This window comes from Electrophorus electricus, chromosome 18 (genome assembly GCF_041902795.1).
Source record: "Electrophorus electricus isolate QZ-2024a chromosome 18, ASM4190279v1, whole genome shotgun sequence".
In the NCBI taxonomy this organism is placed as follows: Eukaryota; Metazoa; Chordata; class Actinopteri; order Gymnotiformes; family Gymnotidae; genus Electrophorus; species Electrophorus electricus.
In genome coordinates, this window is record NC_137514.1 from 12,191,769 (window position 1) to 12,477,983 (window position 286,215).

Consider the following 286,215-nt stretch of genomic DNA (forward strand, 5'->3'; position numbering starts at 1 on the left):
AATATGAAATATAAAAGTGAAATATTATAGTAATAAAGTAAATTAAATGAAGGGCTGCCAGGATGTTACTGTAATGTGAATGTGTTTTTACTTACATGAAGGAATGTTTTGAATGTAGCTAGCTATCTAAAAATAGTCACAGTTCAATGTTGCTAACATTTATCTAGCAAGCAGAGGGTAATGCGTAGCTATGTGTTTGTCGGAATACCTTTGTAGCCATCTCTACCAGTATGCCATTACTTAGCTAGTGACCTTCGAGTAATGATTCATTCCTTAACATTAGTTAGCAAGGATCAAGTGATGCATCAGGGAAATTTACCACTCACTACCAATTGCAAAGTACAAAGTGAACTTTTGTTTGGAGACTAGCTCGCAAACAAAGGAAACGGAGGAAAACGCAGAAGACAACTCAAATTGTATGCGTCAGCCTTACAGATGTCTCACTGTTAATTTTCAAGCATTTTGGCTGTCTTACTGTTGACCCTTGCGTGAAAGAGGTTGTGCAGTGGATGGTGCTGGACTGCCATGTTGCCTTACGTTTCCTCCATTTCATGTCCAGTATTGGTCATTGCATGCCACAGAACAGCCGCTAAGCTTGTGTAAGAGCTAATGCAGTTTGTTGGGTGAAACGTGGAGCTGTCGTCCTTTCGTAGGCCTCAGCTGGCCTGCCCTCCTCCACTCACTGGTGGCAGAGCTGGGAATTGCAGTCACCTTGGTTGTTTGAGCCACTGAAGTCCTGAATTCAAGTTAGCATGCTGGAAACTTGTTTAGTGTGAACTAGCCCCAAGCAGCTTTTGGCGTTTAACGTTTTGTGGCGAAGTATTTTGTTAAAGCGTTGTTAACTCACTAAGCGGAGTTGCGTTCCATTGCTGTCAACTTGTAGACATGTGTGGTCATCTTTTTTTTTTTTTTTCCTCTCTCGTTCTCTATACAGGTGATACTGACTTGCTGCAACAGCTATCGTCTATATCTTTAGGGGACAAACTAAAGATGACAGTCGGAGAGACCAAGGAGGATGGCTCTGTCAGTCTGATCTCAGACCAGCTCTGCAGCGTCACTGTGTTGGCCTCCAAGTACCACACAACAGGTCATGGTTCATTCACATCAGTGCCCCTCAAACGGACCTTTTCCCATTGGAATTTTTAAGAATTCTGCCAGTTTGCATACATTTGTTGACCCCTCTTTTGTCTCCAGCCTATAACTTTTTAATAACACTTCTGATGTGTGCATTCAACTGCTATAGATGTGAACACCACCCCAGGCCACCAGGTCAGTGCTGCGGTGCTCCATGTTGACCCTGTGACCTCTCAGGTCCATGTGTCCCTCCTACCGAAGCTAACAGGGAAGAAGAAAAAGGTGTGTGATGAGAAAAGCATAGCCATTAGTCTCTAGATTCATTAACGTGTAAATCAGTAAACACTCTCAGGTGATTGCTTGGCTCCAGGTTGACATTTTGTAGCTGTAGCATTCAAAGATTCATATGATGTAAATATCGGATCCTTATTTTATATGAAGGTTTATTTGATTTTTGCTGTGTGTAGTTGGACAAATGCTCCAGGCACACCGCGACAGTTGAATACGCAGATGAAGACTTTGCTGTCATCTCAGTGGGCAACACCGGTCACCTGACCGTGGTCTCCACGACTACTCACCTAAACGAAACCTTCCGCTTCGAGTCGGAGAAGCTGTCGGTGGACCGGAATCTGACCGTGACGGTCACAGAGCCAAGCTGTGAGGACCTGGGGGGGCAGTGCCTCGTAACCTGGCAACTCAGAGGGACCCGGCACGAAAGAGGAACCTCTGAGAGCAAAGGCCAAAAGCACTGCTATGACGTCGGACTCGTCGCGGCCGAGGTCAAAGCAATCAAGCCCCTGCACGTGCTGGTCACCCTGCCAGACGGAGATTTGGGGAGCGTGCACGTGTCCCAAATCCACGAGTCGCCGAGAGTGGGCAGCTTCCCGACGTCGTCCCTGAAGATAGGCTCCAAAGTGAAGGCACGGTTCATCGGAAGTCATGAGGTCCGTGGCTACAAGTAAGTGTGTCTATGAATTATTCTTTTCTGAGAGAGGATGGTGTTTAGCAGTAAGGTTTAAGGTTGTTTTAAGATTGTTTTAACAAATAGGCTCAAGTTCAAAGAGCCTATCTAGTTCACACTACAGCTGAGAAATTAAGGTTCTGCCATTGGAAGATATTAACGTGAGATATTATTAATTGCTGATCTTTTGGTTTTTGCTCCACAGTTACCTACCCTTCTCTCACCAAAAATGTTTCACGCTGCCTGAGCTCACTCTTCTGCCCAGGTATCGAGCTTCACACTACTAATGACTGTTGAGCTCAATAGTTTTCCTGTGAAGGATAAATTGGTAGGTTCTTCTTCTCTCTTCCAGTAAGCTGATGGAGGACGTGAATGTCCAGTCTCAGGAGAATGAACGCAAATACACACCTGGAGAGGAGATCAAATGCTTTATATCCAAAGTAAGCACTGTCTGTGAGCGTGCACGTGTGTGTGTGTGTATGTGTGTGTGTGTGTGTGTGTGTGTGTGTGTGTGTGTGTGTGTGTGTGTGCGCGCATGTGAAAAAGGCCTATTTTTGATGCTTTTTGCGATGCTTGTTTGCGATGCTTGTTTGTTGTCACACTCTTGCAGTACATTCCAGAGAAGAAATATCTGGAGCTCGCTGTGTCTCTAAACATATACGGAACAGTGGAGCTCCTGGCCATGACCACCAAACTTCGAGTGAGTACACTGTGATCCTTATGCTTTTGCCCCCAACCGGAATTCAACTTGTAACCACCTTGGCGCAGAGTTAAAGGCACGGTCTGCGTCAGCGTGGGAGGAGGGGACAAACCGTAGTGACCTCACTTCCATGACCTCACCAGCTGTGGTGGATCAGTCTAAAACTCATTTACTTAATTACTTCACCAACATCAGCTGCCTGGACATGATGCGGTTTTACCAAAAGCATCATTCTGCCGAGATCGAATGAAATGCTGTTGAGAATCATCAAACATGCTTGCTCATAAATGTCCTCGTTCGTTTTCAGGTAAAAGCCAAATTTGTCACACTGTCCTTTTTTTTTTATTTTTTTTTATTATTTTTTTTCTTTTCTTTTCCTGCTGTCGGCTCTAGGAGGCCAATCACCCGCACAAGCTCTTCAAGTGTGGTCAGTGTGTGACTGCGAAGGTCGTTGGGGTCAGCAGCAAGAACGCTCAACAGCTCAACCTTTCCCTCATAGGCAAGCAAGTTTTAACCCGTCTCACTTAAGGGGGGGGGGGAAGAAACACCACCGCTATAGGAGCATTGAATACTTTTAAAGCTACAGTCCATATTCATGATGCAGTTCAGGGTCAGAATTGTGATGCTGTTTTAGAACCATCTGCAGCTGAAGCAGCAATAACAGCTGAAACTAGTGGGTAGAGTTTAAAATTGATTCTGGATAAGTGGTTTTCTACCATGCCAGGCAGTACAATACACCCCCCCCCCCCCCCGTTCACCACTCTTGAATCATGTTTCTTACACACACACACACACACACACAAACACACGCACATCGTGCCCTGCCGTGATTGTGACGCCAATAAATACCTCCCTCGGGTCACATCAGCATTTCATGTGCACTCTGTCGCCGCAGGGACACACAAGCTCAAGCAGGGAACCGTTACCATGGGAATGGTTCAGGAAATCAACCCCCAGAAAGGCCTGGTGCTGAAACTGCCTTTTGGGAAGTCAGGCTTGGCTTCTCTGACAGACCTGTCAGACACGTACACGGACAACCCACTGGAACAGTACAAAGAAGGCCAGCTGTTCAGGTAGGGCAGTGCGTACTTGTTTACTTTGATGAATAATTTAGAGGGGTTTTTTTTATTGCCAGATTTTATCTAACAATAACTGTAGTCATACAGGGTGTTTTATTGTGAAGTCAGTCTTGATGTTTTTGAGGATCAGTTTTTGTTTTTGTTTTTTTCCTGCACGTGTGTCCATGTCTTTACCTTCAGGTGCTGCGTCGTCAAAACAAACAAGACTCTGACACTGTCTCTGCGCCCATCCAGGTACAAATTGGTAGTTTGAATCCGTGATGCTAATACTACGTTCTACTACACTCATTCCAGCAGACGACCCACTACCACGACACCACCTTCGTTTTGGGAATGTTGCAGTGACTAAACAGTATCTGCTTAGCAGAGGTCATCGGTTTTAGCAGGGTTCTGCTGATGATTGGACCATATGGGAGTGCTAACATTGTGCATGCTAACTGCTACAGTCTGTAACTGTACTTATAACCTGCTAAATGACTATATAGGATAATTTAATGAAGTTGACGCTGGCTATTACCAGTAGGAGCCATCAGATTGTTTCTTCTCTTTAATGATATTCCGTAGGATCCATAGTGAGAAGGCCTTGCCAGCTGTAGACGTAGACATTGGTTCCATGTCTGAGCTCTCAGAGGGACAGGTTGTCCGAGGTTATGTCAAGAACATCGGAGAAATGGGAATATTTGTGAGGTATTCAAGTGTTTTAGTACCCTTTTTTTTTTAAGGATTTTGGAGTGTGGGGGGGGGGTCTCTGTGTGTGTGTGTGTGTGTGTGTGTGTGTGTGTGTACAATATTTATTTGTTTATTTATTTTTACAGTTTTTTTTTTCTTCCTTTCAATCACATAGCAAACAATTGATGTTGAAATGTATGAACAAATTACCCCACCCCCCACCCCAAGCACATGCACACCCACCCACCCTTCCTTGTCCTGTTCAAATGGTCCAGGTTATCAAGATCAGTCATAGGAAGAGTCCTGATCCAGAACGCCACTAACTACTTCGTGACCAACCACGAGATATTCACTGAGCACCTTCCCCCGAATACCCTGGTGACGGCCAAAGTTATACAGTAAGCCTTTGCACAAGCAGCAGAGCCTGTTAGGTTTGGGTATTGTAGTCTTATATGAGCGGCAGTTTTCTCAGAATTTTTTGGTTTCCATAAAAAGCCATAAGAGAGCATTGGTCACCAGAATTTTAATTTTTCTTCATAGTGTGATTAAATGTAACACAAAGAGAAAGGGGGAAAATATGATTCAGCATGTTTCAGTGTAATGTGTGGCCATAGTTTCAGTTGAATGGGGGTTCCCTTGTCCCATGGGTTTGGCCTGATGTCTGTATTATAATCAGTGTTGACGCAGAGAGCAACCGTCTGGACCTCTCCCTACTCCCAGACGACACCGGGAAAGCCGACGTTCTCCCAGAATCCCTCGGGCTCCCGCTGCGTCTGAAGGGAAAAGATAAAGAGAAGTATGACAGAAAGAACCCCAAGAGGAAGCGCAGTGTCTCCGAAAGCAAGCAGGTGCGGGTGTGCGAGCGTGTGCGTGTGTGTGTGTGTGTGTGTGTGTGTGTGTGTGTGTGTGTGCGCGGTTGAGGACTGGTGCGTGAGGATTTTGCTGAGGATGAAGTTGAGGCTTCCCCCTAACCTTTTGAAGGATGAAGTCGGGAAGAAGAAGAAGAAGAAGAAGCAAAAGAAAGACCAGAAGGACAGAGAAGAGAAGGAGGAGGCAAAGACTCCTCAAGCCGAGGACCTGGACAGCGGAGTCGACGTGTATTTCAGAGAGGAGGAGACCGACAAAGCCAGGAAAAGGGTGAGTTCTCCAAAATTGCTTGAGCATCAGTGAACCCCACCGCAACTCAAGCTCAGCTCATTACTTCATAATCCAAATTCAGTTGCATCGCAGTTTGTGTAACGGCCACGAGAAGCATTGAATTCAGAGTCAGGGTTCTATATAGGAATCGTGCCATTTTGCAATAATTGTATTATACAGAGCTTGTGTGTTTTTCACGTGTGTGTGTGTGTGTGTGTGTGTGTGTGTGTGTGTGTGTGTGTGTGTGTGTGTGTGTGTGTGTGTGCATTTTAGGGCAGGAGTAAATCTGCAGCTGCACAGGAGCGTGGCAGGCTGCAGGTACCGTCTGCTTTCTGCTGGGATGCAGCGCTGAACTCTCTCCAACCTGCCAGTGCTGCAGACATCACATACGAATCCAGCAGCGAGGAGGAGGGTGACCAGAGCAAGGTGACACACCCCAGAATTCTGCCATATGTCAGGATATTTTCCCAGTGAAGTGATTTGTGACTCATGAGTCCCTTGTAAATCTTTGTTGCACATAAGTGCACACACAACGTCGCATTTGTCTCTTCACCCAAACTGCGTAGTCATAAACACCAGTTTAAAATGACCTTTTTAAAAACTTTTTCTCTCACTGTCTCACACACGCAATTCTGTCTTTTAATTTCTCTCTCTCCTCATCCCTCTCTCCACTCCTAAATCACTCACTCTACACCCCACCCCCAGCCGGCCAAGAAGTCTCGACGGGAACTGGAGCAAGAGCGTCAGGAGGCAGAGCGGAAGCTGAGCAGACTGGAGTCTGAGCTGCAGGACCCGAGCGCACGGCCGGAGAACTCGTCACAGTTCGAAAGGCTGCTGCTCTCGTCGCCGGACAGCTCCCTGCTCTGGTTGCAGTACATGGCCTTTCACCTTCAGGCGACACAGGTGGAACAGGCCCGCGCTGTCGCCGAGAGAGCACTCCGCACCATCTCCTTCAGGTAGGTGGATGTGGGTGGGTGTGTGAGAGATGATACATGGGCCAGTATTTTAGGTATTCAGAGAAACTGTGTGAACAGCTCTGATGGCCACCTGACATAACGGCACTGGCCTGACTGTTGTTGTTTGCACACCTTGACTCTGGTCCAAACAGAGCCGTGTGTCCGCGTTAGGTGACCAAGCACAAACCGTAACCTGCCTTTGTGTGTGCACGTGCAGGGAGGAGCAGGAGAAGCTGAACGTGTGGGTGGCCCTGCTGAACCTGGAGAACATGTATGGCACAGAGGAGAGTCTGCAGAGGGTATTCGAGCGTGCCGTCCAGTACTGTGAGCCCATGCCTGTCTACCAGCAGCTGGCTGACATCTATGCCAAGTCCGGCAAGGTCAAGGTGAGTTGGGAACATTCCCCTTCGCTTAACAGAGAGCGGATCATGGATGCTGCTAATGGCAGATGAGGGATGGGTCACCAGTTTGCATCATGCAGTTGAGATTGGTCCTGATTGAGCTGACAAACCAATGTTCATTGTTGCGTTTTTTTGAGGATTCAGCTCTGCGTCATATTAGCTTGATGGCTGATTCCAACACCACCCGTGTGCATGTGTGCAGGAAGCAGAGAGCTTGTATAAGAACATGGTAAAGCGCTTCAAGCAGGAGAAGGCCGTGTGGCAAAGTTACGGGTCTTTCCTGCTGCGTCAGGGACAGACTGATGCTGCCAACGCGCTGCTGCAGAGGGCACTCCAGAGCCTGTCCAACAAAGAGCGTGAGTGATTCTTTATGTATTCTGTTTTCACATACACTAGCTATGTGCTAAGGCTAGGCTGCTGTGTTTTATCTGAGCTTGGTTCATGCTTATGGTATTTTTATACTGTAACTTGCTATCTAGATACAGTTCTCGTAGTCCATAAGAGACATTGTAATGTCAAGCATCCACTTTAATGTATAGCATCCAGTCTGGTAGCACAGAGCAGACTCTTTGTTTATATTTCTCCCCTTCTTCCATTACAGACGTGGACTTGATCTCCAAATTTGCTCGTCTGGAGTTCCAGTATGGAAACTCTGAGCGAGCCAAGGCTATGTTCGAGAAGGTCCTCAGCAGCTATCCCAAGCGGACAGACCTGTGGTCTATATTCATAGATCTCACGATGAAGCACAGCTCACAGAAGGACGTCAGGTGCCTTACACATTGGTTGCCCTAGGAACGGCATTTCTAGTCTCTTCATAGACAGACTTACCGACTGTACTGGCTGAATTTCAGACTTACTTTACTGACCATGAAGGGAAACTGACAAATTCATAGCTAAGATTTTCCACTCCAAGGCACAACACAATACTTGAAGACAAGGGGTACAACTTGTATACTGTGGTACAGATTAAGAGATCATACCGAATCTAGTGTGAATGGATTGAGAGTGAAAAATGCTAATTGTTCCTGTGCCCCTCTAGGGACCTATTTGACCGGGTGATTCACCTCAGCGTGTCAGTGAAGAAGGTCAAGTTCTTCTTCAAGCGCTACCTGGACTATGAGAAGAAACATGGCACCTCCGAGAGCATTCAGGCAGTCAAGCAGAAGGCTCTGGAGTATGTGGATTCTAAAGGATCTGAGGCCACAAACTAGAACTGGTGGTCATTTTAGATCTCAATGTGAATCAGTAACCACAGACTACGGAAGGGGACCAATCCCATGGATTTGGAAAGACAAAATGTATTCTCAATTTGCCATCTCCCTTTCTTGGTAGAATTGCATCCATTTTGCTTGCCTGGATCCATTTTGCTGGGTTCTTTTTTTGGACTCTGATGGACAAATTGAATATTAACATCAGTCTACTCAACTGTATTTTTAACTCTTGGAACAATAAAATAGTTTTAAAAGGATTAGTGCTTTGGTGGTAAAATGCATGCAAGATGCATGCAAGGTTTTGTTGGTATAATGAATGAGGGTTGGTAATAAAACTAGGAAAAATATTGTGATTTGTGAGTGTAAACGTGAGTTCCCCTGGTTTAACCAAAGAATATAAGCACAAACTTAAACACAAACATGACTTTTTATTTTAAAAAAAAAACAAAACATTAAACCATACAAAATAAGTAAAATAGGCCAAAGGTCAACTGAGACTGATACGTATTCAGTAATTCTGAAGTACATGGTAACTGCTGGTTACTAGTTCATGTCTTAATATTTTCTTCTTTTAAGCACTAGACAAGACCCAAGTAAAGACTTGTACCAGTCAAACAGACAATACACTACCTACTCTCTACAGTCATGTAATCTCAGTGCATAGCAAACTGGTTCCCTTGTGGTTAGATCATGCCTCCTTGTAGCTAAGTACTGTTGTAGTGAGCAGCAGTGCTCGTCATCAGTCGCGCAAGTTCAATGTTGTCTTTCATTAGCTGGTTGCTTAGAGACGCCCCCCAGGCATACTGGCAGCATATTTACCTCCCTCTTGACCTCCAACCTTACCCATAATGCACTGCTTGAGCCTGGCTGAAGAACACTCTTCTATTCACAAAATGTGTAAAACGGGTGTCTATTTTTGGCTTTAGCCAATCGGGTGCTAGTTCTCAACTGGAGGCACGTGTAGTGCTCTTTGCTCCTATGTAATGGTGCAGCAGGCAGTGTGTGAGGCCTCTGGTGCTTGGTGTGCACGGAGGTTATTTTCTAACTGATCTCCTCCTGGGGTAGTGGGAGGCCAACCGCCTGTGCTCCAGTGGTGGCAGTACTGGAGATGATGAATGTGGCCACAGGCCAGAGTTCTGGGGTCGTAAGGTGTGTCGGGGTCACACCTCCTCGGGGTCCTGCGGGCCCTCTGCCCCCCGTGGGGCGCTGTCATTGTGCAACCGCGTGATTGGCTTGTTGCACATGGGGCAGACGCTGCGGATCTCCAACCACTTCAGCAGGCACCTGATCCCAGTTTAAAAAAAAAAGACAAAAAAAACAAACCCATAAATACTCAGAAATGCTAACTTGGCTAACAGCGAATAAAAGCTTTTGGGGATCCGGTAGCATGAGCTAATTTGCATATTTTACATTCACATAATGCTGACAGGACACGTCAGCACTAGCATTTTTGGATGGAGTATGCCTTTAAAGCTTTTAGCTACCCTCAGGCTACTTGTAAATATGTCATATTTAGCATAGAGTTACAAATAACAAACACGTAAGCACTAACAGAAGCTGACACCAAACTTGTCACAGGGTACTCTTGATATTTTATCTGCTCTTGGTATAAGACTTGGCCTTGCCCCACGTTCCTCTCCAGAGCCCCTCACTCATCTCCTGTAGTCTGCTGAAGAATCCAAGACACGAGGGCAAACTGTTCGTTCTGCAGTGCAGCAGTGATGGGCTCTTACGGCATGCTGCTCTACACATAGTCTGGGCTGCCAGAACCACTTCTTACTTCTTATGGAAGGTGTGGGAGCAGGGGCACACGCCCAGCTCGTCCCGGGCTCTGAATTCTTCCAGACACACTGCGCAGGGCTGCTGCAGAAGGCAACGGAGACACAAATGACACTGTTGTTGGAAGACGTAAGCAATGTTGAAGCTTCCACTGCAGACTCTACTGTTAGATGTAATTGAGCCTGATCATGCCATTGCCGTGTTGTGCCTTTTATTTGGTTGGAGAGAGTTGAGTGGATTTATATATGTGTGGATTTATATATATTTATATATCTGCAACTCTAAGCATCAGCATTGACACCAGTTTTTCAACAGTATTCTAGTTCAGTAGTATCTTGAACTCTAACCTACTGTACTGGCTAGGATGTATTTTATTAGTAAAAGACAAAACACTTTTGTAAGTTATGAATAAAAACATCTGCTAAATGCCATAATTTGTGTGTGTACATATATATATATATATATGCACTTATTTATTTTTTACCACAAAGATACTAAAATTATAGCAGAGATAATATCATTTGTACACACAGTTAGATTTCCACCTTGAGGTCTGAAAACCAGGGTAAATGGAAGAAAGGAAGTGTACCAACCATGCACAAACTCCTCATTCCTCAAAGCTGCAAAATATGGTTTATATGTGAACGCATATACTTTAACCACATCAGAGACCAAACACTTACTCCGAGAAGGCTCAGCTTCTTTCCTGCACCTTTCAGCACCACCTGTTCAGACAAAACCAGGAAGGAAAATGTCTTGAGCAATCTGCGTAGGTAGGGCACAGTGCCACCACCGTTTTTAAATTCACCACAGGAAACCCAAATATGACGGCTTCTCAACAAGCAGAACATCTACTCTCAGAAGTCATGTTCAGCATCTTAAAATTGATATATGCTCATTTCTCTTCACAAATCCAACGCGCTGTGGGTTCATGTTTGGCCTGTGAAATGAAGCAGCAGATGATGTGTTTACGCGTTTGCCACAAGCCTCGTGTAATGCCAGTGTGCCAGACATACACGCCTACTGTATCGCATGTGAAGGTCGTCTGTTAGGCGCTGGATTGGGTTTCATGGTGACGCCTACAGAACTTATGCTATATTTACATCCACTGCCCTTAACCCACAATCCCTGCGCATTGGTAGAATTTCAGAAATACCATAGCATAATTATTTCAGTCTGTAATTGGGGTGTAATTATACACATATTTAGGTTTAATGTGATTTTTGATTCTTGTCTCAATATTTAATTTTCAGTATTTTGTGCTAAAAAATGTAATAAAATGTAATAATTACAGACCTGTAATTATATACTGCATTGACTGGTTTGGATAAAACCAGTATATACTTCAAAAGAAAACTATGTCTATGCAAAAAAGGTGAGCTTATAAAACAGTGCAGTCTAGCTATAAACAATACAAAAGCTAGAAGTGCCTTATATAAAACTTTGTTGCATATGGCAAATTCTGAGAACAGACTTAAGGTTTTGAACTCTGTTTTTCCTTTTTTCCTCAGGACTTCAGATGTTCACGACACCATTAGTTCATGAGAAACCACTTTTTGACTGGGCAGAAACTGATTTCAACCCATGTTTAGAAAACCCATATTGGATTTTTCTTTCAGCTCCCAGATGGGTAAAATGCCTAGAAGACACATAGTGGATAGTCATGTTGTGATCTGCTTGCAAGTATCAAACCAGTGTTACAGTATAGGTCCGTATAAGAGGAGTATATGGGAGTATAGGTCTATAGGCCAGTATGGAGGAGTATACGGGACTATAGGCTAGAACGGAGGAGTATCTGGGGTTATGGAGGTGTATGCGGGACTATAGGCTAGTATGGAGGAGTATGGGGGACTATAGGCCAGTCTAGAGGAGTATGGGGGACTATAAGCCAGTATGGAGGAGTATGGGGACTATAGGCCAGTCTGGGGGACTATGCGGGACTATAGGCCAGTATGGAGGAGTATGGGGACTATAGGCCAGTCTGGAGGACTATGCGGGACTATAGGCCAGTCTGGAGGAGTATGGGGGACTATAGGCCAGTCTGGAGGAGTATGGGGGACTATAGGCCAGTCTGGAGGAGTATGCGGGACTATAGGCCCGTCTGGAGCAGTATGGGGGACTATAGGCCAGTATGGAGGAGTATGGGGGACTATAGGCCAGTATGGAGGAGTATGGGGGACTATAGGCCAGTCTGGAGGAGTATGCGGGACTATAGGCCAGTATGGAGGAGTATGGGGGACTATAGGCCAGTACTGAGGAGTATGGGGGACTATAGGCCCGTCTGGAGGAGTATGGGGGACTATAGGCCCGTCTGGAGCAGTATGGGGGACTATAGGCCCGTCTGGAGGAGTATGGGGGACTATAGGCCCGTCTGGAGGAGTATGGGGGACTATAGGCCCGTCTGGAGGAGTATGGGGGACTATAGGCCCGTCTGGAGGAGTATGGGGGACTATAGTCCAGTCTAGAGGAGTATGCGGGACTATAGTCCAGTCTGGAGGAGTACGGGGGACTATAGGCCAGTCTGGAGGAGTACGGGGGACTATAGGCCCGTCTGGAGGAGTATGGAGGACTATAGGCCAGTCTGGAGGAGTACGGGGGACTATAGGCCAGTCTGGAGGAGTATGTAGGAGCAAGGGGCAGCACACTCACTGCATTACCATACCTCATTGTAGCTGTACTGCTGTCTAGTATCTTGCTGCTTCAACCTGCAGAGTCAAAAAACACAAAGGCAACATTACTTATACTTCCTGCTGTATATGTGCCAGTGATACAGTTAAACTCAAACAACCATCCAACATGGGGGAACCAAAAGTGGTAATGTCTGAACCACTGTATGAATTATTTATTTTGGTATATATGTAGGGTAAGCAAAAAGTCCTGTCTGCTCTTTTTGGTGGTCTGTATGTTTGTTTAGGTTGAAGAAGTACTGAGATTGTGTTCTGTGTAATGAATTCACAGAATTTACAAGAGTTGGGATTTAATGTAACAGATGAATGTCAGTACTTTTTGAGTTGTTCTCTGTGTATTTGGTAGTGGACTGTTATCTGAAGTGGCACTAGCAGAATTGAGCATGGTGTCTCATCGGGACAGCTCCCACCAGAGGGTGGGTCTGAGTGTGTGTATGTGCATGCACCTGAACAGGTAGCAGCAGAAGATGACACTGAGCATGAAGATGAAGAGGCCAATGCCCAGAACAATGACATACACGTTGAGTGGCAGGTGGTAAAGATCGTCTGACGTCATATCGCAGTCTGAACGCTGCAGCCCTAGACCACAGAGGCAGCCTTCACTCGCGCGCACACACACACACACACACACACACACACACACACACATTCAATCACATAAACATACATGTGCTCATATTAGTAATGGCCAGAATCTGGTTGATCATAAAAACTAAGGCAAATATTTGGCACATAGGACCAGTGACTTTCCAGTGACTGTCCATATAAACTGTGCCAAGGGGAGTCTGGGTAATTAGCTATGCACAAAGCAAACACAGACAACTGTGGCACCATCTCTAACAAACCACCATCTGGCCCTTGGGGGTGTGGGTGAGGGGTTGGGAGACAGAGTTGGGGGACAGGCAGGTGGTGTGTATTTGTGAGTGAGATTGTTTTATAAGGGTCCCCATTCATAGCTTTAGGACTTTATTATTAGTTACCTTCATTCATACATTAATACTATACCCAAAGTGAGTAAATTATTTTCTGGAAAGCAAGTAAGTGAAGTGGTTGCCCTCAGATAGACTCTATATAACTTGAGCTTCAGTGCTTACACTGAGATTGCTTTAAACTCGTGGTATATTTGATGCTGGGGAAAAAATGCTTTGGGCATTTTGAATAAAACACTGGATAATGACACTCAAGCCAATATGACATAGTTGAGCAGTGTAAATTATAAAAGGATCTTGATTTATATATATATATATATGAAACTTGAACTGATCTCTAAATTAAACTTGAACTGGAATATGTAAACAATTTTGATATAGATATACTCCTAAAAATTGATTTAAATTTATATGAACAAAGGATTTAGAAATATTTACATTGTAAAATGTGAAAACAGAATTAATACAAAGCAAGGACGACTTGTGTTTCATAGTTATGTATATCCACTCACCGTTACACCATTGGAATGGTTGCATGTAATCGAACTCCAAACGCTGGCACCGTAAATTCAGAGGTTCTCAGCCGAAGCGAAAGCACGAGAAAGTGGTGCCCAAACCGCCAGTTCCGCCTTTTTTACTCGCGATAATCTTCAGCAAGGCAAACTGCGGACTCCGTTACGTCGGTCTTGAATCACAAAGGGTGCGAAGTAAAAACTGCGGAAGCTTGAAGCAATAACTCGCGTTGTTATATTTATTTTAGCTTTGCTACTTGATTCATTTTTTTTTTATTTTTTGCCTTTCTGTCGACAGTATCGACAAACAAAAGACTTCATGCGCTGTTCGATTCTTGTGTTGTTGACATACTGTGCATTGTCACAGAGACAAAGAGATCATAACATGTCCTTGATATTCGCTTCCTATGTTTGAAGAATGTCTCAGTCGAAGTCGAAGAGCTAAAGACAAAATCTTATATCTTATATCATGCTCAGTGTCATCACACACAAAATATGATATAAGCTGTAGTTCATTGGTGATACTTGCATCTTATTGTCTAGTGACCTAAAAATATGTGCCCAACTATTTGAGAAACAATAGCACAGATTGACAGTGGAAGCAACACTTAATCTAGAAAGAACCCTTATAGAGAACAACCTTTGTCCACCTTCCTCTCACAAAAGATTTTTACAAGCCTCGTCCCTCTTTGCTGTTATTCTCGTTCTTCTTTCAAAGTCGTCTCTCTCTTTCTCTGAAAAATGGCTTATACATAAGAAGTATTCCTTATCTGGAGTGAACGCAGGCCCCTTCCAAAAAATCGAAACAAAAAGGACAGCATACAACCCTTCCCACAGCCTCAAGACGAGACTTGTATTTCCCCACTGTCTGTGCGCGTCTGCATGTATATGCACCGTGTTGCATGCAGACTGTGGGGGAGTATTTTTCTCTTAGCCTCAAACCATCTGCTCTCTCAGTCCTCCTTCAAGGAGAGAGAAAAAAAGAAAAACCCCATGATGACCAGTAATAGTATTCGGTTTATCCAGATTTCCTCATTCTTGCAAAAGGGGTCCTGGGTGGCGAGAGAGTGTGTGTTTGTGTGTATGTGGGTGAATCGAGGTGGTCTTTGCTGGGCTCCAGAGCGTTAGCTCTGCCGTGTCCTGCTCCTCTCTGCTAACGCCTCCCAGCTTCAGTTTGTAAACAGATCTCTGCTCACGTGATCGCCGGTTTGCCTCGCAACTCCGCTCACCCACTCCCTCTCTTTCTCCCTCCCTCCCTCCATCCTGCGTGTCATTCCCTTCCTCCAATCGCCCTCTCGCGCTCGCCTTTTCTCCCCCTTGCCTTTTTTTTAGGGGTGACTGCAGTCAGAGGATGACCTCTCTCTCCCCCTCTCCCCTCCCTCTCTCTCTCTCCCCCCCCCCTCTCTCCCTCTGTGTGCGTGTGTGTTAGTGAACTGCAGCAACAAAAAGGCACTGATATTGCATGTGCAGTCGAAAACATCGAAAACAACAACAGACAGAAGAAACAAAGCAGGGGACAAGAAGGAGAGCGTATTACATAGAGTAAGAGACAAAGAAAAAAGAGATAAACTGCCAAAGCTCAGGTGCTGTGAATGTGATTGACCTACTAATTGATGATGGTATGTTAGATGATATCACTTTGCCTTGCTCCTTCTCATAAATATAAACGGACCGCACAGCTGCCGACGGTACCCCCCTGCCATTATGTCATGGAAGGTACTCGTTATTGTCTTTACTAAATGACCTATGGATTGTATCAAGGAGTACCATTAGCTGAAAATTGCTAATGTTTAACATACTTGAATGTCTGGACAGTGCTTGAGCTGTTGATTAAAAAGTCACACAACCAACAGCTGCACATAAATTGTGATCAAATTATATGTGCATCAATCGTCCCTCATCCATCCACAAATAATTAGTACTGTTTTTAAATCATACTACTATACGTACCGTTTGTTTTCTTTCACACGTTCTCATATACAGTTGGAATAAAAATGAGTCATCCCTCATTGCAAATTAGATTTATTAGCAAAATTTACAAAACTTTCAGCTGTTTGCAATAAACCATTTAAACAAGAATAATTTAAATAGCTCAACAAGTAATATAACAATTGGTTTCTCCAAATTCAACACAAAATGCCAGTTTACTGCAGTCTCAGAATGATTCAAACATTTCATGACAAGCATCTTTAGTGCTTAGTAGCACACCTTTTTGCTGTTAAGACCTGTTGCAAATGTGATGCATAGTCAGACACTTGCTTCTAGCAGAGTTCCTGATGAATCTTAGCTCATTGCTCATGGGCAATAGCCTCGAGTTGACTGGTTTGCGTGCTGTAACTGCCTTCTTCAAATCCCACCAACGATTTTCTATGGGGTTCAAGTCAGACGACTTCTTGTAAAACAAAGCCTTGGTGGACTTTGCGGTATGCTTGGGATCATTGTCTTGTTGGAAAGTCCAATGACACCCAAGCTTCAGTTTCGAAGAAGGCATGGAGTTTTCTCCTAGGATATTCTGATGCTTGATTGAATCCATCTTGCCCTCTACGTGCTCCAGGTTTCCAGAGCCAGAGTAACTGCTAAGCCACAACCGTGCTTCACTGTAGGCAGACTGTTCTTTTCAGCATATGCTTCATTCTTCCTCCTCCAGATATTCCGCTGATCCACGGCCCCGAAAAGTTCCAGTTTGGTTTCATCACACCACAGAACAGAATCCCCAAACCTCTGTTATTAGAGTATTGGAGCCGCCATTTCTCGTGCTTTTGGGTCAGTAGACATGTATATCTTGGAGTTCGGGCATGGAGACCTTTAATCCTCCTCTGGAATTTGTGGCTGCTGATGATAGCTTCCTCTTTCTGCCACATCCAGGCAGTGTAGACAGTGTTTCTAGTTCGCAACTATCACTAGGAACATTCAGTGCCTTTGCATTTTTGTATGCTTTTCCTTGTTTGTGCAAGGCAATGATTTCTTCGCTTAACCTTTTTGGACAACTCTCTTAACTTAGCCATATTTCTAACAAGCAGTCAAATGTCACAGTCAACAAACCTTCTTCTAAATTGTTCTTGTTTGATTATTTTAGTGTAAACAGCTGAAAGTTTTAAAAAATTTGCTAATAAGATTAATTTGCAATGGTGGTTAATTTTGATTGCAGCTGTAGATACATTCATGTTTAGTAACATAAATACCTAGAGAATTCCCAATTTGTCTGAAATCCTAAAGGAAACTCATGTGTCTGTCAAAGCTTGTACAAAAGTAGACATATGCAAAGAATGACCTTGTTTCTCCATCGGTATGAAAAGCAGTGTGTCTCTTCAATGATCTCCCTGCCCTGATTTGCGAGAGAGAGTGAGAGTCAGGGGCATAGGTTTGAGGGCAATGCACATTCTCTTTCAGAACAGACTCAGAGGAGGACATAATATACAAAGTGTAGTACACAACAGAGAGAAATTCCTTTGATCTTTGTCCAAGACATTGTGATGCTTTGTGGACATTCATCCAATGCAGGCTAAGCTGCTTTTAACCATGACATGTCTGGGGAGATAAAAGAGTTGTTTATAACATTTATGGGACAACGCCCTCTAATGCACACCAGCCACAACAATAGAATTTCAGTTTCTAGTTGAGCAATAAATAATTCCGAACTTTAGTTAGTTTAGTTTGTCTATAGGACAAACCAAAGTGCTCTGAGTTCTCATTCAGTTCAGCTCAATGAGGTAATGTAGGCACTTTATTTTGAAGCTACAGAGAGTCTAATTCTGATAGTATTTTAATGAAGACTCGGCTTTTAATGATCCACAGTTTGTAGGGATTATTTTTGATCCTCTAAGACCTTTACATAGGTCTAAGGTGTCTTTTCTTTTAGTTTTTCATCTATGAACTTGTTTGTCTACATTTGGGATAAATTCTTTTCAGGCACAAGACAGCTAGTGCTCCTGTTTGGAATGCTGAGATTTTCAAACTTTGCTGTAGTATACAGCCCATTCTTTCTTTTCGGTACTGTTCAATAGGTGGCCATCCACATTCACAAAGTGCTGGTGGTTCATGTTAGCCTTACCATTCACATAGCTATTTGGAAAGCCACTTTGGGCCATGCTAAAATTAGCATCATTGTATCCATGCTCAAAGCCTTTTTGACCCATGTTAAAAGTAGTGCTGTCGTAGCCAATTTTGAAGCCATTTTGGCCTATACTTCCATCCTTGTTAACTTCCTTGTTGAGCAGGTCATTTTGCTGTGCGACGAAGTTCCTGTCAGCATCGGTGCTGAGACCGTCTTTCTTAAGGCTCAGTGCTGGCTTACACGTGTGCCAGTTCCACAGCACTTTATTCATGTCATCCTGGGCATGAATCCCCAGCAGTTTATCTTCCTCACTTGTATGCTTATCATTGTCTTCATTGCCATTTTTTCCACTGTCGCCCGCACCGTGGAATCTATGCATTTCACCACTGACACTCTCGAAGTATTGCTGGATACAAATTTTGGCAAAACTCTTGGCATGCTCTGCACAGGTCTCATCGAACATCTTGCGCTCGATGTCAACATAGTGCGACCAATATTTCGTCTTGAGGAAAGCTGCCTGTGTGAAGCAGGGGCGGATGGCACGAATCATGAAGGCTGTTATTGTGATGAGCAACAGGAACATCCAACCAAACGCCTGTGAATTTTGAGAGATGCAGACAAAGCAACAAACACGGGTAGGTGAAGGGACACATTAAACGAGTACTGCACACAAAAGATAGAGCTGATAATAAATAACAGGCTCAATGACCTGGTTAGCTTCATGCTATTATGGTCCCATGCTAACCAGGAGACCCTTGTTCATTCTTTTCATATTGTTATTTTTGGGTGAAGTAGTATTATAACATGAAAACAGCAAGACTAGCTCTCGGACTCCCATACCTGTGACGCACACCGTATGTACCTGGTGGCTGCTTCCCTGGATAAAATGTGCTGTCCATCGAATATATGCTTGCATGGGATTTTGGCAAGCATCCTTATGAGCTGCTCTTCTGACAGCCTGTGTCCAGTGGCATTGCCAAACTGCGACACGTCCAGGTCCATGCTGTATGCACAGAGGAAGCTCTTCCCATCCATCAACGTGACCGAAATCCAAACAGCGGGGGCAATTAACGATCGCTGTGATATAGAGATGAACATATAGCGCAGAATTGTGGGATCCTTGCCTCTCTGGCCCACCGGCCTCTTCCATTCCTCGGCTAGCATGGATACATTGTTGTTCAGGACAAACCCAAGCAGGAAGAACCAGATAGCCGGGACTACTAGGATGCCAATTCCATAGGCGTAGTTGTATTCTGGCATGCAAGGACAGTTGAACTCAAAAGATGCGTAGAGTTGAGCGCTTGCCAGAGCCATGATACCACAGATACCGTTCATGAAGGACTCTTGGTTGGACTGGAGAAACTGGAACATCATACGAAACTTATCCATTTTGGTGTGGAGGGTGGTTTTATTAAAGTCTGTCAGCGAAGGAAAAAGATGTTATGACATGCTTTGCTAAATGACCTTATCTCTTAAAAATGGGCATTAGAGCAGGGTCATATGTGTTCTGTGTTCTATTTGAAGATAGCAAAAGTTTGCACTAACTTAAGCACTAAACAGATTAAACAAAACTTTTGCAGAAACACAGTTCTACTTTTCCTTTTTTCAAAAGTGAAAACAGACTTGCTCTACTTACAAACTTTTCAGTAGGTGTTTAGCAGGCTGGTTTCATTCCAAACTGATAAGAGAGAATGGGAAGGGAGGAGTTTACTAAATGCACATCAAGCCCAGGCACAATATCTGATGTTCTGATTCAGTTTACAGCAGTGGAAAAAAGATGACCACATTACGCCGTTCTGCTCCACCCTCCACACAACACCCACATCTTGCCATGCAATGTGACGTCACTGCCTAGTCCACAACATTCATTTGATCAAAAATACAGCATGATGCACCTCTGTAACGTCTCACACTTCCCATTATTTTATTCCAGCTTATACACACGTTAAGTGGCAAGGTTAAAATGTTTTGTGTCTTTTTTATAGTATTCTATTCTTATGAATCTCTGCTTTACTCAAAAGCCACAGCTCTATTGTCGTATGAACATATTGCAGTTACTAAACAGGATTAACACAAGACAGGACAACATTACACACATGCAAAGAATGGGCAGCACTCACTGTATACATGCTTGGTAAGCATACTCAATAAATAATAAAAACAAATGTAAATGAAGTGACAGTGCATTGCTAGTGCTTTAGATAGATGGCATAACCATGGTTAGGTAGTGTGACCCAGCCCTTGCCTCACCCTATTCAAATATTTTAGCTTTTGAATAAACTAATATACTCAGCACCATTCTGTGGTTGTGCAACATAGAGCAATGTAAAATCAAAGTAATGAATAATATTAACATAAAAATATAATCACAAAGGTATCAACTATTACAACAGCAAAGATAATAAACTATAAGAAAATAATGCATGTCAATGAGAAGAGTACAATGACTAATTTTTACTATTTTAAAAATCTTTTTGCTTCAATACTTTTTCTAGTCAGTGCTAAAGTTTTCTTTTTGCCTCTCAGTATATTTCAAGCAGTCATCCAAGTCATCTCATCAAGCCTGTCACTAAAACTACATTAACAGATCATTTTAAACAGAAAGGAAACAGTTCAGGAAGTGTTCTGTCAAAATCAGTCTAGATCTGAATAGCAACATCCTCTATAGCAAGACACACAACAGTTCAAATCATTGTACAGAGTGTTGTACGTAGCTTTCGTATGTAGATTCTGAAATGTTCCATCGCCTTTGGCTGTAAACAAAAAGGGTACAGGTAGGTGACCTGAAAATTAAGTAGTTACTACTCCTTAATTTTAAAAATAAGTATTTTACTTGAATGCAGCGAGTATGTGAAAAAGGAAGCCACCCATTTTTTTTAAACCAGGAAATTGTGTGGTGTGTTATCTGGATCGACTAGTAAATCTTCTAGATTCAATATTAAATGAACATTTTAAAAAGATATATGAAACACAATGTACAGCATATTGCATTCTATGATACATATACTGTATAAAAGAAAAAAAAACATCTGTCTAATCAATTAAAGAATTCAATACCCCTTTTTTCAAAAGTACCATTTTATTTGAATGCACTAATGCACATTATTTTGAGTTCATTCAAGTGCAAGTATTCAAGTGCAAGTATAACATATTTAACAGAGAAAAATTTAATTTGGCTGCAGGATGGAGGAGATGTTTCTACGAATGTGTGTGGTCTTAGTCAGTCTGTTATGCCTGGATGATTACACAGTCATTGAGAAGCTAGATGATGACACAGTCATTGAGAAGCTAGATGATGACATCACCATGGGCATGCAAGAGCGGAAGCATTTTCTACAGGAGGGAGCCAAACTGGAACAGCGAGTGCCCTCTGTTGCCATAGAGCTACCACATTCAGTTCAGGAAGTGTCGCAAAGCCATCACACACTGACAAAGGAGTCAGATGTTCAAGAAATCCTGCCAAATGGCAAAGAACAGACACAAGAACACCAAATGCCACCAAAGGAAGACCAGGATATTTTGTACCAGAAGCTGATGGTAGAGAACAATCTGGATAACTCACAGACTGAAAAAACAGCTCCTCTCTCAGATGACAATGTATCGGAACAGGCCCAAAATATAAATCACACAGCTTCTCTACTAGACCAGAATCTCTCTTCCATGGAAATGGCAATGTCAGAAACTGAACATGCTGGACAGGAGGAAACCATGCACATCCTGACAAAAGAAAATAAAATAGTGAGTCCTGAAAAACAAGTGACACTTGACAAGAAGGAATTCCCACACATTGTTCAGGATGTGAACACACTAAATGAAAACCAAATTCAAGAAATACCTCCTTTAAGTAACAAAACTCACAGTGATCAAAAGGATACCAATTTAGGCCAAAAGCAGACTGCTGTGAAACAAAAGACTTCCAAAGAAGGCAAGCCATTTTTTCAAAAGATCTATGAATTCCTATACCAATGGTCTCAAACCTCACCAGACATGCATCCATCTGAATATGAATTGTTAAAAGACAGCAAAGGGTCACAAATGCAGATGAATGGAAGGACAGTCAAGGTGATTCAGAAAGAGGCCCCACTTAACGGGAGAAAATCTGGGGTTTATCGAGGAGGACCCCTGGATTCTCAGGAGACACCACAAACAGGCCAAGTACAGACCAAGTCTATGCAACACCCTGGGTCAGAGAATGCTTATACTTGGTATTTGTGGAAAGCCCTTTCCCTGATCTCATTGATCCGTATTCTATGGAAATTCTTTGGCAGAGGCTTGAAAACTTCAGGAACCATTTTTCCCACCATAGACAACAAGAAATTCCCAAAACTATTTCTTCCTGACCATGATGTTTTAAGTTGCTTTTATGAACAGCATGTCCAAATCCCTCCAAACATAGGCAGGCGAGCGTGCGAGTTTGTGGAAGGTTTTGTAAATGAACTTCTAGAAGTCATGAGGAGAACTAGCGATAAAGAAACTGGCATGCAAATTGAAGACTTTGTTGGTGTGGGGAGTTTATATGAGCTCTGGGCTACAGGCAAGAGAATGGTGTGCGATTTGTATGTACCCTTTACAGCACCAAGATCATATGGCTTTAACTTTGAATTCTGGAAAGATAAGAATGTTGCCTCACTTGTTGCAGGTTGTGGCAAGATCAAAGTTATGAAAAATGAAAACACTTTCACAGGTTGCCCTTGCAGCAGTGGGAACCTAGATGATGATACATTGTGTCTTCTTCATCCCCATTTTGAAATGAAGAGTACCACCGTAGATGCCATTGGTGGTCCCCTGTGCCGAGAGAATACACCTTATCTTTCTAAAGCACAAGTAGTGAGATGGTTCAGAACTGCTGTTAGCAAAGCTTGGGGAGAAATCAGTCACAAGTATGAGTTTGAGCTAACATTTAGAAACCAAGCAGCTCCTGGGGCTTTAAAGGTCCGATTCAGATCAGGAAAAGTGATTCTCTTTAATATCGTGCCTGTCGTCCAAGTCAAAGGCTCTAAAGTCAATTTGCTTTCATATCTGTCCTCAAACCAAAGTAGCCTCTCAGACATTGACTGGCCCATTTCTTTTGCTGGCTGTGAGAATGCTCTTCTTCAAAAATTGGAAAAAACTCTTCCCTACAATTCCTGCCATATTAGATGTCTTCAAATCCTCTCATTCCTGCACAAGCAGCAAATTAGCCTAACAGGAAAATGTGGGCTTACAAGTTACCACCTAAAGACTACACTGTTATATCTGCTCTTAGTAAAAAAGCCCATAGCATGGAAATGTGACCAGTTAGCTGAGAGACTAATCGATATGCTGACATTTCTGGAGCAGGGGCTTCATGCAAGAAAACTCAATCATGCTTTAATTGGGAACCCTCTAGTTCCAAATGGTATTGGTCTTCCTGAAGAATTTCAGCTAGCAAAGCCTACAAACCTTCTCCTGCCACTGGCTTCAAATACAGAATCATATGTGAAAACAATCCAACACTTACAGGAGCTGGTGAGAAACGCTCCTGTGCTTATTCATGAATACACGTCCATGACGAGCTCAACAGAAGAACAAAAGGCAAAAGCTTCTTTCTGAAGATTTGCCAGAATTTCCCCACTCAATTTGAGAAAGTGGCTGTAATCTGCACTGTAAAAACCGCAGCGTGAAACATACCCTAGCCATTTTAAACTAATACATTCTAAAGCTTAATTTAGCCAAAATGTCCACACGTTTGTTTAGTATTTGTCAGACATCCATGCATGATGGATATCCAGAAAGTGTAACTTGGCGGCAGGGGGGGGGGGTGTACTACTGTGCATGCATAGTGGTAAAGTGATTTGTTTAGCACTTATTTTAACATTAATTGGCAAGTTGACACATCTGCTCACGAGTCCACTACACTTAATATCTAGTGTACAGATATGTATACACTCCTGTCCCAACTGCATCAAGATAACATGAAAGTTAGGTTTCCCCTTCTCTTTACACTCAATATATTGTACACATACATGCTTGCTTTTTTTGTTTGTTTTTTACAAATTTATTAATGTCAGACCATTCATTCATTCTTCCACGGGATCTGAGACCAGCTCAAATCCAGCATGCTCTAAACCTGTCTCCTTTGAAAAAGTTCTTGGTGCAGGTGCCTGGTCCGCCTCAACCCGGTCTTCCTTAAGCTCCCATGTTGCACTGGCAGTCACTGTACCTACAAGTTAAGAAATATATGAGTACTACTACAGTATTCCATGACATTTAAGATGAGTAGGACCAAAGCTACCACCATGGCACTTAAGTCACTTAAAAACCCCCAAAAACACTCAATTTACATGCAAAGGCCTCCTCATTTTCCACAACATTAAACCTCATTACAGGAATGTCAGAGATGCCTGGTGAAATTCACAGCAAAATCAACTGACCCGAGGGTTCCGGCATGGAGCACGACGTGTCGCAACAAGAGCAGACGGAGTCATTTCCATACAGCTCAGACCACCTGACAACCACAAATGTCATCACAATTTACCAGCAATATCATACAATCAATGAGAACATGCTTGCATTTGTGTTGTAACTTTTTTTTTTTTATCTCACCGTTTGTTATTTGAATCATATGTACAGGCTTTTGTGGTTGCAGTTGGCATTTCCGGGGCCACAGACATTTCGCAGTGAATGAACATCATCTGGGGAAGGTTCACATACACATCTGGGACACATACAACATGCTGTCCACTATGAAACGCATGCAATTTAATCTGGATAAGGGACATCTGCCAATTGCTGATAATGAAATTAATCAAACTTCTTGACTATTTGCAATACAAAATTTGTTGGATCTCTCACTGTAAAGTACTGATGAAATTCAGTGTAATAAAAAGCCAGAAGAAATATTTCCAGCATCATTATTCATTAACATCAGACATGCCAATTTTAAAATTCTATAAACACAGAATGAGCAATTAAAAAAAAAAAAAGGAAGAGATATGGCGAGAGACAGTAAGATGATACTTTTATGTTATACTTACCTTCTTTAACTGAGAGATCATGTCCTTGAACATAAAGGCTTTCAAAGAGAATCTTACTGTACTCTTCTCACTGGTTGCATGGAACTTCATTTGAGCATCCTCACTGGCCAACATGCATCTGCATGCAATAAACATTCAGGCCACCAAGTGCATTACAACTGACAAGATCAACTTAAAACTAAAGGCAAGCATCAGCAGTTTCTTTACCCATAGTTGTCCAACACCACATATTGAGGTGTAGATTCAGGGTCTGAGGAAGTAGTGATGAAACATTTGTCCAAATAGAGTCTTTTTCCTTCCTCATGACGAGGAGCTCTGGCTTCAAAGAACATAGGCTGGCCAATCACATAGCTCTGCCCATGAGCATGAGACATCCAGGTTGCTGTAAAGAACAAAAAAGTTGCAATTCATGCTTTTAAAACCCATATAGAGTTTCAGTTTTCCTTTACGTTTTGTAGTAGCCAATTCTTACTGCAGGACACGTTTTGTCTTCCCCAAAATATACACAACCTGTAAACACATAGGGAGGAGGGGAACCAAACTCAGGAAAAGGAACCAACAAACTTAGTTTGGCCCCATGCTTTATGGTTTACAGGCCATTGTGCTAACAGCACAGACCTTTAAATATCCTGGTTGATAAGATGCCTACCGAGCAGCTAACAGTCTCATTTGCCAGATCTGATTGAGGTAGTAATGAGACTCTACAGCACTATGCAACCCCTAAGCACTTCAAGGGCAAACTGCTCAAACATTTGACAGAAATATAGCTTTAGGTAACACGCATTGAAGACTACTGTTCCATACCATCTACAGATGTGAGCGAGAACCCTGCTCTGAGGCTCCAGAACATGGTTCCTACTGTTACTTCAGGACGGAAGCCAACTTGGTAGGCACGGTGATGCCTGCGAAGCAAGCATCACCATTTAGATGCTTTGGAGGTAGAGAGGAAAAAGCATAATGTAGAAGGAGAGAGGATGAGGAAGAAAAGTTCTCACTTGTTGTAGTGGCACTCCAGTGGCACAGAAAATGGCAGTTCCCAGACAACTGGCCCACTAACTACTGGCTCATAGTGGAGTGTGTTCGAATAAGTTACACGGTCTGCATTTTCCTGTAAAATGTAGGCCAGGGGGAAATGGAAGTTAACTGACAATATTACAAAAAAACTCACTTAAAGTACTATGTAGAAAAATGTCTGAAAAAACAAGCAATCATCTATTTCTATAAATATTCTCCCACACACTGCACATGCACACACAAACCTACCTCACGCTTTACATTACAGCTATTGACGTGATATAGAAAGAAGTAATGTTTCGCTGTGACTTGATTCACAGGGCACGTTCCCACTTTGAGATACTTCCAAGCATCTTGGTTGGTAAACATACTCTTCAAAACCCTCACATAAATGCGATCAATATGGCACAAAACCTCAATCGTTTTTGGCACAGAAGTCTTGGGAGGCTTCACTTTAACAAGGGCTGGTGGCAGCAGTATAGATTTCAGCACATCAGGTAATGGTCTACTGTTTCTCTCTGGTTTGAAGAGATCTTTGTGTACTTCAGAAGCCAGTATTTTCTGAAACTGCGGCAACCGCAAGGCTAGAGGTACCATAGGAGTTGGGCTATCCTGTTCTAGCATCAGTGTCGCATCTTTTCCAAATAAGGATTTATCCAGGCTGCTCCAATCTTTGTCACACTTAGCTCCATCATTCTTTAATGGGTAGGTGTCCACCTTATAAGTCAGGACCATAAGGATCAAAGCAGCTTTCAAGAATATTTCGTACATCTCTAAATATCTGCAATGCAATTTTACAACCCAAGCCAACACTCAAAATAGCACGTGAACAAGCAGCAGAACGGTTATGAAGTGATTAGGGGTGTTTCACACCTGTTAATAATTGGCTCAACGACCAATCAACATATGCTGCGTTGGCAGTGGTTTCAAAAACCTCTTGGCAAAATCTGACCCCTGCTGGACAAAATAGGGTATTGTAGCTTCAGTTAGTACTGTGAAGTACAGCGTCTTCTTGGTACAAGTGCCTGACTTGAGCAATTGCTATAATAATTTCCAGACAATACATTTTATATACAGGAATTTATGGACTCATTTATGGAAAATCAGGACTAGATTTTCTGTGTGCACAAAACTGCAAAACCAGTTTATTGTATTGTGGTGTGTGCTTACCTGAAATCGTATTAGACTTTCTGAATTTAGATAAGTGTTCCAGGATTTTAGTATTTGTTGATCAAGATGTAATTGTCATAATATCTTATGGGAGGAAGTCTCTGACAAGTGAGAACAGGGAAGAAAAAAAAAACAGATTGCTTTGACCTTAAGTCTCTCTGGAACAGACAAACAAAGACAGATGCCAGCTTTTCAGCAACACCAACCATATGGATCTTAGTGGCCATGTGTTCTGTTTAATGAAGGAGACTAATGAGCCCCCCTGTCTTTCGTCCTAGTGGCAGGTTTACACACATGCCTCCATGATGTCTCTATGCAGCTGCAAGGTTCCACTGGCATCAAGTCTAGACGCATGCAGACTTGCTTTCGGGGGTTTTCTTTTAAACATGTAAAGTTGGTCAAGTATCTCAGAGCAAGACAAATGTGCAGTGTAAGACAAAGATTTTCATAGATCTGCAGCAATACTGTTTAAGGTTAGAAAGCGTAAAGTGATCACTGAGATACTCTCTAGCTGTATGTAAAAATGTGTACCACTGCTGTCATCATTATTGTACTCTGAAGGCAGCCCACTGACTTTCAACCTTTATGATTAGAATACAGCCAGAAAATACAGGAAATCTGTATGCAGTATTAAAAGCAGAAAAAATCTGAATAAACAGCTTCTGTAGGCTACAGTGTCAAGTATTTAGTGTGACCTCCTCTTACACTTGAGCAATCTGGAGGAACCTGGCTCTCTTAAATCTAAACAGAATGGAACCTGAATAGAATAGTACCAGAAGATTACTTCAGAAAACTTCAGGACAGTCTCCCCAAAATATTTCAAGAAGTGCTTAGTGCGAAGGGGGGTTCTGAAAATTGTTTTTTTTTTTTAAATTTGGTTTACACATTTGCTTTATTTTCTGTTTGTATTAATAAAGAGGCCAAGAAATAATTATACCATTGAAAAAGCCTCCTCCGGGCAGTCTTTTTTCCTTAGAGCTTGTGTCCTCTACCAGAGGCTTGAGAGCTTGAGGGTCTTGTGTAGTATCTTAGCTGCTGTCAGGACTGTACTCTTATCATCTAGGATGTTGTTCCTGGAACCTGATAGAGCCACTCTCCCACTTTGGGGCTCACAGACTCTAGTGCTCCAATTATTACTGGAACCACTTGCCTTCACCTTCCACATCAATTCCAGCTCTTCTCTTAGCCCTTGGTATTTCTTAAGTTTGTGGTTTTCCTTCTTCCGGATGTTGCTATTGCTTCAGACTGCAACATCTATCACTTTGGTCCTCTTCTGCTGTTTTATACACTACTACTCTATCTGGTTGGTTAGCTATTACCATTTCTTTTGTCTGTATCTGAAAATCCCACAGGATCTTAGCATGGTAATTCTCCATCACCTTTGGGGGTGTATCCCACTTTGATCTTGGAACTTCCAGCTCATACTCGGCAGAGATGTTTCTGTATACTATGCCTGCCACTTGAATATGCCATTTCATGTACGCTCTGCCTGCTTGCATCTTATGTTGTGTTCTGGATTGTCTTAGGGGCATCTTTGCACACTCTGCATCTGGGACCCTGCCTGGTGTGGTAGATCCCAGCCTCTATTGATCTGGTATTCAGAGCTTGTTCCTGTGCTGCCATGATTAATGCCTCTGTGCTGTCTTATATTAAAATCATCTTTTTTTCCGAGCAAGTGTTTTATGACATAGGCTACCTGAAACATGTCACAGCTGTACAGAGAATCAGCCCATTACAAGAAGACAGGCTACCATCAGACAATGACTTTAAAAGGACAAAAAATGACTATACTAACCTATAGATAAGTAGACCTACCTAACATCACTCAGTGTATTTCTTTATGTTACTTAAAATATCTGATTATAACTAATGTGATGCAAAAATGCTCTAAAAGTCATTGCATAGATTCAGAGTTGTCCTCATTCTCATTCACTGGCTCTCTCAGAGAAAGTTATTTACCAGACTGGACAACAGTTTAATTTTCTCCGTTTCTCATTCTTTCAATGAAAAGTATGTTAACTAAAATACATTAAACTTTGGTGTGTCAGCTAAACTGCAGCAAATGATTTTTAAAAATGTTGTGGCTTGAAGTCTCCACAAATCATTATGACCGATATGTCAATGTCTGTGAAAAATATGTACCCAATGGTTCCCTGTAAATCTGTTTTCCAGGTGTATCTGAGATTGTTTCACGGAAGAAATTTCACCCTACTATCTCTGGTAATTCCTTAACATCAAGTTATTTAATTTTTCTTTGTGTTGAAACTGAACACAGTGAACCAACAATGAATGTAAAAGACCCATTCAGGTACACTGTGCATACACTCACCATTACATGACATAGATTTCTGCCTTTCATACAGCCTCCTTACCTCTGTCAGAGCAGAGGTTTATGCTTTTTGAAATTCGTTTTGGTGATAGCCACACAATAAGAAGATCCATATGTCTAAGGATGCACTAGTGAGAGATAATGGCACACATCTTTTAGGAATGTTTTAAGACCCATAATGCAGGCAAGCACTGGACAGCACCAGGCATGATAAAAGTGCTAATAGTGCTAATGCTAATAAGTTCTGCTTTGAATTCTGCAACGCTAACACTGCAATTCTGCTGCACGATTTAATCCAGTGTTGCTGGTTGAATCGTAACAGAGGATTTTTATTACTGAGCTACATCCTATCCCTTCTATTGACAGCCTTTTTCCATAGGTTAACCATACACCAAATACAAATACACTGTCAGTTGTTTACTGAAACATTTCCATCAAAGCTCAACACCAATGGATTTGTGAAGGTGAATGACTTGGTGGAAGAGTATTTTGCTCCAAGGACTCTGTGTTTTTTAAAACATTTATGTGAATTTCAACACACCTCCTATCTCTGTACCTTCTCTTGAAATGATAAACTATGACAGCCTCTGGTAAGAGCTGGTACCATGCCCTTACTTGACTGTTCCACCTCAGTGCTGTAGCCTGAGGATACAGGGGGGTTTCAGCAGTAAAGCATACCCATCACTTTACTGTAGCTAAATGCCATGAGTGTTACATGTAGCTACAAAGGCACCAAATGAAGTCAATTGCTTAATGTTTTGTATATTGATCTACACAACTATTGTTCTGTTTAATGCACATTTTCTCAGACATTAAATACTGCACTCACCTTGGGGGTGTCAGTCTTTGTGTTGGTCGGCGGAGGAGGGTGGCAGTTTCTAAGGTTTCAAATTTCTATAATGCACCCTTGACTACTCTTGGATATGCACACATAATGTGATCATTGTGTAAACATTGTATTAATCTCAGGTAATGATACATCTGCACCCCAGAAAAAAAAGAAAGGGTGAGATGTCATATATATCTGTATTGTACTGGTGTCTATGTCAGACAGGTTGCACTACACGTGGCAGGAAGACAGCTAAACAGACAGGTTACTTTTTTAAAGAAGCTTTAAACCTTGGCAAAGTAGTTGGACAAGGGTTTCCCATGTCAAAAATAGGTCAGATAGGCCGGGGCAAAGTAGCATGGCAAAGTTAAAATTCACAACTTCTAAAAAGACACTGGTAACAGTGAGGCATCTACAGCAACTCTTGATTTAATTAGAATAACAGGTTCAGCAAAAAAATTAAATCAATAATGAATTGAATGGAAAATGTAATTTTTTCTAAAGATTAAGTAATATTTAAAATCATACATTAAAACCACTGATAGGTGAACTGAATAACACTGATTATCAGACCAAATCAAATCAAAATTTATTTATATAGCGCTTTTTAAAACAGATGTTATCAGAAAGCAGCTTTACAAATGTTCAAGTCCAAGCAGCCAGTGAGGAACCAAGGGTGACAGCGGCAAAGACAATCTCCTTAGAGCATGAGGAAGAAACCTTGAGAGGAACCAAGAGAGTAACATCACGACTTCAGGGGTAGGGGTACCTCGGCAGAAAGAGAGCCTAGATTATTAGGCGTGTCCAGGTATGAGGGTGTGTAAATTAGGGAACTATAATGTGCAAAGATGGACTCTGGCAGATCTAGCTATGGCGGCACAGCTAAAAGGATCGAGCCACAAGAAACACAAAAAAACAAAGAAACACAGACGTGAGGGCACCCTGGAACAGCAGCACTCTGCCGCTATCAGTCAACAAACCTGAGTGACAAGTGAGAGGTAAAATGACAGCATCATAACATCCTAGTTTACCATAACTCTCAATGCCCATGGACTCCCAGATTTACACCTTTACCTAAGATGGGAAGTAGTTAATAAAATGCCTGACAATACAGGTAGGTTTTCAGCCTAGCATTAAATATCGAGGCCGTGTCTGAGTCTCAAACATTTACAGGAAGGTTATTCCATAGTGTGGGAGCTTTATAGGAAAAGGCTCTGCCTCCTGCATTAGATTATCTTGTTCAATGGCACCGGCAAAAGGGTGGGATATATTAGACAGCAAATGAACAGTCAGATCTTGAAGTTGATGTGAAAAAATGTATTTTCACGTACTTGAATTCTTCTTCGCTACCTAAAATGAATGATTAATTAAAGCATTTGCCCATAGATAGTATTTTAATCAGAGGTATATAGCTATATGTATATAGTGTATCATACTACATAAGCTTGTTGGCTAGCTACCCATAGCAAATCCTAACCAAAATATCATACATTTTACTTAGTGGTGTATTTATTTTTAATCCCAGTTATCAGTTTAGGTTGAAGTTTGAGACCTTTCTGGTGATGTCACCACACAGTCTCATTAGACTGTTTGATTTGTGTGACCAATAGGTTACTAAGAAGGAGTCTTCACAGGACAGTCCTACCAACGACCCATCCTACCTTGGCTGCAGCCTAAGCTTGGGAACGCAGCTAGTATTAGACAGGTGGTTTTAAAGTTATGGCTGATTGTACTAAAAGTTGTTCAGTGAATGATCTCTTTTCTCTGCATCAGCAGGAATCCAAATGAAGACCATAGGAAGGAGCTATTCATGAATCCTGAAACTCAGTGAGACTGCAAGAATTTGTACGAAGGCAATTATTCCATTGTTACGTAACTGTCAGTATATTTTTTATATGATTGCAGAAGTGTTCTCAATCATATTAGATTTATGACTTTCTTTGAGGAAATGTCATAATAACATATTTCATATCAGTATGAGTGAGTCATTGTGAATCATCAGTTATAACTGTTTTCAACTTCAAACACCTGGTGTGGAGTAGGTGCATGAATAAGACTTTAAACTTGAGCGGTGGTAATCAACAGAAATGGAGTTTGAAGTGATTTTTTTGTAGTATGCATAGGTGTGTGTTTGAGTGTGCACTGATACCACACCCCCCACCCTGCTCACTACATAACTTCATATCAGCAGACTGTGCAGTAGGAGAAAACACCAGAGACAGAGGCAGGCTTTCATTAATAATAATATAATAATAGAATTTAATTTCTAAGTGCCCTTCAGAATACCTAAGGATACTGTACATGAACAGAGCTACAGCTAATATTATAAAATCAAAATACAATAATACATAAATAAACATATTAGAGCTAATATAAAATAAGACAATTAGAAATAAAAAATAGGAAATTAAAGTGAATGTAAAAAACACGACAAGATTAAATAAAAACAAAGAATCTATAGTATGATCAGAGATAATTCAATGAGTAGATCTAGAATAAATTTCATATATGTAGTCACAAGATATTTAGTCAGGGACCAAGTGTGAGAAAATGGAATGTGGAGGAGATAGGTTTTCAGTTGTTTTTTTGAAAGAGCAGAGGTGTAAAGGCATAGTGTTCCAGAGTTTAGGGTTGCTATGCTAAAAGCGCCGACGCTGAAAGTATGTAGCCTGGAGGGTGGGCTAGAGAGCAGGTGAGTGTCAGAGGACCAATGTGAGCAAGAAGATGAAGGGGAGTAGAAAGGTTAAGAGGTACTCTATGCAAAACTGAACAGGAAGCCAGTGTAAGTGGCTAGGAGTAGGAGTAATATGTTTCCACAGTCTGGAATAGATAAGAACCGTAGCAGCTGAGTACTGGAGTTGCTGCAACTTCTTGAACCCACAGACAGAAAGCCCAAAGGAAACGCTGTATTAGTCCAGTCTAGATGTAATAAAAGTGAGAATAACAGTCTAAGCTACACGGTGGGAGTGAGTAGGATGTAATCGTATAATGTTCTTAAGATTTAAATATATAGTTTCAGTGATGTTTTTAATATGTCCCTCAAATGACAATGTGGATACAAAAGTGATGCAAAGATTTCTAATCTGAGTGATGTAAGACATCACAAAATCAGGGACAGCCAGGGTGTAGTGTCTAGTTTTCTTCAGAGTGGCTACAGATGCAATTATTATGGTCTTAGATTTTATTATTTCAAACTTCTTAGCCATCCAGGTCTTTGAATCAACCAATAAACACTTTGTGATTAGCCTTTGTGATTTTTAATGTTAAAGTACATAAAGACATAACAAGTTTTTAACACTTTTATATTTTTCATTCTTATCTTTTATAAATATGTGGCTGAGATTTCATCATGTTTTTAACATGATCAACTAAACAAACAGACAATCACAGAAAAATATGAATGCAAGCTTTTTATTAAGCAAGGGAAGCTAGCTAGCTAATAGTTGAGCTACTAGAGGGCAGTGGTAGCTCAGTGGTTAAAGTGCTTGACCTGCAGTCAGACAGTGGCCACTGCTATGCTGCCACTTTTGGGCCTCTTTGTTTTTAGTTTATCCCAGGAATGCATAAACAGATTAGGACACACTTAGATAAACAAATAATGTCTATAAACAGTGACTATGTGTTATGAAGATACTCACTACTATGGTATAGTCCTCCACATATTTTCTTTAACGTCTACATTTTCAAAGGCCGTGTGTGGCTTTCCCATCTACTTCAGATCGTACTGAATGCAGATGTCAGAGAAGCCAGTCAAGTCCTCAGATCTGTGCAGCACAATATCTTGAAAGACTGTGTCACATACAGCCGAGAGGTCCAGGAGAACAAGTATATTTAGTAACCCAGAATCGACTGCATCCAACAAATCATTAGTAACTCTAACCAGAGCAGTTTCTGTGCTGTGGTTATCTCAGAACCTTGACTGAAACTGCTCAAATATATTGTTGAAAGTTAAATGGTCTTTTCAACTGGGCAGCCTCCACACACTCTAGCAAATTGCTACTAAAAAGAAGGTTAGAATTAGGGCAGTAGTTTTTAAAATGTTAAGGGTCAAATCTGGCCTTCTTAAGAACTCAACTGATTATAGTCAATTTTAAACTGGTAAAGACGGACCTAAAAGAAGCATTCATGACTAGTTTTCAGAGGTCAGAGAGAAGGAAGACAGGCTTTAACCAGGGGTGTGTGCACAGGATGCAGGAGACAGTAAATCTGGACACCTTGATAAGCCAAGGAACAGAACTTTCATCTACTTTGGTGAAAGTAGATGAATAACTTAACAAAAGGAATCAATCACTGTGTTTACCTGCTGCAAGACCAGTGCATAACATCTGTCATGTAATGGTCTTATGGCACAGAAACATGTTTTCATGTGATGTTCAGAAAGTTGATACAGCTTAAATAAATGTAATAGGCCTTTATACTTTATACTATTTAGATAGACCATAATTTCCCATATGGGTGATGTGTGGATGTGTCAGTCCCAATCACCATTTTATTAGTAATTCCCTTCTCCTGCTCCTCTTTACCTTCTCCCTATTTACCCTATTTACCCTATTTACCCTATTTACCCCCCACAGGTGCATGAGTCCAGTGCTTTGCAGTGATGGTCTCTAACCTGCCGTTACTCACGCCTTGCTCCTGACTAAAAGATGATATATATATATATATATATCTGGCCAAAAAAAAAGGTCACCACCTGGATTTAACTAAGCAAATAGGTAAGAGCCTCCCATTGGATAATTACTGCATTATGTTTCAGCTGGCAACAAGTTATTTAACCCTAACTGATGCAGTGAGTAGCTTCTCATTTGTTAAACAACCATGTCAAAAGACACATCCTGTGGTTGTGGAAAAGCTGTTAATCTGTTTCAGAAGGGTCAAATTATTGGTATGCATCAAGCAGAGAAAACATCTGAGGAGATTGCTGAAACTACTAAAATCACGTTAAGAACCGTCCAACGCATTGTTAAAAAGTGGAAGGACACTGGGGAAACATCTTCGAGGAAGGAATGTGGTCAGAAAAAAATCTTGAATGGTCGTGATCAGCAATCACTTAAACGTGCGGTGAAATCAAATTGTAGAAAAACAACAGTAGAACTCAGCAATATGTTTATTAGTGAAAGTAAGAGCATTTCCACACTCAAGGGATTGGGACTAAACAGCTGTGTAGCCTGAAGAAAACCACTTGTCAGTGAGGCTAACTGGCAAAAACGGCTTCAATTTGCTAGGGAGCATAAAGATTGGACTCTGGAGCAATGGAAGAAGGTCGTGTGGTCTAATGAGTCCAGATTTACCCTGTTCCAGAGTGATGGGTGCATCAGAGTAAGAAGAGAGGCGGCTGAAGTGATGCACCCATCATGCCTAGTGCCTACAAGCCTGTGGGGACAGTGCTATGATCTGGAGTTGCAGCAGTTGGTCAGGTCTAGGTTCAGCAATGTTATGTGCCCAAAGAATGAGGTCAGCTGACTACCTGAATATACTGAATGACCATCATCCCTGAACAGCTTGTACTCTACTCAGCCATAACATTAAAACCACCTGTCTAATATTGTGTGGGTCCCCCTTGTGCCACCAAAACAGCTTTGACCTGTTGAGGCATGGATTCTACCAAGCCTCTGAAAGAGTCCCGTGGTATCTGGCACCAAGACGTTAGCAGTAGACCCTCTATGTCCTGTAAGTTGTGAGATGGACTAGACATGGATTAGACTTGTTTTTTCCTACGCATCCCACAGATGCTCTATCAGATTCAGACCTGCAGAATTTGGAGGTCAAGTCAATACCATGAAGGCATGTACTTTGTCTGCAGTGATGTTGAGGTGGTCCCATGGCTTCCCAATAGAACATTGCTCAGAGCAATGCTCAGCAGCTTGCCTTCTTCCCTTAGTGCATCCTGGTGCCTTGTATTCTCCAGGTAATATCCACATGATGTAAAAGAAAATGTGATTCATCAGACCAGGCCTCCTGTCTCCATTGTTCCATGGACAGGTCCTGATGCTCACGTTCCCATTGTGTCCCATCGTTGTCCTTCCTTGGACCACTTTTTTTAGATACCTACCACTGCGCAGTGGGGACACCACATAAGACTCAAAGTTTTGGTGATGATCTGAACTAGTACTCTAGCCATCACATTTTGGACTTTATTATTATTATTAGTTACATTTATATACCACCTTTCTCAAACTCAAGACAGATAACGTCTTACAGACAGATAACAGCTTTTAAAATCACCCACACACCGTTGGTCCTTGTCAGATCCTTATGCTTGCTCATTTATCCTGCGTACAACACATAAACTTCAAGACTGAACTGTTCACTTTCTGTCTAATATATCTCATCGATTGACAGGTTCTATTGTAACAAAATAATCACGTCACCTGTATATCACTGCCTCTCTCTCTCTCTCTCTCTCTCTTTATTTCTCTCACACACACATACTTACCATCAATCATGCACTCAGATGAACATTTCTTTCGTATATTTTCATATAACAACTAGTCATAACTTGCCCCATTTTTACCATATTGCTTTTACATTAAGTTGGGCAAGTCTATCTAGATTGTAGCTTTAATTCTCATTTGCCATTAATGGCACATTGTACATACGACACACGCAGGTGCATTTCAGCACGGTGTTGTTTGTTTGATGAAATCCACCTCTAACCTCAAATACCTTTCTGGTGATTGTAAGTGTTGATATTACCAGAAAAAGCACTTTAGAGGCTTTATGAGGAATTTGGAAGGAGTTCGCGATACAGCTTACACGATACAGCTTACAATAAAATCATTTCCCACAAGCCCGGCCAATAAATTACAGCAACTTGGTATTATTAGCATAAAAAGCATTTTAGAAGGTTTCCTTTATAGAAACTGGGGGAAATTCCACAACAACATTTTTGTTTCATCCAATCCTAAATTATATTTACATTTATGAAAGATATATGCAGAAGATCAAAATATTCAAATACAAAGCACTTTGAAAAGGCTGGGTTATGATAGATACAGTCATATTACTTCAGTTTATCTTTGCGCATAATTCCTACCTGGAGTATTGCGTTTTTATCTTATGTCTCTGTTTAAAATCAAACTGCCTCGAGGTTTTTTGTTTTTTTTTCTCGCCTAACAAAGTGTCCATCACAGGCAGCGAGTTAAAACTTGTACGTAGAAACTGAGTCAGAGCAGCTGATATACATCAGGCCTTGTATAAGTCCCCACCGCACACGCATACCCGCCCGTGGATTAGTCACTTGACTGTGACCTGGCCTTAAATATATTCAGTTTTGTGGCACCTGAAACTCAAATAGCGCGGTACACAAGAAGAAAGCATAACCAATTTCTCCACAGAGGGAGAACAGGTGAGAATTAAACATTTATTTAACGATGATTATTGCAGTATCTGTAAGCAGTTTAACAGTGTACCACATGCGTGCGTGCGTAGACAACCTATCGATTAAATAATACTAATGCTAGGTTTCGTTTTACCTTTTACAAAAGTATGCTTTCAAGTTCAAATGCACTGGGTTTTGGTCGTGCAGCTAGTTTAGAAGATCTAACACAGGCATAGCCGAGCGTGGTGCAGTTGCATAACAAGTATTGGAAGACTAGAGGACAGATAATCAGTTCATGTAGATGTATTGTTGCAGCTACTTAACTGCTGCTGGTACCGTTGTTGTTTACTTGTCGGTACGCTGTCCATGAACTAGTATTAGTGTGTTCTGTCAGCTCTCTTAGCAGGGATCTTTTGCTGGTAAAACGTCATCATCATGAGAGTTATTTCTTTATGTATTATGAATGCTTGGTTAAGTAAAGGTTTCCTCTGAATTATGGATTCTATTATAATATCAAAGCAAGGGGGATCTACTGTGACATCCATTATCTGATTTTCTGTCTGCATGTCTGCATGTAAAACTTGACAATCAAAACCTAATGAAGGTAGAAGATCAGCCCAGTGCAGTTTAATCACAGGATATCATGCAGTAATTAGGCCTATTATTTCCATCATTTGTGGCCAAGAGATGCTCATCACCGTTTTACTGTAATGACATGAGTTAAAATATTAGGTAAACCACAACACTGAAAGCCTGTGGAACATCATAATAACTAGCCTTGGGACAGAACCACACACACACACACACACACACACACACACACACATCAGACACTCACTTATACACTTAACTGTGAATCAGGGTTGTAATATCTAGAAGTGTGCTGTGAAATCTGTGCTAAGAATATTTATGTCTTGACAAGTATGGTTTTGGAAGAGTGCCCACTAAGGAAAAAAACAGAAAGGAAAAGATTAGATGAATGGCTCTATCAACTCATTCTTTTGTTGAATAGTGAAAATGCATACCACGAGGTCCCCAGGTTTGTTTTTAAATGGTGGTGCATCTGAAACTGGTCTGTTCTTGACCAATCAGGGCTCTTCTCGCATTTCCCTCACATATCTTATACAGTAGATACCATCACAGCATACTGTACTCATTTAATGGGAAGTTGAATTAGCTGTTGTTCGAATGATAGATTTGGCAGGTTCAGGTTTTTGGTGAGGTGATCAGTAGTGTGTGTGCTGTGTGGATCCACATGCATGTACTATGTATATGTTTGATGCTCATGGATCTACATGCTCAGGTGCTATTCACCCGCTGTTTAATGCATTATTTCACCATGTTTATGCCATGTTTCTAGCTTTGCATTAATTGCATTCTTATTAAAGAGAGAAAAAAAACAGGGCAATTGGATTATCTTATTTCTATAATTAAACTGTGTGATTGGTTATACTGGTTTTATAATGTGTTTATAATGCTTAATAAATGTATAATCCCTCAGTTACTTCAATGATTTGTGAAACAAATTAATGTAAAGGTTTTAAAAAACAATGGTTGAAATGTTCTTTTAAATGTCTTTTACAATTTTGATGTGGGCTGGGTAAAAGTCTTTTAATCACAATTATGAACATAGAAAAAAATATTCCTTCTTGTCACCAAACAATAGTTTGGTTTGGTTTGGTTATGTTAAAGTAGGTGTAGTGAAAGTTTTAATTTCATTTGATTGACCGGATAAAGTATGAACTTAAGTACTTATGAGCAGTGCTTAGACATTAAGATATTAAAAGCCATCAAGAAATGCTCATAAAATGTACAGAATCTGTCTCATATGGGGTAACAGTATAAGTGTCTGCTGCCTTAAGGAGAGCAGTCATGTTGAAACCTGTGGAGTCCAGATGCATTAATGCTTGATGCCATAGTTAAAATCCCTTCATAGGGTGTGTTAGGCATTGATTTTTACTGAACAGCTGCAGGTAGCACTAAGGTCTGAAGGATAGAGTTTGGTAAGTATGCATAAAATATGATGATGGAAAGTGTGCCGTCGATGGCAGCCAATTTTTTGGTTTGTCTAATTATTTGGTATTTTATATTTCTGTGTGATGTGGTGGATATTCCACCTGCTGTGCCTCCTGATACACGCCCCCCACCCCCAATTTGTGATTATATGTAATATACATTATATACATTATATATATATCTAATTGTGATTATATCTAATTAACGATCCAAAAAGAACTCCATAGTATCCCATGGCTTACGTTGTAGTTACAGGTAGAACCATAATTAGAGACAACTTTTTAAAACTTTTCCCAAGGTCCTAAATGTAACTGATGTGTGGTTATTTGGTGGAAAAAAAAATACCCTTTTTTGTTTTCTGGTGATGAATGTTGTTTTTGTATCTGTGATCTATATTGATTAGAGTGCTTTTGGTCAATTTTAGTGGTTTAGTCAAGCTAATTTTAATGTCTTCACTGACACTGCAGCTGTGTAAATTCTGTGCTAGTTTGTTAATTTTATTTTCAAACAGTTAACATGGAATGGACAATTTAATCACAACCAGGACTGTGAACACAGAGGGGCGATCAAGTACTTCAGGGAAAGGTATGTGAAAATGAATGCTCAGAAAGTTAATACAGCACATTTTTTATCCTAATTTTTTTTTATCCTAATAAGAACCACCAGACTATATAATATACAGTGAAATAAAACAGTTAAACTAAAACAGTTCAAAAACAGCTTACTTTTTTGAGGGGGGTGTACACAGAAAGCCTTTTTATTTACAAAAAAAAGATCATTCAGCAATTATAGTTTGCTGCACAGAGAATACAGCAAGCTTGCAAGTTGCTGGATCATTTGTTTGTTTGCATTTTAATTGCTGTTTGTATTTTGTGTAAGACACGTAGTGGTCATGGTAAAATGCAACATAATTTTTTTTGTCTTCTAATTTCTTCCAATTATAGAGACAGTAACCACAACAACTAGATTAACGTCCCTTCCACCAAGTGAGTTTGGATTATTATTTTAATCTAAACCTATAATTTTTGATAGTGATTTAAAAAAAAAATAGAAAATTATCAAGAAAACAACTTTAAAGTATGCTACCCGTGGTACCATTACATGTGCTAATGTCTGTCTCTCCACCAGAGGGCAGCAGTAGTTCAGTGAGCACCCAGCGTGTGCTCACCTCAAATTCAAGTTCCAGCTCTGGTTCTGGGACTGGATCTGCTTCAGGAGGTGCAGTGCTGGTGGAGAAGAAAGTCCTTAACCAGAGCAGTACAGGAGGAAGCATCAGCAGTAGTTATGTCATATCCTGTGAGTACATCATGTTCTGTAATGAAATGTGTTTATTGATAGCATAGGCTAGTGTTGTCTTAATTCCATTTGAAAATTCAAAACAGCTTCAAACAATGATAAATTAATATTTTCAATTTGTATTATTTCTTTATTTCACCTTAAATGGTTTGTGCGTATTATGAACTAAAAATAACAGCTCAATATTACTTTGTCTACTTTGTAATAGCTTTGTATATGCCTATTGCTTCATTAACAAGCTAATTAAAATAGCATTTCATCCCTTTAAGGACATCATGTCACCTTTATAGTTGCAATCTTAATTATTCCACTGTGAAATGGAACAATTATGTTTGATTTTTCTGTTATTTCTTCCTCCAGCCTCTTCAGTAGGAGGCTCAACCAGTGCAGCCAGCAGCAACACACCTGTCACATCATCCAGTGCTTCTGGGGCATTCTCTCGCACAGCCACCCCAGGTGGAGCTGCCAGGGGTTCGGAGCCTTCAGCCAGAGATTCCAGCACCACCACCTCCATCCCCGTCGTCCCGGTCAGGGGTTCGTCAGGGGCAGCAGGAGGATCCTCACGTGCCTTTGGGTCACACTCCTCTTCCCAGTTTGCGTCCAGCTCTTCTGGCGAGTTGGCGAGCTCATCGTCCGTTTCCACAGCAACGCCCGGGGGCGGGGCCTCATCGCTGGCCATGTCGGCCGGTGCGTCCAGTTCGGTCACGGTGACCAAGTACGGCGCCTCTTCCTCAGGAGGTGCGATGAAGGGTGCCTCCTCATCTGCTAGCTACTCTCCACGCCCCGCTGAGAGGAAGAGCAGCCTGACTCTGCGCTCTGAACGATATGAGGGTGAGTGGGAGGTCAAGACCTTTAACTTCTTCCCTCTGTCCTGAACCTGTCATAATGGAAGTATCGCAATGGTAGTAGAAGATAATGAGTAAGAAATAACAATACTGAAGTGTGTGCACAAAATTTTTAATGTTTATGTAACTGTAATATTTCTATGTCACATTTTTTTTCAAAATTAGCTAGCTCCAGTGGCAATTCCTCACCTGAATACACCAGGAAGGAGTATGGTAACTATATTTCCATATCAGTTTAAAGATTATATCATCAATCAGTGAACAGATTAAATCATTCTTTCTAATTAATAATAATTTAATACATTTAATATATAAATAATGACAATAAGTAGATAAGATAATTGTTTGATACTGTTGATAAATAAAATTAAAACAATATGAACATATTGATTTAAACAAACAAAAATAACCTAAGTGTATTTGTCCTGTGTAAACTGAACCTTTTGTTCTCCCATTTTCATTTTAGCAGCTGCAAGTGCAGCCACCAGGGGGCGCACCCAAACAAGAGGTACATAAAACTCCTGTAGTATCGCCCCAATGCTTGTGATATAATTGCAGGAGCTAAAGACGATTATTGTCATTTTGTTTTTCCAGAGAGTGAGATTAGAGCCAGACTGCAGAGTGCCTCTCCGTCCACTAGATGTCAGTAAAGAGCCTTCCAATTGACTCGATAATACTCAGCTCTTTGTAAAACATTGTCTATGTGTTTTCAGTAAAGAGGGACAACGTTGAATTAAGCACTGAGTGATATTGTGTGTGTGTGTGTGTGTGTGTGTGTGTGTGTGTGTGTGTGTGTGTGTGTGTGTGTGTGTGTGTGTGTGTATTTAGGGACTGAGTTAGATGATGTGAAGAAACTACTGAAGGGCAGTCGCTCTAGTAGCAGCAGTCCGCCCCGTTCTCCCACTAATACTCTGCCCATCCCTAAAAAAGCCAGCGTGGACACACACCTCGAGAGCCACTCAGGTGACACGTACATACACCCTTCAAACGCACGCTCATCGCGATTGGTTGGTGTCCACCCTTGTTTATTTGTTTGTTTGTTTCTTTCTTTCTTTCTTATCTAGTAGGTTATGACAGCACTATTGTGGACTGTGCGTATCGTGGATATGGCTATTACACCAATCCCAGCAACCTCAGCCCCACCTCTACACTACAGCACAATGGTATGTGTGTGAGGTGTGTACGCATGAAAAAGAGTGAGAGAGTGTGTGAGGTGTATGCATGAGAGAAAGAGAAAGAGTACTGAGGTGTCCATTGTTCATGTAGGTGTTCATAATAATTTGTGTTTAGTGTTTATGTTGTACTTTGACTTGTGTTACAATACAATACAATACAATAATTTTGTTTGAAATGTGGTTTTATTTTACATTATTATCCTGTGAAATTCGGTTCAGTTTCAGGTGGTTTTAATTCAAAATATAGTACTATTTAAATTTTAGAATGTATTTTTTTGTTTAAATACTAATTTTTGATCCAGCAGTATGAGTTTTTTTAGATGGCTCTTGAGAGGTTGTCATGATGTTTATTTTTTTAGGCTTTCATTTTTTAATTTTAGTTTATTACAACTATGTTTGTGTGTGTGTGTGGTGCTCATGTTGTTCATGTGTTCATGTTGATCTTCTGATTGGTGCTCTGTGTGTATTGCTCCTTGTAGTGGGTCTTCAGAATAACTTGAGCCTGGGCTCCTCCTCCATGGGCAGTGGTCTTTCTGCTGGCAGTGCAGGTCTCTCTCAGAACTAACTCTTCTAATACCAATCACTCACCACCACAGGACACCTTTGTACACTTACCTTATAGCTTTGCATTCAATGATATTAGCTGTCCTTAAAACTACATGACAACAGAAAGCTGAAACAAGAAAGCGTGAAAGACCTTTTTTTTTACATCAAGAGTTACACAATAAGCCCTGAGACTTCAATTTAAGGTATTTTATTTTAGCCATGGTATAGATTTAATGCTTTATAATAAATCTTGTTTTTAAATTAAAGTACACCAAAAAGAAGCAAAAAGCAATGGACAATTCATTTCACTTCTAAAGTTATTTTGTTTTGTGGCCTGGCAATTCTAGTGTATGGCATGCAGAATAACCTAGCAACCAGTGGAGGTGCTGCCCTCATTGCCCATGGACTGAGCGCTGGTACAGGTGAGAGAGAATCCCAGCAGTCATTACACTCAGAGGTCATGGGTGTAGACATGTAGGCAGGCCATTCTTCATCTGAGCAAGGTGCTAGTTAATGAAGGTTACTCAAAAAGCAGTGTTTCCCAAACCTGGTCCTGGAGGAGTCCAGCACTGCACTTCATCGTGTTGTGTCTACCGTCACACAGCTAACGTAAACCCACAAAGGCGTCATCATTTAGCTGTAGAGTCGAGACATGTAGGCGGGTCACTCCAGGTCCAGGACTGGGAAACTGTTTTAGACCAGAGTTATATAAATGTTAATGTCACTTATTTGCACCCATCGTCAGTTTTGAAGCCATAGATGACATGGTTATGGGAATGGAAAAACCATTATGTGTGTTTGTTCTTGACATTTTAATGAACGTGATGATATGTACAGGGGTTGGCTGTGGGCTGTGGTGTTTTCATGGATTATAAAAAGGTTTAGATATGTTAAGATTTAGTTTAGTGTATAAATGGCAAAGTGTAAGCGTGGTTTTGATGAATTTGCATAATAGTGATGTTTTTTATGAAGTGCAGATGAACTGTTTCTTTCGTGTGTGTGTGTGTGTGTGTGTGTGTATTCGTTCCTTTTTTTGCAGTTTATGGGGTGCAGAAGAACATTGTGGGCCCTGGTATATCCACCATAACTGCTGGTGAAAGAAGAAGCACAACATTTATTCAAAACATAAACCAGCTGAAATTAAACCATCATCTCACTTCAGCTTCATTCCCTTTGTCGTTTTGTAGGCGTGCCCAGCAGCCCTGGTCCTGCTGATGATGTGTTCGCTAAAGACTACAAATTCATGCTGCTCGAGAAAGAGAACACTCCAGCGAAGAAAGAGAGCGAGAGGCTCGTCATGTCTAAAAACTCGGGCAAACAGTTCACCTCCACCACATCCGCGAATGGACTGAGTAAGGGGCGATGTTCACTAATAATAATTAAACCTAAATGAATTATGCAGATCTAATGTATTTTATAGTTTTAACTAGAGTCAAAATGTGATTAATACTGTATCATCATTGTTTTACATTTACATTGTTTATAATAACTTTAATAACACTATGGCCAAAAGTACTAAAATGCATAAATACTAGTGTAAATCAGTTCGCGTGATTCATTTGAATCATGCTAGCTGACTTCTGCCAGGTTAGCCTGTATTTGTTTTCTGGTGTGATTATTGATGCTGAATTTTTTTCCCATCATAACAGGCTCGTTTTCTGAGGACTCACTGAAGCGAGAGAAAAAGATGATCTCCAGAACCAGAGAAACGACCACAGCGTCAGCTGGTCAGCTCAGAGATTTGGTTACATTTATTCCATAGCAAATTCCATCAGTTGCCGGTTTCCCAGAATGACTTAATTTCTACTTTCAAGGTGAAAAAGCTTCAACCAAAGACAAGGCCACATATGCAGGTACTTATTTTGTAGAGAACATGTTAAAGCACACTAAAATATTGATCACATTTTAATTCTATTAGGAAGGCGAAAAGTGTTTACTGTGACTATGTTGGGTGTCAAACTCATGTTACATAATAATTAGCATCCGTTACAGAGATTCGTAAAGATGAGTCCGGGAGTGCTGGACTGGGTTTCTGCTCTTGCTGTACGTGGTGGAAGTGGCTGCTGGGATTGCTCCTCCTGCTGCTCTCTCTTCTGGGTCTCCTCTTTGGACTCATCACTCTGGGTGAGACGGTTTAGCACTGCTCAACAAAATTAATTTCTGCAAAATTAGTGCTAGAAAGCTGATGAGGTCATTTGGAATTGCCGTTAGCTAGCTTTGAGTTAGCTAATGAAATTTGGGTGTCGTTCACAATGCAGTCTTTTGAGAAACCATCCCAAATGAAATAATCGTAGCTTGAAAGTAAACATCTCCAAGTATTCACTGCATTTGTGTGCATGTGTCTGTGTGTGTGGTAACAGCGGAGGAGGTGAGGAGCTTGAAGGCTCGCGTGACTAAGCTGGAAGGTGGGGCGGCCAGCTCGGCCTCTGCCCACACCAGCCGCCTGTCATCCTCGTCAATAAACATAGTGGACCCTCTGGATGTCTCAGTCACACGTACGGACAATGCCATAAACCTGGGCTCCGAGCCGGGCCAGCCAGACCCTGCAGCACTGCAGCGGACCATAAAACAACTCGTACAGTCAGAACTACAGTCGGAGAGTGTCAGAGGTGCTCAAACCCATAAACGTTTGGCGTTTATATGTTCATTCATTCATTCATTTGCTTCTTTGCATAATTCCAAAGCCAGCAAGCTTCCCATCTCCTTTGACATTTATCATTTCGTCTATCCTTCCATTATTTTGTCTATCCTTCCATCATTTCATCTATCCTTCCATTATCCCTGTAGCTACATTGGCTTCTTCAGTAAAGGGAGAAAGAGGAGAGCCTGGACCCAAGGGTGAATATCTCTACATGTTCATAACACTCTCGATTTCAAAGTCAGGACCATGGTTAGAACCCATCTGAAGGTAGTAGGAAATAATCAGTCAGTGTCACTCAACTGTTTCCTTCCGTCTTTTGTTGTTAGGTGACCAGGGACTTCCTGGAGTTAAAGGTAGATAAAGTCAAACAACCATAGTCCATGTACACAGAGTTGCCAGTTTAGTATGTACACTAACCGACCTTCAAAAAAAAGGAAAAATAACTACCAGATATTAATGATTGGGTTAGAGTTATTGTTAGTGGTCTCAAGCTGGACCTTTGAGGAGCTGAGAAAAGTTGCCTGTTCAGATGGAGCTAGGCTCCTTTTATATTATGATAGAAGGATCAGAATTTGTCACAAGCAATATAAAAGAACAGCAGCAAATCCTATTTGGTATTAACAGTACATGCTGGTGATGTCTGTATGCTATACAATTGCTGGATCAGAACCATGTTAAGCATCCTTGGTGTGAGGCAGAAAGGGCTTTCTGCAACCAGACTGTGTACGGTCCTCTAATGTGCAGCAAATATACTGTCCTGACATTCCTGTACAGAACAACATTCTGGCACGCTGCATCCAGTTACAGACTCCATGGCCAGGTGAATATTGCTGTTCTGAAGGCCAAAGAAGGTGCGACATGCAACTAGATAGGTGTACCTAATAAAGTGGCAACTCGGTGTAGGTTTATTAAACTATCATTGGTCACTAGCACTGGGAGGGCTACATTTCTGATTAATCTCACCATGGTTACATTTGAACGTACAAATGTTTGTTTTTTTTCAACTTCATTTTCAGGTGATGCAGGGTTTCCTGGAGTGCCTGGTAAGAAGAAAATCTTCTTTCCTGTTTTGTTAACAGTCAGGAGATTTGTCAGAGATTGACCTTAATGCTCTGAATGTCTCTCTACCAGGACCTCCTGGTCCACCTGGCCATCCAGGACAAGAAGGCCCAAGAGGACCTAAAGGAAGTGCTGGTGAGGTCCAAGAAGCACACTTTTACTCATTTAACCTCTGCAGTTCTTGTTGAGCTACTGGGTTTGGAGTCCCGGGAAGAACATTGATTATCAGCAAATCATGCAACAACAGGTGAAACAATGGCTTTAGCGTTGTTCAGTATAAAAACAGACATGGGTGTGTGATTGAAACCAGGTGAGCCAGGACATGATGGTCCACCTGGACAGAGGGGCCGTGAAGGGCCGACAGGCCCCCGAGGAGAACCGGGCCCTCCTGGACCCGGAGAGAAAGGAGACAAAGGTAGGAGCAGTCAAAGTTAGCAGTCTGGATTTCTTGAGACTCAAAGAAGTTGACCAGCATGTAAAAATCCTCAAAGGATATGACATTTTGGTGCTCTTATACCTAGGCCAAACCTATAAATTGAGACTAACCAGTTACTATGTTATGTAAAGTTGTAGTCAAAATACCTTTCTTAGCTGAACTGGGTTTAGGAGTATAGTTCAATTGGCCAGTGTCTCCACTGCTAGCAAACCCTCTAAAACATCTCAGCCTTGTTTATTATGAGATTCCACTGTTGTTGCTATTCTCCCAGCATCTCAGGTACATTAAATATCTGATGCTGTCTTTCAGCCTATAGCAGCATTTTGTCATTTTTCATTCATTCTTGTTTCTTAGGGTCCACTGGAGATCCTGGGGCACCTGGACCTGTTGGACCACCTGGCCCTGCCGGCCCCAGAGGTACAGCCATTATACCTGAGGAGATGTTTGAAAATATGCAGAAATCACACTATTTAATACCCAGGAGGTATTTTGATGGTGAAATTCGATGTGGCTCTGACTCCACAATTGACAGACACATCAAGCACTGGATTAAAGAAATTATTTTCTTCCAAAAAAACTGTAATGTACAATGTGTCCATGTCAGGAGAGGCTGGTGCCCCAGGGAACACAGGTCTTCCAGGAGCTCCTGGTCCTCAGGGTTTCCGTGGAGATGGTGGTGATCCTGGAACAAAGGGTAAATAGAAGGTTTTAAAATGCAGAGATTTGTTTAACAATATAGGTTTATCTCAAACATTTTCATTCCTTTTTTCACAGGGGAGAGAGGACTGGCAGGCCCACCTGGAGCTAAAGGTCAAAACTTGAGAAACATCCTACAAATATTTTTTAAATGAATTATATTCCATAACTGTTTTTGTAGTTAAAGCTAGCTGTATTGTAGCTGTACATTCAAAAGTCATATTTCCTACAATAGGTGATCAAGGCGAGAAAGGACCCCGTGGAGTGACCGGTAGGTGATTAAAACTTCAACCAAATCACTGAGAATAAAATCAGTCTGACAAGAGGAAAAAAGATCATGCTGTCGTGGTTTAGTATTACTTATATGTTGCTTTGTCCACAAACAATGTGCATGCTGGATTTGTCATCGTTCTTCAGTAGTCAAAGCTCTACCATCAATGTGTTCACAGGAGAACCAGGTCAGTCAGGACCTGCAGGTCCGCCAGGAGAGAAGGGATCTAAAGGATCGGCAGGTAGGTGGTGAGGGACATACCCAGAGGGGCAGGGAAGGGTGTAGGCTGGAGTGGGGTGGAGCTCTGAAGGGAATTGTAAAGATGATTGCACACGTGATAATCTGGTAGACACAATGATAAGAGAAGTAGATGTGAACTGGCAAGGAAAATGTGATTTTGCTTTCTTTAGCTCCTTTAAGAACAACACTATATGCTTCTAACCATTCATCCAGATATTGAGTCTATTTTGAAGAATCTTTGAAACTCGTGTATGCACTTCCAAAACACAACTCCTTTATGCATTATCACTATCATATTTCTACACCTACAAGATACTATACTTATACCTACACAGTCCTACTGCTTTAAACATTACCATTATCATTATCATCATATTTCGACAATTTTCCAGGTGCCCCTGGTCCAGATGGTGAAAAGGGACCACGAGGTGTGTAAAATGCATGAAAACTTTCCTGTATATTTACTTCTTGACTGAACCTGAATTCCCAATATGAACTGTGCTTACATAAAAATTTAAGGTGACCAGGGATCGGTTGGATTACCTGGTCCACGTGGGCCATCTGGACCTCCAGGAGATGCTGGAGTGCCAGGTACTTATATTAATTCAAGCAAAGAAAGTAAAAATTCAATATATGTGCATCAATTTGTGGAGATTTGTTCAAAATAGTGATTTACTTACAATACTAATGATCATTATGAGTCATTGTTTAATTATACATGTGACTATTTTCAGGAACACCTGGACTTCAAGGACCTCCAGGTATGTTCTCCTTTATTAATCCATCAGACGTTACATCAAGTGATTAAAGTTTACTAACCACAAATATTGAACTAATCTACAAAAATGTAACTGAGAGATCATTTGTACAGTTATAGTACATCATAGTGCATCTCTAAGGGTTCCAAGGGTCTGATTGATTTTGTTTCCTGCTCCTAGGTTTGCCAGGAACACCGGGTCAGCCCGGAGCTAAAGGTAATATCCCTGAACCTTCAATGTCCCTTAAGATTTTTTGTTAGTAAATTCCTTTATAAACAAGTGGAAAGTTGTAAAATGGTCATTATATATTTTTTGCTATCTTTGAGGTGAGCCCGGTGAACCTGGAAGAGTTATCAGTGCAGGTGAGCAGCTCTCTAAAAGGCACTGTCCTCCAGTTTAGACTTTGTTAAGGCTTAAATTGGGATTGATTTCCTGATCTACTAATTGAATGTGATGGTACTAAAACAATTGTTTCCTTTTTCTTTCCCTAACAGGCTCTGCCTCCAACACTGTAGCTATACCTGGACCACCTGGAGCTTCTGGACCCCCTGGACCTGCTGGACCTCCTGGACTGTCAGGTAGGGGTTGGAGGTGACCATCTGACTAACATAAATGTGCAAATCTTATTATGTGATGAAATTATGCATAATGACAAGCATAAAAATTCAAGTATAATAATTGTGTCAGTAATTGATATTTTTTTTGCCTCTTCTTAGGTCCCATTGGCCCTGCTGGTCTTCCTGGACAACCAGGTATCACATTTTTATCCATTTAGGAAATCAGCCCCTATCAAGGATTGCTTAAAGATTATAGGATTTACTATCAGATTTTATATTAATATGGTTTCTGAATGAATATTTTAGGGATTTTATTTGCATTCTCATGAGAATTCTTTTTGCAGGGCCAAAGGGAGATAAGGGTGTCAAGGGTGATGATGGTGAGCCTGGCATCTCTGTGAAAACTGTTGAACCAACCAAGTATGAGAGTAAGGCATTTTTTTAAATAACAGACTATAGATCTGCTAGACATAGCCTTATTTTAAAAAACATCTGTGGAAACTCACTCATTTCAAATTCACCTAACAGGGCAACCTGTTCCTGGTCTTCCTGGACCTCCTGGACCTCCTGGACCCCCTGGAGACCAGGGGATTCCTGGTAAATTGAACTTTTGTTACCTTAACAACTTGATAGTATTTTAGCTTCACTGAGCAGCACTGCAGTAATGAAGTTTGATTTGTTTTTACAGGTGAAGGCAAAATGGGCCCACCAGGACCCCCTGGCCCACCTGGAGAGCCAGGTACATTGGCTACATATTGACTTAGCAGTGCTATGTTCTCAAACCGAAGAAAATAAACAGTACTGTTAAAGGTGTAGTGAATGACATTATCCTAAATGTTTTTTTTACATGTCTTTTTTTGCTGTCCAGGTGTTGGTAAGCCTGGTCCACCTGGTGAGAAAGGTGAACCAGGAAGCTTTGTACCCACCTCAGGTAGGTGATGTTCAAATGCATAACACTGGCATGATTTTCAGATTTTCTCTGTTCATATTATATTCTCAGTGTGTTGCTTTTAAATATTTCTTTAACAGAAACCTTCTTTGCTGGGCCTCCTGGACCTCCTGGACCTCCTGGGCCTCAAGGTATGATTTTCTTTACAACTTAACATCCTTTCCTTATGTATTTAGTAATTTAGCTGTTCAAATTTAAGACACATCAATCATGTAAGTTTCTCAAGCAGGACAAAGCCTTGTTTGAGTCTAAGAAAATAGACAATTTATCTTTGAAATTTCTGTCTCCCTAATAATTATGGAGAGTGTAATTATTATGTAATTATCTCTTTCTCACTTTCATCAAGGTTTCCAAGGTTAGTCTTTTTTTGAGTAACACTTTAAAACTTTAATTAAGCTAATTGTTTTTTTGTTTTTTTACATTTATGACTTATTCATTTATTTTTCTTTTTTTTTATCCTGTAGGAGCACCAGGTCATCCAGGATTACCTGGAGCTGGTAAGAGATATATTTATATCTCTGTTATATCTGCATGGCACTGAGTTACATTAACTAGTAAACATTTAAATTACTACTGGGGCAAAGTAAATCAAATTAAACTCTTTAGCTGGATTTGAATTATACAGGCGGCTATTTATCACTGATAATTTTACTGCACACAATCAAAATGTGGAGGTACACTGCAAAGATTTTCTTCCTTCTAAAGCAGTATCTTAGCTAGCATATTAGCTAGTGCCTAAAGTAGTATCTTAGCTAGCATATTAGCGAGTGCCTAAATTAGCATCTTAGGTAGCTAGTGCATTTTCATCTTTTAAACCAGTACAACCAGGACCTCAAGGCCCAGCAGGGAGCCCAGGTCCTGAAGGGCCACAAGGACCTCCAGGACCACAAGGCCCTGAAGGCCCACCAGGCCCCAAAGGTATGAAAAAGGACACATCATATGAGAAAGTTACATATTACTTTATCTGTCTCATGTTTTCTGTTTACAAATTAATTATGAATTTTGTAATTTATGCTCTGAAGGTGATGCTGGTGTTCCAGGGGCTCCTGGCATCCCAGGATATTCATATGGTAAATAGAAAATACTGTGCTTGATTAATTCTTATGATTTCTCCTTACTGTTCAACCCACTGTAGTTAATCTAACATATTCCTGTGTCATGCAGTAAATATTAAATCTCTCCTGTGCCTCTCTGATAAGGTGGAGGCATAAGCTCACGTGGACCTCCAGGACCACCTGGACCTCCAGGACCACCAGGACTTCCGGGCGACAGCTCTGGTTCACCAGCTGTTGCTCAGCAGCTCTCTGACTTCCTCCAAAGTGAATGCTCGTTCCTACATGCTCAAAAGCCAAGGGAACATTATCTGTATATACAATACCAGTGAATTTTTGGACCACTGTTACTGTCACCTTTCACATTTTTTCTAGCTCTTCTTTCAGCCCTTGGTATTTCTCGAGCTTTTTGCGTTCCTTGTTCCTGATGTTGCTATCACTTGGGACTGTTACATCTATCACTACAGCCCTCTTCTGCTGTTTGTCCATCACTACAATGTCTGGTTGCTTAGTGATTTTGTCAGTCTGCTTGGTCATTATCCACCACCTTCAGGGGTGTATCCCACTTTGAACCCAGAGGCATCTCTGCACAGTCTGCATCTGGGGTCCTGCCTGGGGTGGTAGATCCCAGCATCTATTGATCTTGTATTCAGAGCTTGTTCCTGTGCTGCCATAATTAATGCCTCCATGCTGTCTTTCAATCCAGCCTTTTCCAACCATTTGTAGGATTTCTCCATATCAGCCACTTCCACTATTTGTCAGTGGTACATACCATGAAGAGATTTATCCTCTCATGATGGTTCCTGCTCCACCTTTTTCACATCTTCTTCAGTTTTCTGCTCTCTCTTATATTCACTAAGCACTTCATCACTTGGGGAGATCTTTCTAGTGTACTCCTGGATCTTGGTTATTTCATCCTGGATAGTTGATCTGACGCTCACTAGTCCTCGGCCCCCCCTTTCCGCTTTGTGTACAGTCTCAAAGTGCTGGATTTGGGATAAAACCCTCTGTGCACTCCATTGTCTTGATGTCAGTGGCTTCTATCTTCTCCTTAGGCCAGCTTAATATGCCAGCATCTGATGACTGGCAGAGCATAGGTGTTGATAGCCTGGATCTTGTTCTTCCCATTCAGCTGACTTCTCAGGACTTGCTTCACCCTTTGTAGGTATTTGGCTGTAGCATCTTTCCTGTAGCTTCTTTCATTTTCACGATTCACATATAATTTATACTATCATGAAAGTAAAGCATGGCTACTAATATCTAAAACAATCAATATCTGAATATCTTTTTAACACACCATAATCACATATGTGTTGATTCATTGTTTTGATACCTTCAGTGTTTTTCTAAAATGTAGAAAGTAGTCAAACAAGTTGGTCTGTCCAAACCTTTGACTGATATTGTATATCTTCATCATGGGCCAATCTTAAAAAGAAAATATGAACAGTTTTGGTATAAAAAAGGAGCCTGTGTTTCATTGCTGGACCAAAGAGTTGTAGACTCTACTGGGGTAGTCTTATACTTCAACAGTCTGGATAAGGAATTTTGAGTTAGACTCTGACTGGAATTAAAGTGCTCAAGTTGTCATGTATTGATGTTGCTCTGGGTTGTTTCATGAAGGTGACGGTGTTAAAGAATACTTCATTGGTCCTCCTGGACCTCCTGGACCTCCTGGAAGTGTCTCGGATGATGACTTGGCTAAGCGTGTTATCAATTACATACAAAGTGAGTCTTTAGAGTTACTTTCGTAAATTAAAGACAGAACAAAATGGTTATATCTGCTATCTTAAGCAGCAGAGATTTTGTGACTTGATTTTGATAGCTGATAAATTTGAAAATATATTACATTTTATGTATTATTTAGTGTGTATTATTTTTTAGGTTTCTTATGTGATACCATATTAAGAAACACCCATAGACTTCATTCCTGAGTAGTGTTTTGTCAGTTGTTTCACTACTTATAATGATCTTCTCTGTGCTGATGCAGGAGAGGAGGTGAGGCTGTACTTAGTCGGTCCCCCAGGTCCACCTGGTCCTCCAGGTATTCCAGGAGGCTATGGATTTAACACTCAGGAAGTAGCTGGAAGAGTCCTCAATCTCATGAATGGTAAATTCTGAATTAGGGTCTTGACTGAAATGCAATTTAAATATTAATACTGTAATATTGTATTGAGTGCGATAAACATCATAATGAACCCGTAAACATTGTACCACACGAGAAGTACCTTTTTCATGCCTGTATTCAGAGCAGGGTATACTTAGGCAAGTTGGACCCCCTGGACCACCTGGTCCTCCAGGACTGCCTGGACCAATTTATGGAGATCTTTCTCTTCTTCTACAAAGTAAGAAAGCCATATCTGATTCTTAAACAGTAATAGAGATGTCACTCAGGGGGGTAAATGTGTGTTCTGATTGTTGTGCCAGTGAGGTGGCTCTTTGGTCTGGTGATCAGAGGACACATATCATCTGGAAGTCTTTGTTCTGAGGCTGGATATGGTCACTGACCTTTGCCTTCTCTATGAATAATGTCAGAAGAGGGATGGTATTGTGAGAGTGGACCCATGGACCCAGTTCTAACTCCTAGTCAGGGGTGTGGGTGTAACCATTCTAAGGACACATAGGATATGTGAAACACTCAGATGCATTCACCAAAGGAGAGGGCGATGTGACACAGGCCCCTGAGAGGGCAATGTGATGGAGACCATGTGTAAATTTTATAAAGAAATGAAAATGACTGCACTTTAACAAGATGTTGTTGTTATTTATAGACTCAGAGTATAGAGGTCTTGTTGGACCATCAGGTCCCCGAGGCCCCCCTGGTTCTCCGGGTTTCCCAGGGCCTCCTGGACCACCTGGCCCAGTTCCTTACACTGGCACATATGGCCTTGAAGACATTCAGAAATACCTGGAGAGTAAGCAGTGTTCTGGGTCTTCTGACAAATATTAAGCATTGCAGTACATAACATTTTCAACTGAGCTTCCCTTTGATACTGACAGTGAATAGTTTAAGGTACATTTTAGCATTTACAGTCCTTGTTAGTGATACAACAATAAAATGCATCTAATTTTCTGCATCAGTACTGTTTTAAAGTATATTTGACTAGGTATCACCACTGTCAGTCAAGGGCAGTCTGGCATTAGACTTGACCTCTCTTCAGGCAGTGGGTGTTCTTGGAGTTAACTATTCCTCTGTATCTATAGATGCTGGTTTCAGAGGACCACCTGGACCTCCTGGACCCCAGGGGCCTCCTGGGATCACGAGGGGGCTTGTGTCATATGCCGAGAACACTCAACAGGAGCCTATTCGTGCTGAACTGCAAGAATATCTTAAGAGTGAGTAAAAGTGTGTAAAGGAATATATCTTCTGACCACACAGTTGTCAGTTGATCATGATCAGAAAGTTAAAAATTGGTCCTTTTTCAAGTGCCTCTGTTGGTACAGACATTAAACTTTGCTATTGTTAATCTTAAATTACAAAGTTGGACAACTTTTCCACTAGAACAGAAGTGATTAATGCTGGTCAGTCAGGCTTGCAAAACAACACATTCCTGATGTAGCCATGTAATTTGTAATGATGTCTTCCAGGTTCCAGAGTAGCTGATTCTATCTTAGGAACTCTCACTCTCCAAGGTTCCCCAGCTCGTCCTGGTTCTAGTGAATACAAGGGCAGGCATGGAGTCCCAGAATATATCCATGCATTCTCCCAGAACAGTACAAAGAGCAAATATCCACCAACAGACACTTTGAACTATGGAAGCATTGCAGCAGAAGTGGTGAACTACATAAGATGTAGGTTACTAAACATGTCCTATTGAGGAAACCTAACCTGGTTCAGACAGAAAGGATTGACAGATTGATAGTTCCTTTTTTTGTCCTATCAACTGATCTTGATTACAAAGGCACTATGAAGTCAAGCAGTGATTTTCGTAAAAACTTTCAGTACATCTTTCTGACATTTCCTGTTTGCCATTTAATCTCCATCACCTCAACCCATCAAGAGAAACAGGTTTAGAGAGTGGAGAGTGCTTAAGTGCGATTCTAAAACACACTGATGTATTTTCAGCTCACGGTTTGTTGATGTGGGATGCAGATGATAAAGACGCTCGCCATTCCCAATCCGAAGTTATTCAGGGTCCACCTGGCCCTCCAGGACCACCAGGACCTCCTGGAGCCATCCGTTCATATAGTTCCTATGGCAACATGACTGAGATCATGAGCCTTATTAGAGGTAGGGACAACTGACCCATTATTGGTTTCCGCAAGATTTGAACTGATGTTATTGACGTGTTATCATCTGTCAGATTTATTAGTTCTTTTCTGTGGTTTCCTCTCTTTATAACTGGATGATTTTTGTTATCCACATACATCTATACAATCACTACACAGATTGCAGTCTTTCAAGTACATGAGACTGCAGTTTTTTCTACAACCTAATCAACATAGTTGTATAATTTGTCTCCAAAGACCATGGCATTGCTGGAGCACCAGGCAGACCTGGGCAGAAGGGTGAGATGGGATATCCTGGTCCCAGAGGACCAAGAGGTATGAAATGAAAGCACTTGATCACTTTGCATACAGACACAGAACAACTTTTTAGACCAACAGAATTGTCAGATACCCATCTACCATACAAATGCTGCTTTAAAATACATTACAACTTCTATCACTGTACCTGACCCACTGGGTCAAATTTAGGAATCAGAGGAGAGCATGGCACCCCTGGTCTACCAGGACTGCCTGGGAATGATGGATTAAGAGGAGAAAAAGGTATTTTCTGAATTGCTGACTTGACCTTGATGAGGCAAGCTGGAAGTACACTGTGGTGCATGGTGAAGAGATGATGTTTTAGATTAATTTTTTTTTGGATGTATCGTTTTTCTACAAAATAAGAATTCTTTGCTTACCATTTTCAGGTGAGGCTGCCTACATAAGTCACAGAAGAAAGAGAAGAAACATAGGTGTTTAGGCAGACAGGAAATGGATGGCTGTTCTCAAAAATAAGAGGAATTTGTAGTTTTTTTCCTCAACAAACTTTTTTAATGAACAATTTCAGAAAAAATGTTAAATATGGTATACCTATGGAAAAATAACAATAGAAGACACACAATTACAGCAACTCCTTAATGTGAACTAGCACTCTATGATGTACCTGCAGCTTTGAAGTGGTTAAACTGACAATGTATATATTAAACATTAATTTGATAAGTATATATAGTTATATTTAGGATCACTTCCTGAGTTTTACAATGAATATACACTGTAGTCAATATATAGTTGTTTTCTTTTTACTGTCCAGCCTTTCAGCCAAAGCAATGAGCATTTTGAGCAAATCTTTACTAGCTCCATGCTAAGCTAATTAATTGCATGTTTGTAGTTTTGGATTTAGAATGTGTGATGACCTTTTTTGTTTGCGTTTGTCAAAATGTTTTTATACTTGTTTTCTTAAAAACTGTTTTTATTAGTAGCTTTTTTACTAGTAGCTGTGATGGTAATAAATTACAGATTAGAGCTAAATTGAGTAAAATGTGGTTGAAGCCCTTGTCTTTTGAGGGCATCAACCACATCTGAGTGTCTTGTAGACTAAATTGCATTTTATAACTACCCACTTTTTCAAAAAAGAAACCTGTGCATCTTCTGAGAAAACTTTGTAATATTACTGTGATATGGAAACTTGCTATTTTAAATATGTCCCTTCAATTCTAACTGTACTTTTTTGATGGTCATTTAAAAACTTGTGTGAGCATACAGCCATGAGTATGGGAAGCAGTCTTTACCTCTCCAGAAAAGAAGAAGCAGAGAAAAAAAACTGAGTAAAAGGCCTCTGAACTCAGAACCACAATATTTACAGCAAAAGTTTTGTCAATTACAACCATTCGGCAGTAGCTTCCTAGAATCACCATATCCTGATAACTGACATGAACATAGTATTTTTTGCACATATATGCTTAGAATTTCTTGCAGAGTAAAAATGGATAGTAATATCACTAGTCCAGAAAGGTCTCGACAAAAAAACGCAGACAAATTAGACTAATGCAGATTTGAAAGAAAACAAACTGGCCAAGCTACTTATATAGCATCCTATCCAGTTCAAACTGTTATTGGCAAAATGTCTGTGATTGGTGTAAAGAGCACATCACCCACTCTTGCGTTCATCAGGCTAGTGGTTTACTAAATATAAGTAAAAGCACTGATGCTCTGAAGCCAATCACACTGCAGCACAAAAACAAAAGCAACTTAAAGTGCCATTAGGTTTCTTTTAAAACTTTTTTTCTATTTAATAAGACAAATGTATCTACTTCTTGAGTTTTTTAAAGATGTTTACAGCATAATCAATTAATGGTATATGCACTTTAAATTCAGTGTCTTTTGTGGTTTAAAGTACTGTAACTCAAATGAAATAATGTTAAAGATATCGCATTTCCTATAAGCACAGATACAAATAGGGAAAAATCGAAAGAAAAAAAAACCCACAAGGATTTACTTTATACAAAATCATTAAGTAAGAAACTATGGTGTTGCTAACAGCAAAATTAACCTGTAAAAGCATGTATTCTAGTTCCAAAATAACCACAGACAGTATTTGGCACTGAAATGCAAGACAGAACATTTCTTTTTCTTTAGACTTTTAGATCAAACTGGAGCTGGTATGTTTTTAGTGAGATTCACACCTTTCATATTGCATATTATTACTATAAAATGCTATAGACACTTTTCATACCACAGTGACCAGTTTTAGGTTTGCATAATCTTGAACTGATATGCATACATACATGAACATACCTAACCAAATACAGTACGCTTAAAGCTGAGCCAGTCAGAAAGACATCACAAGAACATTTCAAATTCACTTTTCTTTTTTTTTAAATCCAGGAAACATTCACACTGCAATAATATTAAAAACAAAAATAATTATTAAAGCATCTGTGCATTTCAACCACAATTTGTATAATTAAAAGTTCATGGAATTCAGTTCCTTCATTTCATTTTCATTTTTCACATTTGTCATGATTTGTCAAATAAATATTTTCCCTCAACTCTTTACTGATATTTCATTCTACTGATTTCACTCATGACACCAGCCTGTTTCTAGCTTTAACATTTTCCACTTGCTAGTGCAATGGGGGTCATTTGTGTAAAATTTCACTTCTAAAAAGGAAAAAAATCCAGGCACCAGATACAGGCACAAGAGCCACTAAAGAGACAGAAAAAAAACCTAAACAAACAAAACACTCCAAAATATATAGGGTGGTAAAGGAAGGCTTCCTTTAATTAACTAAGGTCATCATTTCTTCAACAAATACTGTACTTTATGTTCATCTTCATTAGGCTTGAAGAAAAAAAAAAAAAAGGCTGAAAACAAAAAACGCAAAACAAAACACAACCCGTGTCTTGCAGCTTACAGGAGTGGCTTAATCCTCCCACAGACTCAGAAAAGAAGGGGTAAACCCTCTTTACAGAGCAAATTACCCCCCATCTTATAAGCCCACTTATAAGACTAGAGGGCTAAGGCATCCAAGGTTCAGTCACAATAGTGCAGTTGCGTTCCTCTCTTACAGCGTGTGCTGAAAATCTCTCATAACACCACGCTAAAACCCACTTGCGTAGCTTAGAACGTAGCACATAATGTAGCTTAGAGTTATTATGCCTTTATATAAGTTTATTAAATACACAGGTATGCATGCTCCTTGCAATGCCCTAGTCGGTTTATGTATGCGTGTGCCATCATGCGTGTATGCATGCGAGTGGGTGTTAAAACCCGGTGGAGTGAACAGTGGGGACAGGGTAGAACTTGGAGATGCGGCTTTGGGTGGATGGGTTAAGGCACTCGGAGTCACCACTCATCTTAAAGAAGACCTCCTGCTCTTGAAGCTTCCTTGCAAACTCTTCCTCCAGCGCCTACAGACACACACACAAACATGCATGCACGAAAGAACACATGCAAAAAGACACTGTATGAGTGAGTGAACAAACATAGGGTGAACTATTATCATCATACTCACAAACAATATAACTGAATGATAGAATTAAGAAGAACCAAGTTCTGAAGGCACCTGCTGACTACAAACCTTTCATCTAACAAACGTCATTATGCTTATAATCACTAAATGAAGCTATAATATTACAATTTTAAATTCAAAATAAAACTGAATCTAAAAATAAAATCTAAATGATCTTGTGGTCTGTAATTTAACCAAAAAATCTGTAAACAAATTGAAAGATCCTGCAAACAGAAAAAGAGCTAGCCTTTGCTCACTAGGGGGCAGTAGAGCAATGAACAAAAGGACAGGTTAAAGGCTGACAAAACGTTTGTTAGCAAGCTATTAACTGGAAGATCTAATTATGACTCTTTCCAAAAGAATAATTGAGAAAACGTGCTTTTGCGTGAGTCTGCGTGAGTTTCACTGTGTGACGGGTGGGTGTGGGCTGCGTGATGGGTGGAGTTTCACTGGGTGACGGGTGGGTGTGGGCTGCGAGATGGGTGGAGTTTCACTGGGTGACGGGTGGGTGTGGGCTGCGAGATGGGGGGCACCTTCTTCCTGGGCCGCAGCTTCTCTCTCCAGTCCTTCAGTTCAGCACTGTGCTCCTCATCCAGCTCCTTCAGCTTCTGTGTTTCGTGCTCAATCAGCAGGTGGCATTTTTCATTCTGACACCCACGTGGACACCCACATGCAAGCGCATGCATGCACACACACACGGACCAGTCAGTGCAAATGGTATGTATGTGTACTTTATACAGGCAGTGGGGAGAGTGTGAGCGTGTGTGTGTGTGTGTGTGTGTGTGTGTGTGTGTGTGTGTGTGTGTACCTGTATCTGCTGCAGTTCTCTGATGTTGGCATCACATTGCAGCTGCAAGTCTCTCATCTGGTTCTCATGTTTCTGTTGCTGATGGAGCCTCTCGTTCTTCTGCCTCTTCTCCTCCTGCAAAGCAAACTGCTCTCCCCACACACACACACACACACACACATTTTTTATATCTTAATTTTATCTTTAGCTCAGCCCCCCTCCACCATGGCTTGACCTCTGACCTGTTTGATCTTCTCCCTCTCCTGCTCGGCCGTGGCGCCCGCTGAGGTGATGCGAAGGCTCTTCTTGAACATGGCCATGCGGGTCTTGGCGTCCCCTCGCTGGAACCTGGGAAGCCTGGTGCGCTCCTGGGCCTGCCGCGTTTTCAACTCCTCTAGCAGCCGCTGGTTGTAGCGCTGCATCTGCTCCATTTCCTGCAGATGCACACACGTATGCGCGTGCACACACACACGCACTGGTGAGGGTACACTATCAACACTATCGGTTTTCTGATGCAGTCCTTTTAAATCAGCTAGAAGAAAGAGCTGTTGTCGTTCACGGCTAGAATGTACTACTATAAGCAAAAAGCCTGATTACGCATAACCTTAAATTCTTCCTCTGTACGCTTTCAGCTCCATTAAATAATTCACTTTCGCACTTTACACTCAAGAGTTTGGATCTCTTTGGGCAACAGATATGCAACACCAACCAGACCTTCTCGTGTCTCTTGAGCAGCTGGTGCCTCTGCATAAAGTACTGGTCCTTGAGCTGCTGCTTGTAGAGCTGGTGCTTCTCCTGCAGGTGACGCTCTTCCAGCTCCCACATGGCTGCCTCCCGAGCTGCAAGCAAACCAGGAAAGAGTTAGACCATGTTACATGCGTGCGTGCTTGCTATCTGGGGCCGCCAGCCGCTACTGAAATGGGCCCCGATCTCAAACAGTGGACGATGGCGCATTTGCCGTCAGGATCAGAGGGGCTTGGCCTCGGGCCCTGGCTGGGGTTGCAAAACTCCCATCAGCCTAAACAGCCTAAACAGCCTAAAGATTGTGGGCTGGAGGGTGGGGCGTGGTAGGGTGAGGACTGGGCGTGACCAAGGCTGACCTCGGAGCAGCTGCTGCTTGTGGTTGAGGCAGTCGCGCTCGGTGGTGGCCAGCTCGTGCTTGTGCTGCTGGATAATCTTCTTGAGCGCGCCATCCAACTCCTGCTGCTGCTTCTGCAGGAACTCCTGCTCCTGGAGAGAGGAAGAGGAGGACAGAGAGGGCAGAAAGAGGGAGCGATGGAGAGAGGGAAGGGGAGAGAGAATCCAAATTCACGTGCTACTTGGATTAGATCCTCTCTAACGCATTTCACTATGGCCTTTTTCACACGACTGGGTGAAAGCCCCACTTCCTTGGCCCAAAAAAAAAAGTGGAATCGAGAGGAAAGACAAAAATTAAACAAAACACTAATTAATGAAACATTAATTAAACAAAAAGGAAAACCCCAAAGAGCATAGGTTTAGGTTACTGAGTTTTGTGGGTTAAGGCAGCAGAAGGTAACTAGTATAAATATTCAAATATAATATAATATAATATAATATATATATATATATATATATATATATATATATATATATATATATATATATATATAAACATATTTGCTAAAACTATCCTGACATGACACAAAAATCATCTTCACAAAATCTCCACAAAGTGGTTTACTGCTTATGTAGCATTATTCATGTTTCTGTCATCTACGCAAACATTTAAGCACAGAAATAAGTGTGTGCTAGGTCTTTTACCAAATACTGCTGTAGATTACATTTAGATATGCACAGTAGCCTCCTCTATGGAGAGGTGCTTTGGAGGCGGAGCTGGAGCGCAGCTGAGAGACGGGGAGGGGCCTGATACTCATTTGAATTTTCAAGACAAGTCCACTCTCTTCTCAATCTTACCAACTTCCGCTTTAAGCCTGTATTTAAGTAAATATGATCATATAATGAACTAAAAGAGAGGATAAAATTACTTTTGTGCTAGAAAGTTCTCCCAGCTAAAAAGCAGTTAAAAACCTACTTAAAAAAGTTCACAAATGCTATCGAGACTAACAGCTGCTAAAAAGACAGCATGCACTGGCACAGCGCTAACAGAGGAAGAACTCAATTTCATAATTTTACTTTAATACATGGTCAAATCGTGACTACAACTGACACCGCAAGACCAGCCTCAACCAACTGGGAAGGAAGTCTTGCTTCTTGAACCACAATTACAAACCCTCCTCGAACTTGTTCCCCATGACTCCGCCCCAACCCCGACCCCATACCTCCTTCTTGCAGTTCTTCAGCACACTCTGGAACTTGGAGAGCTCCCGCTCCTGCTCGGCCTTCATCTTCTTGGCCTCGTCACGCAAGCGACTCGTGTGCTCTTGCTCCAGCCGCTCGATGGTCTGCTTCTGCTGCCGCTCCAGGGTCTCCACCTCCGTGTCGTACTGCCGCCTCTTACCCTGCAGGGGGCGGTAGCGGAAAGCTTAGCAGCGTCTCTCTGCTTTTGGGTGGGCCTGTGCTGGGGCGGAGCTGGAGTGTTGCGTGTGGGCAGAGGCTGGGGTCACTGACCGTGGTCTCCTGCTCAAAGCGTCTGCAGATCTGCTCGCGTTGTTGCTGGAGCTTTGTGCTCAGCTGCTGTTGGGCCCTCTGCTCCTCCTTCTGCAACAGTCTCAGCTCTCGAAGCTCCTGACGCCTGACACATACGTATGCATTCAGACACACAAGTACACACGCACACATTGGTGTACACACAAGTGTGCACACACACACACCCACACCCACCCACACCCACACACAAGCACAAGCACATAAAAATGCATGCAAGGATACAAACAAGTTGCAATAAGCCCTTTGTATATGTGCAAATTTGAGGCTGACTGAATTCATTAGGGAAGAAGAAAAATAAAGCTACAACTCTGTGAAGGAGTGTGTAAAGCTGGTCTTGGCTGAGCACCAGATGGACGCCAGACTGTCTGACAGGATGTGCTCCAACAGGCAGGAAGTGATGGACATCAGCTTACTTCCCGGTATTCCTTTACCACAGCAAGGCCATTCAACCTTGTGTACTGACATTTTAACGGACTCAGCGCACATGGTTTAAACAGTATGTTTTTGTCATTCCCATAAAGGAACATTTGCATTTGTACATTATAAAATAAGTAACTTTTGCTTTCTTATTTTGAAAAAGAGTCACATGAAATCTTTTGAAAAATTAATCACATTTTGATATAAGGACAACAATATATTATTTTTATATTTAATATATATATATATATATATATATATATATATATATATATATATATATATATAAATATTTTAATTTAAACTAATCTGACCATTACATTTTGAATTAATAAAATTACCCAAAACCCCTGGTGTGATGCTTATAAAGGAGTAATCTGACTGGTCATTTCATAGTTTGGATTAATTCTTTTTAATAAACTGACTCAGACCTGTCTTAACTGTTTATCTAATGAATGTACATATAATTTGTGATAAAATAACACATGTGAAAAGGCCACAGATCAGTGGTATAGTGCAGTTTTGCCCATGCCAGTCAGTTTCCTCTTCAAAAAAAGAATGTTACAGCTTTTTAAAACTAAACAAATGTGGTGTGTTAGTCTGCTGTCATAGATCATGACGTCTGAATGGGGTTAATTTGCTGTCATAGATTGTGTGTGGATGGGGTTGATTACTCTTAGTTGTTTCATTGAGTTTTAAAATCTGTCAGTCCTGTCACTGAGGTTGCGTCAGGGTTTTAGTCACAAGTCAAGGCTGATTAAACAAATGTTCTATGCCGACAGTAAAAGTGTTTCAGTAAAAGGTGAAAACGCTCATGAAAAAAAGCACATTCATAAAAAGCTTGATAATCATCATGGCTGAGTGCCAATGAGAATGGAAAATACCCCCAAAAAACGACATTGGACCCACTGACTGCGTACCTTAAGAATCTCATCTCCTCGTTTTTGGTGTCATTGTCTGTGATGATCTTGGATGTTGTTACACTGACTTCCACGCCGTCCACAATAAACTTGCGGGTTTTCTTCAGGGTCTTCTTCTGACGCTTTGTGTCCTGTAGAAGCAAACATTTCTCTCTTTTTTTCACTAAATTGGCAGATTCTCAGTGCCAATCACCGTCACTGGTAATTCAAGCCGATATTCAGTAAACCATCAAATACACCCATCCCACTTCATCACTCACCTGCATGGATCCTTGCTCCTTAGATTTGCTTACAAAGCTGGAGATTGACAAATTCAGGTCTATGTTGCTGTCATCTGCTGCTGGTCCACTCCTGGAGTCCTTCTTCTGAAACCTGGGCTTCCTCTCCTTCTCATTCTCTACTGTGGACTTTCCTTCCTCCACTCCTCTTTTCTCTTTTTCTTTCACAGGGGAGCATGATGGTGTAGGTTTGTCCTCAGGCACAGGTACGTCATCCTGTTTGATGGGAGTGACTGGAATCATCACTTCCTCACTGGAGGTTTCGGATGGACAGGAAGCTGCGGTGACAACTTCCTTTGGCACTTTATCATTATCTTGCATTATACTTTCGTTTTGAGCTGTGTCCACTTTCTTCTTTTCTTGTGCTGGCTGTTCTCTCTCTTCAATCTTTTCACCTGACTTCATAATGTCTGGTTGAGAAGAAGGAACTTCTGGTTTGAGAACAACTTCAGAGACTTCTACAGGGTTCTTCTCCTCTTTAGGCTCTTGGGATTTTACAGTTGAGCTTAGTGTCTTTGACAGTTCTTCAACAGTAGGTGTTGGTGTTTCCAGAATGTGGTTCACCTGCACGTTAAAGGTGTCTTGTTCACACAGCTCATTTCGCAGGTCCACATCTGGAATCTTGGGAACAACAATCTCCTCAATTTTCTCTGGAACCACTTCCAAGATAGAGGGAGACTGGGAAAGTTTCTCATCCTCAGAACTCCCAACACTGGCATCTGATGAGGCACGCTTGTGTCCAGGAAGCAGCTATATAGAAAGGAGAAGTATTTAACATATCAGTCAGTCATGCACTATATAATCACACACCTACCTAGCAGTATCCTTATGGGATTCCACATACTGAAAAACTGGATCCAGCTTCCCAAACGCACAATAGCATGATGGGCATCGTTACACGGCAGAAATTGTGTTCAAAAGTGTTTGTTGTACCAGTGCTCACCAATGACTTATGCAACACTAGAAGAAACATCTGGTTAAGAAAAGTGTCTTGGAGACACTTCAAGATGATCCCTAATGCAGCTTTAAAAAACCTTAAGTTTATTTAAGAAGATATCTTATTGAGTTCCTGAGAATCTCTCACCAGCTGTCCTTCATGATCTTCCTCCTCGGACTCCTCTATCTCCTCTGTGACGTCAGCCTTTGCCTCAGCTATTAGCTCTCTCAGTGGTTTGTTATCAGCTACACTGGACACAAACGGGTGCTACGCACACACAATGAGAAAACATACATTACTAACCAGGACAGGAATGTGAGATTGTGCATGGTTATGTAAACCTAATTAGCTTATATTTAAATTTATGAATTTTTTGATGTAGTAGACAAAGTTTACAGCATTGTGTCAGTATTACCAATAGCCTTTCCTATTCAGTAAACCGTGACTTTCTACTTTTGGTACTTTCCGAGCTTCCTGAATAGCGTGACGCCATTTATTCAGAGTGCCTGCAACAGGCTGTGTGGCGCCTGCAGGTAGGTAGACACCCAAATAGGGTCTTTAATTACTTCATTAAGAAAAATTCCTTTGGTGATGCAAGAGCCGAGAGATGAAGGTGGGTACAGCAGGTACCAGACAGCTGAATGAACAGTTGTCTATTACAACTCGGCCACCTGGTCCAGCAGAATGTAGAACGTGACCTTTTACACCGACAGGTCGAGTTTGGGCCACACAGGTGACTAAGACCTGCTCAAAGTTGCTGACACAACTTAATATTTTACACTAACCAGAGACCAGTTTTGTAGTTTCCTACAAATCTGTATAACGTAAAGTAGGCTCACCTGGAAGAGCCGCGCAGCACTCCATCTGTTGTCTACGTTCTTGTCCAACGCATGTCTCAGGAAATCACTGAACTCAGGAGACCTGGAAGAGCACACCCAATTTCCAAACAAACAAGTCAAACAACAGACAAACAAATTCCATTGCAAACATGCCATATAAAGGAATCTTGCATGGGTTTAAAAATGTATTTTGATTTACATTAATCAAAAATGGATAAATGCTATTTTTAAGTCAATTTTCATAGGATTAATTTGTTATTGCCCTTTTCTGCATTTCTTCCTACCCCAACCCCAAAGTCTCCACAACTGAAATGCAGGGTAAAGGCTTCTCAGGAAGGAAACTTACAGACAGTACAGTGGGGAGAAACCTTGAGGACCTCCATATCTGTGGTTTTGCTGAAGGTCCTAACATACATGACTCAGAAAGCAGACAACCTTTACTTGAATCAGACATGTTTGGCGCAGGAATGGAGCAAAAACAAAAACAAGATCATGTAACTGGAGGGTCCAGAGGACCTTTTGTACTAGACCTAAATGACCCATGTTTAACAGTCTGTTGTAAAAAAAAAAAAAAAAAAAGAAAAAAAAAAAAAAAAAAAAAAGAAGAAGTTGAGGTGACTATTTTCTGGCTCTGCTTCCTCATGAAACATCCAGATCTCACCACACCTGCATTCTTCCAGCTGGTATTGCCATCTTACCACTTGGACGGTTGCATGAGGGTGGGCGGCTCGGCCTTGGCAATCTTGAGCAGCACACGCATGGGGTTCATCTCGTGGTTGGGGGGCTCGATTTGGGCCAGCTCGATGAGTGTGACGCCCAGGGACCAGATGTCGGCCTTGTAGTCGTACGGCCTATCCTTTGACGTCTCACACATCACCACCTCTGGAGCCATCCTGTGTGACAGAGAGTGAAAGTGAGAGCAAGAGGGAGAACAAGAGAGTGAGAGAGAGAGAGAGAGAGAGAGAGAGAGCGAGAGAGCGAGAGAGCATATGAAGGGGAAAGAGAACAAGAAAAATAGACCAGGATCAATAACACCATAGCACATGTACAGAAACAATGTTTTTCTAAACTGTAATGTTCAGTCAGTGGCCAAATGCCTCACCAGTATGGAGTTCCAATGAACGAGTCTCTGCGTTGGAGTGTTTTAGTATTTTTGGCCGATACCCCAAAATCCGCTGGGGAGGAAAAACATGGTGTTAGGTGTGTGCGTGTCTGTGTGTCTTTGTGTCTGTGCATTCCAAAGACAGATTAATCCCAGTCTGGGACTAAACTGCGCAATCAACACTGAGATTTTGCATTCGTCAGGATAAACAGTGATTAAAAGTGGAACTTGGACCACAAGAACTGTTACGTTCAAGATCCAATCAAAGATTTTGGGGCAGTGTCCCTGTCAAGACTAAGCCCCTTAATATAAAATTTTGTATAAATGTATAAAATTTTCCTAGTTTCTTTTGAACCAAGCTTTATAATATAGCCTAACATTGTAAAGCTTGCTTCAAAAGAAACTAGGAAAATTTTATACATACATTATACATTCATAAATTGTGAAATTATATTTTATATACCAATATACGAGCATGGGAGCTTAATTATATCAACTGTCAGATGAGTTTCAGCTTTTCTCAGCTGAAGTAGTTGGGCATTAACTAAATTTACATAACCTTGAAATGCATTTATTGGTAGCCCTGTTAGCAGAAACACAGGGCTTAGACTGGGCTATATGCACTGGCTGCAGTCTGCCTTGTAAAAGGGGCATGAGGACCAAATTAGAGAGGAAAGTGCAGCTGGGTGATGATGTCACATATTTATTTATACTCCTCTAAACCACCTGGTGGCTTCCTAGCTTTGACATGCAAATCGTTCTCTCATTCTCTCTCCATCTGACTGCTGAGTCATCTAACCTGCTCATTAACACATCCAGTCACAGCTAACAGTGACTCACTTGCACAAGCTGTCTGCAAGGCCCTACAGCAGGAGGGGCTATATGTGGTCAGCCAGCAGCAACAACAGAACGCAGACACTAACATTGCTTCGGACAGCTATTTATTACAGCTGGGAGTAACTCACTTCCTCTGCACAACCAGTGGCCCTCCCATGAGGGGACTGTTTGAGGGCGTATCAAAAATGGCATAGCAGATGTTGGCAGCATTTGGAGATTCAAACACTATTCATGATCATTTGATTTTATTGGTAATGAGGAACTTTGTTATTATTATATCATTAGTGTTACAGAACACTCTATTACAGGGCAGTTTTAAGATTGAATTCAGAGCCCTGATACATAGTGAGTTTCCTCTTTACCTGCTTAATCTCTCTCTCTCTCTCTCTCTCTCTCTCTCTCATATATATATATATATATATATATATATATATATATATATATATATTTTTTTTTTTTTTTTTTTTCCAGTGTATAGAAAATGTCACTTGATTATAAAACACTGAAACAAAATAACAGTTCAAATTAAACTAACTTAAATTAATTAAAATAAAATATGGTAACGTATCCTTTTATTTATGTATTGAATAAGGAGTTAGCCTAAAATGGTAATTAGTATTAGTATCCTTATCTTCAAAAAAGGGATTAGATAAATGGCATATTCTGCAAAATACTGTTGACAAGTCTGAGGACTGTATTATGACCGCTAAATATATATATAGCAAATAATTAACATTGTGAACACCCAGACGTGCTAGTTTGAATTTTGTATCAAAATATTTACATTTTTATTATTTTAATCATCTTGTATTTGTGTACAAGACCATAGAAGTTAATTTCTTTGTTTCCAGCCCCTCGCAATGCAGCAACAAGCAGTGATGAACAGATGGTGGCACAGCTATTAGGAGTCAGGTTTTTTTTTTTTAGTTCTTCTTTATTTTTTGACCATTGATTCGTTTTTAGGACCATTAAATTTAATTTTGGGGTTTGCCCCTTTTGCTTTGCCCAAGAGAGGACATGTCTGAGCAAAATATAACCAAAGCAAGCAGAACAAATTCACTCATACACATACAAGCCCACACAAAAACTCATCCATCTGCAGTGTTCTTTTTCCATTCAGCAGCAGAAAACCCAACAGAAAACCAACAGAATTGCTCCCAGGACATTTGAGTCCCTCTCATATAAAACAACACTAATCTCACTGACCCTCACTAGGATATGGGATCCTATTATGTGCACTCACCCACACAATCACCCAGACACACCCACATGCCCACACACCGAGTTTGACGTCCCCGTCCAGTGTAAACAGGATGTTTCCAGCCTTCAGGTCGCGGTGAATGATCTTGTTCTCATGCAGGTAGAGAAGGGCCTCGAGAGTCTGCTTACACACCACCCGGATCTGCGGCTCTGTGAGGGGCCTCTCCAGCTCTACACACACACACACACACACACACACACACACACACACACACACACACACACACACACACACACACACACACACACATACAAATGTGCTTTACATTCTAACATTACTGTACACTCATTTCTTCAAAAAACGATCGTTAACGTAGAGCATACACATGGTTCTATTGGGTTACACTGTATCTGCTTCATGTAATGTTATTCCTTCCTTCTTTGTGCGATATGTTTTAATGAAAAACAACATGAAAAACAATATGTTCTAATGAAAAACAACATGCTGTCCGTGTTTTTGTGCGTGCGTGCATGTGTGTGTGTGTGTGTGTGTGTGTGTTACTTACCCAACATCACTGCATCAACCGCCCCTCCACCACAAAACTCAATCAAGATCTGCACACAGAAGTAACACGAATATCATCATATCACTGCAGACTGGACTCACACGCACTTACAGCAATTACATTCATGGTGGAACAAGAACTACAAAAGTAGACACTAGCAAGAGTATTTGCAATAGCGTTTATACTCAGTGTGCCTACCGGTATTAATATTAACCTGGCGTGATGCCAACATTTTTGATATTATGATTATGATTCGCACTCTGCATAATTTGTTTTAAAAATCTCCAAGGCTTCAACAGACCCAAAATGAGACAGATGGCACAAAGCTGGGGTTGATAAACAACACAAACACTGTGGAAAAAAATTACAAATATTGTGATAAACTTGTGTGAATCCTAAAGCTTACCAATTATTTAAAACAATGCAAAGCAAATCCAACTTCCTCACAAAAGCCTTTGCTCCATGCTTCAGAGGGCTTCTCACACACTTGAATCTGCTTAAGGTAAACCTTAAAAACCCACCAACATACTACATAACCGGATCCCAGAGTCATCTAGAAACTAAGTGATTCAGTTTCAGATAGCCTTGAGCTGAATCCAGACTTTATTACTCCTGTGTAACTTGGATGAGTACATTCTTTGAGTTTCACCTTACAATGAACCCATCGTTGGCATCCCTTTGATTCAACAAATATCACCTCCCAGCACTTCATAACTGTAATTCATTATGAAAAGTGTGTTTGCCAACTACACCACCACAAATCGAGATTCCAGTGAGCACCTTCGTCAACCGTTGTGGGCAATGCAAAAGTACGACAGTGACAGCTGAATGGAGTCACGAGTGCCACCTCTGTAACCAAGTACAACCAGTGATGTAAGGGGATCCTTGAGCACAGACATGGGTGTGTGAATGCACAGAACGTTTGTTCCATTTGATTAGAAATTTCCGCATAGATCCATCAGGCAATGGATGGATTTTGAGGAAGGGATAACAGGGTCTGAACTATAACTAACCCCGCAGCCCTGCCTGTACAACAATGGATGCTCCAAGTATACAGTTGACTGAAAAATGGCAGGGCCTGAGGTTTGTCACTGACTGAAAGCAAAGGGAATGCAGCCTAGAAAAACTTAATATGCTTGTCTTCTTAGGAACCTTAATGTAGCACATTAGCCTTACATTTAAAAGGCAGTGTGATCACTGGAAATCTCCCTTTATGTTTTCAGTTGTCATCTGAACATTTTTGGACATCTTAAGTGCATTAAATTCTAAGAATTTCATGCTTTCCAGTTTTCTCTGATATACACAGGTTTTCCGTGTATTTCTGAACATTTTAAACTTTTGCATGTTTTCTTATTTATTGAAAAACATTTTGGGTGCCAAGCAAACAAATTTCTACCTGCCATTTCCAGACATATATAGTGCTACATGTCTTTTAAGGAAACAGCTGATAAAGCTAAAATTGTTAATAGTCAATAAAACAGGTGTTTATTGTGGCTGCTAGCTAGCATGTACCATTCCATTTATTTGAGCCAGATTTGTATTTTGGATTAAACTTCTCCTTTAAGACATAGCAGAAGCCCCTGAAGGCTGGATTTGGCCAGTCACTATATCAGGACCTCATACCCTTAGTGTTGGACAGTACAGACAGACAGTTGAGGCCATTGAGCAAGCGCTTGCTGTTTCACCGTAGGCGAGATGTTGGTTTAGCACAGCGACTATGCTAACACAACAGCACACAGAGAGCTCACACAGTTGTGGAGTTACATACAGACTGCCGGGCTTTGGCTTTCTATCTAAGGGAACAGCTCCAGAGGAGCCGTTCTGGCCAACACATCCTGTTAATGTTTGATCAAATCTACTACCTGCCTTGAATTATGAAGTATACAATACACGACGACACCACACAAGTAAAAGAAAGGGGATGATGGGTGGATGCGGTAACACTAAATTACTATAATATATACTTGATTTACAGGACTTACATTCTGTAATATTTCATATCATTTCATTCATCCAAATTTATGAAATATGCTAAAAAAAATCCAGGGAAGGATGCTTTTCAGCAAATTCTCAGCAGTTGTCAGTCCGAATCCATAGTTTAATCTCACCAAACACAGCCTGGTATGGCTCATACATGCTGATAAATAACCTTCTAAATAATCCAACTGCTTCATTCGTTGAACCCGACAGGCCTGCTTTTACTACATCATGAGGAAGTGGGTGTGGCCCCATGATCACACGCTCCTTGTAAAGTGCAGCTGGCTGATAAAAATCTGCTCACCCACTCTGACATGTCACACACATTTGTCAGAGCACTGCGAAATGTGAGACAGAGAGAGCAGGCCTGTAATCTAGTAATCGAGTACCGCTCATCTCATCTGACCATGCCATACTTTACCTGCTCCAAGCCCGCTCACTGAACATAGACCAACCCGAAAGAAGTTCCAAAGCTCTGACTTCAGAAATGGGTTTTATTGTATATGGAATTATGGTGAAGTTACTTACTGACAGGTGTTACCTCCAGTGGTAGCAGAGGAAACTTCAAAGCGCTGAAGTAATTTGCATAAATAGATGGTAGGACAATGATTCTGGACACTATCATGTAACCATGGCTACATAGAAATCCATCTGGGTAGTTCTGGTGGTGAAAGCAAATTTTATATTTCCATCCTATTTTATTTTGTGTTGTTTTCCTTGATCATGATAATGGCATGTATATAAAATCTCCTTGATAACATATGACTCTGTCTTGTTGAAACATTGACTGCCTCTGATTTATGAGTACCATTGTTGGCACCACAACCTAAAACTAGTGGACTATAACAATATACTAATGAGACTTACTTGATAATGTCAAATGCCCTGGCTCAAATTCACCACTGCACATAACTTACGATCTGTCATTCTTATTAATTTAATGTGCTTCTTATTACAGCTAAAAACCCTAAAAGAACCACATATGCCTTATACAATACTTCAAAAGTGATATAGAACTACCTTATGCATTTCATACTAAACTTATAAATGCTCTCCAATATACATGGTACTTCATATTAAAAACATTTATGTAGCATAACATCTGTGCGTGAAAAGTAGTCTTCTGTTACTGTATGCAAAAAAGGCCATAATCATGTTAAAAATTGACTGGATTTAGATATAATTAACATATGTCATGACTGCATGATTTTTACAGACCCACCCTTTACCCTTCCACAGGAAGGAAACAGGCTTGAAGAAAAAAAACAAAAGAAAAATCACAACCACGATATAACAGGATTTGCAGTCCTGACCCAGCCAATCGGAATTACAAGTCATCTTGTGCTTTGATGAAATTTCCCATCATCATTCAGTGTAACAGACAACTAACTAAAGCTAGCCTACTACTGGCCTAACTGGCTATCTGTGGGAGAGCATTAAATAGCAGTTATCATTTCCTGACAAAATAATTTGAGAACTTGAAGCTAAAACATAAACCGAAAAGCTACATCCCTGTCAGCCAATGGCTTACTGCTCTAATTCAGACCTTGAGCTACACACCATAAAAGAAGCTGTGTTGAAGTGTTCACTGAAACAAAACCTGTTCTCGCACTTAATGGGCCGTAGCATTAGAGAAACATTTCACCAAGCTGGGGGCTGAGTAATAAATTCTGAAAATTTGTTCAGAACACTCACCCAGCACCATCAGTAATCTCTCTTTATCCTATGTTATTCCATACAAAGTTATCTTCTCACTTCAAAGCAACTCAAAGTCATACGGAATTATACATATCTGACTTCTACTACGGAAAATGTATTTAGCACACATTAGATTCCTTGTCAATTTGTGATGTTAAATTTTTTAAAGCCAAAGATCTTAAGGTTTACTGGACAAGCACAAACCTATCAGTGTTTAAACTATCAGAAGCCAACACTTGAATTCACTACAAAAAAGATATCTTTGCCAGTGAAAACATCTTGAAGGTAGGCAATGTTTCTATTAATTTCTCATTATTAGATTATTATACGAAAATAATTAAATGACAAATAATAATGAGTTTTCTAGACAATCATTTTCTATACACATTTTCTCTACTATATTAATGAAAACTACATAACTATATTACTACAAATACAGTAATCATGTCAATTTTGAAAGAAGCAAAATTGACATATTTCATCATTTTACTTTATACGATTACTTAACATTAATAGAATGTCAAGAAATAACCTTACGATAATATTGAACCTTACGATAACCTTATGATAATAATACTGATATTATAATTTAGTCCAAGACAGGCCTTAATCCCATGTTTAGAAAACCAAAAACAAATATCTTAGTCCAGTTGTGTCCATCGGTAAATATGGTGGAAAAAAGAGCTTTAAAAAGTGAATGAGGCCTAAGTGGTAAGGCTGCAAGTCAAATCAAACGTGCTTACCCAGAGTTTGCTCTCATAGTAGAAGGCATCTAGGAGCTTGACTATGTTGTAATGGTCGCACGATGCCAGAATGTCAATCTCCACCATGTAGTCCTCCAACTCCTCTTCAGATGTAGTGTCAATCACCTTCGCTGCAGCCAATGTTCCTGACTGGATGTTCTGAGCCTGAGAGAAAGAGAAGGAAAGAAACAGGGAGAGAGAGATAGAAAATAACATAAGTAGTTTGAGGTTTTACTGAGAAATCCAGCGAAGCAAAACATTAGAGCCAATATATGAGTCTGCAAAAATGTATGTCTCAGAACAATGGAAACTGTTTGCTCTGCAAACACCACAGCAAATATTAGCAAACTCATCAGTGAGATAAAGTGGACAACCTTCATTATTGACAGAAATAGACACTTATGATCTGCAGTACATAACTAATGCATAACAAAGTATTTATTCATGATGTAAATAATTACAGAAATAAATAGAAGAGAACAGTTAAGAAACAGATTAAACCAGTAACAGCTATTTTTCTGTTCTAGTAGAAAGACCAGTATTGCTCAGTGAAAACTATTAAAATATATGAAATCCTCAGGTAAATCAAAACGATCTCATTTCAAAAAAAAAAATTTAATATGGCAAAAGGGACAAAAATGTTAGAAAAACTAAATAAATGATCGTCAAATCATAATTCCCAGAAGTTCTCCATATATATTAGCTATTGACCATCAAGTCTGCATAAAGCTTGTGGCACTCGACACCAGTTTAGGCAGGTGTCCCACAGCCAGTGGAACTTGGTCTACCACTCAGCAGTGATGGAATTTGCTGCCAGTCTTCCAAATTAAAGCTCCACCACAACCCCAAGCTTCCATCTCCCAAATCAGTGAAGGTCAGTGATCACAACGCCACTGTTTTACACCTTCACCTGCAGCAAAATATATAGAGTGGGAGTGTGGGAGGAGGAAGAATAACCCAACTGATCAGCACTGCCTGGAAGACAATAAAAAAAAAATTAACCTGAACAAAGTTTACAGGTTTATTACCCATCAGATCTGTAAAAACATAGAACAGAGCACTTACAGCATGTAATTTGTACAGAACGATGAAGAGAGAAGGACTAAACAGGCATAACTAAATTCAGCCATGCAAATATACCTCTAAAGTATAGCTTCATAGGGTGTTCCACTATAATACCAACAAATCTATTTTTGTGTGTCCACAAACAAAGTAAATATGTCCATTTCAAACATGGGAGTCTGGAGCTGACCAGATGTGATGCTTTTCACAACATGTCAAGAGACCCTTTTATCTTTGAACACATGCTTCCTAAGGCAAAACTAACGTTCTAACCAATTTGCATGAGTAACTGATTTAGGAGATTTTGGTTTATAATGTATCAGACGAGCCGACAAAGACAGGTTGTGCAGTCAAGGATGCAGCTGTGATGCCTTGTTCTATTCTGGATCCTTCTAGAAGGGCAGAGCAACAAATGATTCGTTATTTTTGAGGGAATCCTTCTGTTGAGCCCTGCCGTGCAAACGTCTTGCCCACCATTGCTCTCCATGGCTTTTAACAATTCTGTCCACTTCCTACAGGATGAAAATCCTGCAGTACATCGCAATGGCAGGAAATCAACTCCCTCCTTGTTCTACATATTCATGCTGCCAGTATGTGCCTGTCTTAGAACAGTGTTCCCCCATTTAGGCTTAAACTGAGCTTCACTCTCCCAAGAAACAGGTATACTGATCTCAGTCCAGAACTACAGGCAGTGACCACTACCACACCTCCTTTTGCTTTCACAGGTATACTGATCTCAGTCCAGTGACCACTATCACACCTCCTTTTACTTTCACAGGTATAATGACCTCAGTCCAGTGACCACTACCAAACCTTCTTTTGTTTTCACAGGCCTTGGCCATATATGAATAACATATAAAATATGTTTTTATCTACATTAAGCTCTTTTACAAAGCCTACACAGTTACTGTAATTTGGAAGCTGATATCCAAATCACCCTGTTTCTAATAAACACTGTCCTTATGTTTTAGTTGGAAACTGACCAAGAGATCTGCTTAACTGGAGGTTATGCTGGTCACCTGAGTGATAGTAATCTGTCTGACTAAAAATTATTCCAGCAGAGATGTAAGCAAACTAAAGACAGTTTAATTTCAATCAGTGGTGAGTTAGAGATGTTAACCATCAGGGAGAAGGTATCTGAACACCTGTTTGAGGTTGGTAAGGAGAAACACACTACGATTGTTGTTCATCCCGACATTGGACATCCAGACAAAATACATTGTCAAAGACATCGTCTCTAAAACATTAAAATTTACTAACAGAAACACTAGCAACCATCTAAACTAGTTAGTAAATACAAAATAAACTGGTGTAATACACTACTACACTACTTCGTATAAAGAAGTACGGCCACGCATATAGAGTCATTATGCTTACCTTGTACACCTTCCCAAAAGCTCCGTCCCCCAATTCTCCTATAATCTGCCAGATTTCTTCTGGATTTACATCTCTGTGAACATGATCATATTGCTTTTTCTTCTTCTCTGGACCCAACTTAAATATTTTCCGAAAATTAAAAAAAGACATGGTCAGCGTCTCGGTCTAGTTGATAGGCAAATTAGGTTATCCGTGGAAACAATCAATTCACTTGATACGGATAAAATAATTAATACATCATTACTGCTCAGTTGTAACTTTGGTAATCCAGAAAGCGTCTAGTTAAAAAACCAACAAGCATTCTTGACTATTTCTAGTGGTGGAATTAAACGTGTTGTCAGGTAGCGTTAGATACAAAGGATATGTAGCTAGCTAGTTGTTTAAAATATTTAAGTTTTTCTTTTAGTTACAGGCTAGCGTGGGCTAAGTCATAAAAATTATTCAGTCCTTCGAAGTTATTTTTCAGCTGTCTCCCACGTATTAAAGCGCTACTAACTAACGTTATTCTGTAAACAAGCCACACAAAGCAGGTGATGAAAGCCAAACCTAGAGATGCTAGAGTATTGGCTAGCTAATGCGCTATCTACCGGGTTAGCTTATTAGAAAGCCACACAACAGTCTCGGACGGTTATACCCGTGGACCGGACTGACTCTGACACAAGGTGAAGAGAAGCCGTGGTTGTTATTGTTATCTTAACTCACGAATGATCAAATAACACCTAATTTCCGAACTCGCTTTCTCTATAACTGAAGACCGATAAGTGGACGATTAAAAAAATCAGTGGAATTACAGTCCCCGAGGAGCTCTAGTACGCGACGTAAAACATTAACCGCACTTTGCAGTCTACTGCGCGCGCGACAAGGGAGCGCGGATTTATCGTATGCGCGTTCACGAGCAGCTAAATCGTCTTCGTCTTCGTCTTGGCCTTCTTCTTCGTCGACAATTAGCGCACGTTCACTCAATGTTGGCAGCTGCTGTTGTGGATGTGGGATCGCCCTCTCCTGGACTCGCGGGATTCTACTGAATGTTCACACCATCCTATTAGTATGCTGTAAATAGTGTAATAGTGCGAAGCCACTTTGAATGTGCCTTCACAGTACAGCCAGCAGAAACTGATAAACTGATAAAATACTGATAAACTCCACTTGACCCTAAACTTTACTTGACCCTATGGATGAATTGGTTGAAAACGGCGAAGAAAAGGTATCTAAAAAGGACTGTTCGAGGTTTCTTCGTAAACACTGTAAAGGATGGGATTAGTTGAAATTGTTAGCTAACTAGATAACTTGTTTTTTTCAAACGCTAACGCTAATTTTTGAACGTCTGATTCGTAAACACACATCATAGGAACTACTGTCCGCTGTTTCTGCACGGTGTTAAGCTTTATTTTGTACAAACTTTAAACTGATTACCAAAGGTATTATTAAGTGTATATGTTCTTAGTATTTGGGAGATATTATTCGCAAGTTTAAAAATGTACGTGGTAATGATTTCCTAATTAGCCTGTTTGTATAATTAGTTAAACTTTGTTAGTGATACTTCGTCGTCAAGACAACAGACGCAAACGAGAAAAGAACGAGTCTTCTCATTGGCTGCTGTGTTTCAGAAGCCTTTGACTGCTGTTTAATGGTGAACTGTGATTTGTCGGTCTTCATCATACAAAATACAGCTGTTTGAATGTGAGGGACTGAAACGTGGGACCTGTATCCTTTTTATTAGACTACGTAATACGAGTTGCGATAGAAAGGTAATTATAATGTAATTTATAAATTGTAATGTCATTTCATTGCAAGGTAATAGAACCACGGAAGCTGGTTGACCTAAACAAATATGTGAATGAACAGATAAAAAGTGTTACAGAAGAATGGTCACCAGATGTGAATTTAAGAGCGACATGCACAGCAGCAAATACTGTTATCTTACCGCTAACGCTAGCTAACTAGCTTAACTTGTTAGTATCTTACTGTCTATTTAAATTGGGTATCATTAGGCAGCGAGCTGACATAGCAAAATAAATGCATTTGCATTTGCTTGCACATCTGATGAAGGACCTTTCTACGAAACGTCCTGTTTCTCTGGAAACTGTACTTCACTACAATTTTGACTATTTCTCTCTTTATCCACACACACATATATATAGATAGATATAGATATAGATATAGATATATAGATATATAGATATATATATACACACACACACACACACACACACACACACACACGCACACGCACACACAGTTAGTTCGATAGTTTTGGTCGTTTTTTGCAGGACCATGTAATTTAAGTTGCTATGACAACATCTTCGAAGATTGTGTTCTGGTAGCTAGACAGCTTGCTACGTTAAGAAACAGCAACTGTTTTGTTAAATTAGACGAGCTAGCTACCGTTTCCAACATTATCTTGGAAATAACTGAATCCAAGGTGATGTCATTACTGTTTTTTATTATTAATGCTACAAATTAGCTTTAATAATTAGGTGGAACGAACACGTGACAGTCAATAGCATGTACAATCGAATTAGAGAGCATGAATGAGCAAAACACCAGCAGAAGTCCGGTTAAAGTAGGCAAAAACACATTCACTACACCTAAATGTAAACCGCCATTGACTGTGTGATTGATTTTAACTTTATTCATTCCAGGCTGATCAGCCTTTGCGAGAGTTAAGCACGCAGGTCAGCCAGCAGGAGGCGGCCAAGTCGGAGCTCGAAACAGATGCTCAGTTGGACCTGAATTCAGTCCCGCTTGAGACTGAGGAGGTAGCCGAGATTGGTGGGGAGGGGTGGGGGTGTTTGTTTTATGCATTTGAATTTTTTGCTTCACAGTCAGTATTTTGGAAAGTTAGCCAGACCTTAACGAGATTAGCAGGTTTTTAATATACCCAAGCACACATCAAGGCAATGTGCCACAGTTAATCCAAGCCAGTTTTAAAAATACATTATTCACAACTCAGTTTATATCTTTTTACAGACTGTTGCTGACAATCTTGAGAAGAAAATCACTTCACTAGAACATACTGTTGCCATCCTTAACACTGTAAGCATATTCGACTCATTTGCAAGATCACATCTTACATTTAGCTGACACTTTTTATTCATAGCATCTTATAATTCTGACTGAACACAACTTGAGGGTTAAGGGTCTTGCTCAGGGGTCCAACAGCAGCAGCAGCAGCAGCCTGGTGGTGGGGGGACTTGACCTGGTAACCATCTGATTACTAGTCAAGTACCTTAACCACTGAGCTACCACTGTCCCATTTAAGGGAATAACAGTTAAAAGTTTTAATTGGCCATTCTGGGGTTTTTTCTGCAACCCAACTTTTCCACAATTGTCTGCCCATCTCTTCACACTCTTTGACCAACAAGAATGAGGCAACCCAGACTTCATGGTCAGATGATGAGGAAGAGTGGTGCCTTCTGAGTTCCAAGGCCGAACAGAGTCAGTGCCTGGAGGCTCTGTTGGAGCAGGTGCGGACCAAACAGAGCCAGCTGCACAGGCAGGTGCAGCGGCTTTGTCTCACTGGTGAGTTCCTAGGGATATCCGGTGCAAGTGTTCAGTCCTTGGACAAGCCCCAGCCAAGACTAGGTTCATGTTCTTCTCCAGGTTTTACATCTGAACGAGGTAACCAAGGGCTGGTGAGCAGGTAAGCAAGGGATGCAGAAGTGTGTTGACAGCTGGAATATGTGGACAGGGTGGCGGTACCTATTTCTTGGATAGGGAACCTCTGGCTCATATTACATCTACATCGGGTAATGCCTGATCACGTCTTATACCTGCTTATTGCCATTAAGCATATTTAAGCATATCTGTGAGCCAGAGAAGGAACCAGTGCTAACTCATCAGTTGCGCCGGCTGTGAGGGGGTGAACAGGCATGTTCATTGCCCCTCATTCAGGAAGCCAGCAGGACCATTTCACAGCAACAGACACCACCAGGCTGCGTGGCTCTCACACGAACCACCTCCCACGCCAGTCTGAGGAGGAGGCGGGGAGCCACAGGTTGGACAACGGGAAAGGCAGGAGCATGCAGAGGACGCGTAGATTGGGTAGCCCCACCAGGGCACCCCCTGCCTGCCACAGCCCGACCAGGCACACCCCTGTAAAGGTAGCAGTGAGTGGACACAGCATGGCAGCTAAAACAACAGTGCTCTGTAAGGCGCATGGGGCCTACACATCAGAGCTCTGCCCTTATAGAACTCCTGTGTTATCAAAGTTGGGTCTTGGATTGTCTTGGGTATATCAGATGGAGGGGATGTTGTATATCTATCATTTCATGATGAAATAATGTTTATCATTTCATTTCTGTGTTTGTTTCTGAAAACATGGTGATAGTTATGGTTGCGTTTGCTTAGTTATGTGAGTATTTGATATATCAAAGAGTGTGTGTGTGTGTGTGTGTGTGTGTGTGTGTGTGTGTGTGTGTGTGTGTGTGTGTGTGTGTGTGTGTGTTTTAGGGTGGCACATACGACTCAGAGCTTATGAGGGCGTTGCGAGAAAGGGATGAGATGCAAAGCATGCTGGATAAATACGAGCGTCACCTCTCCGAGATGCAGGCCAATGTCCGAGTACTCACGACTGACCGGGACAAGACAAGAGCACACTACCTGCAGGTGGGGACCTGTCTCCAGCAGGCAGCCTCATTTACCACCAATATACTGGCTTACTGCAGATATACTGACTTTTCTTAATAAAACAAAGATGCAAATCGATCCTCAGCCAACATATTCCACTGTATAATGGTATTAATTGCATGCCTATGTAACAATGTTTTTCAGGATTTTGTGGGGTTTTTTTTAAAATAGTTATTTGAATTTACCTTATTTGGTTTAATGGATCCTTTTAACTCTTTGAAGCTCCTTCTTACCCACCTTACTGTAAGATTCCTAATATTTAGCATACATTACATAGATGACATTGATTACCAGCCTGTTGTTACTCATGAGATGTTTTACAAGATTAGACGTAGCAAGTAACCAAGCCGTCAAGTAACACAAATTGTTCATTTAAACAAAAATCCGAAAAAGGGTCTATGTGGATCTATGCTGGATGGATGTGACATCTCCTCCCTCCTGCACAGGCTCAAGAGGAGATAGCGAACCTTCGGCGGGAGGTGTTGCGGTCGAAAGCATCGCGGGGGCCCAAGAGCAGCGTGACAGCACAGAGCATGCTCAAACGCCTGGAGGCCGAGAGGGACGAGGCCAGGTCCGACCTGCACCGCATGAGCACAGAGAGAGACAGCCTGAGGGAGAGACTTAAGGTAGGATGCTCAAAGAGGATGAAAGAGAAAGGGAGACTCAAGACAGCCAGAGGGAGAGAGTGAGAGAGAGACTCAAGCACAAAAACCGTATGAGAGGGAGAAGCAATGGAAAGACAAAGAGAGATTCAACATGTGACTGAAAGAGAGAAAGCCTTAGAAGGAGGTGTGAGGTAAGGTGGTCAGAGAGTGACTAAAAGCGAGATGCTCAAGGTAAAATAAACCAACAGACAGCTCGAGAGAGACTGAGTGGGACAGAGATTAACATTTTTAAGCCCAGAGCACCCTGACCCGATCATTTCTAACAAAGAGAACATTCTAACGTGAACATCCAGGTTTGCTCATTTTTGATGGATAATGCTGGGTTGGTGTGCTATGTTTTCTAAAATGTAAGATAAAATAAAAATAAATTAATTAATAAAAAAATATTCAAGATATAGCCTTTTTTGTATATTTGAATGATCTCTTCCGTGTTATTGTTTTGTGCAGTGTTGAGTATGCATACATATGTGCACACACCTGTGTCATATGTTATTTGTATGATGCAGTTATGGAAAATTGCTTATATATGTGTCTTCTACAAAACAAAGTAGAGCTGAATCATCTCCCTCTAGGGAGTATGGGCAATACTGAGTGTGTGTAAATGTGTGTGTGTGTGTGTTTGCGTCTGTCTGTCTGTCTGTATGTGTGGCGTGGGTGTTTCCAACCTTGCATCTTTTCCTCTGTGTGTTTTCTCAGATCTCTCAGGAGACAGCTATAAGTGAGAGAGCTCACCTGGAGCAAAGAGTGGAGGATCTGCAGAATGCTGTATTGACAGTAAGAATCCCTCACTGAGATCTTTGGACATACTCCCTCACTTCAGATCAGTGCCCATGCTTATTCCAACAACCGCTCACTGTGTTTGGAAGCTTCACAACTGACTTGAGATCAGCGTTAGTAGTCAGAGAAAAACCAGCCCTTCAAAAACAATGTTCCTTAAACAAAGTATAATAACCTAACTTACCATAGCTGTTAAGTCAAGGTTTGTACCAATACATGCACACTGCTTTAGCAGATCATTTATAGCTATAGCTCTTAAAAACTGCATAACTGGAGTAAATACAGTGGTGGGGGGGGGGTCACACACACACACAGCTGGAGCAGGAGCGTGGAGAGCAGAAGTGCAGGCAGACACAGACGAGGGAGGCCACGGCAGCGCTGGAGGAGGAGGTACACACGCTGAGCAGAAAGCTCGCCGCCAGCCAGGACAACCTCGGCCGCCTCAGGAACCAGTACAACACGCTCAGGTTTGCGGGCTACTGGGCCTCCTTCAGATCTACGAATTTTCCTCGGAAGTGCACTCCAGAATGCATATGAAGCAATGCTACTGATCTTAGGTCTACAGTATTTACAGTTGTTTTTTTTTTTTTTTTAAGGAAAACCTTGCAGAGAAGCACATGGTTTCTCAACGGGTTTTCTTCAGAAGTGCATTTCAAAATGCATATGAAGCAATGCTACTGAGCTTAGGTCTACAGTATTTACAATTTACAATATTTACAATTTTTTTTAGGAAAACCCTGCAGCACATGGTTTCTCGACGAGTTAGGGTATTTTCTTGATTAAGGAGGTGTGGCCATTTGTGAAAGAGGCAGAGCCCTGAAGAGTTGGAACAAAAACATATAAACACTTGGGCTTTATTTGAATAGCCCTGATGCAAATCCACATTCTTCTTAAGCAAGTCAGTTAAGAATGACTCCAGCTAGCAGAGTTTATGTTGATTGGATTAGCCGTTCATTGATTTGGTTCTAGTAAGAGCTGACTAGTGACATTGTTTATCTGACCGATGACATTATTGCATTTGTAGCTTTTTTTTTTTTTTTTTTTTTGATAACTCTAACCATAAGACTTCACCTCCTAAGGTACAATATTAATTTCTTTCAATGTGTAGACTCTACCTCAGCTGGAATGCTAGATACACTGTTTCTGGTCATATTTTGTAAACATTTTGTGAAGAACTGAACAGGGATCATAACGTGCTTAACAGGGCGAGTGGTGGTTTCGGCATCGTGCCAGCATCGTGGTTCCATTCCCGTCCTAGCCATTGTGTCTGTGTGTCTTTGGGTGGGTGCCAGGGTGTGCCACGGCCGCACGGAGAACTCACTGAGCGATGCAAATCGGCGGCTAGCCACCAGGACGACAGAGCTGCAGAGCACACAGGAGAGGAGCAGGCAGCTGGAGGAGAGGAGCGGTGAGGGACGCCCTCTGGGGCCCAGTAGCCAATTGGGAGTAGCTCTGGCCCCATCACATGGCAACAAAAACACTCCAATTGCTTGGAGTTTAGTTATATTTACTGCTTTCGGTGAAAACTGTTGTCCAGTCTGAATTACTGAAGTGAATTGTGATCAAAACATGTCCTTATACTGGTATAAATAGGTTAGTATCAAAAATTCTGTCAAGCTAAACTGCTGTAGCATACTTGAACATGACCATTGACCATTGTGGCATACTTGAACATGACCATTAGAGAGTTCTCCCTTTTCACACACATTTGGCAGTTCTAAACAGCAGTATAAAACCATTGAATGCTTGCGTTTGTTGGCTGTTGGGTCAGTGTGCTATGGGCTCATAGCTTCACAGTAGATAGCAGAGTTAGAGTAAAATCTGTGGAAATATAATTATATACTTGTGGATACATGTAGCATGTGGCTCGAGTGCCGAAGGGCGTGTGGCAGGACGCACATACTCTTGTGACACGGACAAACGTTTATTAACATAAAACGAAAACAATGGGGGCACTCACACAAAACAGTAAATGCGAACACAAAGTTTTAAACAACATGAACATTAACACAGACTACATAAACATCGACGATGGTTACCACTAACATACAATGACTTTAACACGCTACATCAACAATGACCAACAGCACCGCACACACTGACGTGGGTTTAAATACACAAAGACAAACAAGGTGCAGGTGTGTGCAGGCGTTACAAACAAAACCCTCCCACTGCACGTGGCAAGCCAAACCACATGACTCGCGAGAGGCCCCCTCCCAAGGGGCGCGGTTCCCGACGCATCCTTCCAGTGAATGCAAACCTCAGGGCGTCATGTACATGTAAACACACACACAGCACGGCAATGCCCGGTGCCCATCCAGTACCAGGCAGGCCAGGTGCTGCCAACAAGGGAGACCTCGTAGCGAGAGGGAGAAAGGCAGCTTCCCTGCCTCTCTCAGGGCAGTCCGGTACGCTCCCATAGTGTTTTGCCTGTAGACCTACAAGAGGCGCAAACACAGACAAACAATAGCGCCCACACATGAACACATAAGGCGCTGTGACGTGGTCTCAATGGACACGCGGGGGTGCATGTCTGCTCCGGTTCCAGACATGCTACCCTCCCCAGCGATCCTCCCCTTGCCTGCCGCTTTAGGAGCGTCCCAGAGGCGGGTTGCCTCCGGGGCTTTGGGCAGACCCCTCCAGTCTCACTGGCGAGTCCGCTGAAGGGAAGGGACTCAGGCTTCAACTCTGCCCACCTGAGATCCCGTTGGCTCCAAGCAACCGCCCTCTTTCTGGTTGTTGTGGTGCCCTTCGGTCCTCCTTGGCCCAGGCTCAATAGCCTTAGGCCCCCCCAAGAATTTCCTGGGGGTGTTCCCCTCCACTTCCGGAGTGGACACAGACACCAGTCACGGTCCTCTCCCCAATCTCCTGGGATCCAGGTGACAGGGCGGGGGTGTCTACGCACCTCCCGCTAGGAAGTCCGTCTTTAGCCAAAGGAGCTGGCGTCCTGTAGTTGTTGGTCATTCTGTAACGTGTGGCCCGAGTGCCGAAGGTCGTGGAGCAGGACGCCCAGACTCCTGTGATGCTGTTCATTTTTCTTTCCACTGTGTGTGTGTGTGTGTGTGTGTGTGTGTGTGTGTGTGTGTGTGTGTGTGTGTGTAGAGTCATTGCTGAAGGAGGTGGTGGGTCTCAAAGAGGAGCTGAGTGTCATGCAAGGCACTCTGTCAGAACTGGGGCAGTGCAGAGATGCCCTGCAGGAACAGCTAGAGAGGAAGAGCTGTCAGCTGAGCTCTGCTAACAGGCAGCTGGAAGACAAGGTATGACAAGGCGCGCGCACACACACACACACTTTAAACATTCAGCTGGATGAAAAACAATGTATCTACATCAACATCTGGAGGTTGTGTAGTGCTTCTTCACAAAGCCACATTCACTGAGAACAACAGATTGTTTTTCCATTTTAGGAAAGCACCATGCATGCTCTGAAACTCGAAATCAAAGACCTGGAGACTACCACAAAGTAAGTAACTGCTCTCATGTCATGGAAAGCCAATCACCTCAGAAACAAGAATACTTTGCAAATTCACCTGCTTTCAATCTGCAGAACCTTTTTAAAGGAGAAGCTGACATACATATGATTATAACATAGTCCTATATATTATTACATCGGAATAACAAGTGGATTTATTAGCAGTACGCTATGTTATCTAGCAATGAAGGTGTAATGAACTTAATATTATCACTGTGCAGTATGTATGAGGCTCCTAAAACATCTGACGAAGACCTTAGTTAAGGATGCTTTTTGGGGTTCTCAAATACTAACTTAATTGGTGCACTCTCTATCATGTAAGCAATTTTTTACATAGATTGAAGAGCTGCATAGCATGGTATAGTATTCTCATCCATTCCCCAAATCTGCCCTCATAGAATAGTAACATTTGTAGGGCCATGTTGTGTATACTCATAGAATAAATACCAGTGATCAGTTAACTTAGGTAACTGGAACTCAGCTAAATAAAATTTCAGTCCAATACTGGTGGAATTATTCTGTGTATTCATGTTAATAACAAATATAATACCATCGATCAGTATTATAATGACTATATTGGAAGACATTGTAAAGTCAGCTAGGCTGTCCATATAGAAATAGAAAAAGCTAACCTAGCAATAGCGGAGTCTCTGCATGTCTGCAGTGCTGTGAGAGTGATGATGAGCGGCAGGGAGAGGGAGCTGGACGCTTCGAGGATGAAGGTGTCAGACCTGGGAGACGAGCTGGCCACCACGCTGAAGGCCCAGGAGGCCATGCTGCGAGAGACCGCGCAACTTAGAAGCGGCCTTGACCGGGTCCGACTGGACTGCCAGGTAAGGGTCCCTCTGGATGGCTAAACCGTGGGCAGAGGAAAGTGCTTCCTGTAGCAGCTGGTGTCAGGCTAAAGTTCCAGAACGCTTATATTAAAAGCAAAATATATCTCACATGTGACTTTGCCTCTGTTGCAGGCTTTGCAGCTCAAACTGGATGAGGCTGGTCAGGAGAAGGCGGATTTGGAGAGAAAAGTGCAGAACTACATGTCTGACACCTCTCGCATCAAAGACCTGCTGTCCTCCAAGGTGTAGTCATATACATATACAGCTCCCTGTTTAATGCATAGGTTAAGATGATTTAAGCATTTTATCTATATTTTGTAATCGCACTCCAGAGTTATTGTATTCCAAAGGATTTTCCGGCCCATTAGAATGCGATCCCTTGGTTAAGGGAGCCTCAGTAGCCAGTCTCTGCTTCCTGGAATGGTGGAACATGGCATTTAACCACGCTCCCTAACTGTGACCCATGCACCATTTAACGATGCACCCTAACAGCTGCTTGCAGAGCATTCAACCACGCTCCCTAAACTGCAGCCCAAGTCGCATTTGACCACACTCCCTTACAGCCCACATACCCTTAAACCGTATGTCTTGAGCAGGAACGCGAGTGCCACGAGCTCCAGGAAGGTCGACGGCAGGCGTCTGCACAGGCTGGTGGCTGGGAGGAGCAGGCCAGGGAGGCGGAGGCCAGTGCCGCCGAGCTGCGCATGGGGCTCCACACCTCAGACTCAGAGAGGCGCGCGCTGAAGACCAGGGTGGACAGCCTGGAGGGCAGTCTGCAGGAGGTGGGCACAGGCAGCACGGCTAGAGCAATCGCCACAGAGCCTGGTTAGCTCAGCTCACCCAGACGATGGAAAGGGAAATGACTGCTGCAACACTCCAGCTGGGATTATTTATTTGGATTTATTTGGTGGTCTGCTTATTATTGTTAACACAAGTAACTGGAGAAAGGCAAGGTGAAAGCATAAGGACAAACACTTTCCATAAACAAATATGACTAAGTGGCTTTTACAGTGTTAAATTGATCTCCAGAGTAAATATAGTTAGCGTTTTGATCATTACAGGGTCACATGTTTAGACACTTATACTGATGAAGCTGAAGATGACAGCAGTGTCTTATTAAGAAAAAAAGAGCCAACACTCTACTCATACTCACTCTTTCTCACACTCTCTCTCTTTCAGGCGCTCAGTGCTAAACAGTCCCAGAGTGCTGAGCTGTCCCAGCTGAACCACACACTGCAGAAGCAGAAGGCAGAGCTTCAGCATGTGGAGGCGGAGCTGCGGAGGGTGGAGGCGGAGCGGTCGCACGCGCAGCATGACCTGGAGAAGATGCGCGAGCTCTGCATCAAACTGGACACCAGCAAAGAGACTGTAGGTGCCGCCTCTGTTACCCACACGCAGTTATACAACACCATTTATATGGACTGTGTGTGTGTGTGTGTGTGTGTGTGTGTGTGTGTGTGTATATATGTGTGTGTGAGGTGTGTGTCATATTCCATCAGTGTATTATCATTGTGCATTTTGGCAAGTTATTTATATTGCACATATTGTACACAAGGCAATTCAAGGTGCTATAAAATCACCGTGGGCACACAGGAAACACATTTTAAATATGTAAATAAAAATGAACGTTTTAGATGTAGGTGGGATTTATTTTGCCGCTACAGTATCAATTTATTCTCTCAGATTTAGACATAATGATTGACCAAATAAATATTACTTTTAGTGTATGACATTTGTTGTTGTTGTTGTTGTTGTTTATTTTGGCAGGTGCGGCAGGAGTTGGAGATGTGGCGCTCAGAGGCAGAGCTCGTACGTGATCAGCTGACCAGCGAGCGGGCAGCGGCACGCAGCCTCCAGGGCCTGCTGTCTGACGTGCGGGAGAAGGAACTGCATCGGCAGCTTGGCTCGCAGGAGAAACTCACCGAGATCCAGCTCCTGCGTGATAAACTCGCTGTGGCTGATAGCAAGGCGTGAGTGGGCAAGGTTGGGTTGGGTGGTGGTGGTGGTCTGAATATCACAGTGAGCAAGCTTGAGTTGCCTGCCTGCTGTCTCAACTTGCTAGGCTACTAAAGCGGACCTGAATATAATGGCGCAAGCAAAAAGAATAGGAATCATATGAGCAGACATGTACAAACCTACCAATGTGGAATTTTGCAAATAATTCTCAATCTCTAGCACTAAATAAGCCTCATTAACAGATGCTGTCAGAATGGTAGGATTTAATATTTTCTGCCAGGATGAAAACAAAACATAAACAACATGGATAATGAAAAATTGCAGGAAATCCCCTACAAAATAAGTTATCAACTTATCCTAACTGTATTCATAGGTTATGATCATGCACAGCCTTCATTACAATTAAAAACCATAGCTCAAATATATGCACGAAGGCCATATATATGACTTTGACCACTCTCCCTGCCAGGCTAATACTAGTAAAGTTAAAGCTTGTTGGCTGTGAAGCTGGGCTGTCGTCGGTTGAATTGCATTCTGCTGTACTGTTCTGCTCTTCTGAATTGTTGCTCCAGGAGCACTCAGGGCAGGGAGATGGTGCAGTTAAAAACTCGGTCAGCACAGCTGGAGGCTGACCTGGAGGCCACCAGGAAACAGCTCTCCAATGAGCGCTTTGAGAGGTGAGAGTAAGAAATAATAAACCTAATATCAGAAGTAATAATCCTATCAATAATCTGGGTTACAAATAATAGTCCTAATAGCATTTGGGGTGAATTTATACTTGAATATTGGACAGACAGACAGAGAAACAGAGAGAGAGAGTTACTGTAATTATTATTACTGTTATCGTTGGGGGTGGTGGTAGTGCTTCTACTTCTTATTATTAGTATTAGTATTATGTGAATGTTTGTTTCTTTACCACACACTCCCGCTTTCTTTCCCTGTCCCTCTCTCTCTGTCTCTCTCTCTCTCTCTCTCTCTCTCTCTCTCTCTCTCTCTCTCTCTCTCTCTCTCTCTCTCTCTCTCTCTGAGTCTGTGTCTCACTTTCTCCCTCTGTCTCATATCAAATCAGATGTGCTTCACAGGCATGACAGGATAAAATACCTATATTGCCAAAGCAATACAGTATATGTACATGTATTATTAATATACAAATGAATGAGTTTTTATAGAGACTAGAAAATAAAACAATTAAGTAAATAATAAAAGTAACTAAGAAAAGGACATTAGATTACAAACAGTAAATAACTGTGAATGTATGTGTTATAGTGTTTTCTCTGATCTTATGTTTTATATGTTTGCCCAGTAATATTTTCAGTTTTTCTGTATCAGTCAATGTGGGAAAGGTGGGGATCTTGTTAGTAATTCTGTGCAGAAAGGATTCTCTCATGGTTTCGTATTTTGGATATGAAAGTACAAATGGACTCAGTTTCAGACTCTCCTGACAGGCAGTGGTTACAGATTCTGGCCACCCAGCTTTTCATGTGCCTTCCTGTTTCAGTGGCCAGCTTATGGTTGCTCATTCTGTGTTACGTTCGGGTTTGCCTTTATTGTCTTTAATTCAATCTTTTTCTCTCTCTCTCTCTCTCTCTCTCTCTCTCTCTCTCTCTCTCTCTCTCTCTCTCTCTCTCTCGCACACACACACACACACACACACGCACACACACACACACACACACAGAAACACTTTGATGAAGAAATTAACATTTTGAAGGCTCGATTACTAGCTAGCAAAGATAAGTTAGTTAACTGTAGCTCAGTGGTCACCAACTCTGTTCTTAGAGATCAGCCTTCATGCAGAGTTCAGTACCAACCCTATTACTCCTATTACTATTATTATGTGCACCATTACCTCTATAACAGATAATAATAATAATAATAATAATAATAATAATAATAATAATAATAATAATAATAATAATCATAATAATAATAATAATAATAATAATAATAATAATGGAGCTCTGGTATCTGATATGTTCACTCAGTGTCCCTCAGACTGTGAATGTACATTACAGCCAGTGTGCTGAGCTCTTTTTGTTCACCAAGAACATACAGCACCTTCTACTCGTCAGGCAGATTTTTCAACTCTCTCTCTCTCTCTCTCTCTCTCTCTCCCTCTCTCCCCCTCAACCCCTGTCTCTCTCAATTCAATTAAATTCAGTAAGCTTTATTGACATGACCATTTACAGTAACAGTATTGCCAAAGCAGTATTGCAGTAAACAGCATGAATGAACATTTGCAATTAAGGAAATTAAGCATAATTCTATGTTATAATTATGAACTGTAATTGGTTAATTGGTATGAAATAATAATTGGAAGAGGTCAAGATGATAAAGAGAATTGAAAAGAAAGGTAAATAAATAATGAGGAGAGGAAGAAATAAATAATTAGACACATAAAGGTGTTTATAAATAGGGCAATATAGTGTGTGTGTGTGTGTGTGTGTGTGTGTGTGTGTGTGTGTGTGTGTGTGTGTGTGTGTGTGTGTGTGTTTTGGTGGGCTACTCACTGTCCCTCATGTTGTGGCAGGAAGATATATATTGCCCAGCTAAATTGCTGCTTTCTTTCATTTCTCCCAATAGGACGGACAGTTTGTCAGTATTAGAAAGACATTTAAAGTTGGGGTGTATCACATCATGTTTTGTGAAGTAAATCTGACGTATCTGAGAAAGTGCAGCTCTTTCGCTACAGTGTCATTGTTTCACTGCTGGCAGGGTCTCTCTGCTTTCTGGGCATCCATGATTTCTTATATCGGCCGGTCTGGATGGCCAGACTGGCTGAGTCTGTACTTTGTCAATGTGGTTCTGTGTTTAATATCAGTCACAGTGAACAGGTAATCTGCACTGTATAAATGCCAGATAACATTGCATTTTGCTTTGTTCTTATATTTTGTGTTCCAATGGGTGATGTAGTTTTATTTTTCAAGTGATTAATTTGGTTTGTTCTGACTGTATTTCAGACTGGTCCTGGTGTATAACAGTCTTACTGTTGGTTAATGAACTCACTGTCAGGACCAGCTGTGTGAGACTCTTATCTCTGCTCAGCTCTTGGTATTGCAGGGCTTTGTAGTGGTTTGTAGTGTAGTGTTTTTTAAGTGTAGCCAGTATTTAATAATCTTTTAAAAAATATTTTAGTAATAGGCGGAAATTTTCCTAATTAAATTCTACATGCATTATTTGTTGTTTTCCTGTGCACTTGTAGGATATTTTTACAAAATTCAGAGTGCTTAATTTCTGCTGGATGTTTGTTCCATTGTTTAAAATTTTGATTTGAAAGTGGTTCCCACACTTCATAACCATACAGCAGAATAGGTTCTATGATAGACTGGAATATTTTGAGCCAAATATGAATTGGTATTTGAATGTTAAATTGATTGCAGGGAATGCCTTGCATGCTTTCTCTCTCAGTTCATTGACTGCTGGATTGAAGTTTCCACATGAACTAATCTTCAGTCCTAAGTAATTGTAATTTGTACAGGTTTCTAGTGTTTGTGTCCCTAATGTGAAGCATGGTGTGTTTCCCTGAGATCTGGCTCTTTTTTAAAAAATAAGGGTTTTGACCTTTGTCGGGCTCACTGCTAGGGCCGAGGTCTGGGTCTCCAGCAGGTCCAAAGCAGAACCAAATCATCTGCATAGAGCAGAAATTTGATTTCTGAGTCATGTGCTGTAGAGTGAGACCAGGTGCTGCAGAGTGTTCTAAAATGGTGGATAATTCATTGATATAAATGTTGAATAATGTTGGGCTTAAGCAGCAGCCTTGTCTCACTCCATGCTCCTGAGACATGAACATGGTCCTTTTGTTGCTAATCTTTATACTCCACCTAATTTTTGTGTGTATGGATTTAATTATGTCATATGCTTTACCCCTACACTGCTTTCCTGTCATTTGTAGAATAGACCATTGTGACAAACTGTGTAAAAACTGTGCTTTTTGAAGTCTATAAAGCATGCAAATTTTTTTTGTTCTGGTTAGCATGTATGTCAATTAGGGTGTGTAGGGTGTAAATATAATCTGATGTGTGGTGATTTGGTAGGAATCCAATCTGACTTTTACTCAAGACATTGTGTTTCATAAGGAAGTCTGTAGGTCTTGAATTAATATTACAGAATTATTTCCAAAGATTACTGTTCACACAGATGTCTTGGTAGTTATTAGGGTCGAGTTTATCTCCATTTTTGAAAATTGGTGTTACAAACCTTGACTCCAGATATCAAGGAAGTACTATATTCAATTTTTCAGTTATGATGTTTTTGTTCAGGTGTTGTATTGGGAAATGTATTGTCTAGTGATTCAAAACGTGTTCATTCTTTCTGTCACGGCACGGGCCCCACTTCCTCGACTCCTCCCCATGCCTGTGTGTGTGTGTGTGTCTTTGTGTGTTACACCTGTCCCTTGTTAGTCATCATTTAATATATATATTTAAGTCCTTGTGTAGTGGTCAATCCTTGTCTGTATTTAACTCGTGTGAGCTGTTACAAGCCATAGAGTGTTCGTATTACTGTTTATTACATGGTGCATTCTGTCTCATTTATATGTAGTGCCGTTGTTTGTGTTTTGCTTTCTGTTTCTTATGTGTGCTAAGAAACGTGTTTGTTCAGTTCGGCTCATCTGTGCATCCTGCTTCGCCTCCCCAACATGACATTTTCCAAATTTTTTTCCTAATCCTCTCTTGTTTTTTTTTTTGGTTTGTTCCTTACTTGTCTTAGGTTACATATTTGAGCAGCTGTACTAAAAATATGATTCATATTCTTAACTGCAAAACTGATGCTTTATCACTGTAAGTGTATGTAGTGTCCGGAAAGGTGTCTAAACTGTTTCTTGAGAGCTAATTGCTTTCTGGAACTCTTCTGTACTGTTTTGGGCCCATCTGTATGGTTTCCTCATAATAAACAGCTTACTGGGCTGTGTGGGTGCAATACTGTTAGTCTCTGTCCTTTTAATGAACACAGTGATTTGGCTGTGATCAGACAGAGGGGTTGGTGGCTTTACACTAAATGCACTGAGAGAAAATCTAAATCTAAATCTGTTACCATATAATCCACTTTGCTATTGTCAAGGGGTGAGCAAAAGGTGTATCTCCCTATAGAGTCCCCTCATCACCTACCATAGACAATGTACAGACCCAGGCATTGACAGAGCTGCAGGAGGTCTTTTCCATTCCTGTTTACTTGTGTGTCAAGAGTGATTAGTTATATTTCTTAGGTCCCCACAGATCAGCACACTTCCCTGGGCCTGCGTGGCGCTGATTGGATCATGGAAACTCGGAAAATGTCTTTGTTATTATAAGAGTATTCACTGGGAGGAATGTAAAATGTACAAAGGAATATATCTTATAATTTATAATATATCTTATAAATGATTTTCTAATTTCAGAGGAGTTCTGATTTATACCAGATAATGATTCCACCTGACCCTCTACTTCTTTTAATGTTAGGGTGCTTAACAGAGGGGATGATGATTTCTCTCTCTCTCTCCCTCCCCTCCACCTTTGTCCATCTCTCTCTCTCTCTCTCTCTCTCTCTCTCTCTCTCTCGCTCTCTCTCTCTCTCTCTCTCTCTCTCTCTCTCTCAGGGAGCGTGCGGTGCATGAGCTCCGCAGGCTTGGTCTCTCTTCATCCCCACATTCTCCGTTGCTCTCGTCCACGCTACGATCGTCCACCTCGCCCACCCGCAACTCCCTCAGCCCTCATGTGTCCTGGTCACCTGAGCGCTCCAGCCTCGCCATGCCCATCTGCCCACCACCCAAGAGCTCACCCAACAGGTGGGCACACATGGTTTTGCCATTAACACTCAGTGGGACCACACAATTCGTGACCCCATCACCTCTGATTGCCTCCATATATGATAATGTCTTACATTTCTGTAGTTTTATAGACAGAAATTACACTCCAGAGCTCCTAAGAGACCAAAGGGTTAGCCTAATTAATGAATGATAACTACATTAAAACTGAAAGTTTACCTTTTTAAATAACCTTATTAGGCTCACACAAGGCTTTTAACACACTGTTCCATGTCCTTATGTTAATCCATGTTTACTGAAACTAACTTTCTAATGAATATTAGTTCTATCTAAATGATTATGATTTGTTTACTACAGATTTACATACATAATTTATTCATTTCTTTCTACAGGAGTGTAAATTTTAAAGATCTGTATGACTAAGCAGACCTGGATTGGACTGGATTCTCCTGTTTTCATTTTGGATGCACATCAAATTTATTGTGATCCTTGATTACCTGCTGAAATAAATTAAATAATTCTATTTTAAATCTATTTGAGTTGTTGTCCAGGTGCTGTGAATGAATAGACATGAATGTAATATTGATGTTCCATTAATGCTATATTTCTGCTTTATACGATGTGAATTCTTGCCATTTTACATTGTTGTTTTCATAATTGATCACTTCATATTGAGAAAAAAATGTTTTTGCATTTTGTATGTTTTATTCAAATTAAATGTGAGTGAACACAAATATTACACAGTTCTAAGCAAAATTATTTGTATTGCTTACACGTTAATAAATGCAGAGACACATTTTAGGGTATATACTGCTCTAAACTGTATAGATAGTACCTGCCTATGTAGATGGGGCGGAGATGTGTGACGTTGCTTTGTAGGTCGGCGGATTTTAACCAATCACGGTTTACATCGTTGAGCAAGCCTAGTATGTTTTGAGGCTGGCATTACACACTGTCCTCGCTCACCTGTGCGTCTAGGATTCTCACTTTCAGGTACGATGTTAATTGTTTGGTTGCGTTGTTAATTACATTCACTTGTGATGTTATTTGGATGTATGTATACGATTTCTGAATGTCCAGTAAAAATGAGGATGTTCATACTGTATAAAAAGGGAACGTATTAAAGGTTATAATTCAAAAGACGCATTCCAGACTTAACATTGCCGCTGTCAGACTCATATAGTATATACGTACATACATTTGTCACTTTTTGAGGTCTCTGAGTCGACCCGAAGTGAGGATAAAGCCCCGCCTGTACGCACTTTGAGTGGTCTTGGGTTCACTTTTAGCGAGCGAGTAAAATAATAAATCACTTCAAGTCAGATAAATCAAATGGTAAATCAATATTAAACACGAGAGGAAGTGTTATCCACACGTTGTACAGATTACATCCGATCTTAGACTGTAACGCAGCCCTATTCCCCACTGCCTCAGCCTGCGGTTTAAACTAGTGTAGAATTAGCCTATGTTTAACCTGTATCCCGCAAATAGCCCGCAAGATTTTATTGCGATTTTGCCTCGTTCAACAAAAGCGCTATTAAGAGATTCCTTTATACAGCTGATACAGAATGGAGATGATGTTAAAGATGTTAAAGCGATGAAACAGCCGCTATACACGCTCTCAGATTGAAACAGCCCCCAAAACATCCCCAGACTACTAAAGATCAAGCAAATATCGAACGCTCATCTTACAAAGGGGTGATATAAGAATATGATATTACTTAAATTAAGCGGAACCTGAGGTCAAGATCATGAATTGGTCTAGCGACTACCCTAAAATAACAAAAACTAATCAATTTGTCAAATGTAAGTAATACGTATGTGTACATAGCAAACAATTATGTGTTTGAATAGTGTAATTGCAGTGATATGGGTTAGAATGGGGTATGAACCAGTCATCCCATCTCACCTGCAAAGCCTTGTCTTGTTAAAGTTTTAAAAGGCTGGGAACTGTTCAAACATTGGACTGGTTTACCCACACCTGTCTCAGACAGGTCAGGGCAATATCTTAATTGAAATCTGCATGCATAGTGCATTGAATGAGCACTGTTCATGTACATTACCTAAAGTGCATAATATAGACGTTTATTATATGGTTATGGTTGACTGCATGTGACTTGTGGAGTGTACTGTGTCCTTGTGCTGGTGGTGGTGGTGTGTGTAGTGGTGGTCAAATCAAAGATTATCAAGGATTAACAAACACATTGGAATTACACTGTATAATAATCGACATCTCTAAGTTAATTAAGTATGGATGCTCTCTGACTCTATGCTTTACTCATTGCCTTTTGAACAATGTGATGTCCTTCCTTATTGTTTTATATGAATATCAATGATGAGTATAACCCCAGTTACACTGGCTCAAATATCTAAACAGGTATGGTATATCGTATTTGTCCTGACTTAATTTGGGCTTGGGAAACTAGGCTTGGGAGTTCTTTAGAGAGTAACCAGGGGAACAGATAAATGTATCATTATTAGACTTTCTTCATGATGGGTGTGCTGTGTTTGCTACTGGAGGAGGGATTTAGTCAACCAAGACAGTCTGCAGATAATAGCTGTCCAAAGGTCAGTGAGCAAAGAGTCTGGGCTCTCCGTATGGTACTGAGAAACTTGGTGAGTCTGTAAAATGCTGTTAATGATCAGCTATGGTCACTCTCTTGCACCTCAAAGAGCATCAAACACAAACATGACAGTTAATGTTTAATTAATTTTTTTTTTTAAGTTAATGTGGTTCACTGTCCAGAACATAACGAAATCTGAGCTATGATAGAAAAAAGCTTGCCTATCCAGACTTGATTCAGAGACAGTATTTAAGGACATTCTTGTTCTTAGCACTTCTAGCACTGTACTACGTAGTATGAATGTTGTGATCAAAATTAATGAATGAAATGTTTGTGGCTCGATATTTCACAACAAAAGCAACAACAAAATAATACCAAAAAAACTATTATTGTTGTTGTTGTTGTTGTTATTATTATTATTATTTAGTAGTAGTAGTAGTAATCGCAGGAGGAGTAGTATTACTACTAGTATCAGTACTATTTTTAAGATCACACCTGTATCAGTAAGGAAAAGCTGTCTGTATGCAGATTCATTTGCAAAAGAGTGAACTCAGATACCACATCCTTCTCTGATGAATAAGTGTATCAGTGTATCTCTTCCCAGTGAAGATAACATTACTTCTGAGCCCAACAGCACCTGAATTAGAGGCATTCAGATGACCAGTCGGGGAAGTGAGGTACAGTCTAAAATGAACATTAGTTCCTAACAGAGGACAGCAAGAACATTCTATGTCCTACTCTGGTTGTGCCAGGTATAGAAATAACAGCAGATTAGTAAGCAAAAAGTAATGAGGTATATAGATTGTGCAGTTAATCCATACAATATTGCAATTACAGATACAGTTTATAGACATTTTTAGTTAGTGCTGTTTAACTTTGAGATTTTTCTCATTTTGTTTGATTCTGCTTTTTGGAAAGAGCTGTGCTGGTTACACAGGTTGTATTTACAGCACTGGGCAGATGCTCTTATCCAGAGCAAAATGTATCATTATGCCAGTATTTGTGCCTGCAGGGAACCAAAACAATGATATTGGTATTGGTAGCAGCTCACACTGCTGTCTTCAGCACACAGAGCCCTGGCAGTGTTCACTAGTCAACACTTAGACACAGAATTTTGTAAATATTTTAGAGTTAAAAAAAACAAAACAAAAGAGCAAATTTTGATCAGAAAACAAAATCCCCCCCACTGACACATTTCGAGGCTAATATGCTTGTCAGCAGAACCAAGGCTGCGGTACTGGGGCAGACTGTAAAGGCCAGCTGGGACTTGCATACAGAAGGCTCAGTGATGTAATGGCTAATCGATGGGGATACTCTAACTGTACTCCCGGAAATTTGCATAACTGTTAGTGATCTTATCAGTGCATGGTCAGGCAGGCCCTGGAACTATGTAAATGCAGCAGGAAAACATCTGCTCGTCCAAACAGCTGGCTTTTATATATGAGCATTTAGGGGACAGATTCCCTAGCAAATAGGGAAGACCTTTTATGAATTTAATAGGAGACTGTCATAATATAATGCCTTGCCTGTTTTGTTTCAGTTATGGCAGAACTGTCAGTACACTGGAGATGTACTATAACTAAGCTATGCCTTGATATGTAGGTGAATAATGTAAGTGTTAATTTAACACTTACACTTAACATTTAATTTAACACTAATATATCACTAATCTAACACTAATTAAATTTTTGAGTAGCATACATTACTATAGAAATTGTCCTTCATTATAGGTCTCGTGGGACTCATCAAGTGCTGTGATGAGACTGCAGTTCTGAGATTTGTTATTTGTTCAGTGGCTTTTGTAATGAGTTTCTGTGTGTGCGTGCATGTGTGTGTGTCTGTGTGTGTGTGTGTGTGTGTGTGTGTGTGTGTGTGTGTGTGCGCGTGCGTGTGTGTGTGTCACTGGCAGTCATTGGGAACAGTGCAGCATACCCAGTACCTTGCCAGAATGTTGAAAAGTTCAGTGGAATTCCTTCGCAGAAAAAGACCCACACTGGAGCTTAACTCTTAACATGCTCTCACTTCCACCTGCATTTGTCGATGTTTAGCTGTAAGTTGAAGGGAACAGTTACTTATTTCACATGTTTATTAACATTTAAGGGAAAAGATCACTGCGGCATATCTATTAAAAATGCATTTGTACCCGAAAATAGACAGGTCAGCAAACTTCTAGGAGACTTTTCAGCAAACCAGAGGGTGGCTGGCATTAAAGAGAACACAGAAGGCAGCCAGGAAATGGTATTGTTTAATACAAATCAAGATTTATTTTAAAAAGCTCATAAAGGGATTCAATAAAAAACTTACCCTAAGAGCACACACACACACAGAAAAGTAAGAAAAAGGAATACATAATATAATAATCAGTAATGACGTTATTATTTTCCCATTAGTGGTTGTGTATGACCCTTTAAAGGTAAACCTTGTGTAAGGACTTCAATGTGTTGGTCACAATTCATAATACTATAAAAAGCAGTCAGATACCACTGTATTCTCATTGTATCCTCTATCCATGTTGAATATGTTGTGTCAAATAGAGGTATATAAATTGGGATGTTTTCTCAATTTATTCTCCCATGCAGTCTCTTTCCCTAGTACTAAGCAGTGTGTGTGTGTGTGTGTGTGTGTGTGTGTGTGTGTGTGTGTGTGTGTGTGTGCTCAGCCTTCTCCCCAGAGAGATACAGGCAAACAAGGAACAAAGAAGAATCTACGGCAGCGCTCCAGGAGAGACAGAGAAAGCGGCATCACTTAGCTTGCATTTCAACCTGCTGGTGAGTTTACAGTATCCAGATAAAGAATATTTACACAAATAGGTCTACATGCAAATATATTAATTGATATTAAAGTCTGAGGGCGCAGTCCATATAGAACATACTCTTCAATAGTGCAGGGTTGGCAACAAACGTTTCTTCTACAGAGGTGTTTTGCACTCGTATCTGTTGTACTCACGTGTACATCATATTTAATCTGCTTTCACGTGTTTTGCTGTTTCTCATACAATTGCCTTTTCCCTTTACAAACCGAATATTGTCGTGATACAAACAAAAAACCCACAATGGCTGGATTAAGTCAGATGGATTATCCTCTGTGATGTCACTGGATTGAAATCGTCATTAGTTGATCTGTGTAGTTCTCCCTAAGCAAACCATAGCGGAATCTACACAATACAATCTTGGAAGTTTAGAATTCTCTTCTGTGACGTAGCTCATCGTATTACCTAGCCTAATTCATTTGATCTATGTTCTAAATAAAGACGCTATTGTCTGCTGTTCTGTTAACTGTTTGCTCTCCCTAGACAAACACAATAACCTGCAGTGACTTGTTTCAGGCAGGAGTGAAAACCTTCTGAGAACCAATGATATCAGATTTTTCGGTAAAAGAAAATGAACAATACTCGTGGCAGGTGTGTGAGTGTGTATATGTGCGCAAGAGTAATGAAGTCGTGGAAGAGTCTACTGGCTGATTTGATAGTAACAGAATGTGTACACAAAAACATGTTCACACATCTAAAATCACTACATGTGCATCAAATGGTGGATTTTGCTCTTTGAAAGCTTCCCTAGCTCAGGATAAAGTTTCAGCAGTGATAAAGAAATTTATTTTTTTTATCAGCAAGTCTCCACTGAGGACCCAACATTGAAAGCAAAGAGGTACCTAAGACTCACGGAAAATTTGTGTTAAGAGCTTTGCCCTTTTCTAAATAGCTCTGCACTGAAAACAGGATAATGTGTGTGTGTGTGAGACCAACAGACCAGGGACTTTAGTCTGAGTCTATGTTTCCTTGGTTGCGACATTGTGACTGTGTGTGCATGCATGCGTCTAAATCAGAATAAGCAGTGAAAGAGATGTCTCTCTCTCTCTCTTTCTCTCTCTCTCTCTCTCTCTCTCTCTCTCTCTCTCTCTCTCACACACACACACACACACACACACACACACACACACACAAATACAACCACTTCTATTTAATATCTCATCACCTCATCCATGCTGTGCGCATCTCTAGGTAACGGCTGTCTCTGCCTGGGCCCAAGTCAACGCTACACATGCATCAGGTGACTCAGCTGAACAACCTCTCCGATATATCACACAAAGGAAAACAAAGGAAAGGCTACTCCTTACATGTATTTCTTTTGATTCATACAAATCTACTATATTTCAAGCACTTGTGAACATATACTTAGCATATAGACATTAAATACCCACTCACCAAACACTTTATTAGAAACACATCTTGTTCTTATTGACCTTACATTTTTTACCCTAATTATTGCAGTGTAGTAAGACCTAAATACTAAAAATTCATAAGTATTGTGATCCTGGCTGGAATAGATGAAGATCTTAAACACTCCCTACAGCAATCTCCCTATGGACCATGTGACCATGTACACTAGAAAGACTGTAAACTGATGTCATATTTCCAGCAGAGTTAACTGTAACTTTAACAATGAAGTAACAATATGCAGTAATTATGATGTGTGAAACAAATATTGACAAATATTGAACTTAGATTTTTCAGAGTAGCCATGCTTTACTTTAATGACAGCTTTGCACACTCTTGATGTTCTCATAACCTGCTTGATGAGGCAGTCGCCTACGATGTGTTCAAGAAATTCTAACATACACTCAGCACTTGTAGGGTGAGGGATTAAAGTTGAAGAATAAACAATGAAAACTATTTGCTGAGTGGCCATTTAAAATTAATTTTAATGATTTAATCTCATAGATTAAACTGTAGAATCATGGAGACAAGCCCAGAGGTGGACACAGAGGAGCTAACAGGTTGGAGAATATTCTGAACATTCATAAAAGTTGTTTCAACCATACTAGTTATACATGTAATGACAAATCACACAACTTCAGATATCATATAGGAAATTCACACAATGACATGAATTTCATATATATAGCTCGGAATAAGAGACCACTACAAAATTATCAGTTTCTCTAGTTTTACAATTGATGGGTATGTGTTTGACCAGGCTGAGCAGTTTTGTTTTATTATATAAATTACTGGCAACCTTTTTTCCAAATTCCAGATAAAAATATTGTATTTTAGAGCATGTTTTTTAATAAAAATGACTAATGGTCAAAATAACAAAACAGTTACAGAAATTTCAGACCACAAATAATGCAAAGAAAACAAGCTCATATTCATTTATAAACAACACAGTACTAATATTTAAACTTAGGATGAGTCAAGAAATCGATATTTGGTGGAATAACCCGGATTTTTAACCACAGCTTTCATGCATCTTGCATGCTTTCCACCAGGCTTTCACATTGTTGTTGGGTAACTTTATGCCACCCCTGGCACAGAAATTCCAGGAGCTCGGCTTTGTTTGATGGCTTGTGACCATCCATCCTCCTCTTGATCACATTCCAGAGGTTTTCAATTGGATTTAGGTCTGGAGATTGGGCTGGTCATGATAGGGTCTTGATCTGCTGATCCCGCATCCACATTTTGATTGACCTGTGTGACATGAAGCATTATCCTGTTGAAAAAAACAATCATCAGAGTTGGGGAACATTGTCAGAGCAGAAGGAAGGACAGTTTTGTAAGTGGCTTGATTCATGTGTCCTACACAAAGACAAATCTGCCCAATTCCAGCATTGCTGAAACATCCCCAGATCTTGACTGATCCTGCACCAAATTTCACAGTGGGTGCAAGACACTCTGGCTTGTAGGCCTCTCCAGATCTCCATCTAACCATTACATGACCAGATGTTGGACAAAGCTGAAAATTGCACTCATCAGTGAAGATGGCCTTACTCCAGTCTTCTACGATCCGATCCTCATGGTCACAAACTTCAGTCTGGCTCTTCTTTTCTTCTCATTGATAAAGGGCTTTTTTCTAGCTTTGCATGACTTCAGCCCTGCCTCCAGAAGCTTGTTTCGAAGCATCCTCGCTGTGCAAGTCTCCCCAGCTGCTGCATGCCATTCTTTTTGTAGGTCACTGGATGTCATCTTGCGGTTGTTAAATGACATTCAAATGAGGTGGTGACCATCATGGTCAGTAGAGAGTTGTTTTCGACCTCTGCTAGTCTGTAGCTGTTGTTGTCCCATGTGTTTGCTGCTTGACCTTATTCTTATGAACCACAGTTTTTTTAATTTTCAAGATGGAAGCAACCTGATGCTCACTGTATCCTTCTGCCAGTAAAGCTACAATTGAACCCTTCTTTTTCTTCAAATAACCTTTCTTTTCAACTCTTTTGGCATGGTCTGTAGCTGTATTTTGACTACCCTTACTTTTTGGGTAGTCCTAGCACTGCTTTTCCCATCCAGCTGGTTCTATAACAAGAGAATAATTGGAGTGGTCTCATTTTTTTCTGGAGCTGTATGTGTATATATATACATATACCTACATGATATCTGAAGTCAATTCCCTATGATATCTGAAGTCAATACCTATATGATATCTGAAGTGGATGCAAATGGGAACATGCCAAGTTCATGGCACCCCATCAACTTCAGCAAAGTTCCCACTTGTCACAGTTCACCAGACTTATAGCATGTACTATTACCTGTGTTTATTAGCAAGGAAGAAGTCAAAGTTTAAGTTCCTGAAGACTCGACTTTTCAGCCGCCTGAAGAGGAAGGAGACTGAAGGCCAGATAAAGCAGAGCCAGTCTTCTAGTGATGTCACTACGCATCACGGCGGAAAAGGTGAAGATGACTCGGAGGACGACAGCCAGTGAGTGCACAACTTACCATTTAGTCAAATATCAATCCCTTCTATTGGATTTATTTCACATAAAGCACCTGTTGTTCTCAATAAGGCATTTAAAATAGTATAACTCTCACTGCTGTATTGTATTCAAATCAGAAATGCATCTTAGACTTGACATAAGGAAAGCCATTAATCGATTTTCATGCACTAGGTTACTGAAAGGTTAGGGATAGGGTTTGGTCATTAAAAACACTTATCCGTTTTGCCTAACATTGTTTATTTAAATTTCGAAGGGATTTTCTTACACCAATTGAATAATAAACAACATATTACAGTACACTTATTGCTGCCTGAGTCTTGACATAGTCTTGATCCAATGTTGCAGCTACCAGCACAAGACATTAAGCTCCAGAGCATTGTCACATGACAGCATCTTTCTGGCCAATGAAGTACAGTCCTCACAGTCTGAGCGTGTTCTTTCACAAGAGAATGTGCACAGCAAGATTAGAGCACTGCAGGTGAGTCAAAAGGGCCCATATAACTCAGAATGAAAATATAAATCTACAATCTGCTCCAGCCAGCCTGTGTAATCACATTCATAAACAGCAATTTTATGCTCAAAGGTAATCTAACATAATCTACCATGAACAAACATGAACGTTATGTTGTCCCGGAAGCACAGCAAATATTTTCAACTCTGGACAGTTGAAGCTGCAGCAACAGAACATGCGGCTGGGCCCCCCTCCATTGCTGATTCCTGCAAAGCGCATTGAGGAGTCTGGAACAACTTCTGAGGATGATGGTTTACCCTGCAGTCCTCCTGAAATGTACTTACAAGATGTAGCTGTGCACACAACGGCCTATAAAGTGAGTACAACTATTCAACACATTGCTGAAAACTGACCAAAAAAAGTATGCCTGAATTTCAGTTATGGTTACCATTGCTGAGTAAAATCTCTTTGTCTTTCACAGTTTCCTGACACTAAAAAGCATCTCAGTTCATTAAGTTTAGCAGGAACAGGAAGTGAAGAAGAAGAGCAGGTAATGTTACATCATGTGAAATGCTACTCCCATAAGTTATTATTACTTTCTGTTGCTGGACTTTGCTGTGACAAAGTTGATGTTGTTTTGTAATTGCACAATTACATGGTCTTACATGAAGACACTACATTCTCCTCAATTCTTTATTTGGTTCCTCACAGCCTCCATCGAGGCCTCACTCGCCAGTCTCACGACTGTCTCCTCAGGCATTCATCTCATCACCTATAGATTTAGCTTCATCCTCTTCCAGTGTGGACTTCAATAGCCCTGCCCAATATGTCCCCTGCTTAGACAACTCAGCTGCCCGACACCGTATGTCTATCAAGCCCAGGAACCAGCGCGCCAGCTCCAAGGCCAAGAAGCCACCATCAGTAAGGGTCTGCATGCACAGAACTGGCTTAAAAACAGCTTACAAACATATTAACACTCAAATAATGATAACCCTCAGATATGGTTTAGCCATTTGTTATTTATTTGTCAGCCTCTTTCTCAGCACCCATATCGCCCTCACTCCAACAGTATGAACAATTTGGCCAACCTTCTTTCGGAGAGAGAGGAAGCATCACAGTATGATATCGGCAGATACCATCAACCTTTACTCTGCTCAGGTTACAAGCTTAGAGGATGAACTGACTTCTGTTTCACTTCCTGCTAATATGTCTCTACAGGACAAACAAGAGAAGACCATGGCTTTAGAAAGTGGTCCAGTAGGTCCACCAAGCATTGATGATGAAGCCCTAAAGGCCAGTGATCCAATAGGTCCACCAAGCATGAATGATGAAGCCCTAAAGCCCAGTGATTCAGTAGGTCCACCAAGCATGGATAATCAAGCCCAAAAAACCAGTGATCCATTCCCACCTGAGGGCAGAGTCACCACCAATCCACTCTACCTCCAGCCCATGCCTGGTCTATTTCCACCTTTAAATGCTGATAGCCAGCACACAAAGGAGACTGCAGTTGATTGTAATGAAGCATATAAGACCAGTCCAGTGAAGGTTTTAGCAGCAGATTATTATGTTACAACACAAAAATCCAGTGAGAGCGTTGAAGCAGGTACCACAGAACAAATGCACACTTTGAAAAAGGCTGTAGATGCAGATGCTTTGAGAGTGGCAGAGACCTTAGCAAGACCCCGCCCTGTTCCTGCACCACGTACCAAAAAGCCAACTTTAGAAAACAGAAATATGTCTGCACTGAAAATAAATATTTCAAAATACAGAGAGTTTGAAAAGGAGGCCTTTCTTCCTGAGCTAATCTGTAGGAACACATTGCCATTTGGAGGTCTGGATGAATCTTCAAAAAAAGATAATGAGCCACAAAGACTGAACTCATTCCAGTTTTCCACTGCATCTGTAAAAAATCGCTCCAAGATGAGTGGTGAGCATGTGTCTAAGAAGGAAGATGAAAGTTCTTGCGATGAAACTTCACTGAAGCCTCCATCCTACAACCCGAATCTGGAAGCACAAATGGAGAAAACTCATAATGTGAAACCTATTGAGGTTAACAAAACCTCTTTTGCCATCACTTTGCTAAAGGAAGTAATACTCCAGAATGTCTCCAAGACAGAAGTGGAAAGAAACCCTGAACTATGTGAAGGATGTGCACAGACCATAGAAGCTGAAAAGAGTAAGAAAGTAGAGGAAAATGAAGAGAAGAAAAATCTTTTTGGGGTTAAACTCCGAACCACTTCCTTGTCTCTTAAGTATCGCTCTGATGTGGCCAAAGCAGAGGCAAAAATAAAGCGACACAGTCTGGAGGAAAATCACATGATAGGAGTTTCTGATGGGCATACTGGAAAGGAACCATCTTCCATGGACATGACAGACATCACTAATGCCAGAAATGTAAATGTTCTCACAAATCTAGCACTTCAGAACCCGGACTTACAGCAAGATACAACTTTAGACAAAGGTAACACATAGTGCGATTAATGCAGAAATAACAAATACTTTGAAAGAATTCCTGAAAACTTGTCATTAAGTATGGTCAGTGATTGTGTCTAAACAAAATGCAATTGAATAAGTTGTCTGTTGACAAGTTAATTTCTGTATTTTGAAAAAAGCACAGATATAATCAGCTATAAATGTTTTCATATGTCTTATTGATTCCAAAGTCATTACTAGTTTCTGTTTTCTTTTGCAAAGATCAGAATATATTGTATTGTCAAATAATTTTGTCCATAAAAAAGAATGAAAATTGAGAATTTTGAGGCTTAATCTTTTTTGTGTCTCAGATAAAGAGCTTCCTCCCAGACCTGTGGTAAGCTCAAGCTGGGAGGCAGATACCGGATCTGAGCCAGCACGGATGACCTTTACCCGGGAGAAGACTAGAGCCCACAATCTGTCCACCAAACCCTGTTCACAGCCAGCTTCACCATTTAATTCTACATATTCATCTACACCTAAAACATCATTTGCTCCTCCACCCCTAAGACCAACACTTCAGCATAGACCACCCTTACCACTCATCACAAAATCTGATCTTAGGACACCCCTTAGCCCAGAGCTACAACCAAGTATCCAACCAACACCACAAACTCCACCAAAACTGGCTGCAAGTACAATGGCAGAAAGACGGGTCTCATACAGTCTGAGACAAGAAAATAGCAATGTGAGCCAGTTAGGAAAAGGACTTGATCTAGTGGAAATTAAGGTCAGTAAAATAAACAAAGGCAACTCTTTTCATGCATCCTGTATAATACATTCGAAATGTGTTTATAAGTACTCTGAAAGTATAAGCACCAATAAGTACCCATAAGTTTCAGAATAAACTATTTAAAATCTTAGTTTATATGTGCATCACAATATTTGTAAACTCTATTAGTTAGAATGTGACAGTTTAAAACTAATCCCAGATCAAAATTGTATTTTGACACGTAAAATTAAAACTGTTAAATTTTCATTTGTCTAGTCTTTCCAACAGCTGGCAAAAAGAAATCACACTGGCAGTGGAAATGCATGTTATTTACTTAATAATAAAAACAATATATTATTTATTGTTGCTATGATATTACAGGGACCATCTAAACCTGGAGGCAAGAGAAATACCCAAATAGAATCTGATGTCTTCAGGAGGACCCCGACCTTCAGTAAGAACATGACTTTACATAGCAACATCTGTAACTGTTAATCATTTTCTTGGAAAGGAAACACACTGTACATTTCAGGCCAAACACCAAGAAACCAAGAAAGTGTCCTTTCTTGTGAAAAGCTCAGAACACAAAAGAGCTTCAGCTTTCAAACTTTAAAATCGTGCAAAATTCTTTCTTGATGATGCATATAAAGTTCACAGTATTTAACATAGTGACATGTTTCTGTATTTACAAGAAGTTACCAATTTATTAGGTACAACACCTCCACACAAAAATTGCACCTACCAGTCATTTGTCATTTTGTCATGTGGAGGCAAAAATCTGTTCAGCACTACATCCAGTTAGTTTTCAATTGATTACTGAATTGGGCAAAGTGGTGACCTTAATGGCATTGAACATGACATAATCATGTGCATTATAATCATGTTGGTACAAGGCATGCCAGTTTTAGCATCTCCCAAACAGTTTCAACTTTTCATGGCTAACCATTTCATGGGTTTACTGAGAAAGCATAAAACTACCAGTGATTGGTGATCTTGAAAACAAAAACAGTTGGTGGATCAAATGTGTGAAATGAGAATGGTGAGAATTCTATCAACAAACAGACATGCTACCATAAGGTAGAACAAATGCGAACCCAGTATTAGTTGAAGAATGTAATCTCAAAAATACACTATTTACTGAACTTAATCTTAAGTGTTAGCAGCTAAAGGCCATGTCAACTGCCTCTGTGTTGGAATAAGCACAGGAACATCAAAATTGGACGGTTAAGAAGTAGAAAAAGAGTTGCCTTGTTAGAGGAATTGAAGTTTCTTTCACAAGCAACATGCTGTGTCAACAGTATAGGATGGTGCAGGCAGGGTGATGCTATGGGGAATATCCACACTCAGATAGACCCATCCAGTATGCCCGAGCACCATATCATAGGACACGAATTAGCACTGAATGGTTTCAGGAACAAGACATTGAGTTTTTATTGCTTCTGTGATCTGCATGGTCACCAGATTTTAACCCTGTCAAAGATCTGTGGGATAAGGTGAAAAGGATCACTTGCAGCAGTCCAGTTTATATCTTATATTTCTTCACAACACATGCATCATTTGGTAGATTTAATGCTCAGGGAAATTCATGCTGTTCTGAAAATCACAATAAGCACAACACACTACTAGAAAGGTGTACCTAATAAACAGGCAACTCAATGTACATCATATTAATGTTACAACATACATGAAGACATGAGGGATTAATTTGACAACAGTAATTATTTTTGAGTTCCTTAGCAATATTAAATTTGTCTTTGATCAGTGCCTACTGGCAAGCCTGAGCTTTCATCATCATCATCATCATCATCATCATCATCACTACTCCCCCAACAACAGTCTCCTTCAGACACAACTCAGCCATCTTGGATGGAACTTGCCAAGAGGAAGTCTCTGGCCTGGAGTGACAAATGTTTGGATTAAAGATAAATAAGAGAAGCTCTGAAGTCAGTATGTGTAGGTTTGTAAATGAAATCAAAGAACATGTATATGCACAACTGACACTTTATACTGTTGAGTTTATAAAAACTCAAACTGATGAAATGTGCTAGATCTGCAGAAATAACATGGTTTGGTTAAAAAAAAACCTCTGAACTAAAACTCTAAAATCTACTGACATTAAATTACAGTGTCATGTTCTGTCACTGTTTCCCGTCTCACGTGGGGTGTGTTTCCTTCTTTTAGCCTTTTTACTTCTGCTTCCATCTTTACAAATAGAATATATGGAACAGATATTACCCAGACCAGAAGTTCTATTTTGAAGTATTTTCTATAAAACGTAAAATGCCTCAGTGTACTGAATCTCACAGTTTGCATATTTCTGTACTCATGGAAAATACGTTGGAGGATGCTATGATGGTCGTGGCTTCGAGAACCAGTGCAGGGAGATATGAGTTGGTACCCAACCTGCCTCAGAAACCCAACACAGATTTGGAAAGATGGATGTGGGACATTAGAAGAACTGCCAGAGGGGAAGAATTAAGAAACTGCTTGAAAATGAAAAAATACATGATGCTGTTGTGTGGCACTACCCATATGCAAAGAGTCTGTAAATACATTAAGACAATAACATGCCACACACAATACTTTCAAAAGAAAAGTGTGATATAGAACTACCATGTATATTTCATAGTATAGTTATGACAGTCATGTGACACACACAATCATGTAATAAAGTGATCATTGTGAACCTGAAGGAAGAAGGTTCAGTTCACAAATGTGTGTTGTAGGTAGCTGGTATCATGTAAGCCAGTGGTGGCTGAGTACAATGCAGGTTAGTGATTTCCCATATCAAATACATTTGATGCATCCCAGCAGTTAATTACTAGCTTTAGTATGTGACCTGGAGCAGGGCAAATACCAAACTGTGACAGTCTCTGGCCCTCTAGTATCAGAGCACATCTGATCTAAACAATGCAGTGAAAATGTCTTTTACTTTGCATTGTGCAATAAACTTCTAAACCAGCATAATTATTTATTTAAGATATTAGCAAGAATATCCAAAATTGGCCTTACATCTTACACAACAAATGCTGTTTTAATCTTAATTTATATATATTTTACATATGCTTTAATATACATATAATTTTCATATACTTTCAATAGTGTTGTACAAATACCCCAAATGTTTGCTTTGATCTTCGAAGTTATTTTCTGTTCCATTTTTATGAGAATTCTGTGTTGGAGGATGGTTTAATCCATGGGATTCCCAGGATTTATGCGTGGTTAGCATCAAGGACGAGGTTCGGGTTTCACCACACCATAAGTACAGGACACCTCCAGGTAAGTTTAGCATGCATAGTTTATTGCTAAATGGTGAAAAGAAAGAAAAAGGAAAATAAATGGAAAATAAAATAAAATGCAACAGGAGTTTAGGATTCTAAGGTTTCTCAGACATTAATCAACAGTCCTATCAATTTATATTGGATTAGACTTCAGTGCCAGTCTAAAATATAGTTGGCGGCTGCTCAATCAGCAGACAATTACTAAATGAGTAAAGCTCCCATCTCACCAACCTCCACCTCCTGTTCTACACCCTATTAAATACAGGAAGCCCCACCCTGGGCTAAACCAATATCTCACAGAGATGAGTCTACAGAAGTAAAATAATATCTTGATATAATGCAATGTGTCAGTGTCAGTCCTGTGCACCCCGTTCAATGGTCACTACATCAATAGATTTACTGGTAAGGATAAATATTTATTGACTCAGTCCTTTTCTCTCTCCAGGTGTTCTTTTTTGGCAGATCCCCCTACCCTTGTAAATTCATGGGCCCTTCTGACTTGAATAAGGGTTGGAGCTGCTCCAGCACCCACTCTTTTGGAACAAGGCTCGCAGGTAAGCATATTCTTTAGTTCATTCCATGTTGTAACAGGTATCACTAACATCCACTGTGATGGGACAGGTCTCTGACATCATCAACCGCCCCCCCACTCCTGAGTGAGAAGCTCACTTCTCAGAATGATGCGAGAGGAAGTCTGCTGGCACATTCTGGTCCCTCTGGGTGACACTTCAGTCAGAACTTGAAAGACTGCAAGGACAGGTACCAGTGGATGATCCTCTCATTACTGTCTTTCATCTTTTGTATCCACTGTAGCACTCTGTAGTGAATCTCGAACATGAACCCGACCCCCATCAAGTATTTTAATGCCCACATTTTAATGCCCACTTTGCTTTCACTCTAGCACCTCCATTTTCATGGTGGAATAGTTCAAGTCCCTTGGGAACAACTTCCTGCTCTATCACCACAATTTTAGAAACGCGGAAATGCATTGAAATTATCTATGGAAATACATTGAAATTTATGAAATTATCTATATTTTGTTAAAATGAAAATAAAATGTTGACTTATTAGTAATAATTTAAAACAAATATTTTAGTTCTCCTCTTTGGAGCAGCAGTCACAAGAACACTCCTCACATCGAACAGATTACTGTACTTGATCTTTGAAGCAGGTATGATGCCTCTCCAGATGGTAAGTTGCCTTCTTACAAAGGAGAGAGAGTCGTCCATTTACCTCAAGTGCAGGAGATCACAAAGAATTGTTAATTTATATAAAAAATAAACTAAGGTTTTTGGTTTGGAGAGCCTATATTAAGTGTTCATGAATCCTGGCAGAAGTGGTCTTTCATCAGTAACTCAGTGATAAATGTTCATGTCCTGGAGATTGGTGTGGCATGTGTCATATCTACCCATGACAGTTACTCCTAGCTGGCAGAATTCCCAGAGTCCCCAGAGTTCTGACTAATTCACACACATTAAGCCTGCTAGCCCTGTGAAGAATATTTAAACCCCTTGCAACTGCCTTTGTGTGAAGTCTTGTAAGTCATGGTTCTGCAATTCTGAGCATTTGTTTTTTCTTAACAGGTTATAACTTCTGTTTCTCTCATTTCTGTCTCTTATCAGATTTTGGATTTGGTTGGTTGGTTTCCATGGTCTCTTGCCTGTTTACTCTGTTTACTCATAGATGGGTAGATGAGGAAGTACCATTCAAGAATTTAGTGAAGAGATTGATAAAAATTGTTTATTTTATACAGCTTTAAAATTTGCACATATATAATCAAACAGACATTTGACAGGAATTTGATACTCCATTATTCAAAATTCATACAGTAAAAACACTAGAATGTCATTATAATAAGTTCATGAGAAAGTATCTTTCAAGAATATAGTGGCATGATTTGAAAAAAAATTGATTTGTTTTATACAGCTTCAAAATTTGCATATATGGTACTGATTAGCCTGGAACTTGCTCCATATTCCAAATGTGTTGTGTTGTACCATTATTCCAAAATGAAATAGTAAAAATGACTGAAAGTTATACCATGGGTGCATGAGACAGTGTATTTCAAGAATATAGGGGAGTGATTTGATGACAATTTGACTTGTTTATTTATTAGAGCTTCAAACTGTAACGTGAGAGGCTAGGCAGGATGCAGAAACGAACCGTGTAGAACACTGACAATTATTTACACACGAGGACAACAAAGCACACAGCCACAACATATGGTAAAACACTGACAAACATCACCGAATAAAAAAAGACCTTATATACATTTATATACATGCACAATAACGAAATAAAACGAGGAACAGGTGTGATACACGGGAAGGGCGTGGCCTTGCGCGCGCACACACACGTACACGATATATGACACCAAAAAGACATTTATTGGGATTTTTCTACCCCATTACTCCAAATTCCTACAGTAAAATTGACCGCAAATCGTACCGTGGGTACAAGAGTAAGTGTACTTCCAGGATCTACTTAAGTGATCTTATAACAATTTGATTTGTGAATTTTATAGAGCTTCAAATATTACATACATGGAACTGAATAGACATTAGATACAGGATTTTGCCATCCTATTATTCCAAATTTCTACAGTAAAAATGACTGAAAGTCTTAGATGGGTAGATGAGAAAGTACCATTCACGAATTTGCTGAAGAAATCTAGTGAAATGTGAAATTAGTGAAATGATTAGCCATTTGCACAATATTGCTACGATATTTCTCAACCTTCTCATGGTAAAAACATAAGGAAATCTTCTGAAAAGATGATAAGATTCTTTTTTTAAGAAACTGATCTTTGTAAATATAGTGGATTGAACTGAAAAGAAATAGATTTTAACTGCGAAGCGTTGAATTTCCAACCAATCTGATACTTTTCTACATATGTTTTAACACAATTACTTTCGATGTATTAGACCTTAATAAGATATGTTTAATTAAGCTGAAGAACACACATCTTTCAGATTATCATTGTCTGCACTAAAACTGCGATTAACTTCCCCCCACATCGTGCAGATGGCGTGACCGCGGTGATAGCTGCAGGTAGAACAAGGATCTCTCATTCGCCCAGTTTTGAAAATGGTCACAGTATTGATAACAACGGAGAATAGCGAAAACAATTAGTACTTTCCCGGTCTGCCCCGCCTCAACGTAAACTTAGCAGCAGAGCAAAGAAATGCTTCAGTGCAGTTCAAACAAATAAAGCACAAAATAAAGGGGAGAACCTAAAGGATTGTTTGCTGCTTGGGTGCTGGAGCGGTTTGGTCAAATTTAACCACTTAACTGTGAGAAAATACATTTTGTGAAAATTTCCAAATTTTGAAACTGAGAGAAGTAGTTCTACTACTTCTACTATTAGAAGTAGATGTTTCTAAAGTCCCAATGTAGGTGAGTTATTTTCTTTGATTGCATTTAATTAGTACAATATACTACATTATGGTCTACACTCTATAATTGTCCACTTATAAAAATGCACCTATAAAATAGGTTAGCCTAATAAAGTGGTGCATTTACGTGCAAAGCAAATGTTTAAAGTGATTTGGGGTGAAGCACCTTGTTTAATGCCAAAAATATGCCAAAAGCACAAGAAAAAGTTTTGACTAACTTTTGGTTGCCGTTTTATCTAGCTGAGCTGCACCTCATAATTGTGAGGATTTTTGTGTGTTTTTGTTTGCCTGGATTTAAAGCGTTTGCCTGAAGATAGACACCCGACTTATACTGAGTTTCTTGACTACTGAAACCCATGCAGTACATTTACCTCCAGAGTAGTATAGTGAGAGAAAAATGATTAATCTTATATTTATATATCAATATTTTAATGCTGAAAACTGACGGAAGAAGTGAGAGGCAGGGTCGCAACAAAGTGCTTTTTTTTATTATCCATTGGTATATAGCAATGGAAACACTAAACAAAACTGTTTATGAATGAGCGCAGATATCAGACGAGACTGACGTCTAAGGTCCGCTAATGTGCAGCCCTGTCTCTTGGGATCTGTGGGTTTAATTAAGCAGATCATGATTAACGAACAGATAAGTTCAATCAGTACTCCGGCGATTGTGAGCGGGACAGGGGTGTGATCCCTAGCAGGAGTGGGCGTGTCCCTCCTGCTAGCCGGCACCAACCGTGATCAACTTATTCTGCCAGCTTTTACTAAAACTCAAATTTAGAAGCTTATTACTTCACTGATCACAACAGGCTAGTGACTTTTTTAACCTCTTAGCACCAGTTAAATCCAATTATCTAACAGTTAAATATTGACAGCCATATATTTGACAAGAGCTAAAACGTATATGTTTTTTGCAATGTTTCAAGTTGTTTGTATTTTGAAGTTAATTGTACATTGACTGACTGTAGTCTTGTGGGAGAAAGCATATGTCCTAGTTATGTTATGGTTATTTTATAGTGGTGTTATGTTGTCATTGTTTTATAGTTTTGTTATAATTGTTATAGTTATGGCAGCATGAGTCACTTTTGGATAAAATAGTAAGTGTTTTAGTGGTATTTTGTACCAAAAGTCAGCTGATGTGCTATGGTGCGGGTTTCAAGAGCACAGTGTGTGAAGAGTTTTGAAGAAGTGGACATGGTCTTGCGACAAGTGTGAAAACGAACTGTGACATGCAGCTTCAATTACTGGTGCTTATGTTAACTAGCTAGATTCTTTTCTGACAACACTAAGTTAGCCTTATAATGGATATGTAAGACTGTAGTCTAACTGTACAAGCAATGATAAAAAAGCTTTTTTATACTTCAGAGTCCCAAAATAATTTTTTCATTAGAAGTTCCAAGAACAGTAACAACTATACAGGCCTCATTTACAGTGTGGGAAGAAAGAAAAGGAAGACGGACATGAGGCTTGTGGAGGTGGAGGAAGGGCTCACATTGATATGGTTTCCAGAAATAATGGATCAAACCTTTCTAATAACAAATTACGCTTTTTGCAAATAGGTTATATATTCAAGACAAGGTTCAATTGTAGCTTCAGAATATAAAATGGAATCCTTAAATGAGTGATCAGGTGATTGGATTATTAGATGAGCCAGATCTCTCTGAAACAAATTATAGACAAAATGCAATCAAAAAACACTACATAAAAGTTTCCTAATTTTGTAAAGCAAACATTAACTATTGTAAAATATTTACTAAGTAAGGACTTGACTGGCTAAATTGTGTGATGAACTTTGTCAATTATAGTCCATTTCTGTAGCGTTGCTATCAATACAATACTTAAAAAGCAACAACTAGGCCTTTCTCCAATTTGTTATTAATAAGAAGCTCTATGGATCTTTCAGTCCCCAAATGATCCACTCAGAGAACATTTTCATGTTGTGCAAGTCGCATCTGCGCCGTACAGCAGCCTACTGAAGGCGTTCACCACTACGCGCACGCGCGTTTTCGTTTACATTTTGAAGTATTTAGCGCGAGTCTTGTGAGTCGTTAGCTACCAACCAAACAAGCAATAAAACATTTCGTTTCAAATAATTAAAGTTTCTTTTCAGTTAGTCGCATTAACGCGTCAATGCCTAATTTGGTGTTTAGGTTTTTGATGAATGACACGAGAAGAAATTCACTTAGCTAATTAGCTAACCTACCTAACTTGGGTTAGCATAGCTAGCTACCACGGTTTTTAGCTAGTTAGAGTTAGTTAACCGCTATCTTAGATTAGCTATCGGTGTTTGTACTCCGCTGTTATTGTCTACATTGCTTCGGTTTGCATTTCTGCTTAATTTCCTACCAGCAGAGTAAATAACAGCTCTAATGAAACCTGCTCGAGGTTCCTCAAGATCCTCAACTCGGGGTCCTAAAGCGAAAGTTCGAGGGGAAAGGAGGTTACCGCAAACCGGCAAAGTAAGACTGAGGAGAGCGCTAACTAGCTAGCTAACCTAGCTATAGCTCAGCTTTCGTCCTGACCTGTATGTTATTCAAGACCTTTTTATGTGATAATTATTTTGTGATATTATATATTGTATATGTGACTACAATGTGTTCTAATCGCGTAAGATTAAAGGCTCATGAACGTTTGTGTTTCAGAAACCTTTGCCAAGTGGTCGGAAGACTCAAGATAAGTCTAGGAAGAATAACTGTGAGTCTGGAGAACCCAACAAAGCCGTCCATGGTTGCTAAGTAATAAATAAATAAATAAATAAATATAATATGAGAGTCATATTTGGGTATCACAACTTTATATCAGTAATGATTTGGGGTGGGGGAGGTTCGGGCTAGCTATCTGGGAAATTCACAAATCTTTTTTATAAAATGTATTTTTTGAGGAAGAACCCATAATTTGGGACCACTGCTACAGAACACATGCTAGTCATAGAAATATAACTAAATATGATTTGTTATAATTTAGCTCTCATGCTTCATTGCACCTACCTTATTTTCCAGTGCCTGCTGAGGTTCAGAAGGGACGGGAGAAATGGAAGCCACTGGAGAAGTCCTCCATTGTAGCTCTTGACACCATGCTAAGCATGTCAATTCTGTGAGGATTGTTAATTTAACAGTTAACATCAATAAAAAATTAAATGACACTTTGGTTAAACTTGACACTTTTAATGTTTCTTTATGCATCAGGACTGCTCTCACACTGAGAAGAAAAGAGAAAGAGGAACCACAGAAACACCTTAACTTACTGAAAGAACAGTAAAGGACATTTCTTAAATTCCTTCTCAGTGTAATAACCAAAGCAGCTATTAGTCTGCTTTTACCTCATGAAGTAAATGAGCTTGCTTTTTAACAGCAGTATGTTTCCTTCATCAGGTTCCTAGCAAAATGTTCCCAACTTCCTGTGCCTGTAAAGAAATGTGGAAACATGGTTCAAATGTCCCGGCAGTTCCAGGCAGAGAGCCAGAAGCTTAAGCAAGGAAAATCAGAAATTGAGGCGTTTGAGGTAACGGGCAGTAATCTGACGCATCTGATATTACAAATATTTGAAAGTACCTTCAATTCATCTGTCTATGATTTGTTAGAGCTGTTTGTCTGTGAAAATGTAGGTGTTGCTACTATATACATGCTTATTGGCTCTTTTGCTGATTGCATTACTAATTATTATTTGACACTATTGCCATGCAATGGTAGAGTTGAGTGTATTCTTGTGCTGCATTTCCCCCCATGTCTGAAGATGTGCACTCTTTTGTTTTTAGGGGAGCATCGGTGTAGTGGTAGGCAGACTAGAACAGCTGCAGCAAGAGATGGACATTCTAGAGGGGAAGTGCAGAGTAATGAGGGCCAGAATGGCGGAAGAGGAGGAACGTGCACAGGAGGTACGCATGCATCGCCAGCCCCTAGGTTACAGTACACTAGCGCTTCTAATGCTCCCACTAATTGAACAGGGATGTTTAACTATGCTTGACACTACTGCCCATCTTTTTTTCAAACATGTATGTTATCTCCACGATTTAGAAATTTTCGATCTTTTCAACAATTTTATAAGTAGTTTGGGCATGGCAGGGAATATAAGTTACAGTGGAGTTGTAGTCACGATAAAGTACATATGTCAAATACTGCTGGTTAGGTTGAACAAATATTTTTTTCATTGCACACAAGTCATGTGGCATACCACAGATTGAAAAACACTTCCTTAGGTTTTTAGTTTTTGGGACATCCCCTTACATGTTTTCCTGTGTTTAACATGCCCTTGCCTTGGGTTAACGATTTCTTTTAAACATGCAAGCTTTTTATTTAAAAATCAAATTCTATGCATTTAAACTGGTTAAAACTGACACATTTAAAATGGAAGCAAGACTTCCAGTGCTACTATGTGGTTAGTGGTAGAGATACCGGCAAAATAATTTATCATAGCACATGCTGACTGCATTTATATGACCTCCACTGACTGTACTTATGTGAACACACATACCTGACTAAGCTCTCTTTATTTTTTCCATCTAAAAAATGCATTATGTTGATTCCCTGGGCATTTAATTAGGCAAAGCTTAGGTTTACTAAGATTTTAGTTGGACTACTGATGATCAGACCTCACTGTTTACATGATTACAGCTTAGTTCAACTAACAGCCTTGAGCCTAATATAGAACCATTGTTGTGTGTGTGTGTGTGTTTGTGTGTGTGTGTGTGTGTGTGTGTGTGTGTGTGTGTAAATGTAAGTGTAAAGTTTTCATGGTAATATTGTCATGAAGTGGTACCATGATGTGCTTAAGGCACACAACATTTAAGTAATATTTAACTAAAAATGTGGTTGCTAATAACCTTTTAGCTCTGGAAAGAAAAAAACAGATGCCTCACATGGTGGAGCCATACAGTTACAACCCCAGGAACCCACAAATATGTGCCATACATTATGACTAAAGACTGCTTCTTTGTATTTCAGATAGTTTTTAGCATAACTACAGATGTAATAGTCTTGTATTTACCGTCCTTTAAAAAATAAGGAAACCTTGATCTTTCCTGTTAAAAGGTGATTCAGTTTTGTTCACTTTTTTTGCTGCTAGCTGGTTTTAGCCAGCTTCAGATGATATGAATAGTCTTGTCTTAATATCTTTAAAATGCATAGTAATGAACCATATGAAGTTTTGGATTTTGCACAAATGGCTCATTGCAGTGTCTAGTGATTAGTTATACTGTTTTATTTAACTTATGTCAAAGTTCTCTCTAGTTTTTACTTTCTGTTTATTGGTAGATCTTTCAGTTAGCTGAGCAGACAGTCCTGCGCCTTCCTGCTGTACCTCCTCAGCCTGATGGTGAGCTCTCAGTACAGGTACAGAACAGTAGTTTTTTTATGTATATTTTGGTCAGGCTTCCCCACTATAGCTCAGATAAAGTACCTGGCTATGGGGTGGATGGCTAATCCAACTTTTTGTTTTTCTTAAATACTGTATCCATTGGCATATGAAGAAAATGGTGTTGAGTGATAAGGAATTAGCTGTCATGTTGGTAATTTCAAGTGAATCAAAGTTGTAGGATGGTCATATGAGACTACACCATATACCAGATGAACCAGAACACTTCAGAATAAGAACAAGCCAGCTGTCAGAATAAGTCGGCTTTTGAAAACAGTATACTGAGTTGGCAAAAACTACAACAGAAAATATCTAAATAATCTGAGAGCATCGGTCTTCAGACATTTAGTTATGTTGCACATTGTAAAAATAGAAAGTTGCATTTTCACGCAAGACTCCTGTGCTTTTGGAGTGTTTAAGAGGGGGTGACGCTAAAGATGCAGAACAAGACAGAAAAAATGCAGTTTCTGCCAGCTGCACCACAACTAAAGTGTCAGACTTTATAAAGTGTTGGCCAGTTTCCTAGATAAGGATTAAGCCTGTTCCTGGATTGATTGGCAGTGAGGGCTGCTTAAATATCAGAAAGACTGAGTTATATGGGGTGGGGGGGGGGTATATTTTGGGTATTTTTGATTACATAATGGGATATTTGAATTTAAAAATGTCAAATTTAGCCAGAGCTCTTTCCAAGCTAATATCATTCTACTAGTGAAAAAGGTGAGAGTAATATAGGACTGCATAATATGGACAGAAAAACCCATATTGATAATACTGCATATTACATCTGTGAAGTACACACACACACACTTGTGACTTCAGAGCTAACAGTGTGATAATGATGTATTGAACAGCCCTGCTTTTAGACTTAATCGTGGCTAAAGAAAAGGGCTCTATGAGCAAAGTAGTAACAACTTTTGGTAGCCACCCTGCTGAATAGTGGAAATGGCTTCCTGCCACACTTTAAGGCAAACCACATCTGCCCTGCTGTATTGCCTGCATAATGCACAGCTGTGCTGCTGAATCAGTGTTCTGCCTTTTGTACGCTGCAATATCAGAGTGTTTAGTACAGCGTTAGGCTTGTGCTTAGCCAATCTTAGAAGGTGTTTGTGAAATACGCATTGTGTCACGATGGATTCTTGAAACCAGCACTCAACTAACACTTAGCTGGTTCATTAGGAGCAGATGTTGAAAATGGTCTCCAATCCCAAAGTGGTCATGAAGGTACTTCAGAGTAAAGTCACTGGGACTGTGAGAGCCTTCCTGGAGCTGGCACATAAGCACACAGATAGACTGATGACTCACCCGGCGACTACAAACACTGAAGACATTGTTCTATAAACCATTTTTTTAACCAGTAAAAATGTAATTTTATTGTTTTTCTTTTTCTTCATTTTAAGTCAATTACATTTTCTCATTTATATGAAGAGTAAACAGGTGACTGTATATACAATTAGCATTGACCTTGCAATACTAACTTGAAGAGTACAAATTTCAAGTTTTTCAAAATCACATGCATAGGTCTGCCAGTAAAGCATATCAAATCAGTATTACAATACAAAATTATATGTTCATTTTACTTCTGTTATTGTTCTACTCCATTGTAATGCAATTATTGGTATTATATGGCTTCTCTTGAAATAAATAAAATGTCATTTGATTAACTGTTCTGCTGCTGTTAACCTTGGCCCAAATGTTCTGTTTGAGGCTTTACCATTGCAGAGCAAAACACAAGGTAACATTGTTGGATTGTAATGGGCTGATCTATGTTATTTATTTTTTAAAATTAAACCTGGGCCATACTCAGCACACAGGTGCCAGGTATGTGTCATGCATTCATGTGTAATTCTTTGTTCACTGGGCTTCAAACATAATTTACCAGTCATACCTGTTTGGTTTATGGCCTTATGCAAGAAGCAGGACGCACGTTGGATATACTTTGTAAACTGTTCATTAAAGCCCTTTTAGTTGAAGTAAAACATCGACTGGAAAATACACATGCTGAGCTGAAAATGGTTTTAATTTCTTGTCCATATATGTTCAAATACTTGCATAAATTCAGCAAAAAAAATCTTGTCATAAGTTATCTACAGATGGACAGCAACTGAAAGGAAAAGCCTGAATGCTTGAACTACACTGAGGACTGGTAGACATGAGAATGCACTGCACAGCAACATAGACACCAGACCTCCTTATTACAAGGGGTCAAAAATTCAGGCAGGTCTAAATTTTTCACATCATGTCATCAGAATACAAAGAACACATGGCTTTTTACCTATTGTCTTTTTGAATCAGTCATTATTTACAATGAAGCTAGCATGGTTGATGAAAAATGTTGTGGGCCAGTCACGTTAACGTGGAGGCCTTCCATTTGTGTGTCCTCTGCAGCTGGTCTCAACGGAGGAGAATTGATTAACATGAAATTCGAAGTGTAATCAAACTAATTTGTTTGTGAATCACAACTTCACCAATGAAGTGCTCAGAAGCTACAAGCAAAAGAATGAGGGCTTTTCTGGTGCTTCAATCCAACTTCCACTGTGGCCAGTCCATCTATGTCCCTGCATGTGGGTCATAATACAGTACATAATTGGATCATCAATCAGGTTTTTTGCTTTGCTTTATTCCTGTTAGTTCAGATCTGAACATGCAGTTATGTACTGCACACTCATAATTAACTATTCCAGGAAATTCATATAGCACTTCTGTAAGTTGCTCTGGACAAACACATTTGCTAAATGATAAAAATGTAGTGTCTTTGAGATCAGTGATTGGTATTTCATGGTCTGTGCTTTCCTAGAACTGCGAGTCTTTTCGTCGCAGGGACTTCCTGCGTAGCGACTCTGACATATCCTCATTAAAGACTCGCTCAATAGTGGAGAGCAGCGAGGCACGGACAGTATGTCGCAGTCCCCGAGCAGCAAATACGTACAAGATTGGATTTAGTGCGCTCTTAATGTACACCAGGTACAATGCCACATATGTACCCTTCATTGCCCTGTACATAAGGTCTAGCCAACCTTTTGCCTCGAACAGTGCCTTCAGAAAACGGCAGGTGAAATACGGTACCCAACAGGTCAGGAAAATGAGCATGGTGAGGAAAAGAACCTGGTATAGGCGAGTCATCTTCTGTGAGGTGTAATTGGATCCAGTTGGGGAGGTGGGGGAGGTGGGGGGTGTGGTGACTACTGTCGGCCTCTTCTCGGCACGCCTCGCAGCAAGGATTACCGCTAGGTTGCAGGACAGGAAAAGCACCAGTGGGAGCAGGAAACCCCCCACCGTCTCCATGACAATCAACGTATGTCCATCTTTGTTTTCTATGCACTGCGTACGGTTGTTGAATTCCTTGATCCCAGACGACTGGATGTAGGGCACAGACAGGGCAGAGGCGATGATCCACAGCAGAGTGCAGACTACTGGCACAACCCATCGGGGACGCCGCAGTCTGGCCCAGACAGGCCGTAGCAGGCACAAACAGCGCTCCACTGCCACGGCGCTCAGCAGAAATGCTCCGGCGTACAATCCAAGGCAGCGCAGTACCATGACCAGCTGGCACACAGGCTCTCCAAAGGGCCAGCTGTTGTGATTTGCTAGATAGCCTAACATTAATGGTGTACGCAGCAGCAGTACAAGATCAGACACTGCTAGATTCACTACATATACCCTGAAGCTTCCTGCGCCTTGCGTTTCACAACCCACAGATCCCCGCAGCTTCCTTCGCCGTAATCCCAACACCCAAACCACTAGGCCATTCATGGTCACGCCCACCACGAAGATCACCACTGTAACCACCATCTGCACAACTCTGGATGCTTCATCTGCCATGGTATCACTGTGGAGATTCAAATAAACAAGATCACAGATCAATGTTCAGGGGTTGGAAGTAGTAAATGCTTTTTTATATCAGGAACAACTGGCAAAAGTTCCTTTTCTGGAATAACAATATGTAACAAGGTGAATCATCTTTGCTTATTGTGTCCCCCTAAGTTGCTGTGGGTTTGTAATTGTGGCAGAATTGGTAATTAAAAGCTGCTTGAAAGCAGCATTCTGAAGTTGGAAGAGAGGACACTCTTGCACTGTAAAGGCTCGTGTACCTCAAAAGGATCAACAGAACAGAAAATTTAAACCGCCATCAAAACATTTAAAAATGATTTTATTTTAGATTTCCTCAATGTAAGTGCTAAGGTTTTTCTTTCTTTTTTTTTTCTTGCTGGAACAAGATTTTTTTAAGATTAAATTGATGCAAGATTGACTGAAATGGATTTTGAAAAGAAATGGAAATAAACAGCCACATTATAAAGCAATGTGTCTTTTTCATGCACTTACCTTAAACTTAATGTTTGACAAAAGAGAAAAAAAGGTTTCCCATATCACAAATGTTAAAAAGATAATTTGATAGTATATTTTTGTAAATATTAGAAGATGATGTATCTCACATGAACATCTTTGCATCTTGCAAAGGCAAGGTGACTGCAGTGTGACAAAGGTGTGATACTGAAAACACCTTTCTGGCGTTACATGAATATGTGACCCCTTAATTGTTCAATTGGATTAAATTTACACCTAATTGGTCGGACAACCATGCCTTCTCAAGGATGCCCATGGACGATTTTCAAATAGGTTTCCATAATGAGATTTTGGAAAGAATGATTGCTATTATCATAGGGAATGTCAGGTATTTAAAAAACTTGCAAATTTCCCTTACTTTTATATTGAATTTCCTGAACTTCTTGAATTTCCTGTATTTGATTTTATGCTGGTAGGTTATGTGTAACTTGTAACTCAGTTCCACTTTATATTGATGGTCGCCTATAGATTATCTACAGATGTACAAACCTAACAAACTGGCAGTTGATGTGATTCGCAACAGGTGAGTCTTAGATTTAGAATTAGGTTTAAGTTAAAGTTTAGGCTGGGGTCATGTTTAGGCTTAGATTTAATATAATCTATTGTATTTCCTATTGGATTTCAGTTGCATTTAATTTATATTCTGGTGAATGTTAAACTAATTTACAAAGCATCTACAGAGGACCATAAAAAAGTGCTACCTGTATACTACTATTACCACCACCTTAATAGGGCAAAAGGTTTTTCTATTTCTTTGCTATTAATTCCCACTAGCCATTCTTTGTACATTTCTTTACTAGAACAAGAGAACAATTTGGGTACACAACTTCAATAATTCAGGGCTTACAGCTGAGGTGTCACTTCAAAGGAATGTTATCTTCTGTTCCTTCAGGCTGGGGCAGAACTGACCTACCATTCAGAGCCTGTTGACACCTATCTAAGACGCAGGCAAGGTATGGGAACACACCTTAACGCGCTTGACTTTGCTCTCAATAGCTATGAGCACTCCTAGCAAAAATGTTTAGTTCTTGACATCTGATTTGTCAAGCATGACATTTCTAACAATCTTGGATAAGGCTTACCTGTTGCGAAGGATGTCTTCGCGTGGTGCTGACATGCGCTTAAGGTAGGGAAGACTGTTCCAGTCTGTGCTCTGTATGCGTGTGCAAAGAGTAGGTTTGGTGGTTTTTTGTTTTTTTTAAATGTGTGATGAATGGGGGCGTGTTTAAGAAAGTGTGTGTGTGTGTGTGTGTGTGTGTGTTCACATTCCTTCCTCTTAAAGTATTGCACCATGCTGATTGCAACATGAAAAAGTGCTTGGTATGAAACATGCTATATGTTCTATGCAGTGTCACCGATTTCTCAGTATGTGGTAGAGCTTTTGTGTTTCTAGTAAAAGGAATTTGAGAGCATTTTGTTTGCCTAAAAGACCAGGGCTCAGACCTTAACCTGATGTGCTCTGTTACCAGGTTCTTATATGCTGTGCAACTAAGGTTGTACTCTTGGCTTGCTAGTAACACAAAACTACTGAGGTGACAACTACTTCAAAGAAGACAACATATTAGTCATTTCTGGTGATTGCCTTGATTAAAAATAGTCAAACATGCAATATATGTTTGTGGTTTAGTGTAAGACTGAAAATGAGTCTTGCACAAGGAGGATTAATTGGAATGAGAATGCCTTGCAGTGAGAATGGGGTCAGTTGCTAGCAGGACCTCTGCTGAAGGAACAGATGTTGTGCCAAAATGGAAAAGCATGCAACAGTACTACTAAGTAGTCGTTTTACAATGATATGGGAAAATTTAGCAGGGACATGTGTAGTTCTTGGACAGCTAGACTCTGTCGTGTAGTTAAATCTTATAGAATATGGCATTATGCTTGTGCATGTTGTGAAATGAAAGTTTACCCAAGTTTTGTGCTTCTTGTTTCCTTGTGTGAATGTATTGTATCAATACAGCCACAGTTCCGTATTTTAAAGATGCTTTGGTAGCTCTGAAATCTCAACACTGTTCAATATTTTCTGTACATGCATTTTCTGCCACTGAAAATCAAGCAAGATAAAACTACTCAGTGACATGAGTGTTATTTATTTATATATTTGGCAGGTCATTCATTAACATTAAGACAGGAAGTTGGTCAGGAAATAATACAGGATATAGCAATTAGTTACAGACCTGATATGGTATACTGGCAAACTGAATTTGATTTCATTTTTATTTTATAGTCCCGGCCCTAACCTTAACTTCAAGTCAAAACCCAAACCTAATTCTGCTGAGAATCACATTTCATCTGTAGTGCATCTGTAGATAATCTATGGGGACCATCAAAATAAAGTGTAACCCTGAATTCAAACACTGTGACATCCTGTGTGGATTGGCTTTCAGTTATCTCCGTCACATCACCTATGTCTCTCAAGCACAAATCTCACATCACTCCTGTGTAGACAAGCACAGATCTGTGTTTAGTTAAAGGTTACACATCCCCTCTTCTGATTCACTTCCTCCAGCCATACTTTTAGTTTTTCCTCTTCCGTCATGTGCTTGGTGTTTGTTGGGTTATACTGCGTATTGTTTGTTTAATTAAACACAGATCTGTGCTTGTCTACACAGGAGTGATGTGAGCTCTTTCACGCAGATAAGAGAAAGCAAAAATTATACAGGATGTCAGTGCTTCAGTAATGAGGTTGTGTACTTGGCATAGTGGCACAAAAATAAACTTCCTGTAACATAATTGTCTATTTAAAGTGTAATCATCTACTGGCACTTTGACAACCAGAGGTCCTTCACCAGCTGTGCAAGCAAAGTGTAAAAATATAGTATTTTTTAATAAGCAACAGGTATACCACAAATAGAAAAAAACGCTCTCTTGTTGGTCTCTTTTCCTAGAGCATTAAACTGTACCTAAACCTAATTTCCTAAAAAGGAAATATTTGTTTTACATATTTACAAACCATTTCAAATAAATTTTTCCTTGGAAGAATCTTTAGGAAATGTGTCTTCTGAGTAGTCAACTGATTTTATTCCCTCTTCTTTAAATAGTTATTTAAATAGTAAAAGGCTTTCTACAAATGCTTCTATTTGGTGTCACAGAAAGAAATCTGAGCCATTTTGATTTGGTCTCATTTTGTGGAATAAAATGTAAAGTGTAACCTTTTTCCCGCTTGTATCCAAAAACTGAGCATTTGTGTGCACGTGCCAGTAGATTGATGCGGAATGAGTAAAAGGGTTAGTGGACTTCACAACTTATGAATATGCAGTATAAGGTAGTTCATGATTCACTATAGTCAATTAATGTTATCTATGACATCAAGGATAACACCAAATAAGGTGTGATTCCTAACGATAGTTAGGGGGCAGTATACAAATAATAATAATAAAATGTAGAGGTTATTTTATGCACTCTACAGTGCCCAAGAAATGTTGAAGTGAAGCAGAAGTATGAAGATCATCACATACTTCCTGCTAATACAACATTTTGAGTAAGGGCCTTTAAGTCATACGTGCAGGCACTGCTTTGTTGAAACAGACAAGTGGGTGTGTGAGTTTGCCCTCAGGGTTTGGATTTTGGACTGCTTTGACTTCATTTATGTTTCATCTTGGCCAAATCCTACAAAACTAAAGTATTTTACAACAATTTTGCAGATGATCCTGAGATCTATTTACAGCAAATAACTATGGTCCCTTTGGCTCATTATATCAGTGCCATGAACATATTACAAACTGGATGTGCCAAACCTGCAAAGCACAAAACACAAAAATGAGAATAAAGGAAGGAAGGAATACAAGAATACCACAAACTAAAAGAGGAATTAAAGAGAAAATAGAAGCTTAAATTCTAGTGATGACAGGAACATTAAGACTGTGACCCCTTAACTGGAAAATTGAGTTGCAGGTCACTAGGTAAACAGTTTACTCTATAGCTGAACCTATAAGTTATCAGTGAATTCCAATGGCACAAATACCCAAGAAGTTAACTGACTAATGATATAATTTTTAATTTCTTGCACAATTTACCATGTTTTAAAATGGTCAGGGGACATCTAGATCTTTTGTGTATATATGTATGTATATACACAAGAATATACATCAATGTACACTGTGCTTGCATAAACTGAATTTATAAGTGCATTTACTGTATAAATATATATACAGTACAACAGTACACTGCAAATATGCACAACCATATAAATCCAAAGACAAGTCCATAACTGCAGTAAAAGATGTAGAGAAGCAAGACATTTTGGACAGAGGTCCTTTATCAGGTAAACAAGCAAAGTGCTTCTCTCTCTCTCTCTCTCTCTCTCTATATATATATATATATATATATATATATATATATATATATATTTATATATATATATGTATATCTATATATATGTGTATATATGTATATCTATATATATGTGTATATATATATATGTATATATGTATATCTATATATATGTGTATATGTATATCTATATATATGTGTGTATATATATATATATGTATATATATGTGTATATATATATATGTATATATATGTATATATATATATATATATATATGTGTGTGTGTGTGTGTGTGTATATATATATATATATATATATATATATATATATATATATATATATATATATATAAAGCATCCAGCTAACTCATATACTTTAATCAAAACCAGGTCATTCATGAAAAAGGACAACAGGGGGTTGAGTCATATAGTGGATGTTTTTCAGATAATTTTTACTATATAAACAAAATATGTTTATATTATTATTCCATTAATTTTTTGTTACCCCTTCTCTGAAGGGTTAGAAGGTCCTGACTGCACACCACTGCTTGGTAGTCTTTGGTCTGCTCTGATTGAATAAGAGCATAGAAAAAGCCTGTTTAGATTCTTACTGGGGACCACATTGGTTTTCTCCCCATCCTCTTCATACTGTATGAGATTAAGTCTCTTGGGCTGCCCGGCACAGAGAAGAGACACTAAGGCGAAATAAATGTATATTTTTCTTCCTGTCTAAAGGATTGTTTCCACGGAGCTTCTTTTTCATTTGTACTTTTGTTCAAAAACTCATTTGCATCTCTATAAAATAGGAGCTTGCAATTTTGATATTTATTGAAGTGCATTGATCCTCCTCAACTCACTTTTTATAAGGATTTCACCATATACATATTTATACCATTTTCATGCTTCAATTCATCCTGCAATGTTAATAGTCAGTAGTGATGACAAATTAGATTGCTATGTGTGTGTGAGTTGGCAAAGTTTCAGTATGAGCATATGTGACATTTTTGGATTCAACTTTCATTTTGCCAGGGAGGAATTGGCTTTGTTTGAGTGTTTAGTTTTGTGTTTACCCTTTTGGCTTATCATTTATTTCTCTTCAGTCCATGTTATTTCACCTTCATCCTTTTGCAGTGACATTGAGAGCATGTGGATTAAATGTGCAAAGAGTAATTGTTAACAAAACACTTTGAATAAACAAAACTATGGGCAAACTAGATTTTTCCTGTTACTTCATATGACAAATCCATTAAGGATCTGATTAGGACAGTATTAGCAAAGCAGAATTAGTGCAATACTAAAATATATTTTAGCAAATTCATGAAAGGGTAAATGCATTAGAAGTATAATTGCAGATTACTTTGACAAACACTGGCAGACCACCAGTCACAACCATTTCCAGAATGGGTGGGTCCTGAAGAGTCCTCTCTCCACACCACGCCAAGTTCAACTGGCACAAGGAAAAGAAAAAAAAGAAACAGGTGCAGTCACTAGTTGAGGGGCACACCCTCTGTCAAAGGAAATGCTAATAAGAAAAGTTCCATCACCTAACCCACAGACAAGAGGTGAGTCATTAGCCCTCTTAGGTGTATGACCAAAAAAAGAGAAAGAAACCAAACACCTCACAGCACCAAACCAAACCCATGACCAGACCGCTTGTATCCAAAAACTGAGCATTTGTGTGCACGTGCCAGTAGATTGATGCGGAATGAGTAAAAGGGTTAGTGGACTTCACAACTTATGAATATGCAGTATAAGGTAGTTCATGATTCACTATAGTCAATTAATGTTATCTATGACATCAAGGATAACACCAAATAAGGTGTGATTCCTAACGATAGTTAGGGGGCAGTATACAAATAATAATAATAAAATGTAGAGGTTATTTTATGCACTCTACAGTGCCCAAGAAATGTTGAAGTGAAGCAGAAGTATGAAGATCATCACATACTTCCTGCTAATACAACATTTTGAGTAAGGGCCTTTAAGTCATACGTGCAGGCACTGCTTTGTTGAAACAGACAAGTGGGTGTGTGAGTTTGCCCTCAGGGTTTGGATTTTGGACTGCTTTGACTTCATTTATGTTTCATCTTGGCCAAATCCTACAAAACTAAAGTATTTTACAACAATTTTGCAGATGATCCTGAGATCTATTTACAGCAAATAACTATGGTCCCTTTGGCTCACTATATCAGTGCCATGAACATATTACAAACTGGATGTGCCAAACCTGCAAAGCACAAAACACAAAAATGAGAATAAAGGAAGGAAGGAATACAAGAATACCACAAACTAAAAGAGGAATTAAAGAGAAAATAGAAGCTTAAATTCTAGTGATGACAGGAACATTAAGACTGTGACCCCTTAACTGGAAAATTGAGTTGCAGGTCACTAGGTAAACAGTTTACTCTATAGCTGAACCTATAAGTTATCAGTGAATTCCAATGGCACAAATACCCAAGAAGTTAACTGACTAATGATATAATTTTTAATTTCTTGCACAATTTACCATGTTTTAAAATGGTCAGGGGACATCTAGATCTTTTGTGTATATATGTATGTATATACACAAGAATATACATCAATGTACACTGTGCTTGCATAAACTGAATTTATAAGTGCATTTACTGTATAAATATATATACAGTACAACAGTACACTGCAAATATGCACAACCATATAAATCCAAAGACAAGTCCATAACTGCAGTAAAAGATGTAGAGAAGCGAGAAATTTTGGACAGAGGTCCTTTATCAGGTAAACAAGCAAAGTGCTTCTCTCTCTCTCTCTCTCTCTCTCTCTCTCTCTATATATATATATATATATATATATATATATATATATATATATATATATATGTATGTATATATATATATATGTATCTATATATATATATATATATATATATATATATATATATATATATATATATATATATATATATATATATATATATAAAGCATCCAGCTAACTCATATACTTTAATCAAAACCAGGTCATTCATGAAAAAGGACAACAGGGGGTTGAGTCATATAGTGGATGTTTTTCAGATAATTTTTACTATATAAACAAAATATGTTTATATTATTATTCCATTAATTTTTTGTTACCCCTTCTCTGAAGGGTTAGAAGGTCCTGACTGCACACCACTGCTTGGTAGTCTTTGGTCTGCTCTGATTGAATAAGAGCATAGAAAAAGCCTGTTTAGATTCTTACTGGGGACCACATTGGTTTTCTCCCCATCCTCTTCATACTGTATGAGATTAAGTCTCTTGGGCTGCCCGGCACAGAGATGAGACACTAAGGCGAAATAAATGTATATTTTTCTTCCTGTCTAAAGGATTGTTTCCACGGAGCTTCTTTTTCATTTGTACTTTTGTTCAAAAACTCATTTGCATCTCTATAAAATAGGAGCTTGCAATTTTGATATTTATTGAAGTGCATTGATCCTCCTCAACTCACTTTTTATATGGATTTCACCATATACATATTTATACCATTTTCATGCTTCAATTCATCCTGCAATGTTAATAGTCAGTAGTGATGACAAATTAGATTGCTATGTGTGTGTGAGTTGGCAAAGTTTCAGTATGAGCATATGTGACATTTTTGGATTCAACTTTCATTTTGCCAGGGAGGAATTGGCTTTGTTTGAGTGTTTAGTTTTGTGTTTACCCTTTTGGCTTATCATTTATTTCTCTTCAGTCCATGTTATTTCACCTTCATCCTTTTGCAGTGACATTGAGAGCATGTGGATTAAATGTGCAAAGAGTAATTGTTAACAAAACACTTTGAATAAACAAAACTATGGGCAAACTAGATTTTTCCTGTTACTTCATATGACAAATCCATTAAGGATCTGATTAGGACAGTATTAGCAAAGCAGAATTAGTGCAATACTAAAATATATTTTAGCAAATTCATGAAAGGGTAAATGCATTAGAAGTATAATTGTAGATTACTTTGACAAACACTGTCAGACCACCAGTCACAACCATTTCCAGAATGAAGTATTAACTAGTGTTAATTCTGTTTTGGTTTGGATACTGCTGCAACTTCGCCACTGTCAAAATATACATTTCCCTGATGTGGGAGCAGATGCTTAATAGCAAGCAGAAATAACAGTTAAGCATTGTGCTGAGTGAGTTTCCTTGTGCAAGCAGTTCTCATGTGTGAGAGAGCTTCCTCACAAGACCAAACTTTTTCCTTGCTTTCAAATTTTGACATTAGTTTTACACCATAGTATGGGCCCCATATTGCCCCTCACCCTGATGTAAGGTCTCCCTCTTCAAGGGTAAGGAAAGCTTTGCAGTTAAGAAACTAAATTACACACACATGTACCTAATAAAAGGAAGCAGAATTCAGTTAGCTAGAATGACAGCAGCCCTTCAGCCATCACCACATATATGTCCAGATGAGAAAAAAAAGAACACCTAAAATGAATTTGGCATAAAAAATATAACTTAATCTCTGCTGCCAACTGGGAGGTCTTTGTTGTTGTGATTTTATTTTTATTGGCCAATGAACCTTGTCAAGATATAAGGTCTCATGAACTTCTTTAAGTATCAGGAAATCTGGCTGCGTCTGGCAGGAAGCAAAAAACGGATCTCCCATCATATTTGTATAGAAATAGTAATGGTAAAATTACAGAAGGAACCATTGCCACCTGGGGGTTACAGATGGAAATGACATGGACATTGCGTTGACGTACACTATCTGGCCAAAAGTATTGTTGGATATTCCATTGTTGGAGCTTCTTGGGCATTCCATTCCAAAACCAATATCATACAGAATTGACTGCAAAATCACTTAATTGATTTTCTGTCTGTGGGAATTTGTGCCCATTCAGTTAAAAGAGCATTTGTGAGGTTAGGCACTTAAGTTAGACGAGAAGGCCTGGAACCAATTTATTCCAAAGGTGTGGTTCAGTGGGGGTGAGATCAAGGGTCTGTGAAGACCACTGCAGTTCCTCAATAGGCAGTTCCTTTTCCAAACTGTCACCACAAAATTAGAAACATACTATTGTCTCTAATGTTTATTAACATAATCCTTCATTTGAAATAAGGGGCGTAGTACAAATCCTCAAAAACAACCCCAGACCAGTTTCCTTCCTCCACCAAACTTTGCTGCTGACACTAAGCATTCTGATAGGTAGCTTTCTGCTGACATCTGCCAAATGCCTCTTCTTCCATCAGACTGTCAGATAGTGAAGCACGATTCATCACTCCAGAGAAAACATTTCCAGGGCTCCAGTGTCCAGTGACGGCATGCTGTAGACCACCCCACCTGACACTTGTCATCGCATATAGTGAACGTGGGCTTTTGTGCAGCGGTTCAGACAAGAAAACCCATTTCATGAAGTTCCCAGCAAACACTTCTTGTGCCAATGTTGTTTCCAGAGGCAGTTTCGGGCCCAAAAAGAGAACAGGTGGATTTTTCACACCTGTTTTCATGTGGTTCAGCACTTGGAAGCATTGCTTTGGGTTTGCATCATCTAACATCTTGTTGTTGAGCTGTTGCTTTGAAAGATCAGTCAAGGCAGCACTGTGGTTTGGTGGTTAGTATGTTTGCCTCTCAGCTCTAGGGTCTCAGGTTTGACTTCATACCTGGATGGTATTTACATATTCTCCCTGTGTCTGCATAGATTTTCTCTGTGGTCTCTGGTTCCCTCCCACAGTTGAAAAACATGGTGGTCAGGTCAAAACTGGCTACCCTAAAAAACGGTGTGTGTGTGAATCACTGTTATGCCTGCATGCTGAGTGGCAGAAGGTGGTTTGTCCTGGGTGTCGTCATCTCTCCCCTTTCTGTGCCTGATTCAGTCCCCCAGGGGGCCGTGGTTTCCAGTTGAGTGTATGCTGTGTGCAGTTGACGTCTGACTCTCACCAGCGTGTTGACTGCATGTAAAGGTGTTCTTTGGTTCTGAGAAAGGTGCTATATAAATGTAACTTCATTCATTAAATGACTTTTTGCATCTTCTGGCAGTGCCAAGTTCTGTACATTTTCTTTAGCCAGTGGTTTTCTATGGAGATTGGATGGCTGTGTGCTTGACTTTACACCATAAGCAATGGGTGGGGTAGAAACATCTGAACTCAATAGTTATGAAATGTGTCCAAATACGTTTGGATATATCGTGAACGTTGGTACAAATAAAAACGCCTTCTACTCAGTGTCATTTCCTTCTGCCACCACCAGATGGCCATTCTTTTTATAAAATGAACTGTGTTCCACTCCATTTTACCGTTTTTGTTAATAAAATTGTAAATACCGCATTTCTATTGTTGGCATCAAGATATGGTAAAGTATTTTACTTTAGAAACTAAAAGCATTTTTATTTTTACATTTGAAGACATTCTTGGTTTTAAAATTTATTTTTGTGGGAGAATTATTGAAGCAGTTTTGGCCTCTAATGAGAGCAATCAATCAGCATGTAGCACCGTTCTAAAATAAATATTCAAATGAGCATGTTAGCTATGGTGGAACAAAGTATAAATCCATATAAGGATACATATATGGAATATTGGACTAATTGAACTATTGAACTAATATTTTAAAATAAGTAAAACTCAATCATTTAATTTAGTTTTTCTCATTTTAAGCTATTTCTTTCCTACTCTGCAATGCTTGTTTATGAAAAAAATAAGTATGATTTATATTATGTGTACTGCAGTAAATACCAGAGATTAACATTTTAAATCACACCCAAAGACTAATATATGTCTAAATTTTACTAATATACCTCTGGTGATTTGTGTCATAACTGACCAATATGACTTTATTTATGAAGAAAATATATAAGACAACAAAGAAAGATTTAAAGTGAACATTTACTTTGCAACATTTACTCTGGTGATGTTCTCATTCCTTAACCTTTATATCTACATCTACACTGAACTGGGCTTTATATAGTGTAACATGGACATCCCAAAGAGGATGGTTCCCTCTTATGTCTTAGTTCTCCCAAAGTTTCCTCCTTAATCTGTACCTTAATTCCTTAACTCATTTGCTTATTAGGGAGCTGGACCAATATATTGTAAAGCTGCTTTATACCAACATATGTTGTAAAATGTGCTATATAAGTACATTTGACTTTTCTTTTATATACCCCAGACAGAATCAACACACCCATGTATGCTTGTGAGTCCTGTCAACCTCCTTATAGATATTAGGGTGAACATGTCTACCCTCCAAGTTTGTCATATCTTTTCAATCTCCTTTGACAAAAACATTTGAAAGCTAGACTTTATATTATTAACACAGGACATGGGACACCCTGATGGCTCTGAACCCATCCTAATAATATTCTGAGTTGATGCTTCTCTTGAGGGGGGATGAAGACCACAGTAAATTCCCTTCTTTGATCAGAATGCAACCTTCACCTTCACCTTCACCAGAGTTATGATAAAATACATGACCAAGAGCCTTATACACACGTGTAGTATAGTACTGGTGTAATGTGAGCAAGACCCAAAAAACAACATATTTATAGCCCAGAGACACCCTAAAATTGGAACTGCTCGCACTGTCACTGGGTAAGTGCAGGTTCGATCACCGGTGGTGCTAAAGCCATCCCTGAAATAATTGATCTTGCTCTCTGGGAGTCTGACAGCACATAATTGGTCTTGCTTTCCAGGAGTCTGAGAGAGCATAATTGGTCTCGCTTTATGGATGGACTGAATGTCCGGTGCTGGAGGCAGTCTGAAAAGTTGCAGTGTCTGGCTATACCTGTATCAGAGGAAGCATACTCTAGCCTTCACCCTCCTGGCTTGGTGGTCTTGTATGATGGGGGAGAGAATCAATTAGCTAGTGGGTGGAATGATTAACACTGGAAGAAAACTGGTGTTAAAAAAAGAAATCCTATAGTAAAGCAATTTTCCCACAAAAACAGATACAATGTTATGATTTTGTCTGGCAGACAAGGTTCCTGTAGCAGGGTACAGCTGGCAGATGCACATCTAGAATTGTTTGTGTGTGTGTGAGAGAGAGAGAGAGAGAGAGAGAGAAAGTGAGAGAGAATATTAAATTCTGAATTTTTATTTTACTATATACCATTTGTTTTCTATGACCAGGAACACCACATATGTAACAAATTTGAATAGACTACTTATGTCCAGATAATCAAGTCATGCCAATCAAATGAAAGATGTCATATTTATTTTATGGGAAAACTGTAAATAGGTCAAATCTGAATGGAACATGTAACAAAGAGATTTCTCTTTTATCAGTTTAGCTTCAGGAGAAGTGAAGAACAAAGTACAACAAGGATTTTTAAAAATCAAGAATATTCAATATTCAATTTAATCAAGAATAGATTTTATCACAGAAAATCCATTCTCTGTAACAAGGTGCAGTTCAGTCTTCAGAGGAAATGCTAACATTTGATTGTGTTTATCTTAAATACACAAAATGTGTTGGCAGGGGGAAACTTCTAATTGGCTTGCAAGGATTCTCTTACGCTCACTGTTTCTCCACATTGGCTTGAAGCTGTTCAGATTTGTGATGTAGCTACAGCAAATAAGACTTGCCTATCAGGTAAGACTAACCTCAGTGATGTCTATGCTTTCCACCCTAGTCAGTATTGCTATCAGATATGTACTGCAACTTTGGCATAAGCTGGATCTGTTGGTTTCACTAGCTGTTTCTAGCATCGTGGAACATGTTTACCTCATGTCTTCCTTATAGCAAAGGGCACTGCTCTGCCCACTCCTGGTTCCCAAGGCCGCTTGTACTCACACACAGTGTTCAGTCTGGTATTCCCTCTCAAGTACCATATTAAAACATGGAATAGCTTGTACTTTTGTATACGTAATATAAAAGTATAAGAATGTGTATTCTGATTATTACACAAAACACAACCAGGGGGTTAAAATAAACTTGCAATCCTTGTAATTTTGGCTCATACACACTGACGAGTGTTACGAGTGATTAATCACCTTCACAGCTTGAAGCAGTCCCTATTATCCAAAGCAACTTAGTGCTTTGTTACCTTGGAAAACTTCACACTATAGTACAAAGTTAGCAGTGTCTCTAGGGATATGAAACTAAAGCCCCCAGGGTAAGTGTAGTCAATTGCCCCTACTAATGTTAAAATTCTCAGTGTTTGTGATACTGCAGTGTTAAACATTCAGTAATTTAAAAAAAAATCAAACATCTCACCCCAAAAACCTGTCAGCAAAAAAAAAAAAAAGAAACATGATAACAGCTCTACAAAATGATCTGCATTTGTTTATGAGCTGCTGCTGAAGACAACCTGGGCATTTGACCATCTGTGCATATATTACATTTAAATTTGACAGCACAGCTATGTATATGTCCTAAGACGGATTCTCAAAGATGCAAAAAAACAGATTGCCCAGACTTTACATGGGTGAGAAAGAGGAATGCAGAGGGTGAGAGAAGCTTTCACACTGTTTAGTAGTTTACCTAAGCTTTGTCAAAAGTGAATAACCACCCTCGACTTCAACACCAACTATTCATCTTAGGGAAGCAGTCGAACAGCCAATAATGCTGCAAGCAAAGGTTAGACTTCAGTCAATTAAACAGCCTTTAATACAATTAAATTTAAAATACATAAATAAAATACACTAAAAGCAGGTGTCCTAGTCTCCATAGGGCCAGAGTCCAGCAAGAGGAAGCACTCAGAAGAATGGGTGGGTCCTGAAGAGTCCTCTCTCCACACCACGCCAAGTTCAACTGGCACAAGGAAAAGAAAAAAAAGAAACAGGTGCAGTCACTAGTTGAGGGGCACACCCTCTGTCAAAGGAAATGCTAATAAGAAAAGTTCCATCACCTAACCCACAGACAAGAGGTGAGTCATTAGCCCTCTTAGGTGTATGACCAAAAAAAGAGAAAGAAACCAAACACCTCACAGCACCAAACCAAACCCATGACCAGACAGCACAATTATCCACATACCCAATAAACAGGAGAGCAGGGTACCAAATTACAAAAAGTGTTACAAAGTTTACTTCTTAAAATAGGTTTAAACTTTAAGAAAGGCCATCCCCCTTGAGTTGGAGTGCACACTCAAAGAGGGGTGAGTCTTCTCACCCTTCTCACCCTTCCCTACTTCCAGCTTCCTCTCAGCATCACATGAGCAATCCCTCTGTGGCCCAAACCGATCAGAGGTCTCCATCACTGAGCTGGCTGATCTTTCTGCAAGGCCCTTAACCCTCAATTGCTTAAGTTGTGTTCAGTCATATTTGTAAGTCACTTTTGGATAAATGCCATAAATGTAAATGTTACCCTCTGTTTGTTATGTCCTCTCCATCATTCTGAATCATACCCTAATTTTGTAAACCTCACTTGTTACAATCACCACACGCAGGTGAAACAGATCCTAGCTACCAATTTCCCCCCCATCATCTTCCAATCCAAACCCTCCACTACTCTGTTCTCATTTTGTGCCCAAGTGCCCTTAAGCACTTGCAACATTTACCCAACATAAGGGTGACCCAGTTTGGAAGGGGAGAAGTTGTTGTAAAAATAAATGAGTCATTTATTGGAAGGGTATTCGTATGACATACTTGTACATTGTGTTCCCAGAAAATCAAGACTGAACTAATTACTAAGAAAACTGATTTAGGTTCCTTGGAATCTTGTCTACTCCCACCATAAATATATAAACTAAATAGAATTAGTGTCCAAGCTTATTTAAGCACACTTGTACTGTGTATGTGTCTGTGTCTGAAGACAGTAAGGGATGCCAGGTGAAGTTCATTACACCATTTTGATATTGAAAAGGCTCAATACTTATCTTCCTTGTGGTTTTGGCAGGTCAAGATGTTAAGTGTAGTAAAGTGTGTCGCGAGTGCCTTCAAGCAGGTGGGGGCTGGTCCATTTTTAGCTTTGCAGGCAAGTATTTGGCATCTAAAATATAATGCTGGAAAATACAATAAGCCAAAGGTGGGAACACATCAGTGAAATTGTGTGTGAGAACTTGTGGAGATTGAATAGGTGTGCATCATTTGGCTGCTTCCAGACAGATGACAATGGAATGAATGAACATCTAAATTGTCATACTGGGGATAGAAATGGCCAAATCCTCCTCATGTTGAAGAACTAAGAAGCTGCAGTTGTGATGTGTGGAGAATGAAAGCCGGTTGGCAAAATGAATATGTTTTGTGCATATTTAGATTGTGTAATCAAGAAGATTGTAAAAGGAGAGAATGTTCATAACATATATCTCCAGGGATATTAAGTAGCTCAATCTTGCTGTGACTCAGTTTTAGGTGATGGATTGCCATCCATTATTAGATGATTGTCAGACATTCCAAGATACAAGCTGAAACATGAGTATTTGAGGTACTGAAGTATAGGATAAGTTGTCTTCAGGAAGTGTGAAGATTCAGGAAGGTTCTCTCTTCAGGAAAATCCATCTTAGTTCATTACCTCCACAACAGAACAAATGTATATTAAAAAAAGAAGTGGATCAATTACTGAGCTTTGATCGACACTATTACACTGTATGTATGGAGCAGGGGTTAATGCTCTCCATGTCACTTGAAATGAACTTGTGACCTTCATCAGGTTTAATCTGAACACCAGGCATATACTCCATCAAAAAAATCAAAACGTTACAACACCCAGTCATTGAAAGCTAAACAAATATTCAATTTATTATTTATTTAAATTTATATACAGAAAGTTGCCCCCAGCAAACCCAGAAAATCCATAAAGGGACATCCAACACAAGGAATGGAGATACGGGTACTCAGTAGTGGACAGGTGTACACACACTAGGCACTCAGTAGTGGACAGGTGTACACACACTAGGCACTCAGTAGTGGACAGCAGTACACACACTAGGCACTCAGTAGTGGACAGGTGTACACACACTAGGCACTCAGTAGTGGACAGGTGTACACACACTAGACACTCAGTAGTGGACAGCAGTACACACACTAGGCACTCAGTAGTGGACAGGTGTACACACACTAGACACTCAGTAGTGGACAGCAGTACACACACTAGGCACTCAGTAGTGGACAGGTGTACACACACTAGGCACTCAGTAGTGGACAGCAGTACACACACTAGGTACTCAGTAGTGGACAGGTGTACACACACTAGGCACTCAGTAGTGGACAGGTGTACACACACTAGGCACTCAGTAGTGGACAGCAGTACACACACTAGGCACTCAGTAGTGGACAGGTGTACACACACTAGGCACTCAGTAGTGGACAGGTGTACACACACTAGGCACTCAGTAGTGGACAGGTGTACACACACTAGGCACTCAGTAGTGGACAGCAGTACACACACTAGGCACTCAGTAGTGGACAGCAGTACACACACTAGGCACTCAGTAGTGGATGGCAGTACACACACTTGGGTGCAAGACTGTTACTTTCCATTTGTACAACTTCAGTTAGTTGTTCCTCTGTATGAGGTTGTCAACCTGCTGCAGTGTTTATCAGTATAGAGAGACCCACCTGGGCTGCATGCTGCATGTTGGGAAATTACAATGAGATGATGCAAAACTTGATTTACTGAATTCTCCCCTACAATCAAAACAAAAGTAAACCATGTACAAAGATATAGCCCTATTTTATACCCTCCCCAAATTTAGAACAACTAATTTTAAAAATTACATTCTAGATTAGATCTTCTTATTAAGATTAGAGTAAATTCCAGTTCACTCATTTCACACAGATGTACAGTTGCCTATAGAGTATTTTCCTCTGTTTGATGCCAGATAAAACAAACCAATTTTTAATCATATCAGCAAATACCCAGACTGAAATATAAATGATTTAGAGAAGATTCCAGGTGAGTAACTGCAGTGTACTGTAATACAAGATGTAGGGATATTCAACAGATTTAGGGATGTCTGAAACATCCTGTTTCTCTGGAAACCTAATGCAATTCACTGCAATTTGAAATCCTTTAAAAGAAACTTTGATCTTTAAATGTCATTGTAGTACCGCACTGGTACCGCACTCTTTTACTTCAACTCTCTCTCTTCCTTTCCCTCTGGTTCTCTGGTTTATTAGGACACACCCACACTTCTCTGAACTGTCAGAGGAAATTTAAACATCAAAAGCATGGCATTGATCTCAGTTGGGCCTGCACACAGCCAGCAGTTTGCAAGCATGTCAACTCTGACAAGGCAGCACTTCTGACTCATCCCCTCCCCCACCCTTTTCCTGCCCAACACTGCTTCTCGGCTGTGACTAACTGATCATTTCAAAGATCTCTTTGGATTCAGACATTAAGTATAATTGCAATTAAATGATCAGGTCTCAGAAAATTATAATTTCTGAAAAGAACTGAGCATGAAGGTTGGACAGAAAGAATGAGTAAATACATTTTTATACAGTGATTTTTACATTTTTATTGCACCTTTCATTTTACTCTTGGCTGTTCGGTTTGGTCCTGATTTTAAAAGGTTTTGTAATTTCAGAAACTTAGACATCACAGGTAGGATATAAATACTTTTGGTAAAAATAATGCATTTACTGGTTTACTATTTAATTTACTGGTTCACCGGTAATTAAATAACCAAGTTAAATAATGACTTTTAGCTTCATTAATGACACTTAAGCAAGGCCATTTTACAAACACTCTTAACGACTTCTTAGACTAACATGTTTACTCCATACAGATGCTAAAATTGCTGATGACTTGATTACACAGCATATTGCTTTTGTATTAAATCAATCTATACAGATGTATATAGATATTGATTCTTTTGTAACCACATTTCACTCCTTATTGTCACAGCGACACCACTAAAAAGAAACCTTAGTCCTGAATAGAACAGCCAGTGGTCAGTATAGTTACCATGGTTGTAGGAGTAAAGAGAAACCTGCATGTGCCTCAGAATTCCAAACTGGGTTGACAGTCTACCAGAAACCACTCATTTCAATCCACCCTTGAAGCAAAAATGTAGAAGCTCTGGATTCAGGTGAACAATAAATGTGAATAGAGAGTGTGGAAGAGGAGAATTCAATGTTAATTAATAAGGTCACAGTCAAGTGTGTACATGGCAGGTGTTTTCCAAAGGGTTTTGTGGACTCCCCCAAGGCCTAGGTGTTTCCAGCAGATGTAGTGGTCTTGGGGAAAGACCAGCCTATAGGCATGTAAACCTGCCTGTGTGCTCTGGCCGTTTCTGTCGTTTTTTTGTCTGCTTATACCTGGTTCAGCCCTTAGTCTACTCGTTTTCCTTTCGCATATTACATGTACAGGTCTCTTTTTGCCTCTATGGTCTTCTACGTATCTCATCTCCCTTGTTTCAGAAAATGAGTGACATGGTTTCACAATCAGTAAGACTCTTGATATTAGAGCCTACAGAATTTGACAGGGGAAAAAAACCCTAAATGACCTTCTGTAGAAACCTCCACAAATACATGTTATTTGCATGGTTACCAGGCTCTGTGCAAAATAGGAAATGATATCAACTGTGGGTTGCACAGGCACATACGTCTGGAGAGGTGAGGCTATTAACTAGCTCAAATTTATATTACACACACATGCTGACAGAAGCACATTTTAGTAGGGGGACATGTCCTTAATACCATTCTTATCATCTTCCTTGTTGTGTAGAGGCATAGTGGTTAGTGTAGGTCTACAGTGTCTTCTCAGTTAGTGATCTTAGCACTCAAGTCTTCTTCAACATATGCTGTACCTTTTTTGTATGAATGTCAGGCTATAGACGTTTCTCATCCTGCTTCCTGGAAGTATTGGTGAGCCACACTTGTGATATGGCTAGCAACGTGGGTAGTAAATTTCCAGTGCTTTGGGGTGGGGAGCCCCCTACTTCACAATAAGTCCCTTCTCTTTGTGATTGAAGCTTTTTTTTCAGCTTTCTTCTTTTTAGTCACTATTTCACATTACACATTAAGTTTCCACTCAACTTTCACCAGCCCCACAGGTGGCTGTGTTAAAATGCTTTGCTTTGTGTCTGTCTTTCTGTTCATATTCTTAATCAGCACTGACCAGCATTAGTCTTAAAGACTGCAGTAGACTCATACCTCATGATAACATTCTGACCTTGTTAGATACAGTAAGATAGAAATGAAATGATCTTGAAAAGGTGTTTGTTTTTTTTCTATTTTCAGCCTCTTTCTGTAAAGATGCAAAGTAATTTTTGTAGTAATTGTAATGGTAAGTGATAACTGGTAATTATGGGGCCTATGAGTGACACTATGTTCAGATGCAGCAGAGAGACATCTGTAGGTTCAGACATTCTTCACTCTTTTTACTACATTGTGTCATATTAGTTTCAATATATTTACTGAATAATTCACAGTAGCTAATGAAAAATATGCTTTAACTAAATAATGAGTATGGAGTTTGAAGTTAAAAAACATTTTTAAATGCCATGATAGTTCTGTGTCATAAATCAAGAGACATGCCCTCAAAATAGTTCAGTTTCAGTGTTTTGTTGAAAAAGTACATGTCATTTCCTGATGGTGTGAAGGACATTTAATTAGTCTAACCGTTGTTAAATCAGTCGGCCAGTTTTGCGAAAGAAACCGCTCATCTGCATAATTCTCTGCAAGAAACCATTACCTAGTACGGATGTAAAGAATGATGGTTTAACCTGTCGCTTAGAACTCTGTTCAGCATCCTTCATCAACATCAGTACACGCAGAGTGTTTGAAGAGCAGCAGTGCCAGAAACTGAAACTGCGGTCAAACCAGACAAATTGCCATTAAATGGTTTTCTTTAGTTAGTACATTTAAAGTGGATAAATCCTAAGAGATTAAATCAATACTATTAAATGTGCGAACTGAATCATGGTGTATTATACATATAGCTGAACACACTCCACTGATATTTACTTCACTTTTTAGTTAATTAATTTTCTTAATTTCTTAATTTTCTCTTTAAAAACATGTTTTCGCTTCATCATAATGGATGATAAAATGTAGATTGATGGGTGAAAATGGCAATTATATCCATTCAAAATCAAATCCACAACACAGTGTGTGCCAAAAGGGATCTGAATATTTTATGAATGTACTACAGTAAAACAGTTTGCAACAATTGACATTAAAGAACAGAAAGCAGGACAGAAGTTTTGAAGTAGATCATTTGAGGTCAAGGTGAACACGTGAGCACACTGTGGTCTCAACAACAGTTATTCAAACTCAGACTGAAAAGCAATGATTGACTCATGGCAACTGAAATCTTATACCTCTCACCATCGTTATAAGAAACGAAATGTATTTTACTGAGTTTACAAACCTAGTTATTCATTTTCTGCTTAACTGTCATTAGCATATGCAATCAAGTGATTGATTAACACCAGCCATTGTCCACTGCAGTGATGTCACTTTCTATACAGTAGGACTTCTCAAATTACCATCCGTGTGTATGGTTTTTTTCCTGGAATTTTTTAGGAATCAAATGTTTTGCTTTGTCTGCTGCGAAGTTCATTTTCATGTTGCCATCATCACAGTGATGACATCTTTTCAATGATTTTGTTCCTCCAGGGCACTCATAATAGTAACAAACAGCTACAAAGAAACATTTAAGACAATTTAAACATTTATTAAACTGCTTTAAATGTGTTAGACAATGTGATCCTATGATTGTGAATATATTACAAATGACAACCCATCTCATATGAATGGTTAGCTTATGGGAGCCAACAGCTACTGGGTTGGTTTAATGTTTGTAACTTTTCTTCATGTAAACCTTCATTCATGAAAAAACACAGTGAAACCGTCCTTCTTTATTGTGAAATTGGATTATGTTCATTGCTAACATGTGTCTTAAATCTTATTTTACAATTACAGACTCCTCAGCGGTTGTGTTTGGTTTTTTTAGATTTTGTTCAGGATCACTGAAGCTATGAAATGTGTAGTTGTGAGAGGAGTGTTAACCATTACTTTTACAGTTTTAGATTACTAATTTTAATGGACTTCTACTTTTACAGTAGATTTTATTACACATTATAGCAATAAACATACTGAGAAATGGGGGTTTTCTCAAAGAGAAAATGGCCTGAATTTATTTCATTCCTGCAGTAAAATGGAGACTTCTAACCATTTTAATGTTGAGAATGAAAACAAACATTCTTTACAGACATTCTGAATTAGTTAAGAGTGATAGTTTCATTTAGATGAAATCAGCGCCCATTTACTTTCCCCACTACCCTGGGGATTTCAGATGAGTCATCCTGTCAAATATATAAAGCCATTATATAGGGATGTATTTTTTAGACCTGCTCACCAAGCGACTGCGTGTGTGGGGTGGGGAGGGGGGACAGAGAGAGAGAAACACAAAGAGAGAGTGAATCTGTGAACTAGAATGTGAACTGCTTTACTGGACGAACTTAATGGAATGGAATACCAGGTGGACATTTAGTGATGATGAACGCAGACATGCTGGGAGAACAGAAGAGCCATTTTTGCCCTGGAGAAACATGCCCACAGAGAACATTTGCGAATGCTGGGCACCATGAGGAAGGAAGTGAGTCTGAGGAGGTAAATGTAGCTTAACTCTGTGGTTTTTTTTTTTTTTTTTAGCATTTCCTTGACTGATGTTTCAACCAGATTATAAAGTTTCGTGAGCTTTGGTTAATTTTAAACACAGGTGCTGCCATCACTAATAAAGGCTTGAGGTTAACAGCAAAATATAAAGCAGTTGTTAGCATTTGGCTTTTCCGGACAGCTAGTTAAAGCAAGAAACCAGCACCATTCAGACCTGTTTACAATAGAACATCCTCAGTTGAAGAAGAACCCGATGTTAAAAAAAAAATGCTAAAAACATAACATCACCTTGCTGATTAGCTGGTGAGCATTGAAGAAAGCCTTACGTCAACTGGGAGATGACTCAGTGTTACCAACATTTAAAGGTCACTTTACATATGGATTGTTACTCCTCTTTACAGGAAGAATGTGAAGGTGGGGGCAAACCGAAACTGCACTTATGCATGTAACGAACAGACGTCACTTTCCACAACGCTTTATGTTTCATACCCAGAGTCCTGATCTGCATTCAGTTCAAGCGTTCTTTCACAGAAAATAGTTTAGTACCTGTGTCTTTGATATGTAACCACACAGTTCTTGTTTATCAGTTTATGATTTAATACATGGCATCTTCCTTTGTTTTGTGGGAATAGTATAGAAAGAAATGGTTGCTGGCAAATACCCTGTTCTTCTCTGATGTACCAGGCGTCCTATATTTGTAGGCAGAATACAAATAAGTTCTCTATAAGTTACCATAACATGTACTGCTTTTTCTTTACCCGTAGGTGGCACTGTTGACAGACTTTCGATGCCGCTGCCGACCTGTTCAGTTCAGGTTTAATGCTAATCGTGATAGGGGTTGTGTTTACGTGAACACCTATGCTGTTAGCATTATCCCTGCGCTGGTGAGTTTGCGTCACATCATGGAGAACACGTGTGAAAAAGACTCTTTTTCAGAAACATAGGAATTCGGTATTTTGAGTGTTTTTCTGGTTTATTTTGAAAGAGCACTCTGATTTGGATGCAAACACAAACCATTCTTTTTCTCTCTTCCATCTCTCGTTTTTTTTCTCTCTCTCTGTTTGTCTGTTGTTCTGCCTCTGCCGAGCTGTCTGTCTGTCTACATACATACATAGATGTTGTGTTAATGCTGTTCATGACTGGAGTTGTGAGAACAGCACTCACTCCAGCTTGGTAGCATTCACACATTCAGAAGCCAGCCAGATTCATTAAACACAGACTGCACAATATTTTCCGTTAGTTAGTTGTTAATATTTATGTAATATGGTGCGACATGGACAGTTACGACAATTGTGTGAATTGTCTGTTTAAAACATATGGGATCTTATGAGCATAAAAAGCATGCATGATCTTTAAATAAATAAAATGAATCATGTGATTTTTCTAATGGCAAAACAGTAAAACCTCGTCTTCATTCTTTCATTGTTTTAATGATTTTTGTGGGAATTAAACAGTACAAAATAACTTTGCTTTCAGTTTCATTTCGGCTTCAGTTAATACTACTTTATTAGAAAAATGAACGGGAAGAATGGGTTTTAAACTGGAAGAACTTGTATTAAAATTTGTACTTGGTACCAAGCTGAAGGATACAAAAAAGTAGCAGAAGCAGTCAAGGAGCAAAAAGTAACTTACTTCCATTTTTTGTTAGATGTCTCAATAGTGTTAGAATAGTTCAGTAGTAATAATTGTAAAGAGTTTCTGGTAGCATTCTGTTTGTGGATAAAAAAAAAAAAAAGGGAAACATCAGAAATGAAGTGGACTGGCTTATGTATTTTGACCAATCAACAGGTGTTTCTCATGAAAGAGGAACTGGCACGCATGACCCTTCTTTAAGAACAAATAGGTCCACTGTCAGATTAACAAGTTAACAGTTGATGGACCTTGTCTGTAGCTCGTCACTGACCTATATTTACCTTTTTAAAACTATATTAAAATAATATTTAAGCACATATCTTTGGACGCATTATAAAAGGTCTGGCTTGTCAGACCTGCAGTGTGCAGCGAAGTATCCACACTTTTAATAATTTAAAAAGAGGCCTCAAAATGACACTACCATTTAAATGAGTAAGAAATGTGCATTTTATTTTTAATTTTTCGATTTAACTGTATATTGTCCCATAATGACATATCTTTAAAAATTGCGCATCAATAAAATGGATGGATAGAGTCAAAGAGAAGCAGAAAGTGCCATTTACTTTTGTTTCTTAATTCCATAATTAAAAAAAAAAAACAACTACATTTATTGTATCCTAGCAAAAGTAACTCAATATAAAGACTTGAGAACTTGTTGTAACGTTGAGCGGTAAGAAGGCGGACGCATGTACGGAGAAGAGCGGGATTTATGGGCAAATCCAAAATCAGAGTCGTTATAACGGTTCAGGGTCATAGAGCCGACACGGAGAGTACGGGGATACATGACTAAACAAACACACAAAAACAACAACAAAAAAAGTACACGAAAGCAAACAGGGGGATCAGGCTATAACAAAAGACTAGGGAAAACTCGGGGCTAAGGCTAGGAGAATAAACAAATACGATGATTCAAATATACATAAACTGAGGCAAGAAACAAGCACAGCCACATAAACACATTCAAATGAGCAGAAAAACACTGGGATCAAGACAGGATTTAAATACATGAACTTAACAAGCCTAGAAACGAGGGACAAGTATGGAAAATGAAACTACGGAATGGAACTAAGGTACACAAAACAGGGAAAAACACAGAACACGGAATCTGGGTCATGACACTGGTAGAAATTAGGGGTGGGACTCGATTAAAAAATTTATCTAATTAATTAGAAGCTTTGTAATTAATTAATCGAATTAATTAATCTTCACAATAACCTGTTTTACTTCCCTTTCCTCATCATACAGCTGCTGGATTTTTTTCGACATTGTCTTTCTGGACGGCAGTTCGTAACTTGCATCAGCTGACACAATTTGCAGCGTCTCTTGTAACCCTTTATCTTCGACCACAGAGAGCGGTCTACAGTCCACAGCAATCGCCAGTGAATTGGTCAGTTTGTCTGACGTGGACTTTGACATTTTGTTTCTTAATGTGAACCCCGACATGTGGTCGAGTGTTGACTGGCGACACTGTTTGCTCGTACTAGGAATACTATCACATTTAGCAGTTAAGTTAACATTACTGACCTGTGCGCTAGCCCCAACATGTTTTGCGTTGAAGTGGTAACGAAGAGTGAAAGTGCTCCTGTGATATTTCCAGCATAAAGTGCAAATAACAACATTTTTGTTTGTACTTCCATCTGGAAGTTTCTTGTATTTAAATTTCCCATCCACCAGCGTAGCCTCTTCCGTCATCTCCATCATGCTCATCACATTGTGCGTCAATATAATCTGTATGCCTGGAACTCGTGCACTGAGAAACGTTCCACGGTGCAAAAGTGTGATTAAAATGCGTTAATTTTTTTAATTCGTTATTTTCCCTGTAATAAATTAATTGAAATTAGCGCGTTAAAGTCCCACCCCTAGTAGAAATACATATTTCTAAAATCCTTTAGATGGTTGACAGAAAGCTGCAGGAATCGTGGCATAACGTAACCATGTAGCCTGATCTAGTCTTCGTGTCTATGTATTTAGTAACAGTTGTTATTATTGGTTATTAATGAATAACAATTAATAACTAATTATAACAAAGAATGTAAGTTTCAGGATTTCTTGCAAAACCTTGTGCATGAATCTGACCTCCAAAACGCCTTTAAACTAAATGTCCACACGAAATTGAACAGCTAAAGCTTATGCGAAAGTTTAAAATATAAGTAATGTCTATAAGCACGTTCCTTTTGTCTGTTATTACTCTTTTTTGCACGAAAGGAGTGCCGGTACTAATTCGGAACATAAAGACTGTGTGGACACGGAGTTATTATAACGGTGGACCTTCAGCGGAAGTCGAAGCATGGACCTTGCTGTGCGTTGCTAACTAGCTGGCTGGATACTCAGCTGTATTAGTTTCTTTTGTAAAATTAATATTTTTTTTTATTATACCCAACTGTTCCAAACACCAGTGAGCTCGAGCAGCTTTAAGAGCTATGGCATGTCGTAAAGTTTGCCAAATGGTCCAGCGCCGTAAGTCTCTCCTAATTTCAGTCGCGCGCAAATGTGATTGCCCAGGCTGCTGACCTTGGCTTAGTTAATGCATTTCTAGTAAGCGTAGACAGTATCTCTTTCACATTTGAATTTGCACTGACATATTCATATTTATGTGTTATGTGAAATGTTACGTAACATTCACTTTTGATATTTGGTTTGAATTACGAGGTGCCCCTGTTATTGAAGTTGTCTAGTTAGCTGGCTAGGTACCTTGTTGTCACTTGTGCTTCAGTACCGACAGTTGACTACCAACATAGCTAGATATTGCTGTCTAGGTTAAGCAAAAGGTTAAGCATATTCATGTATTTTCAGTAGCATAATTTCATATGGTGCTTTCTCGCAGGTCTGGCATCTAGCGCAGCAGCTGAGCGTCTGTCAGCGGCAGAGCTACGCAGCTGGCGGAGCGCTCTGTTTTCCAAAGAGCAGAATCGTCAGCGGTCCCTCTACCCACGCATAGAGAAGATAGAGGTGGCCATGCAGGGGCCTGGACTCCAGGGGACGCGTCTGGTTATGAACAAGGGGGTGTCTACCCCGCACAGCTGTGCAAAGCGTGAGTAAACGTTTACATTAGCTTTTTTTGCGGTTTGCCCCACGTCAAAGTGCATCCTTATGTTTGTTGTGTGGAATTTTTTAACATTTACATTTGTAAGTAAAATCAGTAATGTTGTATGCAGCATGAGAGAACATGGATTTGTCATATTTGATTTGAATAACCATCACCAGCGTCTTCTATGCAGTAAGATACAAATAAAACACAGGTGCTTTGATTTGGCCATTCTTAGTGGTAACTGCTGGGAGGGGATTAGAATTGTGTTTATTTAACAGTAGTATTCTCAAAACTTGGGTGTTTTTACATTCGCGGTATTTGTCAAATGCTCTTGTCCAGAGTGATTTACATGTTTATCAAGGTGAGAGTATGCACTCCTTGGGAATGACTTTTGTATTACTTGCACCTTGCTTTACCTGCTCTACCAGAACATTGGACAGTTGCACAATTTGAGGTATTTTATTAGTTTAGTTTAATTCTCTCTCTCTCTCTCTCTCTCTCTCTCTCTCTCTCTCTCGCTCTCATTCCTTCTTTCCCGTCAGACCTGACGGAGTGGCATGTGTCCAGTGCAGCTCTCGCCCTGGTTGACGGTGAGCTGTGGCACTTGCATCGACCCCTCACCCGCTCCTGCATCCTCCGCCTCCTCACATTCAAAGATGTCGACCCTCAACTCGTCAACCAGGTCTGTTGGCAACATCTCTGCGAATGAGCTATCTCGACCATGGAACCATTCGATTCAAGCTGAAACTCATAGTCAGTGATGAGACTTATTGTAGAGAAAACAGTTATGCATCCACACAGCACTTTTTTTTTAAGGTACATGATGGATCCATTCCTGTTCCGTCCTGATAAATTGAGGTGTGTGTGTGTGTGTGTGTGTGTATGTGGTAGGCATTTTGGCGCTCCTGTGCATCCTTGCTGGGCCAGGTGCTTGACGATGCCTTTAAAGAGGAATACAGCGTGGAGTTGCTGAATGTTCTGGAAGTGCCAGGTGTAGAATCACAGTCACAGAGTGACTGCCATCTTCATGTCTCCTACTGCGCATCCACATGCAAAGCCTGATGTTAGCTTATATGCCTGTTTTGCCTTGCTTTGTCTTTAGTCTCTGCGGGTGCCTTCTGCTGTGATCTGGTGCTGGACCCTCGCCTCGATTCCTGGAGCCCCTCAGAGGTCAGTCTGCTCATCCCTTATATGCAAGGGTTAACCAAGAGTATGTTTTATGAGTCCTGTTTTAATAGGGATATTAAAAAGAAAGTGGCATTTGCATCTCATTTACATTTTTGATATGTGCTATTGATTATATTGCTGCAAGAAATGGCTACAGCTTAATACAGTCTGTTCTTCACAACTGCATGTGGGAATTGTTTTGGTGCATTTCTGTAACGGGCACGGCCTGACCCCCAGGAGAACCTGCGCTCCTTAACCCGTGATGCTCAGCAGCTCATTCATAAAGACTTGCCCTGGGAGCCTCTGGAGGTGGCACCCCCTGTAGCTCTGGAGATCTTCTCCCACAGCAGGTACTACTTTCACTCTGAGTAGGGGCCAGTTAGGACACACGGTGCTGTATCCTTCTTGCTTTAAGGTGGCTGGCTTAATTTAGTGAATGGGACAGTATAACGTGGATGTACAGCACCATTGCAAATGAGTACTGCTCTTTAAGTACAGGTCAAAGGTTTTTAACCAGAGAAGTAAATTGTCACCAAAGTTTTATGCATTTGGTGCCACTTTCTGATGTATGGTGCTAGCCAGTTAGATTCAGAGGTATGGAATTCACAAAATTCCTCATGTTCATCTCTGAGTTGCAGAAGAATATCTCTTTCATTATCTCAGTTTATGCAGTTATGGAAACAAAATGACCTGTTACTGAAACAGTGACTGTTGATAGCCATTTGATATTTCATAGATGATTTCATTGAGGCTGTTCTATCTTGAGTAAAGACTGTTAAATTTTCATCCTTTTTGCTTTTGATTATGTATTTTTCACATTTTAGCTAGTAAAAAAATATTTGTGATATTTGTAATGCTATCTTGAGTTTGAGAAAGGCGCTATATAAATGCAACTTGATGATGATGATGATAATAATAATCCATGCAACACAGAGATTGCAGATATGCAAAGATAATTTCGTGACCGTGTTTAATTGAAAAGAAAAGCTTCCTCCTATGTAAAGCTACTTTACCACATGCCATATAAGTGTAAATATTGTATCACCATTCAGATGTAAACAAGAAGAAGTGGAGGAAATCGCTGCTCATAGTCCTAATGGCGTAGTGTCCCTATACAGGTCAGTGCACAGACACAGACACACACACACACACACACACACACACACACACAGAGTGTACCATACATGTGTCTCCAAATGTACCCATATTCATAAATGCTCCAACATATCCTCATGTACATCACTAATTTTCTGAGCGCTCATATCCGAGCCAAACAAATCATCTATCTCTGATATGATGTCCTGCTGTCTTCCAGGTGTGGGCAGCATGTGATGCTGTCTGGTGGCCCCCTGGTGGCCAGAACAGGTCTGTGCTGTCAGTATGAGGTAACAGCACTCCATGCAGTGGGAGAAGGGCAGTGGGGCTTACAGCGCAGGGCTCAAGGACTCTCACTGCCTGTGAACCTTACGGTAATGAGAAACAGTGGTGGTGGATGTGAGTGAGTGAATGGGACTTTAAGCAAAGAAAGGCAGGCTTATGTATGTAGCACATTTTATACATGAGGCAATTCAAGGTATATAGAGAGAGAGATATATATATATATATATATATATATATATATATATATATATATATATATATATATATATATATATATATAAAATTTGAATAATGAAATTAATTAAAAAGATGGAAATAAAATGGAATAAAAGACTTATAAAAGTTAAAAGTGTAATACTTAGACTGAGGCAGAAATAAAGTGTGCAAGATCAATTATAGGCACAGGAAAACAAAGGTTTCTAACCTGGATTTAAACATTGAAATTGGGGCACATCTAAGTTCTGAAAGTTGGTTCCAGTTGTGCATGGAGTTAAATCTAAATGCTACTTCAGCATGTTTAGTTGGAATTCTGAGCTTCATTAGCTCACCCATATCAATGAATCTAAGAGACCTACTAGACTTACACTCTTTAAGCTTACTGGTAGTGTACTACAGAAGTGTATTCTGGATTTCAGCATTTTGGATCTGCTGTAGCTCTTGAATGTTTGTTTGTGAACTCCAGTTTAGATGGGGTTAAAGTAGTCAACCCAGCTAGACATGAAGACATGCATGAGGTCTTGTTGGAACATTTAAGCCTTTGATTCTAATGATGTTTTTAAGATAGTTGAAGGCTGTGGTGAAGGCATTTTTGGTCAGTGTTTGATAATGAAGGTGAGATTTGAGTGTGTTAGAACTCTGTGATTTCTGACTAGGTCTTTAATTTTTAGATCCTTGGATTCTAGATGTGCACTAATTTTGACAGTCCTCTCTAATTCCAGATGTCATAACCTCTGTTTTGTCTTATTTTCATTGAAGGAATTCTGTTTCATGCAGTATGTAGACCAGGATTGTCTATTGGACCAGAATTGTGTATCTGTGTCCATGTGCTAAGGGATGATGTAGAATTAGGCCTGATGGGAGCATATACAGATTGAATAAAAGTGAGCTCCAAACATGGACCAGAATTGTGTATCTGTGTCCATGTGCTAAGGAATGATGTAGAATTAGGCCTGATGGGAGCATATGCAGATTGAATAAAAGTGGAATGAGAAATGTTCCCAAGTCATCCTGTCAGATTCATAATTGCTAAAAAAAAGGTTCGGAGGAAGTAAAGTTTGTGTTTTCTCAGAGTAAAGTTTTGTCTTTTCTGTTATATACTGAAAAAAATGCCAGCTTTTTCACTACTTTTAAACTTTTATACTACTGAAAAAGGTTTCATAATTCTTGTTACTGTAGTGTGAATGGCCTACACAGGTGCTTTTATTACAAAATGTCCCTTGCTATTCATCTCATTTGTTTTCTTGTTTATACTGATTCAGAATTGCATAAATTACAATGTTGACTCCACTGTCCCAAAATATTTAGCAATACAGGCAGGTATCTAATTACCCATGAAGATGGGTCTCGTTAACCTGTATTTCTTTTCTTCCATTTTCTAAAGGCTCATCATACAGTGTGGAGAAGGCTGAGGCAAAGAGCTGAGAAACTGGTAAGACGTCACACTGGGTAAATACGTGGACCTGTAACCCATCAGCAACCTGTTCCACTCTTAAGACCGCTTCGTGCTGTCCTATTGGCTGCTTCTGTTTTGCAGGTGGAAATGCCCTCATCTGCAGACAGTGAACCTGTGACCACACCGCAAACTCCAGAAGCCATTCCCCCTTCTTCTTAGTGACTTGCAATCATCAATCCTAGTGCAAATAACTTTGTATCATATTGTTCAATAAAGCGCATGCCAAGCTGTAAATGTTGGTTTTAGTGCGCTGATTTGAAGTACATGTCTACTGTGCAGTGGGGAAAATATGAAAGTTTTGATTGGTTGTGTTTTGACAACCAAGTTCAACCAAACGTCTTCCATAACTAATTTGTTGATAACATCAGCACATGAGATCATGTAACATGAAACCCATGGGGGGGGGGGGGGGGTCATATGTGTGTGATTAGAGAAGAGCATCAGTAGGGTGTGTTGGTGTATTGCATGTCCAGCCATGTCAGCTGGAGGTATGTGAGAAAGCAAGAGTGTAAGTAAGTGGTCAGCACTTTGGCTGGGCAGAGACAAAGGCTGTGTTGTGTGACTGTCATGGTCACAGCAACTGCCATGTCTGTCATTTCAGGACAGGTGCAAGGAGCACTGCCCAAGGATTTAAATACCACGCCAGATGACAAGTTGCCATTCCATAATTATATTAATCCATCACACATCTAAAACCTTTTGTAGCTGCATTTTACGTTCGGACCAACGGCGTCTTCTGCTTTGTCATAAAATACCCGGGCTGTCATAATTTAGTTTAGTTTCGTTTAGTTTATTATAACGCGCTTCTGCGTGAAGAGAGTCGATTTTACTCTAGGCAGTTTAATGTGCTGCATGCTTGCGCTGTATGGATCTATAGCACAGCTGTTCTCTCCGCTCAAACTTTACCCCTCGCGTTACCCCAACAGCCGCGGGCGCGTAAAAAGATCCGGCCATTCCCTCCTCGAGACAAATGGGTTGCTTTTGCTTGTTATCGGGCCAGCAGAGATGTTTTTGACCGTGCCCGCATATACCACCAGTACCACCCTCTGTGCATAAGAGCGCCAAACACGATCACAGTGTTATGACATCCATCGTTACCAGTTTCGGTTGTGCACCAAGAGTGATGTGAGCAATACGCGCTTTCTTGCGCTAATTTATCATAACTCACCGACATTTACCGACTTCGAGCACTCACCTGCAGCATAGTTTACTATAAAAGCGATTTTACACGATTTATTAGTTTGTATTGTTCTGTCCGTTATTGTTTGATATGGTCTGGTTTCGATTACATTTGTATTATGTAATTAGCCTACACATTAACATAAAGTCAAAAGATGCTGCATGTAGTTTTAACAGATGGGCGTCGTTCGGGTTTCGTAAGTAGTTTCGAAGGAATAATCTGCTTTAGAACGTGACAAAGCGAACTTTAGTTCACCTCTGTGCCTTCAAAAATCTCAACATTTCAGCAACATGACTGTGGCGTCACATGAATATGATAGCAAATAAGCGGATAATTTTGGTATTTCACAAAAGCAGGCTCTAATCCTTTCGAAGTATGAAAAGAAAAAATGAATTAGCATTGAAAGACCTTTTCATAGGATCTTGACACGGGGGGGGGGGGGAACAAAACTATTCGGGGGGTCCTATTTTGCTTGATCAATTTAGTTGCATTCGAATGTATTCGTATTGTTAATTTTATAGGTTTATGCACATCCTTCGCTTTCTTTGACTCTGTGAGCCGCAAACGCGTATTATTATTATTATTATTATTATTATTATTGGTTATTATTGTAGTAGTAGTAGTAGTAGTAGTAGTATCGTTATAACATTTATTATTATTATTTAAAATCATATACATTTGTCTTGTACTTTCACGATTGTGTTTGTACTTTCAATCGATAATAACAGTAGAAACGTATTGTCGTGCGCTTCGAGGACAGTGCGGAGCGCTCTTGGAAATTCCCTTTTTGCCTTTCGCTCTTTCGCAGCTTGCCTATTACACCAGAGAGGACAGGTAAAACCAACGGGGCACCATTGAAGATAAATTACGCGTTTCAGCCATGCTAGAACCATTATGCCAAAGAAAACGCGAAGCGCAGCACTCAGGGTGAGACGCAAGAATGCGCACGTACGTGACGCAAGAAAGCGCAAGTCGCGCTTCTGATTAAAGGACGCCCCTGGTGTAAACACAGACGCCTATTAGGAGATCAACATATCGTTGTGAACTCTTACTTGGACTGGGCCGGACTTTCATTGTCCTGTTGTGCTTCAAGGGTTAACAGGCTAATTGCGAATCTGCAATTAAATTAGGTCAAAATGCTTCTTTTTCTTCTCGTGGTTTTACCGCTGTTGATGCAAAGTGAGTACTTTGCCCCATTTTTATCTTCTTCGGGTTTATTGTCTAATTTGGGAATGGGATTAGGCTACTTGTGTGTGTGTGTGTGTGTGTGTGTGTGTGTGTGTGTGTGTGTGTGTGTTTTGGGACGGTGTTTAGGGAAAAGCAGAGCAGGTATTCTAGTAGCAGTTATTCAGGAGACATCATCTAAAATCCTAAACACAGTACAGAAAAGTTTGATTGTTCTCGCGCCGTTTCCATTTGTAAGTACATGTTTAGAATGCAGTAATCTGGAACAATCGTATAAAGAAAATTATACTACATAATATTGCTGCCATCGCACGCATTTTTGATAAAGGGTATAGATTATCTCAAGTTTTTCATGTGGGTAAAAACGATTTGGGGCGCGAAGGACAGCACAGATAAAGGAAAACGGGTGTATTGCGGTCTCACACACACGACCTCAAAAAATTACATTTACCTGACATGCTGACAACTTCCATTCCCGTTATCACAGGACCGCGAATCAATTTTGGCAAAAGGAAAAGAGCAGTCGAGTTTATCTACGAAAAAAAAAAGAACGCTTTATAACAGTGGTCTTAGTTGATGGCTGTCTGTGATGCTGTCAGTACGTGATTGATTGCGATCAAAGCTGACCTTATCAGTCAGTTTTTAATTTTTATTTATTTATTGTTGTTTGTTATTCTTGTGGTGTGCATTCTAATCACAATGCAATATCAGGCGATGACGTTTTTTTTTTTTTGGTGCTGTCTTATAATGGTTCTAAAGCTTAAGAAACTGGTAATGCCTTTTGTTATGGTAGTTCTGGCAGTGCTTGGCTGATTATGCTTTGTTTGTGGGGTCTCTACATCTGGGTTGTGATCTTTATATGAGCCCTTTCATTTTTATTGTTTAGGACGGTGTGATGTGTTTGAAACTCAGTGTTCAGTTTTTATGCTCTGATTATTACAAGTGTGATAGAGATAAAGTGGTTTACTGTTGAATTGTTTGGTTTGTGTGTGTGTGTGTGAGTGTGTGTGTGTGAGTGTGTGTGTGTGTGAGTGTGTGTGAGTGTGTGTGTGTGTGAGTGTGTGTGTGTGTGTGTGTGAGTGTGTGTGTGTGTGTGTGAGTGTGTGTGTGTGTGAGTGTGTGTGTGAGTGTGTGTGAGTGTGTGTGTGTGAGTGTGTGTGTGTGTGCGCGTGTGTGAGTGTGTGCGTGTGTGAGTGTGTGTGTGTGTGAGTGTGTGTGTGAGTGTGTGTGAGTGTGTGTGTGTGTGAGTGTGTGTGTGTGTGTGTGCGTGTGTGAGTGTGTGTGTGTGAGTGTGAGTGTGTGTGTGTGTGAGTGTGTGAGTGCGTGTGTGTGTGTGTGTGTGTGTGTGTGTGTGTGAGTGTGTGAGTGTGTGTGTGAGTGTGTGTGTGTGTGTGTGTGTGTGTGTGTGTGTGTGTGAGTGTATGTGTGTGTGAGAGAGTGAGTGTGTGTGTGAAGGTGGGGCTCTCTGTGCCAGAGTCACCCGGCTGAGCCAGCTGTTCCCTCTGGGCAGTGCAGAATTACATGCACAGAGAAGCTTTGTTCTCTCTTTCTCTCTCTGTATCTCTCTCTTTCTCTCTCTCTCACTCTGTCTATCTCTCTCTCTGCCCCTCTCTCTTTCTCTCTCTCTCACTCTGTCTATCTCTCTCTCTATATCTCTCTCTTTCTCTCTCTCTCACTCTGTCTATCTCACTCTCTGCCCCTCTCTCTTTCTCTCTCTCTCACTCTGTCTATCTCTCTCTCTGCCCCTCTCTCTTTCTCTCTCTCTCACTCTGTCTATCTCTCTCTCTGTATCTCTCTCTTTCTCTCTCTCTCACTCTGTCTATCTCTCTCTCTGCCCCTCTCTCTTTCTCTCTCTCTCACTCTGTCTATCTCTCTCTCTGTATCTCTCTTTCACACACACACCACTCACAAATGCCACACTTGTCAACTTGAATTCAAACAGGTTTCCTTCCACTTGCTTTATGACTTATACATGAATATTTTAAATTTTCAATGACAAAGTATTTCCATCTGATTGAAAAATTAAAGGTTATCTATATTTGACATAAATGTTACTGCAGTATAGAATACAGTCTAAGTCCACTAACATCAAAATCCAATTTAGAATGCATAGAGTCTATAGAGATCAGATTAACAAATGGACAAATTAATCTCTGCTGTCAGACAGTATTAAATGGCTACCACAACCTAATAAAACCCTTATAATTCAGCTCCTCACAGTTTTTGACAGCTGCATACACTGCCTGGCCAAAAAAAAGGTCACCACCTGGATTTAACTAAGCAAATAGGTAAGAGCCTCCCATTGGATAATTACTGCATGGGTGTTTATGTTTCAGTTGGCAACAAGTTATTTAACCCTAACTGATGCAGTGAGTAGCTTCTCATTTGTTAAACAACCATGTCGAAAGACACATCCTGTGGTCATGGAAAAGATGTTAATCTGTTTCAGAAGGGTTAAATTATTGGCATGCATAAAACAGAGAAAACATCTAAGGAGATTGCTGAAACTTCTAAAATCGGGTTAAGAACTGTCCAATGCATTGTGCAGGATATATTAAATATCCTTTAGGATTTTCATAGGTTGCTTGTTTTCATGGAGCCAGTCATGTACATGGAAGAATGTTTCCAGAGCTTTAACTCTGTGACCTTATCCATCACTGCAAGCAATGTGCAAACTATTACTTTGCTCCCAGCATGTTTCTATGCTGACTTAGTTCTTTCAGTGCCTTTGGTGTGACAGGAGTGTGTGGGTGTGTGTGTGTGTGTGTGTGTGTGTGGACACACGTGCGGGTGTGTATGCGTGGAGGGCTGTCACAGTTTAAACGGTAACATTGGGAGGATGTGTGGACGGCACCTCAGACTTGTTCTCACTGCTTTCTTATCAGACTGCGCTGAGTTCTCTGGATGGCTTCCATCAAAGTAGACACAGCCAGGCCTTGTGTCTCATTTGTGTCTCATTTGCCTCTCCCCTCTCACCTTTGCCCCAGCCAGCGTTGGTAACAATGGTCCTCAGTAGGAAAGTGAGGTGATAACATGCTTGCTGCAAGGCCGTGCTGGTCGCACAGCTGTGCTGATAAAGTGCGTGGAGGGAATTCACTTTGCTTCAGTTCTGAGACCAGTTTTGAGGGTCAATGTTATTATATATATAAATTATATATAGGCTGGTCCTAGAACAGTTCAAAATGGAAACCTTTGCCTATAATGCAGGTGATGATGGGATTAGGAGAAAGGCAGGCCTGAGGTGTGTAACAGGTGAGAAATCTGTGCTCTGCTACATATGCCTCTATATCTCAGAGAATGTCACTACACTGTAATAACACAGATACTGGAAAAATTTGGAACAGTTCTCATTTGCTCTGTATCTTCTATTTTTGCCACACTTATGGAATATAGCTGATATGTAGGTGTCTGTGGTGAAACATTCAGTCCACAATGGCACATGTGCATTTAGGTCAGTTGGTAAAAGTTTACAGTTGTGCCGTGCAACTTGCAGTGAGAATCCAAGTCTCTCCTGCAGGTCTCAAACTACTGCTTTTGCTGAAATGAAGAATGACCTTGTTTTAAAAAGGGTTTTTTTTTGCAAATATGCTTTCCTTTTTTGTTTAAACTGTGTAATTAAATATAATCTATATAGAATGCGTGATGGTGATATATAAGATATATAGAGCGAGTGTGGTGATTACACTTCTCTATATTACATTATTCTTTACTGACTATATATATATATATATATATATATATATAATGTAAGATGATACATGAGTAATGATGAGCCCAACTACTCATTAACTGTCACATTTTATAGAAGGATATTCTTTGAAAAACTGCATGCTTGACACTGAACACATCAACCTGAGCTTATGAACATCTTCAGATGTGAAATCCATTTCTAGTACCAACTGATCCAACAAGTGCTCCTTTACATGACCTCTGACCTCTGACACTTGCTGTTCAGCACAGATGTCCAATCGAGGGTAAGGGAAGGAAAACCCTGGCTGTCATAGTAGCAGACCCACTCCACACTAGTAGGGTAGTGTCTAGAACTAACAACAGTAGCATTTATGTCTTGTAGATCACTTCCTTAACTGCAAATCCAAAATCTGATTTATTATTAGAGGTACCCAAACTGAATGTGAATGTAACACGAAATACAATGGCCACAATTCTGTTGTGCTGAAAATTGCAGTTGTGAATAGATTTTTGGACTGAAATTGCATCTGCTGGTCTCCACCTAGGAAAATATCATTTAGTGAATGCATCTGCCTGTTTTTCTGTGCTCAAGTTTTTAAACGGTGTTGAAAGTGAGACTGGAGTCAGGAGCAGGAAACAATACCAGAAACTACATGATCTGTCTGTCCATGGATTTACACAGTGTGTCTGGGAGGTTTGGTGGAGTGATGGCTACAAACATTTTCTGAAAGGATGTTGGACTCCTGAAATAGGCTGCACTCTGAACTCATTCAGAAAAAATTTCTTTCAAAAAATTGAAAGAATTGTTTCCTCTAGTCTGATTAAATTTCTGGTGTTTGTAAATAAAGAGCAATAGCCCAACTACAGACAAGGATTAAATCTCACAGTGTTCCCATATATTATGTTGTCCATGACAGTGCTTCTTGTAGTTTCTGAAATAATTTTTTCTTTCTCTATATTCTCCGAAACACTCATGTGCTTCCGTATCTCTAAAGAAGGAGATAGCAATTTATTTCTACAGTTAAATAAATAAATACAGATAAATAGAATTCAACAGAGCTACAATGGTTTGCATGCAGTTTATGTATTATTTATAGTTGCATTTAGAATATTTACATAATATAATTTTGAAGCAAATAAATAATTAATGATGTGATGATGTGGCTTGATGTAATCACTGGCCTTGGGAGAGAAACAGGATGACAAACAATAGTTGTCATGCACGGACACAATCATGAAGAGGAAGGGCTGCACCTGTTTCCTGTTCCTGACAGGAAGTTAGAATTCTGTGTAATGAAAGTTAATCATGCCACTGTTTTCTCAGTATAGAGGTCATAGGTGATATATTTACATCTGATTTATATATATTTTTGGTAGACTGACTTTTTAGAAAACCTTGCCTGTTATGGCTTTGTAATAGGACTGGCCCTTCCTTTTAGGGAAGCAGAGGAAGTTTCCAAACCTAACATTATTTTTGAGTTAATTAGAACTGGGAATCAGGATGTTTGGCTATGAATTGGGTACACACCAACAGGTTATATTTTCACACAAGTACGTCATTATCAAAAGGGTAGCACATTCCTGCACTTTAGTCCACAGCAGTTTTATATCAAGTTAGGAAGTTAGGAAGGAATAGTTAAAACTTAGCAAGTGGTCAATTTGTCAAATCATCAGCCTTTGTGCCAAAAGAACCCAAAAAGTTGTAAAGGCAAACCTGGTGTCGCCATGTGACCAAACCTCCCTCTGATCACCTTACCATCAGGTTTCCCCATTGTGGCAGTCACCGTCACCACCTCCAGACCCAGAGTAGAAGTGCAGGAGAATTCAGGTAAGTGAAATTTGAGGGGCAAACAAGGTACCATATGATATCTACCACGTCTATCTATTCAGTTACCACCAACAGGGGTGGATGATTGGCTAACTTTTGAGTTCCCTTATTTCTCGGTCCAGATGCTGTGCTCTCGTGTGAGTTTAAGACGGAAAAAGATCAAAATCCTCGCATCGAGTGGAAGAAGAAAGATAAGGAAGTGTCCTTTGTTTACTTTAATGGCAATTTCAGAGGTGAGTATTATTTATGACCCACTTCTAAATATGACACTAACTACTGTTCATGCTCCAGTTACAATAAAGGATAAATCCACCAAAACTGGCAGAATTCCACTAATGGGGCCAACACCCATGGAGGACTCTCAGCTTTGGAATGCTACTTGAGAGTGGACTGATATATCCCCATAATCCTCCTATTTTACTTAATTATCCATTCACAGGCTTCTGTCTTCACAGGACCATTTAAGGCACGTGCCAAGATTGAAGGGGCTACGGTAACACTGCGCAAGGTGACACTGAAGGATGCAGGACAGTACCGCTGTGAAGTCAGCGCCCACCTCGACTCAGTCATGCTGGGCGAGACCAACGTCACGCTCAAGGTGTTGGGTAGGGAACCGTTCTCTTCTCCTACTCCCAATTCTTGCTCAACAGTTTGCTCTTCAGAAAGCCAACTGACACCAGTTAATAGTCATCACATCGCATTGCCATTCCGTGGTTGGTTGTATTCTCATCAGTCCGTCTCTGTTTCTCTGACTACAGTCCCACCACACACCCCAACCTGTGACATCCCCAGCTCAGCACTAACAGCATCACGGGTGGAGCTCCGCTGCAGTGACCAGATCAGCATCCCGCCTGCTGAATACTTCTGGTACAAGGACAGGAAGCCACTGGTACCCCCACGCCAAGCCAATGCCAGTTACACTGTCAACCAGCGCACTGGTGTTCTGGTGAGACTGAAGGATTTGTAATATTTGATTACATCGTGGCATGTATGTTTGCGTGCTGCATATGTTTAAATGAACAACTGAACCATCAAACCATGGGTGTTTAATAAGAATTAGTTCCTTGGTTAAATATGTGTTGCAAAACAAATCCTACTCAGACTTGGAGAGCCATAATGATGGATTAATATTGACAGGCAGAAATAATCCCAATAAATAATAAATACTGTCATATTGACCTGACACTGACATTTAAAAAAAAAACAAAAACACGTAAGAATGTGTACACCCCCCCCACACACACCACCACACATGCAGACACACACACACACTAACAACCTTTGCCATGGATGTCAAAAATTTCTTTCTCAACACATTGGACAAATAGATTGGAGAAATTCAGTATGCTGTACCTGTTCCTCTGTTTGGAACAGACTTTTCTAACAGTTACCAGAGCTGACACAGGACAGTACCACTGTGAGGCCAGAAACGGGGTTGGACAGCCAAAAAGCTGTGTAGGAAAGCATATGAATATCGGTGAGTGTATGTTTATGCATATATGTATTCATATAAGTCCTGTAGTGGAAGGTTTTCAGAAACGGTTCATTGAGACACATTAGAGTTAACTAGTCTATATCAAGGTGTCTGTATCCTTGCCAACTGGGTATGATAGATATTCTGGTACCTCTGCTCATTTCCATCTTATTTTTCCATGTGTTGGACTAATGTTCTTTCTCTTTTCCCTCAACCTGACCTTTCTTTTTCCCAGATGACCTAAACATTCCGGCTGTAATAACTGGGATAGTATTAGTGTGTCTGGTCATATCAGTATGCACTCTTGGAGCATGTTATGCCCACCGGCAAGGCTACTTCAGCCGTAAGTTCGCTAGCACGGTTTCCACTGCCTGTGTATGTAGGTCATGACGTGCTTATCAGTACAAGATGAAAATGTATTGACCAATTGTCTTTTCTTTTTATTTCCATGTCTTAATCTTACTATAACGCCGTGGTAGGGCACAGAGGGCGGTAAGAATATTAATTCATTCAAAAACATTGAAGATTGTGTGTGGTTGTATATATGTGTTTGTTGGTTAATGGGGCTCAGCTGTCAAGATAGAGATTTTAGACTTTACATAACCACTAAAATTAGTTTATTCAGAAGTTTAGACATATAGATACCTGGCCTAAGGCCTAAAGAATTCCTATTCTCAGTACACTACTTTTGAACCGGGACATATTGCAGAAATGACTGAGATTGACCAGTGAGACTGGATAAACTTGTTGGCTAACAGCTCTAAGCCTTTGACGTGATTGGATAACTTTAGCATGACTTTGTAGTGTGATTGGCTGACTCTGCCTTGAACTTGTCTTGTGACTGGTGAATATAATTCTACATTTGCATGCAACTAGCTAATCCCTCCATTCCTTGCAAGTGCTGTTATCTTGTCATGAAAGTCACTCACTGGCTCTAACCTCCGTAACCTCCAGCATGACGCACAGTGTGTGCCGTGGCCTCCAGCTGTTAACTCTGAGCTATGAATCCCATGGCACCTTATTGCAGGTCATTCTGGATTCCACAGTGTCATGGAGTGGCTCACATCAGCAGCCAGAACCTCAACAGAACTGAGGACATGTGAGTTAGAGAGAATGACAGAAAGGATCTACTAAACAAATTAAGACACTAGATGATCATTACAGCTGAAGAACAGGATCAGAGTATTAAAACAGTAGTAAAGACTTGATTTACACCAAGGGTTGAAAGTGGTCATGACAGAACCATAGTCACAAGCCACAATATCTTAATCATATCAATATAAACCTGATAAAAGACAAAAAAACAACCACATAATACCCTAAATACAGGCCATGTGTTAGACTGTTCTACATAAACACTGATCAAAGACAGAGTGTGGGGCAGGCTGAAGGACAGCTGGGTGACTGAGACAAATGGCATTAGCTAAGGCCTAATAGTACAGATCAAAGTGTGTGTGTGTGTGTGTGTGACAACAAAAATAATTAACATATACAGACCAGGATTTGTTTTAATTGGAAGATAAAGGAATATTTTATTCTAGAGAAAACTATAAAATTAATGTGTGGATGGTGCCTTTGGCTTTTATTTCTACTTCCTGTAAAATAATAACAATGTTCACAGATTTATTTTAAACTTTCATTTATGATAAAAAGATATCTTTTTGTTATTTCACAGCCCCCATGCTGGCTATGGCCCACCTTCTCAAGACGTGAGTATTAACTGTAAAGTGTCTTGTTTTGTTAATTTGGCTACAAAGCCAAATGATTAAAACTACAAAGGTTTATATATATATATATATATATATATATATATATATATATATATATATATATATATATATAGTGGATGTGCACATGTCTTTTCTTACTACAAATGAACAACGAATTGATATTCATTGTTCAAGACATTTTTAACAATGAGCTTCTTTGACTTTTATTCATTCAGCAGTTGATCTTCATTTCCAGTCTTTTAATGGATTTAACTAATTTAAATCTAATTTAGCTGACTTGACTATAACTATTACTATTATATAACTATTATTACTATTAGTATTAGTATTATTAGTAGTAGTAATTCCTGTTCATTTTTTAATTGTAATTTTTTTTTACAGAAATCAGGTTTAGATATATTTTTAGTATTGACCCCATTCTTTAGTATATCATATTACATAATTGCGATATAGGCACTAAAGAATGAACTAACCATATTAGGTCTTAACACAAGATATAATACAACAGTCAAAATGTAGTAACCACCAAAAAATCTAGACATTTTTTTTGGCTGATTCTTCATGACACTTTTGAGATTACTGAATACCTCGTAATACCTCCTACCCAGTGTGGTCACTGGCTGTTTCCGAAAACTCAAATGTTTATTCATAATGACACCAGCTGCACTTATCATGATTTATACTAGTTATTACACTACTTATTACTGACAGATGGCACCATAAATTGGAAACTTACACTGTTGGTTTGCAGAGTCAGGACTTTAAGCACACCCAGTCCTTTATGCTCTGAGAGGCCTTCATGCTCCCTCTGAACACAGTCAGCATCAAAGGCAACATGGGAACCAGAGTGACTGAGCCTCATTGATGCTCTCGCTGCCACCATGGACAGACAGCTTGCCAGGACAGAACGCACATGTTCCCTTCTCCTCTGCTGCTGCTGTGAGGCTCTTCTGACAGTCTTTGAGAACATTTGCATGGTAGTACCATGTGGCACTCAATCACTGAAACTGTATTTTACTACTGTTTTACCACCACCCCACTCCACCCTACCCAGCGGGGGCCAGTGGCTTGCTTTTGTGCTGCACAGTTCAGTTGCCCACTGGCGCCCTCTGCTGGTGTTTTAATACACACAAAGCTGATCACGGGTGGAACACGTAATACTCTTTGGGTTAGTGATCTTCCCAAGTGTGGTAGCATACAGGTCATCTTAAGGTGGCCGTTTGAGCATCTTAATACTATAATGCTTTTCGGAAACTGGGCCCAAACTTCAATTTACATGATATCTGTATTCTTTGTGCCTTAGCAGGGAGACATTCACTGGTTTTGCAAATGAACTGTTTTCAAAAATTAACTCACCATGTTGAGTCTCATCATTTCACCAGTCAGTGCTGCATTGTGACTGGTTAGTTCAAGAGTTGAACGATCTATTATTGGGTGATGTTTATATGAAAAATGTGTTTGAACTGTGCCTTTTTTCATTTTAACTGTGCAGTATTCTTCTAAATGGAATGCATGGATATGAAGCAGTGAATGATTTGCTGTACTATTAAAGTTGATTTTTTTTTTTTACATTACAGTGCAAATTATTGTGTTTTTCTGATGGCAACAGACTGGAAAACTGCTTTACTTTGAAGGGAGAAATAAATCTAGGTTACATACACCATCAACCATAGACCCAAATAGCCATAATCATGAACACAATGGCATATTTCTAAACCAAGGTCATTTATTAAATATTCACACCAATCATTTAGGAGACAAACACAGGAGCAGAGGGTTTATCACTTAGCCACCTCTTCCAGCTTGGGTTCTGTTGAGGGGAAAAAAAGAGGATGAGGTAACACAGAAAACCCAGCAGATTAAAAGTAAAGTGAAACCCACTGAAGACAGCGACCACTGCGTTAAAGTTACATTATTATGATGTACATTCTGATCAGGAAATAAGAAGTTAACTTTCTTCCCACATATTTTCAAATTCTTTTGTATGTCAAATGTCTCTCCAGGTTTACAGAGATCAACCCATTTCTTTTAGGATAACTGGGCATAAATTTGGCTCTTTTGCTTATCAAAGCAAGATTAAAGTGTTGGCCTTTGTACCATCATCAAGTTATTGCAAATAATGAGAGTAAATAATGTTCATTATGAAATACACCGGTTATGTAGCACTGTGTTCAACACATGATCTTAAATTCTTGTTCACTGCTTACCTGGCCCCACTTTGGACCATGAACTGGATTGTGTTCATTTTATATGTCAATAAGGTGAAACAGCCTTTGAGAACAGAGTTAGTGTTTGTGCTTGCGCTTAATATAAATGTTGTTTTTATTGGGCAAAAAACCAGAGCCCTCTCATAAGATAATGGACACAAGCCTATTTATTGACACAGTCTAACCTATTCCTTTAGACTGTAATACTACTGTACTGTCAAACTGAAAATTGATTACTGACCTGGGAATTTGAAGTCAGGGAACTTTGTAAGGTCTCCATCTCCGTATAACCTTTGTAGTTTTGCAACCTCTTCTGTCAGGTTCTTCTGGTAATTGGGGCCAGCATCAACAACTCCACCTGTGCTCCTTAATATAGGATAAAAGAAAATGCACTGAGGAATCTACTTTAAAAAATTAAGAAACATCATTTTTCATAAACCATGGAGCATAAACTACTGTTCCACTGAGGCAAAAAGTGCCTGAAACAGTAATCATAAGTGAATTGCTTTGCACCAATATTCGTGTGCCTCGGTTGTTTTTACTAACTTGCTCTTGGTGTTGTATTCGCGGATCTTGTCCAGAAACAGTTTCTGTACAGGGTCCAATTCTTTTGCTCGGTTAAACAGCACAGCTGAGATGCCGATATTCCTGCGCAGTGTCACCGTCACTGCTGAGCGGAACAGTGAAGACAGCTGGAAGAGCCGACGGAGCGCCATTCTGACATGAAATAAAGTCAAACGCATTATTTACCGTAAAAAGTAGCAAATTGGATAGACTGTTAATTTTTAAGCTCCCCCTGATAACAATATCAACTGCTAATAAAGCTAACGTTAGCATCGTGGTGGGGCACACCGCATAATTTAACCGTAATTTACTGCCAAGATAGATAACCTAGCTAACCAACAAGCTACCGCCAACACATTTTTTTTCCGCCGCTGTGTCCCATCCCATTAACATAGCAATGATTTACGTATCCTACATTTATTCAGACCTGTCAAGGACTTATTTTAACAGGTTATATGAAATGAATTTAGCAATCTCTAGGAACAAAACATGACGGCTAACTAGCTAGGCTTTCATTTTACTTCAATGGCGTAAGATAACAAATCTGAAATGCGCTGCCATAATCCGACACCAAAAACAACCACCTGCATTCCAAAGGAAACTTATACAAAAGTTAGATGTCTAGCTACAATTTCCAGGTACGAGGAACCCTGTAAAAGAAGAACAAACAGCGCAGTCACCTTGCAACTATCCCGCGTCCTCAAAGCAATCAGCGTACACAAGCAATGGCGGCCAGGCCAACCCTCGAGCATTAGGGGTAATTCTCCTTCTTCGTTTTGTTTCTTTCCGATGAGAAGGCGCAGTGCCACCACCTACCGAGCTCCAACGGAGGTAGTCTGCTCACACAGGGCTGCATATCACAATTTTCCCCCGTGGGTTTAAAAAAAAGCTCACATACAGCCGGACTAGCCGACTCATGAAATAGCCATATTCTTGTTTTTAGACGATTCTAATTACCTACGCTTTGCCTCCCCACCCACAGAAATCTATTAACCGTCAATGACTGCTGGCAACACATTTATTTGCCACTCATTTGATTTACAAACACACCCACTCATGGACCACTGTATTAACTACGCCCAAGTTAGCGATACACTTTATAGGTGTAGAGTTACAGTATTGGTACGAATGTGTGTCATCCTGTGCTCCATTTATCGCTCGCTAGTTTCTGACCACTGCACAGCTGAGATATTATTTGGATATCTACCATTCTCAACACTGCCGCGACAACGCCAAAGTTGTGCATGAACACCTCAGCAACGCGGCTGTGCCAACTCCCTCAATCACACCATTACGTAAACTGTCAATGCTGCCTTATCACACAAAAAACATCCAACCAAGAGCGGATCTGTGCTGAGAAACGTAATCAGAGGAAGAACCGACAGCTAAAAACTACTGACGACCACAAATCTCATCTCTAACTGTACACATACAAAGCGTTTCTAACAAATGTTGCCAAGTGTGTGGAGGACTAAAATATAAAATACTGCAAAAAAAAATCTTGCTACTTGCACAGGAATTGTAATTTTAGTTATTCTGGATACGTATTTTGGGAAAATAATGGTCTAATTTTTTGCTTTTCACAAGGACAAGCTTTTGTTAGACTTAGCCCATTTTAATTTAGTCACTCAGTCTATGAAATGTACTTCTTTTACAGGCAGTGCAAACATTTTGCAAAAAATTGGTCCTGCTCTTGTGTTCCTTTCCTTGTGAGTCTTATAGTGCAAGATCATAGCCTTCTGAAGAATTCAGATTTAAATATTTGATTATCTAGTCTCATTCACTATCTATTGATTATCTAGTCTCATTCAATATAAATTGCCTGCATGCCACACACACACACACACACTTTAGATATACATTATAGGCATACCAATTACTGAAACATTAGGATTCAGGGTCTAGAACACTTAAGATTGTGTAAAGAATGATGAAACACCACACAGGGAAACTATGTACATTCAAAACTTTATTATGGAATACAGTGTATAAAGCATAGTTTTCCCAGTCAAAGCAAATGTTTCATACAGTTACAGAGAGGAAGAAAAAGTCACAGAAAATGAAAATGAAGAAACCCTGCTTTCTCTGCATCTACAGTGCAGTTCTGCCCACATCCCTAAAGCCTTCCTCAGCAGATGTGATCAAATAACTGCAATTAGAGCCGCTTTAGCCTATGTAATTAACCAGCCACTGCTGAGTTTCCGCATCAGTCTTTTCATGCCTGATGAGACTGCTATAAGAGATCCTGCAATCAGCTCACTGAGAGGAAAAAATAGGGGGGAAAAAGAGGTTTTTAATTGTACACGTTCCTCCTTTTTGTTTGAAGACACTCACCAGAGCAGTGCAAACGTTTTCTATGCATGCTAGATGGGTAGTGTAGTGTTTGTCACATTCATTAGAAGAGCTAGGTGAGACTTTTGAGTGGCTTGCTTACCATGCACATCCCCCTACCCAATATACCAAATCAGATGTGCAAAGGCTAGACCTGATCCTGGATCAGACTGCATGACCATGGAAGTAGAGCATCTCTTAGCAAGCAGCCACTCATTCAAGATCAGCGCCATTATATTAATTACACCCCCCCCCCCCCAAATCAGGGGAACAGAATTGAGACTGTGCCACATGCACTGTTTCTCATTTAGTTCAGTGTTCAATTACCCTCTTTGCCATGTCTGTTCTATATTCCCCTGCTCTGCTAAGCACCCCGTATATGCATGACAAGTATCTGGCTCGCGTGGTCGCAATCTGGCATTCGGGGTGACATCCTGTAATAAGCCCGATAATTTAAAAAAAAAAAAAAGGGGAAGCAAAAGACAGAAGAGTGCCTGTAGACCGTGTAGAGCTAGGAGGGACATCACAAGCACAGCCCAAAGTGCTGCACCTGTTCCTCAACTTTGCCATAGTTACAGAAGCGAGAGGTGAGAATCCAGAGAGAGAACAAGAAAAGGAGAAAAAAAAAAAAAAAAAAAAAAAAAAAAACATTTGACGCCCCTGTGCAGCGTGAAAACCAGGAGAGGCTGAGGGCAAGAGGCATTAATTTTTTTTGCTTCTTCTTTTACGTTCGTTTTGCTTTTCTTTTACATCAGCACATGGGACCATACAAAAACACAAAGCTGGCTGGAAAGAACACGCGTACAATACACACAGTGAATGTGCCCCCCCCCTCCCAACCCCACTGTACCCACCCTCTGGGTAAACCCACGCCCCAGCCCCTGGAAATCCCATTACAAAACACATAACCACGTGATTTCAGAATGGAGACTGAAATTAAATAAAGTGGGTCATGGGAGCAACAAAATCCATCTCCGAAATGCATAGGATTAAAGCACTCTCAAACGTAAAGACATGTAATGTACACAGGCAGATTTATCCAGCCCCCAGGTACTGGAGGAACTCAGCAAAGTAAAAAAAAAAAAAAAAAAAAAAAAAAAAAAAAAAAAAAAAAAAAAAGCATTGACCTTAAATTGTGTTTACATGATAAAGCAGAAAGCCAATTAGACTACATCCGTTTTCTCGTTACCGAAATTTAAGTCACGTGTTCACAAGAAGATACTAAATGTTTAAACCCTGCTAAAATGACGATCTCTACATGAGAAAGAATCCATTCAGATAGCAGAAGAGAGTTTTCTTCATGTTTTTCATCATGCACTAAATAGGTACAGCTAATTTTCCTGCATTACGGCAACACATTAGACGCAACAAAAAATTCTTCTAATCTTTCTCCTTTTTACAGTGATTTTTCTTTTTTTTCTTGAAAAACAAACCAAAATAAAAAAATCTTAAAATAAAGAGCTCATTCAAGAGTAGATTAATCTCATCACTATAATCATATCGTCATTATGATTTTATCCTTTATAACCCGGCATAATCCAACACAGCACAGCTGTCATCGAAGCGCACAAGGGAGACGATCAGGATAGGTGACTGTAGAAGGAGGGATGAGAGGAGAAGGAGGGACAGCGGAGGGATGAGGAGAGAGGGAGGGACAGCAGTGTCTTTAAACTTTATATCCCAGTGTTTAGCAGTTGAAGTAGTGTGGGAATGGACAGTGTGGGAACACTCTGGTAAATGTCCTTAAACAGACCTTGGATTAGCTAACTCTATCCAAGTTTGGCCAATATCGAGGAAGGGAAAAGACCTAACCTTGAATCAGTGCTTAAGGGCACTTCCTCGCCACGCTAGAAAACCAAGGTCTTGCAGTAGCATTAGAGTTGCAGTAGCAATGGGTTGACCAACTCACCCCACAGCCAGTGAAAGATGCAAGTCTTTTTGATTGACAGGGGAAGCGACCAATCATCTGTGGACTATGTGAAGTAAGCTCTTCCCTACACTGTCCAGAGTGGGGTTACAGGTAGTGGGGGTTAGAGATCAGGGGTCAGGGACTCAGCCTAGGAAATGGATCCTTAGTTATGCATTTGCTCAAAAAACTTATAGGTGGGATTCTCATAGCCATTCTGCTGCATTTTAGAGAGATGGCGCTCCTCTGGAGTGATAGCAGCATCCACCTGTGGCGGGGGGTGGGGTGAAAGAGGATTGATAACATTAATTTGCAAAATAATGAAGCGATGCTTATCTAAATATATATAGTAACATTATATTATTCAACAATAGCATCAAATCAACTGTATACACGCATGCAATAAAGACATGGAAATCGAGAGCATAGAATAAAGTAAATAATCTGAACTTCAAATGACAAATTGAGAATCAGAACTCAAGAACTGCAGAACTACGTAACCCGCATTTAGTTTCACATGAAGCGGACATGGCAGACTGAAAACAGGTCTGGCAGTCACATGCGGTTGAAGAAGGCGCAGAGGCACCGAGTCATGCTGCACCCGCCCACCCGTGCTGACCTCAATCACTCCGTGATGGATGGACGTGTACTGCTTCTTTCTCAGCATCACCAGGGTAATGACAATGATGGTTGCTATGACGACACCGCCGACCATCAGGCCAATAATAGCACCCTTGTTGGAGCTGACATCTTCTGCAAAAAACACCTAGCAAGTGAGGGAGAATGAGGGAGAGGCAGAGAGCGGGAGGGAGTCGGGGAGATAGAAAAAAGTGAAGAAAAGAAAGAAAGATATTAAAATAGCAGTGGGGATAACTCTAGCACTAGCAAGAATGCTCAGGGGAAGCCATGGCAGCTGCTATCGCAATGGGCCCCTGTTGCCATGCCAACCTGACCTTGTAACGTGGTAACAAGGACGATGCTGCAAGACTCTCCTGGCACCATGTTAGATCTGATCTTGGGAGATTGTGTATGCGGGGAAGGGAGACTAGAGTCTAGAAACCATCTCAAGTGTGTGTGCGTGCACGTACGCGTGTGGGGGTGTATGTGTACGCGTGCGCACACGTCAGTGACTATATACCAGCTTCTGATGGTGCACCTCATAGCCGGCACTGCGCCTCTCCTCTGCCTCCATCCTCAGCTCAGGGACTTCCTCCGGCTTCAGCCCAGACACTAGACCCAGCGGGCGGAGGGTGGCAGGAGATGGAGCAAATGCTGTTATAGCACCATATTAAACACACTCCCCAATCCGTTATAGCACCATATTAAATACACTCCCCACTATACATCACAGACCCACCAGCAGCTTCATTAGGAACATCTTTACACCGGATTATTCATGCAACTGTCCAATCGGCCAGTCATGTGGCAGAGATGAAATGCATCAAATCATTCATAATTGGGTCAATGGCTTGAGTTAAGAATCACACCACCATGAATCCATGGACCCAACTCTCCTTGTGTCAACGGATCAGGCTGATGGTGGTATAATTGTGCGGGGGTATACTTTTCTTGGCACACACAGTGCCCCCTAATACCAATCGTGCCTTGTTTGAATGCCACAGTCTAGCTGAGCATTGCTGCTGGACATCACTTTATAATCATTTTAATACACCATATTAATATGGCATTCTTATGAAATTGACCAATTAGTGTATGTCCTACGGTTTCATTTATTTTAATCAATGCTGCCTTAAATTTGTTCTGACAGTTTTATGTGGCTTTATTACGTGTAATAAATGCACCTGGACTCGTAGGAAGGCCTCTGTCGGGGATTGGCCGAGCATCGACAGGTTCAACTACACGAAGAGTGGAAAAGACCTTACTGTCAGTGAACACGCCACATACTTATACTGTGGTGTACTTCATATTTTATGAAACTAGGTTTGAGAGACTTTTTGTGTGGGTATATACCATGGTTCTGGGTGTTGGGCTGGTTGAAGCTCTCAGGGTGGATGAAGCCCAGGCCATCCAGGCCCAGGTGCTGGGTGTCCTCGGATGGGAGCAGGTCCAGTGTGGCCGTGCTGTCAGGCAGGTCCGGCATCAGGGCGTCATTGCCATAACTCACCCTGCCGTCGCTCTGAAGCGATGCTAGCTGTGCCGACATCTCTTGCTGCTCACGCTGCAGGAGCTCTGAGTGTGAGAGAGAGAGAGAGAGAGGTGAGGGGCTTAGCTCTGGGACTGCCCCTGACCCGAGTCGTCTGCTTTTAGCCTCAGCGTTTGTAGCCGTGCATTTCCGTGGCTGACGAGCCGTGATGGAGCTGACCCAGCTCAGAGTAGAAAGCTGCACAAACATGGTGGAAAGGGAGAAAATTAGGGCCCGACGAGTTTGTGGAAGAAAGAGCTGAAATGAGCAAATTAAAAGAGCTGAGAGCAATAAAGTATCAGGGAAGCGCAGTGCAAAGCACAAAGGAGAGTGGGCAAGAGACAGAGGAGGAGATTAAAGACACAGAGATCAATGCTGGAGCTCTAATTAAAGCTGCGATTAATGAAAGAGTGGCACCAGAGTGCAAAAGAGTATAAACCATGGGGAGAGAGAGAAATAGACTATGACTGATTCAGGGACTCACAGATGGTCAAATGACGCATAGAACACAACACAACACACACACACGGTGGGGGTGGACAAAACAAGAAGAAGCAACAGATACAAGTCGTCATACTGTAATATGACACGATATGTAGTAACCTACATGAAATCAAGATGCAAGTGGTTATAGGTCATTAAATGTTTTTATGTGTAAGCTGTTGTGTGTGTGTGTGAGAGAGAGAGACACTCACCCACTTGATCCTGGATATCTTCCAATACACCGGGCACCTTGTAGAGAAGCCCCAGAGACTGGTTCATCCTCTCCTCAATCACACGCAGGTGGGTCAGCACCTGAAGGTGAAGCCAGAGGGCTTGAAGCATGAGGCTCTAATCCCTTTATCCTTTCAGCTGACTACAAAATGACTGAGGTCCTGAATCAATACAGGCCTTTCTGACTTCAAAAATCAAATGAGAAGTCAAATGTTATGAAATAAACCCCCCCCCCCCCAAGGCTAATCTTACAAGCTCAAATCATAAAATCACAAAAAGGCTTCAAAACAATCTGGATTCAGTCCCACAATATGGCAGGTGAGCACCCGACAGTCTGCCAGGTCATCCCATTCCCAAAGGCTGGAACAGGAGCGGCCCTGGCTGGCTACCTGGGGACGGATCTGGGCTGCCTTCTTGGGGTCCACCACGCGGACATGCTCAAAGTGTTTCAGGGTGTGCTGTCTGTCCTTCTGCTCCGCACGCACGTACTTCTTCAACAGGATGAACACGTGATGTGGCTAGAGGGAGAGAGAGAGAGAGAGAGAGAGAGAGAGAAAGAGTGGTTATTCTTCTTGGAATAGGACGCAGACCAAATGGTCAGCCATTATTCGTCATCCTGTTGCTGCCTTAGGTGCGAGTGTCGAGAGTTGGCAGCAGTCATATAGGCAGCCATATGGCATGCTTTCATGCTGTTAACGTGTATTAATATGTTAATGCGAATGTGCTGCCAGTAGCTTCGTATGTTTGATTATTTGAAAGGAATATGTGCTTTCCAACTCTTCTGAGGAGGCTAAATGTTCTAGTAATGGCTACACAAACATTCGAGAGCATAGAGACTGGACTGGAGACTGGAGTTTATGGCCAAAAGAAAAGCATCAACCTCTTAAAGGAGTTCTTAAGGAAAAACACACACACCTTAAGGGTGTTCGTGTGTTTTAGCAGTATGGTGGCGAGTCCTTTGGTTACTAGTACATACCTATATCCACACAATGGAATGCATTAAAAGCTAATGATATTTACTGCTTCGGTAGCAGCACTTATGAAATTCACAGGCATTTTTTTTAAAACCAAGATTTTACAGTAGGAATAATTACATTTTCCTGTCAATTACATTTATGGCCTAATATTGTTAAATATAAGAAAATGAGGCCTCAGTAGTAGCAGGTCTAGAATAAGCATCTCCTCTTTGAATAATCAAATTCTCTTCTCTCCTTCTCTGCTCCCCTTTGTGTGTCTGCATACAGTCTTAACTGGAACAGGCAAGAAAATGAAAAACGAAGATTGGATTGAGTATGAGGCTAAAGGAAAGAGAGGCGGGGGGGGGGTACTGGAAGGGGAGATAAGTGTCAGGAAAGCAGTGGAGCAGAAAACGGGTGAATACGCAGAGGGAGAGGAGGAGGGATGGAGAGGCACAGATGGTGAAGGGTTATGACTGGAAGTCAGAGCTGTGTGAAAAGGTCTGGGTGTGTCTATGTGTGGAATGGTTTTTGCTTGTGCTCTCCTCTGTACATTATCTGGTTGGCCTCAATACTCGGAGCAAGAAAGGCAGCAACAGCCAAGCTAAGACGTTTAGTATATCTGTGGAGGTTTTAAATACTGGATTTGTGTGTGTGTGTGTGTGTGTGTGTGTGTGTGTGTGTGTATATATATATATATATATATATATATACCCGTGGCTGGTCAGCCTGCAGGGCTGTTAGAAAGTTCTCGAGTGCTAGGCGGCGGCGGTCATTGAGCAGGGCCTCAACACGGGCCATGTGGGTCTCTACCAGCTGCTGTCTCTCGCTTGCAGCCTCCTGCTCCAGTGCTTCCACTTTCTCCTGGAAGTGCTGCTCAGGGAGTTGGGGAGGAGAGAGAACAGTTGGGTACAGAACAGAAGAGACTTTTATTGAGGCATTCCTTTCTGCAACGATCCTCCTTCCAACTTCTCGAAGAAGAAACCAGAGGAGCGGAGGAGAGGAACATCAAATCTGAAATTTGAGCCCAACCTTAATAAAACCCCAAAGGCTGAATTTCAGGATGGTGTGTGCGTTATGCCTTCAGGGGAAATTTCCAGGTGCTGAAACCTCAGCTGGGCGGCGCTCACCTGTATGACTGCCTTTTTGTCAGCGCGGGGCAGACTCTTAGACTGCCTCTCTGCTTCCTCCCACTCTCTCATCACCTGCACAGTGGAGAAAGCCCACGATGAGGACACCACGTCATGCTTGCATTCTGGCTTGTTCACAACTTGGCTACCTGCAAGTCCCGAACTCTTATTACGTGTTCTCCCTCTGTCATGCAGGTAACACCACCAAGCTGGGAAGGCTGAAGCTCTGAGGCATGTTAGGCTTGCAGTGTCATATTCCGATCTGCTAGCCAGACCTTATAAGCGTCTCAACCTGCCTGGACTGCCAGTAACTTCTTACATGAGGACGAGATCAGCCGAATGAATGGCTGAGTCACTGCACAAAATGGGGATGACCATTTTGTCTTCCAGGTGGAATCCAATTACAGTGCGTGTCATCAGCCATCAGCACTGTACTTCTTGGTCTGTCTGTACCGTGTACAGTGTGCATTTGGGTGTCCTGCTTCGTCAGTCCTCTGCCCAGCAACACTGGCCTCCCCTTAACTGGCCATCTCAGCCTGCCGAACACCCTTACCTGAGACATCCTCTCGTGGTGCTTTGCTTCTAGACTCTCCTTGGCCTTCTGGAAGTGCGCATGCTCATTCTCGTCGGCTGGGGTCTCCAGATAGCGGTCGACGGCGTCCGAGGAGATGGGTGAAGTGGTGGGTACTGCAGGCAGAGAGATGTGGTGGTAGGATAGTGTTTAAAAGCAACAGGCAATGAGCTGAGCTGAGTGGAGTAGAGGGAGCAGAGCCAACACCCCCCCCAACTAACACACACACACACACACACACACACACACACACACACACACACACACACGATTAGTCTGGGCAAGAGCAAGACACAGCGCATGTCCAACTGCAGTGTTAGTCATTCAGAGAGTAGACTGGCTAGAGAAATATCTGTAAAATTAAGTCTGAAAACGGGGCCAAAGTAATCAGAGATGTAAACAATTTCAAATTGAATTCATCAAGCATGGGAATCAATCTAAATCAGCAACATTTTGTTAGTGTCAGTCACAGTACAACAAATTCCTTATGGGAAGGGAATTGGGGATGCTTTTTCATCTTTGCACCATAAATAATGTAACTGCTAAATTACTTCTGACATGTGAGTGGACTCCGCAGTCTCATATAGTCATATCGTTTAACTGAAGGTTTTGGATCTTTCAGTGAATAAACAAATGAATGGACATATGAGTTTAATCAAATGACTTAATTCAAAAGCACACTGGTCCCAGGGATACATACCAGCTGGTTTTGCTTCCAATGTGAAGAATGTTAAGAACTCATGAATTATAGCACTGGAAGCGGAATTTATTTTGACATCATGGACAAAAGCTTTCATTTTCAACACTGCGCAAAAATATACTGCATGTCCTACAGTTTAAAAAAAAAAAATCTTGCATTTGGCGAGAATGAAATTCCTAAAGTTGTCAGTACTGGTCTGTAATTAAATTAGTCCAATAACCTATACTCTTAGGTACAAAATTTGAAACCTGATCCCATTTCAACAGGAAGAGGGAAATTTTTAGAAGCACTTTCCAGTAAGCATTTTGAAACTGAGCCTTGTTGGTAGTTCTTGAAGGACTGTGATGAGGGGAATGGTTGTGTGACCAGGGCTTACAGAGCAGAAAAGAAAGGGGAGAAAGAGAAAAACAAAACAGGAGGAAGTTCCAAAAGTCAATCATGAGCACTCTCATGAGTTTAAAAGGTCAGAGGGTCATTCAGGGCATGATGAGCAAGCAGTCAGGACTGCAGAGTCACTGCAGCACAAAGGCAAGCGTGTGATCACTCACACACACACATACGCTTGCACGCACATATGTATGCATGCACACGCACACGTGCGTACATGGTGAACGTTAGTCAGTGGAAGAACACCAGATGGAAGGGAGCAGCTGAGCCAAGCTTTGTTGTCATGTATAAACCAAGCTGTGGCTTTCCTAGTGAGAAACATATAGAGAGTAAGACGCTAACGTGCTAATGCGTCTTCTCAGATGCTCGCGCACGCTGCGGGAGGCTGTTCGTGAGGGTGTTTGAGCGGGCGCGGCGGGGGGTGAACTCGTGTGAGAGAGAGCTCATACACCAGGACAGAGAGTGACCGCAGCCACGGTTGACGACGATGACGGAGAGTGGGACCACACATGCGACTTACACACACTGCCGCAGACGGACAGGCAGTACTCCTCCGAATCAAAGTTATTGCGGTTGCCTCCACAGCCACCGTAGATGAAGGGCGCACAGCGGCCCTCTTCCCTCACAAAGTACCAGCGGGGCAGCATGGCCCGGCATGGGCCCGTCTCTGCACTCGCCCCGCACACGTCTGAGAGGGGGCACGCACGCATCAACATGCAGCCACGCACACGCCCATGCGTGCGCCCGCGCACACACACCCACACACACACACACACAAATTCATGCATGCAAGCACACATCCATGTACGTACGCACACAAGCATGCGCACGCACACACACACAAAATGAAAATGTGGCTCTTAATGGGTCACTGTATTTAACACAACCATACTCTTGCATTTTTGATGATCTATGAAGTGACATGTTGAAATAATGAACATACATAAACATGCTCACTGTTCTTCTGACACACACACACACACACACACACACACACACACACACACACACACTCTCTTACCTCTGACTACTTCCTCCACAGATTCTGTGGTTGTGGTCGTGGTGGTAGTCATAGCAATGCTGGTGGTCTGCTCATTGTCACCACGCTCATCAATCATCTCATCATCTTCTTCCTCCTCCTCCTCTTCTTCCTCCTCCTCTTCTTCTTCTTCCCCATCTCCATCCTGGTCATTATCCAGAGTCTCCTCTTCATCTTCAAGGTCTTCATCATCCTCTGCTGCTGTAGGCTCCACCTCTGTCTGCTTCACTGGCTCCGCCTCCCGAGCCATACTATACATACGGTTAAGAACACAGGAAAAAAAACCCAAACAAATTTATGGTTCAGTTATGTTTTCACACATCAATATGCCTGAGTGGTTGTTAGTTTGTGGATATACAGTCCAGTGGGTAATAGCATCATGCGTGTGCACACACACACACACACACACACACACAGGAGTACATAGGTTCTACAGTCTTCTTTAGAACCATTGCTATGATGAGACTGGTTCTTAAGCAGATTGGATTTGTGGATCTAAACAAGCACAAACCCATGTGCAGAAAGAGCTGTGTTGCTATCCAAATGCAGCCTAAACTGGAAGGGGAATAAAAACAAGGCTCATGTTTATCAAGTATCTGCATTGATCTGCCAGACCATTATTAATCTATTCTTTAAGATATGAAAAGAAGACACTGGTTGAGATCAGCTTTCTGGCTTAAGGACATTTAGGGCCCTGGTTCCATGTGATTTAGATTTTCTTTCAGGTTTTAGGGAAAAGACACAGACATATTGGACACGTGACAGAAATTGGATGAGACTGCCACACACAGGAACAGAATTACATGTTTGGTTGGTGTGTGTGTGTGTGGGTGTGTGTGAGTATTTTATTGTAATCTCTTTGTGAACAAAATGTCCCCACAGATACTACTGATCCAAATGAGCAAAAAACATTTTGTTAAAAAACAAACAAACAAACACAAACACACACACACCACCAACAAAAAACGGCTGAAAGACTTTGGATGTGAGGTTTGGAGTAAATTTAGCTAAAGTAATATCAGGACCCATCTCAGCAGTAACACAGTCTGGTGCCAAATCTCCATATATACACACTAACCCAAAGGGTGTGTCTGTGTGGCACACCTGTTATCGGTGTAGTCGTTCTCGGCACCTCCCCACCACACATCGGAGTCGTCCTCCTCCATGTCGGCACTGTCTGTCTCTCTCTCTGCCTCCACCGGGCAGCACACAAACTCAACGCCGCGAAAACGGTCAATTGCGCAGGGCAACAGCATCCCATAATTGTGGAGGTTCATGGTGTGGTCCCCGCAAGACTGCAGAGAGAGAGAGAGAGAGAGAGAGAGAGAGATAGTAGAGTTGGAAAGACACATTCAGTAGGACTTGATTCCTTTCAAAACAATTTCAATCATCTGTTTACTAGTGGGAAAGGCCTCTATTGTGCCTACAGGGACAACGTCGGGATACGGAAGGAGACTGGCCGTGGTACGGGAATGATCTAATAAGTAGGACTGACAGGTGCATCTTAAGTCCTTGAGAGATGCTCAACAACTATCCTGGGGGACAACGTGCTGGAGAAGCGTTGTCAAAATGAAATCTCTACCAGCGAGTCTAGACATGCATTTGTCTAACCAAGACAAAGGCTGAATTTCCATACCAGCTCCAATGGCAGCAGAAGCCATTGAAACTGCTTCATGTTTGACAAGTCATGCAAACATGCCTCATGTGTAATGCCAGGTTTAATGATGTGATGCTCACGGGTCAAGGCATTATTTACAGTAGCTTGATGTGAGGTTTCTGTATAGTTCTAAATTAGTCCTGTCCAGTGTCCCCTCACCTCTTTGGCCACGGAGTGCCAGTGTAGGTGGCTCTCACACATGTCCATCCGCTCCTGGTGCAGGAACTTACACTTGTCAGGAACCAGCAGGGCATCACTCACAAACTCCCCGACTAAGGCAAAAGGTTTATCAAAAATGCATGAAACCTGCACATATGCAAATCGATGCCAAACGTAATTATACATTTTAATGTCAGACACTGTGACTAGGAAATAGGTATTGGCATAACAAATAGGTGTTATCTTGTCCCTGGAGGACCAGATCCCTGTCCCATGAACAAAATAGGTAGCAGAGAGGACGGACACACACACAAACAAACACACACACCATACCTAGGCAACGGTAGGGCACCACGATGTGTACATGACTTCGGCACGGCTTGCGACTCTTCTTGCACCAGTTCTGGATACTAACCGGCTGATTGGCCTCTACCACATTTGTGATCTGCAGCTCTGGATACACCTGCAGGAATGTTAAGTTGACCGTTCAGCCGAGCAACCCCCCCCTCCCCCCCCCGCCCCCAACACCACATGCTTTGTGCACAGTCACTCTCCCTCATCCACATCAGTCCATTCACCAAGATGCTAGGACATCTGGACCCATCTGTCCCGTGGAGCTCTCGTGGCATCTTTGACAACAACGCTCAGTCCCCTCTCCCTCACAGGTCAATGTCTCACGAATGCGCTGGACAATTTAGCACTTTTCTTATTGGCTAATTACTAAAATCCTTCAGGAGCCGAGTCACGTCAGCCAGATCTGTCCCTCCCTCTCTTCATAGCCCTTCACTTCTTCCCTCCCTTTGCTGTTTTGCACATCCACCCTCCTCTGCACCACCCCTCTCCGAATCATCTCCGGCCTGCCCTTCTCCCCACGGGTCGTGGCCTACCTCCTGGCAGTACTGGAGGATGCCCTCTTTGGTGCCGATGCAGCTCTTGGTGCCTGAGGGATCCAGCTCCCACTTGCCAGTCTGGACGTTGACGTGCATGTTGAGCTTGCCGCAGAACATCGCCACCTGCGGCTCGGCCAGCAATCCCGCAGCCTCCTCTGACGGCACCTGGGGAGACAAGCGGGAATTTGACTTGCACATTTTGTAGCTGATGGGCATAAAGTTTTTTTTTTTTTTTTTTCCATTTTAACACTGTCCAGGATATCTTATTTAGATTTGGAAGCAGAAAGTGGTTGAGGTTTTGTACACTCATGACACCATTCCTCATATAGCGGAGACAGGCATTTATTTGTGGATGAGAAGAGTATATTTTTGTTGTTAAATTTTCACCATGCTTCTCACAGGGATGCTCAAACTGTCCCTCCTTTTCTTCAGTGCTGTCACATTCACCCATTTATATTGCCTTAGAAAACTGCTGCCTTGTAATTATAAAACATCTACAACACACCCGGCACCACAAAACAGTCCTGCACATGTCAGCGGCTGGATTCATGGGAAAATAAGAGGCTGTCAGCCATTAAGAGAGTTTTACAAGACATTCCAGGATCACTCGGAGAACATGCACATAACATAATTTAGAGAAGAAACTTATAAACATTTGATAAACGTGGCATGATGGACAATAAGGTTTACTAATGGAGGCATGGCGACCCCACCCATACAGCTTTGTTAAAATGCTGTTTTACCTAAAAATTGCATCCTGTATAATTACACATGCATAGATTGCTACAATGCTTAAATTAATCTGCTGTATGGGGTGGAACAACGCTGATGTCATCAGGAAAGGAAGGGAAGACCAGCTTCTGCTGGTTGCCCCGAATAAGGCAAATTCACAAATCAGCTACGGGCATTCTGCCACTGGTCTACAGGTGGCAGCACTGATGAGCGTTTACTGTAAATGGGCCCTAGAGCTTTTTACTATCAAAGCTAGTGTGGAAAGCAACAGCAGTTAATAAAACAGAAACTCTTATTTTTCTCACCAGGTCTTTTATTTCTGTTTGATTTGTGCGATTCCTGTGCGAGAAGGTATTTTTGCGGGCGAGTGGGAGCATAGAGCAAAGGCAAAACATCACTCAAAGACGGCATTGTGTTGTGGCCGAAATAACAAAGATGGGGGGGGGGGGAAGCAAGGTAACATTTTCTGTTCTGTGATCGTGTTAGAACACTGAATGCGCCGTCAAGACGACAGCAGCTCGTTTGTGAAGAAGCGGAACACGTTATGAATAGAGTGGACTACTGGAAACATCTGATACACACTACACATATAAACACACACACACACAGTCTCAGGCAGATCAGATCACTGCTCATTTGGATTGGGATGTGAAGTCAATGTCCTTCAAGGTCACCCACACATACAAGGTGCATGAGTGCAAATCCCTTGCAGTATGTATATACACACACACACACACACACACACACACACACACACACACACACACACACACACACACACACACACACACACAGAGAGTCAGTTCTTCTCAGATCAAACAAATCCCACCCATCTGTAGCCCAACAAGGTAGGGACTAGGGACAAATTTCCACACAATCAATGAACCTGAAAGTGCTTCTTAAAGTGAACAGCCTAACGCATAAGAGAGTCCACATCAGTGATGCCATGAGATTCACGACTTCTCCTTCAAGCCTTCCCAAATGATCGAATGCATCTTCCGAGACATCGTAACAAGATACGACGCTAATCGATATGCCACTGCTGACTAGCAGTCTGACACAAGGATCGGAAAAGGGCACAAGAGCAAGTTGCCTTGTAGGTGACTGACATTTAGTATGTGCTAGACTAATCACATTTAGGTAATTAACATTCAGGGAAAGCATAAGTTCACACAGCATGAGCAGAGTGGAGTTGGACTAGAGAAAAACAACTATAGAATATAATCTCCATCTAGCAGAGGAGATGGTTACATAGTGATAACTAACTGTACAAGACAAACTTGCCACTGAAAGAGTGCCATCAGGCTATCTGAACTACTTCCGTTTTTTCTTTGATCTTAAATTTTTTTAAAAATCCCTTCACAAAAGCCTCGTTTCAAATGTTCAAGTGCACTGTGGGTGTTTAAAAAACCAAAGTTTGCAATAAACCTTTTTTTTTTTTTTTTTTTTTTTTTTAAATTAGCTCCCCACCTCTGTTCTCCAAAACTAAAAAGATTATACCCGAGGGTTCGTAAAGTTATTAGTCAGTTATTACTGGCCTCAGTCTAAGAAAAGATGGCCATAAAATTCACCCTGGCAAGTTACCTAGTCACAATTACTAACCCATAATATTCACATAGGCCTGCTGCAGCCAGCCACTGGTTGCCCTTGCTACCTCTTTTCATGCCACTCTTGCCAGTGTTGTTGGACAGGGAGGCTCTGGAGAGAATCAAATAAACCCCAGGCCAAGATCAGAGCCTGGGACACGCTTCTCCACTGATGGTGGGCACACAGAGAGTGCTTAGGCTGCTTGGATGGACACTGATAAGAAAGCAAATGGACACACTTGAGTTTATCTTTCGTAAAAGGGTTTAAAAGGCAATTTCCAGTACTCAAAATGGGCTATAGGAGAACTAACCAATAACTTCAACACGGATAAAATGTCGGTGAAGTCAAAGTGATGAATGGAGTGAAAGGATGTGGGATTACAAACCCATCATTTAGGGCTGACCTGAAGTTAATACTTCAGTATTATTTTGGGGACATGCTCCTGTTGGAAGGAATGAACAATGCAGTTACTAATGAGTAGCTTGAGCTAACCAGGTAACTTTAGCCCTTTGCTCACCCACACCCATCTTTGGGCATGACAGGAGTAAGTCAACTTCAGAATCTTCACCATTCTTCCCAATTCTCTGTGTAGACCTGTAAATAACCTTACACCATTTGTCTGGATGTTTGCTGTTCAAAACAGAGTTATTTTTTACAATCATGAAAGAAATTACCATTACCAATTTAATCCTTAACTAATGAGAAAACCTCCTTGTTAAAAGTATAATAGCAATAGATTAAACTGCAAGACTTGACGCAACCATGCCTTCAGTCTGATAAGCAAAACAGGCTCAACTAAAAACACAGTGGAATCATGCTGAGATATGATCTTCACTCTCTTCAAATACAATTTCAAATAAAGTAACAAGAGCAAGACTTCTCAGATTTTAGAAGGAAGTGAAAAACAGATCATACTGTTCCACAATGCAATTGAACTATTGACTGGTATGGGTCACCTTCTCTAGCTGACCCAAATTAACACATAGTTCATTGTGGGTGCGGCTTCCTCACAGACCAGGATGAATTTCCCACCATCTGCTGTGTTTGCACTTTCAATCACATTTGCATGCAAAAGCTTTAGCATGTAATCCGCTCTAAAGCAGCCTCTGAGACTTGGCTCACTTTTAGTTGTGAACTTGTGTTATCAGAGAGGAACATTTGTGAACCCCTCACCTAACAGACAGGGTTTCAGAGCTGTGCTGTAATATTCTTTGACTGGATATAAGAAGAGTAAGAGATTCCTGGTCATAGCAACTTGAGTTGTTCAAAAGCTGATGAGACACAGACAAAAGTCTGTCAATGATTAAAAACCCTCTATACAAAATTTAAATACTTATTTAAAAATTCAAATAAGCAGCATACATTCAATATTTTTGGGTTTATGCAGGATAACAATGTAAACTGTTTACCAAAGACAAAGAAATAACAGCTACGTAGTAAACCTCCACAGAACACAAAGCAAATGGTGGAGAGTGATAGCAGATTTGGGTGTGCCTGTCTGAGAGAGATAGAGGTGGTAATCAAAGCGCACACACAGTTAGGGGGGGAAAAAAAAACAAAACAAAATCATCTGAGCATTCCCCTTAAGCTTTCAGGCATGTGTGTAAAATAATATCCGCTATTCGTTGCTAGGACCAGATCCTCGGGGTGGGTATGCATTGCGATGATTACAGGGCAGTCTGCCTCTCGTTTTCCCTCATACTGCCTGCCAACATTCCACCCTGCACTGCACCAACTCACTGACACGCGTGCGCGCACGCACGCACGCACACACACACACACACACACACACACACACACAAACACAACCACCACGACAAAGACAGCGGAGATGTGTGCTCTTACAGATACTGGCTGTTGCCACACCAACCCCCCACTCAACTGCTCTGACGCCACTCAACAATCCATCCATTATCTCACCCCCACAATCCCATTTGGAAGAGACCCCCCCTCCACCCACCCCTTTGTGCCAATATAGGACCAGTTCAGCAGTCTCTATATAAAGGTTTTTTATGGTAAGATTACAGTCAAGAATGCTAATCTTTGTTCTAAAACAACAATCTACCAGTATGTGAATAGCCTAAAGATGTGAACAGAGTTAGATGCCATGTATTCATCAGTGGGCAAATGTTGAATGATAATTCTGAAAGGGAACTTTTAAGTTGTAGCATCACTTTGCTCCATTGGGAATAAAAATCATTGAAATGCATTGTGTTGGAGGAGAGGTAAGGACAGAGGTGGATGAGAATGACGGAACTCTGTCTCTGAATGACAGAGTCGAGCCCTTGGCCAGAGAGCCTGCAGGGAACCCACTGCGATTTCTCAGAAGTGCTACGCTGCCCGCTGCCTGACCTCCACCTTCACCATGGCAACACATAAGTCAACCTGTTTGGTGCCCTTGTTACAGAGAGACGCATATGGACTGTAACTCATTCTCTTTGTCTCTTGATGGAAGATCTGTTGCCTTCAAGCCTTCGGTGGGGGAGGGAATGATGGAAGATACACAATACCTAGTTCTGGCAAATGTAATACCACAGTGCACCTAAACGTGATCTTACCAGCTATTTCTTAGTGTTGCTGACAATTCTTATGGTGAAGCATGAGAATGTGGGGCACCAAACAGGTTTTACAACTCCTTCAGGAAAAACTACTCCCACTTCCTTTAAATTTAGGTCATCCCTCAAAACAACTCAACATATCTGTTACCTTCTCAGACATATTCTTGCCAGATCATTCTAGTTGAGAACAATCACATGCACTGTACACAGACCGTGGGGTGCACACAGCAGAGGGTGAGCCATTTGTCTTTACGTCACCCGTGGCCAGACAAACAGAGGAAGTGTTCCTTTTTATTTCAGTGAATAAGAGCGAAACAAGAAAATCATGAACAGCTTTGCATGGCCAGCAAATGTCTACCACACCACCCTGTCATAAGTGACCTAAAATTAGTCATAAAATTTTTTACTCCTACTAAATTTTATATATATATATAAATAAAATAATTATATAGCATCACTCAATTTGTGCATATACATAAATAACATTTTTTCTTCAACATTTCCGTATTTTGTCATCATATGTCTGTGCAGGGAAAAAACAGCATGAGCTCTTAGATGTACAAATATATGCTTGCCTTAGATCTTCACATGCTAGTCTAGACCTACATCTTGCATCATCAAATTCTCAGGGCACTCCACTAATCCTCTCCAAACAGCCTGAGCATGATTTGGTAATGGAAATATCACGCTTTACTGTATCAAAAGGAAAGCAGGGGGAGGTGGGGGGACAGGACCCTACGGTGACAGGAATGAGAGCAGGGTGACAGGAATATTGCACCCTGGCCCAGCTCAGACATGGTTCTCTGGGGGAGCGCTAATTATAGCCCAGGTGCTGTGCATCGATGGGTAGTCTGGGTGTTATAGCAGCCCCTGAAAAGTGCAGGTGGAGAAGGGTCCAGCCATACACAGCCGCGCCTGTGTAACGTTTGTCGTGCCCATGCACTTGAAAAATAAGCCTAAACTCACAGAGATTCTCTATGAAGATGCAGAGTATATTTCTATGAATCAAAGAATACATGTTATTTTAACTGGTTTATTCTTTGCTCTGTTCCGTGTTTGGAAAAACATTAAATGAAACAATTAAGTTGAAAGATTCTGAAACCACCATCGTTAACGTAAATATTTCTTTTTTCCCCCCCTTCAGTAAGAATCTAAAGTGAAGCCAAACCCACAGCTCATCAGGCTATTACCTGTAGTGAGATCACACCATAATGCCATGGGTACTGTTTCCCCGGTTTCCATTCAAGACAAAGCCCCATGGACCATTTGAGCTCTGTGCTACTCACACTTCCTGATTATAGTCAACTGTGAAGGTCAAAGGTCATTCGCCCCCACTAAGCAACAGTCCCGTTGCCAAGGCAGCACAACCACTGGAGAATATGTGTTAGCTATGGATCTCATAATCTACGCCCCCCCCCCCCCCCCCCGTCAACCAGCCAGCAGGAAGTTGCCCAGCTTCATCTTCTCCGTACAACAGAATTGAGTTGCATCTGCATCTGCATGCGGTAACAAATCAGCCATGCCAATACAGGCAGGACAAATCCTGGTCAGCTGGCCATCCCAATTATACAGCGATCTACTGTGCCGCTCATCTCTCCAGACACAACATCCCTCACCTGCTGACAGACCGTGCTGTAGCCAAACAAAGACCCGTATTCAGTGCTGGGCTTTTCATGGTGATCAGCTCTGAATGCTTTCCATTCCACTGCAGGAAACATGACCTTTCAAGAGCTGTGGCTCAAAATGAAAAGGCTGTGGTACAAGGCTAATTGAAAAGAACACACAAGAAGGCACATCGGTCAGAACAAAGAACTTGTCCATGATGATAAATAAGTGTAGGACTTTCGGAATAAAGATTTAGGTTTCTCCTCAAAGTTCAGTATAAAATTCATTGGATGTACAAACTTTTCTTCGTCATTTGAAGTTTCTATATAAACAGGCAGAATCAAGTAATAAAAGCAGTAATGACTGGTATTTAGGCAGTGGGTTTAGACCAGAAATTATTAATTTAATTGAGGCAAATTTTTTTAATAAAATCTAGATGTCTAAAGGTTGGCAAATTTGACTGAAGGGTAATTGGTATAGCCTAAATACTATCAAAATGTGTGTACCAGGATTGTCATAATTAACATGACACTACACCTGGAAAAAGCATAGTAAAAAGTAGTAAAAATACATGAAAACTACATTATTGGAACAGAGGATTTTCATTAGCCATAATTCTGAATTCCAAGGCCATACACAAAGAAACTGGTTAAAATAATGGTGGAGAGCCGTCAATCTAGTGAGGTGGCTAGTGCTGTAGTCACCTCGTGAACGTCTCGTCATACTCATAAAAGGAACACAATCATGCTCCTTTATTTTGAAAGGTCTGTGCACCCTATGAGGAACACCTAGCAGGTAAACCTCAGTGCAACCATTATTTAAGTCACCCAATTATTGACTTTAATTAAGGTGTCACTGGAATTAAAGATAATTAGCATGGGATGACAATTATACTGCTATTCCAAATTCATTTTGATATAGCTGTTCCACTAACATAGCCCACATACGTCGTACTAAAGTTGTCACCTGAGCTTATTGCTTATTACTTGGGAAGTTATTTCACACAAGATGAAATCTGAGATATTGCGCTCGACAAAGACATACGTTGTTACAATCCAGGCAAGCCTTGAGACGTCTTCATCACATGAATCTAGCTGTTATAAAGCTAAACGTACGTTTCTGATCAGTTTATTTCTAAGGTCATAGACACGTACATTTGTATTAGATATAAGGACCGCAAATTCCCTCAGTCAACTCGCGAGTTTTCTATGGCCTATAGGTTATGTAGCCTCGTGGAGAGCAGACGGTTACCTTGAAAATACCACACTGACGGTGGAATTCGTGATAACGTGGTCAATCTAAAATGTAGTTCAGGACAAGATATGACTTGCAGTAACAAAAACGAAGGCTTGGTATTTTGAGAGAACAGCCTTAAGGTTGAGAGACTACTATGTGAAGTTCTGCCGTAGACCGCATAACAATGCCAGTTGCTTGTTACGTTCAAGAAAAGCTTGTATTTACTTGTTCAGACAACTACTATATAAAAAATGTTGTTTCAGGCAGACTCCCACTGACTTTACTGGCATAGTTACTGCAGTTAACCGCCGCCATCTTGCTTCTGTCTGGATACATCCAACCATCCCTACCCACGACATGTAGGTAACATGTTGACGGAGAAATATTCATTAAAAAAGCAGAGCTTGGCAAACAGAGGTGGTCATGTTCCTTGCTAATTACTACACAGGCCTTCCATCTGTACAGTCAAACAAACCGTTACATTAACGTAAAGAAAAAAAATGAAACATAAAAATAACATTTCTTCACACCCACTTCTGAACAGCACCGCTAAATTTAACCAGGACTACAACTGCGCAATTTTTAGACAACGGTCTAGATTTCTACAAACCTACACTGACACCAACATAAACTTATTTTTTAAACGAACCGATGGAACAAGTACATATGTAGCCTCGCGGATGGTTATATTCTCTCATACGTTTCGCGGTCAGTAATTTAAACGTAAGCTGTGGGTATTACTGTATCTTGTCCCCGCAAAAATAATTTGGCCCGTATGTGAAGACGACCTCTATACAAAAACGTTTTCTTTGTTGTTGTTAAACGTTTATTGCAGGCTACGTAGAGAAGTGTGAGACACAATGGCATAATGTGATCTATTATCAGCATATATAAAAAGGATATAGGCCCATTTAACGATAAACAACGAACCCCTTTCGGAAATATAGCTAAACAACTTAAATATACACTGGTCAGGTAAATAAAATAACCGGTTCAGTCTGATTTCAATAACACGAACCAGCACAAAATCTTGTCTACCGAAATTTAGGATTTATAACGTGATGTATTATTATTATTAAGCGTTATAACTGCGTTTCTAAATATTCGTGCTAGCGTAGCTGTTACCATTTATCCCCGAGGTAGCCTCAAGGTGAGATTTTGTTAGCCCTTAAAAAAACATAACCGTTCTTTCTGGCTTATAAAGCACATAACCGATACAAATAGCCAAAATGTGCCCTCGATGAGGGGAAATGTGTTTAAAGAAATATTTTTGTGTATTTTGTTTTACAGTGCTTTAAATACATGCCATCATAGTATTGACGAGTCAGGCAGGTTGAAATATACAGCGGTATATCGCTGCGGAGTCCCGCTGCTCACCCTTGTCGTATCTACAACACAACGCAACATTTCTGTATTTCATCCTTACCTCAACCGCCAGTGCCGAGGTCGCAACCAGCAACAGCAAGAAAACCCCGCGGTCCCCCATTCCGAATGATCTTTTACAACGCTCCCAGTATTCTGTATGCTACCGAGTTTCTATGTCGGCTACAATACGACGTCGACGTATCCGTTCGTGTCGGTCCTGTGAAAAGTGTGATGACTGTGAGGCTGTACAGCTGCTCGAACGCGCGTCACCTGACCGGACAGACAGAATGCAATCAAAGGAGGCTGGGAAAAGGAATGACTCAAATGTGTGTAGTTCTGCAGGATATTATTGCGACTCTATTCACCCCAGTATCTTTAAAATCAATAGAGATGTAATTAATCTGTGAGCTGTTTTTATACATATTTGTATACATCATTGTGCTAAGAAGCTTACTTGAAACGATGGTAACGTTTTCTACGTGCTTCAGTATATTAAACCTGTTTTATTTTATTTTTATTTGTGAACTGTTTTACTGGCAGTATAGCACAGCAAAAAAAAAAAACGGGGGCGTAGGCAACATTTTATTATAGAACGAAATAATCTTTGCTGCCACGATGTGGTGATTCGTCAGACAGCAGCTGCTTGAAGATATAACCTGGTTCAAAGTCTTCTCGGAGGATTCGTTCTGTGCTGCAAGAGCTTAATTGATACGATAGTGCTGAATTATCCAAAGGCAAACCAAGGGCTTAAACAAATCTGCTTATATTTCAACACAATGAAAATTAATTTTCATTAATTTAATAAAAATTAATACTCATACTAATTTTTAACCAGTCAGCTCCAAAGCTTTACACTTCTCTCTTTTGAAAGTAGTACGACTGCAGACTAACCCTACTGACTGGGCTTCTCAGTGTGTAAGAGATAGAAAGATACTATTAGACTCTGGTGTAGCCCATTAAACATAGTTTCTGTTAATAAAAGGATTTACAGTGATAAACATGACTTTTTGAAATCAAAAATCCAAAATCCAAAAAATGTAAAACAAAGATTTTGTTATTCAGGTCAACCAATTTAACACCGAGTTGGAAAAGGGAAATGAAGACAAACATCAGATGTTTGGGCTCTCAAAAAATAATAGATATCACATATGTAATTCAACTGATCCATTAACCAACCATCAAGGTGAATATATAAGCTTTTATTTAGATGACAACATTTATAGCTTCTATTTTTTATTGTCACTTACCGCAAACAAAATCAGTTTGATTCCTTTAACTGCATCACAAAACACAGTTCAAGTCACTAGCCAAATGGAACACGGATTTATCTACGACATGAATTCTTTTACTTTCTCACATGGTTGCACCTGTTTTGTGTTCCAGAATTGTGCAAGAGGCCATACATAATTTAGATGTAGTCTTCCAGATTTATACAAATGTGCATATAAAGACATGATAAAAAACAAATAATTAACACACTGTATATAAACAGTGTCTATGGGGATGATCCACACCCCCCTCAGCACAAATCTCCTGGGTTGATACATGAACCCCCCTCCCAGAAGAGGACAGTTGGACTTACCCAGTTCCAGAATTACGAAAGGCAGTTGGTCCCATTCACAGAACATTGACACAACAGCTCAGAGTGCAGTTAATGTCCTACCTCACAATGTAGCAAAGGTAGGATTTAGCAGTTCATCATACTGTGTAGTGCAGATGTACCGTGTATCACAGTTAGTGACTTCCCGGCCACTTCCCCAGTGTCAGCATGTTAAGGAAGATTCATTTTCTGTTATAGCCTGGATAGGGTGGAGGTGGTGAGTAGTTTGCCGTTCTGGGTGGTGTTGGAGTGTATGGAGGGGGTCGAAGATCTGGGGGATACATCTCATAATCATAGCTGTAAGGAGGTGGTGGTCCTGTGTGTGAGAGTGAAATGTTCATATGAAACGGTTAAGATAAGGCATGGTAACAGCTATGTAGGGGTACAGAAAAAAAAGGCATTTTTAGCCAGCACTCAGTATATCTTTGAACTACCAATGTACTGTTCTCAGAGCAAATGCCTAATATTTCTTGCGGTATTCAATTTGATATTAGTTGATTAAAAACAGCCATTTTATATGTAGCAATGTGTGCAAACACGCGTTTGCGGTTTGCCTTATAGCTGATTGTAACACTGCAGCGCCCCCTTGTGGATAAAGTAATGAAATCGAGTGTGATGAAGTGTAAATATTTGGTTACCTGGGTAGCCCTGAGTCACTGTGTTGATATATGATGTACTGAAGATACCCACTCTTGCTCCATGCCCATTCTTCACACACATGCATATGCACAAAAAGATGGCCGCCACTGCACCCATCAAAAACACCACACCAAACACAATCCCTGAAATCGCTGTGCCCCTGTTGTTAAGAAAGAAAGAAAGAATTGTAAACAGACAGCAAGCAGAATTAGGAAACTGTTTATTAGGTGGCAGAGTATTTGCAAGAGGCAGATTAGTGTTTCTTTGTTATATGCAGATTTACAGTATAAAAGCATTGCTGAATTTGGATATAAAATCATCCTTTCTGGCTTTCCTTACTTAAACAAGTAAGGAATCCTCCATAAAATAAGATTTATGGATCCTCCATAACAAGATTTAGGGTCCCCCTGACAACACCATGGCCATTCAAATGCTAGATGCAATTTTATTCAAATGTAAACATGTAGGTATCTTAAATGTAAACATATCTAATTTTAGTGGGTGACTGTTGCCTCATATCTCATTTGCACACCTCGCAGTGATTCAGTACCAAAAACCTGCTCATCACATAGTTCCTATTTAGAGCTTTAAATGTAATTTCACACATATTTAAATGCAATTTCACAGAAAATGTTTAGTCTCTCCCAAAAGCCTGGATGCCTTCTTTTCACATCTCATGAAGCAACATTTAGCCCCCCTCAGAGCTTGTGTTGTAAAATTAGGCCACCCAGGTTATTCTGTCATTTTTTTCTGCATCAATGAGCATCATTTGGTCCTGTCTGGGCAGCATCACTGAAAGGCTGAGTCAACAGCAACGTGTCTTAGGAGACACGGTACACTTGATGGAAAAACACTGGGGGAATGGGATGGAAAAAGAGCTTAAAGCACCCACACACACCTCCAACCACACCTTCATACAAAAAAATATTACATTTACAGTAACCCTGAGGACACATGTAGGACCAGCGAATGTTATTAATGCTATGTGATACACAGGTTTTAGTCAAAAGACGCCATTTGCCCATTTGACACCTGAAAGATGCATTTTAATCTCCAATCTGCAGGGACAGGAATATTCAGTATCAGGATATCAGTAAGTGCGAGTAACTAAATAAGACATGGTAATCCCTCTACACAGTAACAAGTGGTGCTTTGCAACGAATACAAGGAGGTGTTGATCTGGCACTATTGAGCAGGGGTTGCTTACTGTCCGAGAGTGTTGATGGAAGTGATGTTTCCGATTGGAATTAAAATAACAGCTGCCTGTTCCATCTCTTCCCTTTGTGAGATCACAAGAGGGTAAAAGTTGTAAGGAAGACTGGTGTGATTACATGTGGTAGTGATTACTTACGACAAGACATCCCCCACGTATGCATAGTATGAGCAGCAGAAGGGAGGTGCACCATCACAGCAGTACTCAACACAGCCGTCACACTGAGCCTGGCCACGGCCTGGAATTGCGTGTAAACACAATCAAATGCTGCTATGCTTAAACGAAGCCAAATTCCTTTCAGTTCAAAAGGAAATCGCAAGAAAATAAAAGCTGAGAGAAGATATAATTTTCATGTAAAAAGTTTTACAATATTTAGAGAAAGCATTTTCTGTTAGGTGACAAACAATTCCTTTTACAAAATTACACATGACAGAACACATGTACTTGTTTGTTCAAGACTTTACAGCAAATGTACTTTGTTTTCAGTGGGCAAGCTCTTTAAAGATTGTTTGAGGTCTGCATGTAAATCCAATATTATCTTATGGAAGCACATTGTTTTTGGATGACTGTTGGGTGGCATTAAACAGATTTCTCCCTGTACACAGAGGTCAAGCTGTGGAGGTACCCATCATATCAATACACAACCCTGCTGTGCTTATTGTCCCACACCCTGCTATTGAGAATACGCAATGTGCACAAACTAGTCTGGTCCTGCAGTAGTTGCATGCTTTGCTTTGTCATTTTATTTTCTTACTCAGTCACTGTTGTTAGCTTCGACCTTCAAGGCCTGCAAAGAAGCTTGGTGTATAAGTGGAGCATAAACAGTTTTTCACTCATGTACTCTCTCATACCAATACATGACAGATGGTGATAAAATGTATTAAATACCTGTTTGTTAATACAGTTACAAAATGCTAAATGAACAAAACTAGACGAAACAAAGCATCCCTGTAATGCGTGTTTTTTTTGGTTAATGAGGAGAGACCGGTGTTTGGTTAGTGGCCATGTGGTAGCCATTATGTCCCGATTACTTGCGCCGAGAGTTCTTACCTAAATTTGTTTGTGTGTCTTATATTGGCATGCATAGACTCGTAGGATACTTTACAACAAAAACTACTGATGTTTAAACCTGTACGTGCTCCTGTTTATGAACACGTTTTTGCGAACATGTAAAACAGGACTGAAGTTATTTCTCAATCACAAACAGGATGGACTCTTAATTTCTCTAATTTGAGTGGCGCCAGTTTGCATCTGGATTCTCATGGCAAACGCGACCGTTTGATGTGCGCTCCTCCGCGCAGTCTCGCTACATGGGTGGTCCTCGCGAAGTCCTCGTTTTACCTCTGGGTCCTGTCGGTCAACACGTTTGAGACAAAGCCTATACAACATATTCTTTAAAATGTTCCAACTCACAGCCCGACCCCCTGTGATGCCGCTGTTTGTAATAACGCTTTAGTGATGCTTGAAGTAAATGCCGACTGTTGCCCAGTTGAGAATTGTTTTTTTTTTTTTTTTTTTTTTTTTTTACCGCAGGTCGTAAATTGACGAATTTGTACCGTTAGTATGAATTCAAGGTTTATTTCCATAGACTGTATATATGGTATTCAAAGATACAGTGCATGTTTATTAATCTGTGAGAAAACTACGGCACAAAAAGTAACGCTTGACAACACCATGCAGCCGTTACCGGCTAAAACGCATTTATGAAATTGCCAACTCAGCTGTCTGAGTATGATCTCTCTGCTTTTCGGCATCTTCTTCTATCTTGCTGTTCGTATGTTTAAAAAAAGTTGTCATAAAAGTTGTTAGTGAGTTGGCACACAGCGTAACTCTTCGAATAAACTATGGACTGACATTAAAATTGAGTTGCCCACGTTGTAGGATGGATAGTAACTTAATAAGGCTTACCGGCAAAGAGGCATATAAGCACAGAGTCCATAAAGAGTTTCCACCCCGTCTGTGAACTCGTTGTTCCGCGACTTTCCATACCGTTTAAAGAATGTTTTCCCCAGTCGAATGGACTAACTTGAGGATTTGTAGCAGTTTTCCCAGTCAAAAGGGATAAGACAAGACGCTTCAGTTTGCTACGTCTATTGCATATCTTTTGGTAGTAGATTACATGTTACTGAGTCGGCGTAGGCTATCATTTAATGGTCTTTGAATAAGAAGGCAAAATACGACTTTTTTTTTTTTCCGTGGACACGTGCTCCTGTCCCTCAAGAAAGTGTCCCCTGACTTCTTCCTCTTCGTTTTTCCCTTCTTCCTTTAGCTACTTCTCAGCACCTCCCCCGCCGCTATTTTGCTTAAATTACTCTTCGGTCGTAGGGAGAGCAAGGATGTGACTGCACGGCCGACTCACGGTTCTCCGACAAAACAACGCCTCCACCGTCACGACATGTAATTCCACGATCAAAGAAATATTTATGCGCAATTACCGAAGGAACACTGAACAACCTCACGATCGTTCTGGGAACATGACGCTTTTAAGGATTTAGCTTCAATCATGCTTCCTTTTCGTTACATTGATCAAGGACTTGCGTACCTGATGTCTATATTTAGAACGGGCTGGATTATTTTGTTCAAGAATCCTTTTTATAGTCAATTACTGAGTAGAAGAGAGAACGTAAACAAGGCGAACGGGTTCCCGGGCCCGTCTCTTCTTTTTAGTATCCATTTCTTAATTAAGTTACCATTTGCTTGCTTCACAAATACAAGTTGGCGTAAGTCTCACCAGCAACTGTATGGCCACAAAAGTGCAGAACGTGAAATTAATTATACTGTTAGTTTCTACTACCAGTGTATGAGAAGTGCGGTCCATAAGTGACAATAATGTAGTAAGACAAGACTTCTGTTACTCTTTTCATCACAGCCCCCTCACTATTTCCCCTGTATATGAATTCTCATAACCAATAATGTATTCTTGAGCAAGAATAACTAAAAATACCACTGTTTCTGTGTGGTGTTTGTGATATAGCAAATAGGACACCACTCGTCTCTATAAGTAATTTTCTCTTACATATCTAACCTATTTGATCATCTCTGTGGTTATGGCAATTTCACTGCTGATAAACATCATTTATTGATATGGATCACGGGTATTGTCAGTCTTGTGTGGCTTCCCATTTAGTCCACATCAGTAGTGCAGTTTTTATTAGATGTGTCTAGCAGTAACACCAATGAAAACAAGTTTTAAATGTATGTATGTATGTATGTATTTATTTATTTTATTATTATTTTTATTTTTTTTTTTTACCAGCTCATAGCCTCCAACTCCACTCCATGCTACCCCGCCACCTGGATTTCAGCAATTCCTGAACGAGTAGCTAGTTTTCTAAATGGGTGCAAGGGTGTGGTATTGCCCCCTTGTGGATGAAATATGCAACGTACAAAAAAGTGTAGCAGCGTACTGCTACTTAGGTAGAATTTTGAAGATTATGGGAAAATTTTGTCCACTCAGTTGCTTTTCTGTTATTTGTTTGTGTTGTATATGGCTGTATGTATGACTGCATTTAAATACTGTACCACTCAACTTACTACTGCTTTACAGTAGTTGTCATTTGTTTAAACACCTTTTTAGTCACATCACCAACAAACTAGATCCAGCAGTTTGTATATCTGGCAGGCAGAAATGTGCTAAACATTTTATTGCACAGGCCACAGAGAGTACTTGTGAAATGGTAAAATTTCAAAGAATGGTTACACAAGCATAGGGTCACCACAGAGTTGTCTTTTATCTTCTTTATTGTTTATTTTACATGGTTATGAGCATCATAGTAAACATTTGCTGATGAGTCTGGGCTTTTGACCAGTTCATGACCATGGGACTGTCCTATCACAATTTGTTAAGTGTTGTTAGTCAGCAGGTCTGTAATTCAAGGACACAAATAGCAAAGGGATGGTTCTAGACTTTTCCAGACACCAATCCATGCACAGTGAAATATATAGTCATTGAGATGTAGTGGATAGAGTACATCATTATAAGTACCTAGGTACAATATTTGATAGTAGGCTGAGCTTTGAGCAAAAAACAAACAAACAAAAAAACTGACCTGATAATTAGAAAATGTCACAAGAGGCAATCTTTTTAAAGAAACCTAATTCATTTGGGGTGGAAAGGCATGTACTTAATATGTTCTATTATGCATTCAGGACAACATCTTCATAGCCAGAGATGCAAGACTGTTTGTAGGAAGGAAACCTTTACATCTCAAATAATTTACCTCTTATACAGCTCTTACAAACCCTTTCTTCACACAAACTTGGAAAATTTACCATATACAATATTGAGTGTTTAAAATTTTGGACTATATGAATGATATTATCTTTTAGGATTTTACTGTATGTTTGGTATATTATGTGTTTTGGTTATTTTGGGAATTGACTGTTTTTGTGGCCACATTGTGGTCACATCACCCTGTATGGATAATTAAAATTTGTTTAATTGCTTGATTTATTAATTACCTAGCCAGGGTAAGAGGTGATATAATCTTAATCTGTTGCTCATCTTTAAAATGTATTTTGGGCAAAATCTGGCTTTAAAGGAGCATGATGTGTGTGTAACTCTGAAAACTATGTTAGTGTATAAACAACAGAATCCCCAGTGTTCAATTAGCACTTTTTTTATCAGGATGGAAATTAACACCAATTCTGGATGGTGTTTTTTTTTTTTTTTAGCAACTCTGCAGGTGTTAATTCAAGATTGGGATTTTTGATGCGTATATTTATTTTCTTTCTCCATCTCAATGATGGAGCCATTAATTACACATAGAAATGACATCAGTCCACAGATCAATGTGATACTTTATTCATAAACCTAATTCCATATATAATACTGTATAAATACTCTAATATAATCTACATCCTTCTTATTTCAATAATAACAACAAATAAAAATACAATAATAGAAAAGCCACAAGATTGTATTAAACAGGCTGTACAAAAATAAATAATGTTTGGATATTCTGTACAAAAAGAAATATGTCATTAAGATGATACCTTCTTGGAAGGCAGGAGAGACTTACTTATGAAGTAATACTAAAAGAGAAGTCCCTCACCCAATCTCCACACATGCTTCTAACACACACACACACACACACACAAACAAAACCATGTTCTTAGGCCTCTCTCCCCCACCATCTTTATGATTCCTTATGATGGTCTATGGCTTTAAAAATTGGCAACAATATCAGCCTTTACACTAGCTGTGGCTATAAGGAAATGCACAATACCTGTTGTGGTGTATGATAGCAGCTTGTGTGTTTAGGTAAGGAGAGACATGTAGGGAGTTTTAGCAAGAAGGCATCTATACAATATGTGCTCTGCATGCTAGGCAAAAACATTGGCATTAGAAGTAGGAGTACCATTTCTTGGCCCCTCTATAATATATAGCTATTAAGTCATAAGTACTGCTTTCTCACACAACCAAATACTCTCAGACTCCTATATATTCATGTCTCTAACTTTTTCCATTCTGTGGATCCTGTCATATATATTTCTGAAGCAGACCTGTCTGTCCAGTCCAGCTCAGACAGACAGTACAAATATGTAGACTAGAGATTTTCAAACAATCACTCACTTTAACACACTCACACTCACAGAGCTACATACATGACAGTAGCACCTTAAGCAGCAGAGGTGCCCTTACATGGCCCATGCACTCCTCCTCCATCTTGTTTTGTGACAGACGCGCAGTGTGCCAGCCTTGTGCCCTGTACTGTGTTGGAGGAGTGGGAGTTCTAGCATAGGATTGAGGCTAATTGCAGTCACTGTCATGAGGGGTCCCTGGGATCCCAAAACCTGTATCACTGCTTTAGACACAATTAGCAGGATTACAGTCACAATTGCTAGTCCCTAGCCAATCTTAACAGACAATCTCAGTACACAAGTCCAGGAGGGGTCGTGGCCGATCTTTTGCATTGCAGCTGTCGTGCGGCAAGGTTTGACCATCATGCCCCACGCATCTCAAGGTACGTTTCTGGAAGCCTCGTCCACAGGTCTTGGAACAGGCTGACCACTCACTTACAAGCCAAGATGGGCAGGCCTGTTTACAGGGGCGAGTGGAAAGGGGACGCAGCTCTTCGGGACAGTCTTTTGATGGTCGGCCCTGGGCATCTAGACAGAGGACATCCCTTTTCTGTGCACCTTCTCCGCAGGTCTGTGAGCAGGGTCCCCACTCACGTAGGGTCCACTCTGCACCTCCTACTTCTCTGATGGCATTGATGGGCCGTCGGTTTGAGCCAGACGTGGCAGAAACAGGACGCGGGGCGAAGTAGCTGTACTTGATGCGGGGCCGAGGAGAGCCGCTCACTGACAGTACTTGAACTGTCAGCGGCTCTGGGAGAGCAGCAAAGCTGCGCAAGCGCTCGATAGTGGCCAAGGAACCGCTGTAGCGCAGTAATGCCCCTCGCAGGGAAATGTCAGTCTCCAGAGTTGTAAGCTTGTAGTCACCATTTAGCAGGTAGGTGCCATCTTGCCGGCGGACTGCCAGGTAACTTCTGTCGTGGCGACGGCCACCGGGGGTTCGCTGTTTAATATCGAGGTGGGTGGCACCAGCAGGGACTGTCACCACATCCTGATAGCCAGGTCTGAAAGCAAGACACAGAGGTTAGATTCAAAGCTTGAGATTTGGAAGACAAGCTGGCATGCTTGGTTATAAAGTAAGGTTATTTGTTTACCTTGCACGGTCCAAGGATCCAGACACTTTCTTGCAAGTGGAGCCATCTCCTCCACAGACGCCACATTTATCAAACCGTTGGCTTGAGCCAATCACACGGTCACATCCTGCCTTAACGCACTGGCCTTGAACACACACTGATGTGGAATCGGGGGTGCAAGGTGTCCCATCGGCCACCTGGTGGCAGCAGAGAGTCACATATTGTATGCAGAGTCTCATTTATGTTGGGGAAATATTGTTTAGATTGCACAAATAGTATTAATATTTACCTTTGGCTTGAGAATGAAAAAGTAGCCTGTTCCCTTTGCTCTGCAGACTAGTTTGCATCGGTCCTTGGGTGATACACCAGCATATTTTGGTACCCACTCAACACCCTCACCCGAACCAAAGGACACCTGGGAGGAGATGTCATTATGGGCCAAACACTGCTCTTCACGAAAGCTCAAACCTATACAGAGGATTGAACATTGACATTAGTTACAGGTAAAAAGCACATACTATGGATAATCATTTTCACATTCTAAGGATTGCATTTCTTACCATTGCTATCAGGGCAGGCCTCCGTATTGCAGGATCGATACTGAATTCTTTTACCCTCACAATATTTTCCTCCGTTCTTAGGCAAGGGGTTGTCACAGTCCCTGAAAGAGTACTGCACACCACCTCCACAGGTGCGTGAGCAGTCACCCCAACGTCCCCACGGTCCCCATGCACCATTGACTGGCATCTGAAAACACAACAGAGAGAGAAAATGTCAGACATGGGTTTGGCAAACAGTTTGCTGGCAGAAACCATCATCCATTATACAAATAGCACACCAAATGGTGCTTACCTGATAGATGGCTGCTTGCCTCTTGCTCAAACACTGGCCTGCCATACAGTAGCTGTCATGTCCACATGGTGTTCCATCAGCCCATGGAAAATTCTTGGTCTGGCAGACAAGCAGACCATTTGTAGTGGTGACAGTGCACCAGAGAGCTGCACAGGTTGTGCTCGGGTCAGGGCAGTGCTGTGACTCCTCCCCAAATGTGAGACGGCACTGACGGTCAGCATCGTACATCGAACCTGGCAGGGCCTGGGAAAGTTGCTGGGGTCTCTGGGGCTTGTCTAGCAGACACTGACCATGGCCATTATCCAGGAAGGTTGTGACCATCAGTGCACTGCAGGGAGACCAAGGCCGCATCTGGTCCAGATTAGACAGTGTGGAAGCCATCATGTGGGAACCCCAGTGATCCCCATTGATGCTAGCACACTGTTTGGCATCATCATGGGGCATGTTGAACACGTGACCTACAGTAACAGTAAAAAATAAGAAAGTGCTTCTTGAAATTTTTTTTTTAAACTGGAGCCTAATTTTTTGCATTCTTCTATTTTTAGCTACTTTGACAAACACTTTTAAAAAATTATTATTATTATTATTATTTTTTTTACCCAGTTCATGTGCAACAGTGAAGGCTGCTTGCAGTCCATCATCCTCAATAATGGAGCAGCTTCGGTCGGGATCACACGCTGTGCCCACATCAGCCATTCCCAGTGTGTCACAAGAATGAGCCCCACACAGATCCTGTAAAGAGAAGGTGAAGTAAATTACAAAAATCTGAGATGGACTCTTTTACTATCATGATTTCACTAATTCATATATTTTAAACTCCCAAGTGCTCTTATATTCTTTATTATTTTTTTCTCCTTTAACGTAAAGTTGGTTCCTACCTGTCTAGTGAACAGCACGGCCGTATCGTAATGCTCTGGGTGGCGGTCACTGGGGGGGTTGTGCTGCCTTTGCCACTGACAGAAGTTCCTCAAGGTGAGGGCAGCGTTGGTGGAGACATCTGGGCCCTGTTCCTCATCATATATCACCAGCAGCTTCACCACAGCCAGAGTGATGGAGTTATGAATAGTTGGGTGGCGGTACAGACGAGATGCTACTGCCATTATAGTCAGCAGGTAAGGCTTCAGTCCACTCCTATGGAACTCTGCCATAGACTGATCTGCCACGATCATGATCTCCAAATATCGTGGGATGGATACAAAGCGGCGGGACCGACGGTGTTCTGGAACAAAAACAGAAACGTAGTATATTCTTATTATTTATTATAAAAACATACAGTATTTGATGCTTAAACGGCGCTTGTTGAAATTTTTTTCATGCACTTAATTTAAAACGTATTGAAACAGTCCTGTGGTTTAGCTAATCTAGAAAAGTTACGCGCTTTTAAGCAAGTGAAAACTGATCTGACATAATGACTCAGCTTTCACCTGAGCTCCGCCCCGTTACTAAGTTTTCTAAACTGGCGTTTTTAGGTTTGTTTTTTTTTTTCACCGAGGAAAGTTGCCGGAACTTTGCGCTATCCGCAGTCGTCCTGAAAAATATGTCCGCCGGTGCAGAGCTACCCAGCATGGTGTATCAGGAGGCGAATTAACGCGTCGCACCAGCTCAGAGCCGCCGGCTTTCTATCAGTCCCTCCCACACTACCGTTAAGCGGTAACTACCCTCCTACCCCTTTTCCACCTCTAGCGAGTTCTGCCCTTTTCCAGTTAACCCTAACCTCGCTTGCAGCAAGTTTTCTTTGCTCCACTAACCACACGACTACATTATTTTAATATATAATCACACCTATTTAATTTTGATAGGTATTCTGGGGGTTTAGTGGGGGGATTCAGCAGCAGATTAGATGGCGGCACCTGGTGACTTGCGCCGCTAGAAGCAAAACAGTCGAGAGTGATAATTCAGTCATTAGGCGCCAAGCACACCCTAAACGTCTGTTGTCACCGAACTCATGGTTTATTTGAGGGTAAGCATAATTTTTAGAGGACATGGGTATCTTATTAGAAACGAATAAAATTTGTTAAGGTTACATGCCGTCTTGTCAAAGTATTATTGCTACATATTACATTTTCATTAGTTTTAATTCAATTTCATTTGTTTTTAATTTTGGAACAAAAATGTATACCTTGAGAACCTGTTGAGAAGGGCTCCTTGTTTGAATTCGTCTCATGATTTTCAGGAACCTTTTCCTCTTCCTCGTTCACACCGCACTTGGAGCTACCGTCCGCAACAGGCCCTCTACTTCTGCGTCGAATGATGTGGAGGTCTCCTTCTGAAGAGTAGGCTGTTGCACTGGTATTGGTGGGTTGAATGAAGTATTCTTCTTCACCGATGTAGAAGCCACCTCTCAATCCATGACAGACGTTTATAGCGGCTGCTGAGTTTTTCTTGCTGTTCACCGTTCCCGAGTAGAAGCATCGCGCCTCCTCTGAGCTGTCAAACTCCTGCTGGCTGAAGGGTTTCCCCACCACATGGAAGACAAACCCAGGCGCCAAGAAAGTCTGGTCCGGCTCCAACTCCAGCATTACCCGATCCCCAAAGATGTCCAACTGATAGAAAAGCTTTTCTGATTCTTTTTCCTGAGCCTCTGGAGAAAGGGTAGATTTGCGCTCGTGAGATTCAAGTTTGACTGGTATCACTGTAGTTTCCTCCCATGTTCCCTGCGCAGCGTTAACGCACAGAACAGCAGTGAAACCCAACACGACACGCACAAAGCACATCATAATTCCTCCAGGACTCAAAGTCAAAATTCTAGAAGATGGAAGTACAATCCTGAAAGGTTTGTTCGATTTTTGGAAAAAAACGCACGGAAGTCCAACTGGGTGGGTCACGTAAAACTAACTTCACACAAATCTATAGCCTAATAAATCTAAAACCGGCTAAAAATCCATCGCAAACCCCATTTGAGTACCTGCGCTGATAAACATAGGTAGAAATGAATGAAACAAACGCCGTGCCGACTGAGTTCAATCTCTTGCAGCAGCTTTCTGCGCTAAGTCCCAGATTTAATTCCGATAAAACTTTTCAGAAAGCAAAGACTAATTTCTCCCGGAATATAATCAGCTGTCTGGGCTTTCTCGGCGAGTACGGGACAGTTTGTTTCGCTGTCTTTCGAGGTTCTGCTCTGCTTTTCTCAGAGTCGAGTAGAGCCCGGCTCGCTATATAAGCCCCCAAACAGGACCACCCCTTTCCTGGAGGTCCTTTGATGTAACGGCAGCGAAATTTCGTGCGCAACCAACGCAGCAGAGATCTGGAACGTAGCCACAAAAATTAATCACAGTAGAGTAGGACGCTTCTGGTTGACACCCCACCTCTCCTTCCCCTTCTTTGACCCCTCAATAAGACTGTATTGACTCATGTCTAGAACTTTTCATTCGCTTTTATTGAAATCGTGCGAAATAATCCACATTTGTGTATAAAAAATACTTTATAAACAGGAATACTTTTAAAATATGAAGACAGGGGATAATATGTAGGTCACCGCTCATATTGCCAGTTTTTTTCAGTTTTCAAGGTGATGGTGGTAGGCCAGTGACAGCAGCCAGGGGACTGTAGCCAGTTTTATTTGTAGTCACTACGGGCTGAACCTTTACGGCGTCAGACTGCGGGTGGAGGAGAGGGGCAGTCAGTTCAGATGGGGAGAGGCCGGCCACGAAGCTGTTAAGGTGGACTGTTATTCGAACAGGTCCCGTCTCATGCTGAGGGGCTCAAAGTGCCCCGTCCAAGTGGCTGTTCTCTCCTCCTCTGCGCACAAGCAGCTGAAACACTTCATAAGTTGATCCGGCAGCTTTGAACCCCTGTCAAGAAATTAATTATGCCAGGATTAACCCACTGATGTGACCGCGTCACGATATTTGCAGAAAGGCGTTTCAAACTCGATAACAGAACCAATTTAATGAAGCATTCAATGAAAGATGTCTGTTTGACCTTGAAGTGAAAGCATGGATAGTTAAATGGGACATACCGTACAAGAACAATATAAAACAAGCATGGATTAAAGGAAACATAAATACAGATAAGAATCAAAGGTTTGAGATGTGCTCAGCGGGACCAGACTGTCTTGCAAAGCATTTAACTGTGAATTGCACATCAGTTTTCGGCTCTAATCTAACGAAAACCGTCTGGAAAGACTTCTGATGTCTACAAAACCCGAAATTAGACGTTTTGAAAAAGAGTAAATTAAGTAAGTGTTTTTTAAATTAAAGTGATAAAAAAAACTAGGCGTCATGCAATCGTTAGGCTCGACATTGTATAGTTCTGGTCCACCTTAATTAAATTTCAAAAAAACGTTTTTCTCAGAGTTACTCAAATGTCCACTAGATGGCACACGGTGATCACGCAAGAAGGGCCGCTTAAGATATTGTCTTGAAACCTTGTAAAACACAAAAATAATTCCATAAATACACTGTAGTAACTAACAGTTATATCCCCAGTAGGTCTAAACAACATCGTATCTTTAAACATTGCCACACCACATATATCAGCATTTCAAATTAATATTACCGGTTATTTTTCATGAAAATAAATAGTGAAATAGTGAATGAGAAAACTTGCATCAGGCGTTGAAATGAGGACAGACCGATTCATGATTAAGATCACATAATATGACAAATGAGATTGTTTATTCAATTTAGGGAAAAGCAAAAAATGAAACACTTTTAACCCTTTGTCCTACACAAGTCATTGATCCTTCATGCAGTGGAGGAGTACTAACAATCAACATTTTGTCAATGTAGTGCAGTTGTTGCAAAAGCGGGTCAACAGATGGCGCTGCAACCTCACATATGTTTCCCTAAAGATTCACTGCTTTCTCTCAGTGCAAGTGTTTCCATGTGTGGAGTTTATTATTATTTATAATTATTATCTTATTTTTACATTTCTTATTTATTATTTTAATACTTATGGTTTTAATTTCGTGTAGGATTAAACAATGAATTCAGGTTCAGTGAACACACTTATTTGTTTAGTAAATAGCAAAAGGTTTGTTAAGATCTCCTATTTTCCACAGATACGTTCTGACCTATAGAGTAGGATTCCTTTCGGATTATGGACAAAATGTCTTCAGCTCTTTTCTCATGCTTTATCTGCTTCATCTCTACTCTGGCAGCATCATAAAATACTTATCAAGTTGACTTTGTGACTCTAACAATTCACCTAATGTTAAATAAACATCTTTTCATCCATTTATCAGAAGGAGTTCAGAGTGGACAGCTAGAATACAGTACATAAGAGGGTAGACGTATGATCTGAATGACAAGAAGTCGAAGTGGGGTTGTGAATGCTTAATGCGTTCATCTAACTAAGTACACTATGTTGTGGGTTATGTTTACACATTTATTTCAAATAAAGATGTTGGTGTTGTAAAAAGTGTTATATTGAAGAATGTCGAATATAACAGCTGAATTTTCACATGATTTCATTTAACTTTATTTACTTTTGCTGTGCCAATTGATTTAATTGGAATCTGTGTGAAAAAAGATGAGCGCAGGTCAGAAGGATGTACTGACCCAATTAATTTTCATTGTGCAATTTAGTGGAGCGAATTTTAACTGATGTTGAAACATCTGGAAAGCTAGACAGTGATTAAATTATGACCTTCCAATCAAATCTATTTGGTTTGCTAGAAGAAAATAGTTGTATTTTAAATGTGCTCAGCTTCGAGGACTTTTATTGAGAAGTGATGTATGAATGTGAGGCTATATCTAATATAACTTTGTCAAGTGAATCCCAGTAGACCACAAACAGAAGACCAATTTAAATATATAGATTTTTATATACATACTCTTTAGATGACAAGAAAACAAACACTATTTTCTTTAAAAGAAAGTATTCTGCTCAGTCATATCAATGTTCCTAGTTAAATAGTAATTATGATACAAAATGACCATAACAATAAATAAAATCACGTTTTTTTTTTTCACATACCAGTTGTACAAACAATAAATTATCATTTCAGTGCTGTGTTTTCTGTCATTCAGCAAAGGGGTTTTGTTTTCTCAAGGCGAGAGTCAGACAGTACTGCATACATGTGGTCGTCAGGGTTGAAGTTGACTGAGTTTCAACACAACATGTGGACTGACGTCAGGCAATAAATTGAAATCATTGTACAATAAATTCATTCTATCAATTTAAACAATGTGGTGACTTTTAATAACTGACTGAATCTTCTGAAGTGGCAGCATTAAAAATCAATCTACCCCAACCCTAAAAGAAAAAGTCATGTGTGTTAATGTAAGGTGTTATTTTTTCTCTGTGTGTGTGCATGTATCTGTGTGTGTGCGTTTGTGTGTTAATATCCTGATGACACAGATCACATGTCTGAGTAGTGGTGTTTGTTTTCAGCAATATAACTGCTTCTGTTTTGTCAATATGAATTGTTCAGTATGAATTCACACTGTATGTCAATGCATTACATGTCCAACAATATTGCTGTATTCTATGCAAAATCTGATGGAAAGTTATGTTCCAGCAAGTGCATTAATCAGTATTCATTTTTCTACATGCCAAAGTGTGAATGGTTAAAATGGGTGATAGGATGTAATCCAGATTAATTTCCTTCTTGGTGTATTACAATAATCCAGGGCACATATAAACAAATGGCACCTAAACACAGAAAAACAGACATAAAGACGTACGTATATGGCACCAGATTTCAGGTTGCCCTTATAGTTTTTCAGTTATGAAGGAAATTACATCAAGCCACTTTGACAATGTGCATAAACATAACAAGATCTACATCAACAAACAGGTGCTGGTCACAAATACACTCCATTGAGCATGTTACAGGCTTTGATTTCCAGAGTGTGCACCACTAAGAATAGCTCAACTACAAAACCAAAGTAGTCTTTACTACAGTCCCATGGTGCAGGAATTTACTTGCCGTCCTCTATGATGAACTCAAGATTCAGTTCTAGTGTTATTTTTTTGGGGTTGCAGTTCAAATTTGATTTGTAAATACACTGAACCTCAAAGGGCAGGGTCTGGACAAAAGGATGTGGCTACATACTGTTTATTCATCAGTGGACCGAGACCGCAGAAAAAGTCACTGTGTTGCATTAGAGGCCTCGGCTGGCACTCCTTGTCCAAGGTCAATATAATACACAAAAACTCAAAGTTCAACAGTGATAAAGTTTAGGGCATAAAACAGCATCAGCACACTCACAAATGCAAATGCAATTGTAAAAGAACCTTAAATGGATTTTGCTCAACAAGATTCTATCTGCTCCAGTCAGTCTCCTCTTAAGACCGTCCACCACAGATGGGGAAGAAGAAACGTGTCCATTAGCGAAAGTTCATATCCACTCAGGGTTCTCAGCACTTTTTAACCAAGCAGTGTTTAAAAACAGGAGGTCGGGCATTGAGAGGACACCCCTTAGTCAGCTTACCATTTGGGTCCTTGCACTGAACTGTACGGCTCTGCCAGCCTGTGTCACAAGTCCTGGAACAAGTCATCCAGGACCCAGTCACCCAACGAGGCCAGGGCGGTGTTGTTGACGGAGGTTTGGTAGTGGAGGACACCTCCGTGGTCATGGTCAAGACCTCAGCTGAGGACAGAGCAGCTGCTGTGGCAGAAAATGATGGTGCTGTCCAAGGTGGGAGCGGTGTCTTGCGCGGCATAAAGAAGCTGTAACGTACGTCTAGAGGCTTCTTAGCGTCGGTCGCTAATATCTGTATCACCAGGCTCTCCTTGAGTGCCCCGGGCCCCATGTTGTGGAGGGTCTCGTCATGCTGGCTCCAGCCACTGTAGTTGAGCACGGTGCCATTCAAGGGGATGACAGTCTCCGAGGTGGAGATCATGAACTTGCCGTTGAGGAGGTACTGTCCTCCTGGGCGGCGCAGGGCTAGGTAGGCTGTGAAGCGAGACTGCCCTTTTGGCTTGTACTGACGGACCTTGATGTGGGTTGAGCCTTCTGGGATCTTCACCACATCTGTGTAGCCCTTACTGTAGATAGCAGGGGAGAAGGTGGTTAGAGTGAGTTTAGTGCAAAGAGGAGAAAGTCTAGTGCAAAGAGAACAAATGCACATTATACAGCTGTTTCTTTAGAGCCCTCTATTTCAAAGCACCAGACCACTTAAACTATGTTTGTAAATGAGCATGCGTGGAAGTAGGTTCCAACCCTGTTCCTGAGGTTCTCCAACCAATTTATCTTTTGCTCTATTTCAGTTCACATTATAGCTGAGCCAGGTAATTAGCAATTGATCACCTGATTGAGGTGAGTTGGGAAATGGAACAGAGCAAAAACTGAGCAGGAGTCAGTACTTACTGGGAACACTCCTACCTAGTACACCCCCAATTTGGTTCAGTTATACTTAATAATTTCTGCTTGCTGCTTAGAAACGAAGTGCAGTGCTGAAAGACATACGATGGCGGCGTGTCTCATTTGCCGTGTGTGTTCGGAGAGAACGCATGGCGAGACATACGTGTCACACTACCTCTTTTTGGTGAAGTTGCCGGCCACTTTTACACAGCCGGTGCCGTCACCTCCGCAGACGCCGCACTTGTCGTACTGCAGCTTGGAGCCTATGATTCCGTCGCAGCCTGTGCGCGCACATTTCCCCTTCACACACACTGAGCCGCTGTAGGGCCTGCACTCCGTTCCGTCTGTCACCTGAGGAAGAGCAACACTTTGTGGTTTTTGTTTTTCCTTTGGCAGGTATCTGCCAAAATGCTGAACTGTTGTTTTTGGCTACGGTTGCAATACTTCTTCTTCTTCTTCTTCTTCTTCTTCTTCTTCTTCTTCTTAAAACAACATGCCAGAACAACAAGCTTTCACAAGCATGTTCGTTTACTAATTTAATTCTGGAAATTTTCATTCACATTTGCTTGTGCAATTATTACCATATTCTACCACATGTAAGCCTGTTTCATAAGAAGCAAAATGAAGGTGAAATCAGTTTTTTATGTTAAACAAATGTGCTGAACTTACCCTTTGGGAGAACACCACATAGTAGCCTGTGCCCTTGGCCCTACAGGTTAGCTTGCACACGTCCTTTGGAAGAACCCCAGCGTATTTGGGTACCCACTCTACAAATGTCTTCACTCCCTTAGGGTCGGTCTGTGGTCCATTCCTCAGCTCACACTGCTCCTGCCTAAAGCTCTTACCTATCATTCACACATCAGAGGAACACATTAGAGAGTGTGATAGAAATCATCTGATGTTGAACTGGTAAGCGATAGGTATGCCATTGAATAATCTACACTGTGAACGTGTTTATATGTTTGTGTGTTTGTATGTGCGTTTTTGTCTGCGTACATGTCTATATGTGCATGTGTGTTTGTGTGTGTGTGTGTGTGTGCGTGTTTGTGTATGTATGTGCATGTGTGTGTTTGTATGTGTGTGCGTGCGTGCATGTGTGCCGGTGGCACTCACTCTGCGTAGGGCAGGGCGTGACGTTGCAGGACCGGTAGATGGCTCTCTTTCCTGTGCAGTAGCGGCCGTTGTTGCGAGGGGGGGGGTTGTTGCACAGGCGATTGGCAAACTGCACACCCCCTCCGCACGTCCGGGAGCACGCGCCCCATGGCCCCCAGGAACTCCAGCTCCCGTGGTTAGAGGTCTGCGAGAAGAAGCGGTGGACCAGTGAAACAAATGTCACAGAAGTAGAAGACATGAGAAGCCAATTAGGGTTCCTCATAAAAGTTACATCATTATTAAATGAATTACCTCATTTACATAATTTACATCATCATCAATACAGCATCAATGTAAATTGCAAGCAGGCTGTAAATGCATTTCATAACACACTGCAAAAACAAACTGCAAAGAGGACTGAAACTATGTTATGTCCAAAGATGCAGAATCAAAAGTATGTTTCCTGCCAGCATAACTATGATCAAAACAAAGCAACTGCCAGGCATTTTAAGAGATTCCAGTTTCACCTGGGATCTGTGCTCCTCGAGGGAGACACTGGGCACATTCTTCTTGAAGTTGTTTAATGTCAAACGAATTTGGTTGCACGAACGGTAAGCTGAAACAGGCTAACAATTTTACATAAGGTTGTGCACACACCCATTCCCTATTCGTGACGAACAATCACAAATCCAAGAACAGCCGGAGAAAAGTCTCGAGTGAGCCATTGTGCATCGCAATGACCCCTAAATACTGGACATTCTGAAAGAGTGACGCTATGTTAGACAAGTTCACAGGAAAGGAGGGGAAGTGGGAATGTATGTGAGAACTACAGTTCATCATTCATCATTCCATGGTACAAACACACCCACAGGCTTTTCAAAGGGTACGTTCTCCTTTGAAAAGTAAAACCAAGTCTACATAAGTTAATGACTTAGCACCCATGGACAAAATTACCCATAATGCCTGGAGAAGAGGAGAGCACAGACAGCAAGGGAAATTCCCTATGCCCTGCAGGCTAAATGTGTGTGATATTAACCCATGGACAATCAGGAGAAAATCTACCCAAGGTTTTGTCTAAGACTGAATTTAGGAGATAAACAACTGGGGTAGTCATACCAAATAGCAAGCTTACTTTTAGCCCACCTAGTTTCTTGTCATATGTCATGAAATCACTATTTCCTCTCATTTGCCTTAACTTTATTGCCAAAACTTCATTCCATGCGCTGGAGAACAAATAAAAAAATCATTAAAAACCTTCCACAGCTTAAAAGCTGCCCTGTGGGTCAAATTCACATATATGAACACCTACTCGTGATGTTTCCCACGTCACTCATGCTCTCTTCTTCTCTACTTTTGTGTTCTACCGGGTCTCGTGGGGGCGAGGCCCACACACCTTTATGCCTGGTTACATTTGCTGTCATACTCGCCTGAAGACATCTCCAGTTGATCTGCCTTTGGTGCCTCCTTAGCCTGCATGTCCCGCTACACCCCTGCATGTCCCGCTACACCCTCCCTCGGAATTCCATCCTGTCTTTCACCACGTAACGCCTCTGCTAGGTGTTCTCAAGCCTTCATTTCAACACACCCACTCTGCGTTCCATTTCTCACCCCATTTCTCGCCCGCATTCCATCCCAAGTTCACTCTCGTTAGCTCTCTATCCAAACAGAGCCTCCTGGAGAGCCCTTCCATGCACTTTTAACACATCTATCCATCTCTCTCTCTCTCCCTCTAGTGCTCTCTCACTCTGTGGGAGTACATCAAGCCTTAGTTCTCAACACTTCTAAACAACAATCTCTTTACTACTGTCAGCCATTTTCTCTTTCACCAAGTCTTTCTTGTTCACAGAAAATTGGCTCGTGTAACTCTTTTCCGACACTAATGCATCCATCCATCTTTCACTCTCTCCCTCTTCCTTGCTGTCTAACTCCCTGTAAAATCTCTCGCATGCGTATTCACGCTTTCTGCCCTCTTTCTCACCCATCTCTTTATCTCTTCCTCCCTTGCTCTCTCTTTTTTTGACCAAGTCCTGTGGTCAACATATCCATAAAAGTCATTTGACTGTCCCTCATTCTTCCCCAGCTCACCGAATAGTGTTTCTTGCGCGTCTTGTCCACACACTTGCCCTGCAGACATATCCGCCCCTTGCCACATGGTGTGCCCTCTACGGCCGGCAACTTCTTGGTCAGGCACACCATCTGGCCCTTTCTGATCACAGCGCACCACAGGCGGGCACAAACATCCATGCCCGGGCACACTGTGTACTCCAGGCCGAAGGCAAGCCGGCACTGGTGCACTGCGTCGTAGCTCTGGCCGGGGAGCTCTTCGGGGCCCAGGATCGGTTGGCGAGGCACATCCAGCAGGCAATCCGCTGGGGAGGAGAGATGAGGATGTCATTCCAGTGACCATGTGATTTCTGTCCAAAAGGGGTTTGTGCAGGGACTAACAAACCATGGTTTACTAAACTCATTTGGGAGCATGTCACGCCTTGTGTGTGCTGCCCATGCAAGTGGCATGTTATTCAAAGACAGGTCTTTGAGTGCTGCAGTGAAAAACAAGGCTGTCTGTGTTTTTTGCTCCATTGGTTTTTGATAAACTAGTCATGATGAAGAACCGAACCGTTGCCGTCGTCAAAGAAGTCGGTGATGGTGGCAGAGGTGCAGCGGCTCCAGGGCTTGGAGGCGTCAATGGAGGTCAGGATGGAGGACATGAGCCTCTTATCCTCTGTAGAGCCAAACCTCTCCTCACAGAAATTGGAGTCATCGTGGGACAAACCAAGCAGGTGCCCTAAACACAAGCCACATTACAGCAGTGTTACTGTAAGCAGCCTCTGGGCTATAGTTCTTATACATAAATGAAGAAATCACCAGGGACATTATCATTATTATTATTATCAACAACAACAATAATAATCAAATAATTTTCTAGAAGTCTAAAATAAATAAATAAATAGTAAATATAAAATTAATGTAATAAAATCCAAGTGAGCTGAAACAGGAAGTTCACAACAGTATAAACAGGAGATGGTGCAGGGTTGTAGCTGAACAGCTCTATCAGCAGTGTGGGTGTGTTTTACAGTTTGGTGTCTTGTACCGATCTCATGTGCGACAGTGAAGGCAGCGTGCAGGCCGTCGTCCTCGATGATGGCACAGCTTCGCTCTGGAGAGCACACGGTGCCAACATCAGCCATGCCCAGTGTATCACATGAGTGGTGCCCACACAGGTCCTAAACAGTACACACACACACACAACCTGGTGTAACAACAGCTGTCGTTGCGCCAAAGCAACTACTTGGATACTGCAGGTAAAATCTGCCATGTCTTTCATTCGTTCTACTTTAAACAAAAAGTCTGCACCCATTTGTCTGGCCCTCCCTGGGGTCGGAGCTCCTGGATATCAATCTGTGCGCTCTTCCACTTTTATTATGCGACTAAGCCTGAAGGTCCAGTGACAGTCCTGAACAATTTTGCGTCTTTTACCAATGACCCATATTTGCTAGACTGGTTTGACCCGTGGCGGCTACTGTTTACACCAAACAGATGACTTGCTTGAGCTTTGTCTACTACCTTTAGACAACAGTTAGCAATGTGTTTTCTAGCAATGTTGCATTTTCCTCCAGATATTTGCCAAACACTGTGGCCAAACTACTCAACACTACTTCTACAGTGTTGAGAAAGCTCTCTGCCTGACCCACAGCTCAAACATTTGAACATGTTTAACTGTGTGGAAAGCCCAGTGTAAAAGTGGTAATAGTCAGTCCACACACTGTACTCTCCAATTCACATCTTGTTGAACACACACATACACATGCATGCTTGAGTGCATAAACACACACCCACCCACACACACACACACGCACACAAAGACACAGAAGCACATATGCGCACACATATGTGCTATGTTTATTCACACATTAGCTTAAAAATGTAGGAAGACATACACACACACCTACAGCTAAACAAACAGGCCCTACTGTTGCAATCCTCTAATGACTGACTGTGTCTTCCCAGAAGGTGGGCCAGTGACAACCTCACCCCTGCGGGGCCGTCTGGATGTTTACTTACTCCTTTACTCACACTTAATGGAAACACACTCCGCTCAGCATCAGCATTACACACACATATGTAGATAGACAGGCACGTGTGTGTGTGTGCACACTAGACAGACAGGTATACACACACACCCACCCACCCACCCACACACACACACCTAAACCACATAAGAGAAAGGTGCACTTAAACCCCATGGCTTCTGGGGTTTACTAAAGCAACACCAGGACAGTCTATATGTTCACAGTGCAAATACCCTAAAGGGCAAAGTTTGGGTTATTACATCAGTGGAGTACATGTGTAATGTGTATTTAGTTGTGAAGCAAGCCAGTGTGAACACATGGTTGATTGGCATAAACGCCAGGTCTGGGATCAGGTGTATTTGTGATCCTTGAGATGGGAGATGGGATGTGACTGTTCTTATGGGTAAAGTCCCGGTGCTGTTAGAACTCGGCAGCTTTCCTCATCCCTTTAAACTGCACTAACTGGGCTTTATGCAGGAAAAGCTTGTGGAAATGACTAAGCGGTTTCATGCTGTCCCATTTAAAAGATATGAAAGAGTGACAGTGACCTCCATTCAATCAAAGAGAAAGAAGAGTAGGTTAGATTATAACTGAACAAGGACTTGAGGAGCAGACGTCTAAGTCTCTTTCTTGCCACGCATAGCTTCACTCAAACAACTTACAGCTCCAGTGCAAAATTGGTCATGGCTCTCACACCTGGCGTGTGTTCAGAGCAAACATGTTGAGGAGAGACAGACAGGAAGTAGGGAGCTTAGGCGGAAAGGGCTCTGGATATTTGATTCTAGGTGTGACCACACCGCAGGTTTCTGTCAGCTGTTCCTGATTTGTTGGTCCCCTCAGAGCTTGAAAAATGGCACCACCTCCACTTCATTCTGTCCCAGTATCAATTGACTTGACTCTTTCTCTGATCTTTATTGGCATTAACCCCATCAGAACTTGCCTCAGATGTGCCCTTGAGCACACTGTCCCATCTACCGAATGATAGATATCGCAGAGTTTGAGGAACTCCAGATCAACTGCTGTCAAAAACAAACTTATTGGGTTTTTCAAAAGTGTCCTGAACCCATCCTGCATTGGCACAGAACCCTGTCTAGTCTGCTGGCATCATAGAGGGATGGAGTCTACGCTAAATTATGTCTGAGGTTTTCAGCCTGCCTTTACGGTATAGGGAGTGAACTATAGGATGTGTGAAATACCCCAACCTGTTATGACAAACACAAGGGGAGACTCTTGCAGAAGTAACTCTCACCCCTTTTTCCCAGAATTACAAGTACACATCTATACACATGTGCAGAGTCATAAATTATGAACGCAGGAATTATGAAACTAGGAGGACAGGCATTGAGTATAATGCATGCACACATGCACACACACATGGGCACATACAGGTGTGTGCGCACACACACACACACACACACACACACACACACACACACACACACACACACACACACACACACACACACACACAATCAGAGTCACACACGTGCGTAAACCATCCATTTGTGCTCTCCTAGTATATACGGTACTTCATAATTCCAGTACTTCATAATAACCCAAAAGGTTAGGGATGATTTAATTGCTTGTTTACCTGTAAAAGCAGTCACTGCTGATACACATATGCCATATCTCACACTGCCTCTCATAAATAAGCACAAACACACTAACACTAACACTGTGCATACTAGAGCTCTATGTACAGTACAGCTATGTGTGACTGTATGAGAGAACAGTAGACTGTTAGACAACTATGGGGGATAAGGTCAAGGGAAGGCAGAATCTACAGGGTATATTTGAACTATATTGATATGGATGTCTCTAGTGCATGAGTGTGAAAGTGTGTGTTTGTGAGTGTGTGTGTATTTGAATTGGTACATTAGAGAGAGAGAGAGAGAGAGAGAGAGAGAGAGAGTGAGTGGGGTTCAAACAACTGTGAACCAAATGTTTCAGTAAGGAGCTATTTTTTAATTCAGCAATCAACTAATGTGTATTTTAATTTAGACTGTATATTTTAATTAATATAAAAGTAAAGTATGTGAATTATTTGGCCTTTTCATGTTTTACATTTAAAAAAAAATGTTATTTGAATTACCATCTGTTGTTTAAACTTAAAGATTAGTTTTACTACAATATATTTTATTATTCTGTACTTCATGTAAGTACTACTGCAGCTGAGACTCTTATTATGCCAGGACTGTGTTGAGCTTGGTAATGATACAACTGGACTGTTGTTCACTAATGCTACAGAAACAGCATGCTGTTCTTTCAATATTAGTTTTGGAAATAAATGTTATAAACCTTTTAAACAAATGTTATTACCTATGCATGAAAAGTACTAAGCAATACTGTAATTGAGTGAATCATGGTCTCAAGAAGCCTTATCTGTCAAATAATCCTCTGTGAATGAATATTACCTCTCATTTGACTCTAAATCACTTTGACGGTTCTTTCTCAGACTGAATCTGATTCTGAATCAAAAGTAGTCGACTGCGAGGCTATTCTGACAGGGATGGATCCTAATGCAGAATCAGAATACTGTCCCTCAGACGTGACCCTATTGTCATCCCAAGCTCATCTTCAGTCTCACTCAACAGGCTAACAGGCAAGGCATTGTCTCCTGCCTCTGACAGTGGCCTGCAACGTCAGAGCACTCGTGCATCCATCCCCTCAGTGATATTACATCACATAAACGCGCGCTCACAAAAACGCCTGTCGCACAACCGACACCCCCCCCCCCCCCCTCAATGTGCCTCTTGTTCCGGACTGCTTTGGTATGTGCCCAGCTCCATGGGCATCTCCACATGCTTGAACTCACACTTGAACTGAAAGGGGGCAAAAAGATTCTGGGAATTGAGTCTGTGTGTGTATGTGTGTGTGTGTGAGAGAGAGACATGTTCTGCCTAATCTTCCCTCTAAAAGTCTAATTCAAAGATCCATGGCCCAGCTGATTTGTTCTTATTGTTGGAAAAATGATGCTTGATTGGACAGTTAAGGAAAATAAGGATGGGTTATGATAGTGGTGTCACCGCATTGCTGGATTCTTTAGGAAGCTTTCTTCCCATAACCTAAATGATGAGTGGCACCTAGTCCATAAAAAAAAAATAATTCTCTGATTATCTTACCTTTGAATTCCTCTGAGGTTAGGAGTAAATAGGTTGAAGTTATTGAGTATATGACTGAGTGTAGGACTCATGGCTGTTCCCATTAAGATTAATATGAACCGGAACTGCAGCCCTCACGTGTTTAGCTGTATTATGTTTCCAGCTTATCCACTGTGCAAACTGAACAGCATCAAGGAAGAAAGAGAGGACCATTGCCTCATGAGTCACATTGTATATGCTTAACACTTGGGCTTGGCTGCTGGGCTTTTATCACCTCCCCCATTCCCACAGCCCCCATGGGTGTCTGCGGACTCGATTTGCACACTGTGGCCCGCCGATATGACAGACATGACAGAGTTGACACCACAGCTGCCACACACACACAGACGCGCACACTATGGCAGCTATGGCGACCGCACTCTGCCGGAGAGTTCAACACTGGCACTGGTGCCCTCTGTGCTTGGTCTGCAGTGCCAAGAGAAGCTTCCTCTCAGTGGGATCTGGAGAGGAGAGCCCTGCCACAAGGGAGTGATGTCAACAGCACGCCAGTCGACACTGGGCATGCATCCTTCAGAACAGGCTCCATGGGGAGACTCAGTGCCAAGAGATTCAGAGCTAGGCGTGGAGCCTGTTCCCTACCAACCTCATATGACTCGTGTGCACTGCGAGCTTTGCCGGGGAACAGGATACGGCAGCCAGTGGGGGGATGGTTCGGCGAACCACATGAGACAGGGGTGAGAAAAGCGCGAGACTTTGTACTCCGCAGCAGGCTTTGCCAAAAGGGCAGGAGATTTAAACGAATGTGGTCTTGGCCCATGGAAATATTCTGAAATGGTGGATCTGTTTGTTTTTCTGACGGCTCACAGAGTGGGGGTGAGTTATGGCCTGTGGCTTTAAGTAAAACAAAACAAATAAAAATCAGATGATAAAATTGCTGACTTGTTGCAAAGTGTGCAAAAAATTGCACTGTGTAAGAAGAATCACATGCACTTTGAAGATATACACACAGGAAAAAGGGGGGAAGATGGAGGATGGTACACTCTTCCTAAACTGGCGAGTATGAAACAGTTATATATATACACAAATGTTTCCTACTTGCCAGTTTAGGAAGAGTGTACCATCTATATATATATTCTGCGTGGGACACGTTTGCTTTTGTACATGCATCACACACACAGACGCGCGTGAGTTCACGCGTACATGCAGTCACGCGGTCATAGACTTTCCTCCATTGCGGATTATAATATTACGCGTGGGCTACAGGTGGGATGGGCGTGACAGTCATGCGCTTTTACCTGCCTGGTGAAGAGGATGGCCGCATCGTGATGGTGCTCGTGCTCGTCATCCAACGGATTCTGCTGATTCTGCCACTTGCAGAAACTCTTCAGTGTCGCGCCTGCGTTTTTGGACACATCGAGCCCTTTCTCTTTCTCCGTTACCACTGTGACCTTAACCACAGATAAACGAATAGGATTCTCGATACTTGCGTGGCCGTATAGCTTGGACGCGATGGATGCCAAAGTCAACAGGTAATGGCGCAAATCCTTCCCATACTTCTTTGACATGGACTCGTCCGCGACCAGAAGCAGTTCCACGTGCCTTGCGCGAGAGACCGACCTTTTCCGTCTCTTTGCTTCATCCTGTGAGAATGACTCCGTGAACTTTGCCCACCTCCTCCTAGCTTGCGACCAGTGCTTCTCCTCTTTGAGCGCAAAACCAGAGCGGTGCTTTTCCTCCTTCCCTTGACCTCTCTTCCGGCGTTTCCGAATGCCGTCGTTACGCCTTTTTTCTTGGCGAGTGCCACAGCTTTCGCGCAGCGGTACAGCCTCGAAACTGAAGCTCTCGCGCGTGTAGTAGTGGATAGCCCGCTCTGCATCAGCATCTTCCACAACTTGTACGTCATTCTCATGTCCTTTCGCCCGTATGAGCGCCTTAACTGTATAGCGGGCATGGTTAACTGCAAAGAACCCACTAAGTCCTCCGCTGCACAGACTAAAAACCGCCAAAGATTCTGGGTTCGAATCCACGGTCCCACGGTAAACACATTCCCGGTGAAGAGGCGGCGCGCCATCTCCCGCCCCCAGTAGTGTTTCCACATATTTAGAATTGAAATTATGAGACAGTATAGATTCGTCTCTTTCCATGTCAAGTTGAAACCTCTGGTTGTCCATGTACAGAAGATAACCCACTTTTCCGCCTCCATGGTATATCCGGTCAATAGTCTGTACGATACCGTCAGTCCTCCGGGCAGGTGTGAGGAGCGAGTCGTTCGCAGGTGGAGAGAGGGCGCTGAAAGAGGCTCGCTCGGAGTCGGGACGAGCATCGCATATACGCAGCAATGAAAAACACAGGGAAATAATCCTTAGTGACATAATGCTACCAATGAAAGACTAAGGCACACAAATAATTGGCGCGATCTAAATAACAAGCCGTTCACATCGAAGCATAAATATTCCGTTTTGCAAACACAGCAGGTTTAAGATGACTTGGGCGCAGAATTTAGTAAAATGTAGCCGGTCTACTCCGGATGCGCATCTTCTAGATGTTTCGGAAGTGTTCTGGCCAGAATTATGAACAGACGAAATAAAAAAGTCATGGAAAAACATAAAGACAAGCAGAAAAAGACGTGAGCGAAGGGGGACAGACAGTTCGCAAGAACTAAGCTGAACTTGAAGAACAAAACAAAGTTTTCCTCTTAAAAGCACCAGAGTGGGAGAGGGAGAGAAGTCCTGCCCCTTTGCGCTAAACTCTCCACTCCACCCCCCGCCTCGCCCTCTCTTTCTCTCAAGTTGCGGTCTTGTGTCTGTTGGAACCTAAGCAAAGTCAAGTGCTCAGGGCTGCCGAGACTGACAGTTCGCTCTAGCCCAAATCCGGCGCCGAAACACAAACAGTAGGAGAGTAAATGTAGAGAGGATACGGGATAACCAGAGCTGTTACGAACGGTCTCCAAATTGGCCTCAGCGGAGACCCGGCGAGGATAAAAGCGCGCAAAAGAAAACGGCAGAGAATAGCATTGAAAGTTAAGCTTCAGGTTTACTCAAGTTTCAAGTCCATTGTTATGTTTTGGCAACGGAGAAGCTAGAACAAAAAGAAAAGCACTGTTATTTAGGCAGAGTATGACACTGGGAAACCTAGAGACGTTTGTTCAATAGTGCATTAACCCCCGCGGGCGACGACTCCACTTAGCGCAGAATACCGGGTATTGTGGACACGAGCGCGGCGTTCATGCTGCTGTCTGGTGCTGTTGCGGGTTATTCGCATTGCACCGTGACATCACCGTCACAACACCGACTGTCAACAGTTTCTCTCTCTCTCGCTCTCACACACACGCGAGCGCGCGCCTACGCGCGCGCACACACACACACACATTTGTGTGGAAAGTATACAAGTTTTGTAAACATTTGAAAGATTCAGTTACCACTGTGCTGTTAGCTCGTGCATTTAATTACTGAGCTTTTTTTTCTTCTCCATAAAGACAGTCTGAATTTAAGAGATGAAGGGTATGCATAATTTATATCGCGTCCAGAGTTAAACGTTTAATCATGCTTGGTGATTGAATAGACTGTGGTTTTGTGCGCTCTAACGTAAGGAAAAATCAAATGTTCACGCGCGTTCTTATGAGTTCAAGAAGAACGTGTAAAACTTTGTGTTGTTATGAAAACATTTATTGCGGTCTCGGTCGCTGTTTTGGCCTGTTGGATAATATTAGACCTCATTTAAATTCACATCCCATTCTGCCTTCCATATAAAAAGTGACACTTCATGCATCTCACGCCCAGTATTTGTTTATTAAAGCTTAGTCAGTTACTAGTAAGTCCCACAGGACCCATCAAAACACTGAGTCAGTAACAGGCAGGCGACAAGAGAATTTAGGTCCGGGGAAAGACAGTAAGTAAGAGAAAGACAGCTGGAATGTGGGCTGTCTCTATCTATCTCTGATTCTCCCTCCCTCCCCCCTCCCACACACAGACAAGCACACACACAGACATACACACACACACATTATTTGAATAAAAATTTTGCAAATCAGTTTGGTCTGTACTATACCCATCACACTAATTCATTAATTTATGGCAAGTCTCACCAAGAAGACCAACCACTGACATGCATAGAGCTCTGCATTCCAACTGCTCTGTGATGTCAGTGTGTGGGAGGGTTTGAATGCTTGTTTACAGCAGAACACCATGTGCTACCATCATAAGCCTTCATACAAGTTCAAAGTGGTACAATCCACTTCAATTGAATGGCCTCCCCTTATAAAGGTCTGAATGGAAGAGTCCACTTTAATTGGTACACATACAGTGTACAAAGTGACATAATGCAAAGTGGCCTGGTCTCCTTAATGTTTCGATAATGCAGTTCTTTTACATAGCCAATATTACCCTTTTTAGATGACCATCTTACATAGAAAGTTGTTTACACAACCTCTTACACTCTCCAGAAAATATCACCAAGCCAATGAAAGGGGCGTTATCCTGCACTGAAACAGCTTGCCCATCACCACAACCCACCACACCCCTTCTCTCGATGACAACGAGGGCCATTCCATCTCCAGCATATACTGATACATTAAACCTCATTATGTAACCAGAGAGAAAAGAACCACAGTCAACCTCCCTCTCCTCACCTAGCTGTCTCTGTAGAGAGAGAGAGAGAGAGAGAGAGAGAGAGAGAGAGAGAGAGCGAGTAGGAGGGACAGAGACAAACCACCACAGCCAAACATTCTGACCACAGCTGTTTGGATGTTTGCTCAGACTGAGGTAGTGTGTATTGGGTCTGGGGTTGAGTGGGACACTTGCATGCATGTAAATGTGGAAGAAGATGCACTCCCACTTACTATACAGTGCACTTCTCCCTTTTTGGGATATGTTTGGTGTGTGGTGTGTGTGTGTGTGTGTTGAATGACAAATTCCTGCAGGGTCCTTTAAGGTATCTTTTATAGCTGTTGCAGGCATATGCAGTGACAGGAAGCCAGCAAGCAGCAGAACACAAGGACTCATCAGAGACCAGCGTGGCTAATTCATCTCACTACCTGCTGTGGTTTGAGCACCAGGGCCTCCAAAACCTTGAGCCTGAGCATTCGGATGCATATTACAGGGGAAAAGTGGCAGGGTGGAGGAGCGTGGTGTATTGAGGCCTAGGAAGATTAAGAGATAAGTTATTTGAAAGCACTGGATGGCAAATAAGCGTTCATGCACGCACACGTGGTGTGCTTTGGCACACAGTACCCAACACGTCATAGCTCACCCCAAAGCCCCCCCCCCCGGTGCCGGCTGGTGGATGCTCGCTGATGCATTGGCGCATCTAACATGAGCACCCATTAGGGAATTACCCATAATCCTACATCTGAAATAGAGGTAGATGGCAGTGGACCATATGGACGTCTGTGAGCCGCTTGTCTCTTTCTCTCTCTCTCTCTCTCTCTCTTAGACACACACTCACACATATACTAGTCACATGCTTACGATGCCATTCAAAATATAGAACACTCACCAAAAAAAAAAAAAAAGGCTTGTATTTGGGCACATACAAGGACACGTGCTGTGTGAACTTGTGCACACAGTTACACACACATGCACGCACAAACATGCTCAGGACAAGTAGATCCTATAGCACTAACTAGTAGTGGAGTGATTTACTGAACTAGAGGGTTAAAAGGCAAAGCTAATACTCATCCACCAATCTCCATGCTTGCACACACACTCTGTCCCTCATGCATTACAGACCTCACATAAGTGTCAGCTTAAAATACTCTTCAAAAGCTAGACAATATTAGTGACACCTGGGACCTTCTCTGTTAGAAGGAAATGATTTTATGCAATGTTTGGAACACAAGCCTGTTATTTCAAAGTTGATGGGTGATGATTTACATGGGTTAATGCCCGTTTTCTTGTTTTTCACCTGCCATCTGTTCATATGCCTATTGTGAGTCCTCACTCTCTTCCATTAACATGCATGTCTGTATACACACATGCACATTCTTGTAATATTATAATACCATATATTTATACTAAACACTGCATTATTGTAGCTAAATATTGCTTTTCCTCCATCTAAACAAAAAGAAACCCTTTAGCAGCATTAATTATTAAAATAAAAGTCCATGACAGAAATGTCATTTTCTTGTCTCTGCACACACACACACACACACACACACACACACACTCACCAGATGTTATTACTTCTTTTGTTTTGTTTATTTATTGCAATCTTTAATAGTATTCAAAATAAATAAACACACCACCACCAACCACAACAAAAACAAAAAACAAACAAACAGGAGAGGTTAAGAAATAACCATCTTAGAAGCAATTCTGGTAGTGACTAAGTGCTGAATGCCATGTCAATGGTGGTACCTGAACTACATTCAATGGTTCACTCATTTGAGATGTTTATGGGATCACTGGTTAGCGAAGCATTCTGAAATTCTAGATGCTTGCTCTGAGTTATAGGCCTGCCCTCAGCACACACTACATGCCATTTTCTGATTTACGCCCATGGAAGACTCTTTTAAGTGCTGAGAAACACATGAGCTGTGATTTCCCCAAAGCCCTGTCCCTGGGGCCAACAGCAACAGGGAGAAGTCTGCTGCTCACTTTTCACCAAAGCAGCCAACAGCGGCAACTTGTTTTTAAGCCAATTCAAGTTTCAGTATTTCATATCCAAAATACAAAAGTTCTTATATTTGATTACCATGCAGTTTGATTACCATGGAGCAAATAAAGTAACAGAAAACTGTGAACATAATTGAATGCATTTATATATTGCCGTACTGTGAGTTCTCCCGTCAGCAGCCTCTGTTTGGCAGCAGTGGCAACGACGTGACTTTCAGTTATGTTGCGTCTTATGATTTATATGCCACACCCGCACACAGGTGTTGTTTCCTCATTCCATCCGTCATGCTGCCTGTGTTGTTAGCTCCTTATTTCTGTCCTTTTAAAACCCCTCTTTTTAAACCACTTTGTTGGCTATTGATGTTACTTTGGGTTTGTTCCGTTTTCGTGTGAGCAATTGTTTTGTGGTTTGTTCCATTAAAAAATCTTAGTTTGAAACTAGTGTTTGCTTCCCAGTTTTTTGCTTGTCCTCGTCCATGACATCTACCATTAAATTTCTGATAAATGAATTATGCCAAAAATGAAATATTTCTCCATACAAAAGTTACATTTAATTAAAAAAACAAAAAACAAAGACACACTGTCAACAAAGCCTATTTTAGTGGCAACAGCACCTCCTTGTGGATCATGTTAATCATGTTAAATGCGAGTGAGTGAGTTACAGGTCAGAAGCCAGATCCATTATGTGCTTTGCATCTAAAAATGTAATAGGCCTTAGATATCCTTCATCTCCACCAATTACAGTAACAGTTCTGGTGGTGATGAAGTGCATTCAAGTAGAACTTCCATGTGCATTCATCTACTAAGTGAAAATGAATGTCTTGGTCAGCATCTTGAACTTTTAACACCAGCAACAGACATAAAAGACATATTTCTCACTTCTTGCTCCTTGTCATTCTCTTTGCTCTCTTTATCCTGATTGCACATCTACTACCACAGCCATTTAACCCATTCTACTAACACAGCCATTTAACATTCCTTCTAACACCTCGTCAATACTCAAGGGCTCCATCAATCACCATTGAGGCTTCCCTTTGTAGAAACGGCCCTGGTATAGTTGGACAGATTTTGCAGTTAAGAATGACACTTAGGAGTTGACTCATGACTGATGGATGCTGAGTTTGGGCAGCCGGAGTGTATTCAAAACTGCCGTCCGCCTCCTTGGTCTTCACTGATGGGTCAAAAGTTAAGCTGATAGCGTTAGTAAGGTGCTTCTCGGCCACACTTGAGCCCTCTACGGGATGAGACAGCATGCGCAGTCGCTAGGGTTGGAGAGAAGACATATGGCTCATTCATCTGACCTGTGGGACTCCGGTTCAGGGAGACTAGTGCAATTCCATGCTCTGAGACAATCAGTCCTACCCAGTAAAGGCTTGGTAATTAGCTAGGAAGTTGAATCGGGTGTGTTACATTAGGGAAAGCACCAAACTATGCAGTGCCATCAAGTACTACAGTCAGAGACCCCCAATGTGGATGATTCATGATTAAAAGGTTAAGTCTGTTCATGAACTGAACCGAAAGATTCTCCAATGTTCTTTCATTTGTTTTTTGGTAATTAGTAATGCATGTAAAAATCTCAGTAGCTGGAAATTTCCAGTAAACTTAATGTTGATGATATTTTTCCTTGGGGGGGGGAAAAAAAAAAAAAAAAAGATTCAAAACAATTCCCCACTGAGGCCGGAGAAAATAAATGGAGAAGCTGTCCTACCAACCTGGACAAAGGTACCATGGGCGTTCACCAAGGCATAGATGGCGCAAAGGGGCAGAAGAGAAACCGAAGACAATACCAGCAGCCAGCCCAGGGCCGTTGTCCAGGCTGGAGCTGCCACACCCTTTCGTAATGTCAGCGGGGACCAGCTCACCAGTGAGAACACAAATGTGTCCTGAGGAACCAGAGGAACAGTGACCGTTACCACAGGAGAAGTGGAAGGAACAGGAGGTCCAGGGGCCCAAGCTGGATGAGATTCTGATGGACCACGCCAAAGGCCGAGGGTGGAGGGGGTCGCCCACCATGCACACTGCAGGGGTCAGGTAACGCCAACACAACCTGAAGGTGCAAGGTGGGGCGTAGCCAATCATGCTTCAGATGTTGTTGCTGAAGTGCTCCGGTCCTAGGCAACAAAGGGAAAGTCTGTGAAGAGCAGCAACCAAGCTGCAACCAAACTGTCCTCGCAAGAAAATTCACAAAAACCCAACCATTGCTAACAACATTTGCTACATAGTAGTTCTTAATAAAGCTCACAATGTTTTACACAGCAGCTAAGAAATATTAATTGGAAGTGATGATTGTATTCGAATAATGAGTTATTAGACATCTGGTTTCCTTAAAGCTTAAGAAATATTGAGGGACAGTTTTCAGACGCAGACTAAAATTAAATTCTGAGTGACGGTGACCTCCTGTGCCAGCAGCCTCCATGTGGTGGTGGAGGCGGCTAGCTACTGCATAGCTTTTGTTTGCCTAGTTGGTTTCATGGGCTTTAATGTTGTGCTTTTGTGCCACGTGCTACACAGGTGGTGTATGTTTCCATTTTATTTCCCGTGCTACCTGCATGTTTGTTATGCCTTTTGTTTTAACTGCTATATCGGTTGTTGTTACACAGTTTCTTTCATTTTACTTTGGTCACAGTTTTCCTTTGTTTCATTAAACTCCTTGGCTTCCTCCTTTATTTCAGGGTACAATAAATGACTCAAAAGCTTCTCTTCAAGAGGCAATTCCTATAGTTTAACCACCCAGATAGTAGAATCCCACATTTAGCAAACTGGAGCCAGAACCACAATTTAGTACAGTCAATAGACATTTAATAGGCCGAGAAACACAATAATCTTCCTCTTAAAGTGTTTCCTTCTCCAATTTTTCAGTGTATTTCAGTCGCTGTCTTGAGCTCCGCATGGACAGCTTAACAAGTGAACTTGTACTGGGACCATAGGGGACCTACACCTGATGTATTCCAACTGATGTAGGACCGAGGCGGGCACTCTCTGGGGAGATTCACGCATCTGCTGGCGAGGCTCGACATGGAACGCTTTGTTTTTAAAGCTGCAATTTATACCAGAGATATTGGCTAGCTCGTCCAGTGCTGGGGATCTCACGGAAAGAAAATGCAGTAGTGCGGAATGATGCAATAGTGCGGAGTGAGCAGAGACCAAAGGACAGAGAGCAGGGCAGAGAAGGTGATGTGATGGGTGGATAAACTGCAATGACTTTTTAACGTGTGCTGAGGAAAGTGTTTTAGTGCACTTAAGATGATTTACAGGGTGGAGTTCACGGTAACTGGAGTTTATGTTACGTGATGCAATATGTAACATTAAGGTAACATAACATGGTATAAGCTATAATGGTGACTCAAGTGTGTTATTTATATACACATGGAATGATTTATATTATGACTCCATGTGGACTGAAGTACTTCATGATAACTGCTGAACACTAAGAGGGTGTGAGTGAGTGCTTGAAATCCACCCTGTGGTGAATAGAGGACTAGTGAGTGAGTGACTGAGTGAGTTCTCTTGCTGCAGGCCAGGCTATTGCTGAATAAAGAGGTGGCACGTACCATAGACCCAGCCTATGGCCACAGACTGGAAGATAGAAAGGAGCAGTAAGATGGCTCCACTGCAGACGTAGTGATCACAGACCTGGAAAACATACAAGCCTCCCTGAAGAGAAGGAAAGAGAGAGAGGGGGACAGAGAAGAAGTACAAAGGCAAACAATGAGTCACTATAAAGGTGATGTACAGTGCAAAAAGCTAGATGAAAGAAAAACTAGAATTGCAGCTCTAAGAATTATGGTTGAAAGAGTCACAGAAATATAGATACTATAAATATTCAAAGAGGTAAAGATGAAGGCTGAGCTGGAAAGATAAACAGAGACAGATATAGAAAAAAAGAAAATATTTGGTCTTATTTTATGATATTTTATCTGTCTACAGTGCCATACTTTTGGCTACGATGACCAAATAGCTTTTGAGCCCATCTCTTACTGGTGAGACCATGACCAGGCTGACCAGGAAGCAGCAACAGTTCCCGCCGACAACCTCTCCAGATAACTGTGGGGTACAGGTCAGTCAAAGAGGTCATAAGAGCCTCCAGACTCACAAACTGAAAACATACACACACACAATAAGAGAGGACATAATGTTTGTTTTTAGTTGTGGTAAGAAGTTTTATATATAGTTGTCTTATGTGTAAGAAAGTCTCCCAGTTATTAGTGTTGGTGTGTATGTGTGAGAGTGTATGGCTCAGATGCATATGCGCATGCGTGAGCGTGTGTATGTGTGTACATGTGTGTATGAATGAAAGAGAGATAGAGAGAGAGAGAGACTGACTGTGTCACACGTGTGTCCAGTCCTAGCATGATGATAATAAGGAAGAAGCAAACAGACCACAGCTGGAAGGGGGGCATCAGAGACACTGCCCGTGGATAGACTATAAAGGCCAAACCAGGCCCTAGAAAGGCAGAACATCCATTATCACTTGTACAGTAAACTCAGTCATCCCCTGACACACTGACTGACACACCTGAATCACGCTGGAGGTGTAGCTACCTGATTGGGCTACCTTGGAAATGTCTATGTCCTGCTCCTGTGTCATGAAGCCCAGAACTGAGAAAATGGCGAAGCCGGCTATAAAGCTAGTGACGCTGTTCAGCAGACACAAGAAGAAAGAGTCCTTGAAGAAACAAGAAACAAGCAGTTAAAGTTAAAAGGGACTTTCTAGACAGTCGTCCAGACAGAGTTTTTACGTAAACCAATTTAAACGAGCAGAACTTCAGCCATTAAGGGGTCAAAATGGACTTATTTGTGAATGTGGAACCAATATTGGTGGATAATGAAAAGAGACAGAAAAGATTTAAAGTGAAACTGAAGAGACTTGGGGCTCAGACTGTCTGGTTCCAATATCATCCCTTAAAACTGATATGATCTATATGGTATAAAAAGTCTTGCAGATGTTTATTAAAATACTGGGGTACATAAATAACTGTCTACCTGCCAGTTTATTATAGATGGCCATTAAATTATTGGTTTCTAGCAAGATTGTTGCTCACTGAATACTAATTAACAAGATCTACAACATACATATATAATGCCAAAGGAAGCCCAGTTCTGCAGAGAGGCCGGTAAGGGTAGATATTGCATATGTTTGTAAGTGGGCTGTTAGTTAAAAGCTTCTATGGTTCCTATATGTTTTTTTTTTTACTTCAGTATTTTAAATTAAGACTTCAATAAAGAAATATGTAATGGTAAAGACAGATAAAAAGCAATTCTGGGGAAAGAAGCCTGAGAACTTTCCCACGTAACACATAAAAACAACCAAAACACTCTGGTGTGAGAATGTGGGCCTGGTCCCCATAGCTGTTGATTTTAGTGGATGGGCTGATGTTTTTCTGAACAGCACGAGACAGGGTGTACCTGTAGCAGTCATTGTTGAATTTATTGTAACTTCCCAGGGCGGTGAGACTTCCTAAACAGATACCATATGAGAAGAAGGTCCGTGTGCCTGCGTCCATCCATACCTTCAGAGAAAGAGGGGGCAAATGGGAGCAAGCAGGAGCAAAAAGGGAGACACTGCAGGGAAAGGAGCTTGACCGGTGGGGAGGTTCTGCAAGGCTGTTCCTCGTACAAAGTGTAATGTGATTACCTGGCTTTGTGGCCAGAAACACTGCTTTCCATCTGTTTGAACTGATGTTAGAGGACTAAAGTTTGAGTTGATGGCATTTACGACAGCAGTTTACAGGGATACTGAGGAAGTTTACAAATGCCATGCGAATTATGCAAATTAAAATTGTCGGTTCATGTTATGACTGAATTCACATATGTGGCCTAAATTTTCTCTCAAATGGTTGTATGGTCCCCATAGTTGTAATTCTGTTTATTCACACTGATGAGATGAAGAGCATTTAAGCACTGTTTAAGAGAATTTGTTCACATGCCCGAGGACTGATATTTCCATTTCCTCGGACTTGACCTGTATTTGTGTTGACTTGAAATGGCTATACTAGAGCACTGGTTGTTGGGAATGGCTATATTATGAAGGTGTCATGGAAAAGTACCTGGGGGTCAGCCTGGCGTGTGTGGTTAGGTTTAAGGTAATAGATGATGCCCTCTACAGCGCCAGGCAGAGTTACTGACTTCTTCAAGTGTGTAAGTTGCTTTTATCTCACCTTGCCAGTGGATCTGACCCCCTTCCACAGACAAAATTAGCAGATCACCCAGCAGACACACAGCCAGCCTCCAGTTTATAGAGCCCAGATCTCCAACTTCAGACAGATTCAACACTTCCCGTCTGGTTTGTATTTTCATACAAACACACACACACACACACACACACACACACACACACACACACACACACACACACACACACACAATTTATTTATTTATATTTTTTAAACTTGATTCATTTTCTCACCATTTTATTTAAACCCGTTCTTCAGTTTTATTTTGTAAATACGTATTACTGGCACTGTTGCTTGTTCAAGTGTTTCACGCTTCATGTTTTGATTTGTAGTGACATCCTGCACATCTGAGTCTAAACTGTCCTTTGCAATTAAGATTTAAATCATTAGATGTTTAAATAATCTACTTTTTCATATACAAACTAGTTCCTTCTACTGCTACTTCAGAAGCACTTTGCTTGCACATCTTATAGAGGACCTCAGTCTGAAATGTCCCGTTTCTCTGGAATGTTGTGTGCTTCATTAAATTTTGAGTTACTCACCTTGAATCTAAAATATATACACTCCAGATCAAAATTAGAGAACAACACACAATTTCTTAAATGTCAAGGTCACTGTGTAGTCCTATGCGAATTTATCCTAACAGGAGTAAAAGAGCAGTATTTTAAGCTTATTTCATGAGTTGTATATATTCTAAAGCACAGTATAAAAAACATAAATGAGATAATTGAAAAAGAACACTGATCAAATTTAGAGAACACTTTCAGATACCTAAAAGTTACTGGTCTTAATCTGGCACCTGATGCTAATTATCTGACAAACCCTATTTAACTGGCAGCCTAACTTTCCAGTTTTCACTGACTTTGCATGATGGTGAGCTGTTCCAAAGTGACTGAAACCCAGCAGGTTGTCCAAATAAAGGCCAAAGGGGTGACCCCATCAGACATAGCAAGAGAAGTTGGTCGTTCGAAGTCTGTGATTTCCAGAATATTGCATCTTTACATCACCACAAACTCATTCAAGTCCCCCAAGAAGGCTGGTCGCCCACGAAAAACAAATGGAAGAGAGGACAGGATAATGCAGAGAATCTCCATGGGTAATCGGTTCAACACTGCAGCTGGAATTGCTCGCTGTTTAAGAGCATTTGAACTGAAAGCCCACTCTGCAGTGACCAAACCTCTCATTAGCAGAAAGTATCAAAAGGCTAGACTTACCTTTGCTGAGGAGCATGTTGTGAGGACAGAGGAGAAGTGGTCCAGAGTTCACTTTAGTGATAAAAGTTTAATTTATTTGGGTCTGATGGGAAACATTATGTTTGTTGACAAACTGGGGAAATATTGAACCCAAAGTGTGTAAGGAAGTCAGTGAAAGGTGGAGGAGGAAGTGTCATGGTATGGAGAGTAGTGGCAGGAGTTGGACCTCTCATACAGCTACATGGCAGAGTGAATGCAAGTGCGTATCAGAACCATCTTCAATAACATGTGGTTGCTTTCTTGCGTTCATCACTCAATCAGCCAGCAATTTTCATGCAGGACAATGCCCCCTGTCACACAGCAAAACGGGTAAAGTAGTTCCTTGAAACTGAAAATATTGAAACAATGAAATGGCCAGCCCAGAGTTCTTATCTAAACCCAATAGAAAACCTCTGGAAAATCCTTGGTGATAAAGTTATGGCCAAGAAACCCACAACAGTCACCGAACTGTGGAAGAGACTGTAAGAAGAGTGGACCAAAATCACACCAGAGCAGTGTGAGAGATTAGTGACGTCCTGTGGCTGCAGATGTGCTGAAGTCATTCAAAGCAACGGCCTGTAGACTTCCTACTGATTGGTGACTGTTGTAATCTTCAGAAAATGTAGTTGTAATCTTTCTGTGCTACAGCCATTACTGTTCTCTAATTTTGATCATTGTGTTTTCTGCAAAATAAAGGTTTTATGTTGAAATACCTTGGTTATTTTGTAAAACACTGTTCTAGTGGCATTAACAAAAAAATCCTTCAAATGTTGACCAGTGAAGATTACAATATTTCTGAAAAAATCACGTGTTCATAAATTGTTCTCTAATTTTGATCTCCAGTGTGTGTATATATATAAATTCCTGTCCAACTCTTCCAGTATGGGGTCATATCTTTTTCCTCACATTAAATTCAGGCCTTCTTCCAAAGGCCTTGGAGTTTGGGGAATGGTGCAATATTTTCACTGTTCCTAGAATTGCAATCTGATGAACTGAGACTGATGGTATCATTCCTGGGATCTGTTGGAGCCACTCTTCCATTTTAGAGGCCATGACAACCTTAGTGGAAACCTCTATAGTGTTCCTCTTAGTGGAAATTCTCTATATTTCTTTCAGTTCATGGTTGTCTGGTGTCATACCCCCCTGGTTTGATTGACTTGGTGCATATTGCATTATCTTGTGCTGCAATGATTAGTCCATCAGTCTTGCCTTCTCTAGCTGTTGGTAGAACGTTAGCCCCCTCTGCTATCTGTCAGTGGTACATTCCATGGAGGGGCTAATCTTGCCATGGCACCTCCTCTGTCTCCGTGGTGACTATGTCCCCCATCTGACTGAGGAACACTTGGGGCCATTGTTTGAATGTATTCATGGATGTTTTATGTCTCACCGTGAACAGTGGATCTTATACTCAGTAGGCCCTTTCCCCTGTCATTCTGGCCAGCATACAGTCTTTGGATGCTGGATCTTGGGTTGAGTACCCCATGCATTGGGAGGAGTTTTCTGGTCTTGATGTTGGCAGCTTGCAACTCTTCTCTTGGCCAGCTTATTGTTCCTGCTGGGTATCTGATGACTGGCAGGGCATATGTGCTTATCGCTTTGAACTTATTGTTCCCATTCTAATGGCTCTTGAGGACCTGCCTTACTCTATGGATCTTATTATCTGTGTATCTGATGACTGGCAAGGCATACGTGCATAAAGGCTTTGATATTATTCATGTGTGTGCATGCATGCACAAAAATTAACAAGTATATCTAATAACTAAAGTAAAATCTACATCTGGTCTGTGTATTACATAACGAGTGAAAATTTCTAAACATGATTTTAGGTTATGTATGAAGTTATATTTATGTTACAAATTTTGTATTAAGTCCTTTAGTAGGGCGCTTCAACTAAAGTGATAATGTATTCAGATAATTTGAAAAGAATCAGTGAGTAGTTTCCCTGGTGCAGACTCATTTCTATCAAGACACCAGTACGACTTGGCATGACTAAGCACTTCTATGAATGAGTGCCTCAAAGCATCTGGCCACAATACCAAATGGTTTTCTGAATATGATAATATATAATATTTTCATGCACGTTCACACATTTGTCATTAATTCCAGTTCTAGTCCAACAAGTTTCATCATACACTCGTTTTTGCAGCTTGTGTGTGGGGAAGCACGTTGGTGAGAGAGCCAGCATGTGCGTGCTACCTCCAAACAATGGACAGATGCTTCTCCGTGCGCTGACTCCTCCCAGGCTGGTATGCTGGCCCAGGGCTGTCTCCAGGAGGAAGAGGGGGATGCCAAACAGCACCAAGAAGACGATAAGGAATAAAGAATACACCTAGGGAAATAGGGAAAGAGAACTTCATTAAATGAAAACAGTAAGAAAAAACATTTTGGATATTGCAATCTGGACTGAAATGGACAGCAAATTATTTGATCCAAATGATCCCTGCTGTCAATTCTTGTGCAAAAAATAATCCATATTCAAATTAAGTCTTGAGAACAAGTATATGAATGTGTATTCTGCCTCTCACCTCCTCATTTCTTGTAGCTCATGTATGAAATGTGCAATAACAGGGCAATGACTGCGTAAATAAGCATCAATAAATGTCAAGTTTCATGTCATAAAAACTTTATGAGGAGTTTGAGTAGGGACATGACAAAACCCTGTTACCACATCCATGTTTTCTCAATAAACCTCTTTACAGATACAGTTCACTGAATGAACCTCTTATTAATTTTTCTCACCTCCTCCATTCTTGTAGCATAGGTAAGGGAAGCGCCAAACATTGCCCAAGCCAATGATCTGGCCAGCCACAGCCAACAGGAACTCAGCCTTGCTGGCCCACTGGCCGCACTCTTGAAGGCTGCCTTCCCCCTCTCGCACACCAGCTGGAACTTTCTCCGATAGGCCACTATCCTTATGCAACACAGCTTTTTGACCCGCGGTCGATGGCCCCAACATGGCACACACCTGCGTGCGTGGTACAGGAAAAAAAAAAGAAGACAGCAGTGAAACGGGGAACGAACTTGTCGGCTTACATCACACCGCATGATCCTGTTACTTAAGCTTACAGTCTTTCGGCGTGTGGTGTGTAAACTAATCTGAGCAGCCGTTACAAGAGTGAGTGAGTGAATGAGTTAGTGTGTGTGTGTGTGTATAAGAGCGCCGGCGTGTTATCTATCTTTGTCAGCCTCCGCGAGAGCCAACATTGCCATGATCACAGAGGGAAGGGGATGGCTACGAAAAGGGTATGGGGCTCTCGTGGAGTCCAAGACAATTCAGAATATGCTATGCATGTTTCCATTTTATTGTTGATAAAACAATTTTTTGTGCAGCATACATGTTTCACCTACAAAAGGAATTGCACGCAATTTATGCACGACTTAAACTTATGAGAAATTAGATGCTGGAATGATCTAATGATAAACCAGAAACCAGTGTGAAATGAGGTTATTCGCTTATAATGAGCGTCAGACACGGAGCAGAGACCACAGAATAGCGACAGTCTTATTTTGTTCCAGACGTACTCCTCCTGCTTGCATCTTTCTGGTTCTGAAAACTCTCCGAACATCTAGATTTCCGAAGTCACGTGTTAGTGTTACTGCCGGTGATGTAGACGAGACGCAAGCTTAGGCATGCTTGTCACTTCAACTCAGCAGTCGAAACAAATCAGCAGATACATAAAAACTAAAACACTGCAGGAATCCACGACCGTGGTGTAACGTTCTGGAGGTGTGGACTTCAGACAGAAACTTACAAAAACATGTCAGAACATGTTATGAAACGCCAAAGTCTTTCACAACAAGAATTTTAAAATGTTAACCGCTATGTTGCTTTAGCCCGAAGGAAACGACGGGAATAGTATATCCTAAAGCTACATGTTCTAAATACGACGCAACTTCCTGGGAACAGCACAACTGACAACTTAATTCCTATATCAGTGATCAACATATTTCATCTAAGTAGTTTTCTTCCCAGAAAATTGGAAGAGACTTTATCTCATTTTAGTAATCAGGCTAGTTCGTGTCATAAATCTCGCCAAACGCCCAACTTAAGAACTAACAGAATTTTCTTAGCGGGTTGTGTTTGTTGATCGTATAGTGTTTAGAAGGCCCGCCTTCACGTTATGTCACTTGAAACGTGACTCTCAAGTTACTGTACCTTATACTCTCGGAAGTCTGCGTTTAGGATCACGTTGATTTTAAGCGCGAAACTGTTCTGCTCCCTGACCCGAGCACTACATGGTTTTAAAATAAATCAGAATCTGCCGAAATCGCTCCCAATGTTTTCCGGCTGTACAAGCCTGTGCCCGCATGCGCGTAAGCACGTGCATTCACAATCAAATTAAAGTGTTAATATAATGTGGATCTGACAGAACGTTTATTCCGTTAGTATAAATTGACATGGTTTTTACGGCCGGTTATATCATTTGACATTGCATCTGACAGTCAATTACAATGATTAATATTTCTTTCACATTAAAATACACGCACGTATTGTACTCAAAAAAATGAAGTGTACTGAAATTTTGTATCCTGTGTGTTCTTACCTTACTGACTCTCATGACTGACCAGATTTTGAAAAAGATGGCAGACATTAGCTGTATGTTTTTAATATGGAGTTTTAAACGGATTCATAGATACTTTTTATGCACACTTTTACAAATACAGCCAAAGAACAATTAGAGTGGGCAGGTATGCATTTCTGGATGCATTCCTTTTCAGTAAAGGTCTGTTTGGTGAATTATGATTAATAGTCATGTATCTAGCAGTGCTTTCTAAGGGGATTGACTGGTACCAAAGAGTGTATGAGCAATTCAAGGGAAGAACATGAGACCATTCAAACAGATTTAATAGCTAACCTCTCTCATAATGTATGACACACATCAAACTTTGATATACTACATGCTTTAGTGAACACACACACACACACACACACACACACACACACACACACACACACACACACACACACACACACACACACACAGCCAAAGACAGCATCATCACATAACAAAACAGTCATAACAGCTAATTCATGAGGCAGAGTTTTAAAGAATAAAAGTGTGGTGTTGAAGTCATGCTACTGCTTCTTTGTGTACTCCTCCTGAGCATCACCGGATACCCCCACCCCTATGCTGACACCTTCACTCTGTCTCTGTTCTCATACTCTGCAAGCTCTGTGAGCCTCTTCTGGACTGGGGTATAGCCTTTTGTGGTCTGGCACGAGGGAGTGTCCAAGGTTGCTGCTGTATTCCTGTCTGCCTGTGCACACTGGGAGCGGCTTGGGGAGACAGAAACTGTTCAAGGCAGCACCATCTCTGTTCTATGCCAAGTGCTCAGTTCTGGTGGTTGTGGTCTGGGGGAGATGGATGAGGTGGGGGTTATGGGCTGAGGACAATGCTGTCGTCATCCTGATCTTTGCTTGTCTGCTCCTCCCCATCTCCATAGGACTTGGGTAACCACGAGGTGAACCAAGTTAGAGCGTCTCCTCAGATGGACTGAGCTGTCAGACCATAATGCAGGAGCAAAGGATATGTTTAGATGTTTTCACAAAATGCTAATAAAGCTCTGCATTAATTCAAATTTTCCAGCTTACCTGCACTAGTGTCGGAATATTCCTTCAATCACTGCATCACATTTATACGAAGCTCTGGTTTGCTGTTATTTGTGAAGTTACAGTGCCAATCCATGAAACCATGTCAGATCGGAAAACCAGGTAAACCACCCAAGTGCCCTTAAATAATAATCCCTAGCCCAAATAAGAACGGCTTATGAGGGGGGCTCGTTAGTCAGCTACTAAGTCAAATGTTCCACTACTTTCAAATTAATGCTTCCAGACAGGTGAGGCCACAAAGAAAGAGGAAGAGAGAAAAAAAGAAGAAAAAGTCCTGGTGAACACACAAAGGAAGGAATTCAGGTCCAGGCTGTGGCATGAGCTGTTTCTCTTGTTTTGGAAAAATAAAAAGGAAAATCTCATCATGTTTCATAGTTTCATAGAAGTACCTCAGGCTTACAAATCTTGAGTGGGCAAGACTCATATTCTGTGAAGATGGGGGGCTGCATTCACAACATACTTTACAGGGCTAACAGAAAGCAGCATACATTGGCCATTACACCATCCTTATTCCTATGTATTTAATGTCTGTCATTGACCACAATAAGCCATAATGAAATCTGTCTGTTAAAAAGTTCTGTTTCCACCTTTCAGATGGAAGATGGGTACATTTAAACAAAATCATGTCAAAAGAATAACCTGATGAGGGTCACAACTGTCTCTGTGCTTCAGTACACGGAATTAGAAACGAAGCAATGACATGGAGTTGAGAATGGCAGAATGCTTTAATTTAAGATAGTGTGTACCTTTTTAGATATATCATTCAAAAGTCAGGGCACTTTTTTTACATAGCCCCCTCTTTTAGGAGACTGTAAGAAATTGGACAAATGAACATAGCTTTAAATAAACTCATTGTGATAGGTGCCTGGTTGGAAATCCTGTTTCGATGACAGTATGAAGTCTGGTTAGAAATGTTCCTCTGTGGCGTGTCAGACCTCTATAACTGATCCAGAATGAAGCAGCATGACTAGACTTCAATCTTCTGAAGTTCACACACCATTACACTGCTGTGTTCCCTTCACTGGCTTCCAGTAGCTGCCCGCATCAGATTTAAACCCTGATACTCACGTACAGAGCCAAAAATGAACCAGCCCTTCCCTATATGATGACAACAGCCAAAGATCCATACCTCAAGTACTTTGGCTTGAAACACCATGCTTCAAGTCTCATGGAAGACATGCATCAAGATTAATCTCTGTCCTGGCTCCCAGATGGTGGAATGAACTTCCAATGGTTGTCCGGACAGCACAGTCTCTTGCTGTCTCCAAATACAGACTACAGAATACAGACCCATATATTTGAAGATCCATCTATTGGAAGACCCATCTATTTGAAGACCCATCTATTTGAACATTAATGCTGCATCTATAGAATTTTTATACTATTGTTGATTAACTGAACACTTTAGCACTTATTGATTGATATTGTTTGGTATAATTTGTTAATGCACTTGTCATTGTTTGATATAGAACTTGTGCATGTTTTGCATTTTTTCCAGGTATCAGCATTGATTTCTATATTTTAGCAGTATTCTAGTTCAACAGTATCTTTGAGTCTAACCTACTGTACTGGCTAGGATTCTATGAGTGACAAAGCAATTTTGTAAGTTGCTCTGGAGAAGAGCATCTGCTAAATGCCAAAAATGTAAAATGTAAATATAAGTCTGTGAGCCATAGACATCCTGTGTGATACTCTGCCAGACATGTACATTAGCAGTTTTCATTTGTTCTGCACATAATGCACACCTGTGGTCTCTCATACCATTAAAGGTGATCGCATCACAATGGAAACTTTGGCCCTGCCCCATTGCAAATGGTCATTGGTTATTTATGACTGTCAAGCAATGTCCTTATGTGACTGTGATCTCATGTCACTATGATGGTTGCCTAATGGTGGGGGATGCTGCCAGTATGCAATCACTTTTGACTGGTCAATAAATTCTGCTCTTGGTCAAGAGAAGACTGGAGGAATTTGGAGACTAGGAGGGATTTAGAGTTGGACTGTGGCTGAGAGTAGAGTTGTGGCAGAGCTGGTGGGAGGGACAGAGTGGATTTAGGTTTGGAGAAATGTCCCCCTCTGTCTTGCTTTCTCTCTCTCTCACTTGCTCGCGCACTCTCTCACTCACCCACTCTCTCTTGCTAGTTTTCTCACTGTCGTTCTCTGTTTCTCTTGCTCACTCACTCACTCTGACTTGCTCGTTCACACATTTGCTCATTTGCTTGTTCACTCACTCACTTACTCTTTCACTCTCTCTCTAGCTCTCTCTCTTCATATCAATCTATCTCTCAGGTACCATTCATGCAGTACTTTCCATACTATGTTATTGTTATTTGCCACATTTGTATAGCTTCATTAGAAAATCTATCTACTAATGAACCGTGCGTCACTTAGAACTCGTACAACTTGACTTTAAGGCTTAATTACTTAATGTAAATACTCTAAATCTAAATACTCACTAAGCAAAGTGAACAATTATCAATAGTTATCAATAATTATCAATAGTTTGATGAATTGCTGGCACAAAGTCTCTTAAAAGTTTCGAATCTCTGCTGCACACATTTACTAAATTATGTTTGCCGAAAGAGTAAATCTCTACCAAAGCAACTTAGTAATAAATAAAATCAACCACAAAATGTTATACAACATCCTCCATTACCTATTAAACCTTAAAGCAAAGCTCTACAGGTTTTTTAAAGCTTTTGATTTTTGTATTACAGGTTTATATCTTATGTTAAACCCTCTGAGCTTATAATAGTATATTCTTTTTATTGGTAGCATTTGACATTTTAAAGCCTACCTTATAGATAATGATCTAATGCTTAACTCATCAAACCATTCTTACATTTTAACAATGTACTAAACAATTTTGACTGTCTCTGTAACACGGGGAGGCTTGGCAGGATGCAGAGAGGAGCCGTGATACATACAACTTTTATTTTGAGACACAGAAGACAGCGTAGCACTAAGACTATCGCGGGATCAAACACCAACAATGTTCACAACACAATGGGTAGCAGGTGTGAAACACATGGGAGCATGGCTACACGCACACACACACACACACACACACACACACACACACACACACACACACACACACACACACACACACACACACACACGGGGAGACGTTTGGGGGAGGGGCCGTACCATGAGTCTCCCTTGAGTTTATCTTGATTTATTGTCCATTTGGCCAATAACTTTTGATCCATCAAAACTGAAGTACTATGCATAAAAACGGCTCTTATTCCAGCATAGCTAACTTAATTGTCATGGAACGCTCGCCTCCCCCGAGTCACGTGGTTTGGCCCGCCACGTGCAATGGGAGGGCTGTTTTGTTTGTAACCACACCTGCATACACCTGCACCTTGTTCATCTAAATGTATATAAACCTATGTCAAAGTGTGCAGGGTGTTGGTTATTGTAGGCGTAATGTATGGATGTTTCGTGTTAATGTAAAACATGCTCTTGTATTTGTCTAATGTTAACCGTTTCATGTTCCTTGTGTGTGAATCTTGTGAGTGCTGTGAGTGTTATATGTTAATTAATGTACGTCCCAGTCAGTGGAGTCTGTGCGTCCTGCCCCTCACCCTGCGGCACTCGGGCCACCACACATTACAGAATAACCAACCGCTACAGGACGCCTACTCCCTCGGCAAAGAACGGACTTCCTAGCGGGAGGTGCGTGGACACCCCCTGCACTGCCGCCTGGATCTCAGGATATTGGGGAGAGGACCATGATTGTTATCCATGTCTTCTCCGGAGAAGGAGGGGAACACCCCCAGGGATTTCTTGGGGGAGGCCTGAGGCTGTTGAGCCTGGGCCGAGGAGGACCGAGGGGCACCATGACAACCAGAAAGAGGGCGGTCGGGTGGAGCCAGCGGGACCTCCTGAGTTCCTTCCCCTCAGCGGACTCCTGGCCTCATCCTGGCCTCGCTCCAAGGAACTACCGGGAGGGAGGAACCCGCTGAACAATTTTGGTGGGGCCCTGTGTACGGCCCGGGATTGGACATTGCAGAGTGCCACAGGGAACAGCCGGACCAAGTACTCGGAGATGGACTCTGCTGGGTCTACAGACTAAGGAGAGACAGAGGAGTGCAGCGACGTCTGTCTGTGGTCGGAAAGGGGTTCCGATCATGAGGAGGAAGCTCCAATGGAGGTAGAAGAGGACCCTCATAGGGATCTCCCCTCCCACAGTGATGCCAAAAGCTCATAGAGCAAGGAGCCTCCAGCACCTAAGGCACTGCCCAGGGCATGCCGCCCAGGAGCGAGCAGGCTAACCCGGTTGGCTAGCAGGGAGGTGGCGTTGTCGGATGAGGACACTCCTCCCCTTAAGGCAAAGAGCCCCAGAGTACATGCGCCTACGCTGAAGCCTCGTGAAGGAAAAAAGGAAGCAGCACCAGTACCCGCACCAGAACCGGGCGACACGCATGCTCCGAAGCCAGGACAGTCATCACTACCTAAGCTGGCGATGGACATTCCCCACCAGGCTGGTCATTCTCCGACCCCGCCGATGACTGGGGGACTGGCTGGAGTTCCTTCCCCCTTCCCCGGACTATTGAATGTGTGTGGTGGTGACTTACCAGTCGCTTTGTTCCCCTTTGTGTCTGTGCCCGTTCCCGTTAGTGTGTGCGTCCCTGTGTCTGTCATCGTCTTGGTCCCTGTCTTTCTCCCCGTTAGCCTGTATGAGCTGGTCCGTGACGGGTTGTCTGGTCCTCCAACGTCGCCTTTTGGCGTGGGTCTCGGGGCTGCAGCCAGGTAGGCTGGCACGCCGGGAGTCGTGCCCTTGAGGGGGGGCTCTGTCACGGTACAGTCCCTCCCCCCTCAAATCTGTGTGTGTGCACGTCTGCATGTGTGCGCGTGTCTGTGTGTCTGTATTGCCACGCAATCTTGTGTCGTTCACCTGATCCCTGTTGTGTGTAATTGTCATGCGTGTATATAAGTCTCGTTTCGTATCGTCAAAGTTGTCGGTGTTTTATCCGAGTAGTCTGTGTTAAGACGTGCATGTTTCATGTGTGAATAAAACGTATGTTTATGTTCGACGTGCCTCGTCCCCGCATCCTGCTTAACCCTCGTCCGTCACATTAATAGGAATGTATCTCTCTTAAAATGACAGTTTACAGTCGACACTTGAACTTTAAAGGCACTACTTCAATTCTAATCCAATATGCTACAGTGCCATACCACAAAACTGAATCACTGTTCAGATACTGCACTGTATTACTTCAGCTGTTTATCCTGCCAGTGACCCTTTCTGGCAAACACTACCCAATATGCTTGGACTAACCATAATCCCACTGCGATGTTCACCAGAAAGGGGAATCAAGGGTCTCTATCTTGGAAATCACTCAAGTGTCACATTTCAGGAATTTCCACCTTGTCTAGACCCCAAGATGAACTCCTGTGTACACACATTACTCCGAATGGCAGGGCGCTGTTGATTTCGTATCTTTAATCACTGGTTTCCTCTTGTCTCCACATCTTAGTCACCCATTTCCTCTTGTCTTTGTGTCTTAGTCACTCGTTTCCTCCATAGGTTATTCACATGCGCTCAATTCATGTTGCTTCACTCTAATGTATGTTCATTATGGTATACTTCAATAGTACATTGAAGTACATACTCATTAGGCCAAATAATTAAGTGGAAGGAACATCCCACAGTTATGTGGAGCAATAAGAGGCTATAATTCTGAATATCAAATGTTTAATAGGCACTTACATAATCCCACTACAAAAAGTGCAGTAAGGGGTTCTGTCTCTTTAGTATGCTTGTTGTGACTCAACAGCAGTCCTTTTCCAAATGGCACAAGCTTGATCGGGCTGTTCTACTGTAGTGTATGTACTAGTCTTTACCATTCTATGTGTGGGAAACAGTAGTGGCACTTCTGGCTGTGGCTGGCATTAGCAGTGACTGGCATGTGCGGTGCTTTTGGCTGGCACACATGGTGCTTCTGTTCACATGTTCTGACTATAGTATTGCAGTCCAAACACATTCACTGGAAAATATCATTGTACAGAGGAAAATAGACTAAGCACCATTCCAATATGGCAGACTAAGCACTATTCCAATATGGCAGTGTACTATGTTCATATTGGCCCACTTTATTTGCAGCGTAAATTAAATAAATGGAAAAAAATCCACAGGAAGATCATTGTAAATCTAAGAATTTAGACTGCGCATACTTGAAGAATAACCCCCTTTCTACAAACAGGAATCCAGTTTGTTCTAAAGTTGTAGTATGCATTAATTCTGTCCTCTCATTAGGGCTGTCCATCAAAGTTATGGTGCTTTTGAAAAGCTTTTAAAGTTACGATGTCCTCTATTTAAATGGAATGTCAGTGGTATGTTTTACCTTAAAGTCTAAAGGCTCTGCCTCTCTCACATGCTTCCCCCACAAAATCATACTCACACTTATTCACTCGCTCCAACCATGCTCCGACCTTGCTATAAAACATGGATATACGAACTTCTGCAAACACAGTGACTATTGTTTCACTGGGGCAGACCTGGAATCCCAACTAAATGGTGGCACCAGGTTTAATTCAACACAAGCCTACTTGGAGCCCTTCATCACCAATAGGATATCCATAAAATGTGAATGTATTGTGATAGTGTTTACATACTTTCCTTCTTCTTCCCTCTTGGATTTATTGTCAGTATGAATTGTCAGCACAGGAGCCTATTCACATCAAACCATACAGGCCTGTGTTCTTTGCCGAGCTGTTGTATAAGAGTACCCCCCATACACCTATTTATTGTTTGGCTATATTGTCTGTCACAACTGCCTTCATTTAGGCATCATGATGAGAGATTGAACAATAGCTCCTTTTGTTATTGCCTGGCAGCAACACAACGGAAATGCTAATTTCTTGCCGCTGGCCCACAATTCTCAGCCAAGGCCTCAGGATGGGAGCAAGCAGAGAGATGTCTGCCCTCAAGCTGCGCCGTCTCCTCACCTGCCTCTGACGTCTGGTTTGCCCTCACTCTGCTGCATGCGGTCTGCACCATTAGGAAAATCCTCCTAAAACAAATCCAACACATTCCTGTGGCCTGGCCCTCCATGTCAGTCTTACCATTAGAGAGGCATTAGTTGGGCATTCCACTGATCTGTTCACCAAAGCTCCCTTGAGACTACCTGGCAGGAGGGGGGGGGGGGGGGGGTTTGTTTACTGTGAGTAACACTAACATGCTAATCATCTGTTCTGGCATGTTTAAGTGTGTGTTCCATGAAGAATTGGAAGAAAAACGTGAATGGGTTGTTGTTCACATCTACACCATGCATTAGCTGGCACTGCCAATAACATCTAACTTAACTCTTACAACAGAGCTTATTCTACTCAGCTTAAGATAAGGTCTTGAGAGTCCTTTGACCTAAAAGGTCAGCTAGCATAGTTGACAACAAAGGCAATGATCCATTTTCCTTTTTTCTTACTAAACCACCATGCTTCAGTGTTCCTGCCAGGTTCTAATATCAGCGAGCACAGAGTTGAGAGGGTCAGACGGTTTAATGAGTCTAGACTAATCTGAACCAGAAGTGTGGCAAATGTGCATGACTCCTAATTAACCCAGGTGAATAGAGCATGCAGAAGTGCAAGAATGTGCATTGGTGAGAACCAGACATTTGTAAGTGACTTTGCTGATTTAGAGGGGGTGGGATTGAGTATGAGTAAGTCATGTCATAGCTATAGATAGGCCAAATGAATAAAGAGGGAAACCTTTTCTCTTCAAATATAACAAATTTCTCATGTGGTGTTTATGTTCAAATTCCTATTCATTCATTTATTCATTCATTCATTCAGCCATTCAATTTTACCCAGAAGCACATCAAAAACATAATGTGGATGTATTGTATGGTCATTACTAGGATGGAAACATGGCAGTCTAGTGAAATAGCAGAAAGTCTATAAAATAGCATAAAAACACGTTAACAACACTTCTTGTCATCAGGAAACTTTCTACAAGTCCGCGGTGCATAAACATTTCATGTCATCAGGACATACAGTTTGAGTCCACTACCTAAGAAGTGAAGAAATTTAAGAAATGTGAGAGTTGGCCTTGATCTTTTTTGCAATAATGTTCTTTGACATTGTTCCAAGCAGCTGGAAAATATTTTTCAACAGAAGTTACAACACTAGTAGCAGTGCCAAGAACACATAAAGGACCATAGCAATGGAATCAACATCAGCTGTTAGTCATCAGTGGAAGACAGCAATTAACACTGTGTGATAATACCATGCATATCACCATTCAAATGAAATATGTGGAATCACAACAATATTTACAATGTGATTTCTTAAGCATCTAAAAAAAACACAATTGTCTTTTATACAGCAAGTATTTATATAATAAGTACTATGTGTCACTTTTTTGATAACTGTTGAAATAAAGTAATTATTGGTTGTGGAAGGAGCTAGTGGAATGAGGCCTATATGTGTGAGAGAAAAGATCTGCTGTCACAAGGCATTAGAAAGCAGAACCTCTCCTTAAATTCTATCCAGGCTTCAGTGGGCTTTGGTTACAAGACACACATAGAAAATACAAGCAAACAGTGCTTATAAGGTTTCTTCACATTCACTGATCTCTTGAAGAAGAATAACTTTGTAACTCTGGCAAGAGGATGAAGGATCTGTATTAATCGATTCACTACACATTTGGGAAATTTGTAAAAAAAAAAAAAGTACTTCCCACAAATCATGAATGCATAGGTATTGTTTTTAAAGAATACATTTTTCCATACTTTTCCCATACTTTTGTCTATGTGAACGAAACACTATTTAATGTCCCTTAGACTATTATTATTTTTTTTTTCAGGCAACACATTTGCAATAGTCATTGATCAGTCCTTTATTAACACTACTCTCAGGTATCATAGACAGCTTTGAGGTCATGAGGCATTGCTTAAATAAACAACCACAGTCAAAGTACTACAAACTGGACTAGCTTTAAAATCTTCTGAAGTGGAGATGGAGCCTGGCACAGTTTACCTTTAACTCCAGGCTCTTCCTGTCTTTGAGACCTTGATTTGCTCTGCTATTTACCATAGAAGAATGCTGAATAGCACATTTGCTGCTTTCTAAAACATTTCTGCATGTCTACTCATAGATCGGTACTGAAAAGTGATTTTTTTTCCCCATATGGAGAAGGACAGTAGAATAGATGTACAGGAACTCTACTGATTGAATACAGCTTTTATTGGGGGGCTGTAAGAAGCAAATCTCTTCACTTTTTAAAGTCTAAACTGCAATTGGTCTGAGGTGATTTGTAACTGGACCTCTACTGTCTAGTTATATATGCTAAAAACATAACTCCAGAAATAAAAACATATTGTATTCCTGATTTCACATTGCCCATGTATTAAAATATAGACTAACAGACAATTAAATGAATAAGTGTTATGCTTATTTCAAGATATGGGATTAAGGTACTTCTACGCTGTGCATTGGTTCTGCAGAAATTACTTGGTTAAACTTCCCATATGGCCTATTCATCTGTCTTTGTGCCAAAACCTAAATTGAGGTTAAGCACCTTGGTCAAGGGTCCTCCGCAGTGGCCCTTGTGGGATTTGGAGAAGCATCCCTGCATGGTCAGCACTGAAACAATAACAAGCCTTCATCAGGGATTTGGGCTGTTTCCCTGAGATGATGAAAAGAAAACGCTATGGTCAACGATTTGTTTACCCACTTTGTCCAGAAACCAAAATGCATTGACTAGGCAGGGATGAACTCTAACTTGATAAATGCAAGTCACGATTGAAATAAAAACAAAGACATTTCAGACAGGCAGGAAGTATATACTGAGCTTTAATAGAAGATATGTTATAGAACCCAAGATACTGAGGATAGGAGCCTATTTTTATAAGGCTTTATTATTCTTTAATAATTCAATTACATTAATTATTCATTTTGGCAAGACCAAAATGTCAAATCTAAAGAAACATTAAACTGTCATGAATTAAAGATGAGTTGTAACGGCCCGAGTGTCACAGGGCAAGGAGCAGGAAGCACAGACTCCCTCGATGTGGACAGACATTTATTCATGAAACATGGATGGTAAACATAATGCCACTCATGTAGAACATGCAGGGTGAACATGAGTAACATCTAACATGGACACAACAACTAGGATCACAATGTGCATCATGAACAGAACCAAAGACAGACAAAGATGCACACACCAACAGGGGTTTAAATACATACAAACATAAAGACAATAAACCAGGTGCGGGTGTGTGCTAACAGGGGCATGGTTACAAACAAGACAGTCGATCTCCCACATGAACAGTGGGAAGGGGAGCATTCTGTGACCCGTGTGAGTCTGTTATTCCATTGTTTAGTTTCTGAAGTGTTTATGAAATCTTAAAGCCAAGAAGCTGTATGTAGCACAAAACAAAAGAAGGTTCAATCATTTGAATCAAACAACTGTGGTTGCCTTTGATCTGGGGTACTACAAATGAAATATACGTGCTTAATTAGGGATTTGGCAAACCACAAGGTACCAGATTGCTGTTCAGTGCTGAAAGTATAGCTAAACATTTAGACATATTGCCTGGCAACCTGGGTAAATCAACTCCACTCAGTATATGACATACCTAATATAAATGAAAGATTTGTTTTATTTGGAGCCCTCGCATTGCAAAGGACACAACTGGATAATGGTGTCATGTAAATGGGGGGACTTTGCCTAAATTCATTTACCATTTATGTGGCTGCTTTACATTTCATTCAAAGATTATAACTATGGAGGAGTTGATATTCTTGCCCTTCCCCCTATTGGCTCCTAATTTTTTCAAAGAGTTTTAACTAGTTTTTTAACGAGTTTTATCTAGTTTTAAATAACAACATTACAATTAAGTGTGGAAAAGCCAAATGAAAACCAAAGCCATGCTGACTTGATATGATTCAGCACTGACTGTAGTGTGTAATATGTGACAGATTGCACTAAAATGTTATTGAGAGATTAGCTACGACATACTATCTAGTTCCCACATGTCAAATATCCTGAATGAGATCTTCAGTCCAGTAGGCTATTTGTTTTGTTCATTTGCACTCAGTTGAAACTGCATTGAATATTTGATCATTTATGCTGATTGCCTGGTCAACCACCCACCAATTAAGAATTGTTGGAAGGGCTATCTAAGTAAAACATGATTAGTCTGTGATCAAGATGCCTGATTAACTTTCATTGGTCTAATTAAAACCCATTTCAAAAACAGATGATTACAAATATTGAAACACATTTTATACTGATGTCCTTTAAGGTCTGTGATCTCACCAAAAATGTACAAATTTTGCACAAGTGAGATGATGGGTAAATCTTAACTATTTGCATTTGTAACTGCATATGAGTTGGAGAGTACCAATGCTTGTGACCCATATGAACCATAATAAAACTACCTCTGTAGGCTTTGCACTACACCATCATACTTGCTTCATTCTAGACATTCAGGAAAATGTGCTGAACACAGGATGTTATACCGTATGGACAACCAGGAAACGAAAGTCAAGTTGGTGAAGAAAGGTTAAATCTAGCTGACTAAACTGAATTATCTAAGGAGCTTGGAAATCAGTATACAATTTAATCTTTGAAGTCCTTGGCATTTCCTCCCTACAATGCGTCAGATACCACTTATACTCTAAAATCGTTGATGTCTATCTAAGATTAGACAAGTCAACTTAATTGCTGTCCCTTGTTAGAAGCATATTTATTTTACTAAAGATAATGCACTGGGTTTTACTTTTTAAGTTCTTGACTTTTAAATTGCATGTTCCTGGAGAGCCTGATACTGGAGATAAGGGCAGTTAAGTGCTTAACCAAAGGAGCAAGCTAGTAAAATAGGTCATGTCATCGCATAAAATTTGTGGCCTATATAAGAGGCAAAAGAGTTTGCATAAATAACACTTAGGAAGAACCATCTGTGAGTCGTGGAACTGTAAGGATTTTCACAGTGAAAGTTCATCAGATCTCAGGACTGTTAAGCACTCTCTGAAATAATGGGTCCTGTTACATTATTGATTGTTCATGTTCTGAAAGTTATGTGTCCTTAAAATGACCTTTCCCAAGAGGAAAGTGAAAAATGAGGTAGACTTTCCAGCAGTGAAGGACATCGTGGACCACAACTAAATGTCTGATGTTGATGCTATATCAGAGTACTTACTATTCATCTTGTGATATTGGTATTTAGCAATATTAAAAGGCCATTTTTTTCTTGAGAATGTGCTAGCATAATGAATGAATGAAAGAATGAATTAATAATAATAATGAATTGCACCGTAACTTATTTTCTAGCTAATCCAACTAATGTTTTTGAGCACTTTTCTGAACAGTTAAAATAATTAAAACTCACATGTGTCACTCTTGGTTCTTGTAATACTCTGAAAACCCCACAAAGACATTCATTATACTTCCCTTATGGAAGGCTGAGCAGAGAAGAGAGCTGTGTTTAGTGGTTCGGGGTGGAGTGACATAGGCTGGCTGCTGGCAGGTGGATGCTGGGAGATGCAACCAACATCAGGACTAATGGGAAGCATCACAGTTCCATATTTTAAAAGCTGTCTGCTGTAGCTTTGGAAAACCATGAGTTTTCCATAGTGTGGGAGGACACCTGTGGAAGATGTTCACTTGTTATTGCTACTGACTAGCAGCAGTTGATGGATCAGGACCAGTGATTACCACTGGGGGATGACATTGTGACCTTAAGAATCCCTGATCCCACTCCATTCTCTGTGTGCTAGACTATGCTTGGCAGAAACACGCTTACATTATGTTCCAAGAGCATTTTCAATCACACAAAAAAAGGCTCCCTTCTTGCATTTTACAATGCCAAGTGCTTTATTTTAACCTTCAGTACTTTGAGTTTATTAATGGATGGGGACAAACAGAGTTGAGCTTCCAGTACCCTTTATGGTTTAATTCCTTACAATTTGAATTATACTGGGAAATATATTGGCTTCGTTCAATGGCCCTTAGAGCCTGTCAGAGTAACCTACAGATGTTAGGACATATTTTATTGCACAATAATAATAGTGAGCAACATGATTGTGGCCAGCTGTTATGATTCTGCTTAACATTTAATTCCTTTATCAGAATGGTGGGGTTGCAACATGATAAACATGATGGTGTACATCCATTAGGGTGAGGTAAGCTACATTTTATGAGTTTTGTGTCATTTCCCAGGGAGATGCAGTAAAGTATCATAAAAATATATGCAAACTATTTCAAACATGGACAGCTAAGCCAAAACAGCTCCCAATGGCTCCCAGTGTAATTTACCTTTTTGCATGGTGTAGGGAGCACAAAAATATAATACTTAACTATGGGCTTCACTTTTGTCCATTTATATGCAATAGTATATGTAAGGAATTATCCTTTGTAAGTAAGCAGAGATGTTTTCTAAAAAGCTCAGCGTCAGTCCCAGTGCCTGTGGTAGCTTGCTAGTGTGTGTGAGACAGTCTCACACTTACTGCGAATGTCAGCCTGGTGTGACTGTGGAACAGCCAGACAATGATATATAGATTTGTTTTCTTCTTGTATGGATGGCTGCTGCAATTTCTTTTAAGTGAGCACATAAACAAAAGATTCTCAGGTTGCTTCCCCATGAGGATACATTTTTTTGACATATTGATAAACTAAATGGAGGGTGTTCTATGTTACATTTGATCTATATCAAGACTGTTTTAATGCTTAAACTTGCTCATTTTTCAGCAGCAGTGAGTGGAGCAGGTAGCACCTAGAAGCCTGTGGATTCTTCTGACAACAGAAGGCCAGTGGTTTGAGCATGTGTGTGTTTATGACCATTAGTTACGAGGCCAGCACTGAATACTGCTAGAGAAAAATAAATGGTATGAACCAGAAAAATAAACTGCTAACAGTGGGAACAGCCAGTGTGTCTATGTCCTTGAATACAATGTTACACGTGTGCATACAAACACATACAAACACAAACACATGCACAGACACACACAAACATTTACTTAGTCAGTTGTTTTTTAAATCAATCAACTAAACAAATATGCTGATTTTTCTCTTTATAAAAATTTGACATTTTTAAAGTTGCATCTTTCATGATCTGAGAGCTTAAAATGAAAATCTGATTTTACATTTGGAACAAAAAACATTATTTAATTATTGCTTCTGTAGAGAAAGTTTCTATACATGAGAGCTCTATTTTACACACTGTCCCATTACTCTGGCTGTTTTCCATTGCTGCCATATTACATGACTAATCACAGGTTACCTACCTTCACAAAAAGTCCAATAACACCACTAACCTAGACTGAATTACTACAGCACTTCATTATGTGGTGATCAGTTTGGCTAGTGTTACAACACTGGGCAGATACTCTTATCCAGAGTTACTTACACACCTGTCAGTATGATGCATGCATCAAGCAGAGAAAACATCAAGGAGATTGCTGAAACTACTAAAATCGTGTTAAGAACTGTCCAACGCATTATTAAAAAGTGAAAGGACAGTGGGGAAACATCATCTTCAAGGAAGGAATGTGGTTGGAAAAAAATCTTGAATGATCGTGATCTGCGATCCCTTAAATGTGTGGTGAAATCAAATCATAGAAAAACAACAGTAGAACTCAGGGATATGTTTAATAGTGAAAGTAAGAGCATTTCCACACACACAATGTGATGGAAACTCAAGGGATTGGGAGTGAACAGCTGTGTAGCCTTAAGAAAACCACTTGTCAGTGAGGCTAACTGGCAAAAACGGCTTCAATTTGCTAGGGAGCATAAAGATTGGACTCTGGAGCAATGGAAGAAGGTCGTGTGGTCTAATGAGTCCAGATTTACCCTGTTCCAGAGTGATGGGCGCATCAGGGTAAGAAGAGAGGCAGCTGAAGTGATGCCTAGTGCCTACTGTACAAGCCTGTGGGGGCAGTGCTATGATCTGGGGTTGCTGCTGTTGGTCAGGTCTAGGTTCAGCAATGTTATGTGCCCAAAGAATGAGGTCAGCTGACTACCTGAATATACTGAATGACCAGGTTATTCCATCAAAGTATTTTTTCTTCCCTGATGGCACAGGTATATTCCAAGATGACAATTCCAGGATTCATCGGGCTCAAATTGGGAAAGAGTGGTTCAGGGAGCATGAGACATAATTTTCACACATGGATTGGCCACTACAGAGTCCAGACCTGAACCCCATTGAGAATCTTTGGGATGTGCTGGAGAAGACTTTGCACAGTGTGTCATGACACCAGATCCCGAGGCTGACTACAGTACCCAGCAGCCCGTTCGTCACCCAGTCAACGACACGACTAATCAGAGACATTTAATCAGATCTGTTTCTCCAGAATATTGAAAACACCTGCATCTCTTTAATCTTAGTGTATTTATAAAGGTTTTGGACTCACAAGTCTTTGTGAAGTATTGCCAACAGTTTTTTCTAAGCATACCGAGCGTTTTTTGGCTAAGCCTTTTTTTGTGTATCGTACCCTGTATTCGTATTACTGGTCTTTGTCTTTCACCTTCCCCTTTTGGATTTGTTACCTGGCTTTTTTGCTCACTTGGTTTTTAAACTTGGACTGATTTTTCTCTAAGTCTTGGATTGCCCCTTTAGCACCTTAGATTATTCTCCTTTCCCTGTACTATTAAAATATTCCCTCCTTTTCTCATATCTGCATGCGTCTGGTTTTGCCCGATCCATTACACAGTGGTCCAAATCTCCCATCATCAATACAAGATCTTGGGGAAAAATTAATGCAACTCTGGAGAGAAATAAATGTTGTGACATTCCAGACGCTTGTGGAAATGATGCCACAGCGAATGCGTGCCGTAATCAAAGCTAAAGGCGGTCCGACAAAATATTAGAGTATGTGACCTTTTTCGCCAGGCAGTGTATAATAATTGTTGGGCAAAATTGATTTTAATCTACAGTTTATTTGATTATGGGCTTTTATTATGATGCACATAGGCTGAGTTGGTTAGCATTCACCAGCTCATATGTAATTTAGCTACAATTAATTGTCAATTTACACTTAATTAATGAAAGATGACATTCTGACATGAGCTATGTGACTGAATCAAGTATATCTTTTCCACAAATGATTTCACCTTAATGCTTTACATAAAGAAACCAAGTCATAAGGAATTTAACAATTTAATTAGCAAATTATTCATTATCCATATAGACAACTATATCTCAACACATTAATCACTTCATTGGCAAGTCTTTTAATTGGGCCTTGGTTACTACATAGTCCAATTAAAAAAAAAAATTTAACAAGTAACCAATCAAAAATACTTAATGTGTATTATTGACCCCTGCTGGGAGTTCTTGAATCTATAGCTATACAGTGGTAGTACTCTTGACCAGTTCTGAAACCACATGATAGTTACCTCACCTTTGTTATTGCACTCTGGTGAATTTTTACTAGGTTGCAAATATTGGGCACTTGTTGTTTTCCCCCCTTAAAACCAGCTGAGGTGGTAAAATAACTGAAACCAACATGAAAGTTCAAAACCTAAAGCTTATTTGCCAGAATTCATTATGTGATCCTGTTTGAAATGAGATGCAGTGAATGTAAACTTGTGCTGTTGCCTTTGGGTCAGATACATTATTTTTTACTTCATAATTAAAATTTGTATTAATTTAACTTGTTGATATAATGACTGTTGAAAAAGGTCTCCTAGTCTTCAGTCATTCTCACCCTGCTGTTAGTCTTGGTCAGGAGTTGAACCTGATTACCCTTTAGCTGTCAGGGGTGTGTTTCTTCGTTTAGTGTTAGTGTTACAATTGGAATTCATGTTTCCTTCTCCACCCAAATTACATAAGTGTTTTGAACAACAGGAGAGAGGTTGCAGTGCATAGCTGAATGCAAGGGTTTAAATAGAACCATCTGCATCCGATTCTGGGATGATCCAGAGTCTTTGCTTCATCAACGTCTTCGTGTCATTAAGGTTTTCACTTCCATGCAGGTTTACTTATCACTAGTGAATTTCTCTGCTTTTTGTGGTAAGGTATTTATTCAGCGCACCTAATAGTTTTCTTCGGGGGTCCAAAGCAAAATGACACACCTCATAATGACCAAATGTATGTTCATTTCATGGGTGTATTTAACTTTGACATTATAAATACATTTCTTTTGTAGTACAAACAGAGCTCATTCCTCTTTCAGTGTGTTGCCTGAGGGTGTGAACTTCCTGGCTAAGCATGTCTCCCATGGGGCTTCCGCGAGGCAAGTTCCCTTTATTTGAACTGATTAGGTTCAAAGGTCATAGCAAGTGCATATATGTGCCAACTCAGGTCCAAGAAATGAGTGAAACAGCTACTAACGAGTATAAGAATAAACAGGTGGGCTGGAAGAATTTGCATGTGTGTGCGTATGTGTGTGTGTGCGTGTGCGTGCATGTGTGTGAGTGCGTGCGTGCGATCCTGCCAACGTTCCTCACAACACAGACTTTGCAAAACATGTTACATACAGGGAGGTACAAAACGTGTTAGGGTGTTTATACCACGCAAGTGTGGGACGGACAACTTAGTATCACGGCGGGCCCAATCCCGTCCAACTCATGAGGTCAGTGCATGTACCAGCCCCAGCAGTACCAGATGGCTCGTCCTTGATCCACAGTGCTGACACTAACATGGCCATGCCGTGACTTCATTAAAGTTTACCACAACTTTAACGCCCATTACATCAGCTCAACGAGAATGCTTGCACACTGCCAAACGATTCATTAAAACACAATGCAGCGAGATCCACTGGAGAGATGCACAGTGAAGAGCTCATACTCATACTCTAGTAGTGAAGAGCTCATACTCAATACATTTATAAAAATACCTCGCTGCAGCCAACACCTCCGTGATAAATTAGAGATGTGCACAAGAGATAAGAGTAAGTGCTATTTGAGTCTTACGTAGCATTTCATAAAACAGCATGTTTTAGGATCACACGTCACCGCTGTCATGTTAAAAAAGGTTTAAATCAACCTGAGGTTGCCTTGACTTTTTCTTTGAACGAGCCTGTTACAGGATTGTGTAAATGTTTAACATGATGATATCCATTTATCCATCTCCATGTTTCCCCAAGCTGAGAGTTCATGGGAGTGTCTGCTAAAGTGCTGGAAACAAAGCACTGTGACTGTAAGCCATTAGCTCAGCCAACAATATGAGCATAGCTGTACCAAATATGCTATACAGAACTATAAGGCTCAATGCACGTGTAAAGTATGTAGGACAACTGCAGATTCATTTTCATTTCCACCCCAGCCTATACATTCACTGTTCTGCCACACAGTAAAGTCACAATGTGTAGCTGGTGTCAGTGTAATAAGTGTTAATGACAATACTGATAGTACAACCACATGAATATAAAAGGTTGATGCTGATATCAAGACCATTCAATTTGATTGTACATTAACATTAACACTTAAAAAGACAATCCAGACATACTGCTTCCATCAAGAAGAAGAATTTATGCACGACACATGTTAGTATAGGCTGCAAAGACTCCAATATGACAGCAGTTAGGCCTATAAAATGAAATAATACATGTAGCCCTGTACATGGCTAGACAGTTGGTCTTGGTATTGAACAATAAAACTGTCTTCATGTATTCATAAAGTCTTTGTCATGCACTTGTGGTCTGTGGGTAACTCTACTTTTGTAGTAATGCATCACAGTAATTCAGTATTATTCAGCTTTATCTTGAAACATATACAAAAAACAAACAAAAAAAAACCCAAAACAACTTACTAGCATTGGCCATTCTTCAACCTTTGGGTGTGTCAGCTACTGATGATAAAAACACAGGCACACCCTGGCAGAGACATACTCCAGGGCTGTAGGCTGGAACCCACTTGGGAAAACTTGCTGGTGCCTGTCCTTTGTAAGCTAATTCATCAAAAGTGTCTGTTGCATTTTTAACCATCAAGAAATGTATACAGCACTGTATTCATGCTTTTGTATGGGTGTCATCTTTTTGAAGAGCTTTGATCACTAACAATACAGCCTACCTTCTAGCTGTGTATTAAGATCAAAACAAGATGCAGTAGCGTGGTGTGATGACAAACATAATTTCTTGGGCTTCATGGGAATTCATCTGTAAGAGAAGTTGAGGTTGCTAAGCCAGAAGTTAGTCTTAACCATTTATTAACCCTTGTTAACCATTGTTAGTATTAATCATTTGTTAACCCTTGTTTCATCTAAGGGTGATGTTTGTGAATTCATATGATTCTGCCACCATCAAATCCTCTGGTGCATTGGTTATAGAGAGTATGAACTAGCAGGACTATTATGTCCAAGCATGCAGCAACAGCAATTTTTAAAGGAAACATCAGATAGTCTTCAGCCCCTAAAATGAAAGTGCAGAAATTATGCAGGATGATAATGGAATTCCAGGAGCTGGGTCTGAGGGATGTCTGTTTCTTAGCATAATGCAACCCACAGGGCCATGTTTTCTAAACAGCATGACGTATATCATGCAATTTGACATGCCATTCATTAGGCAAGTAACCAAAAGCAACAGAAACAGCAATGGAGCGAAGGAAGCAGGGATGAACACGTGTGTGCACATGTTATGGATACACAGATGGTGTTACTGACTGACCCACCCTAGTGACCACATGTGCCACTGACTTTATCTTCACTGACAGCAGAAGGATAAACCCCAGATAGTGACAGCCCACATGGGCGTGGATACAGGAGGAAGTTTGAAGACATGTCTATATGCATAAATGATTTAAGAGATGGTATACAGTACAACAGAAATGAAGTCACAGCTGAGTGCAGTCACGCATGAGGTTTATATATATATATATATATATATATATATATATATATATATATATATATATATATATATATATATATATATAAAATGTCATAATAGAAAACTACCAACTGCTGCTGGAATTTATCCTATAGCTATAAATTTGAGGATTACATATGCAGAATTTTAAATGTGCGATTTCTATGTATTACACATAGCTGGTGTTCTTATAGTAGATGTCACAGTTGGCCCCTTCTAGCGTACCTGTCTCCATGGTTTACCTGTCTCTTTTCTTTGTTTTGCTTTACTTCTTTGTTCTGTTCCTTAGTTTCGTTTTCTCCGCCCCTCATTAGTTACACCTGTGTCTAGTTAAGTCCTCATTATCCTATGTAGGTAAACCCTGCCTTTTTGTCTGTGTGATTGCTGGTCATTGTTAATTCTAGCCTCTGTTCATACTCCATGGCTTATGCATTCCCGGACTCTAGGTGTTGGCTATTGTAACAGCCCGAGTGTCGCAGGGCGAGGAGTAGGACGCACAGACTCCCTCGACAGTGACAGATGTTTATTGACAGACACTTACGACATTGGCGCACATACAACATAAACGATGAACACAAACACAGGCACTGACATTGTGAAAACGGACAAGAACAAAGGCAATGTTAATAAAGGCAATGACCGACAGTGATGCACACAACGACAGCGGTTTAAATACATAAACACAGAACACTAACTAGGTGCAGGTGTGTGCATGTATGCGTGATTACAAACAAACAAGAAACTTCCACTGCACGTGGCAGGACATACAGTGAGAAGGGAACATTCTGTGACAACTATATGACCCTGGACTGTTCTATTGACTCTGAATATGGATTTGCCCTTAATAAGTCTCGCTCTTCTCAGCGTACACGTCCGTCTCACAATTGCTCCATGTTACAGTAGATAATTTTAATTAAAGGTATAAATATTTTTCCGAAACTCTTGTGTGAAGAAGGCTTGTTTCTAAGTAATTATCAAGTGATGCAATAATTCACCTGCAGAAAAACTAGAGTTCTGCTGAACTGGTAGGTTTGAAAAGGCATAATTTTTTTGCACTTTAAAATGGCATCTTATGACATCATCCTTCAGAACTGTTTAGAAGACCTCATCCAGAGCTATTTATCACACATCCACAGTCATCTTCTGTTGATTAATCACCCATATCGCTCAGAGAAAACAGCATATTTTACACACAATGGAAGCATTGAGTGCAGTGCAAAGAGACCGTTGTCTTCCTTCCCAGTTGCTTCCGTTATAGCCTCTCCATTTTGACTGTTTTTCAAGCACAAGCCTGTTGATTGAGGTCAGATGCATTGAGAGATGATGACCCTGGCAGAACGACAGGCTGATTTTGGCGCATGAATGGATTGCTTGTCTTCACATGCCATGTGAGGAGGGAGGGTGAGAGGGACAAAAGAAGAGCTGGAGTGACTGTCAAAAGCAGAAAACTGTCTGGAGTTCTGCTGGAGTTCTGCTGGAACTCCATAGAAGGTCCAGACACGGCATTGTGGCTGAGGTTGGAATCTCTGTTCATTATGTGAAGGCTCCATGGACCTCCTTGATCTTGACCTTCCACACATGAAAGATTTTTGGCTTGTGAAAGAAAGAATTTAACAATGGTTTGTGGTATGGGTTATTTCTGAGGTAAAGATGAACAGGTACATTGCATTAAAAGCATATTGTACATTGCAGCACAGCTGATACAACTAATCTAATGTAGAACAAAGAAAGAAACAAATAAATTAATAAATAACGTAGAAAAAATATTTCAAAATATATTAATAACAAATATATTTAAAACAAACAAATCTCAATAGTATGTAGGTGCACAACCCCAAATCCACAATAGAATGGAATAATATGTGTGTCAATAATCACATTTGCAAAAATTCTTGTTCCAGTGGATGTTAACTTTGTGTATATCAATTGTGTTTTCAAACCTAACTCTCAATTACAGCCAGAAAAAATTCAAAGATATTTTCTAATTGTTCATTGCTGTGATTTGTCTTGAAACAATGCGTCATTCATATCAGATCTTCCCATATTCATCTGCTTAGAAACAGAGTTAATTTCTGTTAATTTCCGTTCAGTTAATTTCAACCTGGCAACATGTTGGTGGCCGGCAGACATTGCCTCAAGATTATCTGCAAAACAGGCATTTTCCACTGAGCCCTGGAGACTGGCTTTCCAACCAATATGCTTCTGAGACAACTGTAAAGACTAACAAATGGCCTCAGATGATGGTCCAAGCATTGGGGTGGGTTTTATGTGCTGAGATCATTCGGAACATCCTGGGGGGTTAAGGCACTTGCTCAGTGGAAGAGATGGCTCATTTTTGGTGCTGAGCAGTTCAAAACAAACTGTTGCGATGATGATTATAGTTATTGAAGGGCTGCGGTGAGCGAGCCCACATAAAGCCGAACTCAGCTGATGATGACGAGGAGGAAAATGTGTCAGAGTAATAGCTTTCAGAGAGAGAAAGAGGAAGAGAGAGAAAGAGAAGTAGGACAAAGGGATGGCCTCTCAGACTGGAATTAAGGCTGGTCTTGAGAACAGTTGCAACTCCTGTTACTCACCATTAAAAATCCCCTGTTGTACAATTTGTTTATTTATGTGCATGTGGCATAAAGAGTGCATCCTTTTGTGAAGGTAGCGGTTTGAGGCTAAATGTTTGTCTTAATGTGTGTATGCAGGTACCAAACAAAGGAATCATTTTTGTGTGCTTACACTACAGTTTCAGCCTTTCTCATCCTGCAAAATGTCAGGGTAATTGATGATCCTATAAGCCTACTTCATGTATACAAGAACTGTGTTGGGCTACTGGTCTCTGTGGTGCATAAAAAAGAAAATGTCCTCATTGAGTTTTTTTGGTGGTGATTCGAGCCCGATTGATGTACGGCATGCTACTTTTTGCTTTTTGTCCCCAAGTCATGCCTAGTTGGAGTCAGGAGACCATCAAAAGCCATTTTAGAGTGTGTGCTCTAAGGGAAATTCCGCCCAAAATACGAATTTAGAAGTGATCTATCAGTACTGTTACAGTATTTAGAGCTGATACAGTATTTATAACTGCTACATGTCCTAGGTTTGGATTGTCTCTTCTTGGTGAACGTATGCTTGGCACAATTGTTGCTACTGCTTCTTGCCAGATCTTATACCATTTTTGTTGCTGTGTTTTATTTCCCGGCTTACATTTTTGGTCTATATCCTTCCTTTTGTCTCCTGTATACAATATACAACTCTCCTCACAAGTGTCTTCGTTGTCTGTTCTGTGTGTGTATCTCAAACTTACCTTGCATTCTTGCTGTGAGCTCTCTTCCTGCTAACCTTCACTTTTGCTGCTTCTTTATCAGGTGAGTTTTTAATCGCTCTTTAAAGTTGTTGGCTGCCAGCACTTAGATACGTTTGGTTGCTATGTGGATCCTTCCTGTTCTTAGGCTGGTTGTTGATTGGTATAGTAGGAGGCTAATGCAGCATGGTAAGTAGGTCCGAGTTGCCCTGGCCACAGCTTTTTCTACCGATGTGGACTGGTTCTCTGTCAATAAAGATCTGCCATAATCTTTTCTGGTTGTATGCACATCTTTTTCACTTTTTTTTTTGCTTGGGAGTGCCTGCCACTAGTGGGCTATGGTGTTCTGGCACATGCCATCACAACTCCGCAGCCTCTATTCCCATTTTCGTCTGGAGTCTTCTTCCTACATGCCATGCCAGTCACTTGACACTGTTCGCAGCCCCCAATATAGTCATTGCTCCTACAGACCTCAGTTCTCTACTTACTACTCATCTGACTCTGCTATTCCTGTTTTCTGGACAAATGGATGACACCAGCGAACATCCCCAACTGCACCCAGAGAATGTTCTTCGCCCTCTGCCTTGCGATGTTTCCCAGCCCCTTGGGAAAACTCTAGGACTAATAAACTTAACTTTGCATTGCTCAACTGTCGTTCCCTCATGGATAAAGCCACCATATGCCATGATCTCATTGTTCAAAACAAATAATTTTTTTTCTTACTGAGACTTAGCAGCAGCATGAGGACTACTTGCATCTCAATTTACTAACACTCAGTGGCCATAATTTTTTGTATATGCCCAGAACCTAGGGAAAAGGTTTTGGTCTGGCTGCTGTCATATAACACTCTTAATGTTTCTATCTGTACCTTTCATTAGGTATCCTCAATTGAATATTTGGTTTTGAAACTAACTGTTTCTGTACACTTAGTGTTTTTGTTAATCTACCAACCACCCAGAACATCCTTGGACTTTCTGTCAGAATTCAGTGAACTTCTCACTCTGGCCAGTTCTATGTGTTCAGCAATATTTGTGCTAGGGGACTTTAATATTCATGTGGTCACTGATTGTTCATTTTCAGTTGAGTTCCTATCTGTGTTTGACTATTTTTCTCTGACTCAATATGTCAAATTTTCCTACGCACTCTCATGGTCATACACTAGATCTTACCGGCTCCTCTGGTTTAGATATTAGTTCTATTACTGGATTGCTAGTTGGTATGTCTGATCATAAACTTATTGAAGCCACTTCTCAGTCACTCAGCGATGCTCTAAATCTCTAATCTCTTTCTGTAATATCAAAGCTGTTGACCTTCTCACTTTCTCTACTCATCTCCACTCCTCTCCCCTGATGTCTTTTTCAAAACTGTCCTCTCCTGATGATATTCTCTCTATATATAATGATTCCATTTCTGAGCTACTTGAACAGGTAACACCTCTCAAGCCCAGGCAGGTTCCCTCTGGAGGTTCCTCTCCATGGTTTACCTCTGAATTATGTGCCTTGAAAACCACAGATCACCGCCTTAAGCACCTCTATAAGAAAACTGGTCTCACTGTTCAAAAAGAAGCCTATTCTGACCATATGCTTAATTATAGGTCAGCTCTAAATACCTCCCATTCACACTTTATTTCTTCTGTTATCAGTGGTCCCAAACATAAGTCAAAACACTCTTTTCCACTATTAGCCTCCATCTTCCTTTCCATCTGGTACTATTGAACAATGTAAAGGTTTTCATAGATTCTTTACAGAAAAAAAGAAGCTAAATTAACCAGTATTTTCCCTCTGCTCTCCCTACATCGGATTACAAGGACACCTGACTCACCTCTGCTGCTGAACAATTGTCTGCCTTCTCTCTCACTCAACTTTTCCTAATTTTGAGCTTTTAACAAACTCTAGTTCCTCTACCTGCCAACTTGATCCTGCCCCCACTACTCTTCTTAAGAATTCTTCTGCTATTTCTGCTCCCGTCTGTCATCTCACTAATGCATCCCTTACTTCAGGTTATGTTCCTTCAATTCTCAAAATTTCAGCTATCACTCCCATTCTTAAAAAACCTGGACTAAATATTGCACTTCTTGATAATTATCAGTAATTACCAGTAATTACTGGCCCATTTCCAATCTCCCCTTTCTAGCCAAGATATTAGAAAAAGGTGTAGCCTCCCAACAGCAGTCTTTCTTAAATACACAGGCTCTATTTGAAACCTTCCAATATGGTTTCCATCCTATGCACATCACTAAGACAGCTCTCTTATGTGCTCTCAATGATCTTCTTCTCTCTACTGATTCTGGTGAACTGAGTATTCTCCTGTTTCTACATTTAAGTGCTGCATTTGACACAATTAACCATAACATACTCATTGCCTACATCTCAACCTTTGGCATTACTAATAGATGGTTCTTGAATGGTTCATGTCCTATATTTCGAATAGAACACATTTTGTTGTTTTTGGTAAACACAAATCACACACTGATACCATCACTCAATGTGTTCCTCAGGGATCCGTCCTTGACCTTCTCCTGTTCATTATTTATATGGTGCCACTTGGTCAGATTATCATGGTCTCTATTTCCACTGTTATGCTGATGACGCTCAGATTTATATTAACACCAAGGCTAACACTACCCTAACACTTGTACCATCTTATATCTAAGATCTCAAGCAGTGGCTGAACATAAACTTCTTAAAACTAAACTCTAACAAAACAGAATTTCTACTGATTGGCCCACAGTCAAAAATCTAAAATGTAACCAATTTTTAGTATTATTATTACTGTTATTATTATTATTGCTTACTTTAAAGTTACCTCAACAGTCTGCAGTCACTTCAAAGTAAACCATATAACCTGATTTCACCTTCATTTGCGAGAGAGCCATTTTTAGGTGTAATTCCTTTTGGGTCCGTGAGAGACTTCTCCAGGCGGCAGGAGTCCTGTAGGACTAGGAGGAAGGATGATGGATGGAATAAAAGACTAATTAGTCTCATATCTGTTTCAACTCAATAACACTCCCAGGAAAGCATGCCTGTGGAAAACCTCTTTACATGTTTCCTCTCCATGTACTCAGTACCATTTCTACACAGTGCCGATTTAGCCCACACTATTAAACAAATAACATTTACTTTACTTACCTTAGGGTCATGAGCTATAATCCCTTACTAATTCTAATGTTTACATCCTTTCACTCCTTGGGTGGTGAGTTATTATGTGATATCACAGTATTAAAGACATGCGCGAGTATTACACTGTGGAGCTTCATCAATATAGTTTTACTGTAGTTCACACAAGTATTAAGGTTTCTCCTGACTAAACCATTGAGGCATTCAGTATTTCCTTTGTGCTTCCATAAAAGAGTAATAAACTAGTCATTTTTCTTGACAATGCTGAAGGTCTGCTTAGCTCCTCCTATTCAGGCCTTTAAACTTGGATTCCATTTAAGCATTAAGAAATTGGGAAAAGTGGGAAAGCCTGTTAAAGTTTGACTTGAAAACAATATTTCCCCTAAGCTGAGAGCAGGCTAGTAAGTTTGACAAGAAAACATAAAGAGCATTAGAGAAAGTAATAAAGAATGAAAGAAAACAGGCAAGGAAAAATTGAGTGGATGATAGGTGACTTGTGACTTGTTAAAAAAATGATGTGGAGCCAGCCAAAAGTATTGTCTTTTCTGCCCACCGTCTGTCTATATGTCTGTCTGTCTCTCTCTCTTTCTCTCCCTCTCTCATCCTTTTTTTGGATTTCAGTAAATATGCCCAGTGCACTTAGTAGACCCCAAGCCAAAATAATTCAGTAGTAATTACAGTTGTCTGGCCAATAGCTAGTCATTTTTTTAAAGTAATTGTACCCACACCCTTGCTAATATGAGCAGAACTGAAATGCATAGCATTCTAGGTCAACACACTCCTTTGCCAAAGGCATCTACTCAAAAAAAAAAGAAAAAAAAAAGCATCCAATTTTCAACGTAAATATTTACAACTACATAAACTCAAATGGAAGTTTAAAGTGCTTCTGAGTCTTGCTCCATGTTGCTCCAAATGGCTATAAAATTATTAGAATTAGATTTTATTATATAAGTTTAGATGTGTCAATGTCATGCAGTTATTTTCAGGTCGGAAAACATGTGCTCCGGTTCTTTTTTAAAGGTCAGAAAAGTTTGGAACATGAAGGAAAACAGGAAGGAAAGTTAACTAAGAGAACTGAGAGCTTTTTAAATTCAGGATCTGAAGAACCATTAAACCATTTCCTAATATGCCTGTCAGATTGCATATCCACTTCTAAACAAAAGCAACTCCATAGTTAAGTTGCATATGCTTTCTAGGGCCCATTTCACACAAGACAGGGTTTGCGACATCCTGTATTTGTTCTTATGGCTAAATCCTCAGACTTTCACTGAGGCCTGATGTGACAGTAGGTCTGATTAGGAAGATCCAGGGCTCCTGTTTCTTGAGTCGTAGGTCAGCTACCACTGAAAGCCTCCCACCTGGCTCACAGCCAGCTGCTGAGGAGCTACAAACTCCAGGCAAATGTCGCACTCTGTCAGGAATGACAAAGTGCAGATTCCTGTCTGCTCCAGACTCAGGGGGAGGGTTCAGTAAGTCGTAAATCCCCATCCTTCAGGCTTCCCTGATGACCCAAAGAATAGAGTACAAAACAAAACAACAGATATGGATGCTAAGAAGAGAAGACAAATGTAAAAATAGAGTGGAAAATATATAAACTAGGAATTAAAATATGAAGGTCTCTCTCTCTCTCTCTCTCTCTCTCTCTCTCTCTCTCTCTCTCTCTCTCTCTCTCTCTATATATATATATATATATATATATATATATATATATATATATATGGTGGCTACATCCTACATATAATTTCGGGGTAGCACCTTAACAGGTCTACAAGACAGCCAAAAATATCAGATTTTTTATCAGGTTAAATTACAAATGTTCATTTGTCACCAGGGAGATATCAGCAGTGTCGCCTATGCATGACTATACAGTTTATCCTTAATGGAGCAGAAATTATTAACAAACAATTAGGTTGCTTGTCAAATGAAAAAAGTACACTTAAAGGGAAATTGTCCCTATTATGATGACAGCTTGGAGAGAGTTAAGAAACTTGACTTGAAGAAAAAGCAGTGAATAAACGATCGTGTGACTTGGTACATGAAAGGAACCGATTTGACTGGGAAAAGATATGGACCTACCCCTTTGGTTCTCATTTTACACTAACAAGTCTTTTCTAACATGTTTGACATCATTTTAATCATTGTTGGTTATTTCAGATAGAGGAAAAACCATTAATAATTGTTTTCAGGACTGAAAGCACAAAAATGTCCATTCTTATATTTCACAAGGCCACTTCTAAGGAGATTGAATTATTTGCCTGCATTAAGGAGACATTTCCTGCTAGTTTTTAAAATTTAACAATAGTCAGCATAGTATGCTAGCAATTGTCATTTGTATTCACTGTGAACAGTTAATTCCACAAGGCATGAAACACAACCACTGGATTCACTGTCCAGCGTACCCTTTGTGTGGGCTCTACCGCATTTGAACTGATACGCTTGTCTAGACTAATCTTCTAGCTTTATCTTCTAGCTCAGCACATTCCACAGATTTCTATTAGTACATAGTCTCACATAAAACTCCGAATATCTATGGTCTCGTCTTATTTAGGCCATATCTAACCACTGACGCCTGGCCAAGAGAGGGCGCTAGGGTGCCGAACTCCCTGGTGGAAATTGTACTAAAATGCACAATAATGGATAATCTATAAATGATACTGTGTGAAATTAGCTTTGTGGTCCATTCGTTCTCTCTTCTGGGGCGCTAGAAATCCCGCCTAAGCAGCGCAGCCAATTGCTGAGACAAGATATGCACATACGTCATAAATTTAGCCAAACAGCCTCGTGAAATCTGACGCTTAAAGGGCGCTTAATTTATCGTTCGTGCAATCATTCAGTGGTGGGGCAGAGACAAGATGTCTATAAAATCCGTTTAGGGGAACTTTGGTGTCGAAACTACACGTTGCTGATTACCTTACTAAGATGGCAGGCTAGCTAGCTAGTTGTGTATTTTTGCAAGTTTTTCATTTATAGTACCAATGAACTACCTAAGATAGTGAAACCTTGGTTTGTGCTAGTGCTAGTTAACGTTTAGCGAACGTTAATTTAGTTCGCTACGATAGCCAGCTAACAACTTCTTATGTAGCTAATTTAGTGGTTCTAGCGAGTTGAGCTAACTAGCGTTCACTAAATTGTTAGGTTGGCTAATCTAGCTAACTTGATTAGCTAGTATCTTGCAAACGTTTGCTGTTTTAGTGGTGGTTTTGGCGCACTGAGAAGATGCTTTACAAGTGCGAAGTTTAGGCAGTTGTAATGTGTAATTCCTTTTGATACCTAATTTATAGCTAGATATTATAAGTCAACTGCATTTAAAAGTCAACTTAAAATTAAAGCTTTCTATTTCAGTTATTCAATAATCTAAATGGTTTTTTTTAATGATGCATACTGGCCTCTATATCTGAGCACATTAGAGCTGCAACTAATGATAACTCATGTATTATTCTGTTGAATATTAATGCAAATTAAATAATTACTGGCTATTTCACAGAGCCCTAGTAGTTTGTGGTAAGTTATATTGGGATGGTTGCTGAAACTGTCACAAACAGCCCCACCTAGTATATTTTTCGCCAACCGCCACCGGATCTAACTATGACAATCCAGATCATAATGTAAAATACACGAGGGAGAAGGTTTATCCAAGTATCTTGTGCTATCTCATAGTGATCTCATAGTGCTGGAATTTTACATTCCCATCATGATGGGTTGGCCTCCAAGTCCAGGCTGGGTGTAATTTCTGACTTCAAAGGACGCCTGCTTTTGTATCCGGCTCCACTCCCTCATTCAAAGAGCCATGAGAAAGGTATCTAACAGATGCACATGTTATTACCTGGAGAGTAACACAACTTTTTCCACGCTAATATTTTCTAGCATGAAAATCTTATCTTTGTAGTTTTTCTTGCATTTTGAGCTGGTTTTATGTCCCCCAAAGTTGTAAAAATCTTGGTTCAGTTATTTTCTTTTGGTTACTTTTAAAGTAAAATCCCTTGAGCTCTTGCATCTTGGAGTTAAAATTTCTGACAAATGGTTAAATCAGTATACAGCCAGTCTGCATTCTTATACTCACTCTTTAAAGTTAGATGCTTTCCTTGGATTGAGGCTGAGGTGATTCGCTCCATCTGTGTTTGGTCTCTCCCTGGTGCATTAGATATATTACTGTTGTTTATTTGTCCTGGAGAAAAATGTATCTGGTTTGACTTCATGGTTTGCATTTTCAGCATAACTGTATAAATATCAGGGTACAGCACTTGGATAAGAGTAAAAATCTAGCTATCACTATGTTGTGGAGCAATTGTAGGGGTGGGTCTATATTTTTATATGCAGTGTTTAAAATGTAGGGTAGGTATTGGAGGACACAGGCCACATAAACCCTAAAATGTGCATTCTTGTGAGCTTATAAAAGAGAAGGTGTTTTTAAAGACAAAATGGGTGAATTGCCATTCTACATTATTTATATTATCCCAAAACATATGCTCTTTGTACTGGTGCCCCCACAAGTGCTCTTGGTTTCATACAACACCTTGGATATTCAATAAAGCACATCAAATAAATCAATTAAATACTCCTAAGTATAATTACTCTTTTTGGAAAACTACAGTTAGGAGGCTGTTTAGGTAGTGCAGTGCTTGCAACTGCACGAACATAATGGCCATAGTTAAGTGTGGACTTGTCGTTAAACAAACCATTCATATATGTAAAAAGAAGATTTCCTGAGCCACAATAGCACCTATTGGGCAGCTCTACAAAAAAACTTCACTAATTCCAACAGATAACCTAGAGACATAAGATAATCTCTGTGTAGCTGGTGATTAATGGCTCAGTCATTATCATGGCATTCTCCTCTCAAATGTTTTGGCATTCTGCTCTCAAATTTTATCCATTACACATAGTCTTAGTGGCAGTGGATATACCATAGTATCAGGACACAGACTCATTACTTCCAAATGCTGCACTTTGTAACTTATAGTTATGGGTTTAACATTAGAGAACATCTGTCTGTTCACTGTATCTCTTTGCCAACATAGCCATGCTTTTCATGCCTAAGCGCTTTTTAAACATTGTTGATGCAAGTGCTTTATGATGTCTCGCAAAACCTCAAGACTTTTGTCCAAAGCTCCAAGCCATGAGGATTGTCTCCTGGCAAGGAAGAATGTATTTCCAGCTGAAACGTTACTGGTTAGGCAGAGTTCTTTGGTGGTCCTTGTCTCTTCAATCATGGCAGCAAAGTTCCTTTGTTCTGCAGCGATAGTGCACTTTGCACGTTGGGAATGCACTGTGTGGATGCTCTGAGGCTCTGATTAGCAGTTGGGAATTATGCTTCATTTTGGGGAGGAAAAAAAGGGCTTGTAAATGTCTGTGGATGAAATGGGATCTGCCTGGAATGCTGCACGAGACGAGGCATGACAGCGACCACGGTGCTTTGGCTGCAAGGATGTTCCCCCCATCAGCCCTGTGCCAAAACCGTGGGCTATGGGTTCCTCACAGCAGCCAAGACAAGTGATAATGGATCATTTGTGCATGTATTTTGTTTGACTGTAATTGGCTGAAATATAACAAAATGGTGTTTTTTTTGTTTTTTTTTACAGTTCTGGAATTTTACACTTCTTGGCATTTGCGTGAGCTGAAGCAATGTGGGATATTGTGATAGTACTTAAATACCTGAAATGCAAAATACAATCCTTTGGCTGTTGACTCCTGAGGAAACTTTTCATAGAATGCCTGCAGTGCTTCGTTGGGGTTGTTAAAAGCACCTCACCAAAACTTTATTCTAACAACCTTATGGGCAGGGAACAAAATGACATGCTGACACATTTGCCAAGTGGCAAAATGGATAATAATACACCCACTAAAATAACAAGTGGGGGGGACCTTTTTTGTGAGGAGTGTCTGCATGCCATCATGCATAGGTCCCTGATCCCCTGCAAACGTAATGTAAATGCATGAGTAAGGTGAAAGTTCCTGTTGTCGCACTTCCATGATGACCCAGGAGCTCTCTGTGCTTCATGCAGAGGAAGTAGAGGTCTTTGTGGGATTGCAAAAATCAGCACGGGAATTTCCTACACCAAGGCCCCCCCTCCCATCCTCTGACCATCCAGGGCCCTTAACCCACTGAACCTTCCTTCTGAAATCCAGCTGCAATGATCATGGGGTGGAGGGGGGAGTGGGGGTTAGACATCCCAAAAGATACCAGTCATATGGAACAAGTTCCCCTTACGCAGACATTTTACTGAAAGATATAAGAGCATTGCTTTACAGCCCGTAAGTGGAGGTGAAGGAGGACGAGGGAGAATGATTAAAGACTGAAGAGTGGAAAGATATGGGAGCAGATGGGGAAAAGGGAGCTTCCCTGATGAACAGCAACTGAGAGAGGGAGCTGACCATGCTCCCACGGCATGTTCACCACATCAAGTATGGTGCTTATTATTTAAAAATCCAGTCTCCTATATGTGAGAGACGGCCCACACACGCACCCATGACCTACTGTTCTGGCCTTCACATGTGATTTTCAAGTTTTTTTTTCTCTCTCTCTCTCTCTCTCTCTCTCTCTGTCTCTCTCTCTCTCACACACACTCACACACACTCACACACACACACACACAGGAGTGCCTTCCTCTCTTTCACCACTCCTATGTACTTTGGCTAATGGTTCGCTACTTTTGGACCTGGGCCGGTCCAACCTCAGCCCCATGACACTGGACGCTGCATTCAAAGTCAAAGCCCCTGATGAATTACCTCTGACCCAAGAACCTCTCCATATTTGTGAGCAGCGAAATATGCTTTCATCTCTACAAACCTTATGGACAAAGGTGCTGTTTTATTCTCGAATCCACCTCGGTGTCTCCACTTAATAGCTCTATCAAATCTCCCTCTTCTTCCATGTCCTCAGTGTTTAATTGCAGATATTATTTACACAAAGAAGTCAATGAAATTACATGACAATACCTTTGGTGACATTCTCACTCTGATCTTATATTTGCTCAGGGGTTAAAACCTACTGGAAAGTTAGACCTGTAGAACGCTGGTGAAGAAAAAATCCCTTGCATCAAACATGGCAAACAGGCAAGAAATGACTATTCTCCATTAAAGCACACATGCTATTTTAAGGTCTTGAAGAATTGTGCTAGCATTAAACGACACCGGGGCTTCTTCAAAAGTGGCTCTACACTGTTCTGCCACACACAGTTCAAGGTCACTAAACTTTTTGGTATAGTACTGCTGTAGAGGTCTTTTACCGAGATGTACCCTCCCCATGCCTTTGTTTCTCTCCTAAGACAAACAGTGTGGATCCACACTCTCTACCTCTCTGCAGGTAGCTAATCAGAATGTCAGCTGACAGCTCATATGATTGGGTGCTTTGTAAACATTCTGGAAACGGGGTCATGCTGGGAGCCCTTTATCCATCATCACGTCACCTGAAAAACAACCTTTTTTGTAGTTAGAGAAAAAAGCAGAAATTTCTGTAAACACATTAATTACTTGAGAGTCCTTTACACTTGAAAGGTGTTATTGTAGCTAGCTTAAATACTGCAACTTCTGTTTTTAGCAGGTAAAGGTCAGGGGTTCCAATGCAGTGTGTGTGTCTGTGTGTCTCTGTGTGTGGAGGGGTGTTGTGGGTATGGCTCGCTGTTTAATGAGACCCAGTCCCAGGTCTGTTTAAGTGTGTAAGCCTGGCATGGAATGTGGATTTAACAAACTGCAGACACTCTGGGGTATCCACATTCTCACACCCTGTCACGAACACACTTCATATGAAAGAGGACGAATAGTAAGTGGTGCCCATCTGTGATTTTAAAGGATACCTAACCTCGAATTATTGTATTATTGAATTATTGTATTATTGACATCTCAAGTTTATAAGATACTAAACTATCACTTTGAAAGAAGTTTAATCTCTGTCCTTTTTATGTTGAGTTACAAACCTGATTAAAATTCATTGTCTGTAATGAAATCTACAAGAACAAGTTCCTTGTATACCTGTCCAGATATATGTAAGAACACTTGTATTAGTAATGCATTTTGATATTTAGCGACTATAATGTCAACTATACTAATACTTAAATAGCTTACCTTTCTGTGAGGTATGTTAAAGTAGTAGGTAATAAGTGAGAGCCAAAGTTTGTTTTTCTCATTGTGGGGGTTGTGTGCCCCATGGATCAAACAACCAATAACCACAAACTCAGCACAGCCCATAGGGGTTGGATATTGAGCACGTTTAAAGGGTTAATTTGCTGGAAGTCTTGATATGACTTCCTCTTCTTGACTGTACAGCATATTGGCTGTTGTCCACGGAGGCCATTCTGGAGGAAATGGGCTGGGTGGTCCATGTGAGGGGAACAATCACCAAGACCTTCCCAGGAAGAGCTGCCCATCCCATGGCTGTATGACCAGGAAGGGAGGGGTCAGTGATGGAGATATAAAACCGGATTTGAGTTTCACTTTTATTTTGTTGATCTTGTGCCAAAATGGTTCTTCTGCCTAAATGGTCCTATTTTGCTTTTATATCTGTAGGCTTCATACATCTTTAAGCATTACGTCAAAACTATCATTTGAATTCTACTAGATGGCTTCTCATCCTTCCAGCACTTATACCAAACACTGATTGCAGCTGTTTCTTGTTAAGAACATCTATTGGATATTGCCCAGAAACTGAGCAGACTTGTATTCACAGTACATGGAATATGTCTGCATTGGGAAACATCTACAGCTATTCAAATGTTCAAAAAGGTCCCCAGAGTCCTCATAAAAGGCAATAGCTTCAAAAGAATGAAAATGTTTTATAATGTACAAAGGTTAAAGGAACACTCCAGTGGTACATGTCAAATACACATTTTATTCAGTATTCAGAATAGTTTACTATTGTTATATTGTTTTGTGTCAAACCTATGGTTTTAGAGTTACACACAGGGCCAAAAATGACCTACTACTGAATTCCACAGGGTATATTTCCACAGCATTATTTTTGCATTGCTTGAAACTCTAAAACAGACAATTATTATTATTATTTTTTTTTAAATCATAAAACTATTTCAAGTACTTGGGGTACTTTATTTTAAACTACTCCAAATGACAAATAAAATATATTTAATGCTAGGTTCAATGCTAGATTTTCCTTTAACCTTTGTTATAATACCATTCATTTTTTTGATGCTACTGCATTTTATGACAACTTGGAATGGTCTGATGCACATTGTACATGTTTCAAAACTCAGACACATTTCCCAAGAACTAGAAAAAATATGTAGACAAGTCTAGTCCCTGGACCATGTATTACATCTGTTTGGAATGAAAGATATCCATAAACTGCTAATAACAACAGTGAAAGTCATTACATGATACTCAGCGGTACTACTGTAATCCACCAAGATAAGACCTTTGGTACCTTTCTCAGATTTGCCCTGTTAAATGGAGGCATAGTCTTTATCCAGGAGCAGGTGTTCAGTGGGCTGCATTGATGCCTCCTCCAAGGATTAGGGATAGGTATAGCGCTAAGTTACCTTGCAACATTTTGATCTCAGAAACTGACCACTTCTATGTTGTCTGCATGTAGTCCTTTGTCTGCAACTGTCTGCATGTTGTCCTCCCGCTGCAAACGTCAACCACCCTGGATTAATGGAGTATCTCATGGATGAACCCTTCTACTGGGAGGTTAAGTGGAGCCATCCCATTGTTTGAAGGAATGCCTTTAATGGTTTTCTTGAGGCATGACACTACTGACCTATCTCTGTGGTCATGTTCTTGGCCTAGCAAGTAGTTCTAGAGATTTAGTGGGGGTATGAACACATTAGTTATTCCAAGATCAAGTCTATTCCATCTCAACAACCTTCTCTGCAAAACATTAAGAATAAAAAAGTTTTGCAGTGCAGTCAGATAAATGAGCTTTGAACTAGGAAAAAAAAAAAGAATTCAGTCCCACCTGTTTATATCTTGCCAATGCTGAGTCCAAGATGCCCCATGTGGCAGTGAAGTTCAAGGATCCAAAATTCTATCATTTTCTACTTTTATTTTTTACAAAAACATTTGTTACAGTTGCGAAAGCACTTTTCAGGATAACACTATTTACATACACTTCAGACTCTATTCCAAAAGCAGGAGCTTACTGAAGCATTTTTTCACCAACTGATATGGGATATAAAGCCAGGGTAAATCCAGATTCATTTTAAAGGACACCAATGCATTGGACAGTGACATAGAAGGGGACCCAAGGCTTATCCTTCTCCAAACAGGCTAGTGGATCTGCGCTAGAGATATGCTATCACTGTCTATATTACTCTACCTTGAATGATAAACATATGCAGGTCAGCCAACCTTCATCACACTTGATTCCTTCCCTGAACTGCATTTGTGAAAATCAGCCAACTTCCCTCTCTTTTCTGTAAACATTTTTGTTGACAGTCAGTCTTGCATTTTATACCCTTAAACCTTCTGTGCAGGAACACCACACCATATCTTCCACAGTTGGTACATTTATAACCAGAGCACTAAGCCTTGGATTTGCCACACCGGCCTAGTGGCTCAATTGGGTCCCATCAGTCACTGGGCTGAGCAAAATGTGTGGGAGCTGTGTGGGATCGGTTTTCTTTCAAAACTTTGGTTCTTCGCCCTACAAGTGTTCTGCATATATGAGAATGTCTTCAAAATGGAAATGCATCATATGTGGTTACTTCATGAAGCTGGTTAAGAGAACCCCAAGCGTGTGCAAAGTTGTCAAAGTATAGGACAGTTACTTCAAGAATCTAAAATCTAAGATAATTAATATTTAACACAACATAATCACATATGTGTTATTTCAAGGTTTGATACCTTCCCTTTTTTTTAAATGTAGAAAACAGTAGAAATTAACAAAGTGTAGGTGTGTCCAAACGTTTGACTGGTACTGTAAATATATACCTATTTTTCAAGTCCACTGTACACGATGCTGTATAATTTGGGCACTTGGGAGTCTCAGAGTCATGGCCTCCTTGTGGAGATCTGTGTCTAACCCCCTCACGCAGAGCCATGGTTTTAGACAGGATACTGCTGTCTGTCTGTGTCAGTCAGGGGAAAGTTAGGCCTACAGTTTTGAGGGTAACCTGTAAAAAAGAGATGCCAAGTGAAAGACAGCCTCTGGCTGGCCTCTGGGGTGTGAGCTTGTGGGCCCTGTCTGATGAGTGGAAGCAGTGCCTGAATGCCTGTGGGATTTTTTTGCTTTTGCAGTGATTATGCTGCAAGTGCGTGCAGGCCTGGGGAAAGTGATGTACCAAGCAGACATGGCCAGAAACAGGCTTAACGTATTAACGTAGTTGTAGTTAATGTAGTTAACCTAGCACACACACATACACACACACACACACACACACACACACACACACACACACACACACACACACACACACACATATATATATATATATGTATATATATATACACACACACTTATAATTACTATATATTGCAGTATTTTGACTGTGCTGTGGATATTCTGTAGTACGCAACATATATTACAGTAGGTGTGTTACGTTTAGGCGTGAAGAACTGAGTTGGTTTGTGTTCCTGTGTGTATATGTTTGTGGGAAGCTGTTGAAACTGCTGAGCCCTCACATTTGCTAACTACAGTGTGAGTCATGGAGTTTCTGAGGAGGTGGAATCTGGGTTTTATGGTCATTATGTTAATTTCTCTCTTTCTCCCTTCATCTCTTCTCCTTGCTACAAATGAAGTATACCTTCAGGTTGGGGATATAAAACCCCAGTAAGATGGCATGGGGTTTTCATTCCCACTTTTTAGTCATGTGGAGACCATGGTGTTGGGTTGTAAAAATACCACCAGATGACTGCACCATGGGAACAGCTGCATGCGACATCATGTGCCTGAGCGGAACAAGCCATGACCTCATCTGGCATTGATTCTGTCCCACATACACTTCGCCCTCCCTTTTTTTTTCTCCCACTAACCCCTGCAAACAATCTGTGTGCTGTCGATCTGCTGAAGAGCTTTCACTGGTTATTAAGTGCGTTGTGTTCCCAAATTGCCAAAAAAACCCAAACCCTCTGCTAACCCATTAAACATCTAAAAAATAGATATTAAAAGTTTACCGGATCTATCACTTACAATTAGGATGTGCTGTTTTGGTTTGACACCATACTGTTCTATTGTTCTAAAGTAGCATCCTGGTGGCAGATGAGTATAGCCCCCAAACTTAAACATTCAAAAATACTTTACTGTGGCATTTCAAAATAAGCATTTGGTCTACAGTGACTGTGAATGAAGAATACACTACCTTGGAGTTTTCCCAGCTGAGATGTTGACACTTTGGTGCCCTGTATCTCAGCACTACCCTACAGCCAGATAGAACCTTACAACACATTTTTATGTGAGCCATAAAACTAAAGGCCACTTGAGGGACAGTGAAGCTCAGCTGTAGCTTCTGCATATTCTGGAGTGGATTTTTTGCAATTTGATGACCATGTCTCAACCCCCTCTCTATGTTCACTGTCTGAAGGGCTGGTAACACCTTCCAGATGACCTTGCGCTGTATAGCATGACACCTGACAAGTCTGTCCAAACACCCTTTGCGTGCATTAACCTAATGCGTATTCAGCTCCAATAATCCCTGACAAGTGTGAATAAGTACCAAAGCTAATGCAATTTATTAAATACAATTAGTGAGTTTCTAGTTGTTAATTGGAAGACATTTCAATGCTGTGACTCGAGTTTGAATATATGTGCATGGCTAAAGTCAGAAGTGACTCTCTTCTTTTTCTTTGATGCACATATTTGTCTTTTTACGAAAGAGTTTGATGCGGGAAGGGTCTTACAAGCTTGTCTCTGTGTGTCTGTCTGTGTGTGTGTATGCATGTAGTAGGGTGTGTGTGTGTGTGTGTGTGTGTGTGTGTGTGTATAATGTTCACAGGTTCAAAAGAGCTGTTGAAGTGCTGTAACTGGCTTCTCTCTCACACACACACACACAAACTCCAGACGTACCAATCCCGCTTCCTGATTCATCAAATCATCTGTGCTGAATTGAATCCCTGTTTGGTCCCCAACGTCACCCTTTAACTATGCGTGTGTGCGTGTACAGATCAGCCCATTTCAATCTGCCCATTGTCCATGTTCTTCTGTCCACTGTCTACACAGTGGTGCTGCAGTGCGCTGACTAGTCATGACGGATATCAGCACACTTGGGGTCAAACTAATTTAGGGGGAAGGTCCAGAGTTGTCAGAGGACAACTCTGACTCACTGAACAGAGTCACATGTCCACAACGGTATTTGAAGCGCATCAAGCTTTTCATGGTTTTATTGAGAACAAAGTGATTGCTGCAAAACATAGAAACACAGAAATATATAGAGAGCTATACAGAGCTACAGGAAAGCAAGAGTCTGGATTTACATTTGAGTGGATCCTTGGAGTCTAAGGAGTCAATGGGGCAATGTATGTTCTAAAAGTAAACATGACAGTCACATCAAAGTACCTTTTGACTTGTGATGTTCCTTGTTTTTTTCTGCTGTGTCCTCTGTGCATAAGGGGAAGCTTTCAGACACATGCCTGGGAAAAACCTTTCAAATGGAGAACATGGAGAGGCTTTATGGGCTGCTACCTCATCAGACACCTGCTCTTGTGTGTGTGTGTGTGTGTGTGTGTGTGTGTGTGTGTGTGTGTGTGTGTGTGTGTGTGTGTTTTAAGACATTTGGGTTTTGTGACTCTAATGTCATTTTTATGCAGGTAGAACTGACCTCGAAGAGTAGAGTTATAAAAACTATATGTGATGTTCCTCAGAGACTGGTTGAGGAAGTCAGGCTTGGCTTTGCCCATGTTTGAGTGGCGTGTATGTGTATTTATATATACAGAGCCAAGCCTGATTTCCTCCACCAGTCTCTGAGGAACATCGCATATAATGTGCATGTGTGTGTTTCTGTGTTTGTTTGTATGAGCATATGCACATGTTAAATCAGAGATGGCAGATGTTTTCAGACATGCTGGAGGCTAGGAATATATAGCAGGTGCATACACACATCAAGAAATATGCACGCATAGACACACATATGTATGCAAAATGTAGCTGTGAACACATCCAGGTGGAGTGTGTGGAAAATAAAATATTATCTTGTAATCAAGATTATTCCAGCAATTTGCTGTAATGTCCTGTCCTGGTGGACTAGTACTGAAAAACATCACTTCCCCTACACGGATTTTGTTAAGCACATGTTGATATAACATAAACTTGCAGAGGCTCTAAATATTCTTATCATGACAAAGTCAGAGACAACAATACAGTATATTCTCAAAAAGTTGCATACAAACATCCAGACCTGTCTAAGTAACAATGGTAGGATAAGTACAAAATGTTTCACTTGAGTAAATGCACAGCTTGATGTAATATTATACTTTATTTGAAAGGTCATCCATAACACATTCGCAGCATTGTAAATAAATTCTATATAAAACATTTGTGTTACTATGTAACACATAGATGTTCAGGTCATCAGTGACGAACGTTTTACATATTTTACATGTTTACAAAAACATGACATTTTATGTCAGTTTTAAAAAAATGAAAACTGAAAATGGAGTCCTATTTTAATGTTGTTTCAGTATTTAACTTTTTAATTGCAGGAGACCACTGCCTTTAATTACATCCAAAAAATTTACTTCTTGACGGATAATAATATAGGATGTGTGGACATTTACTTTCAAAAATCTCCCTGAATAAATTGTCATAGTGGTCCATATTACTTTTATATAAGATAATGACTATTCCAAGAAACATTTTATGTGAGATTTGATGAATGTGTTACTGGAATAATGAACTATTTATAAAGCTACAATACACTTGAAAATCAAAATTAAGAATAAAGACCTTAAGTATTTTTGTAACGTCAAAGGCTAGGCAAGATGCAAGATCGAACCGAGTGTGACAAAGCGACATTCATTGACACGAAACAACAGACAACGTAGCACACAGCCTAACGCAAGGTTAAACACCGACAGCATCCACTACTAAACAAGAGACTTATATACACTCACGATAACGACACAAAACAATACACGGGGAGGGCGTGGCCATACGAACGAACACACACACACACACACACACACACACACACACACACACACACACACACACACAGACGTCTGGGAGGAGGGACCGCACTGTGACAATTATCTACTAAGATTCTCAGTACATTATTTTCTACCATAATATTAATATAAATACATACTCAGCAAACTACTCAGTACGAGGCAATTACATAGCTGTGATCCTTATTATATCAAATGAAAACATCAGTGGTTTGTGGCTTTAAGCTTAAGTATTTGGTAAATGGTTGGTGATTTAACTATATTCTTACTTTAGTTACTTCAGTATGAACTTTTAGAGTTATAGTGGATATAATGGCGTGAAAAGAAGAATATATATCTTACCAGTAAGGTTCTCCAAAAGTGTAAACAGTCAAGTATAAATAATAATAAAAAAAAACCATTAAAGGAGGTCCCTATAGTTTGTAGTGTATTTACTTTCCACTTGTCATAAGTGCAATGGAGTAAGCCTTTTTTTTTTTTTTTTGCTGTTTCAGTGTATTTCAGCTCCAGGGAAATGTGACTGTGGGAATCTGTTTTCCACTCCCCATCTGCTACATGGTTATATTCTCCACTGACCCTCTGATCACACTTTATAATTGTCCTTCCTCCTTCTCCAGCCAGTCAACGTGTGGAATTCAACTCTGCACGCTTAGAAAATGGAGAAAGACATCCAATAAATAAAGCACTACAAGCAACCAGCGGCCTGGTGTTGGGTCTTGGGTGGGTGTTGGAGAGGGACGGGAGCCCTCACCTCAAAACTGTGGTCCTCTTCTCCTGCTACTTCCCCCCTTTCCTCCTTCCTTTTTTTTTTTTCCATTTTCTTTCCCTACTCACAGCCTCTTTGTCGACATAGAACTTTCTCCCACAGAAGGAAATGAAATTAAGGTGGAGGATTTTTTTTTTTCATGATGAATGGCAACGGGTTATGAGGCCAGCCCATGTCTGGATGCTGTTAACCCTTGTCTTGGTCGTGTTGTCTTTCAACAGGACCCCATAATATACTTACATGTGCACAGACTGACCTAATCCTGGGTTACTATGTTCATAGGCTTCTCCACACCAAACTACATATTGTCTCTTCTAGCTATTTAATAAAAAGCAGTAGTTTTGTGATGAAAGAATATTTCCTTCTTACGGACGAGCCCAGCATGATGTCCTCAAAATGTCAGAACAGTTGCATTTTCCTATCTTTCTGAAGACCTTTAGTGTATGTAGCCCCCCCCCCCCCCACACACACACATTTCAGGTGTTAAGTAGCTCAATGTTGTTTAAGAGGAGTTGACATACAGGCCTGTTAGTGTATTCCTGACAGTAGGTCAATGACAAATGCCTCTGTGTTTAAAAGGTCATAAAACAAAATCACAAGGGATTGATGTTGTGAGAGCCTGGTCCAGATGAGTCAAATTGGTTTGTATGTGTGTGTGTGTGTTTCTCTCCAAATGTCTCTCCTAGAGATTACGGTATGGGCAAAGTTTGGCTGTAGGCAGGGCACTATATAGTTACCATAATAAACAGGTTAAAAGAAACTCCTCTATAAAGACAGTCAAACTTATGTGGCCGTATATGCGTTTGTCTCATGTACACATGTACAAAGACCTCTCCACTCATGGAGTCGCACTCTACGGAATAATCCATCTTCCATTCCAAACTGAACAGCTCTCACTTTCCATATGCACACTTTGCATATGGAAGATAGTCTGCAGCTCAGTCCCTCCACTTCAACATAACCATGTACACTCCAGATGAAACATTGGAAGATTAACTGGGGCATAGTTGGCCGCTCACTTCCTGAGTCACTGATATTAGTTGCTCAAGGTTTAAGGTGTGTGGGAAATTGGTACACAGAGGATGTTCCTCCTCTCTCGCTTTCTCTCTGATTATCTACCACCCCCCACATGCAAAGATGATGCATGAGGATAGGATGTAGAGGTGATGTATGTGCAGAACTAGAGGAGAAATTCTCAGCCATTAAGGGTTGTGTAGGAGTATTAGTGCATGGGTCTCAGTCATATAATGTGTGTAGGGGCCTATCTTGATGTGTGTATGTGTGTGCATCAACATACAATGGTTAATTAATGTAAATCAATAAGTGGTGTGTGTGTGGGGGTGTTTGTGTGTGCACCTGTGTGTGTGCATTGGCAGGGAGATGATTCTGTTTGGTCTCTTTTTGTTGTATTGATGAAATGATAGAAAGATCTGAACATTCTATTATTGCAGCCACATTTTTCTGGACCATTTTGTTATTTCTTTCATAAAAAAGGCAACCTTCATAAATCCGAATGAGGTTGGAGTACACATAGTAATATTTTGCTACAATATTATATTCAATCAAAATTGGGGGATAAAATCAGTAAAAGTAATGTGTGTGTTCATACTTGACGTACATTTAGCCTGGAAATGAGAAGAAAATCAAAGGAACCCAAAGGAACAAAAAGGAAGTCAGGAGATTTGGCATGCCTTCACCTTCTTATATCATTCCTCTTTTCTTTCTTTGCTCTCATGGGACCAGCAAAGCAGGAGTGTCTCCAGCTTCTATTATGTTTTTCCATCACTCCAACATACACTCCAAACCACTAAACCATATGTGGACCACTGGAGCCAGTGTGGGTAAACTTGGACCTTCGCCCCTTCTCCATCTATCTCTTTTCCTGTTTCTGATCTCATGGGGCCTAAATGTTTCATGTTGAAGAGCTGCACAGTTGCTTAGCAAGCCATCCCCAACCATAATGTGAACCCCCTCTTTGCCTTTTCCTATTGTCTTCTGAAATTATAGCTTGCTCTCTATGGAGGTTCCACCTAGACCAGTCTGAAACTAGCACTAGTAGCAATGAGCCATGGATTCAGTGCTTCACATCTTTTGCTTCAGTGAGACCCGTAAAGATAAAAGCTAACCATAAAGGGCTTTTCCTTCCAAGCTTTATGGAGTTTTTTGGAGCAGTAGTAAGTTTTAGGCAGCTATCAAATGGAAAGTTAAAGCCTGACTGGGAATCCCCAAAGTTGCTTGTGCCAAGAGCCCCTCAGAGGGTCAAAGCTTGGTATGCCCAAGGCATAGAAACACATTACAGTTATAGGACAAATGAGGTCTTATCTCATGGCAAAGCACTGAAGAAAGACCCAAGAGTCTAACAGTAGCTATTTAAAGCTTATGGCAGTATATGCTTGGCTTGAAAATCAAAGGCTCTGGGCACAACCCAGACTTAGAATGCTCTTACAAATAAACTCCAGGCTTTAAAAAAAGAGCCAAACCCATCCTTGGCTGCATAGAGCACTATGGGCAATTCCACTTCTTTGGCCTCACTTTATGATGACTTTCCTTTTAGTCGACATGGCCTTTTCCTTTACAAATGCAGCAAAACTTGGATGGCAAATACATGAAGTGGACCTTCCAAATGGCAAGTGGACCTTCCAAATGGCAGTTGAACAGTGCACAGCATGTAGCTGCCAGTAAATTCAAGAATATATTTACGTTATTGAATTGTAAAAATAAAATAAATAGCAGAACAAATTATTTGCGACATGGAATGAACCCTTAAAGTTCGAAACAGCGAGAGCCATGTCCAGGGTGAATGGATATCAGGTGTCTCATAAATAGCTCAACAGTTATTTTTATTATACGGCCAATTGCAAAACACTGGACTTAGAAAGGAAAGCATAACCCTTCAGAGTGAAATTAAAGAGCTATGAACAGTTTAAGATAATTATAATATAAAGACTATGGTATTAATAATAATAATAATAATAATAATAATAATAATAATAACATTTTATTCCTTTTTTCCAACTCATTATTGAAGAGTAGTTCCAGTAATGTGTAAATCTAACAAACAACAGCAAAAGGTTAGAACTGCTAGTGCAGAAGATTAGCAATTGCCTCAGAATTACTTTTCAAAAAAAGCATTGTTGATGTAGATCAATTCAAGCAATTTCCATTTTTGTTTAGCTAAATGCTCATTCTTTGCCCACTCGGAGCATGTTGGCACAGTGATGTTGAGGTTTTGGTCTAAAATACATGGTTTATGCACTGATCAGGTAACCATACAGTTTGTAAAGTCAAGCTTACCTGCATTTGGGTGCAAATGTTTGGGTTGCAGCAATTCTGTTTCTATTTATGTACACACACACACACACACACACACACACACACACACACACACACACACACACACACACACACACACACACACACACACACACATGTGTTTGGAAGAGCTGCCTGATCCTGTATGCCCTAATATGTAATTTCCATTGCCTCAGCGCCTGGTATTAACAGTGGCACTTAGGAAAGTAGCAAGCAGCCAGTGCCTTTTTTCTCTCACCAGCCATACCTGACCCTTTCTGCAAGAGCATTGCTTTGGGTGGGTAGTTACTATAACATGGGTCCAGCTTCTAGCATAGTCATTGCCAGTCTCCCTATGCTGTTTTCATTGAGCAGTAGTAAAAGAAGTAGGCTGATTGACAAAAAATTAAAGCTGCCTTCTGTGTGATCGGAGAAGCTCACAACATTGGCGAAAGTGTGTATATTACTGATGGCATTCCTGAATAAAGTTCTTAGATCTTTTTTGCACACATGCACATGTGAAGGTTAAAGGAAGGTCTTCGTCTCCTTTAACCCATCTCCTTCCTTGATCCCCACCCCTCCGTGCAGGAAGCAGCTCAGGACGCGCCGCTAACGGATTTTTCTGGAGTAAATCAGGACGTGTGATCCTCCAGTGAGAAAAAAAGGGGCGAGGAGTAAAAA

General features: G+C 40.8%; 18 protein-coding genes and 3 long non-coding RNA genes across 31 annotated transcripts in view; 9 read left to right on the forward strand and 12 right to left on the reverse strand.

The window, feature by feature from the left end:
- pdcd11 (programmed cell death 11) overlaps window positions 1-8,445 on the forward strand; it is a 16,858-nt gene extending 8,413 nt beyond the window's left edge. The window contains exons 18-36 of one of the 2 annotated variants that reach the window (XM_027005612.3): window positions 935-1,087; window positions 1,244-1,356; window positions 1,542-2,032; window positions 2,241-2,300; window positions 2,388-2,475; window positions 2,646-2,735; window positions 3,129-3,234; window positions 3,631-3,808; window positions 3,995-4,048; window positions 4,379-4,501; window positions 4,759-4,881; window positions 5,160-5,331; window positions 5,465-5,620; window positions 5,894-6,046; window positions 6,326-6,576; window positions 6,794-6,962; window positions 7,180-7,333; window positions 7,579-7,744; window positions 8,017-8,445. In XM_027005612.3, coding sequence (XP_026861413.2) covers window positions 935-1,087; window positions 1,244-1,356; window positions 1,542-2,032; window positions 2,241-2,300; window positions 2,388-2,475; window positions 2,646-2,735; window positions 3,129-3,234; window positions 3,631-3,808; window positions 3,995-4,048; window positions 4,379-4,501; window positions 4,759-4,881; window positions 5,160-5,331; window positions 5,465-5,620; window positions 5,894-6,046; window positions 6,326-6,576; window positions 6,794-6,962; window positions 7,180-7,333; window positions 7,579-7,744; window positions 8,017-8,188 — 2,972 coding nt within the window. In that variant the 3' untranslated portion in view covers window positions 8,189-8,445. The remainder of the gene's footprint in view (window positions 1-934; window positions 1,088-1,243; window positions 1,357-1,541; window positions 2,033-2,240; window positions 2,301-2,387; window positions 2,476-2,645; window positions 2,736-3,128; window positions 3,235-3,630; window positions 3,809-3,994; window positions 4,049-4,378; window positions 4,502-4,758; window positions 4,882-5,159; window positions 5,332-5,464; window positions 5,621-5,893; window positions 6,047-6,325; window positions 6,577-6,793; window positions 6,963-7,179; window positions 7,334-7,578; window positions 7,745-8,016) is intronic. The other variant, XM_081701176.1, reaches the window with a different exon arrangement.
- Window positions 8,446-8,596: 151 nt separating this feature from the next.
- Window positions 8,597-15,269, reverse strand: zgc:175214 (RING finger protein 122). Its single transcript, XM_027005627.3, has 6 exons — window positions 14,096-15,269; window positions 13,101-13,251; window positions 12,630-12,672; window positions 10,651-10,692; window positions 9,969-10,051; window positions 8,597-9,472 (listed from the first exon to the last, which is right to left on the reverse strand). Exons 1-6 carry the CDS (start codon window positions 14,118-14,120, stop codon window positions 9,349-9,351), a joined length of 468 nt encoding a protein of 155 aa, XP_026861428.1. The 5' UTR covers window positions 14,121-15,269; the 3' UTR covers window positions 8,597-9,348.
- A 2,717-nt stretch (window positions 15,270-17,986) lies between these two features.
- Window positions 17,987-19,538, reverse strand: calhm1b (calcium homeostasis modulator 1b). Its single transcript, XM_027005640.3, has 2 exons — window positions 18,990-19,538; window positions 17,987-18,744 (listed from the first exon to the last, which is right to left on the reverse strand). The coding sequence occupies exons 1-2, from the start codon at window positions 19,536-19,538 to the stop codon at window positions 18,046-18,048; spliced, it is 1,248 nt and encodes a 415-aa protein (XP_026861441.3). The 3' UTR covers window positions 17,987-18,045.
- Window positions 19,539-20,773: 1,235 nt separating this feature from the next.
- LOC113574566 (inositol 1,4,5-trisphosphate receptor-interacting protein) lies at window positions 20,774-25,009 on the forward strand. Its single transcript, XM_027005569.3, has 2 exons — window positions 20,774-20,923; window positions 21,332-25,009. The coding sequence occupies exon 2, from the start codon at window positions 21,333-21,335 to the stop codon at window positions 23,718-23,720; it is 2,388 nt and encodes a 795-aa protein (XP_026861370.3). The 5' UTR covers window positions 20,774-20,923; window position 21,332; the 3' UTR covers window positions 23,721-25,009.
- zp3c (zona pellucida glycoprotein 3c) lies at window positions 24,188-26,929 on the reverse strand. The gene is made up of 9 exons (XM_027005570.3): window positions 26,841-26,929; window positions 26,408-26,765; window positions 26,140-26,252; window positions 25,949-26,046; window positions 25,352-25,526; window positions 25,145-25,262; window positions 24,714-24,802; window positions 24,542-24,615; window positions 24,188-24,330 (listed from the first exon to the last, which is right to left on the reverse strand). The coding sequence occupies exons 1-9, from the start codon at window positions 26,927-26,929 to the stop codon at window positions 24,188-24,190; spliced, it is 1,257 nt and encodes a 418-aa protein (XP_026861371.3).
- A 13,415-nt stretch (window positions 26,930-40,344) lies between these two features.
- On the forward strand, window positions 40,345-57,518 carry col17a1a (collagen, type XVII, alpha 1a). The gene is made up of 53 exons (XM_081701593.1): window positions 40,345-40,408; window positions 40,768-40,809; window positions 40,952-41,119; window positions 41,480-41,950; window positions 42,130-42,177; window positions 42,431-42,472; window positions 42,559-42,606; window positions 42,793-42,927; window positions 43,032-43,127; window positions 43,619-43,687; window positions 44,033-44,107; window positions 44,725-44,778; window positions 44,873-45,037; window positions 45,335-45,412; window positions 45,500-45,538; window positions 45,678-45,809; window positions 46,046-46,294; window positions 46,473-46,523; window positions 46,653-46,679; window positions 47,343-47,369; window positions 47,458-47,520; window positions 47,696-47,800; window positions 48,176-48,238; window positions 48,426-48,515; window positions 48,596-48,631; window positions 48,753-48,788; window positions 48,967-49,029; window positions 49,421-49,456; window positions 49,548-49,619; window positions 49,763-49,789; window positions 49,967-50,002; window positions 50,113-50,148; window positions 50,281-50,364; window positions 50,503-50,538; window positions 50,688-50,771; window positions 50,872-50,940; window positions 51,032-51,082; window positions 51,212-51,274; window positions 51,373-51,423; window positions 51,757-51,789; window positions 52,130-52,210; window positions 52,315-52,362; window positions 52,492-52,611; window positions 53,965-54,069; window positions 54,332-54,451; window positions 54,591-54,686; window positions 55,113-55,256; window positions 55,546-55,677; window positions 55,930-56,133; window positions 56,285-56,572; window positions 56,809-56,886; window positions 57,040-57,111; window positions 57,258-57,518. Exons 1-53 carry the CDS (start codon window positions 40,345-40,347, stop codon window positions 57,308-57,310), a joined length of 4,755 nt encoding a protein of 1,584 aa, XP_081557719.1. The 3' UTR covers window positions 57,311-57,518.
- A 969-nt stretch (window positions 57,519-58,487) lies between these two features.
- On the reverse strand, window positions 58,488-78,568 carry slkb (STE20-like kinase b). 2 transcript variants are annotated; one of them, XM_027005593.3, is made up of 18 exons: window positions 77,710-78,564; window positions 75,271-75,435; window positions 70,853-70,901; window positions 70,368-70,517; window positions 68,250-68,322; window positions 67,846-68,040; window positions 67,148-67,229; window positions 66,456-66,575; window positions 65,354-66,121; window positions 65,094-65,224; window positions 63,718-63,841; window positions 63,429-63,608; window positions 62,229-62,358; window positions 61,843-61,967; window positions 61,371-61,562; window positions 61,150-61,275; window positions 60,875-60,988; window positions 58,488-60,240 (listed from the first exon to the last, which is right to left on the reverse strand). In XM_027005593.3, exons 1-18 carry the CDS (start codon window positions 77,857-77,859, stop codon window positions 60,094-60,096), a joined length of 3,021 nt encoding a protein of 1,006 aa, XP_026861394.1. In that variant the 5' UTR covers window positions 77,860-78,564; the 3' UTR covers window positions 58,488-60,093. The 2 variants fall into 2 exon arrangements, with proteins under 2 accessions (XP_026861394.1, XP_026861395.1); XM_027005594.3 differs by lacking the exon at window positions 60,875-60,988 and having other exon boundaries at window positions 77,710-78,568.
- A 192-nt stretch (window positions 78,569-78,760) lies between these two features.
- tsga10 (testis specific, 10) lies at window positions 78,761-105,017 on the forward strand. Of its 6 annotated transcripts, none has more exons than XM_081700718.1 (22): window positions 78,761-78,913; window positions 80,352-80,468; window positions 80,680-80,745; window positions 81,075-81,231; window positions 81,604-81,812; window positions 82,162-82,317; window positions 82,785-82,964; window positions 83,700-83,777; window positions 84,096-84,247; window positions 85,073-85,188; window positions 86,883-87,037; window positions 87,185-87,240; window positions 87,914-88,082; window positions 88,218-88,328; window positions 88,682-88,867; window positions 89,265-89,453; window positions 89,853-90,055; window positions 90,614-90,718; window positions 95,614-95,802; window positions 96,174-96,774; window positions 101,005-101,113; window positions 104,878-105,017. In XM_081700718.1, exons 1-20 carry the CDS (start codon window positions 78,881-78,883, stop codon window positions 96,202-96,204), a joined length of 2,658 nt encoding a protein of 885 aa, XP_081556844.1. In that variant the 5' UTR covers window positions 78,761-78,880; the 3' UTR covers window positions 96,205-96,774; window positions 101,005-101,113; window positions 104,878-105,017. The 6 variants fall into 6 exon arrangements, with proteins under 6 accessions (XP_081556844.1, XP_081556843.1, XP_035390992.2 ...); XM_081700717.1 differs by lacking the exon at window positions 104,878-105,017 and adding an exon at window positions 102,346-102,399; XM_035535099.2 differs by lacking the exons at window positions 90,614-90,718; window positions 104,878-105,017 and adding an exon at window positions 102,346-102,399.
- A 378-nt stretch (window positions 105,018-105,395) lies between these two features.
- cracdlb (cracd like b) lies at window positions 105,396-112,541 on the forward strand. 2 transcript variants are annotated; one of them, XM_081700722.1, is made up of 9 exons: window positions 105,396-105,528; window positions 105,693-105,877; window positions 105,983-106,051; window positions 106,213-106,422; window positions 106,720-107,962; window positions 108,285-108,703; window positions 109,067-109,139; window positions 110,448-111,964; window positions 112,412-112,541. In XM_081700722.1, the coding sequence occupies exons 2-8, from the start codon at window positions 105,737-105,739 to the stop codon at window positions 110,603-110,605; spliced, it is 2,313 nt and encodes a 770-aa protein (XP_081556848.1). In that variant the 5' UTR covers window positions 105,396-105,528; window positions 105,693-105,736; the 3' UTR covers window positions 110,606-111,964; window positions 112,412-112,541. The 2 variants fall into 2 exon arrangements, with proteins under 2 accessions (XP_081556848.1, XP_081556847.1); XM_081700721.1 differs by having other exon boundaries at window positions 105,423-105,528; window positions 105,688-105,877.
- A 4,345-nt stretch (window positions 112,542-116,886) lies between these two features.
- LOC145651924 (uncharacterized) lies at window positions 116,887-118,821 on the reverse strand. The gene is made up of 3 exons (XR_014118024.1): window positions 118,681-118,821; window positions 118,349-118,452; window positions 116,887-117,021 (listed from the first exon to the last, which is right to left on the reverse strand). It is a non-coding gene; the product is annotated as an uncharacterized LOC145651924 (long non-coding RNA).
- Window positions 117,015-122,367, forward strand: cenpq (centromere protein Q). Its single transcript, XM_027005620.3, has 8 exons — window positions 117,015-117,820; window positions 118,004-118,055; window positions 118,361-118,454; window positions 118,547-118,615; window positions 118,733-118,862; window positions 119,116-119,235; window positions 120,611-120,688; window positions 121,887-122,367. The coding sequence occupies exons 1-8, from the start codon at window positions 117,731-117,733 to the stop codon at window positions 122,046-122,048; spliced, it is 795 nt and encodes a 264-aa protein (XP_026861421.3). The 5' UTR covers window positions 117,015-117,730; the 3' UTR covers window positions 122,049-122,367.
- Window positions 122,368-122,480: 113 nt separating this feature from the next.
- Window positions 122,481-126,212, reverse strand: LOC113574597 (C3a anaphylatoxin chemotactic receptor). Its single transcript, XM_027005619.3, has 2 exons — window positions 126,134-126,212; window positions 122,481-124,536 (listed from the first exon to the last, which is right to left on the reverse strand). The coding sequence occupies exons 1-2, from the start codon at window positions 126,166-126,168 to the stop codon at window positions 123,501-123,503; spliced, it is 1,071 nt and encodes a 356-aa protein (XP_026861420.3). The 5' UTR covers window positions 126,169-126,212; the 3' UTR covers window positions 122,481-123,500.
- Window positions 126,213-137,451: 11,239 nt separating this feature from the next.
- On the reverse strand, window positions 137,452-150,179 carry LOC145652106 (uncharacterized). Its single transcript, XR_014118320.1, has 2 exons — window positions 149,918-150,179; window positions 137,452-140,196 (listed from the first exon to the last, which is right to left on the reverse strand). It is a non-coding gene; the product is annotated as an uncharacterized LOC145652106 (long non-coding RNA).
- Window positions 145,969-148,225, forward strand: LOC145652107 (uncharacterized). The gene is made up of 2 exons (XR_014118321.1): window positions 145,969-146,755; window positions 147,526-148,225. It is a non-coding gene; the product is annotated as an uncharacterized LOC145652107 (long non-coding RNA).
- A 484-nt stretch (window positions 150,180-150,663) lies between the features above and the next one.
- On the forward strand, window positions 150,664-155,874 carry mrpl39 (mitochondrial ribosomal protein L39). Its single transcript, XM_027005607.3, has 10 exons — window positions 150,664-150,850; window positions 151,218-151,424; window positions 151,964-152,103; window positions 152,313-152,412; window positions 152,524-152,591; window positions 152,826-152,938; window positions 153,641-153,706; window positions 153,904-154,057; window positions 155,569-155,616; window positions 155,722-155,874. The coding sequence occupies exons 1-10, from the start codon at window positions 150,814-150,816 to the stop codon at window positions 155,797-155,799; spliced, it is 1,011 nt and encodes a 336-aa protein (XP_026861408.2). The 5' UTR covers window positions 150,664-150,813; the 3' UTR covers window positions 155,800-155,874.
- A 1,784-nt stretch (window positions 155,875-157,658) lies between these two features.
- Window positions 157,659-168,296, forward strand: jam2a (junctional adhesion molecule 2a). The gene is made up of 11 exons (XM_035535061.2): window positions 157,659-157,999; window positions 163,458-163,523; window positions 163,646-163,756; window positions 163,979-164,128; window positions 164,282-164,469; window positions 164,898-165,000; window positions 165,233-165,340; window positions 165,477-165,489; window positions 166,025-166,096; window positions 166,673-166,706; window positions 167,479-168,296. Exons 1-11 carry the CDS (start codon window positions 157,957-157,959, stop codon window positions 167,515-167,517), a joined length of 927 nt encoding a protein of 308 aa, XP_035390954.1. The 5' UTR covers window positions 157,659-157,956; the 3' UTR covers window positions 167,518-168,296.
- Window positions 168,297-168,433: 137 nt separating this feature from the next.
- On the reverse strand, window positions 168,434-170,337 carry atp5pf (ATP synthase peripheral stalk subunit F6). The gene is made up of 4 exons (XM_027005628.3): window positions 170,179-170,337; window positions 169,481-169,651; window positions 169,176-169,300; window positions 168,434-168,537 (listed from the first exon to the last, which is right to left on the reverse strand). Exons 2-4 carry the CDS (start codon window positions 169,648-169,650, stop codon window positions 168,509-168,511), a joined length of 324 nt encoding a protein of 107 aa, XP_026861429.1. The 5' UTR covers window position 169,651; window positions 170,179-170,337; the 3' UTR covers window positions 168,434-168,508.
- A 1,110-nt stretch (window positions 170,338-171,447) lies between these two features.
- appa (amyloid beta (A4) precursor protein a) lies at window positions 171,448-193,456 on the reverse strand. 3 transcript variants are annotated; one of them, XM_027005591.3, is made up of 17 exons: window positions 193,226-193,456; window positions 184,079-184,246; window positions 183,525-183,654; window positions 183,192-183,304; window positions 182,480-182,670; window positions 181,358-181,626; window positions 180,857-181,024; window positions 179,232-179,365; window positions 178,679-178,753; window positions 178,263-178,421; window positions 176,982-177,110; window positions 176,574-176,673; window positions 175,707-175,925; window positions 175,538-175,591; window positions 174,892-174,965; window positions 174,355-174,501; window positions 171,448-174,003 (listed from the first exon to the last, which is right to left on the reverse strand). In XM_027005591.3, exons 1-17 carry the CDS (start codon window positions 193,283-193,285, stop codon window positions 173,902-173,904), a joined length of 2,292 nt encoding a protein of 763 aa, XP_026861392.2. In that variant the 5' UTR covers window positions 193,286-193,456; the 3' UTR covers window positions 171,448-173,901. The 3 variants fall into 3 exon arrangements, with proteins under 3 accessions (XP_026861392.2, XP_026861391.2, XP_026861393.2); XM_027005590.3 differs by having other exon boundaries at window positions 174,874-174,965; window positions 193,226-193,454; XM_027005592.3 differs by lacking the exon at window positions 180,857-181,024 and having other exon boundaries at window positions 174,874-174,965; window positions 193,226-193,454.
- Window positions 193,457-194,342: 886 nt separating this feature from the next.
- Window positions 194,343-199,077, reverse strand: cyyr1 (cysteine/tyrosine-rich 1). The gene is made up of 4 exons (XM_027005614.3): window positions 198,525-199,077; window positions 196,755-196,854; window positions 195,403-195,563; window positions 194,343-195,080 (listed from the first exon to the last, which is right to left on the reverse strand). The coding sequence occupies exons 1-4, from the start codon at window positions 198,601-198,603 to the stop codon at window positions 194,947-194,949; spliced, it is 474 nt and encodes a 157-aa protein (XP_026861415.1). The 5' UTR covers window positions 198,604-199,077; the 3' UTR covers window positions 194,343-194,946.
- A 2,321-nt stretch (window positions 199,078-201,398) lies between these two features.
- On the reverse strand, window positions 201,399-207,252 carry adamts1 (ADAM metallopeptidase with thrombospondin type 1 motif, 1). The gene is made up of 8 exons (XM_027005641.3): window positions 206,241-207,252; window positions 205,000-205,340; window positions 204,721-204,853; window positions 204,122-204,579; window positions 203,830-204,016; window positions 203,559-203,737; window positions 203,291-203,466; window positions 201,399-203,200 (listed from the first exon to the last, which is right to left on the reverse strand). Exons 1-8 carry the CDS (start codon window positions 206,836-206,838, stop codon window positions 202,477-202,479), a joined length of 2,796 nt encoding a protein of 931 aa, XP_026861442.3. The 5' UTR covers window positions 206,839-207,252; the 3' UTR covers window positions 201,399-202,476.
- A 2,616-nt stretch (window positions 207,253-209,868) lies between these two features.
- adamts5 (ADAM metallopeptidase with thrombospondin type 1 motif, 5 (aggrecanase-2)) lies at window positions 209,869-223,931 on the reverse strand. Its single transcript, XM_027005606.3, has 8 exons — window positions 221,932-223,931; window positions 216,557-216,689; window positions 216,083-216,250; window positions 215,551-215,834; window positions 213,487-213,670; window positions 213,043-213,218; window positions 212,549-212,724; window positions 209,869-212,057 (listed from the first exon to the last, which is right to left on the reverse strand). The coding sequence occupies exons 1-8, from the start codon at window positions 223,006-223,008 to the stop codon at window positions 211,427-211,429; spliced, it is 2,829 nt and encodes a 942-aa protein (XP_026861407.2). The 5' UTR covers window positions 223,009-223,931; the 3' UTR covers window positions 209,869-211,426.
- Between the last annotated feature and the right edge of the window lie 62,284 nt (window positions 223,932-286,215).

Excerpts from the sequence above, each read along its gene's own strand:
- mrpl39 (XM_027005607.3), top strand. The coding sequence starts at position 150,814 with ATGGCATGTCGTAAAGTTTGCCAAATGGTCCAGCGCC. Across the intron at positions 152,413-152,523 it reads GAATGTTCTGGAAGTGCCAG|TCTCTGCGGGTGCCTTCTGC; the intron begins GTGTAGAATCAC and ends CTTTGTCTTTAG. Across the intron at positions 154,058-155,568 it reads CACTGCCTGTGAACCTTACG|GCTCATCATACAGTGTGGAG; the intron begins GTAATGAGAAAC and ends CATTTTCTAAAG.
- atp5pf (XM_027005628.3), bottom strand. The coding sequence starts at position 169,650 with ATGGCGCTCCGTCGGCTCTTCCAGCTGTCTTCACTGTTCCGCTCAGCA. Across the intron at positions 169,301-169,480 it reads GAATACAACACCAAGAGCAA|GAGCACAGGTGGAGTTGTTG; the intron begins GTTAGTAAAAAC and ends TCCTATATTAAG. Across the intron at positions 168,538-169,175 it reads CCCTGACTTCAAATTCCCAG|AACCCAAGCTGGAAGAGGTG; the intron begins GTCAGTAATCAA and ends TCCCCTCAACAG.
- zgc:175214 (XM_027005627.3), bottom strand. The coding sequence starts at position 14,120 with ATGCAACCATTCCAATGGTGTAACG. Across the intron at positions 12,673-13,100 it reads TTCTGCTGCTACCTGTTCAG|GTTGAAGCAGCAAGATACTA; the intron begins GTGCATGCACAT and ends TTGACTCTGCAG. Across the intron at positions 10,052-10,650 it reads AGAAGCTGAGCCTTCTCGGA|CAGCCCTGCGCAGTGTGTCT; the intron begins GTAAGTGTTTGG and ends TGCCTTCTGCAG.
- calhm1b (XM_027005640.3), bottom strand. The coding sequence starts at position 19,538 with ATGGATAAGTTTCGTATGATGTTCCAGTTTCTCCAGTCCAACCAAGAG. Across the intron at positions 18,745-18,989 it reads ACATACGGTGTGCGTCACAG|GCGTTTGGTTGGATGTTCCT; the intron begins GTATGGGAGTCC and ends CAAAATTCACAG.
- cracdlb (XM_081700721.1), top strand. The coding sequence starts at position 105,434 with ATGACAGCATCTTTCTGGCCAATGAAGTACAGTCCTCACAGTCTGAGC. Across the intron at positions 106,423-106,719 it reads AGGCCAAGAAGCCACCATCA|GACAAACAAGAGAAGACCAT; the intron begins GTAAGGGTCTGC and ends ATGTCTCTACAG. Across the intron at positions 109,140-110,447 it reads CAGGAGGACCCCGACCTTCA|TGCCTACTGGCAAGCCTGAG; the intron begins GTAAGAACATGA and ends GTCTTTGATCAG.
- cenpq (XM_027005620.3), top strand. The coding sequence starts at position 117,731 with ATGAAACCTGCTCGAGGTTCCTCAAGATCCTCAACTCGGGGTCCTAAA. Across the intron at positions 118,056-118,360 it reads TAAGTCTAGGAAGAATAACT|TGCCTGCTGAGGTTCAGAAG; the intron begins GTGAGTCTGGAG and ends CTTATTTTCCAG. Across the intron at positions 118,863-119,115 it reads CAGAAATTGAGGCGTTTGAG|GGGAGCATCGGTGTAGTGGT; the intron begins GTAACGGGCAGT and ends TTTTGTTTTTAG.
- appa (XM_027005590.3), bottom strand. The coding sequence starts at position 193,285 with ATGGGGGACCGCGGGGTTTTCTTGCTGTTGCTGGTTGCGACCTCGGCA. Across the intron at positions 177,111-178,262 it reads TGCAGGCTGACCAGCCACGG|CCACATCACGTGTTCATCCT; the intron begins GTATATATATAT and ends CTCTCCCTCTAG. Across the intron at positions 175,592-175,706 it reads GCCCAACACCCAGAACCATG|TTGAACCTGTCGATGCTCGG; the intron begins GTATATACCCAC and ends CTCTTCGTGTAG.
- slkb (XM_027005593.3), bottom strand. The coding sequence starts at position 77,859 with ATGTCTTTTTTTAATTTTCGGAAAATATTTAAGTTGGGTCCAGAGAAG. Across the intron at positions 63,609-63,717 it reads GCTTTGAGCAGGAGACCACG|GGTAAGAGGCGGCAGTACGA; the intron begins GTCAGTGACCCC and ends CGCCCCCTGCAG. Across the intron at positions 60,989-61,149 it reads GAGAACTGCAGCAGATACAG|AATGAAAAATGCCACCTGCT; the intron begins GTACACACACAC and ends CGTGGGTGTCAG.
- tsga10 (XM_081700718.1), top strand. The coding sequence starts at position 78,881 with ATGGATGAATTGGTTGAAAACGGCGAAGAAAAG. Across the intron at positions 80,469-80,679 it reads TCCCGCTTGAGACTGAGGAG|ACTGTTGCTGACAATCTTGA; the intron begins GTAGCCGAGATT and ends ATCTTTTTACAG. Across the intron at positions 82,965-83,699 it reads GCCTGAGGGAGAGACTTAAG|ATCTCTCAGGAGACAGCTAT; the intron begins GTAGGATGCTCA and ends GTGTTTTCTCAG.
- LOC113574566 (XM_027005569.3), top strand. The coding sequence starts at position 21,333 with ATGGAGGAGATGTTTCTACGAATGTGTGTGGTCTTAGTCAGTCTGTTA.
- LOC113574597 (XM_027005619.3), bottom strand. The coding sequence starts at position 126,168 with ATGTCAGCACCACGCGAAGACATCCTTCGCAACAG. Across the intron at positions 124,537-126,133 it reads GAAGACATCCTTCGCAACAG|TGATACCATGGCAGATGAAG; the intron begins GTAAGCCTTATC and ends GAATCTCCACAG.
- adamts5 (XM_027005606.3), bottom strand. The coding sequence starts at position 223,008 with ATGTCACTAAGGATTATTTCCCTGTGTTTTTCATTGCTGCGTATATGC. Across the intron at positions 215,835-216,082 it reads CTTCTTTGACGACGGCAACG|CGGATTGCCTGCTGGATGTG; the intron begins GTTCGGTTCTTC and ends TCTCCTCCCCAG. Across the intron at positions 212,058-212,548 it reads GGCAACTTCACCAAAAAGAG|TAAGGGCTACACAGATGTGG; the intron begins GTAGTGTGACAC and ends TGCTATCTACAG.
- zp3c (XM_027005570.3), bottom strand. The coding sequence starts at position 26,929 with ATGTACGAAATATTCTTGAAAGCTGCTTTGATCCTTATGGTCCTGACT. Across the intron at positions 26,766-26,840 it reads TTAAAGAATGATGGAGCTAA|CCCAACTCCTATGGTACCTC; the intron begins GTGTGACAAAGA and ends AGAACAGGATAG. Across the intron at positions 26,253-26,407 it reads GCTGTAATGTAAAGCGTGAG|GAAAATGCAGACCGTGTAAC; the intron begins GTAGGTTTGTGT and ends TACATTTTACAG.
- adamts1 (XM_027005641.3), bottom strand. The coding sequence starts at position 206,838 with ATGATGTGCTTTGTGCGTGTCGTGTTGGGTTTCACTGCTGTTCTGTGC. Across the intron at positions 203,467-203,558 it reads TTTTCATTCTCAAGCCAAAG|GTGGCCGATGGGACACCTTG; the intron begins GTAAATATTAAT and ends TGCTGCCACCAG. Across the intron at positions 203,201-203,290 it reads GGATCCTTGGACCGTGCAAG|ACCTGGCTATCAGGATGTGG; the intron begins GTAAACAAATAA and ends TCTTGCTTTCAG.
- cyyr1 (XM_027005614.3), bottom strand. The coding sequence starts at position 198,603 with ATGGAAAGTCGCGGAACAACGAGTTCACAGACGGGGTGGAAACTCTTT. Across the intron at positions 195,564-196,754 it reads TACGTGGGGGATGTCTTGTC|GGGCACAGCGATTTCAGGGA; the intron begins GTAAGTAATCAC and ends TCTTAACAACAG. Across the intron at positions 195,081-195,402 it reads AGTGACTCAGGGCTACCCAG|GACCACCACCTCCTTACAGC; the intron begins GTAACCAAATAT and ends TCTCACACACAG.
- col17a1a (XM_081701593.1), top strand. The coding sequence starts at position 40,345 with ATGGACAATTTAATCACAACCAGGACTGTGAACACAGAGGGGCGATCA. Across the intron at positions 45,539-45,677 it reads AGACAAGGCCACATATGCAG|AGATTCGTAAAGATGAGTCC; the intron begins GTACTTATTTTG and ends CATCCGTTACAG. Across the intron at positions 46,295-46,472 it reads ACAGTCGGAGAGTGTCAGAG|CTACATTGGCTTCTTCAGTA; the intron begins GTGCTCAAACCC and ends TTATCCCTGTAG.
- jam2a (XM_035535061.2), top strand. The coding sequence starts at position 157,957 with ATGCTTCTTTTTCTTCTCGTGGTTTTACCGCTGTTGATGCAAA. Across the intron at positions 158,000-163,457 it reads TTTACCGCTGTTGATGCAAA|GTTTCCCCATTGTGGCAGTC; the intron begins GTGAGTACTTTG and ends CCTTACCATCAG. Across the intron at positions 166,097-166,672 it reads CTCAACAGAACTGAGGACAT|CCCCCATGCTGGCTATGGCC; the intron begins GTGAGTTAGAGA and ends GTTATTTCACAG.